General features: G+C 36.4%; 7 protein-coding genes and 3 long non-coding RNA genes across 23 annotated transcripts; 7 read left to right on the top strand and 3 right to left on the bottom strand.

The window, feature by feature from the left end:
* Positions 1–1160: 1160 nt before the first annotated feature.
* On the bottom strand, positions 1161–45401 carry tmem131 (transmembrane protein 131). 2 transcript variants are annotated; one of them, XM_083561112.1, is made up of 42 exons: positions 45160–45401; positions 30439–30500; positions 28762–28776; positions 28599–28639; positions 24344–24412; positions 22152–22272; positions 20825–20941; positions 20604–20726; positions 20390–20470; positions 20158–20308; positions 20012–20068; positions 19849–19910; positions 19648–19756; positions 18519–18627; positions 18275–18425; positions 17751–17921; positions 17287–17397; positions 16961–17095; positions 16500–16604; positions 16324–16410; positions 14714–14866; positions 14531–14606; positions 14324–14438; positions 14071–14209; positions 11477–11586; positions 9980–10046; positions 9616–9764; positions 8079–8221; positions 7368–7551; positions 6504–6689; positions 5843–5998; positions 5260–5753; positions 4999–5165; positions 4749–4879; positions 4480–4601; positions 4253–4393; positions 3962–4118; positions 3541–3656; positions 3355–3439; positions 3162–3265; positions 2938–3077; positions 1161–2163 (listed from the first exon to the last, which is right to left on the bottom strand). In XM_083561112.1, the coding sequence occupies exons 1-42, from the start codon at positions 45287–45289 to the stop codon at positions 1912–1914; spliced, it is 5394 nt and encodes a 1797-aa protein (XP_083417238.1). In that variant the 5' UTR covers positions 45290–45401; the 3' UTR covers positions 1161–1911. The 2 variants fall into 2 exon arrangements, with proteins under 2 accessions (XP_083417238.1, XP_083417239.1); XM_083561113.1 differs by lacking the exon at positions 28762–28776.
* Positions 45402–48823: 3422 nt separating this feature from the next.
* Positions 48824–57892, top strand: actl6a (actin-like 6A). Its single transcript, XM_083569725.1, has 14 exons — positions 48824–49046; positions 49893–49969; positions 50048–50222; positions 50396–50496; positions 50587–50684; positions 52689–52783; positions 54065–54171; positions 55077–55166; positions 55269–55330; positions 55465–55579; positions 55666–55746; positions 56691–56786; positions 57204–57290; positions 57402–57892. The coding sequence occupies exons 1-14, from the start codon at positions 49022–49024 to the stop codon at positions 57480–57482; spliced, it is 1290 nt and encodes a 429-aa protein (XP_083425851.1). The 5' UTR covers positions 48824–49021; the 3' UTR covers positions 57483–57892.
* Positions 57692–64103, bottom strand: mrpl47 (mitochondrial ribosomal protein L47). The gene is made up of 7 exons (XM_083570020.1): positions 63915–64103; positions 63651–63781; positions 63364–63424; positions 59635–59731; positions 58636–58766; positions 58449–58544; positions 57692–58356 (listed from the first exon to the last, which is right to left on the bottom strand). The coding sequence occupies exons 1-7, from the start codon at positions 64046–64048 to the stop codon at positions 58248–58250; spliced, it is 759 nt and encodes a 252-aa protein (XP_083426146.1). The 5' UTR covers positions 64049–64103; the 3' UTR covers positions 57692–58247.
* A 552-nt stretch (positions 64104–64655) lies between these two features.
* ndufb5 (NADH:ubiquinone oxidoreductase subunit B5) lies at positions 64656–70042 on the top strand. The gene is made up of 6 exons (XM_083570128.1): positions 64656–64816; positions 67320–67405; positions 67668–67734; positions 67820–67881; positions 68055–68161; positions 69784–70042. The coding sequence occupies exons 1-6, from the start codon at positions 64699–64701 to the stop codon at positions 69902–69904; spliced, it is 561 nt and encodes a 186-aa protein (XP_083426254.1). The 5' UTR covers positions 64656–64698; the 3' UTR covers positions 69905–70042.
* Positions 70043–71138: 1096 nt separating this feature from the next.
* On the top strand, positions 71139–96996 carry usp13 (ubiquitin specific peptidase 13). The gene is made up of 21 exons (XM_083566776.1): positions 71139–71457; positions 72615–72740; positions 76174–76234; positions 77206–77327; positions 78648–78790; positions 79508–79692; positions 79882–79976; positions 80059–80249; positions 80342–80413; positions 81656–81749; positions 83080–83205; positions 84133–84286; positions 84977–85151; positions 85413–85501; positions 85973–86095; positions 86311–86337; positions 86564–86707; positions 90123–90289; positions 92329–92521; positions 94935–95019; positions 95118–96996. Exons 1-21 carry the CDS (start codon positions 71347–71349, stop codon positions 95212–95214), a joined length of 2580 nt encoding a protein of 859 aa, XP_083422902.1. The 5' UTR covers positions 71139–71346; the 3' UTR covers positions 95215–96996.
* Positions 96997–97478: 482 nt separating this feature from the next.
* On the bottom strand, positions 97479–170448 carry pex5la (peroxisomal biogenesis factor 5-like a). Of its 7 annotated transcripts, XM_083567188.1 has the most exons (16): positions 170063–170448; positions 141014–141153; positions 133978–134082; positions 127317–127428; positions 122819–123013; positions 122558–122675; positions 122335–122428; positions 119434–119463; positions 116117–116212; positions 110385–110501; positions 110123–110266; positions 108759–108829; positions 105221–105427; positions 103842–104007; positions 100058–100215; positions 97479–99497 (listed from the first exon to the last, which is right to left on the bottom strand). In XM_083567188.1, the coding sequence occupies exons 2-16, from the start codon at positions 141131–141133 to the stop codon at positions 99296–99298; spliced, it is 1935 nt and encodes a 644-aa protein (XP_083423314.1). In that variant the 5' UTR covers positions 141134–141153; positions 170063–170448; the 3' UTR covers positions 97479–99295. The 7 variants fall into 7 exon arrangements, with proteins under 7 accessions (XP_083423314.1, XP_083423315.1, XP_083423317.1 ...); XM_083567189.1 differs by lacking the exon at positions 119434–119463; XM_083567191.1 differs by lacking the exon at positions 133978–134082.
* Positions 170449–203748: 33300 nt separating this feature from the next.
* Positions 203749–211970, top strand: pde6d (phosphodiesterase 6D, cGMP-specific, rod, delta). 3 transcript variants are annotated; one of them, XM_083521854.1, is made up of 5 exons: positions 203749–203767; positions 209342–209430; positions 209682–209807; positions 210872–210977; positions 211132–211970. In XM_083521854.1, exons 2-5 carry the CDS (start codon positions 209349–209351, stop codon positions 211211–211213), a joined length of 396 nt encoding a protein of 131 aa, XP_083377980.1. In that variant the 5' UTR covers positions 203749–203767; positions 209342–209348; the 3' UTR covers positions 211214–211970. The 3 variants fall into 3 exon arrangements, with proteins under 3 accessions (XP_083377980.1, XP_083377978.1, XP_083377979.1); XM_083521852.1 differs by lacking the exon at positions 203749–203767 and adding an exon at positions 206192–206473; XM_083521853.1 differs by lacking the exon at positions 203749–203767 and adding an exon at positions 207817–208496.
* A 1341-nt stretch (positions 211971–213311) lies between these two features.
* On the top strand, positions 213312–230999 carry LOC310740807. 5 transcript variants are annotated; one of them, XR_014537734.1, is made up of 5 exons: positions 213323–213393; positions 214118–214243; positions 214903–214987; positions 215092–215171; positions 230983–230999. It is a non-coding gene; the product is annotated as an uncharacterized lncRNA (long non-coding RNA). The 5 variants fall into 5 exon arrangements; XR_014537735.1 differs by lacking the exon at positions 230983–230999 and adding an exon at positions 216387–216552; XR_014537736.1 differs by lacking the exon at positions 230983–230999 and adding an exon at positions 216363–216552.
* LOC310740815 lies at positions 216571–218296 on the top strand. Its single transcript, XR_014537740.1, has 3 exons — positions 216571–216658; positions 216977–217051; positions 217811–218296. It is a non-coding gene; the product is annotated as an uncharacterized lncRNA (long non-coding RNA).
* On the top strand, positions 221072–224583 carry LOC310740861. The gene is made up of 3 exons (XR_014537777.1): positions 221072–222303; positions 222544–222877; positions 222957–224583. It is a non-coding gene; the product is annotated as an uncharacterized lncRNA (long non-coding RNA).
* Positions 231000–242775: the final 11776 nt, after the last annotated feature.

Raw genomic sequence — 242775 nt, 5'->3', positions numbered from 1 at the left:
CTCTTTCCCTCGATTGCAACCAGTCGTCCTGTCCCTGCAGCTGAAAAACACCCCCACAGCATGCTGCCACCACCATGCTTCACTGTTGGGACTGTATTGGACAGGTGATGAGCAGTGCCTGGTTTTCTCCACACATACCGCTTAGGATTAAGGCCAAAAGTTCTATTTTGGTCTCATCAGACCAGAGAATCTTAGTTCTCACCATCTTGGAGTCTTTCAGGTGTTTTTTTAGCAAACTCCATGTGGGCTTTCATGTGTCTTACACTGAGGAAGGCTTCCGTCGGGCCACTCTGCCATAAAGCCCCGACTGGTGGAGGGCTGCAGTGATGGTTGACTTTCTACAACTTTCTTCCATCTCCTGACTGCATCTCTGGAGCTCAGCCACAGTGATCTTTGGGTTCTTCTTTACCTCTCTCACCAAGGCTCTTCTCCCCCGATAGCTCAGTTTGGCCGGACGGCCAGCTCTAGGAAGGGTTCTGGTCGTCCCAAACATCTTCCATTTGAGGATTATGGAGGCCACTGTGCTCTTAGGAACCTTAAGTGCAGCGGAAATCTTTTTGTAACCTTGGCCAGATCTGTGCCTTGCCACAATTCTGTCTCTGAGCTCTTCAGGCAGTTCCTTTGACCTCATGATTCTCATTTGCTCTGGCATGCATTGTGATCTGGAAGGTCTTATATAGACAGGTGTGTGGCTTTCCTAATCAAGTCCAATCAGTATAATCAAACACAGCTGGACTCAAATGAAGGTGTAGAACCATCTCAAGGATGATCAGAAGAAATGGAAAGCACCTGAGTTAAATATATGAGTGTCACAGCAAAGGGTCTGAATACTTAGGACCATGTGATATTTCAGTTTTTCTTTTTTAATAAATCTGTAACAATGTCAACAATTCTGTGTTTTTCTTTCAATATGGGAAGCTGTGTGTACATTCATGAGGAAGAAGAATGAACTTAAATGATTTTAGCAAATGGCTGCAATATAACAAAGAGTGAAAAATTTAAGGGGGTCTGAATACTTTCCGTACCCACTGTGTGTGTGTGTGTGTGTGTGTGTGTGTATATATATATATATATTACATACATACACACAAATTAGATTCTTTTTGTATATATTTTAGTAGTGTATATGCAGAAAAAAAAAAGAACCACCACACAGTAAATATTGCTGCCTGATATGTTTATTTCAACCAATGTAACGGATGTCTCAGTCATGGTGTGACAAATGAACTATGTAGAAAACAACCCCCTTTCTGGTGTTTCAACTCCTTCAGACGTTAAATTAAAATCCAATTTTTGCAAATAAACCATCCTTTTAACCAGAATTCAATAAAAATAATAAGTTAAACCTCAAATTCGCAATGCTGTCATAAACTGGCATTGACCATAAAACACCGGACAAAGACTTCCGCGGTCCTGGGAACACAATCCTGTAGCTTCTTTAACTGTGACACGAGTTACTAGAAATCAACAGGGTTGGCCAAATAGGTGCTAAAATGAATGAAAATTCTTAAATCATTGCCCATTTCTTCTGAAGAGAAGGGATTTAACACAAAGTGCTCCATTTCTAGTTCTAGGTAATACTGCACTTAAGACCATACAGTAATACTGGGCCATATACTTTAGTTCAAAAGAAAAAAAAACCAAACAGTATTACTCAAAATCTGGACGTTTTAAAATAATAAAAATGGGCAATCTACTTTCTTTAGCTCCATGTTTAGAGCTTTAGAAGGGTATAAATAGAAACTTGGACAAACCAATTCAATCAAAATGTATCCAAAGAATTTAAAGTTAAAATTATATCAGCATACCTAGGACCTTTTGTAACAAGAAAAAACTAAAAGACACCCTAATAACTGAAACCATAACGACATTCGTTTTGTTGCTGCAGGGGACCGGTGTTCCTTCCTCTTGTTAGTTATTGTTGCTCTTGTCAGGGTTGTTGGGCCAGGGATCGGAGTTCCAGCGGCTCAGCGATGGTGGCCATCCGTTCCAGGGGTTGTAGGTTTGGCCGAGATCGGTCGGGGCAGGAGTGGGTGGAGCAGTGTGGCTGACTAAATCAGAGATTGGTGAGGAGTGTAGGGTGGAGTCAGGACCCGCAGACCAGATGGAGTTGCTGAAGGACAAACTTGGGGACCAGGGGTTCCGAGACTTTCCCAGCATGGTCTATAGACACAGATAACAAAAGGTTAACAAGTCGGATATTATCTAGACACCAGGCAAAGGGAACTTATGAGAAGGGAATTATGCTACACAGCATTATAGGACAGATGTCTTTTTAGCTGTATACAAACCTTTGGCAGAAATTTTTTGTCCCCCAGTTTATTCTTAATAAATAATGCTGCTTCATGTACTTAGTGGGCATTCAAAAGATAAAACAAAAAATTAAGGATAAACTTTTTTTTTTTTAATTATAAAAAATAGCAAGAAGCAAAATTTAGAACAAATCTTCCTAATGATAAAGCAAATGGAATGTGAATACAGGGACTAGGAGGCAATTAAAAGTCAGCAGACTGACGATAAATGAACAATTTTGTTTTACTGAATTGTGCACATTTGAAAGCAAATATATTTTCACTAAACTGATAAGCTGATTGCAGTCGCACAACTATTATAAAGGTTTTTTATAAAATCTACAATTACATTCCACTGTCTAAAATCGCCCTAATGACCCTTCGAATTGAAAAGTAACTAACTAGATGAATCAAAACAAGAACAGTTATGTTTGTTTAGTATTATTTCAATTCTTCATTACTTTGCAACACAACAATTATGTTAGATTGCCATATTCCCCTGCCTTACTAATACAGTATTCAAACAAAAAAAAAAAATTATAAAATGAAAAGAAAGAAAAAAAAAAAAAAATTTTTTTACTCATTTCTGTTTCAAAACAAAAATCAGTTAAATCTTCTCTTTTTAATGGCAGGTAAACATTCTTACAGTTGTTGGAGTGGTAGGGGAGCCGTTGCTGGTAGGCCAGGGGTTTGAGTGATCAGTGTCCCAGATGGAGGGGGTCACATGGGAGTATTCAGGCCAGCTTGACTGTTGCTCTGAATTCTTGGGTCCTGCTATTCCAAACACTGGGGGGGGAAAAAAAAGTTTTTTTGTTTTGCAATAAATATGCATGCTGGCTAGTGTTTTTATGTTGCACTGTGTCTATATACCTGTAGCCAGGTTGAATGGGTTGTGCGCTCCAAAAGTTGAGAAAGAATTGGTGGAACTATAACCAGGGTTGCTCATGTTGTCAGTAGGACTCCATAAACCAGAACTGTTCACAAATTAAATTACATATTGTAAATAAAAAATGTCAGGATTTTAGATATCATGCCCAGTGTATGAGAATGATGGTTAACTTGCCTGTCAGAGCTGTCACTCTCCACTGATGTCATGTGAGCTAGGCCCATCTTTTCAAGACCTTCAGCCTTTACAGAGCCACTGCCACCTATGAATGTACCCACAGACAAATAAAAAATGCCTGTACTAAACAAAGCAAATACATGGGTACATTGTTTTAAATTGATTAAGTTAATTATTTTTACTCACCAGGGCTTTTGTCATATCCAGCAGCCACCGCTGCAAAGGTGGGATTTCCATTTTGTCCAGGTAAAGATGTGGACTTGACCAGTTTGTTACCAGGGGCCTTCTTTGAGGTTACCTCACTAAAAATAAACCAGGTTAATTAATTAATTAATTAATTAATACATATATATTTTTAACAAAAATGGGAGGTCTGAAGAATTGTTTTCTTTTTGAGACGACTTTGAGTAAACGGTAAAGCATGTATTGAAGCTAATACTTTCTTTTGAGAAAGTCTAAAACACTTCAGATGTTCAACTAGAACAGTTGCAGGAAATTAGGAAATTTCCACCTTTACCATTTTTTCACTAGCACCACTTAATGGAAAAGTTAATATCTCAGTGGTTGTGTCTGCAGGACCAGGGATAGAAAAAGAGGAAAGAGGTACCTGCTGGTGTTAAGCACACTGCTGTAGCTGTTGCGGGGAATCAGGGTAGGAGAGATAGGTGGAGGGGAACAAGTTCTGGTAATAGCAGATAAGGGTCGCTTCAGAAAATGGTCTGCGTTCATGGTCTGCAGCGAGATCTGCTGAAGACTGTCTGCTTCTGATACAAATAAAAGACAAGAATTTGCGTGTTTACTGCACTAACTACAACTGAGAATGATCGTGCTATATATTCTGTGAGAACACACAAGACAGTTTCTTTATATATTTAAGGTACATCTTTAACAGACTTACGGACGCTAGCTTTAAGTGGAACGTCCCATTCTGGTGGAGGGGACTCCTTCTCCCCCTCTGAGCCACTGCTGAAGTCATGCAGAAAACCATTTAACTTGGCCAATGGAGATGGACGTCCTTCCTCCAGCTTTCCACAAGACACTAATAAAAAGAGTTTATAGTTTATTTGCAAGAGGCTTCTAGAGGAAACAAAGAGCACTTTGTTTAAACCAGTAGTTTATGCTCACGTCTCGGTTTCTGTAATGGTCTCGGTTTGGGGGAACTCTGTGTTCCTGTATTATTGACCGTTTTGGGGAATGTCTTGCGCTGTTTGTTTTCTAGTGGAGTGACATAGGGAAGTTCCAAAGAACTAAAAAAAATAATAATAATTTGGACACATGAATATAAGCAGAAAAAAGGTCAGTCAAAATGTTTACAAGAATTGCTAAACAGAACGTGGATGTGAAAGAAGTAATAAGATATACAGATGTGCTTTTCAAATAATGTTTCAATTAACCTGGTCTTTTCCACTTGATTCTCTTTCTTTGTGGTTAACTGTTTCTTGTTTTTGGGTTTAGTGGATGAGGGAGGTACTTCTTCTCGCTCTTTTTCCACTGTAACTGTTCTGACCTTCTTCTTCACTGGTTCCTGTGTAATACAAGTCACCAAATAAAAGGCATTAAAAACTCTGCTAACTACAACCATAACACCTTGTCCCGAAATGGCAAATAGATATCCAAGTGAGAAAGCCTGCTGTATTTAAATACCTCTTTAATAATAGTTTCTGTGTCAGGGTTGGAGGTCTCGGTGGTAGTTGAGGAGCTATCATCAATATCTCCAAGGGTCTCTTTTAAATCTTCTTGGGTCTTTCCTTTTGCTTTTCTCTCTTTTTCCTCTTTCTTTTTTTGAGTCTTCGTTTTACTCTTCATTTTCCCTTAAATTACAGTAAAAACAGTTATGATCAAAATGTCTCTGCCATTTTCAGAGAATTATTCGAATTTAGAGCATCAATTCTCACAGTGTGCTACCTTTGCTTTGTGCAGACTGCTGTATGTTCTGTTCCATGAACGTATTAACAGCAGGAGACTCAGGCCGCTGCAAGTCTTTGTCCATGGCCACCAGAAGTCTTTTGTAGTCCTGCTCTTCTGTGCTTTGGCCTCTAAGGGACTGAGAAGGCAGAGTTGTGCTCAGGTTCTGAAGTTCCTCCAAGTGGTTTGTTGTTGGCAGCTGTGGATTTGGGTGCTGCTGCTGCTGATGATGTTGTTGTTTAGAATTTCGTGATTTACGATAAGTCAGCTGGTTAAGTCCTGAGCTGCCATCTTTGTTGAGCTGAGAGGAAGAAGGGGAGGAAGCTTGCATAGATGAGCGACCTGAGCTGCCTCTGGATTTGCTGTCCCCTAAAACGGCGCTGCCATTGGAGCTAGAGTGTAGGCTGCCCTGGCGCCCACCGGCGCGAACGCTCCCACCTGAACCATACACTCCTCTGTTCGAGTTCTGGTGTGAGTCGCCAAAATCGTTTAAGCTAGAGAAACATCAAACGTTTTATTTTGTTGTTTTTCTTTGGCAGTAAAGTATGGATAAGGGCACCCACTAGAAATTTCATCAACTTACTTTGGATCACTTTGTATCCGTACAATTTCCCTGAGATCAAATGGTTTTCCAGTCTCCATGGGAGAGTTGGATTCCAAAGATAGGCATCGCTTGAAAGGCTCCCATATTCCCTGTGCCTCCAGATACGCTGTGGCGATAACCAGTAGGAACATAGAGCTATAGAAATTGGAGAAATGCAGATTGTTCAGGTACTGACTGTAAGAATTATGTGCTTAAAACTGCACATGAAGATGAGTAAAGAAGTCAGTTATTCTAAGTATAAAACAAGAAAAGAAGAGCCAAACATATCTCAGATAGACTAGATTATTTATTATGTAACTGCAGAAATACTTGAGAATAAAAACTGTAAACCCAAAATTGTGCATGATGGTAAGATTTGTTTCAGATTTGTTGTAAATATTTCCTCAAATTTGCCTGGGAGATCCTTTTTTGAAAAATTAAGCACACACACATAAACCTAATCTTCACATTTTTTAAACAACTAATAGCCTTCGCGCTCTTAGTGCCAACGCTAGCTGGACACAATTGACTAAATTTTAAATGGAGTTAGAAAGCTGATCGTTTAAGATAATTTCCCTCTGTTTAAAAAATGAAAATGCTCTGCTTAGCCCTGTTGTGTTTGTCTTTCATAATAAGAATTATTAAAATAAAGTGTGCTGACCTCATAAACAGGGATACAATGATGTAGAGCTCCAGCTCCCAGTTGGGTGGAGGAATGGTCTCCACACATGCAGCCAGCATGTGGTAGGGCAATGAGGCGTTCAGTACGAACGTGAACTCTGAGCCACCCGCCGACACCAACTTCAGCTCTCGGATGACTCGTGATGAAGTAAAATCTGGTGTAAACCTGTACCCCACCCACCCACCCAACACACACACACACACACACACACACACACACACACACACACACACACACACACACACACACACACACACACACACACACACACACACACACACACACACACACACACACACACACACACACACAGTGCATGTTACTTTAATTATTTATACTAAAGCCCTAAGCCAGAAGATAAAACCTGAATGCAGATCATTTGTTCATAGTTAATTTTATTATTAACCTTAAAAGAGATGTCTTTCAAAGCACCTAATGATTCACATTTATGCCTGACATTCTCCAAAGTATTTACAAGAAAAAGTGTCCAAGTAAAGACAACAAAATGGCGATTCATACCTCCGCAGGGGCCTGGAGGAAACAGCACAAACATGCTGGTTCAAATGTTTTAATAGTGCCTTATGCACCAGAGCACACAGTTAACAGGTGATGTTTACCAACCAACCTGAGGTTGGCTACACTGACCTACTTTCTGCTGCAGAAGTTATTTTGTTTATGATTTCTAACCACATTTTTATAAGACACTTTGTTTTAACTGGCAAAATGAAATCCTCATTACTAAGTCCTGACACAATCAACCAGACTCTGTATTTGCAGGATATTACTTTATGATTTCAAACTACAACATGCCTGTGAAGTAAAAATGGAGATTGAGGCACTCACAGAATAATGAGGTCTTTCGATGTGTTTGGTTTAAGTGCAAATTCTTGACAGTTGAGAACTTTAAATCCATATCCCTCACAAGCAGTGCCACTGATTTCGATGGAACGGATGTGAATAGGCAGGAGCCCTGTGTTTTCCAGCCTGAATGTCTTTCGCAGGGTGAAATTTGGCTCCTTAGGTTTGTCTTTTTTGTTAAAGAGGGGGAAAAAAAATACAATAAGGTTTAGAACAAAGATAAAAATGTGCTCAGGTAAAACTACATCAACCTTATTTTTGAACCTTATTATTCAAAGCATGGGATAATTAAATACAATTATAAAACAAATCTTTCATAATGTAAACTAATTATAATTAAATTATTCTGGGGTTAAAAAAAAAAAAAAAAAAAAAAAGCACAGTGAAAACAGAAAAACCAAAGTCAGCAAAACATTGTGAAAGGTAAGTGTATTGCAGTACACACTCACATGATGTTACAAAACCGCAATCACGTGTACTCTAAACGTATATAATGAAGAAAGACTATAGCTTACATAATAACTGCAGTTACATGTACAGATCTTAACATTTGAGAATAACTGTTGTTTCGAAAACATGTATTAAAAAAGGAAGTAGGTAGTAATTGGATATTCAAATGACAAGACCGCAGAGGGAGCCAAGTGGAGTTTCTTAAAATGTTCACAAATTTTTCAATCAAGCCATAAACACACTCACTTTCTGAGCAGTCTTTAAGGAGTGCCTCAGTCATCTTAAATCTTAGTGAGCTGCCTGGTCCTGGATGTTTCCCAGCAAGCTTTACACTTTCTCTGGTCCCCTGACCATGCACCATAATCAGGTCCACCACAGTCAAGTTGTTTCTATACAAAAATCACAAATCATGAAATATCTTATATCAAAAACATGTAACGTGTAGACGTTTACCAAACTGACCTAGTTTTGGCACCAAAAATTACTTTCGTTTAATTTTCGTAAAGAAGCAATTGTTTGTAAAATGTAATGAACTACAATGTAATGTTACCCAGCACAATGTCTATTTGTGGGGGGAAAAAAAAAAGGGTTGACCATGACTGGAGTAAACAAAATACTTTTTTTTTTTTTTTTTTTTTTTTTAACACAAAGAAAAAACACAAGGAAAAACACAAAGAAAAAAACACTACACAGTGTGTTTACACCACAAATGAATGGAGACTAATTTACTTTCATTCATATTTAAATTCAGGCATTTACCTCTAATTCTTATTTGACTAAATTTACACTCTTCACCCAGGTGACACTTTTCATCCAAGTTGGACAATTCTGTAATATGGGGGCTGAAAAACTCCAGGTGTTGAGCACAAAAGTATTTTGTGCTAGATTTTTAAGTTTGTGACATTTACCCTTTACTGCCATTTTATATTAGATCAAGTCAAAAAGCTTTTATTGTCATTTTTACCATATATAGCGGACTCAGTACACAGTAAAATGAGACAACCTTCATCCAGAACCCTGGTGCTCCATCACACAACATAAAGCTACATAACAGAACACAGAGCAAGGAAAAGAGTAAGTGTCCTCGCCCCATAAAGTGGATTGTGTGCAACCGAGTGCAAACAGTGCAGACAGACACCACAAGACAGTGTGGGACAGATACACAAAACACATAATAGCTCCGACCAGTAAACCGACTGTATAATACATAATACTGTAATTATACAGTAATGTGCAAAAGAGGACTATAAACAAGAGTGTGCTTGTAAACATAAACACAATGTTGTGCCAAAATAGCAGTAGCAGCAGTAGAGAGGTGCAAAACAGCATGTAAACAGTATAATATGATGAAATATATATATAATGGGTGGTGGAATGGATTGAGAGGAGTAATAAGTGTGTGAGTTGAGGGAGTGTGTGTGTGTTTTGTACAGTTCAGTTCTGTGTGTTGAGAAACCTGATTGCTTGAGGGGGAGAAAAAAAAAAAAAAAAACTATTGCACAATCTGGATGTGAGGCCCGAATGCGTCGGAACCTCTTTCCTGATGGTAGGAGAGTGAAGTGTGTGTGTGTGTGTGTGAGGGGTGTGTGGGGTCGTCCACAATGGTGTTGGCTTTGCGGATGCAGCATAGATGTTTATAAACTTTAAAATCTAATAGCAAAATTAAATGCAAAACAGTCAGTCAGTCATTTAGGAAATGAGACTGCTTCTATACTTAACAATTATTTCAAATCCCTAGATCTAAACGACAAGTGTGTGTATGACACGAATAATCAGACCTCACCTGATTACTAACAAAGAGGAGACACTGTGATTGCCAACGGGTGAGAACTTGACAGTGAGTGATTTGGTCTCGCCCGGCATAATCAGCACGTTGAAGACAAAGTTTCGTGTAAAGCCCTCCGCAAATCCAGTAGAATTCACTACTGAGGACTGACACACAACACATATGTGAGTACCTGTCAGATGCAGTTCTATAGCAGTGAGCTTGGCAAATTTAATCAAAACTGTTAACAAATTATAAATATTTACAAATACTACAAAAGCTTAAATAAATGACTATTAACATTGCAATGCAGTTCAAATGAAGCTGGTGTGTACACAAAAGCATTAATCTAGAGTTCTATGGAACCTCTATGGACACTTACTTGATTCTGCTGAACCTGAAATTCCAGTGTACTTGTATTAAAGTTGGACATCTTTTCGTTTGGGAATCTGTGAAGGAAAGAAGAGTTAAATAAACAAGGAACCAAATCACGGTCTTAGCTAAAACACCATACACACATGCAGGATACTTTTAATCTATTCAAATATAAACAAAAGCAGAACTAGTGCAAATGAGCTTTGGTTCATTCCTCGATTATTTCTCTTTATTTCCATGTAAGCTGGGTAATATAATGATATTTAAAGTTACCAGCAAAAATAATGCTCTTCATCAATGGCAAAATAATTAAAACTATTTGAAATAATAGAATTTATGGACAAAATAGGCTTTGTAGACACCTGACCATGGTCTTATGGCCATACGAGTCTTCTTATGCGATTTAAGAAATCATTCCACATTTAGTTCCCATTTGCTTTAATAATAACCTCCACTCTTCTGGGAAGATGTTCCACTAGATTTTTATTTCTTGTTGTTGAGATTTGTGCTTATTCATCCACAAGAGAGTGTTAGTAAAGTCAGGTACCGGTGGAGAGTTAGGAAGCCTGGGGCGCAGTCCGCTTTCCAATTTATCCCAAAGGTGTTCAATAGGGTTGAGGTCAGAACTTTATAGCAGGCCACTCAAGAGCTTCCACTCCAACCCATGTTAATTATGTCTTCCTGGATCTCACTTTGTACACAGGGGCAGTGTCATGCTGGAACATGATTGGGTCTGCTTGTTCAAGTGAAGGGAAAATGATATGCTACCACATCCAAAGACATCCTATATAAATGGGAAGAACCACATATGGCTGAAAAAGCCAGGTGTCCCAATACTTTTGTTCATATAGTGTATTTTAAAATATATTGTTAAACTGTAATTTGTAGTGGTCCAGTACCAAAAACTGTCCGGATAACCAAATAAGAAATAAATGAAGGTTGATAAGGCTTTGGCTGTACTACAGTATGTGTTCGGTGTGTATTGTGTTCGGTTCTCTGAAATATTTTTGTATCTGGAGCAGAATCTGGATTAGATTTTCTGATGAACCCACATCTACAGACATGCCACAGATTCTTGAGATCAGGCCATAGCTTTCAGTCAATCAAAGTAGTTTACAGTAACTGCAGCTAAATCCATCAACACTACATATCACATTTTATTTTTTTTTTATACAAAGTGCTTGACTAACCAGGTGTGTCAGGTTTTTGCATATAACTTTTTTTTTTTAACTACAATTTCATCTTACAAAACTACATTTTTTAACTTCCATTCTTCCAGTGTACACCCTCTCCAGTTCTAAAAAGGAAGTTATAAGGTGTAATTTGACTGGCAAAGCAGATAATTTTTTTTTAGCACAACTAACCAAAACTTACATTTACGTGAAGCACTATGTTCCCCAGCATGACAGGTACAAGTAACTCCTCTGAACAAATCTTGAAAAAAGAAAAGTGTAGTTCCTACTTTCTATAAGTAAAAATGGCAGAATGTGGTTGAAATAATCACCTGGTTTTGACTATTTCTGTAAACACGGAGGGGTTTGGGTAGAGGGCAACAGGAAGAACCTGTACATACACTGGAACATCAGATGGGTTCTGCAGAATAATCTCCTCCACCTATTAAATATACAACAAAAAAAACTTAATGTTCCACATAAAGTAAATGATTAAAATGGGTTAAGCTACAATGCTAACAAATGTTTGATGTCTGACGAAAATCAAATATTAACTGCTCCTTTGTTTTATGTGAAAAAAGCATATATAATCCCAATTCAACACAGTGTTATTATTTTTTAAACAATCATTATTGCATACTTCTAGGCAAAAAACCCCCCAAAATAAATAGGCCAAACCTAAAATGGCAAAAGGTTAACATTTTTGTGCTTTTGGCAACAATTCATTGTTCGGCAAATGAGTAAAAATTAAACAAATAGTGTACATCTCACTTTGCTCCATTTATTATTTTATTAGAATGTATCATGCCTATTTTAAGGAAACGGAAATATCATTGTGAATGTAATAGCCACAATAGGTCTAAAAAAAAAGTGGGGACTGGGCAACAAAAGACTATAAAAAGAAATGTTATTAAAAAAGAAACACTTGGAGGAACATTTTGCAACTAATTAGGTTAATTGGCAACAGGACAGTAACATGATTGGGTATAAAAGGGGTATAAAATCTTAAGAGAGGCAGAGTCTCTCAGAAGTAAAGATGGGCAGAAATTAAACAATCTGTAAAAAACATTGTTGGAAAATTGGGGAGTATTTTTAGAATAAGGTTTATCAATATAAAATAAATTAACCTAATCATTTACAGTACATGTGAAAATATGATCAAATATTAGTATTGAATGCCCATGATTTCTGGGCCCTACCTACATAGGAATGACAAACATAAATTTGTATCAGCCAGGGTTTAAGCATCATCATAAGATAGACACACATTGATTAAAGTGGTCAATGATTATCTACTGGCCTCTAATAAGGGCTGTGTCTCTTTGCTTGTTATCATAATATTGTCCTTAACAGACTACAAAATGTTGTTGGAATGCTAGTTATTGCCCTCAACTGCCTCAGGACCTTTTTGACTGAAGGTTCTCGGTTTGTAGATGTAAATATCCTCTACACATACTGAGGTAAAGTTTGGTGTTCCGCAAGGATGTTTCTTTTTTCTTTACATCTGCTACCTCTGGGTGAATTATTCAGAAAAATTTTATTAGCTACCATTGCTACATTGACAATACACAGCAAAGACAGATGAGCGAGATCTACTTAATATTATTGAGGAATGTGAAAAAGACAACAGGTGCCTGTTATCTTTCTTTTACTGATTTGATAAGAGAAGTACTTTTACAAGGACAACATAGTATAACTTAGTACGGTCTTTCTGTCTCATCATGTGCAGTAGTAAAATACCTTGGTGTAATTATTAACACATTCAATGAGAATGGGTTTCCTTTGGAGTTTGGTTGCTTTCAAGGTTTTTTCCTCATACAACCTTGTGACATTTGATCTATTAATTTCTGTAAAGCTGCTTTGGCCCCAGGTCTTAGTTTAAAGTGCTATACAAATTGAATTGCTGAAATATGCAAGGCCAAAAAAATAATAATAATAATCAAGACAATGCTGAACCTACATAACTTTGTAGTAGAAGAGTCTGGTTGCTGATATGGCCTGCCTGAAGTCCAGACCTTTCATTAACTTTCATTAACATCATGTAAAAACCTTTCACATGATGAAAACATCATGAAGCAAAAAACAAAACAAAACAAAGAATACAGGATTGTTTTGTTTTGTTTTGAGACCTGTTGTGGCCATCAATTTCACAATTACCCTATTTTTTCCTTAAAATAGTAGATTTTCTCAGTTTAAACATTTGATTTGTTTTTTATGGTCTGCTGTGATTAAAATATAAGTTTGGGATTTGCAAATCATTGCATAATTTGTATTTATATTTTGCACAGCGTAACACCTATTTTTCATGGAAGTGGGATTGAACATCAAACATTTTAATCATTCATATAATAATATAATAAACACATCACCGACCCAAACAGTTAATTGCATCAAAAAAAAAAAAGAAATAAAAAATTATAAGTGAATGGTGGAATATCGTTTTAGGATTGCTTTTGTTTAATTTGTGCTTTTTTTTTTTTTAACCAATTATTTGTTAAGATATTTAACAACTGCTATTTTGGGCTTGCACACGTGCATATTGTTGTTGGTAGTTGCTTTAGCAGTTTCAATTTCTGACAAATATTTTCAGAATAGGAAAATATCTACAAAAGTATAGCATGGACCTTTTTAAGTCTTAGATGAAAACTCAATCTGTTCCTTACATCTATTCAAGTACAGAAGCAATAAAAAAAAAAAAAAAAAAAAAAAAAAACAGGATGTGGTGTGTTACAACTATGCTAACTATGCAATTCAAGTTTTGGGGGGAAAATATAATCTTTATTCAAAAACATCAATGCTATTAAACGCATTTGTGACATTAATGATTGAATAAAATATTCAACTAGTGTACATAATCAGTTTTGTAATTTGTCAGCACTTTGGCTTGAGGTTTGACAAAAATGAAAACAAGTGTGTGAAAACTCACAGAAGAACTATTGATGTTGGTGAGAGGGAACAGAACTTGCTGTGAGGAGTTGATCAGTGAAGGCCATGTGAGCTGAGCTGATATCTTAGCCTGCACCTTCTTTTGTAGATCTGTATTTACTTCAAAGAAAACATCGACCCTACACCCAAAAAATATCATCCTTGTTAATACAAAAAAAGTCCTTGTATACTGATTATGAAATGTGATCTGGATCCAATGTGTTTAAATGCAATAGTGTCATGCTGGGACTCACTCATTGCCTAACTGTTCCTTCAGGTCTTTCCATCTTTTCAGCAGCCTTTGATGCAAATCCACATCGCTGTCCCAAATGTCCTCCAGCATAGCAGGAACATGTGGTCTTACTTCAGCTGCAAATATAACCATAAATCTTAAAATATAACCTTAACCTAAACCTTGAAAAACAGAGGGTGAGAAACACAGAAAAAAAAAAACTACTTACATTTTAGGACGAAAGGTAATCCTACATAACATTGATCACCGCATTGTGAACCCGCATCAAAATAAATATTTGCTATCTGGAAAAGAAAAAAAAGGAAATATAAGAAACAATCATTCGAAATATTTTACAGTTGTCCCTCAGAAACAGGGATGTCGTATTTGAATAGTAAAACTGGACAGACACCTTTGTTTTGCGCTTGGGTTCCAACTCCACTCTGTTACTGCGGAGTCGTTTGTAGTAAAACCGCATGTCCTCGGTGAGAGAGAGGATTTGCTGAAGCTTCACCTTTTGTGAAAATGAACTTTGTATGCTGAGCCCTTGATGAACCACTTTTCCCTGGAGATAAATGAATCAAATTTACACACACTAAACTTCCACAGTAATTATAAACAATATTCGACCAAAAAGAATATATTTGCACATATACACACACATTTTCATCAAATCCAAAACAGAAGCATGGCCAATACATGTCTGAAGTTTCTTTAACATTTTTTATATAATAAAAAGTCATTAAAGAAGCTAATCATTTCCTGTTTAGCACTTTTTTTGCGAAACATGTCAATGGCAATTGGATGATTTCAAACCTCAGCTCATTCAGCTGGATATCAAGATATGCAAGATGAATGTACAATTGTGAGGCCACATCTCCCAAACTAATCTGATAAAGAGATAATGGCTGAAAAGGAAAGTGATTCAAGCTTCAAGGTAGCGGTTATAAATGCAAATGCTACTAGATTTATCCGTTTTAAATATTTTTGTCCATTTTGAACACAAATAAACATATTGCAAAGTGCAGCTTAATGAAGATGTGTAAAGAATTTGGGCAAAAAGAAACTAAAAAAACAAACAAAATCTGAATCTGATATTAAACTGCATTGAGACAGTAAGCCATGATGATCTGCCTCAGGAATTGCTGTTCAGCATGTTGCAAGGTAATAATCATTATTTAGTTATATAAGCATCATTTATCAGTCGATAGCTTTTGGGCAACAAAGCTGTACAGTAAAGAAATGCTCCACTGAGAAACAAATGCTACAGCATTTTAAAAAGGCTGTCCCATGCAAAATTAATTCTCCTTTAAGGAAACCACATAAACGGATAAATACATTTTGACAAAAAAAAAAAAAAAGAAAAAAAGAAAAGCAAAATGAAAAAGAATCTCCAGAAGGAACGACTTGGATGTTATATTGTATTTGATAACAGGAACTTTTTTGTTTGTCAGACATTCACCATAACTGACAAACTGTTGTTGCAAAAAAGAATAAGACACTATAGGACATGCTGTTAATGGAAAAAATCAACTACATGGTGCTAAAGGCAAATAACCTTGAATCCAGTGCTGATTTTAATAACAGCAAGCAATTTTACAGCAATTTAATATTAGAAATACTATTGCCTTATATAATGAGTATAATACTGCACTAAGACAATAAGCAAGGACAATCTGCCTCAAGAAAGACTGTTTAGCATGTTGCAAGGGCATGTTGCATTCATATTTTTAGAAAAAATGCAAAATGATCCACTAAACAAACAATACAATATAAGTAGAATATAGAGAGACGATTTAGAGTATCTAGAAATGAAATTCTCTGGATTATCTACAAATGCTCAAGTTTAACACCCCTTTTTTTTTTGCAACTGACTTCACGGTGCGAGACATGATGCACAATCACATTCAACCATCTACATCAAACTGGGAATAGTCCAAGTCAGCCTAGAATACAGGAATGTATTCAAATTTAAGACATTTGTTTTTCATGTTATGTTTTCTGGAGACATGCTGCACTTACCGGAAAGGAAGGAGGCATCATAATGTGTTTGGGGGAGCAGCTTAATGTTCCTACGGCTATAAGAGCCTTTACTGGGATGGTCAATATCTGAAAAAGGGACAACAGAAATAAGTTCTAAACAAAACAACTGAACAAATAGAGTTAGGCTAGCGCTATCTGGTCCATGAAACACACACCTCATAATCTGTGGTAATGTGTACAGCTCCATCGTACACACCCTCCAGGGCTTTAGCCATCATGGTTACTTTAAATGCTGCATAATAGCCAGAAGCTAATATGACCTGTCAAACAAAATACAAAACGCCCATTGGAAAAGGCTGTGCTTTACATATGATTTTCCTAGCTCCTCCTTTACATTAAAGTATGCAAAGTAAAAAAAAAAGAAAAGTAAAGACATTTTTTCTTAAACTTTCATTTCTTTAGGGAGGCATGCAAAACACAGTCAGCACAGACATTTACCTGCTTCAAATATTAAACCAATTCTGCTAGACTAGTCCAAATTTATTATACAGAAATGACTACACTATATATGATCAGCAAAAAACAATACATATAATTATTTAAAGGTAAAATTAAAATTAGTTCAAATTGAGTTTGTGCCTACATGTCTGCTCTAGTATAGATTTGACATTCTTACGGTTTTGTAATGGGCCACTGAAGCGTTTTGAAGCTCCTCGACTCGACCCAGTGCAACACTCCTGTTCCCTTTCTCTGTAGTCAGCAGCTCCATAGACAGGCTATCTCCAGTCACCAGCCATGACTTAATTTCCAACTGTGGAGTGCAGATCACATCAATTAGCAAACATGCAGCACAGTTACACCCTTGAACAGAACAAAACGCCCAAGAAATCAGTGATGCCTCCATCTCATCTAACAAGAACAGGAACACCTAACAAGTTCCTGATAAACTTGGTGCCTGTCGGCTGACGGATATGACTTGGTTTCAGCTCACATGGCCCTTACCTCTATGGGGTTGTTGTTGATAACCACAAAGACCAGACTGCTCGTGTCTGTAGCACTGAGAATGCCATAGTCCAATACGTGTTCTTTAGAACTGGGCGATACGACGACAGGCTTCGGAAAGAACAGAAGTGATGCTTAATCTCAAGTGTCACCACAAAAATCAGAAACAATCATTTGCACATTGTACTTCACAACAAATGTATTAACAGAAACTAACAGAAAAAATTTACTTGCTAAATACAAGAATTTGTAGACACATTATATCCAAATCCATATATACCTTCTTTGCTATTATTTTGTCTCTTTTAATGGATTCCTCATATAGAAATGGGTTGACTATAAATAAAACATACCCATACAGGACAATGTATCTTTAAATAAATAAATATTATATTTATAAAATTCCTCAATTTTAAAAAACACCCCCTTATTGTATTGTCCCAATACAGTATCATGTCTTGTACCTCTAGAAAGCCGGTATAGGCCCTGACAGGGAGGTGAAACTTGGATGCGTTTGTGATAAGGAGGATGTTGCTGTCGATGTGGATGGAAGGCCGCACAGGCCGGAAGAGTAGGGAGAAGATGTAGCGAGATTCATTGGGAGGGATAAGGACTGGTGTGCTGAAATTATGAACCTGAAACACACAGGGCACAAAAAGTGTTTGTACTTCATACTTAAAGTGACAGTGCAAAAGTAACTTGTACAATATAATGCTTTACAAAAAAAAAAAAAAAAAAGCTCCATGGAGAATAATTCCGATACCAAACAATTTTGGGGATTTATGTTACTGGATTCCTGGTGATATTTATATTTCACCATAATTTACAGGCCGCAGAAACAAAACTATACTGATGACAATAAACCTGAAAATCATTTTCATAGCATGGCAACTAAACAAATCTGCCAACTTGGAACCACAATGTCGTAACTAATTGTTTGTCAATGTGCATGTTTCAAAACATCATTAGTATGAGCCGCATGACTCACGTTGAACATCCTGACATCGTCAGGAAGGGAAACGTTGTGTATGCGTATGGCGAAGTTGAAGGTGTTGGTGAGGTAGATGGGCCGGTCCACTGGATCTACAGGACTGTCTCGGATGTGGAACAGCGTGGCTGTGTGGTCAAAGCCCAAGTACCTGTAATGGAAAAGTACAAAATTATTATAATTTTTTTAACAAAGACAACAGATATGCTTGTTATGATAATGAACAAATAATTAAATAGCTAACCCCTCTAAAACTTCAGCTTGGTAAGGAATTTCAAGTTTTGAGTAGCTTTTCTCTTTCGCCTTTACTGTTATTTTACCAGAAAACTGGTCTGGTCTTCTTGCTTTTGAAGCTGAAATAGCAAGAAATAAAAATAAAAAAGTTAAAACATTATGTCTCAAAGTACATTCTAATGTTGCAGTATATTGCGCAATGTTCCACACGTTGCATGCATATAACCTCCTGGTGGTCAGCTATTTAGGCAGCTTTAAGACGACATTACTGCAAAAAAAATATCCCAATCCTGCGCTTACAGTCTGCATAACGCGCACAAACACACCAACTTACTGTATTTAAAGTGATATTTCACTATCAAGTGCCAAAGTCTAAGCTCCTGATCATAAACATTGTCTCTATGGCACAAAATGCTGCAGATTGAAATGAATGAATGATAATTAAGCTAGTCCATCAGCAAGCGCAAGCTGAAGTTCGCCAATCCTATAAAGTAGCAGCTGGGGGGAAAAGTAATATAAAAAAAAAAAAGAAACGTATTAAAATAACTTTAGTTAATTCACAGATACTAAATTAAATTAATACATTTGTATAATGTACACAACCTGGTCTTTAAAAAAATATATATAAATAAATCCTTGACTAAAAATTAATGTGCAATTCTTACAAAAAATTTGTCACCTCGTGGTTCAACATGTTTAGAGAAAAGAACATTGCATCTTTTTTGCTAGCATAAGAGTTATAGGACTTCAAGTAAACCCATTCTACTGTCACCCAGAGAACACCTAAATGTGTGTAAAACCGCAAGCTTTAAGATTTAGAATGTGTAGCTTATGGCTCACACTAGTGAGGTGCCCTACACCACATTGCATTATGTTTAAACACACAGTTTATTTATTTAAAATGTTGTTAAACCATTGGCTGATCAAATAATAATAATAAAACAAAATACCAGGAAATCTAGACCATGAAATCAGCTTGTCCCATATTTGTTCCCCGCTATACTAAGATCTTAAAAAAAAAACGATATCAGGTGTAATATTTCTTTAAAGTTTTACTTGATCAGTACACCAACTCACACAAATGTAACTGAGGCACATGCAGAAGAATACTGAAAACCAGCATTAAAAACTATACTCACCATCAAAGCTTATACTTGCGACTTTGGTATACCGGCTCTCTCCTGCTTTTAGCGTAACCTGTTTGAACTCGACTGCAACTGCTTCGTTAGCAGGTGCTGGCCGAACACTCTAAAATACAAATGATGTTTATAAAGTTTATATGATAATGCACCAAAATGCTGTGCCTTACTAAGAAATACTAAGACACTGAAAAGCCCTACCATAATTGATACATCTTTTGCTCCAGAATTTAGAAGATGCAAATTCAACAGTTTTGGTCGATCTGTACAGGACAGAGATTAAATAAATAAATGAGTGTACGTCTGTTTGAGCCATGTGTTAAATAGCACTGTTGTACGATTAAGCAAGCAATGTTATCATTACCTTGCGAACGAATTGTACCAAAGTCTAGCATCTCTGTTGAAGAGTATATACCAGGTGCTGGGAAAAATAAATAATATACACTCAGTCAGGGTTTCACACTGTACTTGGAAATATAAAACAAATAGATTTAACTCGGGCAGCCTGACCTGTCGTGACCTCCACCTCTACAGGAAGGATGATGAACTCGTCCTCATTGGAAGCATTGGTTTTGATCCTGATGAAGGCTGTGTGGTTGTCAGCATCTCGTGAAGAGAAGCTGGCTCTCATCACACCCTTGGTCTCAAATGGACCAATTTCCTACAAATAAAAGTAACTGATAGTAAACAATTGGCTTATCATAATTAAGAATAGTTAATATTGTGAAGAACAGACGCTCACCCATAACTTCTTGGTGCCACCTTGTTGGCCAGTGGGCAGCTCTAGATGTAAGTCTCCCCCACTTGAGTACATTTCCACAACCTAAAAGAGAAAGCAAAGTCTTATGGACAAAGGTCCCAGCACAAACAGTTCAGAGAGGCACTTGGGCATCAGGTATATTCAATTTAAAAAGGCCAGATATAAGACTGTATTTGGATGGCTGTAACTGGATTACCTGTAGTGGCTCACTGTGTGGATTAAAAATGTTTATAAGTGGGGAGAAGCTGCTATTCACAGGAACTCTAGCACCTACAAAAGGCCGGAGTCTGTATGGGTTAGGGATGCCCACACCAAATACCTGGAATAAAACAGCACACTTTACAGTCTAATCGAATTTGCACCATGCCAGTTTATGACATCTACTCCCTTACCAAAAGGAAAGGCTTTAAACCCTACCTGGTATGTGAACACTCCATGGTGAGATGTGTTAATAAATAATGTATTTTCTACATTCCCTACTACTCGAGCTAGGAAAACCACATCGAATGAGGTATTCCCTCCTGGTGGAATTATCTGAAATCAATCAATCAATCAATCAATCAATCAATCAAACAAACATGTAACGTTGATTTTATTTAAGCTTTATAATGCAGAATTTCTGAATCTAGCACAAATAAAACCCCATTATTATACACAGTATTAGTCATATTGTACTAAATTCTTCCAGTAAGACTATTTACTACTGCATAATAAAGGAAAACTTCACTAAATACATACTGAATTCCTATTTCTAGATAAAGGTTCTTATAATAAATGTTTTCTAAGCATTCTTGCTCATTTCAGATGTGTTCAGGGGCTTTTGAATGTTAGAATGCGACATATATTCTAGCCAACTTGAGGCCAGTTCAGTAATCCTTTTTTACAAAAGTTATAAATATAAATTCTGTTTAGCTTTTACTTATAATTAAGCTAGGTCAAGTTAGAGCTAGGTTGTGCTCAGTGCTCCCCAATTGTGATGGTCTGATATTCAGACTATAAAGAAGCACAGATGCAGCATTAAACTGGTTTATGAAGTACGACACTATGCTTTAGTTTGCAACCCATATTTGCCCTAGGCTGGAGATTTGGTATTGGTTACCCCTGCCCTGCATCCCACTACAGTTCAGAATTCGATTCTATGGGGATACTTATAATAAACTACAAATACAAACTGAAATTAAGAACTGTGATCACAATGCAGTTCAAAATGGTGCTTGATGAGATAGCTGTATTTATATGGGATGACCTCTAGCCACGTTTAACATGAGCTACATGAGGTTCAGAGGGGCAGAATGATTTAATTATGCAAGTGTCAGGAACAGGTGGGATGTGTTTTATTTATTACCGGCTGAAGAGGGAGCGATACACGGGACACTTAAATATGACCCTTAGTCTTTAATGTGCTCACTGATGTGTCATAACCAAATCATTTACATATCAAATGACAAAAATAGTTGATGCTAACATTCTAGGGAAGTCGAAAAACAACTCTTCCTGTGTGTGTTTGTGTGTGTGTGTCATGCTGCTATCCACACAACAGGACATGGTATTTTCTCTAGACAGACAAAGCCCCTGGCGGGTGAGCCAAAGAGGAAGCATATGGTTGCTTGCGTCCTTTTTTTCAAGTTTCTAAAAGGAAGCCAACGTCAAACCCGTTTGCTCAACAAAACATGTACAAATCAGAGCTTTGTTGTACATGGGCGAGACCTTTTTAAAAAATCATAAACCATAAGCTTGTACTTACCCTACTTTGAAAAAATGATGCATGGAAATGTGCTGTTGTTGCTGATATTGATATTAAACTTATTTCTTCTGAACTTGGATTGTGTAAGTAAACTTTTTCCATTTTTGGCATCCCGACCGGCCTGAGGAGGAAATAAACAAGATACATGTGATAGCCCCTAAAAGAGAAATCATGATTTTCTCTTGCTGTACAAAAAACAACAACAACAAATCTAATCTAAATCACAATCTATATTCACATCTGACTGTTCTATGTTCCAACAATGTAGTGATATACATCAGGACAGTGCTTGGACAATAACTGAAGCACACCATTTTACCGAATTAAAAATGGGAACACGAATAAATTAAAAGTGTCTCAGGGGGGGAAGAAAAAAAAAAAAAAAGCACAAATAGCAGCAGTGTTTATGATGGGTCTGGGTAATTTAAGGAGGGCTTTATTTGAATCAGCTAGGATTGCTCAACACACTGCTGCCATGTCTTAGAAACAAGCACAGATAAGAGTCAGTATGGCTACGGAGAACATTACTTTTGCTAATGAGCTTTTTTTATATCATTTATTTACACAAGACCTGAGGATGTGCATTGTGCAGGGACAATTAAAACTTAAAAGGTTAACCGTTTTCAATGATCTTATTGCTGCATGCCATGTATGCTTGAGATCTAATTTAGCGGTCTAATTTAGCATGGTGTAACAGCAAATAACTTCAAGCTACAGCACTCGTTTGACCCGACATAACAGCGAGTGAAATGACATTTCCTGATGACCTGTTTAACATTTAAACAAAAATGAGACCATACACTTTTTTTTAACTCTGAAATTGATTCTAAATATTTATGGCATATCTTTAAACAAAAAAAATCACTTCAAATAAGAACAAAAGGTAATGCCAGCCTGAATGCTTGAAATAAAAGAGTGAAAATGGCTTAAATTTACATCATCTTTTACAATTTGGAATTGAACATAAACTAGAGAAACAGCCCCCCGGCTCGGCTGAATCGCAGAACCAGTATGTGAGGACTGAAAATGGTTTTGCTCAAGAAGAGTAAGGATAAAAGAAGACATAGAAGAATAACAAAGAAGGAATGTATGGCAACCTGAGAAATCCTGTTAAAAGACTGAATTCTTTCAAACATGACTAATGTGGAATAACAGGTTTTGACAAAAAGATTTAAGTTTGTAACATTTCCACATCAGACATAAAAAAACCAACAAAACCTAAAAAAAAAAAAATGTTCCATTTATCTTTAATCCTGCAGGTCATCTGACTGCACTGGTCATGTTATATAAAAGAAGAGCAAGCTCCACAAATGACTTATTTGATTGGGAAATGTGCTTTCTTCATGCAGTGAGCTTGTTCGGTAGAGAAATGTCAATCTAACTAAAAGCTCTCACCTGGGGATAAATCGAAGCATGAATACAATTAGAAAAGGGAAATCTGGCTGCCAAAAACTGATTTCATATTATATTAAATAAATAATTCATCATATTAATCAGTGATTATTTTTGCACTGATGTAAGAGTGGTGATCCTTTGCGCTAAGTGCCAAGACGAGGCTAATGTTTGTTCAATGTTTGAGGTTTACCTCAGGAGATGAGACTAAAGAGACTGATAATAAAGGAACTCTCTGATCAAAGCGATTATATGATGTCCGTTAAACAACCTTGAATCCATGAAAACAAACAATATATACAACATATAATATTGACAAATATATTTGGAGGTATGAGGTGGGGTGTGGTGTCTGCTTGCAAAATCCTTTCAGCTCCGGATTATACAAATATGGTTAGGATGGGATCATATCAAGATGACACGGTAATTGTCTTTTAAACAGAAAATCCTGTTGGTTTATAGGCTATGAATAAAAGGTACATTTTCCTGCCTGTATTTATTAGTTATATTTAAATAATTGATTTGATGTAAATGAAAGTATTTCAACACACCAAATACCATTTGCTTTAACACATTCGATGTATGTGTGTCCTTCTGTGGAGCCAATTCTTTCACTTCTCCCTTTTGGGGGAGAGCTAGAACTTACACAAATACAAAAGCTGTAGTCTTCAAATCTTCACAGAACAGATAATGTCAGAATTTCACCATGTGTGGTTTTCCCAGGGCCACTAAACATTTGTGTGGGTAAAGTGACTGTATAAGACAAAAAAAATAAATGGACCTCAGAGTTTGTTACTTACTGTTCATGAAAGTCCAGCATTGGAGGCTCAAAGTGTATAGGCCTGCTGTTCCCCCTGTGCGAGGATGCACTGCAGAGGATAGAAAAGGTGTGTGTAAGACACAGTAAAAAATAAATAAATAAATAAATAAATAAATAAAATAAAAAAACTTAAACAGAAGAGCACACACAAGCCAAACTGTCTAATTCTCATATAGATATAAGCTCAGTCAATTTGTAAAACATAATGGATAATCATCAAAAGAGGATTTTCCAACTTTCCTTAAAAACAAGAAAAATAATCAGCAAATATACACAAGCTTACTGCAATACATGAACAAAAATCCTTCAGAAATCTATGAAAAATAAAATAAATAAACCTCAATGCCTTTACTGGCTAATTAAACCCTGAGCAAATTACAGACCTCACAATCAAATTTGACATCAATGACATTTAATATTTTTGAATAGATTATCAGCTGAATATCTCCACAGAGATCTTTGCAGCGTTTTGTTCAATCTTTGCTGCGCTGTAACCCTATTTTTGCTTGTGAAAGTAAATAGGCACATCAACCTCAAACGCATTCCATCAACTAATGTACAGTAGTTAAAAATGGACATCCTCCGAGCTCGCACACTATGTGGTAGTAGTAAACCTGCGCCTCCAGCACAAGCATTAGTTTCAACTAGAGGGGGGGGGGGGGGGATTTGTTTAATTCCACCAAACGAGTACCACTTTTTCTACACTGCAGTTGTGTTTAGCAGGAAGGGATCAAGTCATGCAAAAAAGGATTCCCTCGTGACACTTGTGTTACTGAACATTGCTTGTGTGCACCCAGTTTCTATCTTGTTTTTCTTTTTAAGTCATCCTCTAATCGCAGGAAAAAATAAATAAATCATAATTCACTAGGTGGGATAGGCATTTCAAAGGTCTCAAATGGACTTTAAGAACAGTGGCAATTAATATTATGTACAACAATAAAAATTAGCGTAATAAAAGAACATAGGGCAGTCATGGCTGAGAAAACTGATAACTTGAGATAAATCATCTCCAGCAGCAAATAGTAGCATGTTATGTTGCAGCCATCGGCAGAACACGTAATTACACAATGATTCCATTGAATTTTAAAGCACTGCTACTGATTAGATGCATTGCATGTTTTCTTGTAGGAGGAAAACTACACAAAAAGAGGAAGAACATAAGCCCCATACAGTATAAGCTCAGGAGCAAACCTGAGAGCTGTGATCCATTGAAGTCGGGTTCAGTTGATAAAAAAAAAACAACAAAAAAACCAAACAATAGCTAATGAGGCGAAGCAACAGCACAGTGTGGTAATGCAAGATCCTGCTGTAATCTCGAATAAGCCTAATGGCCACTTATGGTTGTTGTGCTCAAGATGCAATGATTTAAATAAGTTATGACCGTCCTGAAAAGAATTGTTCTGGAAATCCAGTCAATGTACTTCATCTATTGCATATTGCAAATTTGAAAACCTTCCTAACTTTGTGTGCACGCTGAAGAAATAAACGAGACGCATTCAAAAGCGAAAAGACTCAGTCACACGAGCGGTCACACCTTTGAAAATTCTAGCAGAAAGGGGGGGGGGGGTTTCTTTTAAAATGTACTGTTTACCTATTGAACAGAATGTAAACTTTTTACAGCTTTATAAAGTCTGTGTTGTGGCGTCTTACTTTAAACACACAAAAACAAATGGGCGCAAATTTCACATTTGGGATGACATCAATTGTTCCCTGAAACAATTTCATAACATTCATAAGGAAAAAAAAAAGGTTTCTATGCTGTGACAGGGTCAGAACAACCTGCTCCAACATACACAGAGCTGGACAACAGATAAGCATTCGGTTTTCTGCTTTATCTTTTCAGTAAAATACAAGCTTCAGAGTATCTTTTATTCCACGTATATATAAAAAATACATGACAAATTTACCAGTAATATTTCCTTTTGTTTTTTTAAATGTTTGTGTATATATATATATATATATATATATATATATATATATATATATATATATATATATATATATATATATATATATATATACATACACACACACACACACACACACACACACACAATATATATATATATAAAAACTTTGAATAAACTGCAATTACACATATAAGCCACTAGCAACAGATTACACAAAATCGGTCAATGACAGACGAGAACGTGGATATCAGCGATTTAGATTTTCCAAGAACATACACGTTCTCTTTCCAGATACATGGAGAAAGAGTGATAAGCCATACAAGATGTTAGAGAGATTGAGATGTCCAGAAATACAGACACACGATGTGCTGATAAAGTAAAGTCTCATCAGTGTTCGAAAAGGATAAAAGGACATCATGTTGCTTTAAAAGTGTACACTTACATCAGTGTGTGTGGTAATGGAGCACAAATACATCAGAATTATCGACTGCAATAAAAGTTCCATTATCAGTAGACACAAAGTTCAGGACATGTTGAGAACACATCCAGCAAAAGTAAAACATCACTGACTGGTGTACTGACAGTGAGCAAGCAACCATCAGACAGATAGAACAAAATGCATTGTGTTTCTACACCAACCAGGCTAACATTATGGTCACCGATCAGACATAACTTTATGACCAACTGCCTAATATTGTGTTGGTCCCCCTTTTGCTCCCAAAACAGTCCTGACCCATCGAAGAATAACAGCATTAACTTTTTCAGCAATCTGAGCTACAGGAGCTCGTCTGTTAGATCCAACCACACGGATCAGCCTTCGCTCCCCACGTGCATGAACAAGCCTTGGTCACCCATGACCCTATCGCCGGTTCACCACTGTTCCTTACTTGGAGCATTTTGATAGATACTGACCACAGTTTTGCACATTTTGGCCCTTGCTAAACTCAAATCCTTAGACTTGCCCATTTTTCCTGCTTCCAACACATTGAGGACAAAATGTTCACTTGCAGCCTAATATATCCCACCCTCTAATGGGCATAATTAGTTCTCCATGTTTCATGCATGTATGCTGCAGGAGTGTGTTTCACTACAGGAAAAAGAATGAAACCACAGAACATAAACCTCACGAACGAGGAGTGGCCAATGCAAAAGTGTACAGTCGGGCAGGTCGGCCAAAGCCCTGAGCTGGAGCGTTCTGATTGGCTGAGTGAGTGAATAAGGCGGTCTAAAACACGAAAAGTTGTTCTACTGGATTAAGGAGCGAGTCGGAGAAGGGAGCGGCCCCTTATAAAATGATCATAAATAACGCAGAGCTGACATCATTGCCACGTTTTTGTTTTTGTTTTTTTTAACTAAAATAACCTGCTAACATGGAGTCAGCTCTAAGTTAACAGCAAAAATGATTAAACTTGTAATAGATGATATGATATCCAAATGCAACATGCAGAAATGTTCATATGTATATATTATATTTATTGTATATAATATATTTATATATTGTGTAGTCTGATGCATGTCCATATAATGGTTCACACAATAATAATTCAACTGTACTGAAAACAGTTTATCTTCTTGATCCATTGAAGTATATTGTTGATCTGAGCGTTAGCATACACGCTATAATTTTCCTGTGTGGCTTTAAAAACCTCAAACACATTGTCTGCCCAAACAGGAAAACTCACAATTTAATAATCAAAAAGTAAATGATGACAGCGACATACTGAAAAAAAAATACTAAATTGTGACACAACGCTGCATCTAACGGTTCACGGGGTACAGTCAAGACACATCTCATGAGTTTGAATCATCTAAAAGCAACGAACACAACTGTTTCCGGCCGCATGTGATTTCTTTTCTTTTTTTTTTTTTTTTTTTATGCACCGTTATCAGATTTTCTCAAAATTAGGTGAAAGATGTTTTAATTTTGTTGCCACCTTATACTTCCTGTATCTGCTCCCCAACTAGGCATTTTCTATTCATTTATTTTAATCTGATCGCTAAAACAAATGAAGCCATAAATGGTGGCACCTCTGAATAACAGGACCTTCGGTTACATTTGTGTGTGGTGGAGGTAATTAAAGCATAGCCAGATATGGATATTTAACTGACTTATTCTGATAGATTTGTATTGTATTTTTTCAGGGGGTGTTAACCATCTCAGCACAGATGATTTGATTCTGATGTGATGAACATATGCTTATCTATGAGCAAGTCAATTATCAACACTGTGATTAGACATGAGGTCCAAAGATGAATGGAATAATAAAAATACAGAGCACTAAAAAAATTCCCTCATCTCTCTCTCTCTCTCACACACACTTTTACCTTTTTTGATGATATGAGCTAAGGTCAATGTCAGACTCTGCCTGTAAAAGAAACAAAGAAAACATGAAAGAAAATGTTACTATTTACTTCTTGGGATTACATTTGCTCTTATCAAAAAAGCTCTTTAAAACATTCAATGACGTAATTCAATGGAGAAACTTACAGCATTAGGATTAGCCTGACAAAGAGGAACACACACAAAAAAAAGGGGAAGACTCAGTCAGAAAAGGGTACAGAGTAACATTTCCCAACTTCTCATGACACATCAGTCTGATGTGCAAAGGCCTGCCGTGTGTGAGTATTAGTAATTACTCATGTGTGAGCATAAACTGATTTACTAATGAGTAGAATTAAGTGTAGTAGACGAAGTGCAGAAGTGGAAAAGACTAAACATTTTTCTACTCAAATGCTTCAAAAATCTATAAATTCCATCCTGTTAATCATAATGCTACACTACGCTTAATCCTCCCGACTCACCAGTGCATCAATTGATAGCATAGATACTGCAGACTTGCATCCAAGAACTGCTGCTATAGTCATAAAGTAAAATAAAAATGTCCTGTACTCATCCCCAGATTTATATTCACAATATGCTCATTTCCTTGTCTATAGCTATACAATGTAATGATGCTGTACTTCCCAAAGTCACCCAGAGTTCCCTTTTGTGTCTGGTTCCTCTCAAGGTTTCTTCCTCAAGTCATCTCAGGAAGTTTAAAAAATTTTTTTTTTTTTACAGATCACAGATCTGATCCTACGTTAGAATTTCTGCAAAGCTGTCTACAGTTTTATTTGTAGAGTCAATTTAACAATATTCAATCTATGCAACGTGTGCATCAACTTGGGTTGTGTGTCAGCTGTGGACGGAGAGGTGGTGTGCAGAACTGACAGGGAAAGAGTGATGATTTTCACCTGTGTCTTATATTGTGCTTTTAGTGACTCCTGTAACTGAGTAAACATAGACAGCATGCTTGCAGGTGAAGCCTGAAAGACACCTAACACACACGCAAAGCGCGTGCACGAACCGTAAACTCGAGCAGAGCAGGAGCTGCGAGCGAATCGCCGCCATAAATTTGGGTCGAGTTTTGTAAAGTATGCTAAAAAGCCTGATGACAATGAGCCCCGAACTCTGCTGACATTCCTCCCTCGACTTCCTCGGCACACACCAACACCGGGCTTTTACAAAGCTATTTTTAGGTTAGGTGATCACATACTTGCATTGGATTGTGAAACTGCATTCTTAGTTGATTAACTTTACTGAAAGTGTTCTATAGCATACTTTTGGAAAGCACAGACTTACAAATGTTTTCAGAATTTGCTCACTCATTTTATATACTGGGAATTTCTTTTATAATGCCACAATGCCATTTATAGGAAGCTTTGGAGTCGAGAAACACAAAAAAGTGAACCTCCTAACCTAAATATATGCTCTGCTTCATATCTATAAGTACTGCATCGTAAGAACAGTCACTCATCACTTCACCCCATATGTTTGACACACTATTGCTGCTGTATATTGCACAAAATTCCTAAAGTAACCTCGTTACCTAATGCGAGACACATTACTGCTATTTGCACTACCATGCAGACTGTCATTTACTCTGTATATCGTGTTCTTATTCAATCTGAATTGTCTGTAAAGTCTCGTTTTGTCTAAGCTAGACGTATAGTGATGTTATTTATGTCTGTACTTTTGATAGTCACCAACAGCTAGAACCTAATTTCTTTGTGTGTGTGTGTGTGTGTGTGTGTGTGTGTGTGTGTGTGTGTGTGTGTGTGTGTGTGTGAGAACACACTTGGCCAATAAACCTTATTCTGATTCTAGAAGTGAGTGCAGGCCTACCTGCAAGAAAGCTCCATCCCCAAAGTGTAGTACTTCCAGGATTTTGTTTGACTGGATGAAAGCTGTAAAATACAAAAAGGAAAATTCTCATGAGGTTTAGGTATCAGCACACAATGCAAAGCACAATGATAAGAGTGTTAAGTGTCAGTCTCTGAAATTCATAAACTATTGTGCAAAGGGCGACACAAAGAACGCCAGAAAGAGGGGTTCATTAGTGCTATCCTGACATTCTTCATTTTTTGATTATCCTTCTTTCTTATTAATTATTAAAACCACACAGATCGGTGTGAGAAAAACATGTTCAGCTTTCAATAATATCTTAAATTACTACAGTTTTTGAAAATCTATGTTAAAAAAAGCACAGAAAAAGACAATGAAAGTCAAAGTCAGAAGAGGTCATGTTTTTAGTTTTCAAAAACAATGGCCAGTCAAAACATGCCTTTCACCCAATCGGTCTTCTAAATGCAAGATCTAGCACTAATAGCCATGTTAGTATTGTTTACTACAGATTTTGAGAAACTTTTTTCCCATTTGGGAAACCTCACTGACGCTTGGCCTTCAGCAGACAATGAACCAATGTTAAATAGTTACAATACAACGAGCTGCTGAAGAAAAGAAACAAAAAAGATGGAAGGACATCTTATCAAGTTTGTTCTGCCTTATACTGAGAGCGGGAACATTTCTCAATGAGTAATTCTGCATCACCAATTCTCACTTGTTTGCCTTTGGCCACCATTCAGAGTCATGTATTCACAAACCATACCATACTGTAGGTAACTATTTGTAGAATCCGTAGGATGAAAAAGGGGGGGGAATAGCTTTCTGAAGGTATACCATAACGACATAAATAGTCAGGTAAAGCCTAATAAGTACTATGAAGAACAAAAACTCAGAAAACTGACAATAAAAGAGCAAACGTGGCTCCGTATTGGTCATGAGTGCACTTGTCCCCTTACGGTACATACACACATGCAGAAATTTGATCATTATAAGTCGCAAAAAGCCGTTCCTAATCCTGGTTGCCGTAGTAACTTATCAATAGGTGTGTGAGGGTAGCATTCCACGTTTGACAACAAATCAGGAGCTAACTTTACTTTCTTCTTTTCTATTCGCTTCATAAAAAGTTACGTTTTTCCTATCGTCAGCGTCAAAGTCACTTACAGCTCACATCTAGTCACCAATGGTTGCTATTGCTCATGTCCCAGAATCTAGTGCTTCCTGAAAAAAAGTTTTGTGTGAACAGAACTTTAATCAATAAGATCTTTCCTTCATCATACAATGAAACATTTCTATCCTGATCTGAGTGGGTGTCTAGCAGGATGACTCTGTCCCATTCACAGGGCAATGAAGGTTTTGATGAGGATGGAAATAACCCAACTTGCACGCTCTGCCCTTCACGTTCTCTTTTAATCTCAAAACCTATAGGTGATTTTAAACCGAAGTATTACCGCATTTTCCTGAATGTATTTTACAAAAATGCATCTCAATAAACTTGTAAGAAATAATACATTTAACATTTATTGCATTTATCCAGGGCGACTTACAACTGAGCAGGGGGTTAAGAGCCTATATATGTTTATATATGTTATGCCAATATGAAAAGTATTTTCAAATGAAAGCATTTTCTTTATACAAGACAAGAGTTGGTCTTTTTTTATAGCATTTTTACAAAAGGTACACTTTAAAAAAGGAGGTCTTTAAATCATGGTCGTCTTATATTCAGGAGATACAGTAGATTGGACAGCATGGTCATTTGCCATGAAAACACCAACTGTGGAAAAAAAACAAATGCTGTTAAATGCACTATACACATTTAGTCAGAATTTGGTCTTATAATTCCCTCCAATAAGGTGTTCAGTAGGGTAGAGATCAAAGCTCTATGGCAGGCCACTCAAGAGCTTAATGTCCAAACCATGTAAACCATATCTTCACACAGGGGCATTGCCATGCTGGGACATGTTTGGGTTTCCAAGTTCAAGTGAAGAGAAAATTGTATTATACCGCATATATGTGGTTCCAGCTTTTTGGTAATAGTTTGGAGAAGAACCACAAATGGCAGGAAAGGGCAGGTGTCCCAATACTTTTGCCCATACAGGTCATCTTTATTGCTAGCCTTCGCATGAAGATACAATGCAATAGAAATGGTTTGTTTTAGAATAACCATGTGACCGAATGATAAGCTCACGCTCTGCAATAGATCATTTTCAAATAGTTTAAATATTAAATGCTACAACTATTAGGAAATCCAAATGATTAGATAATTTATCTAGGGGGAAAAAGTTTAGCACTTTCTGTTTTTCTATCGGTTCTGTGACCACAATTGAAACCTTTCCAAATAATTCAAGCAAATGACATATTACCATTTACCAATAATAAGAACAATTTCAATATATCATCATCCTAAAGTACTGTCAAACCTCTTGCCCTATCAAATTAATTTCCAGGAAATCTGCTGGTATCTCAGGATCCAGCCAAGCCAATTAGTTTATGGAGACATGCTCAGATCACAGAAAGCGAGAGTCTCCTCCACTCACCAGGCAGGCAGGCAGGCAGTTAAATCATTTTATTTTGATTCAATAAATCGCTAATCACAGACGTGCTTGGCAGAAATAAAGTGCCAATTGACAAGTCTTTAAGTGTCCATTTTAATTAACAGCACTTGTAATGCATTTACAAATGTCACATACTAACAAAACCAACAACTCGCTACACTACTTGGTTCTCATATTCGGCTGCATATCGCTGTCCTCTTGGTGCTATTATTAGCCAGATGAGTGGTGTAACTTTAGTAAAGCATGGATTGGGGGAGACAGGTCATGATGAGTTCCATGATCACACAGCTTAACAGTCCTCATGTGTACACATGTATCTGGGGGGGGGGGGGGGGGGGGGCAACTGTACACGGGCATGGAGAGCACTAATAACAGGTCAGAGCACAACAATAGGCATTTACATCTAAAGATCATCTGAAGAGTCGGAATCAAAAAAAAAAAAAAAAAAAAAAAAAAAAAAAAAAAAAAAAAAGGGTGGTTTTTTTCCGTTGTAATGCTGCATAGCTGGTATTTCTTTTACATGTGCAATAAACATTAAACAGCAAATTATTTTTCCACCTCAGCACAATCAAAATGAAAGCATATCATTTGATCTGATTTATGCAACCTGGTTTGACAGGTAATATTTTGGCAAAAGGGGTGGTTAATACCATCTTATAATTTCTGGACTGGAGTGCTGTCAGTGACTTAAACAGATTTTTTGTTTGCCTGCTGCCGCTTTGAATTAAAATATACATTAAAAAATCTAGCAAAAAAAATAAAAGTAATAACTGACTTTGCCAGGGTTTTTAATTTTTATAAATTTGTTGTTCTATATAATTTAAATATCTTCTGGTTACAAAACGTACAAAGCATACAAAGCTAGCATACATGGTCTCATCCTCTGCTTTTTTTTTTTTTTTTTGCTTTTTATATTAAATGTAGAACATTTTACATCATTTTCCATAGCGGTGTCCTCAAATTGTTGTACGTTTTAAACTCGCTGACAACAAGTCATGCAGATCTCTTAATTATTCAGTTCCTGAGAGCTGCCTGGAACTATGTAGGAATTAACTAATTGTTGATACATGAAAGTCATTTCATCAAATGATCTCATGCTAATAGCAGGTCTAACCACAATTATTACTACAATCTACTTCAAGCATTGACCGTGAAGTGTTCCAACACACCTCCCATTGTAAGGTTTAGCAATCAATCATCTTTAGTATTTGCTTTATTTATTAGTGAAGGAAATATGGAAAAAAAAATAACATTATTAACATTGCTAAGCAGTCAAAAAGGGCGTCCGGATGAGTTCATCAAAGTACAGGTAAAACAGTAATGTTGCTGCATATGTAAACGTTGCTTTATACACGACTCTAATGGGCTTGGTGATTATAATTTCAGAGAAGTAAGGTGCTTTTTCTAAGTGTATTATTAAATAGACACCTTCAGTCAGTATAAACCTGTCAGATGAGGTCAGGATATTCTCTCATTGAGGTCTGGGAGGTGTTTACAGGCCATGTTTAGTTGAACACTCACTAGGCAAATAAACTAAACACAATTCTCCATAGTGCTTTGTTGGAAGAGTGAGCAAACACAGGCCCAGTTTCAACAATTGACATTTCATCACAATGATGAAAGATAAACTGTTTTCTGCACATGACAAATTCCAAACAGCCTCAATTGGATGTTACAAATCAGCATAAATTCTAAAAAGATCCCAGGTGAAAATATAACAACTATTCTATTGAAATCACAAGACTTTTATATGCAGGCACTCTTTTTTCCCCCCCCACTCTTCTTCGAATAGGGGTATAGACGATAAACAAAACTATAGCCTACGCTTTGGTTTCCTGTCACAATGGCTTTTCAGGTCCAAGTTGCCACAAAAATCAAGACAATGAGTAATGATCTCTTGAAGAGATCAGGTGCCATAGCAGAGGCTGCAGGGAGAAAGCTTTGTAGTAACACTTGGTGAACGAGAACAACCAGATGAGAACAGAGAAGGCTCCTAACTAAAATAATTGTGTGGTTGGGTAAGAGCTTTAGGTGATTTCCCTGCTCTTGTGTGCCTCAAATAACTCAGAAAATATGCATCAGAGCAGAAAGGAATCACTAATTCAGTCCAACATCAAACACACTGAATTAGGGCTTACTTCAGTAAACAGAATACAAAAAAGCATCGAGGCAAATTATGCTTTGTTTAGTCCATTTAACTAAACACTGTGGAGCACTGTTTCCTTACGGACCATTATTATTGATACACCACCTGCTAAACTCCATAGCGCTCTGGACAGGTAAAACACACACGAGACGCCGCAGAATGAAAAACGGAGGGCTTGTAGAAGATTCAGGCCTAAGAAACCGCTAGAAAGTTTCCAAAGTTTTGGATCATTTCATACTTTAAAAAAAAAAAAAAAAAACATTGAACAGTGCGTTTACCTTTTTAAAAGTAATTTGAAATTGACTTTCATTTATTTTTTTTCTTAATATATTTGCATTTTGATGTAATATTGCAATTTTTTAGTTCACACAGATATTCTTGTACGCAATTTCAGCAACAAAAAACATTTTCTAAAAACGGAAATAAATTAGTTGTTCATTTTGAAATGCCTTATTTTCTTTAGTACATTTATTTTTGCTCTTTAATAAACAAAACTTACTTCTTATCCGATTACTCGATGGAATAATCGGTAGAATACTCGATTACTAAAATAAACTATAGCTGCAGCCCTACACTGAACTACAGCTCAAGTTTAAGAATTACTTCATCATAGATTAGAATTTTATGCCTTTTTCACGAAATAAAGAACGTTGTAATACTGAGGGCCGATGTTTACATCCAACTTCACAAAAGATATTAATTTTAGGTTTTGTTTTTTTTATACATCCAAACATTTTTCACGTTACTATACATTTCCTTTTAGAGACTGATTAATGCATCTACAAAGTTCACCTCAGGGGTCATTTTAATCAACTACACACTTCAGAATACCAGTGTGTCCAAACAAAACCCTTTATACGACCTTTATACTTTATAGTCTGGAAGATTTTAGAATGTGATGTAATGACCTTAAAAAGCCGAAATTAATAGCCAATCGTCGTAATTTGAAGGGCTATATTTAGAACCAGAAATACTGAAACAACCACCAACATCTGCACAATCAACAGTATACAGTGGAACCTCGGAGCTCGCGAGGGTTAGGGACCAAGACCGGTCGCGAGTTCCGAATTTTCGCGACCTTTTGATACGCCCCTTCCAACCCAGTAAAAACCCAAAGAACACTATACGAAATCGATTTAAATGAGTAAATGACACTATTTCACTTCATAACACTTAATTATTAGACTATTCTAACAATACTTTATGTAAATTAACAGCAATTACAATGCTTAATAAAAAAAAAATAAAGTACAGGTACAGTAAAGTATGCAGTAGAGAAGTACAGTATAATAATACATAATAAAAATAGTTTAAGAGCATTTTTTAGACAATTTTAATGAGATAAACCTTGATTAGAAATGTTAAAACTAGCGCTTTGAGCAGCTCGCAGTTGCTCATGAGCCGATCTGAATGAGAGTCGCCGGTCGGAATAAAAATCGCGAGCATGCGAGGTCGCGAGCGCTGAGGCCGCGAGCTCAGAGGCTTCACTGTACAAACAAAAAACTTTGGGCCACTCAGACATTAGGAATTAATGAATCCATCCCAGTTCAACTGACACTGAAGACAACAGCAAAGAAATCTGTGAACGTATTTAAGGCAGCAGGCACCAAAATATGTACCCCCACCATTAAGAGTCCTATATCATCATAGACTTATGCTGTTGTGGAAGATGCACCTGAATAAGAATAAGCCAAGCCAGTCTGAAGTTTGCAGGTGACCACAAACCCTTTTCTTGATTGCCCTGTAGTCATCTGAAAACAAATATTAAAAACTCTTTAGCCATAATGATCAGCAGTGTTTACGGATGATAAAAGAGCATGAAAGGGGCAGCATTGCGTTAGAGAGGTGCTTTGCTGGAAAGACAAGAGCACTAAAAATTGAAATGGGAAGCTCAAGACATCCACTAGTTATATGTTAAAACTTGGTCACAATTGGGTCTTCGAACAGGACAATGAACCTACGCATAGCTCACAAGCTGCAACAAAGTGGCTTAAAGACAACCAAGTGAGAGTAAAGAGCTCATGAAGTCCTGACCTGAATCTTTTTGGACTGAACTGAAAAAGCATGCCTTAGCAAAGAGGCCCACAAACCTGACTAAGAGTCGCACCAGTTCTGTGAAATGTCAGCAAAGTAAAGAACGTGCAATTAAACCAAAAACTACCAATAATCCAATATAGTAAATATATAATATACTCTGACATGTGACACACACATTACTTATTACCTACTGCACCTTCTGTACATTAATCACACTTAAACCTGTATATATGGACCTCAAACCCTATTTATCTTACTGTTATTTATTGTAAACAGGCCACTTATTCACTTTTTGTTAGATGCTAACTGCATTTCATTGGCTCTGTACGTGTACCTTGCACAAAGACAATAAAATTTTATCGAAAATGGGGAAAAAAAAAAGTGAGGCAAAAAGAATTGTATATTTGCTACTTACTTGAAATGACCGCTTGTGTTAAAGCAGTAAATACCCTAATCGACTTAACACGGAAAAAGCACTGCAATATAAAGTGTGTGCATGTCAACAAATTGATGCGTTTGAAAATCTGTTGGAAACATCGAAACTGGTCTTACAAGCAACAAACTGAAACCTCACAATTAAGAATTTCTGTGGAAATGAAATCTCGTTACATCCACAACCGCGTGCCTCAATATGTACACAATATTCATTTAAAGTGTTTCTTGTAATTAGATTTTGACTTATAAATCAGGGCAGCATAACAAATACACTATTTGGATAAAAGTTGGTGGGTTGGTGTGCGTGTTTTTTTTTGTTTTTTTTTAACATCTCTTTCTACATTTAGTCACTATTTGCTGTGACAATAACCTCCACTCTTCTGGGAAGATGTTCCACTAGATTTTGGAGTGTGGGTGTAGAGATTTGTGCTTATTCAACCACAAGGGTGTTAAGTAAAGGCAGGTACTGATGTAGGATGAGGAGGCCTGGGGGTGCAGTCAGTGTTCCAATTCATCCCAAAGGTGTTCAATAAGGTCGGGGTCAAAGCTCTAGAGCGGTCCACTCAAGATCTAACCCGTCTACGTCATATCTTCATGAAGCTTTCGTTGTCCATGAGGCTATGTTTGGGTCTTCTAGTCCAAGTGAAGGAAAAATTTAATGCCTCCACATTCAAAGTAACAGTTGGGATAGAACCACAAATGGCTGGAAGAAGTCCAGAAGTCCAGTGGCAGAAATGAATTACTCACTTTTAACTTAATCTACTGACTAACTTCAGACCACAAGTGATTCATGCAGCATAAAACACTCCACATACCTTTATAAGCAATAAGTATGTCATTATCTTCGTTTAACAGTACACTTTATCCCGATTGTTCTGTACTTAAATCCTTAAACTGTGACCTCGCATGTTAATAACCGAATAGCCATATGCATAACAAATGATATACAAAGGAACAGAGATAAGTGAGGCTCAGATTTCCATATTTAACATCAGTAGTTCCTATTGATGTAACCAGTGAGCGTGTCTGGCTAATGAATGAGATCATTTATCTGCAAGCATTCAGATTTCAGCAAAGCGAACCAGCTAACCACTGGACAAGTAAAAAAAAAAGAAACAAGCAGATTTGTACCTCACATTACTATCCAAAATGTCAAAAACAGCTTTCAAAACAATGGCCTTTAATTTATAGAAGTGCCTTTTTCCAATATGAATAAACTTAATTTTAGTTTGTGCTGTTGCTAAAATTATGGTTTGTTTTTTTCCCACGCAACTGTGTTTTCTAGCTATTTGTTCATATCGGAACACAAAAACGTGCCACAGCACATTAACAATATGTTGACTCAGTGCTTGAGAATGAAGAATGTCCATGGGAGAGCGTCCACGGGAGCTTAAGGTTTTACACCCAAAGTGTCAACACGTTAAATTACTTCACAGTTTTGCAAATTAAATGATCGACTTCAAATTTATGATACATTTGTTTACAACCCTGGTATTAATCATCATAATTCAACCAATACTGCCAATAAACCCTGACTAATCACTGCAGCTCATCTTTCAAAGAATAATTGTCCAATCTCCAACCATTTGCATTTATGGGCTTTGGCAGACAAATGTTCTTTAAACAGTGAGCAGCTAAGGGCCTTGCTCAAGGGCCCAAGAGTGACAACTGGGTAGGATTTAAACTCATGAAAGTTTTGATCAGAAGTCTGACATCTTAACCACTGAGCTACAATTTCCCAGGAGTAATCAACCTCACACATGGCATTCTCTGAAATATGCACCACTGCAACCCTGACCAGGATAAAACCCTTACTGAAGATGAACAAGTGTATAATTTGGGGATTACAGGTTACACAGTGGAAGCAGCATGAACCAGCGTGTGTGTGCGTGAAGTTTGGAAGTTTGTCGAATCATGGCTTTGATCAAAGCTGTGCACATCTTATAATCCTGAAAACATAAAAGGATACAATTTTTGAATTGGTTATTCTAATCAATTGTTTATAAGTATAGAAAATGTTGAATGCAAACATTTACATCACATTAAGACTAAATAATAAAGCTTACAATTTAAGCTTCATCATGCGACAGATAGAAGAACGTGAGTGTTAAATCAATTGCTCGAAATCAAAACCCTGCGCACGTTTGGAAATTTCGCTTGCACTTAATCGCTTCAGTCAGCAAACTCTTCAGATGCACTCGTTCTCGATCGGCCTGAAATCAATTTAACACCCACCAAATGCAGGGCAGCTACAGTCAGCTCTGAAAGCAATAAAATGTACTGGAGAAGATCCTGGCAAAAAGAAGCCAATATATTCAACAATTTATTAAAACGCCAAAAGCCGAGTCTTTATCTATATGAATTTCCTGTTTATTTCCGTTACATTTACATTAGGTTTGAGGTGGATTAATGTTGCTTTAGCATGCAGAGGATTGGATGTGACTTGTCAGGATCAGACAGGAAGTCAGAAAGAAACAGGGGTGTGAAAATCACTTTCAAAATCATGCAAAAAATAAAAATAAACTAATTAAAAAGCACCAACATTCAGCACCAAGCCTTGATTTCAGTTTAAAAAAATGTGACCTTGAAGCACACTGCAGTAATCATACTGAAAAAGAATCCAACTCAAAACGCTTTACAACAGTTACACGCTTGTAAATAACGATAATTGCTCAATTTACTATCATAAAAATGCAACATAAGCAAGACCTCTTTCACTGTACTTGTATAGCTTTTAAAAACATAATTTAAAGGGAACTCTAGCTTGTTAACTAAAAGGAAAAAAAAAAAAAAAAAAAAGATTCTTGCAAAAGAATAAAAAAGGAAAAACGTCTGTAGCTCCAAAAATTTTTGATGACAGGTGCTGGACATGTTGGATTTACACCACAGAGATGTTAATGCACAATGCAACTGCACCTACACACCGCCCCATCACAAGCGTTTGTACAAACAAAGAAACAAAAAACTAAACGGAGAGGTTGAGTCAGAAGGACGAGCGCAGAATCGGCAGGTAAAACGATCGCGTGAGTATGGGCGTGTCAGCCTTTAGTACCGAAGAGATGGTGCGTGAATTTCAACTTCAACGCTGTAGACAAAATATACAGGCAATTGTGCATGTTCCATTTTATTAGTAATGTCAACCCGTTGCATTTCATTTCAAGAGCGTTGTTTAATCTTCATGTCAAACATCAGAATGGGGAATAAGATCGATGCTCAGTGAATGCAGAAGGGAGGTTGTTGTCAGATGACTGGTTTAAATATCTCATAAACTGTCGAGTTCCTGGGATTTTCACCCACAACAGTCTCTAGAGTTTACACAGAACAGTGCCAAAAACAAAACAAAACAGACATCCGGTGAATGCCGTTTCTGCTAGTGGTTTAAGAGAAAAGGGCAGAAGTGAACAGCCAGACTGCTTCAGTTGTCACAGGAAGGCTACATAAACTCAACTACGACTACTCTTTACAATTGTAGTGAGCAGAAAAGCATCTCAAAATGCACAACATTTTGACTTAAATAATAAAAACCTCACATGGTTTTGGTCAGACCAAACATTTTGGTGTTTGATGTCAAGCGCTTGAATTTTACCTTTTCTGCATTGAACCACTGCCTTATTAATGGCTGATTGGATAATTGCATGAACATACAGGTGTTTCTATAAAAGCGGGCATAGAGTGTAAAGTGCATGTCAGGGTTAAGTGTAGTACACAGTGTATTTTCAAACCAACAGCATGTTTCGTGCAAAGTAACTTTGGCAGCTGTGAACGCAAATTGCTTCTGATGCTGTTCATTAAAAATAAATTTGAACAAAAGTCTCAAAGCAGAGGGAATGTTCCTCTTTTAACCCGAGTTTTAGAGAGAGCGAGATAGAGAGATAGATAGAGAGATAGATCTTTATTGTCATTGCATAGTACAGGTACACAGTTTAGCATCTATTAGAAGTGCAAATAAATATGTAGTATATATACACAGCATATATACACAGCATATATACAGTATATATACAGCATCTAATATATATACACATATATAATAAGATTAAGATATACCTTTATTTGTCCCACAGTGGGGAAATTTCTTCATACATATCTAATGTATATGTATGCAAATGTATGTACAGTAAATAAATCTGTATGGTATGTATATCATACAATAGACATTTGCAGAGTACAACACATCCATTTTACTGTTACACTTGATGTTGTGGAACTTCCTGGTCACGATAGTGTTGCTACTTACATTGTTAAATCTATAAACAGACGACACCCACGTGGCCTCAGGAACCAGTCTGTCACATAGAGGAGAAAACCGCAAAAAAATAAAAAAAACATTTCTGATGACTTACGCTATGGCAAAGAACTTGGAGAGCTTCTCTTCTCTGGATATACATACACTACATGGACAAACGTTTGTGGACACAAGATTCGTCTGTGCGTTTAAAAATCCATATTTAGTCCCCATTTGCTGTTATAATAACCGCTACTTTTCTGGAAGGCCTTCTAGGAGTGTGTTTGTGGAGATTTGTGCTCATTTAGCCACAAGTGCTTTAGTAAAGGCAGGTACTGGTGTAGGGTGAGGAGGCCTGGGGTGCAGTCAGCGTTCCAGTTCAACCCTAGGTGTTCAGTAGGGTTGAGGTCAAAACTCTATAGCAGTCCACTCATGAACTTGCTCGCCAATCCATGTAAACTATCTATTCAAAAGCTGGCTTTGTGCACAGGAGTACTGTCATGCTGAAACAGGTGTGGGTCTCCTAGTTCAAGTGAAGGGAAAATGTAATGCTAACAGATACAAAGCCATCCAATATAATTCTGTGCCCGCAAATTTGTGTTAACAGTTTGGGAAAGAAGCCCATATGGCTGGAAGATATCTTTGACAGGTTTATATTAAGTCGATAATGAGTGTCGGCTATGATGATTGCACACTACTCATATCTGCGTGGACACAAAATGAATCAACACCTATTGAGCAATCAGATTTGAAACATCAACAACACGTGAAAGAAAGACATCACGCACGGAACAAGCCAATATGAGCTGCTGACGAGGAAGAGGAAGATGTACAATGTTCTTCATGATGCAGGCAAACCTACACACAACATGTTTGAGATAATGTATAATTACAAGACCTAAGCACGTCTAACAAGCGACAGGATTCATCTCCCAGATTGATGCAGCAGCTGCGTTTATTCAGCAAGTTTTGCCACTCTGCCGTTGTGGTTATGACATTTAATCCATTTGGCTCTACACCTGTCTGAGTAATAGAGTAATGTTGGGCGAGTTACAAAGCACAGCAGCGTGCTGTGGCAGCTGCAGGCGAAGATCACATGACCTTGTTGATTTACAGCACAGGCTAAAAATCAGCCAGAACTTAAAAACATATACGTTTGGTCCAATGATGTATGTTTTACAAAAACACCTGAAATGGCTAAGGTGTTATTCCTGGTTTGGATTGTTCCTGATTTCACACACATACACACACAAATGCCTTAAATGTAAACATGGCCTTTCAATACACAGCAGCACAAGGCTTCAAGCACAGTCACAGGGACCTCCGACCGTCTTTGGAATAGCTGATGTTGGACCTGAACACGCATGTTATGCGAATCCACGTAATAAAATAAAGTAGCGCTACAGGGAAGAAAAAAAAAATCTAAATCACGTCTCTGACAGGCATGTTTTCTCACCTTCTGTGTTACCCTCCTCCACTTTTTAAGAAAATGCAAAACCGCCCCTAAATTTGGTTGCCACGTCACTTAAAACCAATTAATAAAATGTACTGCTATCTATGTATATATCTATAATTTATAGAGGCGGGATCCTAATTTTTGGGCTCCTTCACAGAGATACTGATGAAGTCTGAGAGTTCTGTGCTGTATTGAAAAATGTCCGAAACTAATCAAGAGTTTCAAGCATTAAATATTCATCCACGTTCAAAGCTCTCGTCATGTGCACAGAAAGTGTGATGAAATTAATTCGTCCTTGCGTATGGATCCTTAGGACTCCACAACGACGCTGACACATCGGACAATCCAACAGACGATCTGTCTGGAGCAATCAGACAACAAGCACTCTTGTGTATTCTTTGAAGCGGACATGCTGCTAGTTACCCCTGGACGTCCTAATCAATGTTTCTGTCAACGCGTGCAATAACCTACACACCATGGGGACGGTTGCCTTGACAAAACTGAGTTTATTTTTCTATTGTGTCAGAACCCGGCTAGTTACAAAGCATCTGAGCTCAGGTAAGCAGAATAAAACCTATTGTGCTACGTTCCACCTGAGCAACAGCGGGATGTACGAGCTTTTAAACAACTGACGAAAGAACCATACGGCTTTGTTCGAGGATAAACGAGAGCGCTTAGGACATTTAAACACAAGGCAGGAATTAATTACATAAATTACCCAAACCTATACACGAGATCACTCGCTATTCGAGTTCCCTCGCTTTTAGAAATGGATTGCTGGATTCTGATCTTCAAGCTCTGGATTTGTCAGGGAAATGAGCGCCTTTTCACATTCAAATTCTCAAAACAGGACTGAAATGAATTGCTCTACACCCATATTTTACAGAACTGACCTGGAAAGCTTGGAGCCAAATTGAAAACTGAGCAATGCCATTTCTATGAATGCTTCTGCAAATCTTTGTTGTTTTTAATTCACACTGCCCTGACACATTTCTCATTCCATATCTAAAGGCCAATCCTGCCATATCTTCACTTCACAATCAGAACCACCACCACACGCAGGCTCTACTTCAAATAACGTGTAATCGGACACTATAGGGCACTAGACGCCATGATTTCTTGGGGTGCAGTAGGGCAGGTATGTAGGTAGCAGGGATCGGTTTGGGATGCGGACTGCTCAGCTCTTTTTTTTAACTAAGAGAGTTGACATGTCAGAGCTCACAACACACACACACACACACACAGGCCTGCACTACGCCTCACACACAATTAACGAGCTAGCAGAAAACTTCAAATCTTATATACTTTGCAATTAGTTTGAATCAAAATAAACGAATGGTATAAAAGCACCAGGTTCCTCCGGCGGCTAGTCCTCTTCCAGGCTAGGGTGTTGTTTATGAAGAGCGCTAACCAAGAAACTCAAACAAAGCAGCAAAATTAGGAGCATTAGAATTGAAATGTTATTTCTAATAATTATAATAGTAGCTAATAATGCTAATAATAATAACAATGAGGTACAATTCTAAATCAATTAGCCCTGGCTAGTTATTTCAGAGAGGCTGCTAGGTTTTCGGGTAGTTAGCCCTGGCTAGCCGGAATGAAGACCCGCTTTCCCGGATTCGGCTTCTGTTTTATTTGTTACAGCAGATCAAATTCGGACATGTCCCGGACCATTATTGACACATTTCGAGCGAGGTTGTGTTGAACCAACGCTCCAGCCAAAAAGCACCTGAGAACCTAGCATGCTAGCGTTAGCCTGCAGTTAAACAGTCAGCCAGCTCCACTGACAAGAGACTCAGAGATAATCAGAAAACGAGCCCCAAAGGCCCCTTACATATTCATACACACACTTCCACACGCTGATAATTACCTTGCTTGTTGGCCTCTGCCATGTGTATTACTGCAATAAATAAAACCCTCAGCATGCAAATGCATGATGTAGGTGAGGATTTAGTTCTTGGTCTAAGCGAGAAACTCTGTGTTCTTTCTTCACTCGCCATGCTGCTGTTTCAGTTTCTCTGTGTGTGTGTGTTTTAAACTACAGCCCGTGTGTGCATGCGCATATAAACAGCCACCACTCCACACCGCCACCTGGCGGAAACCTAGGCAACGGATGCCTAAGTCTGCATCCTATTCGGCTTTGTGGCTCACTACATTAGTGTATATCCTACCTAGTGCTCGTGCATGGGGAGAAACTGTATTGAACACGGTCTCGGTTTCAACATGTTTCTACAGCTTTTCTCAGTTGCTCTGTTTTTCAGATCAGAAATTAAATTCTCCAAACTACTTGTTCAACCTCCACATCATTTAGTCACCTGTGCATCATAAGAACAATTGTTGCTTTGATTCCAATTGCGAATGCTTTTGTACATTAATTTAATCGACTGTGTACAATTGTCTGAGGTTTACTACATTATCGATTGTTTGTCATGTTGATCAAAATATATTTGACTGGTTTTACCCAAATAGTCTTAACCCCCAAAACATCTCGGCATCAGTTCATTGCATAAGTCATTTTATGCTAAATATTTAAACCAGTTGTCATCATCTGTCATCTAACATTTCTATTTATTTATTTATTTATTTATTTGTGAATGTGACTTGAATCGATGAATTGTGCAGATAAATCTTGAAGTTCACTAATGAAGGCGGGTGTACGGCATCAGATCAACCAATAATCAACTAGTTCTCTAAAACAGGTCAAAGTAAATCTTGTAAGAGCAAAACACAGAATTATAAATTCTGAAAATAGATGAACAACTAAGAAACAAACGAAGACTTGTACAGTACAGTAAAAGTGTGAATCCTGTCCGGTCTCTTGCAATCAAATCAAATATGCAATCAAATAAATGAATTTGTGCTCCTGAAATTCATAGATGCCAAACCGAGGAAGTCACATTTCGTGCATTTTCATTCACTGTTATCCAAACCGTAGTTTAAATTAAGAAATCCTGAAACTGTGCACCGTCATACTGACAACATGACCAAACATTTTGATGATCTCGTTTGTGAACAATGACAGAGGGACTTTTCAGTTTGATGGGAATGAGATGTTCATTTACACAAATACCTCCTTTTGAGAGATGAAATAAAGATTTTGCGAAAAGTACAGGCTTTTGCAAGAAATCCAATGTATAGTGCTGTTTGTACAAATTGTTTTGAGAATGCAATTATTAAGGATGATTTGAGAAATGCTCCAAAGCAACTGAGAAAAACTGTACTGGTAATGGAGTTTTTTCAGGTTCTGTGGCCACAATTCTAGGAATGAGCACTGAATCCACGTCCACTCTGCCCGGAAATTACTGTTTACTGAAGATGAAGTTATTGATCAAACTTGTGAAAATAAATCTACATTTAAAATGTATTTGTAAATTGTATTTGTTTTAAAATTTCTATCTATCTATCTATCTATCTATCTATCTATCTATCTATCTATCTATCTATCTATCTATCTATCTGTCTGTCTGTCTGTCTGTCTGTCTGTCTGTCTGTCTGTCTGTCTGTCTGTCTGTCTGTCTGTCTGTCTGTTCATTTCAAATCAAAATTACTTTATTTAACAATTGTATAACGTGCACAGGAATTTACTTTTTCTGATCCGAGCTAAAACATGTACATCCGTAACCAGACAATAACACAGTATTTATTGGATTTAAGGATTTTTTTGGAAATTGAAGATTAGTTTTCCATATTATATTTGTCATAGATGGACTTTTGGATGGAAATCTGAGCACCTGGTGGTGGTGGTGGTGTTCTGGGGTGCTCAGATTTCAGAAGCGTTTGGCAAAACATTATTTCTCAAAGTGTGATATTTATCCAGTTTTTTTTTTTGTTAACTAAATAATCTGCTCAATTTTCCTTTTTTTTTTTTTTTTTTTTTCAATCAATAACCAATTTAGCTTGGTCTGATGTATACAATGGGAAAACCGGGCATGAAGTGGGAACACAACACAAATGGGTTACCTATTCTTCAAAGGGCACAGACACATTCACACATCTACACTTGCTGGGATGTTTTTTTGCTTGAAAAAAATCTAACAGACACATAGAGAACATGCCAAACACCACACAAAGTGTAACTCGAGTTTGCTTGTTTGTTTGTTGATATCCTATAACTGATAAGTCCTGCATGCAAACCAACCTCTGAGATAACTGTATATCGAGGAAGTCCAAAATGTTTACAGTTTTAGGCCTCTTATATTGAAAACCTGCAGTGAAACCAAGCCTACGTGGCTCATTTTCTACATTCTTACCAAAATTACATCAACTAACATCAAATTTCCTGTTGTGTCTGAGTATGACTGCACATAGGCACCTTATCTGTAATCAGGACACTTTAAGGCTGGATGTAATGGGATCCTTGGGAATTTATAATTATAGTCTAAAATAATTAGGGGAAAAGGAATGTCACAAAAGACAAACATGACAATGAAAAGTAGATGAAGTAGAAGTATAAAATATTCATTTTTTGTTTAGACTGCACAGTACAGTCAGTTACAATATAACATTTTTTTGATTTAACCGTAACACAATACCGTTGTTATTGTTAAAATCTAGTGAATTGTAAAATATTTGCTTATGTCTATAATGTTTCTTCTACTGTCCATATGGGTTTCCTCCAGGGTCTCCACTCCCTCCCAGAAATATGCCTAAACTAAACTAAAATTGCCCCTAGGTAAATGATGATTGAGCCTTTGTGTGAGTGTGTGTGTGTGTGTGTGTGTGTGTGTGTGTGTGTGTGTGTGTGTGTGTGTGTGTGTGTGTGTGTTCTAGAATATAAATGCTATATAGGTCCAGATATTCAAGTACATTCAAGATTCAAAAGTTTTAACTCTACTCATCTCAATGTTTATTGTCATTCTTTCACATACACAGTGTACAAAAGAATGAAATACCATTAGTAACAGATCATGGTGCATAGACTGTGCACAAGTAAACATTAAACATAAAAGAACTAAGGTGTGATAAATATGAGGTAGATGTCATATACAGAAAACACTGTTACACCATACAATAAATGGTAAATCCTCCAAACAGCCTGACAAAAATTATGAATTAAAAAAAAAGAAATGACACAAGACATAAATATGTAATGTACAATGTTATGATCTAGTTATAGTGCAAATGCATGAACCTGTGAAGCTCTACACCCTATGTTACCAGAGCTCAGGATCAGACCTGCAACCCTGGAGCTAGAAGGTGGCAACAATATCTTCATCTTCATATTTACACATGCAAGTATACAAATAGTTATATATGTAATAAATAAATGAAGTAGCTATGAAAAATTGATTTGACTGTTACATGCAGACTATATACAGATTTCGCTTTATTGCATTTTGTCGCTTTGTACAATTGAGTAGTCAAACTTCTGGCCATTAAAGGTTTGACAAAATGCACAGTGAAAATGAGCGTACATGTGAGATGCAATGTATATATAAGTAATAAATATTTATGACTGTTAGGGAAAAAAGTATTTTAGTTTTCGTCACACGTTTGACTTTAATAAATTGTCCGTGTAGTTTTCATCTGAGCCGGAAGGGGGCGGTGTTGTGTTTCTGAGTTGAAATCGCATCCACTGCTGGTCGCCGTAGAGGAAATGTCCGTCTCGTTTCTTTTGTTGTGATGATTTTTTTATAATAAAAGAAGAAAGAGAAACATAGCGGATTTCTATTTAACCAGGGAGGGTTTAGTTGTATTTATACTAAACAAATCTACATTTATTGTTTGCTATAATGAGTGGAGGAGTGTATGGTGGGGGTAAGTGTGTGTGCGCGCGCTCGAGTGTGTGTGTGTGTGTGTATGTGTATGTGTGAGAGCGCTGGAAAATGAATGAACGTCCGCCACGTTTAGCTAAAACCGCTAGCTATACAGCGGTAGGTAGAATGTAAACCTGTTGATTTTATTTATTTGAGTTCCAAACAGTCGGTAAAATGTTTCTTTATTTAGCTAAAATGTGCGAGTGTGTGTCTGTGTGAGTGCGCGCGCTGCGCATTGGCTGCATGGCGTTTACAGTGCAACTTAATATCAAATAAAAACATCTATAGAAACTGTAATAAATGCCCATAGTTGCTATTATCTATCTATCTATCTATCTATCTATCTATCTATCTATCTATCTATCTATCTATCTATCATTTCCCCACATCATATATTGTTTCCCTACATCTTTCTATCCTCCTTTTTCTCTATCTATCTGCCCATTCCGTTCAATCCCTTTTCGTATTTTGTCCCATGTGTACTCACTGCTCATCCTACATGTCCCTCCATTTCCACTCCTTTCTATCCAGTCATGCATTTCATCAAAACACCAGTTCTATTCTTTCTACCTTATCTCTCCATCCTATCCATCTATCATTCATTTATCCATCCAGTCTATCTGTCTATCATCCATTGTGTCCTATTCTACACCATGTGCCTACACATGTGCCTGTCATTTTAGCACTTCATGTTTCTATTCAATCTATCATTCATGAGTGACAGGAAGTAAATGTATAATGAATAGACAGTGCAGTTGTATGCTTGATGTTATGCAAAGCTCAAGGACGAATAGCATTCAAATGTGTGTCCACTAAACAGTCATTTAAGCTTTTTTCTGTCTACCAGATGAGGTCGGTGCGCTGGTGTTTGATATCGGGTCCTACTCTGTGAGAGCTGGATATGCAGGAGAGGACTGCCCCAAGGTAAGAGGAAAGCCTCAATTTCACATTTGCTGTGTCATCCATGTGTGAGGTTTGCTATATGATGAAGCCGATTTGCAGGCTGACTTCCCCACCGTGATTGGCGTGACTGTGGACAGAGAAGATGGCACTACACCCATGGAAACAGACGGGGATAAAAGCAAGCAAAGTGGAACGACGTATTACATTGACACCAACCAGCTCAGGGTGCCACGGGAAAACATGGAGGTCATGTCACCTCTGAAAAATGGCATGAGTAAGTGTCTGTGTTCTTGTTGCAGAGAATCAAAATATTAGAAATATTACTAGAACTTGAAATAATTTGTTTCAGGACAAATTTTCTGCTTATTTTTTGTGTAAAAAAAACATATATTTAAAGAACAAATTTTTGTTGCTGATAAATTGTTACATAATCTGTATTTCTCCTAGTTGAAGAATGGGACAGCTTTCAGGCCATTTTGGACCACACTTACAGAATGCACTTCAAATCTGAACCTAGCCTGCATCCCGTACTGATGTCAGAAGCCTCTGTAAGCTCTACACTAACTTTTTATCATAACTATACTGGTCCACACATGCACATTTACTCAGCCTGACTTACTGTTTTCATTTATTTTCAGTGGAACACACGAGCCAAGAGGGAAAAGCTGACTGAGCTTATGTTTGAGCATTACAACATCCCTGCTTTCTTCTTGTGTAAAACAGCTGTCTTATCGGCGTATCCTTCACATTAGTTTGCTGCTGAAGTGTTGCTCACCTTCAGGTTTTAGTATGTGTTTATAATAACCAGAATTCATGTAAAGAATTTTGTTGTTTTATATTTATATATTATATATTATACACACACACACACACACATACAGAGTATCTCACAAATTGAGTACACTCCTCACATTTTAGCAACCATCTTCTCGAGGGACAATACTAGAGAAATGATACTGGGATATATTTTAGAGTAGTCAGTGTGCAGCTCGTATAGCAGTATAGATTTACTGTCCTCTGAAAAAAAACTCAACATACAGCCATTATTGTCAAAATCGCTGGCAGCAAAAGTGAGTACACCCTACGTGATAAACAGCTGTATGTCGTGTGACCATGCAAAGCCACACGTCCTAATCATCATGTTCATGTTTTTGTCTGCTTGACAAGACCGTACAAATTTGTGTATCTTTTATTAGCAGTTAAAATTCGTTGCTTTCAGTATAATTCTCTCAAAACTGACCACTGGATGTTCAACATGGCAAAGCACTCTCTGAGGATTTGAGAATTAGAATAATAATTGTTGTTCTCCACAGAGATGGCCTAAGCTATAAGACCCTGAAACGCCCTGAAACTATGTTACGTTACAGTGGAAAGGGTCATACAGAGGTTTTCCAAGATGGTTTCCACTCGGAACAGGCCTCGCAATGGTCAGATGCAGATGCTGGACACGAGTGCTGCAAGCATTGCTTTAGAGTTTGCAGAAGCGGAAGGTCCATTAGTCAGTGCTCAGACCGTTTGCCGCACACTGCAACAAGGTCGGTTTGCATGGCCATTGTCCCAGAAGGAAGCCTCTTCTGAAGCTGCCTCACAAGAAAGCTCCCAAACAGTTTGCTGAAGACAACCTGTCCAAGAGCATGAATGACTGGAACCATGTCCCGTAGTCCTAAGATAAACTTGTTTGGCTCAGATGTTGTCCAGCATGTGCAGTGACACCCTGGTGAGAAGTACCAAGAAAATTGTGTCTTGCCTGCATTCAAGCGTGGTGGTCTGGGGCTGCATGAGTGCTGCTGGTACTGGGGAGCTGTGGTTTATTGAGGGAAACATGGATTCCAACATGTAATGTGGCATTCTGAAGCAAAACATAATTCCTTAAGAATCTGGGCCGAATGTCTTCAGACCTGAACCCTGTTGAACACCTGTGGGGCATCCTAAAGCGGAAGGTGGAGAAGCGTCATGTGTCTAACATCCAGCAGCTTTGTGGTGTCATTATGGAGGAGTTGAAGAGGATCCCAGCAACAACCTGTGCAGCTCTGGTGAATATCATGCCCAGGAGGATTAAGGCAGTGCTAGATAACAATGGTGTTTACAAAAAATATTAACACTTTTGAAACAGTTTTTTACATGTTCACTTAGGGTGTACTCACTTTTGTTGTACTCACCACTTCTATAGTATTCTCCCTTGAAGATATATACATATATATTTTATTAACCCGCGATTAATGCGGATCGTATTTCCGTTTGACCATTTATATTTAATATAACTAAATACGAGGTGAAATTTAAACCTGCAACGCAACACATTTATTCACGACGTCCTTCCGTTCCTCAGGTATATAAAAACAAACAAATAAAGTCTATTGAAAAATAATTTTTAATCACCAAACATTTGTTTTACTGATGTGCCAAGTCTCAATTCAAGCACTAAAATCCGCCATGATGCGCACATCCGGCAATTAAAACCGTCTGTGTGGAAACAGCAAACGTTCCATTTGGTGTGTTGATTTATTATGTAACTTAAAACACAATAATTACTTTAAAACATTTACAAGCATATAATACACTAGCATACACTGATAATTAACATATATTTGCATAAAGCCTCCATATTTGTCCATGCCCATGTTGATTACAGTATTAAAAACTTGAAAAGTATTAATTTCAGGTACATTTAGAACAGATCAAAATACATCAATTTTGCCTGATAAAATGTTGCAGCTTTCTTAACTGTTAATCATATCAGCTTTGCAAATGGACGATCCACTGGTTTGGTATTAGACAGTGGTGCGACACACACGACCGCTATTCCAGTGCATGATGGTTATGTCCTGCAACAAGGTAAATAATCCTTCTAGTTTCCTGGATTTCCTTTTGAGTAAAGAAAATACTTGAAATATTTATCTGATGACACTGTTTTGTTACTTAAGACAACACGCACAAAGACACGAGTTATTTCATTGATTGCAAAAGGACCTGATTGGAAAAATGGTGATGATTTAAACATAAAATTTTAGCAGTTCAATATACCTATTTGGTGATCTGCTTTTTACTTACATATAGCATATAAATTGTTTGTGTGTGTGTGTGTGTGTGTGTGTATATATATATATATATACCGTATTTTCCGGACTATAAGCTTTTTTCCCACGCGTTGAACCCCGCAGCTTAAACAATGAAGCGGCTAATTTATGGGTTTTTTCCCTGTTTCACACGCTTTAAGCCAAAAAACTGAACCCTATAACATTAGACCAATGAAATTGCCGAACGGGTTCAAGTGAACCAATGGAACTCTTTATATTAAATCAGATGCGTTCCCACTGAATCAGGCCGCACCACATCATAAATATGAATGATGTTCCTCTGACGTTTGACCTGCCGCTCACTCGTGCTGTCTACAGGAAATACGAATCATTCGTCACGCTATAAACAACCGGGCATGAAAAAACACACTTCACCTGTGTTCTGAGCTGCATGGCATCGGGAGAAAAGCTTCATCGATGGTGATTTTTAAACGCACGACGATGCCAAAAGAAAAACTCCCGAGAGAAATAGTTGTGAAAGGAAGGAGGAAGACAGTAAACAATGTCTTTCTTGGTAGGCTACTAGATACAAGCCGTGTAACAGACACTGTCTTTCATTTAACGCCTGTGTAAAGTTCATTAGTTTCAATGTAGGCATTGTGGCTTATAGACAGGTGCGGCATATTTATGTTCAAAATAAAAATCTTTGTCTAATTCATTAGATTGATTCATTATAGAAAATAGATTGGTTAAAATGGGTTGCAAAGGGATCATTTAAATTATGATTATAAAAACGATTTGTTCAGGTTCTTGAAATAAGGAGGAAGCTATAACATCAACATTGTGATCCTGCATTGTTCAGCTGATTTGCAAAGTGTTTTGAGAGCATTCAATATTCCAACAAACACCACTAAACAGAATATTGCTGTCACTGTGAACTTACATTATCAGATTCCCATGCGAAAATATATTTTTCCTGGATAGTGAGGCATTTTGTGCATATAAACTCACTCAACAGAAGTTCTTAGCAGTCAATTAAGCAATTCTTGTGTATTATACTGTATATTGGCACTGAAAGTCTATTCTTTGCTTTTTCCAGGCATTGTCAAGTCCCCACTCGCAGGTGACTTCATGAGCATGCAGTGCAGGGAGCTGTTTCAAGAATTAAGTGTCGAAATCATTCCCCCATACATGATTGCATCAAAGGTGAGGCTTTGTCTAAGAATCCAGTTTTATTTTTGCATGCCATATCCACAGATTGCATGTGTATTCCACAGTGTAGAGTTTCGTGGCATGCAATCATATTTTGTCATGTTGATGAAATGGAACAGATAAAATATTTTGCTTGAAAACGACCTAAAATCAATTTATTAGTCCTCAGTGTACAATTGATCTGTGGTAAATATAAAAAGAAAATGTTTAATATATTGTTTATTGTACCCCCCATTAATCTTTCACTAAAGAATGATTTTCATCTCTAAATGACATTTGATTTTTTTTTCTTTGTCTTTGCTGTCAGAGACAAAAAAAATGCAGCAAGTTGAGCTTATAGTCTTAAGATCACATACAATACAGCTATACAAACAGTGATAACATTAATAAAAAGGAAAAATACTAATATTACCTCAAGCTTATTTTCAGAAAGGTTTTTTTTTTTTTGTGTGTGTGACCACATTTTCTGCACCAGACCAGACCTCATTGATTTATGATGTAATAATTTTGTCATTGGTATTAAAGATATTAAATTGATATTAAAAGACCATTGAAATCGCACAGTGCAAAAACTGAATTATGTCACCGGTTTAAATAATGCATAATTTGTCATTTGTAAAACATCATGGTGCTCTTTAAAGGGTGAGCACAAACTACATGTTTAAATAATTATGGTCTTAAATCCTGGTCATGAGCAATGATGGTGGTATTGTGTGAGGATAGCACTATTTTATGATTAAAGTAAATAATCCAGGCTGTCCAAATTTGCTGTTTCTCTCAGAAAAGTCACACTCCTGAAACGTAGCTATTAACAGTTCTGTCCTTATTTTTAAAAAATTTTTATATAAACACCTGTTGTGTTGTACATATTACACTTTTTTTTCTTCTTCTATATAAAGGATTCAGTACGTGAAGGTTCACCAGCCAGCTGGAAGAAGAAAGAGAAACTACCTCAAGTTACTCGCTCATGGCATAACTACATGTGTAATGTAAGGAGGTTGCTACAGGTCTACTTTATGATTACAACCTAATGCTCTGACAAACTTGGTTCTAATCAGATGTGTTAATTTTTCTTTCTTCTTTTTTTGCAGACTGTTATTCAAGATTTCCAGGCCTCCGTCTTGCAAGTCTCAGATTCACCTTATGATGAACAGTGTGTCCATTTGTCCCTTTTGACTTTTTAATTCGGTGCCCATATTGTGTTTTAAATTTGTGAGTAATGAGGGATTTTATCCCTGGTGGAAGAGACATCTAGGGAATTTGATCTATGTCTTGTTGCTTATGCAGGGTGGCTGCTCAGATGCCGACCGTTCACTATGAGCTCCCTAACGGTTACAACTGTGACTTTGGAGCCGAACGGCTGAAGATTCCTGAGGGCCTTTTTGACCCTTCTAATGCAAAGGTGTGCACAATACTTCCTGTTTTCTTTTTCTTTCAACTGAGAATGTAGCCTATTAAGATGCATGTTGTATGTGTGTCTTTTTACAGGGCCTGTCAGGAAACACCATGCTTGGAGTAGGCCATGTTGTGACCACCAGTGTTGGCATGTGTGACGTTGATATCCGACCGGTAAGAGCCTTTTACAACGTTATACAACTTGCAATGTGTCTCTTAATTCGAGTGAATTGTTAAAAACCGGGAGACAATGAATCACCAGGAATCCAGGAATGTATAGTTAGCTGGTTTTTTTTTTTCCCTCCACTGGGAAGAGCAGCTTCTAGTCTGTGTCCAATGTTAGTGAATGAAAAGCAGTTCAAAAAGACAGAGGATTCATGTTTCAACGAAAGCTTTCATGGATAGTAGCTGTTGCACAATAAGAGAAATCTGGCAAACAGAAGGAAATTGGCCAGGACTAAAATGTATTAAAATCCCAAAACAATATTTGTTACTTTTATACATATTAGTCTGATTTAAAGTAAAATAAAAAATGTTTTTGCTATTTTTTTTTTTGTTTGTTTTTCCACTGCACATAACTAAAGAAACTTTTAAAGCAAAAAAAAAAAAAAAAAGATTAGCGATAGTGTGAAGGGCTGACATTTTTACATATAACATATATTTTTCTTTTAATTCATTGGGTAAAAGAAACAATCAAAAATCTTCTGAGTATAGAGGATTTCGGAGGTACTGCTAATGAAGTAACATTTTTGTCAATTAACAGTTTTTTCACTTTGTTTTTTATTTGTTTAAAAATATTCAGAACACATTACATTACTACAACTGTTTGTACAACTGTCTGTTTTTGGCTCAATTTAAGCTTACATCTAACAAAAGAGTTATCATTTCTTTTTCTGCAGTTGGGTGGATTCACAATCACTTCCTCACTATTGAAGATTTCATATTTCTGTCCCCTCATTGCTCAGTTACTCTTGGACAGGTTGCTTTTGTATTGAAGTGCAGTTCACCTGCCCAAATAAGGATTAAATTCAAATGGAAAATACCCTTTGATTTATAGTGGATCCTGATGGTATTTATGGTGGTGGTTTTATTTATTTATTTATTTATTTCCCCCACAGGGACTGTATGGCAGTGTGATAGTAACTGGAGGAAACACACTCATCCAAGGATTTACAGACAGACTAAACAGAGAACTGTCCCAGAAGACACCACCGGTTTGTACTACTGCATTTATTTATATATAAAATCTGTAGACCAAAATGTGTTTTATACACCACAGATGTATGTTATTAAATCCTGATGAAAAGGCTGTTAATATCAGAACAACTGCATTAATACAGCTCTGTGATTTGCCAATATTTAATTGTAAATATAAAATTGTTTCAAATATGTAATATATCTTGTATATATATAGTTAATTTTCTAAGCAAGTGGATACAGTTTAATTAGTGCATTACATTGTTGGATAAAATTCTCCAACTGATGCTTCTTAATAGTTAATAAAGTAAAGGACTGTTCACACAAATCTGAGACCAGAGTTCTATTTTTAGGTCTTTTTTTTTAATTTTACAAGAGCTCAAGAGATTTTTTAGTAATCAGCACGACCACAATGAAAATGTTTCTATTCGCAGAGTATGCGCTTGAAGTTAATAGCCAACAACACGACCCTGGAGCGCAGGTTTAGTGCCTGGATCGGAGGATCTATCCTGGCATCACTGGTGAGTGCTTCTGCTTCACACATTTTCAGTGCTGTGGCTGTATCGAGAAAATCCAATCAAAAACACATCTTTCTTTGTGATTCTCATCATTATTTGAATCTCTGTCTTTAGGGAACCTTCCAACAAATGTGGATTTCTAAGCAAGAGTATGAAGAAGGAGGGAAGCAGTGTGTAGAGAGGAAGTGCCCTTAACCAACTTAAGCAGCTTTGTTGCCTTTTGATTCTTCAATTAAAAAAAAAAAGCATCTTGGTAGAACAGGCCTTCTTAGTGGACTCAGGAACATAAATTATACAAAGATTAGTTCCGCTTTCTTATTCAATGTTTTTGATTTTATAACTCTGTAATAATTGTCATGGTCACACTTTTTTCTATACTCGTGTTTTTTTTTTTTATGTTGTTGTGTGTTTTTCGTTTCACAGCCCAGAGGAAAGATTAAGTTCTGTATTTTAGATAATACTTGGCATCTGACACATTTAAGAGTAAACTATGACCCTCAAATTGCAGAGAAAATGATGAAGCAATATATTCAGTCAACTACTTGTGTTTTTAATCAGTGATTGGCCGTTTTGAAAATAAAGGTTTTTGTGACAGCTTCATGTTAGATTTCTTTGTATCGTGGATCATTATGCACTTGAAATTTACATTGATACTTATGTTATCTTAAAGCAAACAGGAGTGATTTTGTCCACATACAAAAAAAACCCCTACCTTTTCAAATAATCACACAGACGCATGAAATGCCTTCAACAATCAGTTTCAGTGTTCACGTAGCCTTTGATACATATAATCCATATTCAATGTACAGTTTGAACCCTGTCTGAAACACTGCACCTGCAATGTAACATCATATCTGCAGTCATAAGGTATCACCAGTATAAAAAGCCAGAGATCAATTCACACAGGAAGAAATGGGTTCATATATTTAACAGTTGACATTGAGCCTTGGCCATCTGGTCTCATGCTTGTGCAGTCTTTTTAGGGAAAATCTCACTAAGTTTCTTCTGGTTTTGTTTCTCTTTCCTTTCTCTCCTCATTTTACTCTTCAGGTGTTTCTCAAGACTCAGTCTGAAAGAAAAGAAAATAGCATGTAGACCATATCTCCCGCTTAAATTATTTTTCCTAGTCATCAAGTTGTTTATCTAGGGTTTGGGCCTTACCTTATATAAGGGGTGACAAATGATGGTGTATAGAAACGTTTCCTCTTGTAGATCTTGTTCATGTTCCAGGGGACAGGATGTTCTCTAAAACGGTACCTAGTTCATAAACCATAAAAAAATGCCATGTTACATGTAAATTCTATATCCACACACAAGCCTGTCGTCAGGATAAAATAGAACTGCTTACCAGATCGTTTTGCCAAAAACGTTTCTCCTCCATTCTCCAGGTCTGCCTTTTTCTTGTCCTGTCTGTAGTAAACGGAGAGCACTTTCTCGCTCTTTCACAACGCTATCAAGCCTCTGCATGGACCTTTCCACCTTAAAAAAAAAAACCACCACCACCTTTGGTTATTATCTAAATTAGTGGCTCTCCAAGAAGGGTTTGAACAACCTGGGCAGGTCTGCAATTTGTAGTGAAAGTTTTATATACTATGTATATAGAAGTAAATTCTGGTCCAGATAAATTCTATTTATCTTAATTCTTAAATGTGGTTCAGTGGGTACTGAAATTTTGTGTGAGAGCTATTCAGAGGAAAGTTCAGCAGTAAAATACCCAAACGATCCAAAAAAAAATTTGCCACATCTGAATAATGGGCATTTCATTTAAACAGCTGGATTATGTGGACATTATTAAAGAAATCTTTAATTTATCTACCACATCCTATCTTCCTGGTGCCCTCACTGACTCCAAACTAAGATCTTATAACAATATTTAAATCAGAGATGCGCAAACGTTTGCCCAGAGGCAAAGTTGGCCAATGGTGACCTTTGTATATATAAGAAGAGGGGAAAAAAAATGTCACTGGGGGAAAAAAAATATATAGATAAATAATAAGAAAAGGAACAGCTTTATGTCTCTCGTTAGAGGCCACTGAAGAGCTGTATTAGCTATTATTGCACAATACATTTTATTGTTTTCTTAAACAGAGTTTGGGCACCTCTAGTTTTAAGCATTGTGGTTTTAGGATGAGAGACATGAAAAGTATATAAAATTATAGTATTTTAGGTATCAGTTTGGTAACTAATATATAAAATACTAATCAAAATAAACAAAGGATTTCCATGTTCTAAGTGTATTAGTATTTTGCTATTGTCTAAAAGTAGTAATAGTAAAAAAAAATAAAATTAATAAATAATTTAAACTACCCAAACTGATGGTATTGGCAACCTGAAAACATGTGCTTACCTTCTTGACACGTTCTGGACTAGGCATTGGGACACACTGACGTTTCGCCTCTTGTTCTATAGTAAGCAACATATTCTTTTCCTTTAGAAGAACATACCTGCAATGACGAACAGTATAATCTTAAGATTAATGAATGATAAGCATGAACACAATGAACCCCCTGACTCATAAATATACAGACAAAAGTGAGTACACCCTTCACATTTCAGCAACCGTTTTAGCATAATCTTCTCAATGGACAATACTGTAGACAGGAAATTGGATATATTTCAGTGTAGTTGATGTGCAGCTTTAATAACAGTACAGATTTAATGTCCTCTGAAAATAACTCAACATACAGCCATTAATGTCAAAATAGCTGGCAACAAAAGTGAGTACACCCTAACTGATAACAGCTGTACATCACTAAACCATACAAAGCCACATGTCCTATTCATCATGTTCATGTTTTTGTCTGCTTGACCATACAAATTTGTGTCTCTTGTATTAGAGCAGTTAAAATTTGGTGCTTTAAATACAATTCTCTGAAACTTCCAACATCCCAAACACACCGCCAAGATGTCAACTGCCTTGCTGAGGAAGCTGAAGGTGATGGAGTGACCAAGTATGTCTCCAGACTTCAACCCTATTGAGCACCTGTGGGTCATCATCATGTGGAAGGCGGAGAAGCACCATGTGTCTAACATCCAGCTGCATCGTGATGTCATTATGGAGGAGTGGAAGAGGATCCCCGCAACATCCTGTGCAGCTCTGGTGAATTCCATGGCCAAGACGATTAAGACAGAGCTAGAGAACGATGGTGCTCACAAAATATTGATATTTGGACAGTTTTGACATGTTTACAATAATGGCTGTTTGTTGAGTTATCAGAGGACAGTAAATCTGTACTGCTATACAAGATACACATTGACTAGATACTGTAAACAAATTATATATACACAAACACACACACACACACACACACAAACAAACACACTTAGGGGTGCTCTGAAGCTGTATCATCTGATACCGATCACTGATTACAGGCTCTATTTTAATCATTCTATTTATCTATCTATTAGTATTAGTGTTATTTATTTTTTATTAGTATTAGTTATTTATTTATTTATTTTGTTTGTGATGGCTTTGAGTGTATTACCTTAATTTTTAACATAGAAAATCATAAATGAAAGTTTATTGAGAACAACAAATATTTATAAATCCTGCCGTTCATTGCGCCCCATCTGTCATGCCCCCATTCGCCACTAGAGGGCCGCGCCCCACACTTTGAGAGCCATTGGCGTAACGTGAATCCGAACCCTTCATCTTCCTCAATAGACAGCGGCTGATAATCAATATGTATGAATTCTATTATATTGTCTGATATTTCTTTATGCTTCTTACTGTCCTTGCAGTTGGATTGCTGTCTTTGAAACATATCTGTTACTATGCTATCCAACTTTGAAAACTGCTCATTTTCCTTTAGGTGACCAACCTTCAAATGTCTGATAAGTACAAAAGTATTGGGACACCTGACTGGCTTTATTTACATTTAAATAATAAAAAATATATATTTCTGGACATTGACCCTTCATGTTCCCTCTGCGGAGCTGAGGATGTATCTGTTCTTCGTCTTTTTCTTGGGAATGTGCACTTCCAGCATTGATCTGGAAGCATTTTTTTCCACCTTTGTTCAAGTTTTCTCATCACAGAGTTTATCTTTTTAATACAAAGAAGTTTTGCTTGTTGCCATGACATAAACCTATTTATCCTTCAAGCTAACTTTATTTTTACACAAATGTAAATGTACTAAGCCCTACAAAATACTGTTTTGAATTGAACTTACAGTGAGGAAAATAAGTATTTGAACACCCTGCTATTTTGCAAGTTCTCCCACTTAGAAATCATGAAGGGGTCTAAAATTGTCATCGTAGGTGCATGTCCACTGTGAGAGACATAATCTAAAAAAAAAAATCCAGAAATCACAATGTATGATTTTTTAACTATTTATTTGTATGATACAGCTGCAAATAAGTATTTGAACAACTGAGAAAGTCAATGTTAATATTTGGTACAGTAGCCTTTGTTTGCAATTACAGAGGTCAAATGTTTCCTGTAGTTTTTCACCAGGTTTGCACACACTGCAGGAGGGATTTTGGACCACTCCTCCACACAGATCTTCTCTAGATCAGTCAGGTTTCTGGCCTGTCGCTGAGAAACACGGAGTTTGAGCTCCCTCCAAAGATTCTCTATTGGGTTTAGGTCTGGAGACTGGCTAGGCCACGCCAGAACCTTGATATGCTTCTTACAGAGCCACTCCTTGGTTATCCTGGCTGTGTGCTTCGGGTCATTGTCATGTTGGAAGACCCAGCCTCGACCCATCTTCAATGCTCTAACTGAGGGAAGGAGGTTGTTCCCCAAAATCTCGCAATACATGGCCCCGGTCATCCTCTCCTTAATACAGTGCAGTCGCCCTGTCCCATGTGCAGAAAAACACCCCCAAAGCATGATGCTACCACCCCCATGCTTCACAGTAGGGATGGTGTTCTTGGGATGGTACTCATCATTCTTCTTCCTCCAAACATGTTTAGTGGAATTATGACCCAAAAGTTCTATTTTGATCTCATCTGACCACATGACTTTCTCCCATGACTCCTCTGGATCATCCAAATGGTCATTGGCAAACTGAAGACGTGCCTGGACATGTGCTGGTTTAAGCAAAGGAACCTTCCGTGCCATGCATGATTTCAAACCATGACGTCTTAGTGTATTACCAACAGTAACCTTGGAAACGGTGGTCCCAGCTCTTTTCAGGTCATTGACCAGCTCCTCCCATGTGGTTCTGGGCTGATTTCTCACCTTCCTTAGGATCATTGAGACCCCACGAGGTGAGATCTTGCATGGAGCCCCAGTCCGAGGGAGATTGACAGTCATGTTTAGCTTCTTCCATTTTCTAATGATTGCTCCAACAGTGGACCTTTTTTCACCAAGCTGCTTGGCAATTTCCCCGTAGCCCTTTCCAGCCTTGTGGAGGTGTACAATTTTGTCTCTAGTGTCTTTTGACAGCTCTTTGGTCTTGGCCATGTTAGTAGTTGGATTCTTACTGATTGTATGGGGTGGACAGGTGTCTTTATGCAGCTAACGACCTCAAACAGGTGCATCTAATTTAGGATAATAAATGTAGTGGAGGTGGACATTTTAAAGGCAGACTAACAGGTCTTTGAGGGTTAGAATTCTAGCTGATAGACAGGTGTTCAAATACTTATTTGCAGCTGTATCATACAAATAAATAGTTTAAAAATCATATATTGTGATTTCTGGATTTTTTTTTTAGATTGTGTCTCTCACAGTGGACATGCACCTACGATGACAATTTCAGACCCCTCCATGATTTCTAAGTGGGAGAACTTGCAAAACAGCAGGGTGTTCAAATACTTGTTTTCCTCACTGTATCCTACCTGGATACTCTCACTACCTTCAGCAACTCCTAAGCCCTAAAAAGCTATTTCACTGTCATTTGATTGATATTTTTGAAGTTGTGTTTTTTTTTTTTAGTAAAAAAATTTTTTTTTTTTACTGATTTTGTTATTACCTCCTAGCGTAAATGTTTTGTGTGTGTTTTTTTTTTAAATATATATAGATAGGATTTGATTACTCTATTAGCTCTTGTTGTATGTTTTTGGTGTTTATGTGATTTGTTAGCTTTTTTGATTATTAAAAATCTGAGTGGAATCAGATATAAAGATTTACCACAGCTTGTGCAAGTCTTCATTGCTCTTTGCTCTCAGCTGTTTGGCTGTCCATGGAGAACCTAGAAGAATTCAAACAAACAAAAGTCAGGGTGGATAATTAGAAGGAATCATCTCCCATACACTGACATGTGCAAAATGCTTAATTCACTAACAAAATACTCTTCCCCTGGCTTTTATTTCAAGAATAATAATAGATTAATAGAACGAAAGACAGAAAAGGTGCAGAGCAAAGTAAAGGGAAAAAATGCATCCAGATTTGTAAATGTGATAGAGGATCAGTGGAACCTGATTTAACTGTGCTCTCTCCCCAGTTTGCAGGCAAATCAAAAAATTCCTCAAGGCCCCATTTGCTTGCGGAGGTATGGAGAAGGCGAGCATGGTCAGGACGGCTGAATCGGAGGAGATTGTAGTTTTGCCTGTAGAAAATCAAACACTCATAATACATTCTGTTATTGATGCTCACTTATCCATTATCATCCCTCGCTTCCTGACCTGCTAACAAAGGTTAATGTTAAAGAAAAAGGCTTGAATTTTAAGAATAAAAAATACCTTTGGATGCAGGAATGATAGTTGTTAACTAATACATGTGATGAATATTGAGCTTTGTTCGGCAAAGATATTTTAACAACGCTTTGAAATTGTCTGCAAACTGAAGCAAGACGGCATGCAGTGGCCGCCGCCATCTTGAAAACCAATGTCAATTTGAGCAGGGTTGCCAGATAATTTCTCTCTCTTTTTTATTTTATATTTTTTTATTTTTTTATCTAATCCGAATCGCACAAACCACCAAATGAAATTATTTACGATATTAGAAAGTTAGCTTGAGCACCAATAAATGGAGAAAACTACTGACAATACTAATATTAATATTACTAATAAGCTCTTCTCCTGTCAAAACCAAGACTAAGCACTATGTTATTGATGAATGCAAGGGCTTACGAACAATTTGGCAACACGAGCTCAAAACAGTCTATGCAATTCCTCGTTTTACCTTGAACAATTAAATTCCCATCACGTGAGATGATTGCATTTATTAAAACACAAATGTTTCGATATATTCTTTTGAGATTTTATTTAGCGTTGCCTATGTTTGTATAACGTAGTTGTAGCTTATGCGACGTGACAGAGGTAAAACGCAAACATAAACTGTGTGACCGATTAATTGTAATAATATTTAAATAAATGTAATGTGTAGTACATCAATGTCTACCAAACAAATAATAATTTAAACGGGAACGTCGACTAAAACCTAATAAGAGACTCTACTTTCGTCGCGCATGTTACGTCACTACCGAGCGACGAGCCAACCGGTGAAGTTTTCTTAAAAACAGACATGGCGGCTCTGAGCGTCCTGCGAGCTGCGGTGGCTTTTGCAGCCAGGATAAACCCTTTAAAACGTGCCAACCAGTCTGCAGAGCTCCTTTCCAGGGCAGTAGTGCGCTCAGAGCAAGGTAATCCATCATCGTTTTTGTAGAACTTCATGAAATATTCCCACAGACGGTGTATTATTCACAGTGACCTTGTCCTGCTGTGTTCGAGCTGCTTAGGCCAGGCTAAGATATGAAGGCAGTCTGTATACTAAACGGTTACATGCTTATTACAGAAGAACCCTACACACAGGGTATTTTTTTTATGGAGTGCGTTTTCTTTATTACAAGTTTGGTTTATAAAGTTATTATTGTAACGCTAATCCTGTTACTGTAAGTGACAATTACCAAAATTACTCATGCTGTTAATTATCACTGGCTGGTTGATAATGTAATGATGTTGTTCCAGCTGAGTACATCAGCAGAAAACGCTAAAGGATAGACAGAAGTGTAACATCTGATCAATCCTTATGTTTGTTTCCTTTCCAAATTTGTATATTTTATATAAGTACGACGTTGTACTGCTCATCTAGAGCTTCTTTTCCCCCCAGACGCAATACAACAGAAACTGTTTTTATTATAACTCGATTCATTTGTACTTTTTATATTAATGCATTTATTTAATTCGTGAATGCAGTGGAGTGTGTTCCAATATAAAAATAATTCATGACATGATTCGCTGTTGTTGTTTTTTTTTTTTTTTTTTTTTAACAGCAAAACCCAGTGTTGTTTTTTGTCCGACTGTACTGCAGAAGTATGCCAACTATTTTTTTTATTATTTTACCTGCATATGGTTTCTGTTTTGATTAAGTAATTTTTTATTATGTTATAGAGGCTATAAACAATCTCTCTTTTTCTTGAAGGTAATTAGAAACAAAAATGCATTGTAACAGGAAAAAAAAAATGCTGGGGCTGCTGCTGTCGATTTTTTTTTTTTTTTGTAATAAGAAGCATTTTTCTTTATTACAGAGCAATACTTAATAAGAGAGAGAAAATAAGGCAGGTCTCTTAAAATGAGCTTGTAATTTGTTCTTCCATTTAGATACATTTTTATTGTTAAAATTGCATAAAAGAATATTGGCGAAAACTAAACTTATTTAGTGCATTTAATTGCCATATTTCATCAAAATACAAATACAAAAAGGTTCAAAAGTTCTTGTCTCCGGAAAAGCTGCTTTAAATTTTCCACAAACGAAATCCAAGTTCAAATCTCGCTGTTTTCTTCCAGTTCCTTCATTTTTCATTCTGCAGCGTCTTCTGTGTTACCTGTCCAGAGTGCTCCAGAGTTTAGCGGGCAGTGCATCAGTAATTATGGTCCGTGGGAAACACAGTGCTCAGTGTTTAGTTAAAAGGACTAAACTAATTATTGTAATCAAATTACTTGTTACTTGAGGAATAGTTACAGCCCTAAAAAATACTGAAGGATGAAATTCCTATTCTGTCCTCCTGACTATTGCAATGTGTTGACATTACAGAATAAATGATGAATTAACATTTTGCTATTTTCCTATCAATGAGTTGTTACTATAGAATATAGACTACAGACTGCTCTGCTTCACACATTGTTGGCAGAGCTGATGCTGGGAGAAATAAATCACCAGCTAACCAATAAAATTTGAAAATGTAAGAGTGCAGTATAACAAATCTAACTGAATACTAAGAACATTTGGAACAGCATTACATTGTTAGTTGTACTTTCTAGTCATGTATATTGCTTGATAGTCTGTTTTCAGACAAATAGATAGCATAGGTTGCAGCTCCTCTGCAATGTATTAAATTGCAATGTATTCAATTGTTGGCTATGTAGTGTAGGTCATATTTCAGCACTTTACAGGTTGCCTATATACACTGACCAGGAATAACTTTATGGCCATTGATCAGGCATAAAATTATGTCCCCCTTTTGCTGCCAAAACATCCCTGACACATCGAGCATTACCAACTTCAGCAATTTTAGCTACCGGAGCTCATCTTTTGGATCGGACAACACGGGTCAGCCTTCGCTTCCCACATTCAATGAGCCTTGGTCACCCATGACCCTGTCGCCAGTTCACCACTGTTCCTTCCTTGGAACCCTTTTAATAGATACTGATCACTGCAGACCAGGAACATCCCACAAGAACGACAGTTTTGGGGATGCTCTGACCCAATCGTCTAGCTGTCACAATTTGGTCCCTGTCAAACTCGCTTAAATTCTTATGCTTGCTCATTTTTCCTGCTTCCAACACATCAACTTTGAGGACAAAATGTTTACTTGCTGCTTAATATATCCACCCAATAACAGGTGCCATGATGAAGAGATAATCAATGTTTTTCACTTACTGGTCATAATTTCATAATTTCATAATATTATGCCTGATCGGTGTAAATAATATAATTAAATATCATTCATAATGTGTAAAAATTTTTACATTTACTTGGACTATAGATATTGATAAGTGCATCACTTGTACCAAAACATGCTTCATGGCCTGCACTATTACCATTTTGAGCCCCAATTTTAAAATATGTTTAATATAAATCCCAATCTGAGACCAGTGTAGAAGGCAGGATGCTCTGTAACTTACTGTACTATGTTTCTGTAACAGTTGCTGTGCGTTATGGAAGTCATGGAAAGAGGATGTTTGTCATTAAGCCCACTGACTTTTATGACAGAAGATTTCTTCATTTACTGGTAAGACTTAAACACATAGTTGTTGTTTAGCCTGATACCTAAAAAGCATAGAATTGAAGGAGGGTATACTTTTTTCCCCCCACCCATGATTGCAGCTGCAGATATGATTTAATAGACCAGTTGTAGAAGAACTTAACAATTCGCTAGTTACAACATACCTAACGGGAGACGCCGAAAAAAAGTTTTACAACATAAGTGTAAAAGATGGTAGGAAAATGACATTTTGACCCGATATTATTGTTCTTCATTCTCTCTGCCTCAGAAATATTACATCCTGCTCACTGGGATTCCTGTTGCAGCACTTGTAACATTTGTGAATGTCTTCATCGGTAAGTCACATTCCTATTAAACAGTACAGGATATTATTGATTAAACATGGTGTATTTCAGATATAACACAGACATTATTTCCTAGGTGAGGCTAAATTAACTGAAATCCCTGAGGGCTATGAGCCAGAGCATTGGGAGTACTATAAGGTACAGTTTTTATAATTATTTTGTAATAATTTTTGTGTGCACAATACAAATCGGGTAGTGTGTGTATTTTTTTATTTTATTATTATTATTTTTTTTTAATCAAGAGCCGTCCAGACACTAAAAATGTGAAAACTGAGTATATTATGGATTTCTTTGTTTCAATTTATCCAAAGCACCCCATTACTCGGTGGATTGCTCGGAACATTTACGACAGCCCGGTAAAGGATTATGAGAAAATGATGGCACTTATCCAAATTGAGGCTGAAAAGGCTGAAATGAGGTAAGCTGTTAATGCTCTGGACTCACCTGCTTTTCCACATTATATCCTTTTTTTTTTGTCTGCAAATGGACTAAGAAGTAATTACGTCAGTGACAGTCAGAATCAGCTTAATTGGCCAAGAATGCCTGAGCATACAAGAAATTTGTTTAGAGCAAAGCACCAGTGCACATTTACACATACAGCTGTGCTGGACTAAACAAGACCTAGATTAGTATCTGGAAAAAGCTATTTTGCAGTCTGGTGATTCTTTTTTTTCTTATGATCAGTCTATATTTCCTGTCAGAGTCTGAACAGACTGTATACAGTATGTGAGGAGTGCCTTACAATTCTCCCAGCCTGCTTCCTGAGTCGGGACATGTACAGGTCCTGGAGGGGAATGCAGGTTGGTCCCGATGATGCGCTCTGTCGACCTAACTTGTCTTTGCAGTCAGCAAATAAATTAGGTCACTGACAGTCATGCTGTCATTATGTTATGGACCTCTTTTATCAGTCTTCTATTAAAGTTGTGTGTAATGTTTTATTTAATCAATCTGTTTAAACAAGTTTCCTCTTAAGTTGTATGGAGGCAGACGGTCAGCTGTAAACAGATGTTTAGCATGTTTATGGATCTATGTGCCGAACACTTTTTTGCATTTAGATGTCTGTTTAGATGCATTTAAGGGGAATTTAATTCAACATAGCAGCAAATGTCATTTTTAGGTTTAATTTTAGAATGTAACGTTATGGGGGAAAAAAAACATTTAATTAACAGTAAAAGATTAGGATGAATCTTTTTGTTCATTTTCTAAAAATATTTAATTGCTTTTGTTAAATGTACCAAAAGAAAGTGTACATGTACATGTAAATGGCAATATTTAGAGTAATATGAGTGCCAAAACTTTGGTATACTTCAGATCACCACATTAAGAGGTATTCTTGTCTGCTCTATTTCACCTGAGACTGATCATGTAGGCTGTTAAAATGTAAAGTAAAGTCTGTTATAAAGATCCTAGTGATATCAGTATTGCAAGGCAATACAGTTAGTCCTCTAATTACGATGAAGACACCTTACGACAACCCCATCTTAAGTGAAAAATATTGTAAGTCGAAGATGGTGCTATGATTGTGACAGATTTTCTGCTTAATGCTGATTTTTATAATTTTCATTTTCTGCTCCAAACTGATGGCTTTCATCTTCTTTTTTTTTCACTACCAGCAGAAAGACATACTTGGGCACTTTTAAGACATGCTTTTAAAACCAAAATTGCTATTTTAAAACCGTTTGAAACCGAAAAACAAATACACACTAACACTGAGACAACTCTACTTTGCCGACCGCTAGCGAGAGTGGGGCATCTCACAGGGCGAGAGATACGCTCATCACAGCTGTGTGTCCAACGCATATATCGTACATCGTACACTGCTAAATATGCCTGTTGCGTGAAATTTAAAATATTTTTACAATTTTGTCGTATCGCTATCGTCATTGTAAGACTTGTAAAAAATTTTTTTTAAGGTTTCTATTTAAAAGCAGTTAATATTGCAATAACTCATTTTAAATTGAACCTGCAACCACTTGTACTTTCCTAGTTACTGCTTATTCTTTTTATAAAGTATAATCTCTCTCTATTTTTTCTTCATAGACAAAAGCAACTTCAAGTTCGGAAACACATGAGGGCAAAAGGAGATGGACCCTGGTTTTATCTCGACACAGTTGATAAGAACCTAATTGACCAGAGCCCCAAAGCAACACCTGACAACTAAGCCTCGGTGAACATGTGACGCCCATCATCTCGGATCTGTCCGAACTATTGTCATTATACAATGTATAATGGATACTGATAATTGTGCAAATATATTTGTGTTCTTTTGCTTTGACATCAATAAAGTGTAGAAGCCACATTTTGGTTGCCTTTCATTTTTTCAATTTATTAAATTGTTATTAATCTCTAGAATGTGAAAACACAGGTCTGATATGGGTTTGACTCTCACTGATATACAGGCTGTCAATCCAAATATGGCAAGGTCATCTATCAACAACTGAAATATATTTTAATTAATTATATACATAGCAATAAATAGCATATAAATATTATAGCTCTTGGTTGCATGCACCTGTCCCCCATAGTTAAACCATATTCCTCCAGTTTTATAATAATGAATACATCAATGCTTCATGGGAAGTTTGGGGGATGTCCTGCACCTGTTTTGGTTGGTTTGGTAGCACCTTGGTCTTTATAACAATGTTTAAGTCTGGAGTCTTCTTTAAAAAAAAGTTAATTTCTAGTGAGATAATGTGACCCTTTATTATGGCAGCCGACTACTCAAAAGGAATTTTTTTTCCATAGCAATGGGAAAGTTCACAAAATCAGTTTTTAGAGTTTTAATTTTTTTAATAATTTTTGCGAATGTTCGTGATATTTCTTTTCCACTCACTTCAGTGTGTAGATTTTAATGCCATTAAAACCACATGCTTGGAAATTATTCTGCAAGCCACTGTTTAAAAAAAAAAAAAAGTCGCAAAAAAATATTGGCCTGCGTTTAGAAGACTTGGTTTAAAATCTTATGGATTAGTCTTTGGGGGACTCCATTATTTTATGTGAATAGTTTACATTTGGAAGACATTTAGATACTAGAAGTCCTTTGTGACAAAAGGACTTCTAGAATCTAAATGTCTTCCAAATGCTTTGCCTTTTTTTTTTTTTTTTGTTAAATAAGTAGTGTTTTGTATAGCATATTGCATGTCCTATTTGTCTACCAGTAAGCATATTATGTATTATTTTTGTTCACGTTTCAAAGATTAAATAGAAAGGAGCCACATATAAGAAAACTACATATTTGCACAACTACATATTTGCACAACTACAATATGTTTTGTATTAATTAACATAATCCCAACCCTCTGTGTAATCTGCCAATAGGAAAGCGCCGTTTTTGAATACATTAGACTCTTAACCAATCAGCGTTTATCTATTCCTGCGAAAGGGATGTAGTTCGGTTCTCTAGATCTCCGCGGCGCGGTCGTTCAGCTCCCCTCCGCCCATCTCCAGCGTTTCCGTCGTCACATCCCTCCTGTCCGCGGGGGGAATGTCGGCTGTGCGCGTGTTAAAAATAACCCCACCGTCGCCTCTTCTGGTTGACACTCCTCCCGGGGTCACTCGCATCATTCGGTGGTTTCACTTGGCTTGCATCAGGAACATGCGAAGATGGCCACGGATCTGGGAGAGCTGTTGGTGCCGTTCATGCCCACCATACGGGTGCCGAGGTCGGGAGACAGGGTGTACAAGAGCGAGTGCGCCTTTTCATACGACTCTCCGGTGAGTTAAAATAAAAATTAAATTTTGAAAAAAAAGAGTGAAAAAAATCACACTCCATGGCATGGTTACAGTGTGATCATATGGGGGGATTTGCACGACCACGTTAAACGAGTGTATGCGGAAATAATGACACACTGGGGGTCCTGTTTACATCAGGTAGTCTTTGGGGACTGTGGGGACCTGATGTAAACAGGACCCCATGTGTGTCATTATTGTTGGAAGTAGTGATAGTATATCCATGGGCCACACACACAGATGGATGGAAGCTGCCCTGTCCTGAACAACAACAAAAAGTAAAATAAACATGATATATATATTATGTAATATATACTCTTAGCATACATAAATACAGACTGGGTTTATGGTGCTGAAGGCTGAGAGCTTGTCTATCTTTCTGTCTGTATGTCACATAAATTATAAAAACAATAACCTCCTTAGCCTCTTATCCAGTAGCACATGGCCTTTGACCTGACTATTTATTCCTAGGCTATTTAGACTATTTATTCTGATCATCTCCCACACCCCCACATTCCCATACACAACACTGAGGAGTGAATTCAGTTTCTTTCACCCCTTAATAATGCCACATGCTACTTTAATGCTTTAGATGTTTCCCTTCGCTGAATTCGTTTTAAAGGTGACTCAGCTGTTTGGAGTTCATTGCAGACTATTTTTATCCACTTGCTGTTGAAGCTCATGTGTCACCCCAACCTGCGGAGAGCTTCCCCCCCCCCCCCCCCCCCCCAGGACCCGGGGTCACTACACTCCCATTTTGCGAAATTCACCTAAAACGCTTTATATTCGTGTAGATTTCCCAAAAAAACATTTTAAACACAAGTCCACAATACATTTTCCTAATCTCTTTCAACAAAGTTTTAGTAGAAGTCAGATTTCTTTATATTTGCTTTACAATTTCTTTAAATGAGCTCAATACAGTTTGCTGTAGATTTTCCCTGGTTATGATTTGGCAGACAAAGAAAGAGCAAAATACTGTGTAAGAGGAATTTATTCATTTGAAATGGTCCTTATAGAAATATTTGTTTGATATTCATCAAAGTCTCTTGGACTTTTTAAAACTGAAGTTAATATGCAATCAATGCTGTTTTCCAACCGTGTGGTATATGTTTTTGTGTGGATTATTTTTTTTTTTCATTCAGGAGTCAGAAGGTGGGTTGTATGTGTGTATGAACACATTCCTGGGTTTTGGAAGAGAACACGTGGAGAGACATTACCGTAAAACTGGACAGAGTGTGTACATGCACTTAAAACGTCATGTGAAGGAGGTAAGAATTTTTATATTCCATTTTCTCAGATTTTGTCAGCATGAGATACTGATCTTATGGTGTCTTGTCAACAAAATGCAATCATACTGTAAACTATTGCAGAAAAGAGATCATTTAAACATTTCACAGTTGCACATAAATATAAAAAGAATTTATATGTAAAGGATGCAAAGTTTGAAAAGACCCAGAGAGACTGTATATGATACTGTAATTCTGTTATACTATTACAGACAAAAATCACAATCATACCAAACTACAGAAATACAGTGCATTCAGAAAGTGCCTACAGTTCTAATTTTATGTTACAGCCTTATTCCACAATGGATTAAATTTATTTATTTATTTATTTATTTATTTTACAATAAATTTATTTAGTTTTTTTACAAACAATACCCCATGATAATTTGAAAGAAGTTTGCAAATGTATTTATTTATTTAAAAAAATAATTATATAAAAATTTTCAAATAAAAATTAAATGTTCACAAGTATTCACATCCTTTGCTCAATACTTTGATGAGGAATCTTTGGCACGAATTACACCCTTAAGTCTTTTTGAGCATGATGCTACAAGCTTGACACCTATTTTTTGGGCATTTTTTTTCCCATTCTTTTTTCGCAAAACCTCTCAAGCTCCATCAGGACATTCACAGAGTTGTACTGTAGCCACTCCTTTGTTATCTTGGCTGTGTGCTTAGGGTCGTTGCCCTGTTGCAAGATAAACTGTCACCCCAGTCTGAGTTCCAGAGCAGGTTTTCATCAAGGATGTGTCTGTACATTGCTGCATTCATCTTTTACTGTTCCTGCCGCTGAAAAACATCCCCAAAGCATGATTCTGTCACCACCATGCTTCACTGTAGGGATGGTATTGGCCAGGTGATGAGCCGTCCCTGGTTTCCTCCTGACATGACGCTTGGCATTCAGGCCAAAGAGTTAAATCTTTGTTTAATCAGACGAGAAAATCTTGTTTTTCATGGTCTGAGAGTCCTTTAGGTGCCTTTTGGCCAATTCCAGGTGTGTTGTCATGTGCTTTTTATTGAGGAGTGGCTTTTGTCTGGCCACTCTACCATATAGGCCTGATTGGTGAAGTGCTGCAGAGTTGGTTGTTCTTCTGGAAGGTTTTCCTCTTTCCACAGAGAAAAGCTGGAGCTTTTTCAGAGTGACCATCGGGTTCTTGGTCACCTCCCTGACTGAGGCCCTTCTCCCCGGATCGCTCAGTTTGGCCTGGCGGTCCGCTCTAGGAAGAATCCTGGTGGTTCCAAAATTCTTACATTTACGGATGACGAAGGCCACTGTACTCGTTTGGACCTTCAACAATGCAGAAATTTTCTGTACCCATTCCCAGATCTGTGCCTCAATATACTCCTGTCTCAGAGGTCTACAAACAATTACATGGATTTTATGGCTTGGTTTGTGCTCTGACATATGCTCTGATATATATATGAATATGACAGGTTTGTGCTTTTCCAAATCATGTCCAATCAATTGAATCTACCACAGGTGGACAGCAATCAAGTTGTAGAAACATCTCAAGGATAATCAGTAGAAACAGGCTGCACCTAAACACAATTTTGAGTGTCATGGCAAAAGCTGTAAATACTTGTGTACATGTGATTTATTTATTTATTTATTTATTTATTTATTTATTTATTTTGTTTTTTTTAATGTTGTCATTTTGGTGTATTTGTTTGTAGATTTTTAGAGGGAAATATTGACTTTTATCCATTTTGGAAAAATGCTATAACATAACAAAATGTGGAAAGAGTGAAGCGCTGTGAATACATTCCAGATGCACTGTACTAACTGAGAATAATACATAATGGTGTGATAAAGTAAAATAATTTAAATGTTTATTGCTATTAATCCACAGAAGTTAGCCATTTATGTTTTTATGTATTAAACAATGGTACATCATACATTTGATCATTCATTTTATGTTATAGCACAGTCCTTCCCTCATCAGCCCCTTTTCTCTTTTGAATCTAACAATACGAATAATGGCGTTTTTTTTTTTGTTATCAAGGATCTGCAAATGCTCCTCCTGAAGATTCAGAAAAATGAAAGTTTACCTCTTACTCTTACAAAATGCTGAAATAGGAGACTCCAAAAATACTTATTAAACATCCCCCCACAGAACGCTTCACCATATCAACAATTACAAGTGTTTTTATATATTTCTTTGTAAATCTTTTTAGTCTCTGAATTTCCGTTATAGAAAATGAGTCAATAACTTCTGATTAATTCAAATCAACAAGCATATGCCAAAATATGCCAAATGTGACAGCATTCACACACTATATACAATTATTCCTATTGTAAAAATTGATATCCAAATTTTTGTTGTTGTTGTAGTTTACCGTTTCCAAACAGAGTATACTTATCTCCCCTACTCTATACGGCTACAAGCAAATGGTGATCACTAACTGAAAATGTGATTGCCTTGATTGTGCACATTAGCAATCTTTACGAATTTAACATGCAAGCCATGTGTGCGCACTGACTCCTGTATGTACGTAGCATTCATTTAAACCACTGTGTAACAGCAGTTTCTGATGTGGCCAAGAAATATAAGCATGTTTTTTCTTATCACAGTTTTAAATCACTCTAGTAGATATCATTAAAACCTGGAGCAACTTTAAAGAGAAATCCCTTCCCCTAGCTCAGAGATGCCCATGTTAGGTGATCTGGTATGTTGGTGACTTGATTTATCCTGCCATTCTATACATGAGAAGAAAAAAAAAGTGTAAAAATGCCCTTTGGGAAAAACTTTTGAAAAGAAAAGACCAGCGTCATGTCTCCTATTAAAGGTCTATAGATAGCTGTGTTAGGCATTGATCTCTATTGTGCAATAACTTGAATTGTTTCCCCATTGTGTTATGAGTTAACGAGTAAACTAGGACTTTGGAAATAAAACTGCATTTGTAAATCTGATTACAGAGCAATGTTTTCTATGTATTTTATTTTCAGCCCACAGCTCTCAATCAATTCAGATTTTTTTTTGCCTTTAGGAAAAAGTTTGTTAACCTCTGCTCTAGTTATTTGTCTTCTATTGAACTTGATCTCATGTTAGAAGACAGGCATCAGTTAATAGTGCTATTTTCACATCAGGATCATTTCAGAAACAGCTGGATGCATTCCTGCCACTTTGTTGTCTGCATTTTACTCAAGAAATCATTTGTGTGTCAGTCAGATTTTCATCCAGTCATTTATTATTTCTGATATACATCACAAAAGCATGTTAGACAAGCTTCGTTCACAATAATTGTTCTGTATTACAAATGAGCAGCTTTGTTTCTACTGGGATTGACTAGTCCCCTAGTGCTGCTGTTGATTTATTCTTTTTTTTAATTTTTTTATTTATTTATTAATTTTTTTAAACTGCTTTTGTAAATGGTGCCTTTTCCTGTACATAAATAGTGTTGTTGCTTGCCACAGAAACCCACAGGTGCTGCTGGGGGTGCCTTGCCAAGAAGACGAAACGGAAAAGTATTCTTAGGTAAGACTGCTGTCAGTAATTGAATAATAAAACAAAAAAAGTTTTGTGAGTACAATGTATTTTAGATGCGTATTCTGATTTTAAGCATTTTTTTAAATCATTGACATTTCCCCCATGTTTCCTGTCTGCTGACAGAGCTAAATTTAGGTCATTTTATTTGTATGCGCAGTTAGTAACTGTTCTAAATCTAAAGTGCCACATGCTCGCTCAGGCCTGATCTACTGCTGGCGAGGGTTGGTTTACAGTCGGCTGATGAGCCTGTTGCTGCTGCTTTCCCATCAGCTGCTGTGCCCTATCAACCCTCTTGGTTGACACACTTCCACTGTTTGAGGCATGACACTCACTGGGGAGGCACGTAGCTTTTATTGTAAAAGAGCATCAAATTGAAGTTCTTCTTCACACAGTTTGCAATGGCAATTTTTTGCCATTGTGCTTTCAGATCACACTCCCTAGGTATTGAATCTCACTTTGTTTGCATGTGTAATTATACGAACTGTCACACCGTCCTGTTCAGAAACGAATAATGGTTTATAGTGTCATTATTCTCTTTTGACATTGACCAATGTAATGATCTAATCAGCCAGGACAACCTCATGCGTCATGGGACAAGAGAGCACATCTGACCCTAAAATGGAGATACTTTCTCCTAGATTGGACAGAGCCAATGCTCAGTGTATGAGGGTTTCTGTCTGTTGATTGACAGTAACATCAGCAGTCTGGCAGGGTAAACACCTGTGTGTGGAACTGATGTGTGTGTGGGATTCTGACAGAATGGTATAGTAAACAGAGAGTAATAATAATACTAATATTTATTTTTATCTCCAACGAATGTAGTGAAAATGTACTAAAAAAACAATATGCAAGATTTGCGTTTGGCAATGATTTATTGATTTGTTCACTGTCTACTGTTTAAAGCAGATATCTTGCAAATATGTGTCTGATCATCTCTTCTCATATCTTCCTTTTTTAAGATTTAGAACTTAACCGTGACTTTAACGGGGATGATTATGAATTTGAAGATGAAGCCAAGCTTGTCATATTCCCAGACCACTATGAGATCCCTTTACCAAATATCGAGGAGTTGCCTGCCCTGGTTAGTGAGTGTGTGTGAGAATGGCCTGTGTATGTCCTGCATGCAAAAGGTGTAGTTGGAGAATGAATAGTGTTCTCAGCTTAAGCCCAAAGATTTCTAGTATTAATAGCTGACGCTACTAAGCCTACGCATTGAGATCATTGTGTGTAGTCATTTATTGAAATAGATCAGATGACAGCAACGAAGAGAATAAGAAGAAAACAAACTTTGTGTGTCAGCATTGTTACTAACGCTATTTGAAACATTTGATAAAATCAGTGCTCAAGGGAAACACTAAGAAAATTTTTATATCAAAGGTGTTCTAGAGATATTTAGGTTGTCTGATGTTCTATAAAGTTTGCAAAAGTATTTACAAATAAAAAATTAAAAATTTGAAGCATGGTGGCGGTAGTGTTGTGATCTCTCAGGAGTTAACCTTGAGAGATACCTCTTGGTTCTTTCCCAGTCTAATGCCCTCTTTACTCAGTCACTAATTTCTATTATAATTTTTTTTAATTTAATGACTTTTTACAATAAATCATGCTTTTGTTTCCATGTTTTAATAATGGTGCTTTTTGCTGCTTGGTCTCTAAGTACTCTTCTCAATAAATTGTGATTATTTAAGTGGTTACACTACAAACAATGAATTTAGGATGTTCACACCAATTGATGTGAAAACTTTCACAACCTCCATTTTTATTTCTAAATATTTTGCAAACTATATTTCTAGCCACTTTAATTATGGGCTATTTTGTTTAGAGACATACACATTGCCATTTAGTCTATTTTAGTTCCAGGTTGTGACAGTACAAAATATGCAGTTTCAAAAGGCTTTAATACCATGCAACTGTAATACAATATTTAGTTCTAATAGACCCTTTAAAAGACAAGCCTTGTTTGCATGCATAATTTCGACGTCAAATAAAATGTGTATAGTTGCACCTTGCTTTTAGATGCATGCACATTTGCTGCACATGGATCTCTTCCGTTCCTCTCGAATAATGCAGACAAAAACAGCTGTTCAAGGACACATCATACATCGTTTTCAGTCTCTGAGTGGTGATTTGTGAGACTTTTGGATTTTACATACATTTACTGTCCATAAGCTGCATCGTGTTTGCATGTTAATGTTCGGTATGACTGAGATTCCATGAAACTGAGCATTCATTTTTTGGACAGCATGCTATACTTTGTTTATGCTAGAGTTTGGTTTAACTTGGCTTCTCAGAATTCAGTCATGCATTGTCTTAATATAGTATGTGTCTGCAGAAATATACTTATGCAATTATAGGTTGGTATATACTTATTGGCATATGAAATATGTATTCTTGTCCTATTCAGGTTACAATTGCTTGTGATGCTGTACTTAATGCTGCATCTGCATACAAAAAGCAAGAGCAAGATTCATGGGAAGAGGAGCTTCAAGTGTCCAAGCATGCCAGAAGTCTCAGACAACAAGAGAACACGGTTCGGATTCCTCCCAGGTTAGTCTCATGCTAGCGCAGTATCGGATAAACTTATTGGCACTGTAGTAATGGTAGTGGGGGGAGTTCAGAAACCCCCATTAAACTGATTTGCTGACTCTAAAGTTTTAATGCCTTAGTGTTTCACACTGTTAAATAAGTTTGTGGAAATCCCCCAGTGGAATATTCCGCATCACGGAAACACAATACTATAGTGTCATCATATATTAAAATAATGTTCTCACAGCATGTTGCAAAACATTGGTCAATTTATTAGGATTATCTTATATAATCATGGGTCCCTAAAAGGTTTTTATTTGTCTGTTTTTTATTTAAACTACATTAAAATGCAATTAAAAAGTCTTATATTTTTAATTCTTTTCATTTTTAATAAAAAAATGAAAAATTAGATTGATTTCTCTTGAACTAAAATTTTCTGAGCAAAGTCAAATGTTCATATTTGTGAGTTATTTTTAAGTGTCTGTTTGTTTCATATGCAATATATCCATTGGCATCATAAAAGTTCAAATATTACTCAGTTTAACTTTAAGAAACTGGAAGATACATTGATTGTGCAGCATTCTGTGATTTTTGCATCGAAAAGGAAGAGACTGCTATATAACCTACAGATTATGTGTTTATTTAGGCAACAGTTAAAATAAATGTATACAATAATGACAACAAACAAACCTCTGGTGAGATGTGTGAGCTTCCTGAATGCATTTGCTTTTTGTTTAGTGGCTGGAAGTGTGCCAAGTGTGAAATGCGAGAGAACCTGTGGCTGAACCTTACAGATGGCTCTGTCCTCTGTGGGAAATGGTTCTTCGATGGAAGCGGAGGGAATGGTCATGCCCTCGAACACTACAAAGAAACCAAATTTCCACTAGCAGTCAAGCTCGACACCATCACCCCAGATGGAGCAGGTCAGTGCTTTAGATTTGGTTGTTGATTTATCATACAAATGGCAACATTCAAGAAATCTTTTAGAAACTTAAATCATTTCATATGACACCAGAAAAACATTTGGCTTGCTGAGAACCTGTGCTATTTAAGTCAACAAAGTCTTCAATATTGCCTTTTTACTGTTTTTTTTGTTTTGTTTTGTTTAACAGACGTTTACTCTTTTGATGAAGAAGAGGCAGTACTTGACCCTCTCATAGCAGAACACTTGACACACTTTGGAATAGACATGCTAAAGATGCAAAGGGTGTGTTTTTGGATATTCGTTCATACATGGGTATAGTTTGATCCTTTGTTTCTAACCAAATGTCCCTTCGTGGCTACACCAGACAGAAAACGGCCACCACACAGACAACCACGTACAGCCTCGAGCCACTGAGTGGGAGGTGATTCAGGAATCTGGCTTTAAGCTGAAGGCAGTGTATGGGTCAGGGTACACAGGCATCAGAAACCTGGGAAACAGCTGCTACCTCAGCACCACTATGCAAGTGCTCTTCAGCATCCCTGAGTTCCAGAGAGCGTAAGAGATTTCAGATGATTTGTACTTGCAGTGTGATATCGTACAAGATATATAAACCAGTCTTGCATTAATTGAGGTTGCGAAATTTTCAGATACGTCGGAAATCTACAGAGAATTTTCGACTACTCACCCCTTGATCCAACCCAAGATTTCAGCACACAAATGTAAGTGGGCATGTAAAAAATGTGAGGCATAATATCACAAATAATCATACAGTGGTGGATAAAATACGTAACCGGTAATGGTTCCTTTTTCAAGGGGAATTGTACTTTACTTGTCATAAATGTTTTATTTATTACTTTAAATTAATAATACAATAATAAAATTGTTTTTCAAACATTTTGTATGTAATTCATTAGTACAAACTCTGTTTTTAAATGCTACTCCGAACTATTGAGATCGCGAGTGTCAAGGTTGTGAATATTGAGCTTTCACTGGACTTGAGTTAAAGTAGAGATACACGAAGTCAAATATTACTCCAGTAAAAGTGCTCCCTTTAAATTTGAGTATAAAAGTATTTGCTTTTAAATGTACCCAAATATCCAGTACTATGATTTATTATGGCTATAATCTTATAATTTTTGTCACAAGACTCTTGCTTATTAAACTAAGTTTATGTGAAAAGACTCTTATCACACCAATCTATATTTAGAATGATATTTATGTGTCAAACACTGACCAAACACAAAACCTTATTTCAACTGCTATAAGAAATCGTGCAAATAAGGCCACAGGCGTTGTAGCAAGTTGGAGTTAGGAGTTTCTCCCATCATTTATTACTCTCATAATGTTTTGCTTGCTGTTGAACTGACGCTGAACTGTATGTTCGTGCTAAGTAGATGCCATCGAGGCAATCAAAACAATTTTAAAACAGAGCGTGTTCTCTACCCTGATTGGTGGTTTGCTGCATTCTTGGCCGGTTTTCTTGAAGTTTTTATCCACTCATAAATAAAAAGGAATGCCTGAATTCACAAAATGTAGTGGAGTAAATAGTAAGATATTTTACTTTGAAATGTAGGTAAGTTAAAATCTTTTAAATTGGAAATACTTTAGTAAAGTACAGATACATGAAAAAGCTACAGTAACAAATTTACATATACTTCGTTACTGTCCACCGTTGTTATTATATTATTATACAAGCAGTGATCTGAGTATGAGTTTGTCAATGTGAGTCATTCTGTGCTACAATATTTCATCAGTGGATCTATAGATTTTTATTGTTTAGTTTTAGTCTGGAATCCAAACACTGTACATTATATAGTGTATTTATGTTTTCTAATCTATTTTATAGTTACTACGTATCCTCCAATGTTAAACAATGGAATTGTGGCTTCTAAAAATGATCTTCTGTGATGTGTAACCATTCCATGTTGTGTCAAATCCTTTGATATGTCTGTATCCACCAGGGCAAAACTGGGTCATGGGTTACTTTCAGGCCAGTATTCCAAACCACCAGTCAAATCAGAACTCATTGAACAGGTGATGAAAGAAGATTACAAGGTTGGTCTGTCTGGCTTGTTATTTGCCTTGAGCATGAGATCGAAAGTGTCTGAAAAAGTGTCGAGTAAACTCTTATCTAATGTTCAGAAGTGCTGATTATTAATGAATAAGTAAATTATGAACGGGGCTGCATGATTTAGGCAAAATGTTTATTGGAATTATGTTGCGCATGTATGTCATGCATGCATGAACCTTAAAAAGAAGTTCTTGTTTTGGCACATGTTGGAATGCTTGTGATAATCAATACATAAATGAGTTTGAATTCTGATGATGCCACAGTCATTCATTGTGTTGTGTTCCAGAATGCAAAAATTGGCTGTGCTCTGAGGAGGGCATACTCCCTCCCTTATTAATTATAAGGACACTAGTCAATTACCGGCATATGCGAGATCATGTTTAGGGAAGTAGATAGATAACACTTTTCTTAGTGTTTTTGTATTGTATTTAATATTCGAATGTGTCATTGTGATGTTTTCTGTTAGTAAAATAAGTGTTTAAGGCTGCGGAATTCTGATCGGAAGGTCATGAGTTCAAATCCCAGCAACATGACGCTACCATTGCTGGGCCCTTGAGCAAGGTCCTTAATCTCTAACTGCTCAGGTGTATAAATAAGATAATTACAAGTCACTCTGGATAAGGGAGTCTCCAAATGCCATACATGTTAATTGTAAAGTTTTAGTTAGCATTTTTGTCAGAAGTCTCCTGTGTCATCATTGTATCAATCAGAGGTCAAGTTCTGACACAGCAAAGTCTTTAGGATGATGTTTCTGATTAACATGATTAACTACAATTTATGTGTCTTATTCTAAAGAAAAAAAAAAATCATTCATAAAATATGATATCTACACTCGAAAAGTTTATAGGTGGTATAATGATTTTTTTGAAGGAAGAAAAGTATGAATTTTTTATTATTAATAAAAAAAAAAATTATATTATCAGTTCGCTGTGGCATTAAGAGCGAATTACATTATGGTGTGTGCTGTTATAGGAAAATAATAAACGTCTGGGTTGTAATATCCCATCACCCGGTCAGTGATTATTTGCCTATAACGCACTCTGTTGTTGGGTCTTTTTACTCAGAATGTCAAAGTTTTTGTGGTAATTATATGCAGCCACTTGCATTCTAATTTTAACTCTAATATCATGCAGCTGCTGGGTGGTAAAACGCAACGATACATTATGAAATGATAATAATGATTTGATTATAAAGAATTCCTTGCTTTTTTGCTGTGCAGTTGCCTGGTTCTTCCCATATGAAAGAGGAAAAATAAAATACCTGTATTGTAGCTCACATGAGTTTTCAGTGCTTAACATGCTTTTCCCTCTGCAGCAACAAAACAGAGGTATTTCTCCCAGAATGTTCAAGGCTCTAATCAGCAAGGGTCACCCAGAGTTCTCCTCAAACAGACAGCAGGATGCCCAAGAATTCTTTCTGCATTTTATTAATCTGGTTGAGGTGAGAGCTTGTTCCTATTTTATAGAAGAAATATTTATGTTGTCATAAAAGCAGCTAGCTCATTAAAGCACCACCAGGCTTGTGTGTGTGGGAAAACATTCTTGGTAGTTATTCCTAAACGCTTCTCAAGCTTATCTAAAGTTTCTCGACATGTTGCATGCTCTTTGACATCTGTCACATGGCTCTAGTTTCAGCAGACCTGTCTGCGTCCAGTGGTGCCATACATACACTTGTGCTCTTAAGTGACTTTCTCAATCACGTTAAAATTAGAACCTGCTATCAGTTACTTGAGACAGATAATGCTTCCTATTTACTTTGCCTACATGACCCATGACCGGAGTTAAACTCACTACACTGTAATGTAGTGACACAAAATGAAAGGTTGGTATTATAAACATGATAGATTTAATATTAGAATGTTAGACTATTAAAACTGCACTATGAATCAGTAACAAATTGGCTTATGACATGTCCATAATATGGGGTGGACAGTGTCCAGTGTATTAGCCAAAGACAAAGTTGTGTTTCCTCAAAATCTTAACACTCAAATGAACCTGATATAAGCTGTACTGATTTAGCTAACTGTATAGCTTTTCCGTTCGGTGCTCTCTGTGGAGAATATAACTGTTATATTTCTGTATTGCCTTAGAATAGAAACACTATTGCAGCATGCCTATTTTTAAGGTGAACACTGTGAACTTTTAATTATAGACTTGTTCATTTCATCTCCGAAAATAAGGCTTAGATTTCTATAGGCATCACTTATTTTTATGCTCACTTATTTTTTTAATTAAAGACAGTCTTCACTGTTGTCTCATGTAGTTCATAAAAAAGTAATGGTGCATGTCAGTTTTCTTACTGAGTATTTCATGGGCCTTTTGGTAGTAGTTATACATTTTTCACCACTGTGATTTTCTACATTTCCAGAGGAATAGTGCTGGCACAGAGAACCCCAGTGATGTGTTTCGCTTCATTGTAGAGGAGCGTGTTCAGTGCTGCCAGTCGCAGAAAGTGCGTTATGCACAAAGAGTGGACTACCTTATGCAGCTTCCTGTGCCCATAGAGGCCGCCACCAACAGAGGTTGTTATTAGATGTGGTTACATTTTATTGCGTTCCTCTCTTCGTTATCTGTCTTTCTAATAATGATCATTAACCTTAACATCAAATAATATTAATTATAACAATAAAAATAAAATTATATATATATAGTAAAATTACCATTTTATCAAGTGGCAAATATAAAGCAGGTGATTAATTTTCAATAACAGCATACGCTGGTATTTATTTATTTATTTATTTATTTATTTATTTATTTATTTATTTATTTTAACCATTGCAGAAATTAATAATCTCTATCTATCTTTCTAATAATGGTCTATTTAGTAATAATGGTAGTAATACCCTTAACATCAAATAATAATAACAATAAATAAATAAATAATTGAGATAGATAGATAGATAGATAGATAGATAGATAGATAGATAGATAGATAGATAGATAGATAGATAGATAAAGTAAAATTACCATTTTATCAAGTAACAAATATAAAACAGGTGATTATTTGAGGTGATTAACTTTTTTTTACCATTGCAGAAATTAATAGACTAAATCTGAAAAGTAGTATATGTTAACTGATAAGGACAATGTTATTATTATACCAGCTCTATGCGGTGCCCAGGCCGCCATTCCTTGTCTTTTAGAAGTTCTGGTAATTGCTCTGAAAAGTACCTAAAGGCTGTCAGCATCCTATAAACATTTTTATATTGCAGAAGAGATAATGGCATATGCGGCTAAGCGCAAGGATGCAGAAGAAAACATGCATACTCCTCCGGATCCAGTGAGGGCCCGCGTTCCCTTCACTGCCTGTCTACAAGCCTTTAATGAACCCGAAAATGTTCTGGACTTCTGGAGCTCGGCACTACAGGCCAAGTCGGCTGGAGTGAAGTAAGCAAGGTTCAAAAGCCTAGAAGAGTTTTATACAGATCACTGAATACACATGATTCAGGGGGCACACATTAAAGAGAAAGATAGATGCTTTAATATAATATTAAACAATTTGACCTAAACAAAACTTTACTTTCCATTTAAGGGATTTATGAAAATGTACTCGTACTCTATGATTTTATTGAAGTAATATTGATAATATAGATAACAAGGTAAACATACTAAAGCATATTGTTTTCACACAAATATATTCCTTCTCAGGACGTCTCGGTTTGGAACTTTTCCTGACTACATGGTTGTACAGCTCAAAAAGTTCACATTTGGAGTGGACTGGGTTCCAAAAAAGTTAGGTATGTATAATGGTGCTTATATTGTTTATGGGTTATTTTCTTCTATTAGATTTTTTTTTGGTGGATGTGACTTCTGTGCCGGCTGCATCAGTATATATGATGATATATGGGTATATACTGATATCCAATTTGAAACCTTCTAGTCCTTGTTTACAAAGCTTATCAGTGTTTTTGTGTTTTTGTAATGGCATCTGTGTTTGCCAATCACATGCGTCCTTGTGCAACTGGCAGCCATCACATGCTAAAAGGTGCTTGGGCAATACCCATGTAAACAGTATCAGTTTGCAAATCTTATTTGCTTACGTTTTAGAAAGATATGTGGTATATAGTCCAGCAGAGGGCACTGTATGTCCTGTTTTTTCTCTGTTCTGCACACTGAGGAAGAAAAAAGCAAATATTAAATTTAAGATTAGTTTAGGGAAATAATGGTGTCCCTTCATGTCAGCTTTGTTCTGGGTGTTTTCCAAACAGATGTTTCTGTAGAAATGCCTGACTTTATGGACTTAAATCGGCTTCGGGCTACAGGACTACAAGCAGGTGAAGAAGAGCTTCCTGACTTTACGCCTCCTATTGTCATTCCTGAGGACACAAGGGGTAACATTTTCTCAATTATTATAGCTTTCTGTGAGCAAAATGCTTCTCCTGCACAATAAATAGGATCTGTAAAAGTGCTTTAGATTATTCGATGCTGTTTAAAGTGCTGGGGTATTTTACAAAATAAATACTTATGGTCATGTTTCTGATTTGCTGTTTAAATATAATAAATATAATAAATGTTTTATCTGCAAATACTTTCTTTTTCTCCACAGACAGCTCAGTGAATAATTCTTTGGAATGTAAGTGCAATTTTTTGTTGCTTTTATTACTTGTACTTACGTGTATCCTGACTCTGTGATCATATCATGTCCAGTAAGATATTCCAGTCACAGTAAATTCTCCATAGGTTTCCTGGCAAACTTTGTGGCCTTTCTCTAATGAGGTCTGATGAGATTCTTCACTTTTAATATGGCCCTTCCATATACGCTGTAAAGTATTAATTCTTTACTGTTTTTTTTTTTCCAGCTCCGGAAATAGACGAGGCCTCTGTGATGCAGTTGGCAGAAATGGGCTTCCCTCTGGAGGCCTGCCGGAAGGCCGTGTACTACACTGGGAACATGGGAGCTGAAATGGCCTTTAATTGGATCATTGCTCATATGGAGGAGCCAGGTAAGTCTGCTGTATGCTGTCCAACAAGAGCTGCTTACATTAGAGGGAATCTTTTGCCAGCACTGTTTATGAGCACTGGTCATTTATCACATTTGGAAACTAGAATAATTTTTCTAGTTATTTGTGCTGCTTTTTTCTAAGTACAAAATTGCTAATTGTGTTTTTTGAAGATTCAACCACATTTAATCTATTTCTCTCAGGGCACTGTTTCTAAACCTGCAGAGTCAGACTGAATTGTTGTTTATAATTAAACAATGTTATAGGCAATTTGTTCTTTAGATTATTATTATTTAATTACCGCGTGGGCCTGTATATTTTATTGCTTTATGAAGTTCTGTAGATAGTCATTTTGCGCTGCATATGCTTGTGTATGTTTGTAATTATGTTTATCAAAAAATAATTTATATAGGTAAATATTTATTGCTTGTAGGTTATGTATAAAGAATATACAAATTATATCTCTCTGTTGAATATATATATATATATATATATAATATACACTATATGCCTCTATAATTACTTTCTTGTGTTTGTACTGTTGAGGACCATACAAAAACCTTAATTGTAATTAAAGTAAATTGTAAGTGTAAACCTGTAAGTTATATGCTAATGTATTAAACTGTTTTGTAGCAGTTCTGTAACAATTGTGATAACCAATAATATCAACTGCTTACATTTTTAAATGGTAAAAAATGAAGCAGACATTAAGCAAGTTTTCTTATATATCTGTCAATTATGTCAAATATTGAATAAAAAAAACTAGAACAAAAACATTAACAGCCACAAGCCAACCATATAGTTTTACATTTATTTCATAACATTATAATATTTATATATATATATATATATATATTATATCATAAGTTCCCATACAAAGCATTTGTTTATAGCTTTTTGCCTATTTACAGGATTAACACTCCATTATATACAGTGAGGAAAATAAGTATTTGAACACCCTGCTATTTTGCAAGTTCTCCCACTTAGAAATCATGGAGGGGTCTGAAATTGTCATCGTAGGTGCATGTCCACTGTGAGAGACATAATTTAAAAAAGAAATCCGGAAATCACAATATATGATTTTTTAACTATTTATTTGTATGATACAGCTGCAAATAAGTATTTGAACACCTGAGAAAGTCAATGTTTATATTTGGTACAGTAGCCTTTGTTTGCAATTACAGAGGTCAAATGTTTCCTGTAGTTTTTCACCAGGTTTGCACACACTGCAGGAGGGATTTTGGCCCACTCCTCCACACAGATCTTCTCTAGATCAGTCAAATTTCTGGCCTGTCACTGAGAAACACCTAGTTTAAGCTCCCTCCAAGGATTCTCTATTGGGTTTAGGTCTGGAGACTGGCTAGGCCACACCAGAACCTTGATATGCTTCTTACAGAGCCACTCCTTGGTTATCCTGGCTGTGTGCTTCGGGTCATTGTCATGTTGGAAGACCCAGCCTCGACCGATCTTCAATGCTCTAACTGAGGGAAGGAGGTTGTTCCCCAAAATCTCGCAATACATGGCCCCGGTCATCCTCTCCTTAATACAGTGCAGTCGCTCTGTCCCATGTGCAGAAAAACACCCCCAAAGCATGATGCTACCACCCCCATGCTTCACAGTAGGGATGGTGTTCTTGGGATGGTACTCATCATTCTTCTTCCTCCAAACACGTTTAGTGGAATTATGACCCAAAAGTTATATTTTTGACTTTCTCCCATGACTCCTCTGGATCATCCAAATGGTCATTGGCAAACTTAAGACGTGCCTGGACATGAGCTGGTTTAAGCAGGGGAACCTTTCGTGCCATGCATGATTTCAAACCATGACGTCTTAGTGTATTACCAACAGTAACCTTGAAAAGGGTGGTCCCAGCTCTTTTCAGGTCATTGACCAGCTCCTCCCGTGTAGTTCTAGGCTGAATTCTCACCTTCCTTGGGATTACTGAGACCCCACGAGGTAAGATCTTGCATGGAGTCCCAGTCCGAGGGAGATTGACAGTCATGTTTAGCTTCTTCCATTTTCTAATGATTGCTCCAACAGTGGACCTTTTTTCACCAAGCTGCTTGGCAATTTCCCCGTAGCCCTTTCCAGCCTTGTGGAGGTGTACAATTTTGTCTCTAGTGTCTTTGGACAGCTTTTTGGTCTTGGCCATGTTAGTAGTTGGATTCTTAATGATTGTATGGGGTGGACAGGTGTCTTTATGCAGCTAACGACCTCAAACAGGTGCATCTAATTTAGGATAATAAATGTAGTGGAGGTGGACATTTTAAAGGCAGACTAACAGGTCTTTGAGGGTCAGAATTCTAGCTGATAGACAGGTGTTCAAATACTTATTTGCAGCTGTATCATACAAATAAATAGTTTAAAAATCATATATTGTGATTTCTGGATATTTTTTTTTTAGATTATGTCTCTCACAGTGGACATGCACCTACGATGACAATTTCAGATTTCTAAGTGGGAGAATTTGCAAAATAGCAGGGTGTTCAAATACTTATTTTCCTCACTGTATGTGTATGTTTGATTGTTGTTAAAAATATCAAAGTCATAAATGAAATTTCCCATAAAAACCAATCAAATGAGTACTTCATTTTTGTAACACTGACTAATCCAGCTGACCTTATAATAATACGTACATATTAACTATAGCAGGAGCATGAGTACCTGTACATTTTTAAGAACTGTTTTCAGTTTTTGTATTCATAGATTTACATATGGTGCTTCTGTGTAACAATGATTAGTCATTAAAGTATAATCTTTCTATTGCAATAATATTCATGTACTAAAATACATAAGGACTGAATGAAAATGATGTGACCTGAGGCAGCTTTTACTGTTGAAGGCTGGTTGTTTAATGGAGTGTAGCAGGCACACCATCAGTTTGATTCCTTTGTGGCCAAATTCATTTCCCTTTCTGGGAAATTAACTGCATTTATTCCAGGTTACAGACCTCTTTCCCTGTGTGGTTGATCTGGGTAAAGTGTCTGAGTGTCGGACTCCCGGCTGTAGAGTACTGCAGAAGTGCATTCACAGAAGCTCCACTCTGTGCTGTCTGTAATAGTCAGAAAAATAATACAATGTGGACCACTAGCAAGCAATCAATCGGGATAAAAGGGCATCACTAATGTCCTGTTTATCAATTTAGAAAGCTTCCCTTCTTCCACTATCATTTAGGTATTGTAGTATTTGCAGCTCACGTGTGTATGTGCATAACTTTGAAGCCTTTAGCAGAACACTAAAGAGAAGACCTGTATTTGTTTTAAAATGTTAGGGTTTTTTTTTTTCTCAAAATGCCCCAGATCCTCAATTTTGTGTGCCCCACACCTGACGGATATAAAGCACATTACTTTCTAATGGAGCACCGCATACGTGTCACATGGCAGACAGCTCTTACTTAGACCTGTTGTGTTTTCTACAGACTTTGCAGAGCCCCTTGCAATTCCATCATACATGGAAGCAGATCTCCCCAGTGCCAGCTTTCCTACTGCCAGCCCTCTGGACAACCAGCCTCCTGAGGAAAGCATCTCTATTCTCACCTCCATGGGTTTCCCCAGACATCACACTGTACGAGCCCTAAAGGCCACGGTGAGTGATCTTGTCCTGTTTATCCTCTTTGTGTATAGGTTAGGTTATTGTGTTCCTCTTTAGGTTTCAGGTCTACTTTGACATTTCAACAGGCGGCTTATTTTTTATTTATTTATTTTGAGCTTGAGTAACTGTCTGTGTGGCGTTTCTATGCCTGTTCTGCTTTTGTCAGTTTTCTCTGTGTTTCCTGGTTTCCAAAAACATAGTTTGTCTCCGGATAACAGTATAAAGCAGTAGCTGAAAGCAAGTTAGTGAGTGAAGGATCGGGCTTGTGCCTCAAGCTTGGCCTTGTTGTTAAGGGATTTATTTGGTTTTAGTTAGTGATAGCCTGCCTAAATATTCATCCCGTTGACCTTTTTCCACATTCCGTAGTGTTACAACCTGGAGCTGAAATAGTCTTAATTAGGCTTATAAATAGTCTATTCTTGCTCTTATTATGCTTTTCTTATCTAATCACTGACTTGCTATATGGTCACCTCTAAACAAAGTTGCACTTATGCTGTGTTCTTTCCAGAGTTTTGGATTTTTTTTATAGGCAAACCATGACTGAAAGTTTTCCAGAACTTTGTACCTGAATTGTTTTGCTTACTGATTCATGATGCTGTTTGTTTAGGCCGGTCCTCTAGCAAACTGGGGTTTTGCAGTAACAAGTGTATATAATCATATCAACTCAATTATTGCACTCCATTTCTCACTGCAATTAAAATTGTTATAACTTGTCCTTTTACTTTAATATAACAAATTACTGTAGTTTGTAAAGACTCATCACTAGGAGATGATATATTTATACCAATTAATTCAGGATTATATCAATACAAAATGATGAATACTTCAGGGAGGGTAAATATTTATTCAGTATGTGTTTGTTAAATAATGCAAGTGAGATCTTTTTATAAATCCTGAATATAAGGACATAACAATCTTTATATAGTAGTTTAGTTTTATTTTTGTGAATGTTTCTATAGTCTTGTATTCAGCTGTCATATTTATATCTGAGATTGACTGAATGCAAGTTGAGACATGCCATCCCTGTTTCGACAAGACACTCAGTGGACTAGTATGTGACACCCAACCCTGATCCTTGCTGCTAAATTCAACATTCAGCTTTTCCTCCTACCGAAGTATTGATTCCTATTTTAGTGCATAGCGTCGTATGGCTTTCTAAACTTAGTAGCCACTTTGAGTATGACACAGGTTGATTGTCACTGGCTTTTTCTACATAGTTTATTATTCAACTATTTATCTTAAACAGTATTATTTGATAATTGCTATGTATTATATAGGAGCTGCGTTAGGAAATGTATGTGGTTAGAAGAGTGAAAAAAAAACCCTAGAATCAGCATTCAGTCACACGATATCTACTTAATATGTTCCTAAATATAATTTGGAATGTCATTCCCCATAGTTTTATTTTGGAGCACCACATTTGCTTGACATGGCAGAGGCAAAATCATCCTTGTTTTGACACTGTTACACAAAGTTTAGTCAGATTTTTTTTCCTTCAACAGCAAGTTAGGGAGAAGGCAGGGTATATGAGGCAGTGAGTTCACATAGAGCAAGCCAATAATAGCCAAGCAAGAAGAGGAAGTGTTCAACCTACATATCCTACACTGGGTCAAATGAATGAGAGCGACTTAGGCCACACTGGCTTTTAGAACTGACATCTGCTGTGACTCATGCAACCATTTCAGATCATGACTTGTGTCTAAATGAGGCTTGTGACTGCACAATGACACAGTGATTTAATTACAGAATTTAACTATTGGTTATTATGGCCTGTTCGAAGGGAGATTGCCTGAGGATGATGCTAACGATGATATTAGGTTGTTGAAATAATAACAGGGATGTCACAAGTTTCAGCGCATTTGAGATTAAATGGAAAACAACTACATTTTAATATGCATAAAGGTCTTTAAAGTAGGTGACCAAAAATATGACCAAAATTGTGTATGCTTTAAATTCTTTTTATTTTTACAAAATGTTCACATTTATATTTGAAACACAATTCTCTCTTTCTATGTATCATTGTGTGTTTACAGAATAACAACCTGGAGCGGGCGTTAGATTGGATCTTTACTCACCCAGAGAGCGAGGAAGACAGCGAGGCCATGTCCGACATGGCCGACACAGAGCCCAATGATACCAGTTTCTCAAATGCTAACACACATAGTGACTCCACGCTGTCCCCAGAGCAAGAAATGTCTAGTCCACGTGTTCGAGATGGCCCTGGACGTGAGTATCCTTCTCACCAAATAGCATCAAATTAAACACTAATTCTTTATTTGTTAAATACATAGTACACAACATGTTTTAGTTCCATGCCCCACAGTTACCTACAGCAAAAGGTAGAAATATGCAGATCATCTGAAGTATTCTTGTTCAGTAGCCTTATTGCCTAAAGGTGGAAACTACTCCTTTTTCTCCGTATTGGTCATACTGTAGAAATACTATTGCTACCCGCACAAATAATAATCCCACGCAACTATTTAACCCTTTGAAATTACTACAAACCAGATTTCCACTGGTTGACCTGTAATAATGATCAGGTTTTATAGATCTCTGGTACACTTGTACCCATACACTTTAAGCAGATCATTTAGAGACCTAAACATCAGGGCTCTCTAGTCATTACAGATGCTACCTGGGTGTCAGTTTAACTTGAATAAAGTTAGCAAAATGAGATAATTTCATCATAAGTAGAACAAACAGCCACCAACATGTTACAATCGTTCAAACTATATTGCGCATAGAAATGGTTTAAGAGAATATCGATACAATTGAGTATTGTGATATTTTGTTTGACGATACTGTATCGATTCTCAAAACACACAATATTGATATTTAAAAAAAAGATTCATGGCAGTTGTCTCAATTGGAGTTTATATCCCGAACGCTGGATGTAAAGCAGCCTTCTTGTCTCTGAACAGACAGTGAAACAGTAACAGGAAGTCCTAGCGTAACGGCACGCCCATAATGTCAACGTAAATATCCACCTGTTTCTTGAGAGCCCTGCTGTAAAAAACGATTATGGGTATAACTTCCGATTAGTTTATGCTTTGTTTTTGGGCGGGAATATCTTCAAATGGCCTTAAAAACTCAGAAACAACATGTGCTGTTTGTAGTTGCACTTATAACCAGACAAAGCTTAATTTGTGGCTCAAAGAACAGTGCTTTATATACAAATCGGAAAATTAAGAGTGGACTGCACATGTGAGAGTGCATGACATGCCTGTCTTGCCTTGCCTGACTGCATTCTCTACCTGTATAGGATATATAATTATCTTTCTTGCTCTTTATTTTCTTGCCTCCCTAGAATTGTAGCCTTTATATGTACAATGTAAAACACTAGTTAGTGCTCAGATCATGGTTCTAACACTGGCTTAATACTAATGGTAATACCATACATCAATACAATACAACATACTGTATTTTCCGGACTATAAGCCGCTACTTTTTTCCCACGCTTTGAACCCCGTGGCTTAAACAACGAAGCGGCTAATATATGGATTTCTCCTGGGTTTTTCCCGGTTTCACAAACTTCAAGCCAAAATACTGAGACCCATAACATTAGACCAATGAAATTGCGGAACGGTTTAAGGTGAACCAATGAAACTCTTTATATTCAATCAGATGCGTTCCCACTGAATCGGGCCACATCACATCATAAATATGGATGAGGTTCCTCTGACGTTTGACCTCCTGCTCACTCGGACTGTCTACAGGAAAAGCGAATCATTCGTCACGCTGAAAACAACCAGGCATGAAAAAAACGCACTTCACCTGTGTTCTGAGCTGCACGGCATCAGGAGAAAAGCTTCACCGATGGTGATTTTTAAACTCTCGAGAGAAATAGTTTTGAAAGGAAGGAGGAAGACAGTGAACAATGACTTTTTTGGTAGGCTACTGTTTAGATACAAGCCGTGTAACAGACACTGTCTTTCTTTAAAGCCTGTGTAAAGTTCATTAGTTTAAATGTAGACACTTACGGCTTATAGACAGGTGCAGCTTATTTATGTTCAAAATGAAAATCTTTGTTAAATTCAGTGGGTGCGGCTTAAATTTGGGTGCGCTTAATAGTCCGGAAATTACGGTACATCAATACAATAGTCATCATTATAGTCATCGTCATCGTCATCATCTTTAATCCTACTTCATATTGGGTGTCTTTAACGACTATGTGCATATGTTTAAAATAATACATAACAGAATTTTTTTTAGGGGCAATGATATTGTGTTTATGTATTGCAAAACACTTGATGCCACTGAGTTGTGATCTGGGCAAAGCTGGCACAGGCTACATAGTATGGGTAGATTTGAGAAGTAATTCATGTATACGCAGATGCCACTGTGTCCTTTTTTTTGCTAAGGTTTACGTGTGGTGATGTGTTCGTAATGACAGCTTTCCTAAAACTATATCCTGTAAATTTCCTAAAATTAAATCCTGTTCCTAAAATAAGAAATATCCCAATATATATCGCTTTGCTTAAATTATTGCAATTTATCGGAAAAGATCGTATCGCAACCCCTGTATTGTGATACGTATTGTATTACCAGATTCTTGCTGATACACAGCCCTAGTTTTGCATCTATTGTTGTATATCTATATCTATATATCAATTGATTCTTTACAATTCTTTTTCTGTAGGGTATGAACTCTTTGCCTTCATAAGTCACATGGGAACATCAACAATGTCTGGCCATTATGTATGTCATATCAAAAAGGAAGGAAGGTAAGATTATTATTACTATTATTATTATCCAACATTTCAACATCTAGTTAGAATGTTGTGTCTGACACAAATCGCCAAATCTTTTCTTTTGTCTTTAGATGGGTCATTTACAATGATAATAGAGTATGCTTGTCAGAAAGGCCTCCGAAAGACTTGGGGTACATTTACTTTTACCGGCGCCTGCCTAGCTGCTAGATTTGGACCTTAGAGAATATAGCTGCACTGCCTTCTGAAAGGCACAGAAGAGGAGGAGGATATTTTTGACACGGCTGAAAACCTGGGAGGTGTTCACATTATAGAGAAGGAAAGAATTCACCAAGAATTCACCGCACACCCTGCAAAAAAGACCTGCAAAGAAAAGGCTCACCCAGTGCAGGCATGATCCCATGGAGGAAATGAATGTGTTTAATCATCTGTTCATTTGTTTATTGTTGATTTGTTCTACTGCGTATGTCCTGTACTGGAGACACGGAGCGATGTATGCCATTTAAAATATGCAGATTAATGTTAAACTATGTATTCACACACAAATTTATGTTCTCGTTAAATGCCTTGAGCTTCTATGCCAGTATTTTTCAAGCGATTGCTACGTATTAAAAAGGCAAACAGGATTTTTTGCTACTGCCAGCCCTGATTTATACAAAGTTCGGTTTGTGTTGTTGGAATTACATTTTGGTTGCGGACTGGAACACGTCACTGTGTTAAAGATATTTGGAGGTTCACTGAACTTTTAAAAGTGGAAATTTAAGTGGCATAAATATTATGCACAAAAACGCACAAACTGTTAAAGTATTGGGTGTAAAAATAAAAAATCTAATTTAAATGCACCTATGTGCAGGATAAATGTTGCTTTTTTAAGGATCAATTATGCACTGTTACAGTATCTTTATATATAAATATATATCCCCAATTTGTATTCTATCTTGAAAAACAGCACAATAAAAATACAATAACTACAAGATGATGTAGTTTACACTTTTCCTTAGTGTTACAAGACAAGAAAGATGTACTAATGATTAGATTAATGCAATAATTAAGTGCATAATACTCATTGCCTTGTTCGGGTTCTTTGACTACAGCAGGTCACAGAATCACCATAGTGTTGTTCATCTCATTTTATTCTCAAATATAGTTACAGACCATTTGTATCCAATAAGTAAGCTATATATATATATATATATATATATCTACACAGTATATATACAGTGACCAGTGGATTCAACTTTCTAACATCATATGCAGTGTCTTGTGTCAAACTTGGATCTCGTGTTCTTTTTTTTTTCTTGTCAGATCCTTGGGTGATATAACTGGAATGTACTCTCTATGGTGCTCAATAATACAACCTTTCTCACATTTGTTAATGTTTTCATGATTTTCCCCCTGCAAAGTTTCTCACAGAATTCACAATTTCTACCCAATCTACCCATACATTTATTCCTCTCAGAAATTTATACCAGATATTCTTGACATGCACAGTTTTCATATAGGACTTTTTGTTACCCTCTTTCTCGTTTTATTACTTGGATCCTAACAGTTAAGCCAAACATTATATGCTGTATGTCTCCAGTCTGCCTTTTTCTTTTCAGAGTGTGAAAGGTGATGCTTCGGACACCTCCTTCTTAAGCAGGCCTTCAGGTTATCAGCTTGTGCACTACAATCCAAAATGTGTTAGCCATTCGATATTTTGAAATGTATAGTAAATCTTATGTGGTTCATCTACTGCTTCATGTTTTTCAAGGAACTGAATGTCAAGTGGTACAAAGTTTTTGCTTTGTTTTGTTTTTTTCCTTCTTTTTGCAAAATGATGCCAAATGCCAACCCTATGGTTATGCAAATGTACACAACCTTCTTTTGTAATGGATCTTCCTATACAAATACTGCTTAGAACAAAACATTACGAGGGCAAATGTGTTCATGAGAACTGTCTTTTTAATAGCATTTACTGACTGGACTATTAAATAAAACAAAATCTCACAAGTGTTGATTGCTTTTAGTTTTTGAAGTGGCAAAAGAAATGAATGCAACACTATTACACTGATCAGGCATAACTTTATGACCACTGAGAGGTGGAGTCAATAACACTGATTATCTCTTTACCTGTTGGTGGGTGGGATTATTACGAAGCATGTGAAAATTTTGTTCTCAAAGCTGATGTGTTAATAGCAGGAAAAATCAGACCGAGCATCTCCAAAAAAAAAAAAGCAGCTCTTGTAGGATGTTCCTGGTCTGCAGTGGTCAGTATCTACCAAAGTGGTACAAGGAAGGAACAGTGGTGAACTGACAGGGTCATGGGTGGCCAAGACTCATTGATGTACGTGGGAAGCGAAGGTTGGCCCGTGTGGTCCAAACCAACAGATGATCTACTGTAGCTAAAATTGCTAAATTAATGTAGGTGGTCATAATGTTATACCTGCTTTGGAATTAATGTGCTTTAAAGATTAATAAACAGGACAAATACACAGTGTAAATTACATTTTATTTTTATTTTAAAAGTTCATATGTTTGCTCAATATTTAATATATTCTGTTGTTTTAAATATGTTGCAGCAGACTTAATGAAGCCTATGTATTGGGAGGTGCAGCATGTACAGTTTCGGCATAGCATTGGTAACGTGGTAGTAGAGGCAGATTCGTGTCAAATCAGTGGTTTGTTTGAGCTATGCTTTGTATGCCATGTTTTGCAGGCGCTGCAGGCTTCAGTAAATCTAGTCTCTTGTGAGAACAGTATGAACAGGTATGCAATAAAGTATATTTCATCTAGTTTCTATTTGCATTGCAAAACCGGCAACTATCATATAATCTGCTTTAAGTTAAATGTACATAAAGATCGATATGTACTGAAATGAAAAATCAGGATTACGTGTATGTCATAGAAATTAGGGATAGAATAAAAGAGGCATGTCCATTTCATGCATATAAATGAAGCTACCGCATTCGAAAAAATAAGTGCATTCATCATGCAGTCCTCATAAATAAGGATTTCTAGAGTATAAGGTCATCTAGATCATCTCACCTGAGATTGTACAGAGGTCTAAAAAAGGGTCAGATATTCCTCGAGCTCTACCAACATAGCAGTTAGATCACTTACAGTAATAAGCAATCAGCTAGAAAAGCACAGGCCTGTTTTACAGTCATTTTAAATAAGCAAGATATAAAGAGATTAATGTAAAAAAAAAAATGATCAAAATAAATCGATTTGTTCACTCATGCTGTATTCAAGCTAAAAATCCATGCCCTGTAAAGATGGATATGCAAACTTCCTTATGTTGTCCATGCTATTTTGTGTTGTCCTGTATATGAGGATTACTTTTAGCTAGACATAGCTAGGCAGTCGACGAAACGAATACATATTTAACTAGCTACCATGTGTTTCCATAATTATTTGGAGTGTTTCCTTAGTAATTTGAGAAACATGACCAAACTTTTTCTTTTTTGGTAATCTGCTACCATCTATACAAACAATAAATAAAACCATTATCTTGGGTTATGCATCATTCATTACTTTCCCCTAAAGCTTTTGCACACTTTCACACTTCTCATGCAGCAAAAGTTTCAAATGAGCTTTAAGTCACAATGCAAGAATGGATAACTTCATGTCAAATGGAACTGCTGAAGACAGTCACCTGCATATTTTGTGGGTCTTTCATAAGACAGTTATATATGGCATTCAGATATATAATATGCAAAAGAAAAACCTTTGACTGGTTAAAAAAAAAAAATGCTGCTTTGTAAACGACAAGCCCTCAATAGGCAAATTATCTCATCTGCTATGTTCCCCATTAGGTCTGTAAAATTACTAACAGTTCATCATGCATTTTAAATAAGGCTTTACAGTCGGGTCTGCAGCAAAGTTACAGCAAACAACAGAAAAAGGTTTTTGTTCTCTAGCACTACATTTAATAAAAAGCTAAAATAGAACCTGTAGGCTGTAGCACTGAACAATTCTAAACTATTGCTTTGATCTATCTGACAATCCAGATCTGCGTCTGTTTCATCATACAGGAGACACAGGAGTGTAACTGGTTTGAGTTGCACACTTTTTTTTTTTTCATAGTTCCTCCAGCATATCTGTCCACCACCTGGCAAGACATCACTAACTTGTATTTTCTCTAAGGCATAATTCTACAATCTTTCAGCCATTGTGCTCTTCTCTGAAATCATATACTGCCATGCAGTTCTCAGGAATGTAAAGGTGCTCTGCGAAAAAAAACCACACACTAAAAAAAATTCCTCTATTTGAAGGACTTTGGGTTCTTGGCTCAAAAATAATTGCCAGTTCACATGTCCAGGTTGAAGGCTCTCATGAGTAAGTCCAAGTCCCCGATGTTTGCCGCCTGGAAGAGCTCGGGCTGGTCCATCATTGAGAGCGCTATCCTCAGTGCTGCCCAGATGTTCCCAGACATGACCTGGTGCGAGAGCTGCCGACTCCGGCTCTTCCTCTGCAGGCTCAGCGCTGTCAGGAAGTTGCTTGCGGCTTCCCTGTAAAGGCAGATGAATTGGCAAGAATTGAACACGATACTGCTAACATTTTGCTTACATACTGATAAACCTGTCTGAATCTGCGAAGAGGTTACAACTGATGGAGATGGACCTTTTAACAAGATAATGGCACAACACTTTTTATAAAATTTTTTGGAAAGAGTGGTTTAAGATTTATCTACAAGTGTTCTCAAATCTTGTTAGATATTACAGGAAGAGTAATATCCAACAGTATCCAATAGAATATTTTCAGGGAAGGCAGCACCAAGTATTGAGGAGACCACTATTTAGCAGAGAAAATCGTTTTAGGCAAAAAAATATATATATTATATACATAAAACTAATGAACATCTTCACATATTTAAGGTCTTTGTAAAAAGAAATATATATATATATATATATATATAATAGATAAAATTAAAGAACATAACATATTTATGGTCTTTATAAATATATGTTATATATTTATTTACATTTATATACTTTAAGGTCAGCAATAATTAGAATGAAATTAAAATGTAAGGATGTAGAAGGAGAGATAAACAGCAGAATCCGCAGACCTGTGTGCACCCAGGTTGATGCAGCTGATGCCCAGGTTGTAGCGAGAGCGAATGAATCCAGGCTGGAGCTCCAGAGCTCGGGTGTACGCTTCCACTGCCTCCTCACTGCGGTCTCCATTAGCTAGCGTTGCCCCAAGACGATTCCACAGCAAGTAGTCCTGTAATATTGGTGTAAAAAAGTAGTTTTTATTCTACTTAGTTACTAAGCATTTAGCAATTTACTTTTAGCAGCTTTAAATTATACACATAAAAATATAGAATTTCACTCTGATTTACACTCTCACACTTTAAAATGCTTCTCTCAAATTCTATTTCTGTATTTGTGTGCTTCTGATGTTAGACATTTCACAAAACAGGAATGCAGATTTGTAGAACCTTTCACACTGAAAATGATCAAATAAAACAAATGAATGATGAATTCGTATGCGTTTGATGTTGACATTAGTAATGATCCTACCCAATATGATTTAAAGCTTTTGGAGCGTGACATCTCATACACCAGTGATTCTATGCACAAGGGCAAATGGTTTCCTGATTTCTGGTTGATTTCTGGTTAAGCAACAACAATGTCACTTTTTGATTAACTTTAGATATACAATCTGCTGCCATGATACTGGTGTTACATTAATAATACAATCATTAAGCTATAATCTTCTCAAACATAGACATCATTTATCTACTCTAGCATTTTAATAAAATTTTATATTTTGTATGTTATTTGTTAGACGTTTATGTTATTTGTCAGTAAACTTAATGTCATTTAATAAAAATGCTTAGTAATACACCAATCAGGCATAACATTATGACCACCTGCCTAATATTGTGCTGGTTCCCATTTTGCTGCCAAAACAGATCTGACCTATTGAGCATTAACAGCTTTAACTTCAGCAATTTGAGCTACAGGAGCTCGTCTGTTGGAGCGGACCACACATGCATCAATGAGCCCTGGCCACCCATAATGTCTCTAGGTTACGACCGTAACCCTAGTTCCGGAGGGAACGAGACGCTGCGTCGAAACGCTATGAGAATGATGGTGGGTTACGCGTCCTTCAGATCTATAGTGACGAACCAGTCCCTGGACCTGATCTGCGTCACGACCACCTTGAGGATGAGCATCCTGAACCTGAGCCTCCTAAAAGAGCGGTTCAAGGAGCGAAGATCTAGAATGGGACGCAACCCACCATCCTTCTCATAGCATTTCGACGCAGCTTGAGTTCCTGATGGGGGATTCGCCACTCTTTCTTCCTTGGACCACCTTTGATAGATACTGACCACGGCAGACCGGGAACTTCCCACAAGAGCTGCATATTTGGAGATGCTTTGATCCAGTCATCTAGCTATCACAATTTGGACCTTGTCAATCTCACTCAAATCCTTACACTTGCCCATTTTTCCTGCTTTTAACACATCAAATTTGAGGACAAAATGTTCACCTGCTGCATAATATATCCCACCCACTAACAGGTGCCACGATGAAGAGATAATCAGTGTTATTCACTTCATCACTCATAATGTTATAAAGCCACAATGTTATGCCTGTTCAGGGTATACAAACATATATAACAGAAGAAACTTCCAAAGTTGCAATTATGATCTGCAGTCTGTTTTTCTGTCCACTGAATCTCTGCCATGTTTACAGAGAGTGCAGCTTGTTGCCCAAGAGATGCCTAATGTGAGAAACTGGATTAGACATTAGGCTTCATAGAATTCAAGAACTGAGTCTCCCAGCAGGCTGACACACATTACCAAGTCAAACAAACAGAGGATAATTTTTGATTGTGTGCAAATGTAGCCTAGGCTTGGAGACTAAATAGAGCCAAGAAAACAAGGCCAAATCACAGTTGATTACAAATTCTCATAATAATTGTGGAACAATACAAAGAGCGAAATGAATTGCATCGTAGCTTGCTGGAAGAAAATGTGCATTGTGCTGGCTTACAATAAAATCTGTTCAGCTCAAAACAATCGTACTAGCTACACATCCTGGCACTGACTCTTAGTATCATATTTCTCTGTCGCAAACCATCACTAAGTGGATGTTTATTTATATTAAGCTCAAGTGGCGTTTACCACCAAAAAAAAAAATAAAAACAGACCCGCCATTTTGTAGATGTAAGACTGAGGTTACATTGATTTGCTCTCCGTCCTAGATGTAGGACAATCAATCATAGGGGCAGCAAGCTCACTGCCCCAATTAAGTTATTATTGCACCTAGTCATCAAAAGAACCTTAGCAAGCACTAATAAAGACCCTAGGGCAAAAATATTCTGCACCATGCAGAACAAACAACATGAACAATTTCACTTTGGAAAGAAAAGCAAACACAAGCGTATAACTGGTTGCCAGATTCGGCTACTTATGTTTTGGGTTAGCTTTAAGTCTTTTGTATGGCTATAGACATGTAGTTGGTGTGGAAATTTGTTTTTAACTTGTATCCCTGCTCAATAATGTTAACAATAAAGATGCTAAAAATGTAAAAAAAATGCTTAGGTAAGACATGTAATTTAACTTCTTGTTTCCTACTTCAAAGTTAAGGTTTCTAATTCTTCATTCAGTTAAGAAAGTAAACTTACTAAAATTATGAATGTGAAAATATAAGAAAGATTCATAAAAGATAAGGATGTCGGTCTCAAGTCACATAGCGGTTTTAGTTACAATTTGACAGTTACGATGTGACAAAAGTAACAATTTGACAAAAGTTACAATGATGACAATTTTGTGCACCTTACCTAAAACTGTTTAACAAATGCATTATTACTAATATCTTTAATGTAAGCCAGCAAACTAGGTCAAGTCTAATGGCTAAAGTCTAAAGTTTTACTATGCAAACTGTCGTGGTCTACAAAACGTTTATATCCACAGACAGATTACAGTGAAGTCTCATAATTCATGTCACATCTGCTAAACTTCTTGAATTTGACATTTTTATTTCTTCATAAATAAAACAAAATAAAAACCTGGAAAACGTGAGATATAAAACATGAAATAAAAACAACTTATTACTTTACAATGAACTAAATGTCATACTTGCCAGGGACATTACTCAAACAAAGGGGGTATTTATGCACATTAATTATACATGTAAGTGGAGACATCTGTGAATAAGTCACCACAAACCCCAATATTGAGAGAGAAGTGGAGATATTACATGAAACAAAACAGACATGTGGTTATGAACACAGAGAATATAATGAAAGTGCATAGGGATGCAAGCCAGCATGCACAGCACAATGCTGCGAATGATGCAAGGGGCATTTTCAGCACTTTTCTGTCCTTTCCAGTGTTTTTCTTTCCTTTTCTGTGCGTTTGTGTATAAATTATGATTTGCTTTGGGATTTCTGAAGTCTTAGGTTTGTTAAAACTGCAAATCTAAGTTGTGTCTCTCCCATGTTTATGTTCCCTCGTTCACTTGTTTCAATGATTTCTTATTCTACAGTTTTTTTTTTTTCCTTTTCACCTCAAACTGCCTGTTTTTGGATATTGATTATGGATTTGTGCATATCGATTCTGTCTGCCTGAGCACTGACCCCTGCTATGGACCCAATGACTATTTTAATCTTTCTCTCTTTTTCGAACCATTCCATGGTCAAAGTCAGAGATATTTTTCCCCATTCTAATGTTTGATATTAATATTATCTGAAGCTCTTGATCTCTATATATTTATACATTGTGCTGCTGTTACATGATTGGCTTATCGGAAAACTGCATTAATATTCCTAATAATGTGGTTGGTGAGTGTTTATCTTGAAGCAGTGCTATGTATTATGTACAGCAGTGTGAGTACCTCTGGCCGAACAGACAATGCAGCATTGAAGGCATCTACAGCCTTGTTGAACTCAGAGCTAAGGTTGTAAAGCACACCCAGGCCTGTCTGCAAGTCCGGGTCAATTGTGTCTGGGTTCTGTTGGGCCGCATCCAAGAACAGCTCCTTTACCTCAGGCAGCAGAGAGCTGAAAGAATTAAGATAAAGAGATATTATAAAACAGATTGGAAACTGAACTAACACACCTTAATACAAAATACAGCTATTAATATTACTTTAGCATTATTAGTAATATTAGATCATTAGTATTTTTTTATATTATAAAAATATTACTAATCTTAAATGACTAATTTTAATATGAAAAAAAATTTTTGGAGGTAAAAAAAAAAAAGTTAAATGTAATATATGTATCTTTACATTAATTATCAACAATTTATACATTTCTAATGGTACCTTTGTGTGTGGGAACCGGTAAGAGTATATAAATAATAAAAAAAAGGAAAAAAATACAGTTATATACATATACATAATACATTTTATATATATATATATATATATATATATATATATATATATATATATATATATATATATATATATATATATATATATATATATATATATATATATATGTTTAAAGAATTAAACTTAAAAAAGTGTGTCTGCTTAATAAAGGTTTCTTATCCTTTTTTATAATTATTTACTTAATTCAGATAATAATAAACACATCGACATTCTGAAATAATGTTTTGCTGTGACCAAAAAGAGTTTTGACAACTCGCAATTATTTTAAATGATTTAATGAATTATTCATTGTATTTGTTTAGTCAGTTAATTATTTTGAATAATTAATATTAACCCATTTTTTGCATCATAAACAGACCAAGTACTTCAAAGCTTTTCCAATTAAACATACTTGTTTGATTGACATTTAAGTAAAATGATATATAAATATAATACAAAATGTGTTGGTAAATACATATAATAAAAATGTGTTGTCGTCAAATGCTTAAAATCTTTTTTTTTTAATTCAGAACAAATGTAAAATAATGTTAATTATTATCGTTTATTTTTTATTAATTATTAATTATTAATGTTAGGTTCCCTGGTGGTCTAGTGGTTAGGATGCGGCGCTCTTACCACTGCGGCCCGGGTTTGATCCCCGGTCAGGGAACCAACCCCAGCCACTCTTAGTGCCGGTCCCAAGCCCGGATAAATGGGGAGGGTTGCGATTTGATCATCCAGTGTAAAAACCAGTGCGATTTGATCATCCAGTGTAAAAACATGCCAAATCAAATATGCGGATCATGAATACGGATGATCCGCTGTGGCGACCCCTAACGGGAGAAGCCGAAAGAAAGTATTTTTTTCATTAATGTTAAGAATTATCGTTTCCTCACCATGTCATGGATGTAGAGTAGGAACGGCGACGAGAGCTTGGTGAACCCTGCTGGTTATTGCGGTTTTTCAGGAGGTGCTTATATTTCGGGTTATGTCTCATCCAGCCCAGTAGTGCCTCACACGCTTCCTGCTTCATGCCTGTGTTGGTCAAGCTCACTGCCAGTGCCATGAGGGCCTGGAGGTTGTTGGGGTGGAGTTCCAGACACCTGCTCATATGCACATATCAAAGAGAAACACACACAAATACAGACACACACACACAGAGGACTGAATCAAATGGACTGCAGCTTTGATGGACACTAATTAGCTCACAAGCAGCATAATGAGTAGCAGATGTTCCCTTTTTAATTTACAGGTGACTACCTGCACATCTCATATGGTTTTACTTTAAGTTATACAAAAAGTGTATTATAAAATTTACTTCAAAACATTTTTTCATTATAAATTATTATCAATAAAGAAATATTATAATGAAATCCTGGCAGCACAGTAAAAGTACTGTAGGGTTACAATTAAAGCATTTTTTTTTTTTATTTAATTGTATTTTTTTTTACTGTAACTAATACTGTATATACTGGCAAAGGCTTATGTTCACACTAATACTACAACTACCTGCTTAAATTCTATAATTTAAAATTTATTCACATTGTTGATGATTACCAGTTGACAACCCACACCATTATTTTTAAGTTTTAAACAGGGAATGCTTATTAAAATATTAGTCAACTCTCATTCCACTTATTAACTTAAAAATCCTTTTTCTCACTTTAAAGGTTAATTACAAATTTGCCCCTTCTTATCTGTCTCATCTTCTCCATATTAATGTTTCTTCTCATTATCTTAGATCTCCCTTATCTCTCCTTCTTTCTGTTCCCTCTGCTCGTCTTGCCATTATAGGGCATAGGGCATTCTGTTGCTCTGCTCCCCGGCTCTAGAACTCTACCTCCAGACATTAGAAACATTGATTCTCTGTCTGTTTAGTCTCACTTGTTTAAGATTGCATACACTTCCTAAAGCTTACTGGTCCAGCTACACAGTCACAGTCATACTCGTATTAAGTCATTTGTAATTGTTTGTATATGTCGTAAGCTGTATACATAGTTTCTATATGTTTTTTTTTTTTTGGTTTAGTTCTTTTTGCTTTGTCTTGTAACTTATTTTGCAGTGTCCTTGAATGTTGAGAAACATGCCTATAAATAAGATTTATAAAGAATTATTTTTAAAATAAACTTAAACATATGCAACTGAAAAGACACACACATATGTCCTGTAACCTAGTGATGGGAGTGCCATGTATTTTCATTGACTTGGTAATCAGCTCAACCTGCTAAGAAGAACCAGTATCTTTGGTCCTTTTGACAGATTTTTACAAAAATGTGTAATCAAAATTGTTTTTGAATTTTCAGATTTTTTTCAGCATCTTTGAGCAGGATGTTAAGTAAGCTTTCAGAAAAGTGAACACCAGGAAGACAGCAGGACCAGATGATAAAGTTAGAGAACCTGAGACTAAGTTGAATAGTAAGAACTGGGTAACCCCACCCCCCACCCCTTTTTGTGTCATGAGCCCCCTACTGTACTCATTGTATTCTTACGACTGTCCACTTCCAATTCTACCATCATTGCAAAGTTTGTTGATGACACTGTTGTGTGCCTAATTTCTCATCAAATTTACAAGGCCTAATTGATAAAGATTTAAAGCCTGGAGAACTGGTGCTAAGAGAACAACCTCCTCATGTCCATTATCAAAACAAAGAAGTTTATATTGGCATTGAGGAGTGGAGCTACCACCCACTTAAGATCAATGAGACCCAAGTGGACAGTTTTTGGAACCTTAATGTTTCCATCATATATCAGGACCTGTCAGGGTCCTGTCACACTTATACCCTGGTAAAGTTAGTGCCTTTACTACTTTAGACACTTAAGGGAGTTTAGACTGCCTTCCAAGGTGTTAAGGAACTTTCACACCTGCACCACTGAGAGTATTCTGACAGGAAGCATCATAGTCTGGTTAGGGAACAGCACCATCCCCATAGATGAGCTCCCAGGGGTTAGTGCTTTTAGCTGAGCATACCTTCCACACTTAGCTCCCTGACCTTCAGTCTATCTACAGCAAGTGGTGATGGACCATGACCAGGAAAAATAATATTACCTCTGAAAAATGAACTCTTCAGTCAGGGGGTTTGCATATATTATTTCTATTCTAATTGTTTATAAGTAAATTCTGGTCATTGTTAATTCTACAGATAGTCCTGGTTGTGACATAGATCATTTAAATGTTTTTATTTTTTATTTCATATCAATTAGTTTGTACAATTAACTGTAACTGTCACTTACTGTTGGAGCTCAGTCATGCTGTGTGTTGCTCTTTCCAGATGGAGTTTCTTTGGGAATTATTTTGTTGATGCAGCATAGTATGATAAATATTTGACTATTTGCTCGTGAAATGTCAGTTAGTCAATTTGTTGCTCACAGTACTATTGAATAAAAGCAATACCACTTTCACAATCTGCATGCTCATACACACACACACACACACACACACACACACACACACACACACACACACACACACACACACACACACACACACATATACACACATATACACACACACACGAACACACAGGCACAGTCTTTACTGTTTTCACTCGAACTGGAATTAAATCCTGCCAAACATTTTAGATGTTGATGAAATGCACTCCATGAATTTTTAGTATATGATTAATACCCTGTATAGATTATGATTAATAGTTTTATAAATACAAATGAATAATTAATTTAAATAAACCAATCTAACAGAGCTAACTCGTTCACAATCAACACACTCCTTCTAAGTTTGGAGCAGGGTTGTAGCCTACTGCCTTTTAAAAAAATGTTATTAAATGAGCTTAAAGACAGTAATTCAGGGAAAAACACTACTTAGGCAACTAGTTAAAATCAACTAAGATTGTAAAATGTTAGTAATCTGTGAACACATTGTGAAAGGAAGACCCATTACAGAGAGTCAAAGAAAGCTAGAACTAATTTAGCTAATTGATTTAGAAGTGAATTTCTGAACTTTCCACATTTTAACCAAACCTTACATGTGAACCTTAATAATTAAATATACACAAAAAACTGCATTATTCATTATTTATCGATTTATACAGTGTATGACATTAAATACATTCTTCGTAACACTTCCAACAAAGTGGTCCTGAAAATGCAATATGACTGTGAAACAAAAAAAAAAGCAAAAAACAAACAAAACCTCCCAGTAAATCTAATACTGTACCACAGAATTCTGTATAATATTTGTTTTAATTGTGGTGGTGATTGTGGAAGGTGAATGTTGCACTGGTGAGACTTTAACTGGTGATTAACACAGATGCCTTTTTACACCACTTACACCATTTTTTTAGTCCTGATCCATAGCATAAAAAAAAAAAAGGCATTTCATGTAAACACTGTACTCCCAGCTTTTGGGAAACGGTCAGCCCTAACAGGAAAAACAGCCCTACCCAAACCCTGGGGAGTTCTGTGTTGGCACCTCCTTACCTCTGGAGGGAGACAATCGCTGCCTGCTCGTTCTCATTCTCTGCTTGTGTGGTTCCAAGGACTTGCCAAGCCTGAAAGAATACAATGGAGTTGGAAGGCTGAATGGGAAGGTTATCACCTAGCCTCCAGTGAGGGAGTGTATTGTTGAAGACCACAGCAACAACTTAAAGGATTCTAACAATTTCTAGTAAAGCTGAAGGATCTTGGATAGAAAAATACATGTTATTCTGTTGCAAAATCAGTCACTGTATTTGCAAAGAATAGTACAGGAATTTGTTTTAGCATTAATAAATCATGTGGTGGACATGCTATAACATTACAATAACCAAAACCACTAAGATTTTCATCAAAATACTTATAAGAATAAAAGTGTTTTTTCCCCCATTATTCCATGACCATTTGCAAACACTAGCGATTTCTATGAGTTAATGCTGTTGTATTTTTTTTTATACATATTTTGTAGTGTAATGTTTGTGATACATGAGATTTAGTCAGCAGTTATAACCACACTCGCATAACTCGCTTTTTTTTTTTTGTCTTTTTAATAAAACACACTTCATCATGTTACAGAAAAGCCACAAAGTTCTGGAAAAAAGGCTCCCTTCTCCTCTGCAACAAAGCACTGTTACAAGCTTGTTACCAAAAGCTGACACTGGAGCATCTCCTTAAGGAAACTTATGATTGTTTTTCTTTGTTTGCAAATGACATTTTAAGCTGTTATTAATCTTATATATTTGGCATGTCTCTGTCATGATCGTCTCAATATTTATGATTTTATGACATCTTCTTTACAAAACATCATGTTTCACTTTGTTTGGATCATTTAATGCAGCTATGAAAATGGAATTGGCATGAAATCACTATTATACTAATTATACTGCAGTGTTGACTTATCTGGGCCTTTAGAGATCTAATAGCTCTGGGGCATATTCAAAAGCATCAGTTACTAATTAGCCTAAAAGTTTTTCAGCAGCAGTGGGGGATATTCTTGCTTGATTCTAAGACAAACTTTTAAACAACATGGAAAAACTGTATTTTAAAATTTGAGTAAGAAAAGCCCAGGGATTTTTTTCTATTGACTGATCTCCGAGCTCACAGAAATTCTGGTCAGGGCTGTATATAGTATACATATATAGAATTGTATACTGCCTTCTTGAGTTCTCAGGTTAAGTATTCACCATTCTCAGGTTAAGCTCAAATCAACTCGGTTTGTTAATGGTGAAACGGAACAGTGTGAAAACTTAAACCAGTGTCTGGTGAAAGAGCAAAATGACTGTCAGGGTGCAGGCTGATGTTTCCACTGTACTGAGCAATTACATTAATAAAACTGCCTCAGCTTTTTTTTTACCCATATATTCAATTACCTCAGAGTCTTGAGGATCCTGAAGGATGGCGGCCTCCAAAAGAAGAACAGCGTTTGGCAGATCTCCCTCTCTGGCCTTCCTCAACCCCTCATCGAATGCATTTGGCCAGTCTTTATATGGATTGTCTGTGTGGAAGTAATATCCCTGAAACAGAGAATTCTGAAAGCATTATAACCTGCTATACTGAGACAAATTTTAAGAAGCTTAAAAAAAAAAAAAAGAGAAATACATAGGCCATAAGGCATGACTAATTGTGCTAAACCTTTTCATGAGGCGATACAGTGGAGGGAATCTGAGCCTGCTCATTCTCTGTAAGCCAGTTTCGGCGAGCCAGTTCTTCCCACTCAGCCTGCATCTTGTCCCAGAATTCAGTGTCTGACTGAAACACACGTTCAAAACCAAGAAGAGTTGAATATGGACCTTGCAGATCTGCATCAACCAAACTCCTGACAGTCAGCAATCTGAATAATGAATCATTGTACATTAATATTGATGAAGGGAAGTCATACAATTGTAACTTTGCTGCAATTTCCGATTGCTTGCAAGTACATAAAGTCTGCAACTCAACTAAAGTAACCAGATGGCTGTTTTATTTTTGGCTAATATGTCACTAACGTTATTTAAATATGCAAAGTCAGGACATATTTTATTAGATTATTTAAAAAATATATTTATTAGAACAACTTTGAACAATGATGCTGTGCTTTAAAACTATATTGTTGACTACTGGCTGTATTCATATTCAAGGAATCTCATTACCTGCCTCTTTTTTTTTTTTTTTTTTGCACTTTACTTGACTCCACTCATCTGATGATTATGAAGCCCTTCAGCTCTTCATAAACATAGTAACAATATTCTGTGCACTACTGGGTCTGAGAACCACACATGTGATGGTGGCTGAGTAGTTCTTTGAGATATAACAAATTAGATGGGATGTTATTTTGTTCAGCACCGTCCCTTGTGTTGCAGAGATAATTGCTCTTTTACGCTTTGTGATGGGCACAGCATTGCTAAGTGTACAATTATTTTAATTGGACGATCCTCTGTCAACTCTGTACAGTGACTCTCCAACTAGTCAAAGGACAAAGTTGAAAGCTCATTATCCCCCCCTATCCTTGAGCTACAGTCTGTGACTAAATCATTCAAGAGGTGGATGTGGAAGGTTATGAAGATCCTTAGCACTTCTGAGCTGCTGAGATGAGAGGCTGTTCATTCACTGGCATTTAAAAATTGGCCTTTTTTTCTAAAATGTGAAAGAAAGTGCTGTTTATCTATTAATTATTTTTCCTTTATCAGTGGCTGTATCAGTATATAAATAACCAAATCACTCACAAACAACTAGAAGACAGCTCTGGCAGTAGTAAAAACTTCATTCTGTTTTGTCACTATTTCTGTAAGTGAGACTAAGTCCTCCACGCACCAGCATATGGTCTATAGAAAAAAAAGCCTTACAGTAGCTGTCAGTTAAGACAGATGTCAGTTTGGAAAAGCTCTTCTGATAGTTCAGTGAGTCTAGAGAGGGAGGCAGAGGACAAAGCTGTATGACTGTAATAAAGTCTGACATGCTGCCAGCGACTCAGCTGCCCATGACAGAGGGCTTAACTTCAGGCCCTCGGGGGCCAAATCAGGACAAACAAGAGGGCAACAACACCAACAGGGAAAAGGCTTCTTTGCAATTATTCACTGTTTTTAACACAAGCCCTATTACTATCACTTCAGGAAAGGAAAACAATGCACCTATAATCTATACACTACAAATATATAATTTACAATACAATACACTTTTTCAGAATAACTGCAATTTAATCCGTTAAGAAAGAATTATGCATCACTGACATTTAGACTTTGACAGAAAGCTAATTCTGCAGTCATACAAAATGCTTTCAATTGAGCCATTTTAATGCTCAATTGCCTAACAATTTGTAAGCATAAAGCAGTCTGTGAAGTATGAAAAGAATGACAAATGATTACGGTCTGTACACTAATTTATGACCTCCACAAATGAGAATTTCATATAAGCGTTAAAGTCTCCTTAAGCAATTATGTTCAGATGAATAATTCAACTAATACAAATGATGGATCAGAATGGGGGTAGGATTGAATAGAGAAAATAATTAGTTGAGGAAGTTTATTTTACTTAACTAACATAAACTGTAAATCTTATATTCTAAGATTAATGCATAAAAACAACAAGTACTGTAAAGTATGTGTATACACTATATGGACAAACATTTGTAGACATCTATTAAAGATAAATGTGTGCTTTTCAAAAACCCCATTCCCTATTTGCTGTTATAACAACATACACTCCTTAACTAGATTTTGGAGTGCAGTTGAGGAGATTTATGCTCCTTTAGGCACAAGGGTGTTAGTAAAGTCAGGTACTAATAAAAGGTGAAGTAGCCTGGGGGGCAGTCAGCATTAAAATATATCCCAAAGGTGATCAATAAGTTGAGGTCAGAGCTCAATAGCAGACTATTTAGGATCTTACATTCAAACCCATGTAAACCATATCTTCATGGTTCTGTCCACTTTGTGTACTGAGGCATAGTTATGCTGAAACAGATTTGAGCCTCCTTGTACAAGTGAAGGGAAAATGTTATGATAATCTTAAGACATCCCCTACAATTGCATGCCTTCAACTTGGTGGTAAAAGTTTGGGGAAGAACCACATGTATGCATGTAAAAGTCCCAGTAATTTTTTCAATGTTAGTTTTCTTTTTTTTATAAATTCACTTTTAGTATCCATTTTCTTATATTCTCATATTCTTGTCAGGGTCATGACAGATTTGGAGCCTATTGTGGGTGCGAGACAGGAATACACCCAGAATGGGATGCCAGTCCTTCACAGGGCACACACAAATTAACACCATGCCGATTCAATCCATCTACTTGCAAGTGCTTGAGAGCTGAGAGGAAACAGGAAATCCCAGAGGATATCCGCAATACACAGGGAGTACCTGAACAGAAACTAGTACAGAGAGTAACCTGAGTTCAGGATCGATCTAAGGTGCCTAGTGCTGTAAGGTGGAATTGCTACCCGACAAGCCCCATGCCACATATATCATTGTTGTGAATCAATACAAATAGCCAGCTTACTTAAATTATTAATGCAAGATGGGTTGCAAAGTTGGTCATTTAGTTTGGAGATTTATTTCTTATTGTGTGAATTTATTAGTATTAATACTAATAAAATTATAGAACTAGGGCTGAAGCGATTCCTCAAGTAAATCGAGTAATTTGAATACAGAAAAGTACATAATTTGCCTAGATGCCTTGTTTAGTCTATTTAACTACACACGGAGCACTGTGTTTCCCCATGGACCATTATTACTGATGCACCACCTGCTGAACTCTGGACCGCTTTGGGGTCTCATTTATACAGCGCATTTTATTTGGCAGGGCGTACGCAAAAAATGGGACTGGAAAGCCAATTTCTACGCAAAGGTTGTTATATAAATGTTAGTTTATAACATTTACACATTTAAAAATGAGACCTCTGGACAGGTAAACACAGAAGATGCTGCAGAATGAAAAATCGAGGAGAAGATTTAGGCCAAAGAACCCAACAAAGTTTCCAATGTTTGGAATAATTTCAAACTCAAACATAAAGAAAACACCATACAGTGTTTAGATGAATATTACTTAAACTTTATTTCAGTTATAATCAAAAAGTTAAATGAAGTGAAACATTTCGTTGCAGCAGTTATTTAAAAAAAAAAAAAAAAAGTTTTTAAAAGAGTGTGGCGTTAAAATACTTTATGATTATCTTGAAGCAAAAAATTGGCAACCTGTCAAACTCTTCAATGTAAAATCAGCCCCTGCTGTGTAGGGGAAAAAAACATGTCCTGTCATTTTGTATCAGCTAAAAGCCAGTTTGATCATAGAAAGCAATTTTACCAATTGTTAAGTGAAGGTCTTCTCATGCTTCTCAACCCTTAGTTGCATTTTGAATGACAATGTAATTTGTACATTGAATGTGCACCATGTGAGCACAGCACTCCAAAAATCAGGATCCTTAAAGTGTCTTACACAGGCTCACAGTTTGAAATTAATGTTTGCATACCACCTAAGTGTAGTAGACCCCAGCTACTGGATAGATTAAGTAAAAATAAATGACCTGTATGTGCACTAATGGCTCTGTCACTGAAAGGAGCAGCCCACCTCATGTTAAGCTGAATCTCACCTGATGTTGCTCCTGCCTGCCCCTAATGAGAGCAGCATGGCTTCATTTGCACATTGTCTTTTCTACATGCAGAAAAAAAGGGCCTGGGTGGTCACAGCTTTTTTCCCCTGGTGATCCATTTTTCAGAGTGCACCAAATTAAAATATGAGGTAAGCGTTTTAAAGGGTCCAACCACCCTCGCAGGTCATTCCACTTTCCTAGGCCTGGAGAAGCATTATGCTGGAAAAAGCACCTTAACTACAAATTTCTTTCTATCCAGCTGTAATGTGCAGCACCGGCTGGAGCTTAACAGCTATTCATTTTTAGTCCCGGCGCTATTTCTTTGTTCCGGACAGCCGGCAATTACACAAATGAAATGGATTGGAAAAAAGCCTGCATGCCACAGGAATTAGATTTCCAGGCAACTAGGCCCCACGCAAAGTTCTTAATTAGGACAAATGTATGCAGATAAGAACTTACACAGACCGCTCAGCTTGGAGAGATATTGGAAGCGTAAGTGTCTCAGTATGCGAGTTGCCATGATCAATGACTCTTCCATTTGCACTCAAGTGCCCCAGGGTAAGGTTACTTATTGGATATAATATTGTCCACCGACTCACAAACTCTCTTTAGCACTGCAGCAAACTGGAGCTCACCAGTGAACCAGGCAACCTAAGGTGTTTCATATGATAATATAAAAATGCTATCTGGAAGGTTCCTTCTGGAGTATCCCAATCTGTCATGCATTTCCTGTGAGTGTGTCCTTTTTCAATCATTTACAATCACCAATCACTTGCCTTTCACATTCCAGTTCTGTATAACTGCAATCACATGTAATAGAATAGCAGGCAAAAGCAGACAAGGTCAGAGCACGATACATGTTAACACCTTCACTGTAGTCATCCGGAGTTTTTATTTCATGTTTTAGGCTCTTAGTGATTAAAACTTGATATTAAGAATGTAACACACTCATGTCATGGTGGTGCTGAGAGTGATACTGCTGCCTCACAGATTCAGATTCACTTGTTCAATCTTTAGTTTAGGTTACTGTCTATGTAAAGTTTGTTTGCATGTTCTCGACCCGGGTTATTTCCAGTTTCTTGGTTTTCTTCCCTAGAACATGATCAAGGGTGGTTGGCTGGGCTACATTACCCCTTAGTGTAACCAAATGTGCACATGGTGCTCTGCGATAGTGTATTCCTGGCTCGCACCCAGGGTTCCTGGAATAGGCTCTGGATCCAGTGAGGAATGCTGTTTACTGATAATTCTACATACAAAAATTAATTTTTGTATGTAGAATTATAATATTCTAATGTAGATAATTCGACATACATAATTGATTATGGTTACCACTTTACCACAACTGCCATCTGAACCCATGTGCCCAAGTAGAAATGAACAATTTACCTTAGTACAAAATTATGATCCTAGATGCTGTATTTGTTCATTGATATTCAATGAAACTTAAGATGAAATAGTATCCAAATGTCTCTTGGGTGACAATCATACAACACAATCCCACATTTGGCAGTAAATCAATTATATTAGCTTTACATTTTAAACCAAATAACACTAATGTAACACTATGCACTGCAGAGAGAGAGAGAGTAAATTTTAACCTTTGTTTTTAAGATGCATGCAAAATAAACTTCTTTAACATTTTTTTTGCTTGACATGCTTACTATTTGAAAATTATTGCAAAAGTCCTGCAGCATTTTTTATGATGTCATGTTTATTCCAGTATGGCATACTCTACTAAATGTTATAAATATTATTATAACTATACTAATGACTATTTTGTGGTGGAGTTATCTGATATTATGGCTCACTTCCACAGCTGCTTTGGCACGCTCAAACTCCTCCTCGAGAGACTGGTTTCTGGATAGAAGTGCTCCACCCCACCTCTGGTCTTTGCTTAGTCGGCTCTGTCTCACACACACACACACACACACACACACACACACACACACGCACACACACACACACACACACACACACACACACACACACACACACACACAAACAGATGGCACACAAGTTAGACAGAATGTGGGTAAACCGCTACAGTCTCTCCCTTCGGAGAAAAGAAAACTCTGGCCTTGCAGGAGCTCTGATGCTTTAACAGCTCACACTCGCAACCTTCCCAAAGCTGTCTTCCTTTGACATCCTTTCATCAGCCACTCGACTTAAACTGCCCATGAACTGACATGCTGACATGCTGCAGTCAGTAAATGAACATTTGCACATTTTATGTCTGTGCATATATGAATATTGCAAAGCTCATCATTCATTTGAAAAAGAAAAAGAAAAAAAAAAAGAACACGACATCTCAGCAAGGCACATAAGAGGCATGATACATGTGAAGCAAAGCGACTAATTTCATAAAAATAGAACACAAAATGTTGCATTGGTTTGTATAAATGCCGAATATATCCTACAGCCAAAATATAAACATTACATAAAATCAATGCTGTACTGCTGTACAGCTTTCTAAAATCAATCATTTTAGTCAATTTAGATTTTTTTTTTTGTCAGTGATGACAAATGTTACACGTGCATCCAATAACATTATATAACACTTTTCTGATTATTATATAACAAATATATAAAGTCTATTTCTATAAAAATGATATTGTTTCCAGACATAAACACTAAAATTATAAGAACAGAAATGGCTAGTATATAGTATTGGCTTTTTAAACTTATAATTGTTTAAAAATAATAAAAAATATATATACAGGAATATAAGCGGAATTAGCAAAAGATAACTATGCATATTAAAACACATTTTTGCGTTGCTCCTTTTTAAAATTAAACAAAACCTCTGCCTATCAAAATCAGATCTTTGCTACCTGAATTTAATCTTCTGCATAAATTAGGTCTCACCAAACAAAGAGTACAGGAGGGGGTGATTCGGACGTGCCTCACTGGACATTCCTCAATTGCCAGGGTTAAGGTATTAAATGAATTTCAGAAAGTTATAATTGAGGTCTCCGAGCAGACAATCAGTCCTGCTTTTAGTGTGCTGTAACCCTAGCCTGTGTCTTGATGAATAATGTGCTCCATCAAACTATGAGTCAGAGCAACAATTACCCTAAACATTGCCCTTTCCATTTTTGTGGCCACTCATTGTTAGGAACCCAATCAAGCAAGACTTAAACTGATGTGAGCAACTACTGTATAAAATGGATCTCATGGCAGGCTCCCTAAGATCTGAAGGAAAATGTTATAATGCTAGTTATATTATTTTTTATTGTATAACACATTCATAATATCCAACAGATTTATTTACAGTCATTTTTTAACTTTATATATGGTTGAAATATGAAAACCAAATACAATTCATTTGCTATCTGAGTAATAATGTGTATGAGCACTTTATGTGTGGTGTGGCCATATGCAAAGTCTGACACTCTCCTAATACATATATGTATGAGTAGAAGGATCGCTCAAAAACTAGGATACCACTGCTAGATGTGGTGTATAGGGCTCTGTTACACTCTTAAGGCATACTGATGATGCCCTGTTCAGTCCAAAGCATCCACCCTGTAGAGTAACTCATTTGCATGGCTTTAAAAATCAAAAAGTAATTTGGACACAACTGAAGGAACATGCTTGAGGTAAAGCATTGCTGATCAGTGCTAGTCTTAGAGTCTTGCTATGGACATTTTGGTGTTTACTTTGTTCACACCTAATAAGCCTGAACATGGCTGACATGATCAATAAAGTTAGAGAATGCAAAACAACAAAATATGCAAGGTGTTGTTTAAACAATTGAGATACACTAGACTTCCCACCGTGCCACCAATTTCATTTAAGAGCTCCTGCAATTAATTTTGTAGGTTTACAGAAAAAAGTGCTTTACAGATAATTAAGAGTATTAATGTGTTTGCATCCAATAATAACCTACATGCTGATTATTACATATTCATTTTTGGGCTAATTTCTAAAATATTCAAAACAATTTCAGGAGGTTTTTTTTGTTGGTTTATTAATATAATCTATGTTTGACTTGAACTTGTGTTTTGGGCTGGATGTACGTCGGCTGGCTTTGAAAAGTTGTGAAAAGCAGACCTGGCAACCCTTTTCATATTGTCTAAAAGCAAGCAAAAGTATGTGCTGAAAAAAGTACACACTTTAGCTATTAGTATAAAAGAAAATTCTGAAAGGGCTTCAGACTAATGTTCATATTTCTCTGTCTAGATTTTTATTGTAAGTCTTATAAGTTTGCCTTTCATTTTATTGTAAGCAATTGTTTCATCTTTTTAAAAGTAAGTCCTGCAGCATTCACCTTTCATGTTACGACTTATCAAATTCAATTCTTGAATTAATTGTTGTTGAATGTGTGCTTCTTTAGAATATATGAATGAGGGAAAACTTCATTCTCTCATTCTTTTAGTCAGAAATATTATCAGCTCGTTGAATGAATATTTCCACCTTTTTACCAAAAGCTTTTAAACAGTGCGCCTCAGGCATAATGCAATTAATAGGCCGGTCCATGTGCAGGGATGAGATACAACCCTAGTAAATTAAACAATAAATTGCATGCACTGTGAGTCCGTTTCAAGTTGTGTTTTAAATAGCATCAAACTATTCTGTACAATTCTTAAACAAATGCCTGTGTATCGGGCACCCCAGACAGATCCCTGTTTCTCTTTGGAACAGCAATATATTGTTGGCCTACTTCATCAGATTCTTAAAATGCTTTTTACAAGATAGTAGTTCCCATAATAAAAAGTTGTTCAACTGAGTGTTTTAGTTACATTAATTTATCCCTCATGCCTACCAGAGTGTTGTTAAAGTGTGACCTGCAGTTTACTTGCTGTAGTGGACACCTTATACTGTAGTAAGCACAGGAAGAAGTTACTGATTAATTAATGACCTATCAATCTAACAACAGATGCTGTAGCAACAGGAATAGCAGCCCAGCAGACCTGCATGCTCCAATGAAGACAACAAGCACATAACATTTGTACCCTGTCGCACACACAAAAAAACCAAAAAAAAAACACGTCGGATACAAAAAGTCACTTAAACTAAAAAGGCTTTTTTTTTTATTTCAATTGATGATGCTGTTGGCATGGCATGATGCAAATGCATATACTGGTCAGCATGTCATACAAAAAAAAAGCATAGAGAGGCTTACATGTCTTGCACTAATATACTGCTTGTTGAGCTGTAATGACAGAATTCTGTGAATTAGCACATACCCAGAATATATACTTATGCGTGTTTACTGTGTAATACAACATACAAAGCATGACGGCATCGTGTAGATTGGCAAGAAATTCAAAATACAGTGGTACCCCGCTTATCGACCTTATTCCGTTCCTTAAAACCGGTCGAAATGCGAAAAGGTTGAAGAGCGAATGTAATTATCCCATAGGAAATAATGGAAAACCAATTAATCCGTTCCCGACCTCCACCCATACCTATTTATTAACATTTTTTGCCCTGTTTTTAGCAGTATTAATACAGGTACATAAATAATACTGTATATAATTGTTATGCAGTGTAATGAGCGGAGGCAAAGCCGGAGCACAGTTCGCTTTGGTTTACCGAAAACATGGAGAGTTTACCACAAAAACACACACACACGGCAGTCCATAGAATCCCGACAAAGGAGAGAGAGATATCCGTGGTACACCCTGGAGGGGCGAGGTCCACGGGCGTACGCATGGGAGGAAAAAGGTAATCCTGGGTGCGCTTTGGAAAGAAAGCGCAGCCGTGGAGAGCGCGTGGAGTCCGGAAAGGAAGAAACGCATAGGAATACGTGTGACAGGGAAACCACAGACAAACATGCACCAAACACCTTCACATACCAACAATAACCGACAAGGAGTGTGGATGAATGAGGGGTTTATATAGGAGCTGGGGATGAGTGAATAATGAGCCCCAGGTGTGCATTGTTGAAGCTTTAGAGGATGCGGAGGTTTTGACAGCCGCCGAATGGGGCGTGGCAGGTGGATTTCTGACAATAATACAGTAAAAAGTATAAATTAAAAACATTACAAAAGTAACAAAAAAAATGCTCCACGTGGGTCAGGGTAAAAAGGTCGATAAGCGGGCATTTGGTCGTTCAGCGGGCGCAAATTTCGGTCGAAAAACTGTTCGCTAAGCGAAAAGGTCGATGTCCGAGCCGGTCGATAAGCGGGGTACCACTGTACAAGATTAGAATGCAGTATTACTGACCTAGTGCTGAATAAAAAAAAACAACAACATATATTTAATCAGTTGCAGAGGTTTTCATTTTTTTGATTCCATTGAAGTTTATAGTTTTGGTTAATTCTTATAAAAGAAATATCATCTTCAGAAATTCTGTGAAACCTCATTATCACACAATGTTATTCTTATAACATGTACAGTGGGGCAAAAAAGTATTTAGTCAGCCACCAAATGTGCAAGTTCTCCCACTTAAAAAGATGAGAGAGGCCTGTAATTTTCATCATAGATACACTTCAACTATGAGAGACAAAATTAGAAAAATAAATCCCAGAAATAACATTTTCTGATTTTTAAAGAATTTATTTGCAAATTATGGTGGAAAATAAGTATTTAGTCAATAACAAAAAGTTCTTCTCAATACTTTGTTATATACCCTTTGTTGGCAATGACAGAGATCAAACGTTTTCTGTAAGTCTCCACAAGGTTTTTACACACTGTTGCTGGTAGTTCGGCCCATTCCTCCATGCAGATCTCCTCTAGAGCAGTGATGTTTTAGGGCTGTCGCTGGGCAACACAGATTTTCAACTCCCTCCAAAGATTTTCTATGGGGTTGAGATCTGCAGACTGGCCAGGCCACTCCAGGACCTTGAAATTATCTTACGAAGCCACTTCGTTGCCCAGGTGGTGTGTTTGGGATCATTGTCATTGTCAAAACCCAGCCACGTTTCATCTTCAATGCCCTTGCTGATGGAAGGAGGTTTTCACTCAAAATCTCACGATACATGGCCCCATTCATTCTTTACTTTACACGGATCAGTCGTCCTGGTCCCTTTGCAGAAAAACAGCCCGAAAGCATGATGTTTCCACCCCCATGCGTCACAGTAGGTATGGTGTTCTTTGGATGCAACTCAGCACTCAAAAAGTTGAGTTTTTACCAAGAAGTTTTATTTTAGTTTCATCTGACAATATGACATTCTCCCAATCCTTTTCTGGATTATCCAAATGCTCTCTAGCAAACTTCAGACGGGCCCGGACATGTACTGGCTAAGCAGGGGGACACGTCTGGCACTGCAGGATTTGAGTCTATGGCGGCGTAGTGTGTTACTGATGGTAGCCTTTGTTACTTTGGTCCCAGCTCTCTGCAGGTCATTCACTAGGTCCCACCGTTGTGGTTCTGGGATTTTTGCTCACCGTTCCTGTGATCATTTTGACCCCACGGGCTGAGATCTTGCGTGGAGCCCCAGGTCGAGGGAGATTATCAGTGGTCTTGTGTCTTCCATTTTCTAATAATTGCTCCCACAGTTGATTTCTTCACACTAAGCTGCTTACCTATTGCAGATTCAGTCTTTCCAGCCTGGTGCAGGTCTACAGTTTTGTTTCTGGTGTCCTTTGACAGCTCTTTGGTCTTGGCCATAGTGGAGTTTAAAGTCTGACTGTTTGAGGTTGTGGACAGGTGTCTTTTATACTAATAACAAGTTCAAATATGTGCCATTAATACAGGTAACAAGTGGAGGACAGAGGAGCCTCTTAAAGAAGAAGTCTTTTTTTTTTTTTTCCACCATAATTTGCAAATAAAATCTTTAAAAATCAGACAATGTGTTATTTTCTGGATTTTTTTAAATTATTTTGTCTCTCATAGTTGAAGTGTACCTATGATGAAAATTACAGGCCTCTCTCATCTTTGTGTGTGGGAGAACTTGGACAATTGGTGGCTGACTAAATACTTTTTTGCCCCACTGTAGTTATACTCTTTATTATGGAATTTGGTTTTCTTCCCAGCACTTATCATTGATATCAATGCATGTAGTGAAACATTGGAGATTTAGTAAATGCTGGTGCAGAGGTGACCATTTCAACACGTAGAAAAATCAAGCATGCTTACTTGAGTGGAAGGGGACATCTCTGCCTCAGTCTTGTAATTTATTTCTAATGAGTTCTTGGTGGCTGTATCAAGTTGCGTTTTGCTGTCAGTAGACCTTCGGGTGTATCAGAAGAGACAGAAGCAATAAAGTGTTCATAGAAATTCTTGCTTTAGTAAGATATTAAGATCCCCACAGAAATATTTTATCTACCGCCTTCCAGGACATGGTAGATAAGAGTTTTACCAAGCAAAATCTCCAGAATTTTTGGACGACCGTCTTTTGTCCAGCTTCCATTTCCTGCTACTGGTTCTCTCTGGATGAGGGTTGAGATCCTCCCATTTCTCCAGTGGTAAAGGAGCACCTGCAGTATTTAAACAAGATATATTTCTAAAATAAATGTCTAAGAAATCGTACGCACGTAATTTATTTTACACACACACACACACACACACACACACACACACGTACACACACACACATTTACTTTCCCCTTGACCTGAATACCTGAATCCAGCGTATCTTTCGCAGGTGTATGAGGGCATGGTTTGCTCTGTTCAACATCCACCTGTATCAGCTCAGTTTCATCTGTTTTCTTTTTATAAGGTGTGCTCTTGTTAGACATGGGACTCTTTCTTCCTTTACTGTTTCTTCTCTCACCAGGCTCACTCAGGTCCAGCAGATCCAGAGAAGAGGACAGCACTGGGAACAGGAGACGTAAATATGTTAAATAGCTTCCAGAAGTTTCGGATGACCTCATTTTTTCAAATAGCATACCACAGTTTCCCTCTCAAAATTAGCAACACTGTAATATAAAGGGAGAGGAACTGCAGCTACACTGGAGATTGGCTAATTTGGGGGAACAAAACACTAGTTGACCTTTATCAAAGAAAAGAGTCAGTCTATTACTAATCATGTCTCTTGTCACAAAGCAAAATAACCACCATGGACCTTGGCTCAGAGAAATAATGGCACATTATTGTAGCAGTATAAAGCCGTATGCCGTATGACTGTTGACAGGAAAAAAATTCACCTCTATAAGCGGCCTCTGTAATCAAAAACAGCATGTGTATCTGTCAGCCAGAGGGCTGGAAATTACATTATCCTTGATTTATTTCTTTACCTAAGGCACAACAACAGTTTTGAAGTGTATGTAACAGTTTATCTGTATTTTGATTGTTAGAACTGATCCCTGTAGGGGAGAGCCAACACTATTTTTGGTTTTAAATAAATTACTCAATGATTGCTTAAAAGACATATTTTTGATATTGCTTCATATAACATCGTACATATGTTTGCTTTTAATATCAAAAGTTTTGAACATGTTAAAACCATAGAAACCATACAATTGATGATATACCTTGATACATTTATTACTCTGCATGATTAATTGAATACCTTATGTGGTTCTTTTAGTAATAAAAAAAAATCATACATGATGTTTTTATCTCAGTGCTCTGAATTTTGCTACTTTTAACAGTCTTACTTTTAAGACTCTGCTGAAGCAAGATGCATTTATAACAGGAGTTACTGTAACTGTACCGCAGGTCACACTCATGCTTTCTCATAATCTTGCAGTTACTGTAGAGATACAGTCAGCATTCACTTTAATAGCGAAATACTTAACAATCCCCCCTCTTTCTCTCTTTCTTTCTTTCTTTCTTTCTTTCTTTCTTTCTTTCTTTCTTTCTTTCTTTCTTTCTTTCTTTCTTTCTTACTTTCTTTCTTTCTCCCCCTCTCTGTTGAGTTAAACATGCTTCTTAGGTACCAGTGACCTGCCCAATGCATCCTAAAGCCCTACCTCTGGATGGAGTTCTCTTCAATTGGAGACCACTCTGAAGATCTCTGTTCACTCTGTTACACATGAACAGCATTAAGATCCATGAAATTGCTAAGCAACTCAAGTATTATGCGGCTGGATTTGTACTGAGATTAATATAAACAGTCAAATACATTATAATTGCTGCAGGTTGCATGAACAGGTCTTCATTTAAGTCCCTATCACTAAACATTACACCTTAACAATGATGGAACTGTAATGAAAGAACATTTAGTGCCACCCAAATGAGGATGGGCTCCCTTTTAAATCTGGTTTTTCTCAAGGTTTTCTCCTTATGCCATCGCAGGGTGTTTTTTTCTTATACTAAAATGATAAGAAACAGACTTATAGTCACTAAACTTATAAATTCTAACTTTATAACCTCTATCTCTGTAAATCTGCTTTGAGACTATGTCCATTGTAAAAAGCACTATGCAAATATAAAATTTATTAAATTAAAAGGAACACTTGTACACCTGCTCATTTATGCAATTTTCCAATAGCCAAAATGAGATTGCAACTAAACCAGTCTTTACAACCATCTTCGATTTTAATATCCTGCTTGAATCAATGGTCTCTACTGTAGACAATTACTAGTATAAGACTGCATGGGACTGTCAATAAATGTAACAAGTGAAGCCAGAACAGGTCTTACACTGTTACTATTGTTACTTACACCCATTCTTATCACAATCAGTAGAATTCAGAGTTCCCCTATTATCATCATCAGGATAGTTGAACCCTTCACATGAGGACCCACCCCCTAGATGGCTGACATAAATGATCTCTATTACAAAAGGGAAACTCAAAGGAAGCATGTACATATAATGTACTGAGTGACTGCTCAATGATAAGTAGAAATATCAGAATATTACAGGATATTATATTGTGTTCTGGGTTGGCATAGGGACCTTCTGATTATACTGCTAGGCCAGATTCTGCCTCATAATCTTCTACTTAAAGGAAAATCCTCCCTGAACATGTTGTTTTCAGTGGTGTCCAAGATGTTTTATTATTTATTTATTTATTCTTATTATTTTTAACATTTGTTTTCTCACAAATGTATTCTTCTTTTCTTCTACTTCTCATTATTATTAAAAATACAACTTTGGGGTGTAACAAGTTTTGTGCTTATGAACATGACTTAAATTAGCCTCAATGCATTTTGACTTTATAAGCTCATATCTAGCATCAGATAACAGAGAATGAATGAGGATTAAAACCCGGGTGTCAAAACATGCAAGGCGTTTGTCTGATATGTTCCAATCATAAATCGTCTCACTGACAATAATGGGGAATTTCAGACCCCCTTGACTCCCACACAGTCAATGCACAGACATGAATGATGTGTTCAAGTGTTATTTCCAGAAAATCAGGAAATCCTTTATAAATTGATTTAACATTCCACATGGGGTAGAATTTCCTGTCTGGTTTCAGAGAACACACTGAGGTAAAATAAGTTTAGAAAAACAACAAGACACTGTTCAAATCTTCATATGAACTGTGTGGTATTAACTAGTCTGAAATAATTATGCTTCAGCGAACTCATACACTACTGGTCATAATATGCAACTACATCTACATAAATTTTGCATGGGCAAGAACCACACTCATATTCTTTACAAAATGCAAAACTTCATATTGTAACAGAATTGTTGATTTTTATAGTAAGCAACATATTGGACTTTTGTACATATGCCACAATTCTGTTCAACTAAGCTCTAACAAAGGTGAGAATGGGATATTGCCCTTGCTTTATTTCTACCTACAGAGAGAATCCAGCTCCGTCACCACAAAATCTGTGTACAGTACTCAACTTAGATAATGTTATAAAGCATCACCTTCCATGCTGTTACCATTAATAACACCATCAAACGTCATAACAGTGCACCATTAAACATTTTTTTGTCATTTCTCACAAACTAGAAAATATAGCAGCATTGCATTCTAGAACTTTGAATCCAGTGTTTGCTGTCTCTTCAACTTGTACCAATGTATTTCCCAGAGATAAGATAAACCATAAAACCAAATTAATGTTTGATCTTGTCCCTAAGCCACATACAGACTGTCACTTGTTTACAAAAGTAATAAAAAGAAATATCACCTACTTCTGTGAAGCATATTGTAAATTACATGAAATTGCCATGGCAGCTGTTTTATAATAATATTCAGAAGACACTAGAGATTGAGAATATTAATTGTTACCCAAGGAGAAATAAAAACGACCTCATCTGAGGTTTTTCTTAATTAAGCAGATGCAACCAGATGTTCAGCTGTTTATAAATCCTGCTTTCAGTCTCAGTAAGATTTCCTCAAGAGAGTAAATCACACTTACAATGCAGCAGTATCACTTTGGGGGTTTACAGAAGCAAATGTAAGGGAATTAAACAAGAGTCTTTCTTTGGTAAACCATGATGTAATAAAGCAGAATGAAAAAATTAAAAGCTTTCCAATAACCAAAGTACAATCATGCAAAGAGCAACAACCAGCTCATGATATTGCTCTCTAAATAAGCATCTCATGGTTTTTATAGAGAACTAGGTGCCACCACAAAACCATTTCTTTGCAGTGAGTATGACCCAGTCTTTATCTCAGAATAACAGACTGCTGTTTCTTGCAAATAGAAGGACGTTCCAAATGAAAAGTGGAGGCAATTAGAGCCCTGACAGACGCATATCCAAATGTATAAACACTTTGAGACTAATAGCAAAGCGTCTCCTCAATAGGTGTAGATGCCTTAAGTGTCTTGTGAAGAAGGAAATCTAAAATGCATGAATACACATCTTTAGTGTTTTTGTGTACTTGAAATAATGAGTCTGCCTAAAAGTAAGTGCTCTCACAATTCCAGCACTGGATCTTCATTTGGCCATATTTCAGTAGCACACTGAGTGTTCACTGGTACTACATCTGTCTTACATAAACTTTCTTTCGGCTTCTCCCGGTAGGGGTCGCCACATCTGTCTCACATAAATTATTACAAATATTTTATTCAAATTATACTGGTCATACACACAACCAGGCACAATGTACACAGGGTGTAATATTTATATTCATAAATAAACAACCTCTTTCTGTTTGGTACTTTTGCTTGATCTACAAAAAAGTTTATACTAGTTGCTGCTCATGATCATTTAGAGCAAGGGTTGGAGCTAGATATGTGGGGAGGAAGGTCAGATTTTCGATTACCTGCTGTGTTGGAGGTCACAGGGCGGGCAGCTCCATCACACTTGGTCTCGCACAAGAAGTCGTCGATGGAGGGGCTTAGCAAGGGACGGCTCTCTTGTTGTTCGCTCACCAGCTGAAAAAAAGGTGCAATATTTGACTGAGACCTACATCAATGGTGGAAGCAAACTGATTCACAGTCTGATTTGATACTCACTCCCATTCTAACTCTGGTCTATTTACAGATCATACCTCTAATTCCCAGTGTTTGTCTTGGTGTTGCATAACATGATTCCTGAATTATTTTTTGTTGTTTCCTTAAAGGATAAATTGCAACAGTCCTATCTAATTATTTAGCCGACACTGTGAAAACTTTGCCATTTTAGTGCACACCAGCAAAGTTGATGTAATTAAGATGGTGCCTCCGGGCTTTTCCTTATGGCTCTCATTTTACATATATGTACGTATTTGAAAGGTTGTCTTGCCTTTAGAGAGTCTAGCATCAAAGAACTGAAAACACATCAATCATCATTCAGCTCTTATAGTACTCTGTCAATCATGTTCGGCTAACCCAGTAAAAGGACTTCAGGCTTCTTCTGCATTAAATGTTTTTACATCAGGAATCTCAGGTCTGAAGATAGATAAAACTAAAACCTCTGATGCTAAATCGCTTGTGATTTTGTCTTTTTCCTATATTTTCTATGTAGCCAGTGATGACATTTTAATTTAAAATGAAATCCATATCCATAGATGAATGAATTGGCCGTGTTTGTGTTAATCTGTTATATTGCAGAGATAAATAGGCATCTTGTGGGCATTCTGTGTCTGCCAGCTGGTTAGGTAATAATTCTTACGCAGCGTTAGATCAAATCTACATACTCTGTAGCTCAGGTTTAACATTGACGGACAGACTAGTGTAGTTGCTTGCAATAGAAACAAATATGAGCATGATTTGAATATGTCAGCCTGTTAAATCTGGCCCTGTTGGAGATTCCCCGAGATCCTTTTGCATATTTGGTGTATTATTTGGATGTTAAAGAAGCAATGAAAATCACATAGAAATAAAGTCTCATACTGGTTTGAGGATCTTTTACCAAACAGAAATGTTAATTTAAACATTTGTTACACACTGACAGCACCATTTCCAGGTAATACAGATAAGTCATATCTCCAAACTAAATTTTTTTTTGTTTGTTTAAATTACAGCTTATTTACATTTTATTTAATGCTTTATTTAATTTGTAATTTCATTAAAAACTCATTAAAGTGTATAAGCATGTATCAAACAGATATTGTGAGAATGAAAAGAAGAGATTGAAAAGAAGAAAATCAAAAGAAGAACAATTAAGCTAGAAATCCAGACAAGGGATGGGCATTTAGGCAGCTAGCATGCCAGTGACGTGTAACACTATTACATAATTTCTTTTGAAAATAACTCAAGCTAACTAATTACTGTATGTGCAATTTTTTATAGCTATTTTTTTTAAATACAGTACAAATTGCAGTCACTTACAGGTGTTGCAGTAGTGACTGTAGAAGCCACATAGTTAAAATAACTAATATAGAAAATAAAATACTAAAATAACTAAACAGTATGACAATAGTATCTAGCATGCCTCTGGCTTTGCTAGAAGAATTTTGCTGCTGGGGAATGCCTCAGGTTTCTTCACATGATCTCTTACAGTAACAACAGATTGGAGATGCAGTCTAATAAAGCTTATGGACCTGTTGTATACAAATATTAGTGTATACATATATATATATATATATATATATATATATATATATATATATATATATATATATATATATATATATATATATATATATATATATACAGTGAGGAAAATAAGTATTTGAACACCCTGCTATTTTGCAAGTTCTCCCACTTAGAAATCATGGAGAGGTCTGAAATTGTCATCGTAGGTGCATGTCCACTGCGAGAGACATGATCTAAAAAAATAAAATCCAGAAATCACAATATATGATTTTTAAACTATTTATTTGTATGATAAAGCTGCAAATAAGCATTTAAACACTTGTCTATCAGCTAGAATTCTGACCATCAAAGACCTGTTAGTCTGCCTTTAAAATGTCCACCTCCACTACATTTATTATCCTAAATTAGATGCACCTGTTTGAGGTCGTTAGCTGCATAAAGACACCTGTCCACCCCATACAATCAGTAAGAATCCAACTACTAACATGGCCAAGACCAAAGAGCTGTCCAAAGACACTAGAGACAAAATTATACACCTCCACAAGGCTGGAAAGGGTTACGGGGAAATTGCCAAGCAGCTTGGTGAAAAAAGGTCCACTGTTGGAGCAATCATTAGAAAATGGAAGAAGCTAAACATGACTGTCAATCTCCCTCAGACTGGGGCTCCATGCAAGATCTCACCTCGTGGGGTCTCAATGATCCTAAGGAAGGTGAGAAATCAGCCCAGAACTACACTGAAGGAGCTGGTCAATGACCTGAAAAGAGCTGGGACCACCGTTTCCAAGGTTACTGTTGGTAATACACTAAGACGTCATGGTTTGAAATCATGCATGGCACGGAAGGTTCCCCTGCTTAAACCAGCACATGTCCAGGCACGTCTTAAGTTTGCCAATGACCCTTTGGATGATCCAGAGGAGTCATGGGAGAAAGTCATGTGGTCAGATGAGACCAAAATAGAACTTTTGGGTCATAATTCCACTAAACGTGTTTGGAGGAAGAAGAATGATGAGTACCATCCCAAGAACACCATCCCTACTGTGAAGCATGGGGGTGGTAGCATCATGCTTTGGGGGTGTTTTTCTGCACATGGGACAGGGCGACTGCACTGTATTAAGGAGAGGATGACCGAGGGCGTGTATTGCAAGATTTTGGGGAACAACCTCCTTCCCTCATTCAGAGCATTGAAGATGGGTCGAGGCTGGGTCTTCCAACATGACAATGACCAGAAGCACACAGCCAGGATAACCAAGGAGTGGCTCTGTAAGAAGCATATTAAGGTTCTGGCATGGCCTAGCCAGTCTCCAGACCTAAACCCAATAGAGAATCTTTGGAGGGAGCTCAAACTCCGTGTTTCTCAGCGACAGGCCAGAAACCTGACTGATCTAGAGAAGATCTGTGTGGAGGAGTGGTCCAAAATCCCTCCTGCAGTGTGTGCAAACCTGGTGAAAAACTACAGGAAACGTTTGACCTCTGTAAATTGCAAACAAAGGCTACTGTACCAAATATTAACATTGACTTTCTCAGTTGTTCAAATACTTATTTGCAGCTGTATCATACAAATAAATAGTTAAAAAATCATACATTGTGATTTCTGGATTTTTTTTTTTTAGATCATGTCTCTCACAGTGGACATGCACCTACGATGACAATTTTAGACCCCTCCATGATTTCTAAGTGGGAGAACTTGCAAATTAGCAGGGTGTTCAAATACTTATTTTCCTCACTGTATATATATATATATATATATATATATATATATATATATATATATATATATATATATATATATATATATATATACTGTATTTACTGTATATATATATATATATATATATATATATATATATATATATATATATATATATATATATATATATATATATATATATATATATTTAAATAGTATTTTATAGTATTTTAGTATAGTATAGTATTTTACCAGAGATTCTCTTTTAAAAAATAAAATGAGAATTCCTTTTACAGTGTAGTTTTCATAGTTGCAACAGAGTCAGGCTGGATGTTTCTTTAAACAATCACTACTGATTGTGAGCACTATATGCATTCTGCATCTGTCAGTCTTATTTAAAAAAAATATTTAACTTCATCCTCTAATTGCCAGCATACCACAAGTAGAGAAAGAATTTTACAACTATAGCATCTAATTAGATAATTTTCTCTCTGCATTTAATTAAATCTGCACATAATATGAATAAAAAAGTACAGGTGGCATTGTGGCAATCATGAGAAGGACGATGTATGTCCTAGTAATTAAAGTGAATTATCTCACAGCCTTAATGTAATTTGGCAAAACATTATCGTTGCATCCACAGGTAATTCTATGCAACCTGTCATTTGCTCCACCTTACAGTTTGAACTGAGAAAAAAATTAATACCCAAATTAAATAAATTTTATAGAATGATGTATGGGTTACGCATTGACCAAGGTTATGCATCACCTGATCACCCAAACTGCCTACACGTTATATGCTGATGTACCCCAAGTTAATTCCAGAAAACAAATAAATATAAACAAGTCTATTTTAATGCTGTCTTACCTAGACAACGCAAAGGTTTGGGAACACAACTGCACACCTATTTCTGTAGTGCCCTGTTTCTCTCACAACATCAGGCTGTGTTCTAAAAACATAACCATTCATTGAGAATTAACTAAAGTTATTTTAAATGGAATTGAAGTTTTACCAGCTGCTAAATTAGCAAGAGATTCATATCACATCTAATTAAACTACTGTGTAAAAAAGAAACATGACTAACACGTGTTAATATTTATTTTGGGGTAAAACAAAGGGATTGTGCATGCTAAGGCATTGCAATAACAAATGTAAAAGAGTCACAAACCCATGAGCATGATGTGGGTCATCAAGGTCATATACTTAAGTATTTAATTAGGATGGGCTAATTAGTCCAGAATAAATTTTACTCTTTTGGGATTTCACCAGAGACATTCCTTTGATGTCCTGTCTTGCTGGGTCTTTTTTTTTTTACAACTCTAACTGCCAGTGTGCTCCATAAAGTGCATAATGATGCTGCTTACCCTTTCCACCCACAGTAAAATCTGTCTGGATGTGAAAGGCCACTTAATTACCTATGTTGCCCAACAAAAAGCATGAATAATGTTTCCTTCTACTCTCATAATTATTACAGGAGCATCTCATCATTCATTCTCCTAAAGAGGCATTTTCTAGAGGACATGTCCGCCTATTGCCTTTGTGAAATCAGGTGACGCTTTGGTCCTATATTTTTCCTCTTTGTTCCTGCAAAGGCCTCTTTTCCTTTGTTTACACATGCTGTAGGGCAAATCCAGAATTATGTAATGGAAAAGCTCAGCTAATTGTGTCGCTTGACTGTGGTTCCTATTGCGATCTCTAAGATATTGTTGTCAAGGGATACCAGGAGCAGTGAAGCTGGCAGGAGTCTTAAGGGACAGAGACAGGGGTAGCAGGGCAGGAGAAGGGGTTAAGGAGACAATCATTACTCTGCTTTTGATAACAGCAGGACTTTACTTCCTGCAATGCATTAATATTATATTTCAGCAGGACAGAATTTCCTAAGAATACCCTTTCTTACCGTTCTCTTAATAGTAAAATTTACATTACCTGTATTTTCCTATCTTTAAAAGTAAATTAAGAAAAAAAATGTATCACTCCTCCTGACTTTAAGAGCTGGTATTCATTAGTTTTTGGATTGGAATAAAAAGAAAATGACACCTTCAGACATTTATAACACTCATGATTTAGAGGTGTATAAGTAAACCTTGTCTGTGCTGTATTGATTGTTTTAAAGGTCAACATCTCTATTGACTTTTTAACAAAGTCAAACACCCAGCATTGCATGACTTTCTCCCAAACGCGCTTCATTTAGTGCTTTAAAAATATAGACCTGATGTGAACGTGCCAGAGTAAAGCCTGACACCGGTACCAAGTTGTGTAATATCACATTTTCTTCCACAATGTGATCATTTAAACAAAAACTAAGCAATCACTTACAATGGATTTCTAATAAATAATTGAATCTCACTTAGTCATTACATGTGGCTGTTGATATACAAACATTACAATACCACATAGATCACATTATAAAACATGTTGCATGCACAAACATAAATACAACAAATTCATAGTGCACTCTACTCAATTAAACAGCAAGTTAGCATGTTTGTCACACAAATTACACAAACGGATTTCACACCTACAAGAGCTCAGCACACACACACACACACACACACACACACACACACACACACACACACACACACACACACACACACACACACACACACACACACACACACACATATTAGAAGTTTGAACAGCATTGAACATTGCAAATGACTGAAACACACAAGAAACACACAAGCAAACCTAGAGTGTTATGGGATAAACCCAGACCAGACACAGAGAGGCAAAGGAACTCACTATAACATAAACATACACAAGATAGACTGCTTAGACATCTAAGGAATTTGGAAAAGAATTTCATGCTGTTACATACACAACTATAGAATGAAACAGAGACCAAGGTTAGCTGCTTATGAGGTGTAAAAAACACATTATATTAGGCAATGTAGTACTACACTCCAAAATTATTCCTCTTTTTATTTCATTTCACCACTTATATATTATATTATGAAACAGGCCTGTCACCTTGTTGTGCTTCGTAGAAGTTAAGTTAGAGACAAACTCATACCAGTAGTCCCAGTTCTGCAGCTAAGATAACGTACATGTAAGCATACTAAAGAGCTCCATTTTAAACCCCATAGAGCAGCTCAGAATGAAACAAAAACAGCATGTGGGATTTAATTAGTGAGTTTTGATGGGAGACAAATACTATGAGTAGGATTTAAAGTAGAGATTACAAATAGGATGGTCAAAGCCTTGCCATTGGTTAAATCCGATCCAAATAGGCAAGATCTTTGACCCTTAGGGTTGCTGCGATAATTCTGCCCACCTTGTTGGTCACCGTGAGGAGGGGTTTGCCTTCTGGGGACGCCTTATTGGGAATCTCCTTCAGGACCATGGCAACGGCTTTATCTGCAGCCCTAGAGTCTTTCCCCTACAACAATGAAATCAACAATGACTTGTGTCAGGAAAAAAATGTGCAGATATTCCAGTATAATAATCCTTCTAGGGTGTTTATTCTATAATGTTGGCCATCATACACACTTTCCTTACACACGTCAGTCTGTCTGCTGAAGCCAAGGCTGGGGTTGTAGAAGCAAAGCAAATATCCTTATATTATCCATATTATCCATAATGTAAGGTTTTACATTATTAGTTAGCAGTCTAGAAAGTGAGTCATTTCTGAACTCAAGCCATCACCCTTGGAACAAGGAGTCTGAGTGATTCAATAGGTGGTTAATGTAAGCATATCAGATTGATCCCAAAGCCAAACTTTATTATAGAAAACAAGCAATAAGCAAACTGGAAAACCAAGTCACTGACTATAAAAAAATAATTGTAACTATATGAAATTAAAGTAAAATAAAAATAAATAAATAACTGTGACATGGCAGTGTTGAGCTACACAGATTATCCTAACAGGAGATAACAAAAGTGGTCAAATATAAAACTGTAACAGAGTGCATTGCCAGTGCCTACTTCTTATTAACATCTGCTTCAACAGCTTTCATATGGAGAAGACAGAAAATAATTGATTTTGCCTTGCATGTTGTATTGCTACTTTACTTCAGGCCAAACTTACTTTCCATTTTAAATGCTGGAAATCTATTTTTAGGGAATTTGTGAAATGCGGGGCCTATACAATTTCAATCTAGCCCAAATCTATGATATTTGACAATGACTTAATAAAGTATTTAAAATATATCTACTTTCTACAAGCAGATGTAAATTGTTAAATGTAAACACTTTTGATTACATTTTGTACTGTTCAATTTTGTTCACTTTTTCTTGTCACAACAGTTTTACTGGCAGAGGTATTTTGTGTTTTGTCCTGCACTGTTCTGTGTTGTCTTGCACTGTCTTGTGTTGTCTTTGCACTGTTTGCACCAGGTTGCACACATGCACTTTATGTGTTGAGGACACTTACTAGTCCTTAGCCCTGTGTTTTCTGTTTCTGTGATTATTGTTGTATGTAGCATCAGGGTTCTGGAGGACAGCTATTTATGGTTGAAATGACAATAAAAGCTTCTTGACTTGACTTGACTTGACTTGACTTCTCATGAAAAAACATGTATTGACAATATTTTGAACTTATATTTCCAGTATAGGTATTTACAATTTATCCCATAAAATTATTCAACTGAAAAAAACTTAGCACTGATATGGCTTATTTTCCTTTTTAATACATTTATTTCATTTTAATAATATAGATCTAACATAGGACAGTGTATTCTCATGTAAAGACTACAAAACCTCACCTAAAAATTTGCATAAACCAAGTAACCCAAAGTGTAAGTTACATACATACATTTTACAAGGACAAACATCCAGTGAAATCAATTCTCCTAAACGTTACATATGTAAGGTAGACATAATTTACTAGGCATAAGGGCATCTCCAATATGCTGTAAATGTAGAACAGGCAATGTTGCTTGCTCAATATTAAATTATATGATGAGGTAATCCTTTATTTGACAGTTGCCATTATAGCAGAACCAATTGGTTTAATTTAAAACTGCAAAAGAATGCTTGAATTAATTAAAGAAATTGTTTAATAAACATGTTTTACAAACCTGTAAATGTCAGACACTAACACAGCAATGCCTAAAGTATCTTAAAGACTTAGATTGGCTAGTTTTACAAATGGATTGAATACATTTGAGAATAATTTGAGTACTATGTTACATATCTAAGTATAACAGTATAAATTGAACCACAGTGCAGCCAGCCTAATTAACCAAATGGTGGTATTAAACCACAGTGCAGCAAGCTTGATTAGCCAAATGTTGGTATTAAATTTCTGCAAAATAGACTAGAGTTCAGTAGTTCTGGCTTTGATATAAGCATTACAAAACTTTGTTCTATTACAATTATCATTGCAATTTGATCTCCTATAACAGCTCACCCCACATGCTCCATTCCTTTGTTAAAGACTTGTACAAATATTCCATGCTGCACTACTTCTGACACTGTTGGCAACAGAGTAATAAAGAACTTTGTAAACACGTTATGTATGAATAAACAAGCCTTCCCCCCCCTTTTCTTTTAAAGTTTTTTTGTTAGCAACAATATACAAATAAATTTACTTGACTTCCCTTCCATTATTATGATTAGAATCTGTTGTGCATTTATGTGGTATCAAAGCGTTTTCAATAGCATCTGGAATATACAGTAGAATAGTGACAATTGTGCATAGATGTCAAATTGATGTAACAAATATAACTAATCATGACTTGAATGAATGACCGTTATTTTCATAATGTATTAGTCTTCAATAGGATGCTAATAATATCTTTGCCTAATTTATATGTGTTTATTATATTAGATAAACCGTTCATCTAACAGAATAACAGCATAAATCAAATACAGTTTGCTTAATCATGCTGCATTTTCTTGGACTTAAATGTAAGCTTTTATTGTAGTGGGACAGGCCAAGACAGAACTGCAGAACTACTGAACAGAAAGCTCCACTCAAAAAAACCTGGCAGCTTTGGAGGCATAAAGTGCACGCTGAAAATTTTCATAATCTTAATGGGCCATTACCAAACCAAGTTACCCTGGCACATACAACTTTCCCTGCATATCTACAGTATAGCAACTGAACTTAAGGGTCTGATATAGAAATAGATACATAAAAGGGAAAAAAACAGCCATTGGAATTCCACAAGACATAACAGCTCAATGAATAATTTGATAAGTATGAAGAAGTATGAAGGTGATGTAAATCATATGCAACGGCCTTCCCATATACTTACCAACCCATATGAACACCTATGAAATTTGGTATTATTTGGACTGACACTGGATGAGAGATTGTCTTCTGGAAGAATAGTGTTGATAGGCCCATTCCAGTTCCACTTGTATAGTCATAGCCAAGACACAGTACTGGCATACTGCCACAGTACTGGTATACAAAACCACTTAACATTTAACATTAATGTCACACTGCTATAAGTTTCCTAATTTAAAAATAGGGAACACAGTGAGAAAGGAAGTGTAATGCCTGCTGCTTGGTCAGTGTTTAGTTGCCATATTGTCCTAGGATTATGTAACAGCAGTGTGGATAATGGCTGTTAGTTGCAGCTTTCAGTGCTGCCTCTGGAACACAGTTTCCTGTACTCCATATTGATGCTCCTCCTCAAAGAGAAATGATTAAACGGCTTTGATGCTGCGCTCGCCATAAATTAGCTTGGTTCAAGACACAAAGCCATTAGGTGTGTGTGTAGCATAGCGCTGTGCTGGGACAGCCAGGAGAAGTGAGGTATAGCCTCTCTTGAAATTAATAGGGAGCTATTAATGAAGCCTACAGAGACAGATGTTAGGAGATGTCCTTGCACAACACTATGCAGTAGTACATCCAAGAACCTGTCGCCTGCCTCAACCCCTCCATGTGGAGGAATGATTCACCATCCAAAGGCTTTAGGTGTTTGTAAAAAGCTCCACACAGAGCAATTTCTCTTATGTAATCCCCTTTTAAGGCTTTCTTTAAGGACATGTGTATATGAATGAGCAATTCATGGTGCAGTGTCACAAGTGCTCTGCTGTAGTGTGTTTAGAGTAACTGTTTATAGAATGTGTCCACCATTCCACTTAATCTTTTGAATATGCCTACAGATATGAAATAGGATTGAACAGGGTTGAGGGACATGTTTGCCTTAGTCTCTTCAACGTATAGTAATATAGAAAATGTAGCCTACAATCAACTTAGCAGCCTGCACTTTGCCATCAATAGTTGCTGAGGTGTTTTTCCCAACCTGAACATCCACAATACATGCTCTGAAACTACTATTACCAACTGTCAAAATTGCTGTAGTCAGCCTTGACTTCACAATGACTGCCAGAAATTCTGCAATTAGAAACACAGTGCAAATGCCAGGGGAGCAAAAAATACGATTCTATATTTGTTGCAAACTCTGATTGGCTGAGCCATGGTTAAATCCTGAATATACACACACATGTGAATGCATCATTAAAATTGAATTCTATATTAATATGATGGACTTTAAAACAAAAAAAGCCCTTTTTCAGTTAATAGAATACACTAATATTCAATATTCACACCATGCCTGTTGTGTTCTTTAGTAACCAAAATGTTCTGTTAACAAACTATATTGCATCATGGAAGAACTGTCTATTGTGTGTGCATGACAGTGTACGTTCATGAGACTGCCTATAATACCCTTTAATATGTAACTTAACCACTTACACACCCCCTCATGCAGTTATTAAAGAAATGCATTGGCAAAAAAAATATTGATCAGTGAGGTTACATTGGAAATGTATGCATACACCACTCATGCTCACTTATACTGGGAGTCAATTGACTAAACTTGCCCCTTAAATTCATATAAGCAGCAGCTGTAATGTGAGCTTTAGAACAGTAACATATGCAGGACAGTCACTAACATCTGCTCAAAAAGCTGCTATCAGATTATATGAAAGGGGTATCAATCTGCTCATACCAACACTCCTCTGGTGTCCAACAGGGCTTAGTGTTGGGTGTGATTCTGTTCTAACTTTCCCTTCTGTTTTTTTTTGTGAGGTCATATCGTCACGTCTTCATACCGCAGACACTAATGCTTCTACTTGTGTCTCAGCTTGCTCATCAGCTGTACATTCCCGATGATGCATCCCCATGTCAAAATCCTGTGATCTGCCCGGACAACTCAAATCTCACCATCTGTTACTGCACACAGCCTGGTTGTAACCATAGACAACCATCTTTTCTTCTTGCCTCATATCATTAAGTTGACTTGCTGTCATTTCGACACTGGACTGCTGCATCATGTTTTTTTGCAGATCTGCCTCTGCATGGATTCCAACCTCTGTCTAATGACCCACAATGTGGCTACATGACTTTCACCTCTCTAAGTTTCCATTTTTCACTGCCTTCTTCCACTGGTTTAAATTAAAACACTGATGCTTGCCCACAAGACCAAAATGCTCCTGTGCCAACCTACCTTAAAGTGCTTACACAACCTGCTCTGAACTACAGTCACTCAAATATATTAGCACTGCCCAAATGGAACCACTATCTCTCAAGTTGCCAAGAAGACATATATTAAAGGATCTTTTCTCTCCTGGCACCTGGATCGTGAAATAAAATTCCCCATCAGAGACAAACCTGTTTTCGAATTAGGATTAAATAGCTACTGTGTCATGAAATACGTACTTAAATTAGGTATTTCTTATTTAAAACAGTGTTTTATGTCTTGTATTTAAATCTCCCCAACAGGGTAAAGAAACTCACCACAAGTCTAGTATACACACAAGAAATAACAGTATACTTCTGAGAAACAATTCAAATATTGTTAATACTTCTGGTAAAACCAGCATGTACTCCATACAAAACCCAACAACAAAAATAAAAAAGCAATCAAACAAGCAGTAGTAAGAAATAGTTGCACAATAAACTAGTATATGTACATGTTTATAGAAATAGTAAGAAGAACATGTATTACTAGGTCCCCCTTTTACAAAGCAGATGTGCACATCTCAGGGAGTTTTTTTAAATTCAAGAAATTATCTCATGATTGTTAAAACAATAATCTTTTCTGCATAGTTTTGGAATATGTTTCTTTACCCCCCCCCTGCTTAGATTATGTACAACGCTATATATAGCTGAAAGCACTAAAAGAGTTCTTGAACACATTTAAAGTTTAACACCCGTGTTTAACCTGCCACAGAAGAACAATGCCAAATGTGGCAGAAAGATTGCATTCACGATGTACTAACTTTAAATTGCCCTTGCTTGCTTTCCTCTTTACTGTGATGTCTCAACTGCTCCAGTGAATATTATAACATCAAGACAACCTGCTCTGTACTCAGAGGTTCAAGATGAAAAAGGTTTGGAATAATCCACCTCCTCATTAACAACATCATTATCTTTTTTATATTTAAGGTAAAGTATTTATATTAAAGACCTGAGAACCTGAGTACAAGTATGTTTTAAAACACTTTTTGGTCCTCATATACAAAATTCAATTGCACATCATTCTAAAAAAGAGTTCTGTTTACAAACTTGTACTTGTAAATTAAAAAAATATAATTGTGAATGTGAATATAATTGCATGTAAAATAGGGGTCCTCAAAATGAGTTGCCGTTGTGTATCATTTGGATCATAAAGCAAGAAACTTGTCACAAATGCTCTGTTTATATGATAGTAGCATCGGATAACACAAACACATTGCCTTTTAAATATTAACCCACTTTATAATGGAAATATTTCATACAGAGATGTAAATAGGAAAAACTATGGAAAATTTCCAAGTGACAGAAACAGACTTTATGATGTATAGTTTTTTTAATTTTTGCACTTGATCATAATTTCCAACAAGCATTTTTTTTTTTTTTGCACTTACTGGCTGAAGAGCTACAAATTGCACAGTATTAAGAAAAATAACAAACGCTTTGTTTGTTTTTGAAAGACACAGTCTTTCATAAATTCAGTCATAAGCGGTGTCCCGTTTTTAGTTAAACAGGGCACAGCTTGAAGATGATAGGTGAAAAACACCTTCCACCAGCAAGTACTCCTCAAGTACTTCTCAAGTACTCATTAGGATTAACAGCAAGTTTACCTCAATTTAACAAAGTGTTTGAGATGATATATACTGCTGTAGGAAAGTAGCAAGACAGAGAGTTAAACCTTTCAGCACTTTAAACATTGATGGTCATAATATAATGGTGATCTTGGTCTCATCATACATAACACATTCTGTCACATGGCATTAGGGTGATCATATATATGTTTTGCGGCTTGGTTTTTTTTTTTCCCCCATGAGAAGCCTTCCGCCTAGCCACCCTACCAAGTAGCTCAGAGAACACAAGTGCTTGTTGTCACATGCAGGGAGTCACCAGTACTTGCCTGAAATTGCTGTGGCTCCTTTACTGTTGTCATAGGTAAGTTTTTGTCTTGTCCTCTCCTCAGGGATGTCCTGTTCTTTGTAATGACATTTGCTCTCCACTTGTAAATCACAGCCTTCATGGCCAGGTCTAGTTATGTATCTGAAGGCAAATACACGTTAAAAGCCTTTTATTACATTCTGATGCATGATTTCTTAAAAGTCCTAACACAGTCTTCATTAATTTATTTGGAGTTCAGCAACATTTTCAAGGAAACTCTGCACATAAGGCACACACCCTGAAAGAATTACATGTCCATTGCATGGCACCATGCGCACACACACACACACACACACACACACACACACACACACACACACACACACACACACACACACACACACACAAACGTGCACCTGAATGTGATTTAGCATTACCAAGCCACCAGCATCATAGAAGGAATTTGTACATTCTGTAGACATTCCGTACAGACATGGAGAACATACAGAGAAAATACACCCAAACTCAGGGTCTAGGAACCATAGAGCTACACTGCTACCTGCCGCACTGCCATACCTCCTTATTATCTTCTCTTTTTACTTTAAATGTTTGTAATTTAAAGTGTCTTTTATAACTAACGTAAATTGCAATTGATGCACATTTTATCAAACAACAGTGAGCTAAAAAAAAAGGCATTTTGTTTATTACATATTCCTTCAGCAATATTGTGGTTATTTAATTTAGCAGCTTATCAAAACAAGAGGAACAAAAATTAATTGAATGTATCATAATAATTTAGTGGAAAAATAATTGCCACAACACAAACTGCAAACTGATTTACAACCAAAGATGATAAACAAGTCGTGGTATAGGGCTCATCCATTTATGTGAAGTAATTGGTTCATGTCTCAGCATGAATAAAGTTCAGTGAAGAGGGAAACAGATTCTCCACACTTTTTTAAGCCATTAATAATACAGAATAGCCATCAGCTTCTTGAATAAGTACAGCTCTCTTTCTTAAGATTCTGCTTTTTTTTTCAGTAATGAAATTGAATGTATTGTTATTTTTGATTACGGAGTATACAATTCACTGGATAAATCCTGATGTCCAATAGATCCTGCTTTTGTAGATAACTGGCTTTTCTGGTTCAAAACACATTGCAAAGCACTTAGACCTTGTATATGTCCTGCACATTCTGCTAACTTTGATCCCCTTATGCTTTGCCAGTACGGCCCATTAACATTATTATTTTTGCTGGCCCAAATATCTTAACATGGACCAACGGTTTCTGAAGTCCTTAATTTTTTTCTAATGGGTTTTTGGAGGCTACATGTTCTTTGAAGTCTGTGTCACTTACTTCTATGACGCTCTATTGTTTCTGTGGAAACATACACCATTGGAAAGGGGAGAAGTGCAGATACGTACACAGACTGGGTGCTCTCAGATAACCAATTACATCTCAGAAGGACTGACCATGAGCTAACTTCTAGAAAGGATAAAGGAACTGCCAGTGCATCTCAGAGCACGGGTTTCAAATTTGCTCATAAAGATGTGGCAGTGACTCACAGTAAAGAGGTCTCACAAGGCTTTGACTGGCCTTTTTCATCTGCAGCTCAAATTACTCTGAATCCCCTGATCACAGAAAGCAATACTTTCTCAATTCTCAATTTACCTACCGCTAACAAACACAATCAAAAACACGAACAAAAAGGTTAAAATGATCCAGAATTGATTTTTTGGTACGTCAAGCAAAAAGGGGGAACACAGTCTTTTAAAAAAATAAGTCATGATATTTACATACTTTACGTGTAAATAGCAATATAGTGTGTATTTTCTCATTCATGTCACACTACACATGCACACATGACATTTCAGTTATATGTCACATAGAACAGAGTACGTGGGGTGCAGAGATCACTTCATGAAGAGTTCATGTTCTGAATTATGAATTTCAACACCTAAAACACAAGAAGGAAAAATCGATTCCTTAAAAATGGAGTCAGTTTCAGTGTACTACAGATAAATGTTAATGAAACACCCTAAGAGCAATCACTTGCTTGTTATTAAAATATTAAAGATATTACGAAGTATGTGTGGAAACATGCTCCCAGCAATGCTTACTCATCCTGCACCATGTGTATTCTTCGTAGTCATTTTGGCTCAGCCATTGTCAGAAGTTTCATTATACCTGCTGGTTGAATATTTCATTAATTGAAATGGAACTCTGCTGTACAAAACAGGGTGTTTATCTTTTTTTAAGCTTATGGTAGGATTTAATATCTGGTATATTTTAATTTCAGGGGGCTATTTTAAAATGACAAAGCCTGTGATGACATCTGGTTAATTTAAATTGGATCAGTTTTGATGAAACAGACTGACCTTAGTGTTGTTTGGTGTATTATAGACATCAGGGACTTAATTAAAACAAAAAGGTTGGTTTGGCTTTGGCTTAAAAACACTGATGTAAAATAACCAAACTCCAGTGTTGCTTTTAAAGGAATTTACTGGATTATGCCGGCAGTTTTATACATATCGTGCAAAATGATTTACAGTTACCAATTGACTTAAACAATGCTGCAAAACTAACTCAGAAAATTATGTTGCATGCAGCGGAATTAGAAAACACTTAGAGTAAAATAACACAAAAAGAATTCGATGAGCTTAAAGCTAAGGTTAATAATATATACAGGAGAAGGTACTTTACATTGATCCACAGATTATGTAGTATACTTCCCCACTCACCATCCCTGTAAACTGATTACACTGTCATTTCTATCACTATAAACAATGTAAGATAAACGATGGAAAAAATACAAGAGGAAAAAATATCTAAAATAAAAATAAATAAAAAATCCCTAAAAAAAAATAAAAACTGAGGCATTAGACTTCTATAAGAGACACACTATATAGACAAAGTATTGGGACACCTGACCTTTCCTGCCATATGTGGTTCTTCTCCAAACTGTTACCACAAAGCTGGAAGCACACAATTGTATATGATGTCTTTGGATGCAGTATAATAAAATTTTGTTTTCACTTGAACTTGGAAACCCAAATCTATTCCAGCATGGCTTAGCACCTGTGCACAAAACGAGCTGAATGAAGATATAGTTTACATGGTTTGGAGAGAAAGATCTTGAGTGGTCTGATACTCCGATCTCAACCCTACTGAACAACATTGGAAAGAATCTGAACACTGACTGCAACCCAGTTTTAACATTTTGACAATTGTCATCGACCATCTGTATCAATAAAATATATTGAATATTGAATATACTAAGTAAATAAAAAAGGATCACTTCTGCTGGTTAGGATAAAGCATTTTCTTTTTTTTTTTGTATAACAAAAGTTAATAAATAATATACTTATGCTTACTGTACCTTTAATATATATATTATATTACCTAATAACCGTAATAGTAAGCACTAGGGGGTGGACAGCATGAGAAAATATTGTTATGATTCTCTCAGAGGAACAATCTGCATTGCAATTTATAGGTTTGCATAATGCATCACAATATGTAGGTTTGTAGACAATTCCCAAAGTAAGCAAATAGCAAAGAGAGCGCCAATAAGTGCGCTCTCATGACCAGTTAAAATTGATGATAATTTTATAGTGGCTTTTGGAAAACTGGGACGATGCTGCTCAGGTGTGCACTTTGAACTGGTGAACATTGATGAAACTATCCCCAGTGGTTTGGGAATACCCTCTAATTTACAACAGGGACCAGATTGGAGACTGCTTTCACACAGTTAACTCAGTAGCCATCAGAATTGTGCTCAACCCCACTGCCCTTTTGGCTAGCTGTGCTCTGCATTCACTGGAAATGTGACAGGAGGCATGCTGCACCATTAAGGTTATATGGCAAGCTGCTGAGCAGGTGTGATGAACAAAAATAAATCACACCCCAGGGGGCATGGCATTATTCTTTGAATATCTGGTGAGGGAGGGCTTGAGGGATGTCGTGGGTCCTACCTGCATATTATCAAGACATATGTGCCCAAAAATATGCAAGCTTGCAGTCTTCGGTTGCCACAGATGGCTTATGTATACATAAGACCTCATGTGACTTCATACAGACAGGTTAATGAGAGTGTTCAAAAGGTAAAAAAAAAAAAACATTCAAAAATGACCCAGTGAGTGGACTGGCCAGGACCACATTAGACAGAACTCTCAAGTGTGTTGCTGTAATCTTTCATATTAAAACATTACAGACATTATAAGCACTAAGTTATGAATATATTTTTTTTATTTGAAGCACTAGTGTAAGACAACAATTGTGATCCTTGTGATCAACACCACATGTATATTTTTTTAGTGCTGTTCCTCCTGATCCATTATCTCCACTGAGACTGATGTTTACCTCCCTTGTGAATTATGAGGTTTACAGAGATACTTTAGAGCATCACACATATGCAGAAGCTGTGAAGCCTGTATATATATATATATATATATATATATATATATATATATATATATATATATATATATATATATATATATATATATAAAACAGCATCCTGCTGAGCTTTTATGCAAACTTCTAAACCTAATCTAACACATCTGAATCAGCCAATTTGTCTCCAAAAACCTTAATTAGCTGAATCAGCTTTGTTTCAGATTACGTTTGGAACTAAACTCTGCTGAAAATCAGAACAGAATAAGAAGATTACAGACTGCCCAAATGTTTAATTTTGGATACCTCTGTGTTTATCATGTATGCACATATGATTGCTTCTTTATATACAGTGAGGAAAATAAGTATTTAAACACCCTGCTATTTTGCAAGTTCTCCCACTTAGAAATCATGGAGGGGTCTGAAATTGTCATCGTAGGTGCATGTCCACTGTGAGAGACATAATCTAAAAAAAAAAATCCAGAAATCACAATATATGATTTTTAAACTATTTATTTGAATGATACAGCTGCAAATAAGTATTTGAACACCTGTTTATCAGCTAGAATTCTGACCCTTAAAGACCTGTTAGTCTGCCTTTAAAATGTCCACCTCCACTACATTTATTATCCTAGATTAGATGCACCTGTTTGAGGTCGTTAGCTGCATAAAGACACCTGTCCACCCCATACAATCAGTAAGAATCCAACTACTAACATGGCCAAGACCAATGAGCTGTCCAAAGACACTAGAGACAAAATTGTACACCTCCACAAGGCTGGAAAGGGCTACGGGGAAATTGCCAAGCAGCTTGGTGAAAAAAGGTCCACTGTTGGAGCAATCATTAGAAAATGGAAGAAGCTAAACATGACTGTCAATCTCCCTCGGACTGGGGCTTCATGCAAGATCTCACCTCGTGGGGTCTCAATGATCCTACGGAAGGTGAGAAATCAGCCCAGAACTACACGGGAGGAGCTGGTCAATGACCTGAAAAGAGCTGGGACCACCGTTTCCAAGGTTACTGTTGGTAATACACTAAGACGTCATGGTTTGAAATCATGCATGGCACGGAAGGTTCCTTTGCTTAAACCAGCACATGTCCAGGCACGTCTTAAGTTTGCCAATGACCATTTGGATGATCCAGAGGAGTCATGGGAGAAAGTCATGTGGTCAGATGAGACCAAAATAGAACTTTTGGGTCATAATTCCACTAAACGTGTTTGAAGGAAGAAGAATGATGAGTACCATCCCAAGAACACCATCCCTACTGTGAAGCATGGGGGTGGTAGCATCATGCTTTGGGGGTGTTTTTCTGCACATGGGACAGGGCGACTGCACTGTATTAAGGAGAGGATGACCAGGGCCATGTATTGCGAGATTTTGGGGAACAACCTCCTTCCCTCAGTTAGAGCATTGAAGATGGGTCGAGGCTGGGTCTTCCAACATGACAATGACCCGAAGCACACAGCCAGGATAACCAAGGAGTGGCTCTGTAAGAAGCATATCAAGGTTCTGGCGTGGCCTAGCCAGTCTCCAGACCTAAACCCAATAGAGAATCTTTGGAGGGAGCTCAAAGTCCGTGTTTCTCAGCGACAGGCCAGAAACCTGACTGATCTAGAGAAGATCTGTGTGGAGGAGTGGGCCAAAATCCCTCCTGCAGTGTGTGCAAACCTGGTGAAAAACTACAGGAAACGTTTGACCTCTGTAATTGCAAACAAAGGTTACTGTACCAAATATTAACATAGACTTTCTCAGGTGTTCAAATACTTATTTGCAGCTGTATCATACAAATAAATAGTTTAAAAATCATACATTGTGATTTCTGGATTTTTTTTTTTTAGATTATGTCTCTCACAGTGGACATGCACCTACGATGACAATTTCAGACCCCTCCATGATTTCTAAGTGGGAGAACTTGCAAAATAGCAGGGTGTTCAAATACTTATTTTCCTCACTGTGTATATATATATATATATATATATATATATATATATATATATATATATATATATATATATATATATATATATATATATATATATATATAAAATTGATGATCAGCCGCTCTGATTTATATATATATATATATATATATATATATATATATATATATATATATATATATATATATATATATATATATATATATATATATATATATATAAATAAATAAATCAGAGCGGCTCTTCATGCCAGAAATATTCATTTAAAAGCACATCTAACACATTTTGTTTTATAAAAGTGGTTTTACTCTCTACTATTAAAACAGATCTCTGTTTTCCTCTTCTGTCTGTCCTGAACACTGAGAAATCCAATGTCCAAGAATGAATCCATAAACCCTAAAACTTAACCTGTTATCAGTTCTTTCAGAGCTGCTGTTACAGAAAACACCACTATAGTAAATTACTTGAGAATTCAATAATGGTGTAGAATAATATGCTATAAAAGACTTGGACTGTAAAGAAGTTGTTTTTTTATATAATGATTCTTACTGTCAAGATCTTCCAGGCACATGGTGGCACTTTCGGTTTCGCGGCACGCACATCTTTCTGTTTTTGTATTTATGGACACCCAAGACTTTAGCTCTGGGCCAGATTATCTCACCTGCGTTCTGGTCCCTGAGTATACTCTTGCCACCCTGTCTGTTCTGATTTTTGATACTGTTCCTATCCCCGATCTCTGGTTTTTTAACTTTGTTTTTAGTTTGTTTTTTTGCGCTGCCTGTATTGTTCTGTTTGCTGGTTTTTGTTTTTTTGGACTGTTTCTGGAGTTTGGTTTTGGTATCCCTGCATTGTTCTGTCTCCTGGCCCTTGGACTCTGTACTGTTTATTGGACTGTGTTTTTGCTTTGCCCCATTGATCTGCTTACTAACTTTTTATATTAAAGCCTGTTTTCTCCATACCCCTGTGGCATCCTGCATTTTGGTCCTTCCTCTGAGTCTCCACTCAACCAGTCACATCCACGATCTACGACACTTACCATGTCAAAAATCTCATTAACAAAATTCAAGAAGTTCAAATTAATAAAGATTATTTGTATAAAAACTTTTACTTGATAATCTATACATACAGCCAGGACTTGCTGCTTTGAACTGGATCCCTAGGACAGTAATGAAGCTGACTTTTTGGACGGCGGTTTTTAATTCACTCTGGCATAATGAAAAGATAAATAAAACAACCCCTTTTGCCAGACAAATGTCTGAAAGCACAAGCTCAACATCCTTAAAATGAAAAATGCCTGCACCTAATCTTTACATTAAGCTGCACAGGAGTTCGACCAGAGGCAGCGTTATAAAAGCTCCTTTAAAAACAATAAATGCTCCAGCGTCAGTACTTTTAGCCATTTTTTTTATTTTGGGAAAATTAAACAGTAACTTAAATGTTCAAAATCCTACCCGTGAGTATATATAACACTAGCCTTTTCACGTAAATACTCCCACAAATGTGGATATTACGCATTTTATTCTTGACATCACGGTCCTAGTAAACTCAGTGATTCTTGCCATATATGCATTTCTTCCTGAAGATGAAACAAAGATAATCCTACACCCACACCATGTAAGAGATTCATAAAGATCTACAGCAACAAACACAGATACAAAACAGTGTATTACATTTAAAAACTTAAGGGCTTGATTCTTCGTCCAGTGAAGCCATTTAGCTCAATTCTGCTGGAAGACTAAGTACAATCAGATGCTTAAAAATATTTTGACACACACACACACACACACACACAATCTGGTAAAGATGCTTCAGCTGACAGGAAAAAATAATGCAGAAAGAAATGTATTATTATTTTTATATTATATTAAAATGATCTTGATCGTAATTTAACATTGATCATGAGCTTCATTGATCAAGGGTGTGAGTTTGGCTTGGAAACAATAAAATCATGTTAGCTGTTTGAAAACTGTGTTAAGGCTAAATCAGTTTATTTAAATGGAAAAAATTTACATACACTGATGTAATGTCATAATTTTATGCCTGATCGGTGTATTTGATTCAAGTGAATTTGAAAAAGCTAATAAGCTAATAAGCTAGCACATTACTTATTAGGTAATACATATTGACAAAATAAAACTCCTTGTGCTTATAGTGAGCCAAAATTCTATGTTTGTATTTAAACTGTGGGTGTGAATGCACTCCAATTAAAATAAAAACACAGCTTTATTAGAATTTATACATTAATACGCATACACACTGTGCTAGCAACGGCTGGACTTTTCTGTTTCACAAAAATTGACTTTTGTGTCTAGTTTAATATTCTGACTCATTTGACATCTAAGATAACTAGTCTTATCCTTTAAGCAAGTGCAATCTTACTGTTTCAGCTTCATGTATATTGTTACCGCAGAGCAGAATCGATGAGTCTGGTGCTGGTCTCACTTAACTGCACTAGATATACACTGGTTACCTCAGCAAAGGCAATTCCTCAGGACATTACCCACTATTGTTGACCTAGATCTGTGATGCTCAAAGAAACATAGTGGAATAACAAGAAAATGGAAATAGTTAACCCCATAGGGGTTACTTGGGAGGTTTGTCATGATTGCTTATATTGTAGCTGATTCTGCTCGGATGTGTTAAATGTTAAAACGTCTTCTTTTGCTAAGGACATAGTCTGTGTCTGCAAAAGAATAGCCTAAAGATTTGCATAGCAAGCAATGGCAGATGACATCAACCCTAGATAATTTGAATAGAAGTCTTTGTAAACCCTCGCTGCTATTACCAGACATGTCTTTGGATTGCATGACATTCATTTTTTCACTTTGTCCAAGACTTCTTTGATAATATTTTGGCACCTAATGTAGCCTTATTTTAGTTGGCTGTGAATGACTCAAGTTGACGTTTCTTTGTTCCTATTATGTATGCATGAAACTGGTTCAGGAGATAAGGGGGAATACTCTGTGTTTTAAAGGAGACAAAATCTCCCTATAAAGGAAACATGATGAATTACACATCACTGGGTAATACTGGCATATGCTGACATGACATATCTCAGAGTTGTTTCTAATTGAGTAACGAATGCCTTTTGATTGTTTTGCATGCTGTATTTTTAGATTAATTCATTTAATAAAATATGGTACTTTACTGCTGGCCATACCAGATCTTTTAGGAAATGTCAAGAATTTCAAGAGGACAAAAGCGCTCCTGCCACTTCTGGAATATGTCCTGGAAGTCTTATTGTCTAAGTGTGTCAAGCACCTTCTGCAATTTGCACTGGATTTCCGTAATGGTGTCAAGACCTCTGAGCCGGATCTTCATCTTCAGGAAGAGGGTGAATTCGGCAGGAGCCAAATCTCACGAGTAGGGTGTGTGAGGAAGTAAAATCACGTGAATTGTTCTCCGATGATCATCATGCTCATGTTGCCGAATGGTTTCGACATTTTCGAGGGTTTATCTCGTTGACGGTCCTCCTGATCTCACGTGGTCTTCCAGTGATGTTTTTCAAAAAATCTCTAACGACTCATTGCAACATCGCCATATGTTAAATGTATGCCAAACATCTCTGTGGCAGATTTGCCCAGAATTTCATGTTTGTTTTAACTTGGTGTCCATGATAAAATCACAGACGTGGTAATGCACGTAATCAGAATAGCACCAGTTAGCACCATTAGTATACACAGTGTTGGGCAGTAACGCGTTACTGTAACGCAGTTACTTTTGACAGTAACTAATACTGTAACGTGTTACTTTTTAAATAAAGTAACTCCCTTACCGTTACCGCATGGTGCATTGTCCATTTTTAAATGAATAAATTTTGGCTGAAGTGTAGCCTACAGTCTAACCTGTTTACAGCAGCGACGCATTGTAGGATTGGTGGATGAACCACTGTAAACACGAAGAAGACGCGATGTGGGCGTGTTTCCGTTTATTCAGGTCTGTGCGGCAGTAATGGCGAGTCGAGGCGAGAGCAAAAGACGAGTTTCTCAAAGTGGAAATATGCTCATTATTTCACTTTAATTGAGCATAAAGACAAAAACTTTTTAGTCAAATGTAAGCTGTGTCTTTCTAGTTCGAAGGTCGTATCTACTGCGATAAACAGCAACTCCAATCTGTCGAAGCTCCTCCAGAAACTCCATGCCTCGACGAAGCTAGAAGCTAACCCGGTGTTGTTGTACATTGTTGATAGTTTTCATACTTCAGCTGTGAAAGGAACATTTTTAAGAGCTCAACACAACAGCTTTTATGATGCAGAAGCCACTTTAGTTTTTGATTATGAATATATTATTCAGCTTGTTTTGTTATTTATTTCAGAAATCCTTGTGATATATTCAGTTACTTTTTGAAGTAACTAGTAACTGTAACTAGTTACTATTTCTTAGTAACTAGCACAACACTGAGTATACACATATATACATATTTGCATACATAGTTTCTGACCAATAAGCTTGTATGTTTTTAAATCATATGTAAATCTTATCTTTTTGACAGTTTTTTCTGGCTCATGTCTTCTTTGAAAATAACATTTTTCTGATCACTTTGAAAATGACTGCCATCATATGATAAAAAAGATGCCATGGTATGTAGAGCTAAAATGAATCTTTCTCAAAACCGAATTGTCTTGTCATTTAATGCAGTAACACATTTTTCTTAATGACTGGCTAATGGTTGAAATGTGATGAAGCAATTTGTAATATTTTTAGAAACATGGAAGTGTGGAACTCCTTCATTCATTTGTTCATTCATTCATCTTTCTACAGTAAGTGCATCCCAGGAACACAGGAATGAGGATGAAATACACTCTGGATAAACTACCAGTGTCATACACTCCATGCACACACACACAGAATACATGTTACTCAGAATGTGACAGCATTTCTCCATCTCTGTAATTACCTTCAGTAATCTGTGAAGTGAAACCGAAGTGAAAAGACTAACAAAAATACATTAAGACTGCAAGTGTATGTGAATATTTGGAATTGGCTCCTATTGATGACCTTTTCTATGGTAACATATGTGCAGATGTTGATGTATGAGTCATTCCAGAAATAATAAAAACTGGAAACACACTCAGACAGAATGACATGGAAATGAACACAGACATAAAAAGCATTATGTTTCACTACCAGGAATAATCACTGTGGTTGTACTAACTCCAGACACCTAAATAGAAGGCTTTGTGTGATGAGAAATTAAAACCATCTTGAATGGTCATTCTCATATTTTTTCATAGTCATGTCGTATATTAAATTATTCTAATGGAGAAAAATTAATGAAATGTAATAATGGTCAGGGCTAAAGAGGAATCTGATCATAATTAACACAGTTTTGACAAGGAAAAGACAAAAATGTATACTTTAGGACCAGTGTGTAGATATAATCATTAAACATTAAAAATAAATATAAACTACACAGTAATTTTAATGATACTTGACACACACAAACACACACACACACACACACACACACACACACACACACACACACACACACACACACACACACACACACAGCTTTCAGTTATAGGGGGATCACTTGTTGTAGGAATGAATCCTAGGGAAGTCCTAGCAAAGAGACAGTACTTTCTGTTCCAAGTGTTTAATGTCTATCATGATGGTTCAATATCTCCAAGATGCAGCAGATTATGCAGCTGTGATGGTCATCTCTAATAGATTTCACTGTCCAAAGCAGATATTTCTATGAATATTATGATGATCTTTTCAAAAAGGGGCTGTCAAATCTTTTGCAGCTAGGGGCACCTTTGCATATGAAAAGATTTCTTAAAAGGTAGCAGTACATTGCCATTAAATAAGTTATTTATGGTTATTTGTAGTAGATCTGTTTTCTTTTGAGGTTTGGATTAAATCCAATTAAATGAACGAATAACTATAAGAACTCAATAAAAAATATATATATTTTATAAATATATATATATAAATATATGCATTACATTTTTTTTTCTTTCTTGTTTTCTCGTGATCACAACACATTGAATTGTTTTGTCGTGGTCATGACTTAATTTTCTCGTGATCTTAACATAAAAAAAAAGTTGTTTTCTCGTTATCACAACTTAATTTTCTCATGGATGCGTGCCGACGCGGGCAAGTGTGCCACAAAAGGTTAGAGTTATTATCTATGATGCTGCGATGATGCTGCCTCTAGAACATGCACTTATGCTGAATACACAAAAAAATAATACAGTGGAACCCGCTTATCTCGCCCTCGGTTACCTCGACAACCCTATTAAGTCGACGTTTTTGAAGTGGAACCGCCAAATTCTCGCTTTGTCTCAGCATTTTTTATCGGTTATGTCGACTTTTTTATGTCGCTGAACCCTGATATCTCGAGCACAAGGGTGGGGAAATTTGCCATTGAACGTCGGTTATCTCGATGCAGCCGCAAAAGAACCAACATATACCAACAATAACGGACAGTTAGAGTGTGGAAGTTTAAATAGGAGCTGGTGATGATGATAAACGAGCACCAGATGTGCGCGATTAAAGCCGGGAGCTTCAGAGAAAGCGGCCGAGAAAGCACCTGCCACGCCGAAGGGGGCGCCGAAGGGGGCGTGGCAGGTGGATTCCTGACAGATAAACATGTACTGTATGTATTTTTATAGCATGCCTTCATCAAACAAATCGCGGCAACGCTGTTGTGTAAAAAAAACCTCCAAAAACACGTGCATACACATTCTCATTTATTAACGCACATCATGTACATAAAGAAATTTTCAAGCACGTTAGTATATTGCCGCCATATTGATTTTCGTTTATCTCGATGCTTTTTGGCAACCCCCTAGGACATCCACATAACCGGGTTCCACTGTAATTCTGATCACAAAGAATGTTTTGGATGCAGCATCATGGATAATACGTCGATACGACCGATGCCACAAATGGTTATGGTTATTATCCATGATGCTGCCTCTAGAATATGCTATTATGCCAAATACATAGAAAAATAAAGTACTGATCACTAGGAAACAATGTTTATGTCAAGATCACGAGAAAATTAAGTTGTGATAACGACTAAACAACTCATTGTGTTTAGATCACAAGAAAACAAGAAATAAAAAATATTTTAAGGCCTCTTAGGACTTTGGTAGGATTGTGATTTTGATCATTATAAGGAATACAAATTCTAACAAATCACAACCTAGGGTTGCTTCCCTGGACCCCTAAAAAACAATGAGATTATAATACAAGTTCCTAATGGGTTACAAACACTTACATGAAAACATCTTTTTAAATATTTTTCTGTAAAAAAAATATACCATGAAAAAACTTGGAATAATTGGAACCTATTGGCACCTATGCAGAAATGAAAAGTTTGATCCATCTGCCTCAATGTTGTGTTCTAAATCAGTGTGTTATTTTCAAATGTCGGCTGTAAGCAGCATTAGAGTTTGCAGTTCAAGGGTTAGCTCCAAGAAGAAACAGGACTAGAGAAAATTAGAGGCTTAACATGACAATGGCTACAGGGTTTCTACTGTGACTGGCCATTTCAGTTCATTTAATGTTACTGGCTCATGTCAACCCAACATATTGTAATCCCATCTGATATTCTTATATGAATCCTCTGGGCAGATGGTTACAAGTGCTGTACTACGTTAAATAAATCAATGCTTGTCATGGTTTGCCTAACAATTAAACCTTAAGCAGAGGATTCTTTCCAGCAAGGATCCTGGCCCTTGATGCCGGTGTAAGCAAGGACACCGTTGTCCGGATATGGCCACTCTAAGCCTGGCATCTGGTAAGAAGATTATCAGAGCAGAGCTCTTTCATATGGGCAGCTGTGTAAGGCCAGATACTGGAGTGGGCTTTATCACCTCAGTTTTATGGAAGCACTTGTCAGGGCAATTTAAAATCGAGTTGAAATCTTTTATCAGAAGGTGACAGAATATCCATTTATGGCCATGATTAATTGTCCAGGTTAATTCATATGCACAACAAAATTATAGTGATCCATTAAAATCTTACCTGTCATATACTCCTGCTGTCTCACTCAAATATATTATCATCCTCACAATATTAGCTTTACTGGAAATTATGAGAGCTTTAACACCATTATGTACATATTCACTGCTATGGTTATAAATAGCAGAGTGAACATTTGCACTTTATGAGCCAGAAAAATTGTAAAAAGGTCTGGTTCAGCTTGTACAGCTTTGATCACAATTCTCCAGAGGATTGAGTAGCAGGAACATCTAGGTAGTATGATATTAGTACAAACACTGGACTTTCCACAGTGTGGAGTTTGGCATCTACTTTAAGTCTACCACATGAACAGATTTAGCAAACCAATTGGCCTCCTTCCAAATAACGACTTAAATGTATAGAGTTACAAAGCAGTGTTCTAATCTTAGAAACTGTGCCTATTCTCAGTGATGAAACTGAGTCGGACATTTCCCCAACCTCTCTTCCCTCTCTTCACTTTATTCCTATTCAGCTCACATCAGAGTCAGCCCATCCACTCCATCACGCCCTAAATGACAGATGTGCGCATTTTGATGTGTTCTTTTCATCAGAGCGGCATTGTTCTAAGCAACTGAAAATGACAGAAAGTGCTTGATGGCAATCAGTCTTTGGGGAAACTGAGAAGAGGAGAATATATTAGCAATGCTGTAAAGTATAGCAGTAGCCTGAGCTGTGCTTTTTTTTTCAAAGAAGGGGAGCACTTTTATAGTCAGAGAGTAAGAGCTAAGCACTTTTCAAGAAGAGTTCATCATGGAAGGCTTTTTAGTAAGAAATTGTCTTTGTCGCTGTTTTGGAGTAAGAGTGTGATGTTGAAGATAGTGCTGATTGCACAAAGGCTTTAAGAGACTCTGGTAATCATACCACTGGTGATCATGCCTAAAAAAAGTGGCCAGTTCATGTAAAATATTTAAATATATTCTGAACTACACTAAAGTACTGATTTAATAGAAATTTGTATTCTGATTATTTGTGAATAAGTACCATTATTTTCACTTTTACATATTTTCTTCTACAATATATAAAATATTAAAAAAAAAATTTTTGATTATATGGTTTGGGGCAAGGAAGTTTTAAGTCAAAATAAATTTCTAAGAAGGCAGGGTGACAAAGCTGTATGCAAAAAGGAGATGCTGTTTCAGCAAGTTACAGTACTACAAAGAAGCCTTCTGTCATGTTATTATGCTGTCATGATCTTCCAGGCTTGTGGGATTTACTTCCAGTTTCGTGGCATGCACTTCTCTGATTGCATTTTCTGTTTTTCGGACAGTTCGCTCTGAACTCTGCCGCTACCTTCTCTACATTGTTTGGTTGCCGGGGCTTGGGTCTTTAAACTGTCTCTGTCTGCTGCATTCGGAGAACGTCAGCACCAGAAGGTCCTCATGTCAAGTCAACCCAGCAGCAAGCCCTCCCCCTCGCCTCTGAATCTCACGGGGGGTGCCGTTTAGCCTCGGTTCTCCACTTAATGTGCCCCTGAGCCCTGCTGGGGGGCTGCCCAACCTCAGCCTTCCTGCCTGGCTGAGGGTATCGTCAAGCTCTCTTGACCTGCCGCTACCTGTCTGCCCTGCCAAGCACACCCCGAGCCTGTCTGCTTGGCCAAGCACACTCCCTGGTCCATCAGCTCTGCCATGGGCGCCTGTTTCATTACAGAGAATGTCTCCCAGCTTGCCTCTAATGCTGAGGACGTCGCTCTGCTCCCAAGCCCCGCTGAGGACTTCGATCCACTCCCGAGCACCAGTGAGGACGTTGCTCTGGTCCGGAGCCCCACTGAGGAAGTCGCTCCTCTCCTGAGTAACGGTCCATCTCTGACCTCCACAGAGGGCATCCCTCTGCCTCATCACATTGGCCAGAAAGACTCTTGATACTGTTATGTGTGAAATCCTGGAAGATGAGCATCATATAAAATACCCAAACCCACCCACCAATTCTGATGTGAACATTTACTAAAGCACTTGAATAGTATCGGATATTATTTTAGAAAACACTTTAAAAATGAACAGTGGCTAAACATTGCAAAATAAAGTACAAAAGATAATACTGTAGAGCAAAAACACAAAACATCTCATTGATGCAGTCAATTAAATTTCAAGCTTGATTGGAAAAAAATGTGCAGCATGGTGCCCTGCCTGTTTTTCTTTTTTAATTAAAATTAAAAAAGAGGCGTTAGAATTACAGGGATTTTAGAAGGAATAAATAAATGATACAGAAAGATACTATTGTTTTTCTCAGAATACTGCCAACCGTGTCGAACAGCAAGAGTCCTTGACAGGGCCACGGTCATGACTGACCTTTTCCCATCAACTCTTCTAGCTACAAAACAAGACAATGGTGCCTGTGGGTAGAATGTAATTGACATGCTAGGCTGCTGAGGAGTTGTCAGGAGGTCTAGCATGAATCCACCAGACAAAATAATTACTACAAATAGTCTTAGTCGGTCTCATATTTAGACATTAAAGAGGATGTCTTGCATATTAAAGTATACTACACTACTGGTTTTGTCATTTATACACTGACATTACAATTCTATCATTAATTTAGAAATGTCACTAAATACATTAACTACATCTACAGCTCATGTGTGAGCATTAATAGTATTTCATATAAATGGTAACATTCAGTAGCTTTCATTTAGCATCAGACTTCCTCCTGACCTTTTCTTTCAACTTCTTTTCACACAATTTCCTCCACCCAAGAAATAATAAAGTGAATTGTTGCCTGCGAGCGCCCACCTTTCCACAAGGCTGCCTCTACTTACTGACAAATAGAGCCAGGCCTTCAAAGGTATTATTTGCTGTTGACGACTGTACTTTATGTGGGAAGCTTCTGCATTCTTTCTACAGTCACGCAGGTTTCATTCAGGTAATATAGTTTTCGGAATCATTGCGTTTCTCTTGAATGTTCTTGGAACACTTTCAGAAACATTTGACACACTGGGCTTAATTAAATTACTAGAGCAACTATACAAGGCTAAGATTGGCAGCACTCTGGCACAGCAGGTAGTGATAGTGTGTTTCAGGCTGTGACATTCAGTCCTCAGTTGGTGTGTTTTACATATTTTCCCTATAAGGACTTCTTCTGTTTTCTTACGACCTACCCAAAAACTTTGACAGTAGGTGAATTGGCTATTCAAAGTAGTTTCTATGAAATAAATGACAGTGCAAATGACTGTGAGAGAAATTGGAGTAGAGAGTATTTGTTTTCCTGACCAAAAAAACTAAGAGGCCAATGACTATTTAATGAAAGAGTTAAATCATTATATAGTCAGAATAAAAAAAAAAAAGAGAGCTTAAAAAGAGACTATTTGCAGTACGTAATTGTTTTTAAAATGTGATACTGATTCAGTGTAAATAATATCCAGTCGCTATATATAACTCACTCAAAAAAATGGTTGTGCTATGGCTCTCAGGTAAAGATTTATAGAGGTGTCTGGGTTAATCTGCTGAGAGCGCATGTTTGCAAAATAAGTGGGTCTGGCCAGACATACAGGCTGCTTCAGCAGGTGGAATTCCACAGAGATAGATGCATTTTAGAGCACTGCACTCACCCAGACTATAAGTTTAGAGAAGCAGATTATATTTTGCACAGATGTTATGTATATCATCTTGTGAAATAGTCTTGATCATCTTTCAACAGTGCCTATCACCATCTAGCTCTAACAAACAAGTATACACACACACACACACACAAATACAAACGCATGTACTCGCAGGTGTTCAGTGTTCGGTTTGTTGGTAATTTGAATGATTCCCCATGACTGATGACAGTGCAGCTGACTGAGTGCCTCGGCACCCTCTACGCTTTTAGAGCGGATGTGTGATTCATTCAGGAAGAACCATGCATTAGAGGCCAGTAAGACATGGCTCACTTTGTCAGACCAAAAATAGATGTGCTCAGTGTTGTCTACCATGCTTGAAAACAGAGCATCCTCCGTGGCCTCAATAGCACCTCCATTTGTTTTCCTGTGTGCCTTCATGGTGAACGTTCAGGGTGGTTAGTGCTGTGGCGGTAGAGCTGCTGCCGGCTGTGAGTCATTGTGTTTCCGTCATTGCCTCTGTGAAGCGAGGTCAGATAAGATAAATGGGAAGCCTCGGGGAAACAGCCCAGAGGAGTTACTGTTTTTTTTGCCATGCATCTAAACCGAATATACTGTACTTTTTCACAGAAAATATAATTCACACTTCAGGTCCAGGTGCATTTCTGGGAGCAAATGCATATTATCCTCACAACTCATCCCAAAACTACTTCCTCCCTTCCCTATATACTGTTTAATCATTTTAGCTTTATTCCTTAGTTTATTCGTTATTAAAGCTATCATTTCTTTATCCTTAGTACTTTAGGAAATGGGAAAGAGGTGGGAGTGGTTAATGTCATTTAACTAATGTCCCGGGGAAATAACTGGTCATACATGCAGTTGTTGATCATATAGAATGGTCAAGGATGTGATTAAGACCAAGAGCCATCCTTAATAGAAAACACTGCCAATGGACTTCAGTCTTAGACCCTTCATTAAGATACAAATGTATTAGTGTTGTGGTTGTTTACTGTACTTTAATATTTGTAATACCAGTGAGAAGAAGCAGAACAGCACATAATTCCCCATTTCCCAATCTACTTAACACAAATAGTAGGTCAGCTGGCATTGTACATCCTCCAAAAGACTGCAAAAAGAAGCAGGTGATCTGCAATTTACACATTCCGAAAATAGAAGCAAAAAAAAAGAAAAAATCATGAAGGGTTCATTTAGCCCTTTGCATGCCTGTCTGAAAATAACAAGTATAAACACAAGTGAAATTAACACTGTCATCTGTCTAAAAGAAGCAGATGTTACTACTTCGAATCCCTATAGTAATCTAAAGACAAACTGTCAGGTAAAATACGACAGAAACTCATTTCATACAATTACCCTCATATTATCTCACAGTAATTATCTGCCTCACTGGTATCAAGATTCTAATGCTCAATGTTGTCATTGTCAGGTTAAAGCAGATAAAAGCACTGGATTATAGAAACCATCAACCACTGCACTTCATGGTTTTGTCACACACCTAGTCATGATCACCTGCACCTGAACAACTTGGTACTCCACACTACGAGCATCTCTGCTGAAGTCACGTCATCTACTCTATGTCATGTTTATATACATCCTATGTTTTTTATGTCCTATGTATTTAGTTTGCTTTTATCTCACTTTGCATTATTATCTTTGTTCCCAAACATTCCACACTTGCTTCCATCTCCAAACCATTTGTCTCCATTGTGCTCATGGCCTCCTTTTTCCTTCCAAACATTACATAACAAAGTGTTAAAACCAATTATTTGTTTGTGTTGAAAAAAAAAAGCTCTAAAAATTAATTAGTTTTTTGTTTGTGTTTTCTCTCAAATCTCTGTGAAACAGTTAAAAAAATGACTGGCTGTAACTGCAGAGAGAAAGAGAGAGAGTGTAGGAGAGAGAGAGAGTGTGTGTGTGTGTGTGTGTGTGTGTGTGTGTGTGTGTGTGTGTGTGTGTGTGTGAGAGAGAGAGAGAGAGAGAGAGAGAGAGAGAGAGTGCAAGAGAAAGAGAGAGTGCAAGAGAGAGAGAGAGAGAGAGAGAGAGAGAGAGAGAGAGAGAGATGAAAATGAAGAAATGAAATAATTACATAAAACATCTGTATTGCATTCATCTTTGTCAGCCCAATAGAGTTTCGAACCACTGGAGCACATTTCCTTTGTATACTTGTTTGTTCACATTTTGTGGTCTCGTTCTTCCTCTCCACTCCTTTTAACTTAGCTAATGAGCTTCAGTCAGGAAAAGCTTCATGTGTGTTAAATATAATTCAACACAAGTTGACAGAGCATTTATCAGAATCAGTAGAGCTGAATTAAAATGTCTATGTTTAATATCTAAAACAAACTCAAAATGTATAACATTCCATCTACGGAGCTAATGCCAGTCGTTGACATTATAACAATTACATACCACATACGGTCTATAAACTGGTGTTCAAGCAACATGTTTTATACACAACACTTATGATTTCTAAGTTTTCTACCTAAATGGGGAACATAAAAAAATTCTGCAAGTCCTTACATTTCTATTTACACTTTTCTGGAGTTCTGTAGGGTTCTGTAGCTTTTTATGTTGCATCTAATCACATGCCTTCATGTAAATTACTTATCTGAAGGCAAATATTTTTGTTTATTCATTTAATTTACCAGCTTTGGTCTGATTAGTGAAGTAATAATGTTCATAATAAAGAGCTCTTTTTGAAAACTGAATATTTGAAGACAAATAGACACATACGTACATATATACATCCCATTTAAAAGTGATACCTTTTTAGAAAATACTGTGATTGTCTCATTTATAACCTTAAACTAATAATTTATTATTAAACTTTGAAGAAAAATTATATCTTATAGCCATGACAATTGTAAATAAACAATTTTGAGTTTACGAATTTTAGTTGAACAGACCTGCATTAAACTTTTAATGAAAATTCCTTTATGTACAAATGGTACCTTAGTACAGAAACATCCAGAAATTTTATCAAATCATATCATGTATTCTAAAAGTATCCAAAATAACTGAACTTAGACCTCTGACCCAATGTTCTGTGGTTGAATTTAGACGTGTCCTCATGTAAATTGAGACACTTTGCTCTGACTTGAGGAACACGGAGCCCAATGCCTGTCTGTTCCTAAATATTAAATGCCTTGACACATTTCAGATGAGTGTGTAAGGTTCAATAAATTCTTGTAGTGTTACAGGGCACTGCACTCTGAGCTGGTAGAGCTCTTGGATAGAGATGTAGCACTTTATCGAGTACTCTTGAAGCTTCAAGGTGGAAATTAAAGCAAGACCTGACAAGCCCATTTTAGCCAATTATGAATACTGCCTAGGGAAAACACTGTTCTGTTCTACTATTATAAACTCCTTTTCATCTAACAAAACATAGGTCTACTGGCTATATGGCTATCATTACTCACATTGAAAAAAAAAATACTTAAGCATTGTTACCTTTGCCAATCAGCTGGCTCATGATTATGCTTAAAAATAATGTATGTAGCCTGAATGTATGGCATAATGCTTTTTGTTAACTTCCTGAGGAATATTCTAAAACAATAAAAGATCACCATAATGCTACAACACCCTTAGCCACCCATAAAATTAAATCAGACAGTGATTATTCAGGGAACAGAGATTTATTTTTATGGCAACATGCCAGTAATTAGAGCACCAAGTGCTCGTCACTGTTTTACCACCTGACATTCTTTCTGAACCTTGCAAGATTTTTAAAAAATATATTCTATGTGACTATTCACATCTCAAGCAAATAACTCAATATTTATTTGACATATTCGAAAACTGTAACAAAGAGCCACAAGCAATAATTTACACATTTCAAACCACTAACCAAGAGTAGTTATTCTTTGCTCAGAGGTTTTCCTTTGATATCTCAGGAGACATACTGTAGATGTGAGTCACTCATTTTTCTTTTAGGAACTTAGCCACACATTTCTCCTAAAATAAGACAAGATCAAAAAAGAGACATTTCTTATTATATCAAAGGAGTCAAAACAGAGGAAAGAATATGGAATGGACTGGATTCAAACAATCAATATCCTGATTACAGAGCAAACACCATTGTATTATCAGAAACCTTATTGATTGGTATATTTTGTTAAATTGTTAGTTTAGCAAGTCAAAGGTTTCCAAAAGCGCTGAAGCGATGTTAAATGTTTGATTTAAAACCTAATTTTAAGATGTAATTGATCTTACTTATAGATTTTGTTCCAAATACATTTGGAAATGTTTAGATTTATTTATTTATTTATTTTCAGTTTCATGGTCAGTATGGCAGTAGATCCAAGGTCTATCCTGGAAACATCTGGCATGAGGCAGGAAATCCCCCTTTGATGAGATCAGTCCATATGAGCATGTTTTGGGGAGGGATGAAGAAACTGGAGAACCCCGATGAAAGCCACACAGACACAAAAACCTGAGAACATGTAAAAATCCACACAGACAGTAAACACAGCTCAGAATTGAACTGGGCCCACTAGAGCTGTAAAGCAACAACACTGCCTGATAACCCTATCAGTCTGAAATGAGTACTGAAATAGATAGTATTGGACAGTATTACAGCCGATTCACCCCACAGCCGATTGTAAGTATTCCTATTTATGATGTATTTATCAAAATATGGAACAATATTTAGCATAAGGCATTCATATCGTATTCAGTAGCTATTTGGCAAAATTTAATGAGATAAAAAATCTTAACTTTCTCCTCCGAAGGCTCTGAGTTTTCAGCCTTTTTTTACACTTCTTTTTCTCCTGAACAATTTCTCTCAAGCTTGCATTTCATCCTTGCAGGTAAGTGGCCACAAGAGGAGTGACATACTTGACCTAAACTGCTTTTACAGAATATTAAAAAATAAACATTTCCCCCACAGAATAGCTGTTTTCATAATGGTGAGTCAGCATTTCATAAGCTTCCGGGGAAAGAGAGGGAACGCACCGAGATGAGTGCACTAATGGTCTCCCTGAGTCAGCACAGTAATTATACTTGCTAGCAGACAGCACACCTTCAGTGAGACAGATGGTCTACTGATTTCAGTCTTTAAAAAGCTGTCATCTATCTCTCTTCATTGTAAAATTCTCCACAGGCTCGGTTATTGAATCTTCGGAAAAGCAACGCAGCATATTATTACGTGTCAGCAGCATCATCCAAACACACGAGAAATGTATGTCTTGCTTAGGGGCTAAAGCGGCTAACAAGCTAAGGAGTCTTTTAAAGGAAAGAAAACAATCAGCATGATACTGACGCAATGAATACTTGCTGAAGTAGTGGAAAATTGTTTAATAACTTTAGACATAAAGTAATCCCCCATTTATCACGGTGGTTACCTTCCAATACAAATGCGATAAACGCAAAACTGCAATAAACAGATGCTACCCGAAAATGCTAATTTATTTATACAGTACAGTACTGTATTAACATTTTACTTCATTTTATAATTAATAATTATATTTTTTATTAATAAATCTCATTATTTCAACAAAAAACTAACTAAAAACAATTTCCTATAAGTTTTTTGGTCTATCTGCGTGTCTATCTGCGTGCTATCTGCAAGAGAACGGAAAAATCAGCTAAACAAATTAGTTTAGAAATAGCGAATGCAATTTTGCGATAAACCAGGGGTACTTGTCTATGTGGTTTTTGGTACTTTATGTTGTATAGTTTGCCAGGAAAAGTATCATTACCTACCTAATTCCTGCAGTTTTGGTCAGTTACAACCTGGAATCACTTCATTTAAATGAAAGTATAGATTTAAAAATAATAAAAACTAATGCATTTAAACAAATTAACCAGTTTTTTTTTTATAGCTGATAAGGTCAGTCATGTCTATTCAGAAATTAGCCAATTTGTTTAGGTTGATTTATTAGGAGCAACATCAGCATTTATATCTAAAAGAAAACATTTTTTAAGCCTTATTTTCTCTACAGGGAACTTAGAATGATCATAGATTCTATCTTTTACAAATCAATAGTTGCCCTCAGTTGTGATGACCTGCCTTACAGGTTGTAGCACATCAAACACTGCAAAATACTTCAACACCATTCACATACACTCCAAACTAGATGCCATGATATTTCTCAAGTGTGTTTTAGGTGTCTCTATAGCTTTTACTCTGTGAGAGCTCCAGATGGCCTGCTTCTCTCCAACGTGTGCATCATGCTCCATCACTTTCATAGGCAAAGCAGTTAAAGGCAAAAGAGACAGAGCCCCATGCTGGGCTATCAGAGAGAGAGAGTGCACTATAGCACCAAAACAGTGTCTCATCAAGGCACAAAAACCTGAACAAGCTCAAGAGGACTGAACCCTCAGCACTTCAGGTTTCAAGAAATTTAGAGAGGCACTTGCAGTGCCGAAACACACAAAGTGTTTTTTAGCCTTGATTGCAGTTTATTCTCTGTGTGAATGCAACTTGAACGTTTTGCACATCAGGGAATGATGTTTTGATATTACAAATTCCCCACACAAAGTCTCTAAATTTACAATGACTCTTAATTCATTTATATGACGTGTATTGGCAAAACAACGTGGTACATTAGAAATATAATAGAAATAATACTGAAGGTTCTTGGTTCAAGCTCAGAAATAAATGATTAGTTCTGCTGTTCTCTATGGAAACAGTTAAAAAAGGAATACTACATACAGACTCACTGAAAACATTTGTGCTGCTCTGATGAACTCAATGCCGTTGTAGCAGAGGTCTGGTAAAAAAGAAATGAGTTTTTCTGTCAATAACAAAAAACATTTTACACTAAAACAATATGTTTTTACTACTTGTTTAATTTTGCCTGGGCCATCTTTGTGCAAAGACAGGAAGACATGTCAGGCTAAGAACTTTGCTAGATAGGTGTCTTAAAGGTTGACCTAGATGATGAAAAGTTTGGTTGAACTGTTGAATGTTCTATAGACAAATGGACAAACTTCTAATCAGTTCAATATGTAATCAGATAACAGCTCTCAAAATAGCTGTGATGATTCTGTGCCAGAGCCAAAATGAAATATTTCAACTCATAATGTTTTTTTTTAACCAGAATTTACAATGCTATTACATTGCGTCTGGTTGCAAAACATGCAAAAGTATTTATTTAAATAAAATAAAAAAATTCATATCTGAATGTATGAATATGTTGGAAAATGACCATGTGAAGGGTTTTCACCGGCTGCCCCATAAAAATCTGATGCCACTCAATGTAGTTTGCTTGAACTGGCCCATGCAAATGACAGTCATTTTAAACTCATAAATAGAGATTAGGATAACAAAGATCATACCCATCCAGGAATTTAATAGAAAATACTAAGTTACATGAGATGTTTATCTGTTCCAGACAGCATGAGAACATATCAGCGAGTGAGATGGAAAGATCACTGTCGTTGATAACTGCTTTCAGATCACTAATGATAACCGCACAGCCTGAGCCATCTCAAAGGCCCAAACATTAATCACCCTGTCCCTTGACCAATATATCAGTATTACAAGCTGTAATGATCTACAAAAATTACCACTGCTTCTGAAATGATTGGTTTTATACCTCTTTCAATCATGACATGCTTGTTTTTTCACAAAACAAAAGTATATAGAGACCAGATTCATCCACTGTCTCATAAAACAAGATTAAATTTCCAGTCATGTGACAGATCATGTTTTCGAATAAAAGATTGTAACTGACAGGGCTGTTGTTGTGCATTGTATTTTATTAAGCATAAGCAGATCCACATCTGGTAAGTGCCACTGAAAAAGCATTAATTAATCTCATTATGTTGTACTTAAAAAGAGAACTTCTGACATGACAAGAGAAACTCAGTCGGGAGGGAGTCGGTGGGATATATTGAAAAAAAAAAGAAGAAAGTTATGGTTAGACAAAATCTACAGCATGGGCAGAGATGCCATTATAAACCTTAATTCTTCTTGTTGGTATAATTTACGAGCTTGTTTGTTTATATGCTTCTATTCAGGTAGGAGATTGTGTAGTAGGGGATTATTTATAGCAACTGTAAAGTAATAAAATATTAAAAGGGTTAAAAAAAACAAAACAAAGAAAACATGATAAGTGACACATTGATTGAGTGTCTCCACACAATCCTGTATTAGTAATATGCAGTTAGCGTATGTAGTGTGAGGTCAGGTGTTGTGGTAAATTAGCATGGATACGTCATGTACTAGCTCAGATACATGATAATGATCATGCTCCAATTTTAGGCTTAAAGGAAGTCTCACTACATGGTGTTTGGCAGGAGATGCAGCCAGTAAGTAAGCTCGTAAACAAATAGGGGAGAGTCTGATGGAGTTTAAACCTTTTTCTAAGGTGAGGCATTTCTTTTTTTCTAGTTTGATGGGAAGCTTTCGAACAATAGATTGCACGTGCTTCTATTGTTACCAAAGTGAGTCACTGAAAGCCAGCTTGCAACTAATAAAGGCAAAGGTAATTTTTCCATTTTTGTGGTTGCAAACAGTGTTATGGTCAACAAGGGTAATTTGAGCCCTTTGCTTGCCTAATCTATGGCACATTATCTGGTTTGTGCCAAAATATTATGAAAGGTAGGAAAACGAACAAAAAAACATATCAGATTCCAAAATACAAAGAGATCACAGGCTGGTTTTCTAGATTCTAGTTCTTCTAGAAATAGATATAACCTATATATAAGTTTGCAGGTTAGCTGGGTCTTTCAGTCCTGAAGATATGACTCAGGGAAGCCCCAACATACAGCCTGTGGTCTGGTCTTTCCATTCAAATAGAGCTTATATTTTAGCTAGCTAATGCTATATATGATTCAACATAATAAGCAGAGTTACACAATTGGAGGTTGGTGCTGCATGGACACTATTGTTTGCAGCCAGGGAGTCACAGTGAGAACAAACAGGCTGATGGTAGCTATGAGACGTTTTATTCTTTATCTGGTTTTCAGATACTGTGACAGCCACACTGATACAGTATGCACACTTTACACTGATGTGCAAACAGATTTTCATCCTCATAATAGCTAAGTGATATTGAGCATCTGGGAGTTGTGAATACTTGGGTTACTATTAATTGTGCATTGTGTGGTTTTGGGCACAGCTTTGAATTCTATCTTAATGTGCACACACACAGCCTTGAGATTAAAGTGTGAGGAAGAGTGCAGCACATCCCACATTACAGAATGTTTTTCCTCAAGAAGATTGTAAGAGCATTTTTAGTAGTTTTAAAGCAAGCTTGTAGAATCCCCCCCCCCCCCCGAAACCACACACCATTTCACAAATTTATGCATCATACCTGTGCATCAAACTGTAATATGTGATTCCTGATAATATTGTGTCTGATCAGAGATTATTTAATTAGTTTGAGATGATTTAATCAAAGCTTTATCAACAGACATATTAAGAAAAAAGGGAACAGTAAACACTGCAGCTCCAGTTGGACACAAATAAACACTGTGAAGGTAATTGAACCCTGTAGGAGTTCATTCAACACTGTAGGTTTTGACCCAGCATTAGGGATTCGACCAGTCACAGTCAATACAACATTACATCAAAATAAGCTGCAATACGATCTGAAACCCTCTGAAATGTTTCTTTTTATTTAGAATGCCATTCTAATAGGAGAAGTGAAAAACTAAAAAATTGTCAAGCTTAGCTTCAAATTATACTTTTCTTGAACTTTCATTGCCTATAAAATAAATGCCCAAAACACACAGTATATATTGATAATAAATCACAACATTGGTGTTAATTAATCACTATAGGAGTAAACAACTCCAGACTTGTTAAGCAAATGTGGCATTTTAATTGTGTGTGTAAGAAGGAATTGCTGACCATGCCTTTTCTGTCAATATGCTGGAGTCTGTAAAAACAAAAGTGTTTAGCCAGCTTTTGCTGTCCAGCTGGTAAAATAAAAAGGTTGTATGTCAGTTATACCTATCACACATAATATTATGTCTTATCAATGATTAGCTAGTGGGAAATAAGCCAGACAGAATTGTGTTCAGGGACCATCAAAAGCCGAGAAATGGTTAGACATTTAATGCAAAGCGCACTGTGGTAATCACCCTGCTCTAACACACACACCTACTAAACCTGATTATTACCTGGTGATAACCATCATGTGGTTAGAGCTGGAAATTTACTAAATTGTACTAAACTCTGGAGATCATATGACTGAATGTGGACACGCAGAAATTAACGATGATGAATTCAACAATATTCAACACAGACTTTTGATTTTTTTCATGTGTTTCCAAATCTCCTCATATGTACTCAAAGTCCAGTCCAGATTGGTGTTTTTCATGATCTAACAACCACCAATTCAAGTTATTTTATCACTCGGTCAGTTTCGCACTTTCAGAAATGAGGTACAAACGCGTCATTGGGGTGATGCCATAAAATTTAGGTCTACTGTACCATAAGTAAGTCTTTTTTACGTCCTCCTGATCATGTCAGTAAACAGTAGTATACATTGAAAAATGACAGAATAGGGCAATATTGTCACTAAAATAACTTTGTGAAATATTGTAGTTAAAAGGTACAGTACACTATATACAAGCGATCTGATGTTCAAGTGGTCGCAAATGTTGAGCTATTTTATGAGTTGCTTAGTAGCTCCTGGTTCTATAACCTCAAATGACCGTAAAAGACTGTAGAAAGAACATTACTCATAATCATACATTCCAGTGCTCATGTTAGTTCTCACTCTTCAGTGTTCTGTATTGTTTGAAGACTATAATCACACTCTTGATGTCACCCAAATGAGGATGGGTTCCCGTTTTGAGTCTGGTTCCTCTCAAGGTTTCTTCCTCATAACATCTAAAGGGAGTTTTTCCTTGCCACAGTCTCCATGGCTGCTCATCAGGGATAAATACACATCGCTCACCTTAACTGTTCAATTCTCAAAAGCTGCTTTGAGACAATGTTTGTTGTGAAAAGCGCTATAGAAATAAACTTGACTTGACTCTATGCACTTTTCCAGGTAAAAAGGTACAAATATGGATCCTTTATTGTACCATACCCAGCAACAAGGAAACTAGCGTTTATTCTGAGATGCATTAGGCTGGTGCTGATGTTTTCCCATATAAGTGTGTGCAGACGCAATTGGAGCAACTTTTCCCTTTACTCAACACGCAAGACATAAAGGGAGAAAAAGCGCTGATCGTGCATAATCATGATCAAACCGCTCAGCAGCTTCAAAGTGGTGTGATGTTCATGAGTGCTTAAGATCAGCCGCTTACCTGCAGATGCCCCTGGTACATATTGAGCTGAGAGTTTATCAAATCGAGGTTCTCCCGATTGTCAATGCAAGTCACTTAAAACACCAAAAACAAGTGTCGCATGGGGGGAAAAAGCGAAGAGTTCACAAACTAACGAAACATAATATCTCGAAAGAAGTGCTACACACATGAAGACTAGTGCAGCGTGTCAGGATGAGATGTTCTTCTGATTGTTCTTGGACACAGCACTTCGCAAAAAAAAAGAAGGTGAAGGAGAGCCGCTTTTTTTAGTCTCTTATACAAGTCGCTTGGAGCTCAGCTGTCCCTGTGCGCGATTGTTTGCTGTAGAAGCATTGTCTCTCTCTCTTTCCTCTCACCTCCCACTGCTCTCCTCTAGTAGTTGCTGTTAACGCTTGCGAGTTTTATTCAATCTCCTTGCTCATCCTCCTTTCCCACACTTGCCCTACCCATCCGGGTTTAGGCGGAGCTCCTGCGCTCCTATGCAAAACCTTCACACGCAGCACACAGTACTGGACCTTCACCATCGCACACCTGGTTGCCAGATAACAACGAGCTGTAATATTCATTTATGTTTTAATGGAAGAATTATCTATCTATCTATCTATCTATCTATCTATCTATCTATCTATCTATCTATCTATCTATCTATCTATCTATCTATCTATCTATCTATCTATCTATCTATCTATCTATCTATCTATCTATCTATCTATCTATCTATTTTTCTAGTTACATATCTTTCTATCTAACTGTCTACATATCTTTCTATCTTTCTGTTTGTTTGTTTGTTTGTTTGTTTGTTTGTTTGTTTGTTTGTTTTTCATTCATTTTAATACTTTATACATTTATCCATCCTCCCACTTCATAAGACTATGACAACATCACCGAGCATGGGGTTGGAATGCTCCTTATCTCATAACAAGCCATGGTATTTATAAAAACACACACACACACACACACACACACACACACACACACACACACACACACACACACACACACACACACACACACACACACACACTAGTAGTCATCAGTTACCAACCCATTCTGTAGTCTGTACTGGGAGACCAGAAAAACTTTGAGAACAAAGAGGAAACACAAACATCTTACTCCACACAAATGCAAGACTAGCCACCGCATCATCAATTTATATAATAATAATAATAAGAAGAAGAAGAAGAATAAGAATAAGAATAAGAATAACTAGCCACCGCATCATCAAGTCATATAATAAAAATAACAACAATAATAATAATAATAATAATAATAATAATAATAATAATAATGGTGATTATAATGATGGTGACTTGTTGGAGTTGGAAAAGTGGAGAACTCTCTGCTCTCTGCTGCAAGGAGGCAATAACCACAACTCATCATCAGCACCACAGAATCTCCTTATGAGGGTTGTACAAATGTCTATTTATTATATTATGAATAAGATCCCTGTATATAATATTACCTAAATAATAACATTTAACATATGCATATTTCTACATTATAAAAATATTAAACTAATAATAAATGTTTTCACGATTTTGTAATAATTCTTACTCTAAGACTCAAATTCAAAAAGTGAAATTTTGTTGGCTACTGTAAATTGATTCTTCAAATCAACTCTTGAAAAAGCTGATATGAAGAATCAAGTGATTTGCTTGCACATTGTCCATCACGAAAAGTCTATTGTTGGATTATGGTCATAATCCACATCAAGTGTGAAGGAGTTTGGCACTGTATTGGGGAGTGAGTGGGTGGTGGGGAGAAAGATTGCATTTAAGATTATTTATTTTATTAGGCAATTCTTTTTGTTTAAAATCCAGTAAGTTGAACTGTGCAACTTTTCATCTGTATCGCTGCAGTTCTAACCTAAAATAAAATTCATGCATCTGTTGTTTCATCTAATTCTGGTCTCTAAAACACTTTTTGAGGAACAGCAGAGGCACCCGCTTGCACTTGATGTTTTATTACATAACACATCTGTCAGTTCTTTTTCAAGCAGATGCTGTGGTAACAAAAAGTGAGTAAGATTATAATTTTAGTTATAAAGCACATTTAAAACAACAAAAGCTGACAAAAAAATGTCTATCCTGTACACAATTATGAGCACATAAAACACAAGTATAAAAAAAGATACACAAAACACTCATTAGAGGAGAAGGCAATATTTCTAACACAATCACACAGATTACAATACTAATTTGCAAAAGTATGTATTTAGTCTTAAAGTCTATAACAGAGACTCCTGATGTTCAGTGAGAGTCTTTTCCACAACAAAGTACAACTTTAAAGGCACAGTTATCTTTGGGACAGGATAGGGCTGTTAAAGCCCCATGAGAGTTGAAATATAGCAGTGCAATACTGCTGATATACAGTATTAAACAATAGTCTCAGCATTTAGTTTACTGTTGTGAGAGTGAAAGAACATCTCACTCAATCCCTAGCTACATAAAGGCTCTGTGTTTTATTACGTGCCATTTCCATTGCAATCTTGTCGAAATCCCCAGTGTTACTTTAGGTGTATTTTATTACTTTACCAGATAAAGTAAAGAGTGTTAGTTTACCTCATAGAAGACAACAAAGATGACCTGTAAGTGTAGTATTTTATAGTTTTTCTGAGTTGCTTTGGAGCATTTCTCAAATCATCCTTAAATTTTTCAAACCAGTGCATTCTCAACACAATTTGTACAAACAGCACAATACATTGTACTTTTCTCAAAATCCTTAGTTCCTCTCTCAAAAGTAAGTATTTGTGTCAATCTCATACCCATCAAAATAAAAAGTGCCTTTGTCATTGTTCACAAACGAGATCATCAAAATGTTTAGTCATGTTGTCAGTATAATGGTGCACAGTTTCAGGATTTCTTGATATAAACTACGGTTTGGATTACAGTAAATAAAAATGTAAAAAAATTACTTCTATGAATTTCAGCAGCACAAATTTATTTTTTTGATTGTATATTTCATTTATATTGATTGCAAGAGAACGGACAGAGAACGGATTCACACTTTTACTGTACTGTTCGGTGTTTTTATTAGTTGTTCATCCATTTTCTAAATTTATAATCTGTGTTTTGCTCTGTCTGTATACACTCTCCAATTAAAGGTTCACAAGATTTACCTATTACCTGTTTTAGAGAACTAGTTGATTATTGGTTGATCTGATGCCATACACTCTCTCTCATTGGTGACATTCAAGATTCATCTGCACAATTCATCAATTCAAGTCACATTTACAAATAAAATATTAATGGAAATCTTAAATGACAGATGATGACAACTGGTTTAAACATTTAGCATTCAATGACTTATGCCATGTACCGATGCTGAGATGTTTTGGGGGTTAAGACTATTTAGGTGAAACCAGAATAAAATAATACAATGTAGGAAACATCAGACAATTGTACACAATTGATTAAATGAATGTACAAAAGCATTCACAATTTGATCAATGCAACAAGAAATGTTCTTATGATGAGCGCAGATAAATAAATGATGTGGAGGTTGAACAAGTAGTTTTGAGAATTTTATTCCTGATCTGATAAATGCTCCAAAGCAACTCAGGAAAACTTTAAGAATTAAATCAATCTAAACGGTAAAATAAATAAATAAATAAATAAATAAAAATAAAAAAACAGGCACATACAGTATAAGTGTAGGCAGAATTACCTCTACCAAATAAATGCTTTTTGCTGAGTTGAAGTGCTTTGTGCTCATACTGAAAAATCTGCTATTTTTTTTAGTTGCAAGTGAGCCACTCGTGTGACGTAGGTGATAAGCACTTCTGTGAGAGGAAGTTGATGAGGCATGGTGAAAGCAGTAAAAAAACAGGGATTGTAACTTAAACAGTAAAGGATGCATGCAAGGCTAAGTAAATCTATTCCTAATGATCCCTTATAGATGCCCATAGTAGTACTTTCTATGTTTCACTACACTGTGGGGAAATTGTTAATAAATTGTATTGTTGTGTTCCTTTCATTTGGTTTGCTGTGAAATTGAGCTCTGAATCTGCATTGCTAGAACACAAATATTTATATCTATTAGGGTCCAAAAAAGGAAAAAATAGCTAAACCAAATTACACATGAAAGGCTGCAAAGAAAAAGAAAATCTGTAAAGAAAAATGGCAGGTTTGTATTCTGAATAGTAATTTGTAGAATAATTTAGAGTGCTGAGACTTTCATTGGAAGTGACGAGGATGGACAGGATTAAAAACGAGTTTATTAGAGGGATATCGCATGTAGGATGTTTTGGGGACAAAGTGAAAGAGGCCCAATTGAGATAGTTTGGACATGTGCAGAGGAGGGACTTGGGGTACATCGTAGGAGAATGCTGAGGATGGATCTGCCAGGAAGGAGGAAAAGAGGAAGACCAAGAAGGAGGTTTATGGATGTGTGGGAAGACATGGTATTTGGAACAGGTTGTTGGTTTGAAAGAGGCCAGAGTATGTAGATGTAGAGATGTAGAGGACAGAGTAGTATGGAGACGGATGATCCGCTGTAGCGACTCCTAATGGGAGCAACCAAAAGAAGAAGAAGATTTTACTGTATATCATCTTTTATCTAAAGGCAAATGGTCATTATTTTATTTAATATAAAACAGTATCACATAGTAATTTGGAAGTCAGCCATTTTAGTTATTCATTGTGAAACTGAAAATGACTGTCTCTAGGTTACGTATGTAACCCTGGTTCCCTGAGGGAACTAGACGCTGCAACAACAATGCTTTGGGAATGCTTCCGCGTGTCCATGCTCAGAATCACGTGTGTAATCTGTCCAAAGGAAAGGTGCGACTTCACCCTGCCGGGATGGAAGCTATAAAAACCACATGCAGTGGAGACAGCTCTAGCTTTAGAGATGCAGGGAGTGTGGCCTGGAGATGCAGTGTCTTGTTCCCTTAGGGAACCAGGGTTACATACTTAACCTAGAGACATTCCCTTTCAGGAACTCGAGCTGTGTCAACAACGCTTTGGGAACAAGTGTTCCATACCGCCAGACTGGCCAGTACCTGCCTAGTGTAGATGGGCACAGCTAGGTCGAAGAATGAAGTGGCCCTAAGGTGAAGGCTGTAGAACCTACAAATGTCTTGATGAGATGCTCCAGAGGACCGGGGTTTAGAGGTCTCCACACTCCGAGTGGAGTAAGCTCCTACCCCAAAAGGAGTGGGGAGACCAAAGGATTCATAAGAGGATGAGATAGCATCCACAATCCACCTGCTGAGGGTCTGCTTGTTCGCAGGGAGTTCCTTTTTATAGGGACTGTAGCAGGCGAACAGCTCTGACTTTTACTACAGCTCCATTCTGTTGACATATGAAAAGTGCAAGCTCTGAACACAGCCAGTTAAGCTTCTCCTGGTCAGGTGCCTAAAAGGGAGGAGGATAGAATGCCTGATGCACGACTGGTCTTTTGAGTGGCAAACAAGTCCACTTGTGTTTTGTTAAACTTCCACCATATCTGCTCCACTATGTCTGGGTGGAGCCTTCATTCCCCAGGCCTTGGTCCTTGTCTTGAAAGGGCTTTGCCCCCTTGGTTTAGGCACCCTGGAAAATATGCTGCAATCATGGACACCAGCTTTACTTGGGCCCACAGGAGGATCTGACATGTCAGCCTATATGGTTCTCAGACCTCCCCGATGGTTGATGTGTTGTCTGTACAGATAAGCACATGGTGCCCTCTCAGGTCTGAGAGTAAGTGCTTCAGAGCCAGAAGCACGGCTTGCATCTCCAGGCAGTTGATGTGCCAGATGAGATGTGGTCCACTCCACAGACCTTGTACTGTATACCCCCACTGAATAACTGGCAGGTAAGGCAGAAGAAAGGGACCGGCCTGTCTCCAAACCCTCTGCCAGATTCACCTGCATCACCATGACATAAGTCTTCGATTCGCCTCGGCAGAAGCGGGGCTAGAACTAGCGAAGGAGCGAAGAGCACTTTGCGGATCTGCATAGACATACGGCCATAATGCAGTTGGCTCCCTCGAGAACTGACTGAGCAAGCGCCGCTCCCAGACAAGCTACACGCAAACTGAACACACGGCTGGTACAGACACTTGTTATCCATTTTTTTTATTTTATTTTTTACCTTATATTTTACCATTTACCATACCTACCTGCTAAACAGGTAGGCACACACAGAGCGCTTCCTGAACAAACAGAAGCTAGTGCCGTCTCCACCACATGTGTTTTTTATAGCTTCGTGGTCATGACGTCACCCCGCCGGTGACGTCATGCCTTTCTATTGGACAGATTACACATGTGATTCAGAGTATGGACATGTGGAAGCGTTCCCAAAGCATTGTTGATGCAAACTTTCATTAACAAAGTAACTTGCCTGATAATATTACATTTACTTTTATAGCATTTAGCAGATGCCCTTGTCCAGAGCAACATACAAAAGTGCTTTGAGTCTCCATCAATTGAATAAATATGCCTTTTTAAAAAAAAAAGAATTATTTTTATTAATGTATATGACTTTTTACAAACTTTGTATTAAAAAGTATTAGTTTAAGTGTTTTAGGAAGAGGTAGGTCTTCACCAGTCGCTTGAAGATAGTCGGGGACATCTAAGGGAAGTTCATTCCACCACCTTGGTGCTAGAACAGAGAAGAACCTTGAGGTATAGACCTAGCAGTGCTAGAGGATCTCAGGCAGCGTAGTGCAGTGCGAGGAGTGATGACATCTCTGAGGTAAGAGGTCCATTTTTGTCCTTGTAGGCACTCATCAGTGTGTCGATTCCTGATATCGAATGACTGATATTATATATAACTGATATTAAACTAGTCCTATTCTCCTATTGAAATATGCACCTTCATTATAGTAAAGAGTCCACTGAATAAGTGACTCAAATATTTATAAATGATCTTAAGAATAGAACATTTGGTTCATTACAAAGATCCATCACATGTATGAAGTCTGCTCCGAGTGTGATTGATGACCTGAATTAAAATTGTATAGTGGCTATTTTGGGGGGGCGCATCATATGGTTTTACATCCTCATAGAAAAAGAATATACTAATGTATAATAATTACTGTATGCTGGTGAAGTGAAGCCCATAAAGTTATGCATAATATCATTGAGTTATTAGAGTTAAAGGTATTGAGTTACTTCTGGCACAGATATATTCATAATAGGTTGCTTACAGTCTTAAAAAGTGTAAGTTTGGGTAACATTATGTCTCAGAGGTTTTACTGAGTTCTGTCAACACAATCCAACCATCATGTACTATGTACACTTCCTAATGTAAAGCACGCAACAAAGTCAGTAAAGGCTGCTTGTGTTTGTGCGTGCTGTTGTTTGGCTATTAGAGATGCGATTGGTGGATCCCCAGTGTATGACAGCGAAACATTCAGCTAGAAGTGGAGCGTTTCCAAGGCAGGATGGGTAAGGTGACACCACAGCATGTTAAACAAATCATTCAGAGCTAGGAAAAATGGGAAGTGTGCCTTTCATCACTTCTGACATCACAGCAAATTATGTTTGCACAGTCTAGTTATACGAAACAAAAGAGGACTTTGAACTTAACCCTAGCTCATATTGTACAGTCACAAATTTACATTTAAATCTACTGAAAGGGGTTTTGTATTTAGCAAATGAAATTTACAGTGGTGATAATATGTCTGCTTAAATGATAAAAGAAAAGGGACATGACCAGGTGTCACACAACCAACAATGATCAAGATTAAAACAAATGGGAAAAAAACTATAGTAGTGTAGTGTAGTGGGGTTTGGTTTAAATTAATCAAACACCTTATTTTATTTCACATCCACATTTTCCCACAATAAACTGACAAATCAACTATTTTGTAACATCTCTGTTAATATACATCTTATTGTTGAAATGTGCCAATAGGGAGAGAGATGCTAACAAATATCAAAGGCATGAAATATACCATAGGAAAATATGAAACCTGTGTAGAGAGTCTGGAGGAATTTTATATCAGGTACTGTTCAGTCTCATGGAAGCCATTTCTCAAAAAAATAAAGCACATTCATACATTTAAATTAAAAAATTTATATTTAACCACCAACAAAAATGTGGAGAAAAATGCTTTTTGAATTGATGAAACAAAGATCAACTTTTTCATCTTCATTTGAAAAGTAGTTTGTTACAGTGAAAGAATGCAAAACCTACTGTGTCAAAGAAAGCAGTACCTGCTATATTGTGGTAGCATCATGATTTGCTAATACTTTATTTATGATATATATAATTAAAAGAAGAGCACCTTTGCCTTGCTTAAAAAAAAATCATCAACCCAAACACACATCCGAGTCAACCAAGAAAGAGTTTTGAAGAAATATATGCCCGATTCCTGAGCCTGGTTTGGAATTTGAGATAGTGGTGTTATCCTAAATAAGCATGAAAAACCTGGGGCCATGTGTCCTTACTTACAATTTATGTAGCACAATAACAGCAGGATCTAGTAGCAGGAACAAGTCAATAACTCTAGTGAATGCTGTCTGCCTCTGTGACCAAATTGTACATTCACCACTGATGCTTTCATTTATTAAAGTAATGCAATTTCTGTGTGAATCTTTTCTCAGAAACTTTAGCAATGGGTCCATTAAAGGTCCATTAAAACTACAATCTTATAATTAAATTTTGTGATCTAGACAGCCATTTTCCTATGAATAATTTGTAAGCCCATGTTAAAGCAAAAGCATTCATCATATGTATGGCAAATTTTTCTCAGGTATGAGACTAGCACTCTGAGTGTGGTGAAATCCACACCGGTGCACTGTGATCTCATGTTGTCAATGTCAAACAGTTCAGTTCAATGTCAGTTTACAGTTACCTAAAGCACTGAGACTGTGGAGGTGGTTATCAACACCATTTTGTCTCAAACGGCAAATGTCTAGTAGCAGATGAATGAAATAAAGATCTTACCCCTAATAGGTTGAAAAAAAGAAGGCTAGATAGCCACTGAAAAAAAAAAGATTGAGAAAAGTGTCTTGGAAACAGAAAGAATCCATGGGTAGTGCAAAACTCTCCTATTAGGGCCCTTGCAACCTGACAAACCTCTTGCAGCTTTTCACCAGGGATCCAATCACAGCGGAGGTCGTCACTCCATAACACTCACCTCCCTACCAGCACACTCGCAGAGCTGTAATTAGCTGTGCTTCCTTACAGTATTATCTCACTCTTTAGCACACATATACAAACACACTAAGTAAAAATACGACTCGATCTCTTCTAAATGTACTGTGAATTAAAATTAAAGTGTTGTGGACAGTTAAAATACATGAAAAAAACTAATGGGGAATTACAAAGTCATGGAAGGAGTTGTATGATTTAAAATGATATATATTTAAAAAAAAATATATATATTATGTTAAATGCTACTAAAAAAATAAGGATTTTATCCACAAAAATGAAATAGGGATGAAATGATGTTTGTGTAATGCAGCAAGGTCATTTTTAAGTTATGGTTATTTAAATTCTTGAATGTCATTTTCAGTGTGCTTTCTCAGCACTATTTTAATATTCCCTATTAAATCCTTATGCCAATATATAAAAGGGTATATGCACACAAAATGAGGAGGCAACTTTATAAGAGATTTACAGCAAGTAATATAATTTTACTTGCAAAAATTTTTCACCACTTTTGACCATCAACGTCCTAAACAAGAAAAGAAAAGAAAGGAAAAGAAAAGCATGGTCTTTTGCTAGACTACAAATGAGTCAGTGTGAGGAATAAAGCAGAAGCTAATGAACGTTGAAATGGAAGTGAGTGTCAAGGGCTATCAATTATATTATCTGCAACCCACACATTCACCTTTTTCCACACCCTCCTCAATTCTTATTGTATTTCAACCATGGTTGGACCTCATTAGGCATCTCTTATCAATACCATGTTGTGGTATTGTTGCCATTTTGGGTTTTAACCCTTGCTAAAAATCACATCACAGGGAAAATTGGTCTCTTAAATCAGTATTGTGTATCTTTTGTGATTAAATTGTTTAATAAATTAAATTTTACTGTGTACTCAGGAGTAACAACTGGTATATTTCTTTTGAAAGTCAATAAACAGTTTAAAAATCAAACTCAAGTTGTTTTAAGTTGTCCTCACCCTCTTCATTCTCAGAACTTAGCAATTAGCCATGCATGTTGATTTTCTGCTTTCCAGAAAAAAGAAAAAAAGAAAAAAAAAAAAAAAACATGCTTCAGTGTTAAGAAACAAGATTAGTCTAGAAAGGCAAGAGCAAAAATTATGGCATCAGGATCTGCAAGGTTAAAGCTTGTTAAACATCTGGTTATCTGAAAAGGTATTCTGAGGCATGCTTGTCTAACTGCAAGGATGAATACAAGTAATGGTTATGTAAATTTTGTATGCAATCAGCAATGGAACATTTTATATAAAAAATAAAATCTTATTTTTCAATCCCCTCTCTTATGCCATTAAAAAACTATAAAAATAAGTAATAACACTTATAATAAAAGTCAACTGAGGGTTTGTCACCTATAAAAGCAGATATCTTTAATTCTGTGAAGAAAGACATTTGAGACATCCATTTTTCTCTATCAGAGAGAAAGAACGAGCGAGAGAGAGAGAGAGATCATCCATAGTTAGTATTCTTATGGCTAGGGGCATCTGTAGTCTTATATTATGAGGTATCTGTAGTATTATGGGTTGGAACATCTGTAATTCTGTGTTGTCCTGTTGGAGATACGTTGATAGTCTTGCACAAATAAATAGGGATGGTTAGACCTAGCAATATATGTAACCACAGTAAGAGAATGAATGCATGGCTCATGTGTTAGGACTTGACACTTTTAAAAGGGCACTGACAATGCTGAGAACACCAGTCTAATCTTCTTTATAAATAATTATCAACATGACATAGTTTATTACTGTGATTGTTGAACAAAAGCCCAGCGCTGTAGGGTAAAGGGCCTGAGAGAAAGTGATTACAGAGCCAGTGTTATACATAACAATTACAAATCACATGCAATAATACAAAACAAAGCACCTAACTGCTTTAAATAATTAGAATGGAAATGTCTTGGCGAGTCGCCAATCAGAGATTAATTGTGGAAAATGTTCAGCAAGATACTCCAGAGTTGGTGCAGAGGGATCACTAATTCAGAGCTGTAGGCACCGGAAAGTTTTTAAAATAGATGATTTTGAGAATTTATTAACAGCTAGTCTTTTATGCTTTGCCTTAAATCAGCACTTTCTTAGAGAAAGTGTATTTTGAGAAAGTGAATATTGTTACTTTTTTTACCATACCACAGGGAAAAGGTTGATAGCCAAACAATAAAAACAGCCGAGAACAAAAAGGTCTTAAAAATCTTTCTTTTTTAAAATAAGGTTCAGCCAAAGTTCTTGCATTTTTAGCCAATATATAAATATTATTCTTAAGCTCAATCATTTTCTGTCCCATCTGTTAGCACATCTGACTTAATCTTCAAAAAGAGACTAATAAGAAACTCAGTGTCAGACTTTAGAGCAAATTAGTGACAAAATATAAAGACAAGCTGTTTTCCAGTAATTCAGGAACAAAAAGCCTAAATATATTTTTTTTTCCAGCTAATATGTCTTATGTAATGTTTGTAGCTAAATGATAACATTCTCGCAACAGCCTTTGTCCTGTCTAATGCAACTCTTTGAGAATGTGCTCGTTCCACCCTTAAGGGTCGGTATTATGGTAAACATATCATACGGTAATATGTAAAGGTATAGACATATTCAGGACATATTCATAATCAAGACATATTCAGGAGACAGCACATACAGAACTCTCGAGCCACACTGCAGAAGAACAATACACATCTAAGACTTTTTTATTCACAGAAATAAACTAATTAACAAAGAGCAGATTGGAGATTTTGTGGTTTAAAGCGTTTAAAGATTTTTTCCAAACATAGCACAGCAAACATGCCTGTGAAAAACATTGTTGATCTAATTTTATACCACAGTGTTTTGAAGAATTCTCGAATTTGATTGGTACTGAATAATCTTTTTATAGCAGCAGCTCTGGTAATAAAGTGCCAGGTTTATATAAATGCCCTTGTCTCAATGTGTTATTGTTTATATAGTAACTCATTTACAACATGTAATACAGACGCTTTATATAATCTAAAATTGGTCATTTAAACAATCTAATCATTGATTTTATGAAGCTTTCGATTCCAATCATTTAGTTAATATTTATGGAAGGAGTCACTTGCATAAGCACTTTGTAATGAGGATTCTGGTGAGGCAATGGATGTGTAAAGCTGCTAAAACATAAACAATGCTAAGTTATTTTGCATGTTTCACAACATATAATTGCTACTCTAATTCATTAACACATGTAATTTCACGTGTTACATAGCACAAACTATGTAATTGTGTTTATTTCAATTAAATTGTTTCTATTAAAGCAAAGTCATCTTTCTTTGTATTTCTTATGGAACAGACCTACCATTTTTGGAAAACACCTGTATAAAATGTCCTGCACCTCGTCCAAGTGTGGCATGTGCACCCAGGGGACCTGGAGATAATCCACAGAGAAACAAAACAGTGACAGTAACCCCAGGTTTGATGATGGAAGCAGAAGCCTTGGAGCTGTGACGTGGCAAAGCTATCGACCGCTATATTAAAATACTGTATATTTGTCAAAGTCAGTATATTTGACAGTATACCTTTTAGGATAAAACAGCATATATTGTTTGCATTCTGAAATATTGACAGGCAGGTTCATAAATACAAAACTTTACCAATTACATGAGTTATTGCTTGTAAGCAAGAAGTACAATAAAAAATGATTAGGCCAATACATTTTGAGGATTAGCTTAGATTTCCTTACTTCTGTCACTGCATTTCTGCTGTCCCTGTTAATTACCACATAGCCATACACCATTTACTAACAGTTACTTCTACAAATGGACAGTAAACCACTACAAACCAGCAACAAATAAGCAGCAAACCATTCCAATCTGTCTTTATTATGCATTTTTGCCTCATGCTGATTATCTTTCTATCTATCTATCTATCTATCTATCTATCTATCTATCTATCTATCTATCTATCTATCTATCTATCTATCTATCTATCTATCTATCTATCTATCTATCTATCTATCTATCTATCTATCCATCCATCCATCCATCTATATATATATATATATATATATATATATATATATATATATATATATATATATATATATATATATATATATATATATATATATATATATATATATGAATCATTTCAGTGTCATATTTCTATTGCACAGTTTATGAATTAAAAGGCTTATAGAAGTGGACATTCACGCTTTAAATGCTAATATTGTTTAGTTTTATCCCTGGAAACATTTTGCCATTCATTCCCTTGTCTCTGTACATGACCTCTCTCAACCTTTGAGTCTGAATTGTGATGGGGAATCAAAGGGAGAGTGTTCATTGTGACACATGGGGATTAAGTTGATTGAATTTTGATCCTCTTTGCTAATTAGAGTCTGTTCTTGCATTTGAGTGGTTTCTGGAGATAGATTTCTGCTGTCCTGAAGGGGGCACAGTTTTTAAAGAACTCTTGTTGGCTTATATGGAAATAATGTAAGCATTGCCAAATCTAAACAAGCTGCCTCTGGAGAGCTCCTGTCTGTCCAGCTCAATTTTACTGCATGCTTGCTTCAATGCATCTGTTCATTGCCAGGTTTAGTGTGTAAGCTCAAGCTAGAAAACCATTTAATTGGGCTCGACTACAGATACAAAGGACCAGGACGAGCTTACCATGTCCAGGCTTATCATAAAGTAGGACAGGTGCTGAAAGAGGCTTTACAGTGGTCTCATTACTATAAATGATAATAATATAACAAAGGTAAGGAATGTCTTGCAGAAATTCCAGGGTTTTGAGCTTTAAACTGTAATCATCAATCTGAATGGATCTTTAGTATTTTAATACTTTTGTAATACTTATACTTTTGTTCTGGTCTGACCTAAGAGGATTAACCTACCTTAGGATGCACAGTTAAGTGGCTCTTGAGATAAATAATCAGGCTGGGTGGCAGGCAAACTGTCATTTCCAAGTTTAGCAGCAGACCAATTCACATTCCAGACCTCAGCGAGGCTACAAAGCAATTAGCACAGACATATGCTTGCCGATGCAGGACTGAATCAGAAAAAGGAAAATGACTGTGACCAGAGTGGGCTCTGTTAATGGCTTTCTTATTCCCTTTGACAGGTCTGAGAAAGTAACACTTCTGGGGATAGAAATATACTCATTTTCCAGCTGAGGCTTATTGCTAATTTGTCTCTGCCTGGTCTGCTTTGTACTGATATGGTGAACATCAACAACTGCAAACATACACAGATGACTGAAAGAATGTAAGAAACTCCCTTTTCTTTGTAAAATAGATTAGAGTAATTTTGAATAAAGTAAATCAATTTGAAAGCATAATAAAATAATACACACGTACCTAAGCTTAATTAAGATATGTATTATAAAGAGATTCAAAGGCATACAGTATTATATTTACATATATACATACTGTATACACACCAGTGACTAATTATAAATGTTCAAACTGCACACAAACTACTTTCTCCATCTGTTAATAAATGTGGGATAATGTACTAAATCTGGCACTACTATTTCTCTTAATGATGCTCATAAATGTGATAAAGCTGGGACAGATGGCCATTCATAGGACATCTATGAGGATAAATAAGAAACCCCATGTTTATTTGCAACTGCACATGCACTTTCATTCTTTTGAATAAAATTATTTTTGCATATAATGATATATGTAGTCAGGCTTCCATTTTAGAAGCTCACAAATGCATAATTTCATATAAATTCTGAATGCTCAGAGGAGTTTTCTAAACACAGAAATGCGCTGCTGCTTAATAATGACAATTTGTTATGATCAGAATCATGGTTGATCTGGACCCTGGGAACTCTCGGTGTAAGTTAGGAATACAACTTAAATCAGATACTTGGCATTGCAGGGCAATATTCACTCATGATTATTTACAAACATTTTGAATTACCAATCCACCTATTGACATTCGGTTCCTTAATGGTGGAATGAAACTCATGTGAACACAAGGAGAGCACTTAAAATAGCCCAAGCTCAGAACCTGGAGCTGTGAGGAGGCAACACTACCCACTGCACCCCCCTCATAAATAAGACCACATATCAAAAATTATCATGAGGACCATCTATGCTGTGTGCCTCTTACTGACCTGTGCAATAAGCCATTGTAATTGGTTATCTTTATAGAACCAAATTTAATAATTAATTTTTCACTTATAGTGAGGTCAAAATGAGGTTTACACTTCTGTGTAAGTAAATTCATCTTTTCTACTATTAGTAATGTTGTGGGTGCAAGGGACAGAAAGGACAGGATTGATTTAGATCAGAGTAAAGCGGGGTTTAGTGGGCTTTTAAAGTGGAATTATACTTTGAAGTCATTCTCTTTCACTATCTAAATATAACGATCAAACACTAGCAATGACCTTTCATCATTCCTTGGCTTTTTTCATAGCTCCTAGATTGTTACTTTAGGAAGCTTAACTCTAATCTGCTGTGACGTAAATCAAAATATGAAGGTTAAGTATAATGGCTCTTTAATTTTCACAAGAAATTCCTATCAAAGAATAAATGAAACAAAAAGAATGAGCGAAGACTGACAACAAAGGTAAAGAGTATAATGTGGCTGTAGAAAATAGAAATTCAGGCATTTTTGCTACTCTGTGTGTGTGTGTGTGTGTGTGTGTGTGTGTGTGTGTGTGTGTGTGTGTGTGTGTGTGTGTGTGTGTGTGAGAGAGAGAGAGAGAGAGAGAGAGAGAGAGAGAGAGAGAGAGAGAGAGAGAGAGAGAGAGAGAGAGAGAGAGAGAAAGTTAAATAACATTTATGATAAATAGCCATGAAACCAAATTTGCATTTCAAATCACTGTTCATCCTCTTTCTTTATTCTTTCTTTTATCACTTCCTATCCACAAAAAGCATGACAAGTCAGCATTAAAATGATAGTGGCTCTGAAACAATTGTAACAAAATATGTTAACTCAATAATATTTCTACTTCTTTTATATTAATACTATTAATCTTAATACTTAAATAAATCCCTAAAATAAATAACCACATAACACAATTAAGTATAAACATAAACAAATACAAACAATAAAATAAATAAAATAATAAATAACAAATTATAAAGTAAACTAAATCACTTTAAAATGTATGAATGTTTCTGAATTTCTGAAAAATTATTTTAAGAAAAAGCTCAAGAAAATATAAAGAACTTTGAATGATTAAAGGTTTAAAGCTATTTTTTTATAATATTTAGTAAACCTATATCTGTTTAATTGCTTTTAACATTGATTTTACACGTAACAGCAGCTTCCTAGACTAAAGAGATTTCCAGTTGTCACTGCTAATTCATATCCTGAAACATTTCCGACAAATGCTAGTTTATTAGTCTATATAAAAAGAGCAATTTCAAGTCCAAGAAATATAAAAAGTAATATAAAGTTACATAAATGTAGCAGATGTAGCCATCACTTCAGGAGGGTGAGGGTGAACACCTTCCTTACTTTGAAGATTGAAAGCACATAAGACACCTATTATAATAAATGATCATTGAGTTATACAGTAAATGATTTCCATTAGGGTGAGGGACAGGTTTTAAAGGCTGTTGCTTTTGTTATGACTTTATTTATATTAATCATTCCTTTCCTTAAGCATCAGATTTCACCCAACAAGGTTGAAAGCCTTGTCAAAAGGTTCATTATAAATGAAGGAGAAGACTACAGACTTACTGTCTATCCCACCTAGCAGATGCTCACATTGGCTAACAAATTGATTTTATTGATGAAGAAAGAGAGGATCCGTTACTTTACTTAAGTAGATTTTTCTGGTATCAGTACTTTACTTCACTATTCATTTTTCTGAAAACTTTTCACTTTTACACATTACATTTTTACACAACTATTTGAACTTTCTACCTCTTACATCTTTAAAACAGGCTTGTTACTTTAGTTTTAATCAATTTGGTAAAATTTTAATATTTTTGTCTTTTCACTGCATGCTGTTTTTAGGCCATCGCGCACCACAAACGTAGACTAGTTTACGAAGCTCACAATGAGCAGGGCAGGCAACAAGAAGTTTGGGGTTAACGTTGATGAGACAGAGGGAGTCAGTGACGTAAACATGACTGAGAACAGAGACATTCCTATTTACCTGATCATCATCATCTTTTTTCTGCTTGTGTTCTATATTGTGGATTACTGGATACATTCATTAGGTAACACAATTTGAAATTCGTTTTTGTATTAATATATTAATTTGGGCTGTCAGAACTAACATGTTAATAACGTGTTAACGCAAATAAATTTTAACAGCATACATTTTATAAAATTTGCGTAATTCAGTTTGACCAATTTTATAAAAAATATAAATGAAAAATTGAAGAGGCGAAATTAAAATCTTCAACGCAACACACATTTATTCAGGACATCCTTTCTTTACTCAGATATAAAATAATAATAATAAACTACACAGAAAAATAAATTTTTAATAAGTAAACAATTGTTTTACTAATGTGCCAAGTCTCAAATCAGCCATAATACACACAATTAACCCTATGGGTTCGACAAACAAGCCGGGGCGTTTTGTGGAATTTTAAGAGCAATACATCATTCGAATCTGTAAAGTGACTACTTTATATGCATACATTCATAGACACAAATAAAACAACCTGAATCTCATTGAATACTTGCCTCACAGAAATAAAAAATATATTAATAGAAAGCTCGAAATGTCTAATTTTAAATAAACAAATATTCCCAGATTATGTAATCCGTATGTAAATTAGAAGTGGTACAGTTTCACTGGTATCATCTAATTAACCATCCGTGTGAAAAAATAGCAAAGATTCCCTTTGGTGTCCTGATTATTTATGTAATTTACGTAACACAATTACTTTAAACCGTTTTAGGTTCCCTGGTGGTCTAGTGGTTAGGCTGCGGCGTTCTCCCCGCTGCGGCCGGGGTTTGATCCCCGGTCAGGGAACCAACCCCAGCCACTCTTAGTGCCGGTCCCAAGGCCGGATAAATGAGAAGGGTTGCGTTAGGAAGGGCATCCAGCGTAAAAACATCTGGAGGATCCGCTGTGTTGACCCCTAACGGGAGAAGCCAAAAGGAAATTACTTTAAAACATTTACAATAATATTTTGTCTTCATGCTCTATGTTGTGTATGGTTTCACTAATAATAAACATACATTTGCATAAAGCATCCACATTTGTCCATGGCCATGTTAATTAGATTATTAAAAACTTTAAAAGTATTAATTTAAGGTACATTTATAGCAGATAGAAATGTACGATTAAGTTAACTCATGACAATCATGCTTTTAATCGTGATTAAATATTTTTTATCTATTGACAGTCGTAATATTAATATGAAGTGGCGTCCAGTTACCAGCATGACACTAAAACATGTAGTAATAATAAAGTTTTTATTTAAGTGCATGTCAGAGCCCATACTTCTATACTTTAACTTGAGTGAAAAAGTATAGTCAGTACTTCAACTTTTACCAGACTATTTTAAAACATAAACATCTGTACTTCTATTTAAGTGAAGGATGTGTGTACTGTTGCCACCTCTGCTTACCACTTCGATGCAGCAGCTTATTTGGTAGCACAAACTTGTTATTTTTCATGTGAACATTTTTGATAAACCCTGAGTTAAAATGTAAAATAATTTATACAGTTTGAATACTGTATTTCCATATTTATAATAGTTTTAAACCATCTATGTAGCTGGCTTTTTATCAGGTTTGAAGAAAATCCTTCAATAAAAATGACAATGTCTGAATCCTAGAGCAAAGGCAAAATAAGATAGAGATTGCTTCTCATTCTATTTGTTTCCACAAGTTTTTAGCAATCTATACAAATGCTTATCTGTAAATAATCTGTATCCTTAAAGGCTGTGTTAACCTGAAGTAATTGAATACCACTACTAAACAGAAACAAGCCTATGACTCATCCACTTGAGGAGGTTTAACATGATCACAAATTAGGGATCACCTTGATGGACATTTCCAGAAACAGCAGCATGCTTCAGTTGAAGTGCCATGCACTTTAAACAATGTGGACTTTTATTTTTCTCACATTGTAGCACTAATAGATTAATTACTGGGTTTTCAATCAATAGGCTTTATGCCCTCTTTAATTACATTTTATTTTTATTACAGCTTTTAACTGTCACAAAGCAGAAGTACAAAAAAATCAATTGTTGACATGAGCTAAAAGTAGTAATAATATGGTAGGGGCAAAAAGAATCCTGTTTTTGTGGAAATTGTGTGATTTAAATATTATGCAAACATTATGCATTATGTAAAGTCAAACAGTATCAGGTGTGCACTTCTAAAACATGCTAGGAACGATGGTTTGCAAAATAATTCTTGGCACAGGTATTTTTGTACAAATTAACACCAATCAAAACTCTTTGTCTTTTTTGCACTTTGTCTAGAACCAGAAAAAGTTACACATAAATGTAATACGTGTAGTCAAAGTTTTCTACAAATAGTGAATTTTAATCCAAAGGTACATGACACAGGCAATAAATCCCAGGCACAGCAATCAGTTGATTGTTTAGACCTGGCTGTATATAAATATTTTGATGAAAGCTCGGGGTTATATTTAATAAAAGGGATTCAAATGTATTGTATATTTACAGCTTATCGAGAGAACTATAGGCTTAGAAATGTAATACAGTCTCAATGGCTTTATAATAATTATTCGGTACAAATTATAACACACAGGCAGTTTTATTTGGCCTATTTTAATATTAGTTTTTACTTTTTATCACCCAAATATCACTCTAAGTATAATCATCTGACAAGATTGACACTGATAGGCTGCATACATTTACACTCTGGGCGAGATAGAAATAGGACCCAGCCTCATATCTTCATACCATCTGGCGTATTCTTTTAATAGGAAAAGTGGCACTGTTGATTTTGGTGACATCTTATTTGAATAAATTATTTATTTAAATGCCATCTTATAATTCCTAATTCTATTTGGCAAACGTAAATGCATATTAATAGTTATGCAAGGTGACTATTACAGTTACAGTTACTTTTGTGTTGTGCTTTGCAAAAATTGCACATGTCTAATAAATCAACATGGACTGTATGAGAAAATAGCTTTTGATTTCAAATGTTTTCTCAGGCCAAACTACATTATTGTTGTTATCTGTCTTCATGAATAATAAACTGAGTGCATGGTGCCATGAGATGAAGTGGAACGTTGGCCAGATGTTGGCTTTTGCATAAATTAATCAACACCCTGTGTACAAATCTCATCTGAGCTTAGCCTGTGTACAGTGGACTGAATGAGACACCCTTTTAATCTTGCATGAAAGAAGCCCAGCACAAATTATTTCCAACTCCTTCAAGAGGTAATTTCTTAGTGTTTTTGGAGAGAAAGAGTCCTGGTGTGTGTACTGTATCTCTATCATTTCAATTGTTGTTGTAAATGGCAGAAATAGAGCCCAGGCAGCCTAAGTCATTGGTTATTGTTTAACTTGAATGGCTCAGTTTTCAGTGATAATACAACTTCTATCAAATAATAATATATAATAATATAACAATAAGTTATATTATTAATTAGTTATTTGTTAGTGGAAGAAATGGAATGCTGAGTATATGGTTGGATATACTTTTGAAATACATACATCAAAAGTGGCCTATACCAATCCTCCCTCTTAAAAATACAAGTACATCTATTCTATCCATACATTGTCAGGGATCTCCCTGCCACGCCCCCCTCGGTAGCGTCAACAGCCTGACATACATACATAACAGACTGGCTATACTCAGAATAAATAAATGCATATAAATGTCATTTGTTCCCAGGTCAGCTTTATTAAAACCCCATACCTGTGAAATATAATCTTGCAACCTAATTATTCAACACATTATTCAAATGTACAAATGATAGTGCCTCTGGTTTTGGCTTTTTTTTATTTTTATTTTTTTTTTTTACATTTCACTGAATTATTACATATATTTTTCCATGTAAGAGAAACAGATTTATCTATGTTTATGATTGTGTTACTTCTTTGTCCTGCAAGCTTTATACCTGACTGCAGCTTTCCTTTCCAAGCTTCATGTCTGAGCACTCACATGATTTTTTTTGTTACGTCATGCAGATGCACACCTCTCGTTTGAAGCAGATGTCGTGTGTACCTTTTCTGAATAGTCCACCTCCTATTTATATCTGTGTTTGTATCTGTTTAGAACACATTATTGGTTCATTCAGAATAATGTATTCGTGTTCGGTTACATCCTATTATTTATAATCTCATTATAATGGAGGCGACATTTCTGCAGCGGTGCATATCTATTTCAGGGGCATGACCTGTGTGTGTCAGTTATGCTTAGGTGTTGAATAGTGCCTTTATCATGCTCTCTTTGAAGTATGGTCAGAGGAATTGGCTTTCTGTTATATTTGTGCTATAACAGTGAAAGATGTTCAAAGGGGTCCCTCTCATAGCTTGTGTAAAGCAGCTGGGTTTGCACCTGTTGCATGTTGTCTCCATGGACACATTAAACGAATCCTCAAAGACCTTGGTCTGTGAGTACTGTATGAGGAAACGTTAACATTAGAAATGCTACATAGTTTGCAAGTTCCATGGAAACTATATTCTTAAAAAAACAAGCAAATAGCAAAGCATAGCCGAGATATTGACCGCTACAATTAAACAGATTGTTCAGATTAAATCTAAAAGGAAAATGTGATAGCACACTAAAGGCAATGTTTCAGCATGATCTGCTTGTTTGGTTAAACTCTGTACAGGTTAGCTGAAAGCTGTGAATAATAGAGACTGTTTTTTATTTTCCTATACTTTTCTAACTTCTAACATAAGAGGCAGTGCTGCTGGGCACTGTTCCCAAAGAAAGCACAGTCCAGATGAAATAATTGGAAAAATAAACTGGGACTGTTTGTGGAATTGTTCCTAAAGTGAAGAGCAGAAAAACTGTCGCTTTATAGGGCATTTACTGAAAGCACCAGCTGTAGAATTTAATCTTGTAAAGTGTTGAGGACAGGAATGATGACAGAAAAAAACTTCTATATCATTCAGGGATATTTACACAAAGTGTTTCTGAAGCATTTTCTGGTTTAAGTACATCTCAGAGAAAAAAAAGTAAAAAAAGAAAAATACTTTGGAAATCTGCTGTTTTTATTGCTTAGAACAATAACAATGCAAACCAAAGAGTAAAAATTTCCAGGCTTGTTAAATTTGGTTGCAGTCATTTGCAGTTAATCCTCGTTTTATAGTACAGTACGGTATGTATTTGCTACAGTTTTACTTACAGTACAGTCTACAAGAAGTATTATATCATACATAAAGTAAAAGTAACATTCTGTGCTTTATGTTTACAGTTTACTCAATTTTGTGCTAGATAAGAGTACATTGTGCATTGTGTCTGGTACAGTACATTGTGTATAGGTAAAGTGTACAACTGTAGCACAAGATTTCATTGTGCATATGCTTAAAGGATTCTTTTGTGCATGGAAATAAACTTGAACTTGAAACTATGGTCAAGGGAGACAGCCATGGCTATTTGGCAGAGCTGGAATTTGAACAACCTCCTGCTTTGTAGTTCAAATGTTTAGTTATTGAGCCACCACAACTAGCACAACTAGTTTGCATTGATTCATTGCTTGTTTTCGTGGGTCAGTGGTTCAGACTTAGAGTTACAGAATAAAAGGTCTGGGTTTAAATCCAAGCACAGGGACATTGCTACAGTTAGATTTTTCAGCTTTGTGTATTGTTTCTATTAACTTTATGATGCAAAAAAAAGTTAAACCAAAATAATGATTTTCAGATTTTTTTGTTTGTATGATACAACAATATAGTCATATCAGACTTCTCAGTTCATTGGGACAGAAACCTGGCAGAAACTCATTTAGTGTGCATTCACAGCCACCCAGAAGCAAGGGTTTAAATTAATTACAGAGGAAACTTTTCCTTACAGTTATAAGACACTCTGAGGAACTTTGAATAAGGCTAAACTGGTATTTTTCAAAGGTTACTGAATAAGTTTCTGCAGTTACTCAGCAATTTTATTAAAATAGAAAAGCTTCGGGGCTACAAAGGACTTGCAAAATGTGACGGGGACATGTCCTCATCTAAGACCTTCAGAGAGGTCTACAGAGAGAAATGCCAGAACCATTAAAAGTGCTTAAAGAAAATGTTGTTATTTAAATCTATACAATGTAAGATTACACTGTAACTTGTGACTATGGTTTATCTCATTATTTATTTTTAACTACACGGTCTTGTTTACATAAATATAAGCAATTGTGCAGCTACAAAGCAAGAAGTACAGGTTCAAAAAAATTACACTATAGTGCTCTCTGAGTGATCATTATTCAGATGAGACCTTTGTCTGGCGGTTAAAAACAGACAGTTACTTGTTTATTTCCTTTCATGCTTGCTTCCAACAAAGAGTCCTGCAATTTCATTGCCTCAGGCTTGTTAGCTTTCAGAATACAGAGAATCACAATTTTAGGTTTGAATGCTGTTCTGAGAGGAAAAAAAACATTTGTAGTAGCATTATTATATCATGTAAAATGTATCCCATTTAATTGTACACAGGTTATGTATATCGTCAATTTATGCTTTGCCATGGCTGATAATTCAGTTGAAATAACAAGCCAAGGCTTTTCTTAATATCTGAGCCACATGGAACAAGCCCCCCTTTTTAACCAAGCCAAAACTAATTTTACGCATCACTTGCAATTATAGCATCAGTAATGGAATTACAACATTTTCACTCCATAGGAGTAAAAAAGAAGCAAATAAAATATTCTGAGCATGTTGTGGGCTCTTACAGTGGTTAATTAATTAATACTGAGATCAGAGCACTGTTTACATTATATTACATTGGATCTAAAATCAAATTCTTTAAGTGGTCGAAAAAAAAAAGTTTTCCACCTAGCTATTACTCACAACACCCGCAGAAGAATTATTAAATCCTATGAGAAATCCTTCATTTACGCACAATAAATGTTACAAATGCTAAAGGATTATTCTTAAAAAATTTTAAATCATAAGGGAAAGATTGCATTGAAAATGTGTAAATAGGCAGAGCATTGTGTAATTACATGTATGATGAACATGATTCTAATAATTCATGGTAGAATTGGGAATAAATAGTTCCTCACATTTACTCAAACATAACATTAGAGAATGTTGTGAAATTCTGCATAATGAACACCCCGCTAGCAATGAGATTATAATCTTGGCCATGCTGTTCTATCAGAGCAAAACATTACATGCTAGTTGAAGTAAGGAACAACTTCCATTAATAGTCTGTTAGAGTAAATAAGACTTATTTCAGGTGCATTGCTTCACAATCAAAATGAATTGGGTTAGCCAGGCAAAGATAAATGAGAGCATGTCATAATTCTGTAAACCGCTCTGAAGGCCAGGGTACTAAAAATGAGAAATGAAAATAAGATTTTTAGCTGACTCTTTGCATTTTTCTGTAAACGAAACAAAAAATGTTGCACATGGATATAAAAGAGTTGAAGACTTAACCGAAGGCAACAATGGTATTGCTTTGTTTTGTTTTTGTTTTTTTAATAATGTGGAAAATGTATGCGCTTGCCTGAAGCAAATCCATTATACATGATCTCTTTCAGGAGAGTCTATTAAAAAAACTGTAACCGTTAGAAAGTAGATCTGGCATACAGACACTTTTCCTTACATGCTAATGCATTTCCCCTAAACATTATGTACCTCGCAGGCCTTAATATGTTCATATGAATTTTATTTTAGATTTTTAGCATCCACTGTAGTTAAGCTTTATATAGTTTACCATATTACATGTTAAACCTACTTTGTACATATTTACATGATTTCTATTATGATTTCATTCATCTGGGTATTCAAATGGAACAAATAATCAATTTTCTAAAAGAAATCAAATAAAAAAAAAAATAATAAATCCAATTATAAATTTCTGCAAAAACTGCAATAAACATTCAAATGAACAAATGGTGTTTTAAGTGTTTTTTTCAGATATCTCAATTTCAAAGTGATCTTGTATCAGACAGAACTTTTTAAAAGTGCCAAACCTTTTTCAAGTCAAGTCAAGTCAAGTCAAGAGGCTTTTATTGTCATTTCTACTATACACAGTTGTACACAGTACACAGTAAAAAACAAGACAACGTTCCTCCGGAACCCTGGTGCTACACTAAACAACATGGAGATACAACACAACATAAAGCTACACAAATTGCATTGAGTGCAACCTAGTGCAAACAGTGCAGACAGACAACACAAGACAACACAAGACAAGACAAAAAACAAAATATAGCGCCGACCAGTAAACCTGAAAACTATACCCGGGAGTGAATATAACCAGAACAATGTAGTGCAAAAACCAGCAGCAGTCAAGAGGTGCAAAAGACAGCATGTAAACAGTATAGTATAATAAAGTATAGTATAATACTTAGTATAATATAGTATAATAAAGTTTGACTAAACTTTAGAACTGTGCCCCTAATATCTAAAGAAAGGTTATAGAGGGATGTAGTAGCTCAGTGACATTGGACTTTGGATCAGAAGGTCACAAGTTCAAGTCCCAGCACTACCAAGCTACCACTGCTAGGCCCTTGAGCAAGACCCTTAGCCATCAACTGAACAATATTTATGTCAGTCTGGATAAGGGCAAATGCCATAAATATGAAATGTAAATGTAATAGTTCCAATCTTAGTACTAGGTTTAAACCAGGTGTGTTCTTTCTAATCCTGAAAGGATTTGTGTGGTGCAGGTTATTTTTTCAAACCAGGCAGGAATCACACCTGATTCCAGCTGTTTAATAAGTCAATTGACCTTCACTTTCAATCAATCAGGCATAGCTCCTGCTTGGCTGGAGTGAAGACCTGAACCCACACCAGCCCTTTGCAGAACACTCGAACACTCCTGACTCAGACCTTTTAACTGTGGATTGTTTTCACTGCATTTATTATACCGTAGTGATTACATGTAACATCTACAATGTCTATGAGAAAGAATGGCACTGATGCTTAAAGTCTTTTCAATGACCGCTTCTCAATGACCTTTATCTGCCTACTACTTAGCTCATTGGAGAGACAGCTGTGCACTCCTGGCACTTTCTCAACTCCCTCTTCACTTTTTTGACCTTTTTCAGCCAGGCTACTTAACACTCATCTACACAATCTCATTTATTTTTTATCCACTTTGTGCAGGATTTAGAAGTCATGCTCAGGCCTCTTAAGGTAGCTGAGAAATGTTCAGAAACATTCTTTTACTGTAAATCTCTACTGCCCTGTTCAGGATATATAAACGCACGGCTATTATTACATTGCATGGTGGGCCTAACACACAAACACACACAAGATGCTGATAAAGATGTCAAATCCTTAGCTGTAATTTACTGTGGCACTGTCCATCTGTTTCTATTGTGTCCTGCCAGGAGCAAAGACAGTAACAGCAGGTGGTTGGACATAAAAAAACATTTCCAAAACACAGCAGACAGTAAATGGATTGTACTGCATGAGGCATCTCCGATGCGTCACAGAACATGTTTTTGCTTACAGTTCACATGCTGTCAATGTTGTCAACGTCAATAAATCTGTAAGGAAGAAGACAGGAAATTATTTATTGATTTGAGAGATTTTCATACCAAATTACATTCATGTGCATTTTATTTCAGTAATCCTGGTTAGGGTCATGATGAATCTGTAGCCTATCCTCAGATCTCTAGATCTAAGGTACTGTCTGTACAGACTAGAAAATTGCCATTTATCACACATGTGTATGCACAGCTGTATTCAATTTATAAATCCTACGCATGACCACACACATTTATATAAAACAATGTCCTTAAAGCTGCATGTATTTTTTCAATCATTGGATGTGGATTTTATATGATTGTTAAATATACTCAGTACATAGTATACACATGCTCTTATATTTACACACATTTTGTGCACGAAACAATGTGCTTTGGACCTAATCTTTTGGTGACATATTTGTACCGATCATTAACAGAATAAACATTTATGGTTTACACTTCACTATATATATATGTATGATATGTGCTAGACAAATAATAAAGCATGTGTATATTAAATAAACATTTATTCCAAAACAATCTAAATGTTCCTTTTTTGTCTGGAAAGTCATGTGAAGAGTTAAATCAAACACCCACTTGATCGAAAATGTCACAAAGAATTTACATAGGGAAACAAGTAGAAGGAAATGAGATTTGTAGGATCACAGCCCCATAACAGAAATATGAGAAGCTGTTGGTTTAAAGAGAAATAATTAAACTCACTCAGGCAGGGATTTGCATGAGCAAAAAAGACAGAAATAGTTATTTGAAAGATTCATGGCTGTTTCATGTAGAGAAGCTTAAATTTCTATTTAGCAACAGCTGACAACTAAATGGTCATATAATTCACATTCAAGGCATTAACACAGTTTATTAGAGTTTGGCTCTCTTTGTTATTGAAAAAGTAGACTGCTAACTATGATCATTACATCTTTACTATGTATATCACTGTCTTTTGTTTTTAAGGGCTACATTGTTAATTAAGCATTACCCAGTCAAAAACAACAATTGTAATCCATTTTAACATACATTTCAAATCTGTTGGACCTAAAAGTAATAGTAATAGATAGTAATACATAGTAAAGATTGTTTAAGATTTGAAACTAAAGATTTTAAAGTAAAACACACTTTTGGGTTTATATTTGTATTTATATATCAGAAGTCTTTATACATACAGTACAGACCAAAAGTTTGGACACACCTTCTCATTCAAAGAGTTTTCCAAGACCAAGAAGGAGAGTGATGGGGTGCTGCGCCAGATGACCTGGCCTCCACAGTCACCGGACCTGAACCCAATCGAGATGGTTTAGGGGTGAGCTGGACTGCAGAGTGAAGGCAAAAGGGCCAACAAGTGCCAAGCATCTCTCGGGGAACTCCTTCAAGACTGTTGGAAGACCATTTCAGGTGACTACCTCTTGAAGCTCATCAAGAGAATGCCAAGAGTGTGCAAAGCAGTAATCAAAGCAAAAGGTGGCTACTTTGAAGAACCTAGAATATGACATTTTTCAGTTGTTTCACACTTTTTTGTTATGTGTATAATTCCATATATAATTCCACATGTGTTAATTCATAGTTTTGATGCCTTCAGTGTGAATCTACAATTTTCATAGTCATGAAAATAAAGAAAACTCTTTGAATGAGAAGGTGTGTCCAAACTTTTGGTCTGTACTGTATACTGTATTTAATTTGCATTCTGTTTAATTAGAGCAATGCAAATTTTTCTTTCCAAACATAACTGATTCAGGTGAATTCATCATGAGTTGTAGGTTGTTAAATCAAAAAGACTTCCATAAAAAGTGTTGGTCTGTTTAATAAGCTTTTCACTTGTATTTAAATTTTCATTGTGAGTTTTTAATAAAGCTGATGTACAGTTGCACGGAGGGAAAAAAAATCCATCTCTAGGTGAATACAAAATTGTTTCAATATTGATTGTTGGGGTTCATTCTCAATATTGTTGTTATGATTAGATGTAATTGTTAGGTTCTTTTCATTATAAAAAAAAAAAAAGGCTTAATCAAATGATAATTTAATAGGTCACTGCAAAGCAGGGCAATGTAAGCAAATGCAGGTCATTTTGCAGTAAAATTTAGAAAGAAACTAGGTAGCACTAGGTATGTACAGTTTTATTGGCCATCTGGTGAATCATCTGGTCTGTTGATTGGTTAAAACTGGGACAAAACACTGGCCTTTATGGACATATTTTACAATGAAACCAATGCACTAGGACCCAAGGTGCCCAAATGCTCACTCAGCAACATTGAGTTAATATAAATGAGCTGAATAACAATAACATTCTAATTGATGACAACTCAATGTGCTTGATGTTTGAAGAGGCTATAAAGATCAATCCTAGAATTCCAAACCTAGCAGAAAGTCTAGTCATTTTCTTAGAAAGCAGCCAATTTATCAAAAGATTTTCATCTTTTTTTTGTGAGTTCAAGAAAAATGTTGACTGTCCATGGTGGTCCCAGGGATTAGTTTAGAAAACAGTTATGTAAAGTGTGTCATTTAAAAAGCAGTAACAATAAATCTGATGTAAACAAATGCCATTTCAAGCCAATTTATTTGTTTAAATGCTTTCTCTGTTAAATAGGTTTTGCAGGCTGTTCAACTCCACCTCAAACATCGTTCTCTCTTTTTTTAGGCTCTAGCTGAAGATAGTGTTATTCGTTTTTGCCGCTCGATAACTTTAGGTAACGAGCTGTTTAATAGAGCCATTACAGTATGCTTATCTTTCAGCTGCAACACCCTGTTTTAATGAGCTTTACTTAATTTCCAACTTTCTCACTCCCCTTTTTGCCTAGCTGAGGCATAGCCTTTTTTATTCTCTCTCCTTTACTCACTCACTCACTCACACACACACACACACACACACACACACACACACACACACACACACACACACACACACACACACACACACACATACACAAACTCACAGTTCATTACCTGTGCAGCTCGATTTCTGAAATAACATTAGGATTCTCAATTTTTTTTAACCCTGTCTGCTATGTACAGACAGATTTCAGCGATAAATGAATATTTAGGTAATTATGTCTCTAAAAGTGACACAGATAGATACCTGAAATTGTTTTCAGCAGATAGAAACTTTTGCAGACTGGGTAAAATGCATGAAAAAGTGATGAAGAAATTGTTCAAATTGTAATATCTTTTGGCAAACTTTGTTAAAATCCATGCATTTATTGCATTTTCAGAAAATTGTGGCCTCAATAACTCAATAACTGGATACACTATATGGTATATATTACTTTTGTTTCCAGATTTGTATATGATTAAATTTTTTTATTTCATTCTTACATATATCTATAAATGTGTAACATGTATCTATAAAATTACCATTGTACCGATCACTTTTGGAGTAGCACAAGGAGCACACACTGGCTCTCTGACTGTCCTTAAACATGCATTTAGAACAGAAACCTACTGGCCCCAATCTGCAAAATTAAAATTACAAATGTTTTGGATGTGACTTCTTCTAATCTAAAAGAATGTTTATAACACTATGACAGAAACTGCAAAGACATAATAAAACTGTATTTCATTTGTCTAAAGCATAATGCAGTATGGGGTTTTTGCAATGTTCATTCTGGCTGAAACACAAATTGAAACTAACCTGCAAATTGTGTAATAAATAATTAAAGACATATAGTACAGTAGATAATATAATGGCGTTTTCGTCTCAAGTGCACAAACACACTAAAGCTTAAGCCTTTATTTATGGCATTTTAGAACTCTTCCCACACTGTACTTGCTGTTTATTTCACATAACGATGACAAAAATAGCTGTGTAAGGAACTCAGCAGGGGTCTGTAGTAATTCATCTCTAATAGCTTTCATCTGGGTCTCTTTCTCACATTCAAACACTAAAAATAGATAAGCTGATAAAAAAAATCCTGCATTGCATTTTCATTTTCTGCTGTCACCACATTCTGAACTCTTAAGCAAGGTCTTTTGGAGATATTGTGATTGAAAATGTCTGTTTTGTTTGCAGCCTTTGCTTTTGCAAATATGTCTCCTTGCATTAAAGATTTGTGCTGTGCCTTTACATAAGCTAAAACAAATTTACACCAGTTTTCATAGAACTTGAATGGTATTTGACTGGCAGATTGAGACAGAAAAGATAATATCAGACAAAAATAACTGTCAATGTACAAGTTGTGCAATAAAGCACCATCAGCACAGAGATGAACAGCATGCTTTTATGGATTGAATATCAGGACTCATTGTATTTCTGTGCACTGTATTCTTCATTGTTTAATACAACTGACACAGTGGGAGACATTGAGCTGCAGCCCTGCGTTCAACACATCGATTAGGTGTGTGAGCCACAAAGTTTGAACTAGAATTAATTTTTGGGTTTGTTCTGTGAAACTGAAATTGTATTTATTTATTTATTTATTTATTTATTTATTTATTTATTTATTTATTTATTTACTTGTTTGTTTGTTTGTTTAATTTTTGTATTTCTATTAAATTTGAATTTATCCAGAAATGCCGGTAGATCTTAATTTTAATGTTACATCTATTCTATTATAAAATAAACTGGTCAGGTTTAAAAAACAGAACATTTTTTATTTAGTATTCATATTGTATACTAAATAAATCAATAATATTGCTAATGTATATAATGAATGTTATGGCAAAATTCCTGTCTTTGTGTATTCCACTATGTTAGGTAGGTAATACAGCTCCATAATACTCTGGTGTAAAGAGGGTTAATGGCCCTGATCAGGAGCCCAACAGCAGTGATTGATCAGTAACCCAGAGCTCCCACTCACCAAACCACAAAATTAGCATGCATGGTCCCCATAAGTACTGCAATACCAGATCAATGCATGGATTGTATGAAGCACATACTGATCTATTTTATGGATCCAAGAACTGAAATAATTTTTCCCCAAAATAAATTTTGCATTACAGGCTAAATAATATTAATTAATAAATAATACAAGCTCATTTATAAAAAATAAAAAAAAGAACTGCAACTTAGAACAGTATGAACAGAACTAAATAAAACAGATAAAGGTTTGAAAGAGCTGCAAGGTTTTGTTGTTGTCAAAGCTCACACTGTGAGCTGGTCAAAAATATTCCTACCTACTACACTTGCTGATGTGGTAAAGCCATTACTCAAAGAAGTTCATTATTTTCAAATGTCAACATGCAGCTTCTATACACAAAGGTAGATTAGTGTCTGTTTAGATTCCTGATCAATAAGGTTAACTAGTGCATTTTTTACAGATAAGCATAAAAGTATAAAATGGTTGTAATGAGCCATAAAACTAAGTTGGTTTTCGGTTTTGTTTTTAATTCGAGTTGTATTGCTTATTTTGAACATGGCAAATGCTGTTTTCAAGGTCCTCTGTTTGATCCTGAGCTTGGGTTTGTGTCTGTGTAGAGTTTCTCATGATCTCTGTGTGGGTTCCCTCCCGCTTCATTGGTTTCTTACCAAAAACCTGCTGTTGGGTAAATTGTCTGTGCTCTGACCAAGATGTGATACTGAATTCAGATGCAAGTGCAAGTGCATCTTGTGCAAGTGCAAGTGTAAATGAGCAAGTAATCATAAAACAATTGCAGTGCTGCTATTTGAAATGCTAAAGCACATTTAAAATGCATTTTAAATTCAAGTGACAAATTAATTGACTTTATAAGTATAATAGCTAAAGCAGTAATATAGCCTCTATTATGATAGTTGCTAAAATAAACTCCTCAATATGCCACACCTTAGCTGTGGCTCTTTGTCACGTCAACAACTACCTTTATTCCCTTAGTTTTTCGACACATTTTGTTCCAATTATCGTGGACAATCTTAAACAGGTACACGGGTGTGCAAAAAAGGAAATTTTTTGCACACCCGTGTACCTGTTTAAGATGAGTTATGCTTTACTTTTATGTTTGGATTTAGTGGAGCTTGCATTTATGTTGAGTTTTTTTTCTACATTTTACAAGGTTTCATTCATTAGTAATTTGTTGTAAGTTGTAATTTGTTTATTTATCTAAGGTAGACAGACAGACAGACAGACAGACAGATAGACAGATAGATAGATAGATAGATAGATAGATAGATAGATAGATAGATAGATAGATAGATAGATAGATAGATAGATAGATAGATAGATAGATAGATAGATAGATAGATAGATAGATAGATAATATTGAATTTCTATAACAGATATTTACTGCACATAGCCTTCAGACTGTTCAGACTAAATGTTTTCCACTGTTCTAATGTACATTCCGTGTGTTTCTTTACCACAAGCAAATATCTACTGCTTGTTGTTCTTTCAAAGTAACACTGTCTTTGCCACACTTTGACCATGAAGGCCTGGTATGCCTGACACCTGAACTCCGAAAAGCGCATATGCATATCGTTGGTTTCTGAGGCAATTTCTGAGGCACTCTAGTAATTCTAATAAAGTTCTGCAGCAGAGGTAGCTCTTGGTCTTCCCTCCCTTGGACAGTCCTCATGAGAGCCTGTTACATCATAGTGTTTGATGATTTTAGAGACAGCACTTGCAGATACATGAAGTTCCTGATATTTTTTCAGATTCTTCTTTTTCTTCTTCCGGCTTCTTCCATTAGGGGTCGCCACGGATCACTGACCTTTATTTGCCCGAATGTGAAGCCCAAATGGCAACCTCGCAGTCTGACCAGACTGGTTTATTTTAAATTACATTTGTAATTTAGATGTGCAACCTATTGACATTGCACAGTAAGCTGCAGCTGTTGGATTATGCATTTTCCCCAGAAAGATAATTATGAATATGATAACCCTGTGAGCACATCAGTGTTCCAGGCAACTCTTACCACACCGTGATGAAACTTTCTTCCCTTGTAAACTAGCACCCTTCTGTGGACACAATGTGTAATTACAGCTTTAACGTCCACTGTATGGGAACTGTCTACAGTAAAATATGATCAAACCAGTCAAATAAATTGGGTTGTACAGTTTGTGTACAGTTTACTGTCCCACCTTGTCTTCTGAGAAAGTATTTACAGTATCAAAGGACTTTACTGTAACATTGCTGTAATAATGCAGTAAAACTTGCAGTGTAATAAACTGTAATGCATCGACAGTCTCATTTACCTGAAGCAGTAAAGGTACCTTATATTGCTATGTTTTACATTTTTCAATTAATTCGTTATTTTGTTAAGTTGCTAACATTGCTATCTAGCTAGTTTGAGAGTTCTGAGATTGAAGTCTGTGGCCAACTAGTTTTTTCACTGTTTTCCTAATTGTTACTTGAAGCAGTTGCTTATAATGTAACATTTCATACTAGTAGTCTTTTTAATGATTATATAAACTGTTAATCTATGCAAGTTCTGTATAAATGCAATAATCTATTTCAGACATAAATAGCATCTAATCATTATGTCATTTATAAAATGTCATTTATAAAAGTTAAGGTCTGAATGAATTTGTGCTATGATACCCTGTATAAAGTTCCTGTTGTACCGTAATGGGCACAAAAAAGCCATTACTCATGTCCCAGACAGAAGTATTTTTTATTAAACGGCTATTAAAAGCTTTGACAGCAATCATTTCTTTGCTGTACATTAAAGGCCTGGGTAGAAATAATAGAAAACTTTCTTACATAAAATGCACATCCAAACATGGCAGCTATTTTTGTGTAATTAAATTTCCATGATGTTTTTATAATGAGAATAACTTATTTCTGCTTATTTATCTATATTAACAGATCCAAAACACATCCTGATTATCACAGTTTTAATGTTGCAACTCGTGATTAAATTTTTGAGAGGCTTATACTAATGTCACTCTCTTCAGCTCTGTAATTTGTCAATTTGCCTGTGTGTAAAATGTATTATGAATCTCCCATTAAAATGCTTCCCTATTTAAATCACTGGCTCGGCTAAACTCAAAAGTGAGAAGAACGTTTTGGAATGTATGTTGGAATGAATTATATGAATGTTTTGGGGGAAGAGTTTTGGGGGCCACCATTCAGGGTAACTTGAGATAGAATAATCACATGATGATTTCAACCAATGGGAAGATTTTTGTTTTGTGTCACTTAAAGAAACTAGACTCATTCTGGTTTCTATCTACACAGGTTAAAGTATGCATTCCATACTTGCATATTTCTTTGACTGTAGACCAAACTAAAAGACTCGAAGGCATGAAGAAACAGGCATGTAAAATCATACTTGCCCTAGGGTAAACCCTTTCCCACACAAAGATTGTGCAGTCTAGCAGAAATATCCACTTAGCCGTGTTTGGACTTTGATAAAATAAAATAAAAATTTTTTTTTTGTAAGTTTTAAAAAGAATTGAATGTTCTGAACTGAGAGCTACATGAAAATGACAATAATAGATTGTCATGTAATATAGATGCTAGGATATATTTTTTAAATTGTTAAATTTTTAAACATTTTTAACATTTAAAGTTTATTTAAAACTTTTAGAATATTCAGTTTTGATGATATTGCAACCACAAAATTATTATTTATTTTTAATGACAATTGTCTTTATGAATCTGTTATAATGCTGAAAGGTCAATACATAAATAACATATTGTAATGGCTATTAGACATTGCATTGATTGCAAGCCAGTACACAAAGTCATTTTCAATATCCAACAGTTCTAATGTTTTATCTTCGCTGCTGTGTATGCTGTGTTAGAGGCCTTCAATGTTGATATTAAAAATATTTAAGATGTCAATATAGAGAAATCTAGACTTATTACAATATTTTTGCGTTTCGAAGCAGCTTCTTACTCGTTGCATTTAGCGGGAAGCGTAGGTCTGTTCTGATTTAGAGTTTATATATTAGTGTTTTTATATTAAACTAAATGGACAAAGATATGCAACAGGATTTTTTCCTTGCTTTCTTTAATGTATGAATGGATGTGGTAGCTCAGCAATTAAGGCTATGGCTTCCTGATCAGAAGGTCAGGGGTTCAAGCCCCAGCACTGCCACGATGCCACTGTTGGGTCCTTGTGCAAGGCCCTTAAACCTGAACTGATCGATTGTATATATAAAAAAAGAAAAAATGTAAGTTATTCTGGATAAGGGCGTTTGCCAAATGCCGTAAATGTAAATGTATCGTAACAAACCATAGGAATGAATACCAATGGTCCAAGAAGGATCAATTATCTGATAGCATATCAGTGATACTTTTGCCAGACCAGAAAATATGTATGTCAAATATTCACATAAGATTAATCAAATAGGGTAAGCATTTCAATGCCTATGGCTATGTTAAATTATGGCTTCAATCTGTAGACCCCATGTCCTGCAGAATCTCTGTTCCAGCTTTACTGTATCCTTTATTATTTGGGTCAGGTGTGCTTGTGTATTTTGGGAGCAGAACAAATAGGACAGGTTTGAGACGCACACTTTTTAGCGAGAGAATAGAGTTTGTCCCACTCGACTTACCGTAGTTTTGTCTCCCATAGATCTTTCAGTTGCCACCGGTGACGCGTCCCTTGTCACCCGAATCTCGTCTCTAACCCCGCCCTTAGTCCCGCCCCCTCATTGTCATTTGACACTTATTTCCACGAGCCTTTCTGAATCTGCAGAACGATTGGTTGGTTGAGCTCTCAAGCTCAGACGGAGAATCTATTTACAGTAGGTTGAGAAGAACGATCAAGTAGATCTCTGTTCAGATTAACAGAAGGCTGGCGGTTAAAACGTGATCTTGCTATAAAAATTATTTTTTTTAGGATCTTATTATATTCTAACCAATAGTTTTTTTTGAGGGGTTTTTTCCACCCAAGCCGACCTTTTCTCGGAACCATGTCTTCGGATGAAGACCGAGCAAAGGAGATTCTGAAGGGCTTTAAACTGTATCCTTTTAACTTGTAGTACATGGGATGAATCGCAAACGCCTGTCTAGTGGCTCTTTAAGGGCACTACATAGGGAACGAAATAACAGTATTCGACGTGTCATGTAGTAGACTTGATGACCGTTAGGCAGCCGTTTGGAATGTAACCCGTTTCAGCTAGCGTGCTGAGGCTAGCTTATATGAAGATGTTAACTGGCATGGTGTCTCCAGGGATTAGTTAGATGGGTGAACCTTTTACACCATAAAATAACCTCGAAATCTGTGATTTATGTTAGCTATTTATTTTTCTAGAAAGACCAGCCAGTGAAGCTTAATAACGTGGTTAATGTGATGAGCAACTATATAGCTAGCTAAGCAGTAATGGCTTCTAATGCATCCTGCATCTTCAGTGCTGCTTGTTCCCTCTGTTCATCTTCCTCCATCCAATAGAGTGCTCTCTGGTTATTATGCAGACCTACTCTAACTCCATCTAAGGGGAAAAGGATGGTTTGTATTTGCATGTAGACACTGTTTAAAAACCAGCTGATATTAATGACATATGATACTAAAAGAAAAAAAAAGTAGAAAATGTACTTCTCTATGTTCACAATCTGGGCTGTGTATCTCTTTACACGTTTTACACAATTTATTAGTGTCCTTCTTTAGTCTAAAACTAATCATATGCCTTTTTTTTTATTATGACTTTTTAAAAGGTGACCTATAATCTACATTTCCATTTATTATATTCTGCATATGTCTTGTGCAAGGTGCAGTTTAATATAATCTTTTCCCGATCAGTCAACATCATGTGTGTGAGTTAGTAAAATAATAATGGGGGGAAAAAAATTGTCTGTCATTAATTCATTCATTAAATGTATTTCGTTAAATCCTGTGACTGGTCATTTAAGAAATATCTGAATGTTCCAGAGGAGTGCATTATCCGGGTGAAATCGGTGCTCTTGGCTTTACATAACACACGTGAGGAACACATGACCCTGATTTTAAATTAAATTACGAACGTTAGTGACCACTCTAATATGTCTTGTAGTGTCTAGATGTTTTCATTTGGTTATGTGTGTGACCTTCTTGGGTAATTCAGCCCGGTAATTCTTAAATCCTTCAATGCAAGGACAGGGATTTGTTGCCTTCTGTTCCTTGCCGGCTTGTGTGTTGCTTGAAGTGCTGCTGTTCTTTGAATCGTTTTAACTTTTTGCGATTTTCAAGCTTTTGAGGCGGATAAATATTTTGTATATTGAGATTTTTGATTTCAGGAAGATTTGCGAAGACATTCTTAGTCATTTCATTTGGAAGGAAGCACCGGTCTGGTCTGAGGTTTTTTCTTTTACATTTATTATTAATTAAAATAATAATTTGATACTCGTTTTTTTTTATTTAAAGTCTCATCAAACGCACTAAAATATGTACCAGGTTCCTTTCTTTGCTTCAAACATCCATCCTGTTTTGTTAACGCTTCCAAACTTCCAGTCATGTATATAATGAAGAAACCTTCTTATATATGGATGTCTTTGTTTGCTGCATTAAAAGACCGTAGAGTCGTAGCTGTGAGTCTCCAACCGTGAGCCCCAGGTGTAAATGCCATGTACAAAGTAGCTTCTCCTTAGAGAAATACCAAGACACGTGCATACTGAGGAAAGACATGTGCATTACACAGAACTTTTTTATAGCATTAGTAATATAACCAGAGAGTTGCTTCCATAAAAGACACGTGAAGTGTTTGGGGGTGGAGATGAAGAAGTCACCGAATTATATTCTGAGTAGTTTGACCTGATTTAGGACAGAACATCTGAAAGGACACCGTGTGTATCCTCAAAGAACCACTAGTGCTGTGTCCTTTATACCTTTTACATGGACACTTCAAACGTCAGATTGGAAATGGCAGTGATTTAGACTTTTTAAAAATGTATGTGACTTCTATGAAAGTAACAACACCCGGGGACTAATTAGCTAGACTGTGTCATTGTTTGCAAGTAAAAGGCTCTCTCCCCTGCGACGCTCGCTGTGCATCACTGCTGTATCTCAGCAGGTATGAACCCACAGACACCTGTCACCACTACCACTAATCTCCAACGCTATGGCCCAGTCAATGGATAGTCTGAACAAATAATTTAACCAATTCTGCATTTTAACACCCTCATGTTATTTTCTTATTTTGCATTTATCATGCAGAAGTTTTAGGTTTTCCATAGATGGTAGGATTTCCCATAAGCTGTTAAGAGTACTATATAATATTGCTAAGATATCACAAATTAGATATTTATATATTAGATCATTTTATAGTACCGAAGTTCCTAAATTACTATTTAGAAGGTGCTTATTAGAAATGCAGAGTCAGTGTTGCATGAACTTGTGTATTTGTAATGCATTATTATTATAAACGATATGAAAGTGTGTTTGTGTGGTTTTATAAAAGCCAAAATGAACAGCTTTGTATCCAGTATTGTAAATGTTGTCCTCTTTTAGTTAGCGGTTGGTCCTTTGGTGGTTGGTTTCCAGGGCGGTAGTTTCTGTTTTGGCCTGACACTGACACGTTAAACCCACTGTTCCTGTGTGTCTCAAAAAGAGGGCAGTGAGAACACACACAGGTGGGTTGAAGATGGAGAGGTCAGATGTCCTTGACTTGAAGCATGGTGCCTTGTGACAAGCCATTGTTTTGATGTCTATTACTTCAGGACAGTTTAATTAGCTGGACAACATTTTTTTCCCCCTTATGGTGAGAATTCTAGGAATTAGTTGACCCAATTTACAAGTAAACAATCTCCTCAATTCAGTGGGATGTCATAAGTGTAATAGTAATTAACAATATAACTGGCTTCAACTAACAGTAGATATTAAGTTCTTCAGTGTTCTGCTGCCTTAACCTTTCTGCAGAAACTGGATGAACCTGAGGGATGCTGAGACGGGGAAGGTTCTCTGGCAGGGGACTGAAGATCTCTCTGTTCCTGGTGTAGAACATGAAGGTATGAAAGGTTTTAGAATGTAGCCTGGGACTGTAACACTGAAACTAAGCAGTTACAAGCTTAACCTACAGATTAATTTATTCATGCTGCAGTTACACCATTGTTACTGTGCTTTAACAGTCTGATGTTATTTGGTTTTGATTTGTTATGAGTTTAGGGGGAACTGGGATATTGTTTTCAGTGAGCTTTTATAATATATTTAATGGCTATGCATTCATTTTGTACCTTCACTCAATTTCTCTTTCTTTTAGCTCGGGTTCCCAAAAAGATCCTAAAATGTAAAGCTGTCTCCAGAGAACTGAATTTCTCCTCATCAGAAAAACTGGAAAAGTTTCGCCTAGAGCAAAAGGTTCTCTTCAAAGGCCAGTGTCTAGAAGGTTAGCATCTCTGCCTATATAAAAAAAAAAAAAAAAAAATATATATATATATATATATATATATATATATATATATATATATATATATATATATATATATATATATATATATATATATATATATATATATATAAAATAGAATTTTTTATTTATTTATTTATTTATTTTAAATATATACACACATACAGTAATCCCTGCCTTACCACGGTTCGAATCTCGTGCTTTAGCTAATTTTTCCTGTCTCTCGCGGAGAGCACGATAGACCAAAAAACTTTTTTTTTTAAATTTTTTAATGTAGTTTTATGTTGAAGTATTGAAAATTATTAATTATAAAATGAAGTAAACTGTTAATACAGTACTGTATACATAAAATGGCATTTTTGGGTTGGTGTATTATTATTATAATAATAATTTTATATATATATATATATATACAGTACAGACCAAACTTTGGACACACCTGCTCATTCAAAGAGTTTTCTTTATTTTCATGACTATGAAAATTGTAGATTCACACTGAAGGCAACAAAACTATGAATTAACACATGTGGAATTATATACATAACAAAAAAGTGAACTGAAAATGTCATATTGTGGGTTCTTCAAAGTAGGCATCAAGGAATGGCAGAGGATCCCCAAATCCAGGTGTAAAAGACTTGTTGCATCTTTCCCAAAAAGACTCCTGGCTGTATTAGATCAAAAGGGGGCTTCTACTAAATACTGAGCAAAGGGTCTGAATACTTAGGACCATGTGATATTTCAGTTTTTCTTTTTAAATAAATCTGCAACAATGTCAACAATTCTGTGTTTTTCTGTCAGTATGGGGTGCTGTGTGTACATTCATGAGGAAGAAGAATGAACCTAAATGATTTTAGCAAATGGCTGCAATATAACAAAGAGTGAAAAATTTAAGGGGGTCTAATAATATATATACACACACACACACACACACACACACACACACACACACACACACACACACACATATATATATATAAATTATTTATTAATTTATTTATATTATCTTTTTTATTTTTATTTTTTTATTATTATTTCCTCATCAGAGTGGTTTTTCGAGTTTGGCTTTGTGATCCCCAATTCTACAAACACATGGCAGTCCTTGATAGAGGCAGCACCTGAGTCACAGATGATGCCCGCTAACGTGTTAACGTAAGACTTATTTATTCACCTTTGTGTAACAGATCTATTTCATTTAAAATTATTAAAATGGGATTTTAATATTAATATGAAGTTTTTCGCAAATGAAAATTTGCAAATATTATAATATAACTGAAATTCTCGGTTTTTCTTGTTTTTTTCATAGTGGAAATGTTGTCATCGAGACGAAGTTCTACGACGATGAGCTTCATGTCAGCACCTCTCGAGTACGGCTTTTCTACGTCTGAAATATCAAGCCTCTCCTTTTTTTATTTTTTTTTTTTATTTCTGTCATTCATAAGGATGTGCATCGCTTTGAGGGTTTTTAAGGCCAGGCGAGACTCTGCTTAATGAGTATTTCCATGGCACCACTAAAGGAACTAGAGGATCTAAAGGAAACAAGTCAAGCAAACAAAATTTCAGGTTAAAAAAATCACACCAGTTTAATGACGGATAAAGACTTGGAAACAAGGGCAATGAAGCTCATCTCAACCTGCCCATGTAAATTGTTTTATTTGTAAATTTTTTCCCTCTATTATCCTTTTTTATCCTGCACTGTATACAGCTTCTTTGCATTCTGTTTTTAAATATTTGCTGCCAGTTTCTGTGATTGCTAATAACATTGTTTTTAAAAACTTGTAAGATAGGCATTGTCTACATACATGATTATTTTGGGGTTTAAATTTGATATCTTTAAATGATGCCTTTTTTTTTTTTTCATTTGACTGCTGTTTTGAATTCTTTTTAAATAGGTTAATTCCTATACGACTATCAGAAACAGCTGTATTCGCTCTCTTCTGTTTTGGTGGCGGGGGGGGATATAAATGTGTATAAAAGTCAATGAAATAGTTTTGATGAATCTACTCTGTGTAACCTGGCCTATTTGATTTTCTTATATTAAATTTTTTTGCCCAGGATGCTCAGGAAGGTTCTCTTCACCATTTTTTTCCCCTTCTTTATGTCTATTTGGCCTTCTTTATTAAAAAGCAAAGAAATGTTTATTTATGATGGCATCTTGGGTTTTCATGGAATTTACTGGGATGGTTTGTTAGAAAACTGAGATCATTTGTTTATTTCATGAATCTTCAGTGAGACTTTTTATTCAGGATTGTGGTGGATTCAGAGTCTAAACTAAGTTAACACTGGGTATGACTCAGGAAAACACTCTGGATGGGATGCCGGTTAATCTCAGAACACACACATTCTTACACTTGTACCAAGGGGCAATTTAACATTTACAGGGTTTCAGTGGGGTCTTAAAGTCTAAAATGTAGAAATAAAAATTTTAGATTAATGCTCATGCAGCACTTTAGAATATAGAATTTATAATTTACTGTATTAGGACTACAAATAAGATCAACATGCAACAGCTGATCGGCTTTCTGTTATTGGCACGAATCTCTCTTAGATTGTACTACACACGTAAAACAGATTTTATTTTTCAGATATGGGCATGTGCAAGTTTAGTGATACTTGGTTTGAAAAAAAAAAATGAATTGTATGTGTCTGTGTTTTTTTTAGTGTAATATAGGTCTTAAATTTCATCCTTAATAATGTCTTAAAAAGGTCTTAAAATGGCTTAAATTTGACTTTGTGAAACCTACAGAAACCCTAATTTACCATGTCCATCTATCTGTGCGTATGTGTCTGCCACTATCCAGGCGTATGTGTCTGCCTCTATTCGGGCATATGTGTCTGCCTTTAGCCGGGCATATGTGTCTTACTCTAGCTGTGTGTATGTGTCTTTCACAATCTGGGCATATGTGTCTTCCTCTATCTGGGCGTATGTGTCTTCCACTATCCAGGCGTATGTGTCTTCCACTATCCGGGCGTATGTGTCTACCTCTAACCGGGCGTATGTGCCTTCCACTATCCGGGCGTATGTGTATTCCACTATCCGGGTGTATGTGTCTGTTCTAACCGGGCGTTTGTGTCTGCCTCTATCTGGGTGTATGTGTCCTCCTCTTTCTGGGAGGTGGGAGGAAAATGGAGAACCCAGAGCAAACCTACAATGACAGAAGAACATGCAAAACTCCACACCGACATTAAACTAAACCAGGACCAAGCTGAGACTGTGAAGCTTTAAGGTGGCAACAGCACCTACTTCACCGCTATGCCATCAAACCTGGCCATGGTAATTAATCCTACAATAATAATCCATCCCATCTCAGTTTAGAATAGCATTTATATCATTACATAATCCTCTACAGAAGCAGACAATGTTGCTTTGGATTTGGAGAGTTACAAAGTAGGAAACACTAATCTCTACAAAGCCCCGTTCCCGCTCAATACCTAGAGTCTGACGTCACTTTTGGAGAAAGAAAAGGCGGGGGACTAGATATCCCAGAATGCTCCGTGGATGCGGAAGTGGTTGGTGCCGACCTTGGGAAAACTACAGTATTAAAGCATGGCGAATAAAGAGCCCAACGTGAGTAGCTTAAACTTTCAATTCCTCTCTTATCGACAAGTTGTGCTTTTAGCGTTAGGTTAAGTATGTGTTCAGAAACGCTGATTTTATTCCATTTGTATTATTGCACTAGCATTTATAACTCCAGAAAAAACGTGCATAACATTAAAATAGTGTGTATCTGTAATCTGATGAATATGTTATTTAATATATATTTATATTCCTTATGTGAAACGCCAGACAACATGAGCAGCTCTGTAATGCATTATATCACACATATAAAGGATAAGCATTGCAGGGTAGTCCACAGGATTCTCCCTGGGATTCTGAAGATCCCTCTTTCTGTACATTTCTCTTCTTTACTTCATGCAGTTCATTTACAGCTCTCAATAAATGTGTAGGGAACCCGTGGCTTCAAAATAACTAAGAATCTGAAGACCTTAGCATGGACTAGTAAAAGAGTCGTTGTGTGCTTTTTTCCCTTTACTTGACATGTAAACAAATCCAGCCACATGGTCGACTTCTTATACTTTCAAGAGTTTAAACCAGCTTTATATATAGTTTATCATTAATAAGTTGTTTTTTTCCCATTTAAACAAAAATAGATCATCACCAGTTCCACTAGTTTTTAAATCGTGAAGTACATTAGTTTCCTTGTTTGTGGAAACAAATATGTTCGAGCAAAGCTTATGTGTGTGGATCATGAAAATTAACAGTTATACATTTTTTTGCCCTTTTGCAATAGTTCCTTCAACATTTGAGGGATTTTCTGGACGTATGTCCTTTGGTCCACGGGGTGCAGGGACTGGACTGAAATTACTAGTCAGTGCTGGTGTACTTGGCTATGGGATTAAAGAAGCCTCATATACAGGTACTGCCCATGTCTGTGGGCTGATTCATTCTTTGTTTACAATATGGCCGAAAATGTGTGAATATTTGACCATCACACCCATATGCAAGTCTTCCCCAAACTGTTATATCTTGTATACTGTAGCATTACAATATTATTCACTGAAGCTGAGGGACCCTAAGATGTTCTAGTATAACCGGACACCTGTGCACAAAGCGAGCTCTGTGTGCCGAAGGTGACATAAAGTTCATTATACTGAACAAAGTCCTGACTGTAGCCCAGGCCTCATTACTCGACATCAGTGCCAAACTGTCCTTGTGGACATGAAGCATGAATGAGCATGAATTTCCATAGCCATGCTACAAAACCAGGTGGAAAGCCTTTCCAGAAGAAGGGAGGGGATTATTTTAACAGCTAAGTGTGACTAAATCTATAACTGGATGCTTAGAAAGCGTGTATAGGTGTGATTTTTTTGGGTGTTCACATACTTTTTGGCCATATGGTGTATTTTGTTCGACTTTGAAATATAACAGAATGTACAACAGGCCTTTTCTGCCATAAGCCTTTTTTTTTACTTTTTGTTTTTACTTTACACTTGTGTTGAACATGGGAAAAAAAAACCTCTAACTGAATGATGTCCCATATATAAAGTTGTTAACACAGGCATGCTTGTCTTGTAGTGAAAGGTGGTCAGCGAGCCATCATTTTCAACAGGATTGGTGGAATTCAGATGGATGCAGTTCTGTCTGAGGGGCTGCACTTTAGGTAATAGTGCTATACATAGTTTTTTAGTCTAATTGATATTGATACTCTTCCTGATCTCAATTTATTTACCATCAGTATTTTAATTTTTTTCTCACTTCTTATAGGATACCATGGTTTCAGAACCCCATTACATATGATATCAGAGCAAAACCATGCTGGATTTCCTTCTTGACTGGAAGTTAAGGTATATATTATTCCTAAGACGCCATTTATTAGCTTTATTGTGACAAGCTATTATTTAGTCATCCCATGCTTTAATTATAATTAAAGGAAAATAAAACATTTCAGTCTAGAATATTATCTCAACTAAAATATTTCAATTGAGTTTTCAATCGGTTTCTTAGTACAGGACAAAGCAGGGTGAGGACAAATCGCATGTAAATAACAGATCATTTAAGAGGGCATATTTTAAGTAATGTGATAAATATTAAAGACTGACCATAGCACATAGTCAATGAAGCCCTAAAGAACGTTGTAGCCAAATTCAATGCCTTACAGCTCATAATTTAAAGAGCCCAAGTAAACAAATGTCACATACAAACACACACACACACACACACTCACTGCTAACCAGATGATAAGATGGGGATTATTTAGCAGTTAAACTGTTTTGAGTTTTGTGGGTGCTGCTTCCGATGTTGACATTGATTTACAAGGGTTACACCTAATATTACACAAACGTCAGCTGAATGCAAAAAAAAGTAACTTACTTTTTCTGTGACTGAGGCTGTGAAGGTTTAATTAAGGGTTTACATTATCTAAATATGCTTTTAGTGTTCATATCAGAAGGATCATTTAAGTAAACGAGAAATGATACTGATTAAAATGCTATACTATATAGTATTTGATGCTTTCTGTAATTTCACAGGGTTGCTGTGCCAACGCAAAGAAACTGTGCTACAAATTGTGTAGTCTTAATTTACAGCTGTTCAGATATAATTATCATGGCATTTGTATTACAGATAAAACCCAGACATGCTAAACACAGAGAACATGGCTAAATGCATAGAAATATATAAATTTTGTTATGTAAGAAGGGGAACAAGAATAAGGAGATATTCACTATGATATTGCTTTCACTCTCAGTTGACCAATAATCTTTTACTTGAGCTATTAAAATGGACATTCGGTGCAAAGATAAGGATGGATTCTCTTTTTAGTCTGGTGCCCCTCAATGTTTCTTCCTCATGTAATCTCAGGGAGTTTTTTTTTGCCACACTCGCTCATTAGGGTACAATTATAAGGGACATACTTATACATTCTTTAATACTGCTTTATTTGTGTAAAGCTGCTTAGAGACAATGTTCTTTGTTAAAAGTACAATACAAATAAAATTGAATTAAATTTAGAGGTTTCTGTCTTCCTGAAACTTCAGCTTTCACTTTTTATCCTTCGGAAGCTGTTTGAACGTGCTAAAGATGTCAACATAATCCTCGACGATATCGCTGTCACAGAGCTGAGCTTCAGCAGAGAGTACACAGCAGCTGTAGAGGCCAAACAAGTTATTGGGTAACACATTGATCTGCATAACATCAGGTTTTTATTATCACAGTTTATGAGATGCACAGTTTTATCCTGCTTAGCTTTTTTTTGTGAAAAAAGCTAAGCAGGATAAAAAAAATAAATAAAAAGATTATCCAAGCTGAAGAAGAGGCCAAAGCAGCCAAAATGGTGGGAATGATTTTCTCTATACACTCAATATTACATATTGTAGTATATTTTTTACTAATATTATAATACTAAGTATTATACTATTATTGATGCTATTCAGTTAGGAGAGACTGTCACAAAAAAATTCTGGATATCCAAAACTCAGGAGAATCAGAGCAGCACAGAACATTGCTAAAACAGTACATCAATCTCAAACAATTGTGATATGTTTTGTGACCAACTTTTAGAAACTACTGGATAATAGGATGCATTACAGTTGTATTTTGAAACAGTGTGTTTTAATGTGCTGTTCTAAAGGATTTTCCGCTTGTGTTTCAGATTGCAACTTCCCAGAACAGTATATCTGAATGCAGACAGCCAAGCCCTAAACCTTTAGGATGAGTCATTTAATAGGCATTTAATAGGTATGTATGACATTAGTCATATTTCCCATATTTTAATTAACAAGGTTTAGGATAATTTATTGCAGATGCCTTATACAAAGGTGCCCCAGCATCTATGTTTTAGCTCTTAGAACAATGCAGGCAGATCAGTTATCTTTGCATTGTGTGAAATTTTTCTAGCTGCACTTTGACCACAAACCATGACCTCAAAAAGAAGAAGGCCAGACTGTTGTCTCTTTAGTTGGTAAAAACTAAAGTTAATAATTAAGTAGTGCAGTTTTTTTTTTAACTGTGCTGCTGCACATTTGAACAAAGGTTATAAACAGTTCTTTACAAAATCACACCAACTTGATGCCTAATTATTACGTTGTTTGTTATATTTATGTGCAATAATTAAGACGACCACAACATGGACGTCAACTTTTATCAACTGCCTCAAGCAATCTTTAGCTCTTGTCTGGTTGTTTCGGAATAAATATATAAATAAATAATAAAATTCGAACATTTTTGCAAATTGCATTTAAATATTAGCTCGACCACATATATTTTTTTTTGTTTTGTATTTGATCCAGTAAGAATAGTGCAGTGTCATCAACTGATGTATGTTAGAATTGTGGGATATTTTTCTTTGCACTGGTGGCTCATATAATGATGCATATTTATGATGCTCATATAAAAAGCATACTTGCGTTATTTTATTCGAGTAAAGCTTATGAAAAGCAATATTGAAATATTATGAAGATATTAATTTGTCTTATTTGTTCTGCAGATTGTCGCTGAATAAAAAGAAGTAACCCACCAGAGAGCGCTTGCATTCTGCACTTATAAGGTTGTGTGTACAATGATCCATTCACTGCAGGGTTCACATTCTTCAGGTGCCACTAAGGACTTAATCTAATAATTACTTTGAAATTCATTAGATACGTTCAACAGCAAGATTTATTCAATTTACACTATTTTCAGCTATATATTGCAGTTCTATGCAACAAAGATCTGTTATGAAATTCTTAATTTAATGCCTGCTTTACTGATTGTTGCCATTAGATATATTAATGTGATGTAGAAAAATGTTCCTCGATTTTTTTTTAAATACCGTGGCTGTATTCCAGTGAGACTCAGGCATGAAAGGACGACAAAATCAAACCTTTTTGTGTTCAAGATGTCATGTGTTATGTGTGCTTCTGAAAGTCCTTATCCACAGATAGAATGGTTTGTCCATCAAACAGACATGAAATAAATGTGTAAATTTGGCTGACCCGTTGTAGCTCTGAATTTATGTAGTGGGAAATGTGCAACTGAAAAGCACAATGCCTTTTAAAAGCTGTAAAAGTTGCACATCATTACTTTTTAAATATATACAAATGGGCTGATGAGGAGTGGCAGCTTAGCATTTTAAACTCTTAAAACAACAATGTTGTGGACTGAAATTCCAGAAGCCAGTTTGGTTTACCAGCTCCACTATATGCAAGAACTTTACACTGCCTCACTTGGATGTTGCAGAAGATGAAAGTCCTCATAATTTTAGATGCCTTTCAGCCCCACACTTGCATCATTCAAGGCAGGTTTTTTTCGTTACATTTTTTTTTTTTTTGGTGTTTTGTTTTTTTTTTGGTGTTTTTTTTTTTTTTTTTTTCTCGCCACAGGGCCACCTGCTCTGTGCAGACGTATCTGGATCGAGACCTGATTCATCTCCTCATTTGTGCTGCTTTTTTTCCCCTCCATGCTCTCTATTTTTACTTTTGCGTTCACGGGTAAAACTACTCAATTTATGCCTACATCTGTCTCTCATACTGGTGTGTACATGTGTGTGTGTGTCCGTGTGTGTGTGTGTGTGTGTGTGAGAGAAATATTTTTAGGCATGAGGCAACATCCTATTTGTGCATCTCTGGATCTATGTGTTATCTCTAATTTTCACATGACTTATTAGAACAGTCTGAGCTAAGTGGATGAAAACAGGAACATTGTTTACTGCCTGTAGGACTCAGCTGTGGTCTTGTTAAAGATCTTAGCACAGAGCTGTGGGAGTATTTCATCACCTACAATAATTCTGGATGATTTCTATTTTTAACACCTGAAATCATAATTAAGATGGTAAGGAATCCTAAAACAAGTGTTCTTGTCTGTGTACCGTTGTAGATATGTAAGGAATTAACACTAGGACATTTCCTGGCCTTAAAGCATATTGTCAGCACTGCTGTTTAGCGCCACCTGGTGGTCCATTTAAATGAGTTTGAGAAGCAGAATGTGTAGAAAGATATATATGTGTGTGTGTAATAACATGGATATATATTTTTTTCTCTTTACACATCCTGCTTCCCACACTCATATTTAAACTAACCACCAGGTGGCGCTAAACAGCAGTTTAGTGGAAGACGTCCTCCAGTCAGATTCACGAGTGGGTGGGATTGTGTATTTATGGATTGAAGCAAAAGCAGGGCTGCACCCCAAGCACACGTCTCTGGCTCTGTGTGTGTGTGCGTGCGTGTGTGTTTGTTTGTTGCCTTCTAAGACGTATTCATCTCTGCCAGCCAATATACAATATACGCCTGATGAAAAGCCCCTTTGAGAGCTAGGGGGTGGGGCCACATGCTTATTCATGAAGGTCTGTTGCTCAGAAGCCCTTGCTCCCCTAGAGCCCATGCTGGCGTCCCTCATCCACTGTAGCCTTGTGCACAAGTCCTCACGCATGGATGAAACAGAACACCAATTCCTATTATTCTGCACGCGCTCTTAATCTCTGAATATCCAGTAATCATTCAAGAATATTCACAATTTTTTTTATCATTCACTGTACTCAGCTTTCATCTGATTATACCAAGAGACAGATTAAGGTGGTCATTGATTGGCATTTAGGTGCTGGTGTCCTTTTTTTTTTAATCCGCTCTTGCCTAAAGCTCATTGCATCTGCTGGTGTGTTTCCATAGCAACACTGCTGACCTCACGCTGCGACAGGTGCTCTGAGCTGGTTGCCATAGCGACTTGCGGTGATATCAGAACTGAGCTGTGGTTGCTGTGGTAACTACACCTCCTGGCTCAGCAGCTATTCCTGCAGAGCCTACAGGCGAAAATATTACAATGTCAAGTTTTTTCCTAACCTTTGGGAGCCTTGGGTTGTCCTTATGAGGGAAATCGGATTGATTTACTTGTGTATATAGTATATATGTGTGTGTGTGTGTGTGTGTGTGTGTGTGTGTGTGTGTGTGTGTGTGTGTGTGTGTGTGTGTGTGTGTGTTAAGATATACCATTTTCCCGCTGTGTGACGAATAATGGTATATCTTAATGATAGTTTGACAGACAATTGTGATGTGTGTGTGTGTGTGTGTGTGTGTGTGTGTGTGTGAATTAGTGTTTGTTCACTTTTCACTGTGTTTTACACCATCTTGGAGTCATCGTTTAGCTCCATTATGGGTGCCATTATTTGAAAACATCTTTTACTGAAAATGTAATGTTCACCTTTCCTGTCAAACCTTAGTTACAAACAGCTGGCAATGTCTGATGCGTTCATTCGTTATAATCTTATTTTAATTCTTGCTGTGCATTTTCATTTGTCTGATTTAAATAGCTTCATAAACGGGCTTGACATCAGCTGTGTATTGTGTATGCGACAGAGAGGGTGTAAATGCAAGTAAACCTCATTGAGCGGCAGAGCGTGTTATTGAGTCTCCTAATGCTTTTATCTGTCTAAGGAGCTTTTCAAGGACACTGAACAGTGTGTTGGATCTAAAGATGGCGCTCTTGGTTAACTAAAACACAATGGCCATCGTGCATCTATATGCAAAGGATATAGTGTCATTTTCCTACTGAGTAAGCATCGTAGGCATGTAAATGAATGTCTACACTGCATTAGGTGTGATTAAATGATTGTTTTTTCTATGTAGCTTGGTGACAGGGAGGTGGAAACATTATTTTATATATATATATATATATATATATATATATATATATATATATATATATATATATATATATATATATATATATATATAAAATATATAATATAATGTGTGTGTGTGTGTGTGTGTGTGTGAGTGAGTGAGAGAAAGACAGAGACAGTTTCACATCTCTGTGACAAGCCAAGATCACGTGTACAGTGCCTGCATGGTTTCTGTGGCTCATTAAAGGTGTGTGTGTGTGTGTGTGTGTGTGTGTGTGTGTGTGTGTGTGTGTGTGTGTGTGTGTGTGTGTGTGTGTGTGTGTGTGTGTGTGTGTGTGTGTGTGGTGGGCCTCACATGGCAGAGATGTGGGACACAGTGCTGCCCCTCCCCCTCTCTGACACAGTGATAAAGGAGTGTATCTACTCTCTCTGGCCCCTTTCATCTTTTTCTTCCTCCCACCCTTGCACTCTGTGCTGTCTTCTTTTCACACTGCCTTCTTCCTCTCCTCTTCCAGCTCTCCCTTTTCCCCCCTTTCTATTCCTTCATCCTTTGCTCCATACGTCTTCTGCATTGATGCTGGAGATTATCATTCAAGTGGTTCTGGTTGTAGTCATCAGACCATAAACACAGCCTGGTCTTTGAAATAAAGGTTTTTACCTAAGTGAAAGAATATATGTTAATACTAAAGCTTTTTTCCCACAATATGGACAGAAGACTATGCATGTGCATATAAACATAATATTCAAAATGAACATATAGTTTTCCAAACAGATACAAATACAGATATGAATAAGACGTGCGTTATTGTTCGGCTTATTTGTTTGTTTGTTTTTCGGACTTTGCCAGGACTTGGATCCCAAAGTATATTTTTATTTTTCAATTTCATGCAGGCAAGCGGTTATAACTCAAGCAGACAAAGAACATATTCACTACGGTAGATTTGTATTTACAGCATTGCATCTGCATTGAGTTTATTTTCATCCTTTGTAACTGCCTGATCAGGGTCCCAGTGGTTCAAACTAGACAAATAGTTTATTTACATCCTTTAAAAGATGAGTTTAAATCAATTGAAAACCTTTTAGGTCCTCTTCAAAACAAAAAAAAAAAACAGTACAATAAATTAGTAAAAGTGAAACTGTAACACTGTTACTTAAAACCACTTCTGTTATTTCCAACCTGTTATATTTTGGTGATACGTTTTTTTTTTTTTTTTTTTTTTCTTTTTCCAATAGGCAAAAAAACAACAAAAAAAAACTACAGAAAGCATTTGACACACCCTCATAAAACAAACATAATCTGTAGGCAGGTAGAAACAAAAGGAATAACTGTGGGGAAAACATGTCTATTTCAGAAGGAAAGAAAACATCTGGTTTATATCCAAATACAGGTAGGAGTATTAAGGGCACTATTGCATTTACATCCCTAGTACGCATGTGCAAGTTGAAATGTCAGCTCTGAGCACTCTTCGGCTGTCTTTACCATAAACATAATTAACCTCCTCTCTATGCTCATTATCCGTGCAGACAATTGTGTCCCAGGTTGCAGCACATCACTTGAGCACATTCCATTCACATTCATTCCCATCTACTTATACAGCAAGTGTTTTTTTTTTTTTTTCTTTCTTTAGAGCACTGGATGAATCAAGCTGCACTGCTCAGGTAATGCTCCTCTTGACTTGAATGTGAATGTGATGATAAAAATTAAAGGTCTGGAGCATATGTAAGTAGATTTTGTACCTGTAAGGCATCTTTGTTTTAAAAAGCAAGTAAACTGAGTAAAAATTATTGTTTTTTTACTTTTCTGATACTTGATTCAAGTAAAAAAATTACTTAAAAAATACGAATACGAAGCCTCATTCTTTTTTATTATTGTTATTTATAACTTAAGAATACTAGTATGTAGTATTTTTAGAGCAAAAATTTAAATCAACCTTTTAACATTGAAAATGTACAAATTAAAAGGCAGATATAGAGGACAGGGTAGTATGAAGACGGATGATCCGCTGTGGCGACCCCTAATGGGAGCAGCCGAAAGAAGAAGAAGAAGATATAATTAGACAAGTGCAAAGTGTTACCACCTGATTTCCTGTTACCACCCTGCAAACATATGGCTCTCATTACACAGCATTTAGCAAGCAATAATAATAATAATAATAATAATAAATAAAGAGACACAATCAATGACACAAGTTACTTCCTGTTGTCACATGCAGATATCAACTGCCATTCCTTTACTTTCTCCTTAGGTTAATAAGTTGTGTTACAAAGAGAACAGAAAGCACACATTCTTCTGTCAACTTTCATTTGGTGGAAAATTCTCTGACTTTTGTTCAGTAAAAGCCATTTTTTAATCTGTTTATTATTATTCATAGAGTGAGTATTTGCCATCCAGCATGAAACAGAACTGAATATATACAAAATTAACTATCAACTTTTCAACAGAGTCAAGAATTTAACAGTATTATATTTAACATGTTATTTTAATATACATACATAAAACATATTGCATAAATACATAGTTGTTGCTAAATATAACCAGAATGGAGTGGGAAAATGCTTATAAGAAAATCTGTGCAAAAGAATAAAATGCATTAATACAGTGGTTAGTCATTCATCCAAAGGCTTGTCATCCAAATAACAGACTGCTAATAAAAAGTGGAAAAATGTTCCTTGGCCATTCAATTACGTAAACATCTATGCGCTGGCTCACTTTACGCAGTGCTGAGCCAGATTATAAAAGTGAGTCAGTAGTTTATAATAAAAGAAGGACTCTGAATGATTTGCAGATAAAAGCAGGGATGAGTAAATATTACTATCACACCATGGCAGTAGATCTCTGATATCACCGTTTAAAAGAACTTCCTGTTTTTGTGTGCATAGCCTTCCTGTGGTGAGGACAAGGTAATAAGCCTGTGACCAATCATAGCAAAAACACAAGCTGTGGCCAATTCTGAAGCTCTACAATGCAGAGGCCTATTTTCTCACATATGTGTATACATATAAACACGCATACATAATATTGTATATTTCAGGCTGGACAAGGTACTGAGAAGTTGTACTTTAGAGAATATCTAGATAATGTGTCAAATCTTAGTGAATTAATACTGGTAGGAACCAGACAAGTGTTTTCATAGCTGAGTATATCCTTTTGAATTAATAGGAGGTTGTATTCAGTACATTTTTACACTAAAAAATAGATTTTTGGGACTGAAAATTTAAAAGGAGCCCTAAAGGAGCAATCTATTATTAAAACAGTGCTCTGCTGACTCTGAGGTGAAATTAAAAGGAAATTATTCACAAGGCATGTCATTGCTTACCCCACATACGACCCCACGTACGACCCCACACTTTCTACAGAAACGGTCAAATGGTTGCATTTTAAGGGTGGAGTTTTAAGGCAGAGCATTTAAAAAATATATAATATCCCTTTTTTTCCATCCCTAAAAAATGTGTTTCTGGCATTATTTGCACATTTATATTAAATCATTTGTTGTTTCCAAAATGACAACTTGCAGTGCTTAAAAATGTCATTGACACTGACATTGAAGTGTCTCGCCACTGGAAATGAGAAAGCCTTTATTCTCCTAATATGTAATTGACAGTGTGGCCTTTAATGTGCATGTGATTACATTTTTGGTAAAAGTTCCAATAAACAACTTTTGCACTGATTCATGAGGTAACAAAAATCAATCTTTATTTTTGCATTTTGTTATAAGTAAGAGAAACAGAAAAGAACTCAACTAAAGGTCAGAGTAAACACACACAAAACATTTTTACACATGCTATTAAAAAGAAACCTGCCCTTCTTTTCTTGTTTTTAAAAAAGGAGCTTGCATTGTTACCTCAGACAACATTACAAATTAGTCATGAACAAAGGCATCCTCAAGTGTGAGAAAAAACAGCAGTGACCTTTATGGTAGTAAACTGTTTACTGTATCTCCACACCACAGCTCTGTTGTCTGACCGTAGAATGATTACCTAATTAACACGAAATTGTGGATTGTAATATAGACACAACTGCAAGGTTCAAACATTTACACAGGAATGTTTCGCGTTCGGATTGAGCAGTACTTGTTCTAAACGGAGATTCATGCTGAAACAATGATTAATCTAGTTGTCTGTAGGAGGTGGCCTTCTCTCACACCACTGACCCTTGTCCTTTCACATACATGTAGAAACACATTGTCTTTTAGTGGTTAAAATTCTGTATTCATGTAATCCTGTTTATGAGAACAGAGCAATTTTAAATACATTTCATTATACAGTATGTGTAAACACAATTGACTCATATACAGTGGGTACGGAAAGTATTTAGACCCCCTTAAATTTTTCACTCTTTTTTATTTTGCAGCCATTTGCTAAAATCATTTAAGTTCATTTCTTTTTCTCATGAATGTACACATAGCACCCTATATTGACAGAAAAACACAGAATTGTTGACACTGTTGCAGATTTGTTAAAAAAGAAAAACTAAAATATCACATGGTCCTAATTATTCAGACCCTTTGCTCAGTATTTAGTAGAAGCCCCCTTTTGATCTAATATAGCCAGGAGTCTTTTTGGGAAAGATGCAACAAGTTTTTCACACCTGGATTCAGGGATCCTCTGCCATTCCTCCTTGCAGATCCTTTCCAGTTCTGTCAGGTTGGACGGTAAACGTTGGTGGACAGCTATTTTTAGGTCTCTCCAGAGATGCTCAATTGGGTTTAAGTCAGGGCTCTGGCTGGGCCATTCAAGAACAGTCACAAAGTTGTTGTAAAGCCACTCCTTCGTTATTTTAGCTGTGTGCTTAGGGTCGTTGTCTTGTTGGAAGGTAAACCTTCGGCCCAGTCTGAGGTCCAGAGCACTCTGGAGAAGGTTTTCGTCCAGGATATCCCTGTGCTTGGCCGCATTCATCTTTCCCTTGATTGCAACCAGTCGTCCTGTCCCTGCAGCTGAAAAACACCCCCACAGCATGATGCTGCCACCACCATGCTTCATTGTTGAGACTGTACTGGACAGGTGATGAGCAGTGCCTGGTTTTCTCCACACATACCACTTAGAATTAAGGCCAAAAAGTTCTATCTTGGTCTCATCAGACCAGAGAATCTTATTTCTCACCATCTTGGAGAACTCCATGCGGGTTTTCATGTGTCCTGCACTGAGGAAAGGCTTCCGTCGGGCCACTCTGCTATAAAGCCCCACTGGTGAAGGGCTGCAGTGATGGTTGACTTTCTACAACTTTCTCCCATCTCCCGACTGCATCTCTGGAGCTCAGCCACAGTGATCTTTGGGTTCTTCTTTACCTCTCTTACCAAGGCTCTTCTCCCCCGATAGCTCAGTTTGGCCGGACGGCCAGCTCTAGGAAGGGTTCTGGTCGTCCCAAACGTCTTCCATTTGAGGATTATGGAGGCCACTGTGCTCTTAGGAACCTTAAGTGCAGCAGAAATTTTTTTGGAACCTTGGCCAGATCTGTGCCTTGCCACAATTCTGTCTCTGAGCTCTTCAGGCAGTTCCTTTGACCTTAATGATTCTCATTTGCTCTGACATGCATTGTGATCTGTAAGGTCTTATATAAACAGGTGTGTGGCTTTCCTAATCAAGTCCAATCAGTATAATCAAAAATTTCTGGACTCAAATGAAGGTGTAGAACCATCTCAAGGATGATCAGAAGAAATGGAGAGCACCTGAGTTAAATATATGAGTGTCACAGCAAAGGGTCTGAATACTTAGGACCATGTGATATTTCAGTTTTTCTTTTTTAATAAATCTGCAAAAAGGTCAACAATTCTGTGTTTTTCTGTCAGTATGGGGTGCTATGTGTACATTCATGAGGAAAAGAAATGAACTTAAATGATTTTAGCAAATGGCTGCAATATAACAAAAAGTGAAAAATTTAAGGGGGTCTGAATACTTTCCGTACCCACTGTATATTCACAGTCTTGTTATATACACATGACATTATTCAAACCAGTTATTTTAGTATACCTGCAAGTACTGCCTTCTAAAACTGAGAAAACCACATTAAATCACATGTCTCAATGATATTTGTGGACATTGGAGAACATGACACAGGGTGTGTGGGGGTGTTTGGGGAGTGGTCATGAGATGTTTATTTGTGTTCACCTTTTCAATGCAAAACTTCATCACAATTTTTTCCTCATGCAGAAGAAGTACCAAGAGGGTTACACCAGTTATAAGCTATCTTCCATGTGCATGTTTCATAGCACTTGTTTCGCAGTAAGTGCAAATGCATGTTAGTTAGTCACGAGGAGATGGTGGTGGGTTGGAGTGGGTCAGAGGGTTCAGCCATTTCAGAGTTTTACTCTGTTGTGAAAACTGGCCTTAACACCTGGCAGCAACACATGTGACTTTAAATTTGATCAATACTCAATTAATAGTATTTGCAATAATAAAAAAAAGCTTTAGTCATGCACTTTTAGAAGGTTAAGTGATATTAGTGAAATTAGTTCTCAAATTAACACGATAGACCCTTTTCTGTACAATAAATGAGACCAAAATTCAATGATTCATGTCCTTGCATTACTTTGTATACTGAATGTCCAGTTATAAGCACAAAGCTGCTCCCTTTATTTAAAGAGATACTCCCTTAAATGTTCCCCAAAATCCCTATGCATGACTATTACTCACAGATGGCTCTCAATCATCCCCTTGTACTAAAAAAGAAACAATTTGGATTCTTTCACTAAATACATTTTTGTATTTAAAATCTTTAACAGAGTGTTCAGATGAGTCAAGACATGGATAAATATTAGCAAAGCCTTTCTTCGATGATCTTTTGAAAGTTTCCAAGCTGGAATGATTCTGTAGTAATTGAACATTTTCGGGCTTGGGAATTTTCTTTCAGATGGAGCACTGATGGGAGCACCTTCTATCTTGATATGGAAAGAAAACCCTTATGTAATGTGCAGCTAACAGGATTAGTCGTTCAAATGGCCTAATTCACTAACACGGTTCATGCAAATATCCAACAAAAATATGCATCAATGTTTACTGCCCCAACAACTTTGTGTGGAATTCTATTATACAGTGATTTCAAGTAAATGCCTTTTCAAATGTTATCTGTAATAATCACACATGCACTAGACATTTGACAATTATTGCCGATTTTCTTATTTTCTTCCTGTGTGCTTAACTGGTTTTGGCCCTCTGTCCACACACATTTATTATTCTTAGCTACCCAACAACCCTTCTCTTCATTGTCTGGGTTTCTTTCATGTGTGTAGATTCAGATTGCAAAAGGCTAGAAACTGAATTCTGCACAATACAGTACAATATTCTGCTAAATATACAGCTTTTTATTCACTGTGTACAAATGCATTCCTTTTCCCTTCACTTCTTCCCTTTCTCCAATGCCTCTTTCTTTCCACTCCACTATATATTTTCAGTCCCTCGGTCTTGAGTTTTCCTTTGTATTATCATTGTCCCTTATTTATCTAAGTTTACTGACATGAGAAAGCTGCAATTACATACGCGCTGAATTCACTATGCACTTTTAGTAATGGCTGACCATGTCTGTATCCCACATAAATAAGAAAAAGCAACAGGAGTGTGAGTTTAACGTGGAATGGAAACCAGTTTGCTCTCGTGTCTCACTACTGAGTCATTATACAAATACAGAGCTCTACATCCGGACTTAAGTGGAATTTCCTAATCCTGTCCACCTTCAGGTGTGTATTAGTGTGTTTTGCTTACTTATAAAGCTCTACTTTGTTGGGTTCTTGAAGGCTGGAAAAGTGAAGGTGCAGTCAATATGTCTTGCTTTTGAAGTTTTATAAGGAGGACGTAAGGTGTGAATGTTAAACAAGTAGCCAACTTTTATATTCAGTACCAGTAAACCTGCAGTGATATAATGGAAATATTGTTTCATTCAATTTCATCCAACAAAACAACCAAATATATATTTATAGAATTATTTTGCTAGCCTGCATATACTTGGAAAGCAAAATTATAGCTTTATGGCCTCTGGCCATATGTGTAAAATGAAGCTGTGGGAAAGCTACCTTGTAATGATGAACTGTAATTCACCTGAATAACTTAAAGCTTCTTGTTTTAAGTAATGGTGGCTACAAAAACATGATGTGCTGTGTTTTGCACTTCAGCCTTTCTAACTACTGTCAGCCACATAGCCATTCATTGTATTACAGCTACAGCATTTTAAAATCTGAATTACACATTTCTAAAAATCACAGAACAAAAAGCATATTATATTCGTATATGTATACTGTATATTGCCCATTGTAGGTAGTCCTTTAAAGGCTGATGGAAGATCAGCCTTACAGGATTATATGTGATTACTGCTAGCTGTGTTTAGCTCCTCTCCAGCTGCTTTAATCGGCCCTAATCCTGACTTAATACTCAGTGTTTAAAAAAGGAGGACACAAACACAGTCATATACTTTAACTTAAAATAACGGTCTTTTGGCTCGTAATGATGACAGGTGACGCCAGCCCAAATGGTTTGCTTGCATGGGCCAAACCTCATGTGTTAACACAGAAAATACTATATGTGGAACAACAGTACATTTAATTACTTTATTACATGAATCACACTATAGTAATGGTAGTGTGGCCCATCCATTACACATCTACTATCACAGCTTTTTAAACATTCATCTTCATAAATTCCTCATGCATGATCCCATACATCTTGAAATCTGCTAAAACACTAATCCACTACTAACTAATCTCTTCTGAGTGACAATTTTTTATTTGATATTTTACAGATGTCAACTGATTATACATTGATTTTATTGGTACCCTAGATCTTGCAATGTTGGGCAGTGTGCTTAATGCACCATTTAATTTATTATTTAAACTGATCACTGTTACAGTAAGTGACTGTCCACCTTTTTTTTTATTTACTTTTTATACCTTCAATGTGAAAACTCCATATCATTTTTATAAAAGAAAAATTGCCATGCACTTATTAATTTATTCCTCATCAACCGTTCTATCCTTGTCAGAGTTTGTGGTGTATCTGGAACCAATCCAAGGAACACCGTACGCACCTGCTTAGTGTCAGTTTAGTTTAATGTCACCAATTCACATATCGAAGGAACGTGAAGGGAACCCATGGGGAGAACATGCAAAATGTTGCACAGACAGTAACCTAATCTCAAAAGGATCATAAAAGGTATCCTGGAATTGTCTGTGCTACTGTGTTGACAAGGTTGTTTTAATAATCTAAGGCTATTGTTTGAGTGTTATGTACCATTTAATGTGTGTGTGTGTGTGTGTGTGTGTGTGTGTGTGTGTGTTTGTAAAGACTCTTTTCTACTGTGCTTCTTCCACAGATATGAAAAAAAACATTATTTATAGCAGACGGATATTAAACAAATTTATTATTAGCATTTCTTTTCTGCTAGTACACCAATATACCATTTTTACCACATGCTGAACATTTTCCTGCTTAATAGTTAATGGTCAAAGTAACTGTGACTATATGTCTCATTCTAAAACGTCTTTAACCATGCCTTATTTTAAATGTTTTGGATGCTTGTGGGAAATGTAAAATGGGTTGTCATTGACCATGGCTTGAGTACTGAGTAGATTTCTAGAGGACAACATAAAAAAAAATAAAATAAACAAAAACTCTTTGAGTTGGACAAATAAAACTGCAATGCTAACCACATGTCAAATGTCAGTTTTATTGTTTCATTTCAAGATTAAATGGGCTGCACCTATAAATTATTTATGAAATATTCAAGCTCACTTTAAGCAGCGCTATCTCTCTGCCAGTATATTTTCAACTAGACATGTAGTAGTGAAATATTTTGCCATTAACATTCAAACTAGTGTTGCAGTTCCAAGAATCACACAGTCACTCCAGTGTAACCAATACATATCCACCTCATGTTTCAATAGAAATGTAATTCATAAAGCGTAAAACTTGTTTCAGGTGCTTCCTGTTTCCTGCTTCCTGGGATTATTGTATATTTAATAGATTAGTAGGACATCAAAATTATTGCACATACACCCGCCCCCTAACTCTTCATTCATTCATTCATTCATTCATTCATTCATTTTCTCCCGCTTAATCCGTAATTCGGGTCGCGGGGGCAGCAGTCTAAGCAGGCCCCCGCCCCCCCTAACTCTTGTGAAAATTAAAGGATCATGGAGAGTCTTGGAATTAAAAAAAAAATCCTACTAATAATAAACTATGCTTATTGAAATATCTATGAACTACATGCTTGAAAAGAGGGTATAATCATCTCCTTAGGCCACTGTGTATTATACAGAAAATTCCTTTATGAAAGTACTGTATGCCAACCTCAGGCAGTACTGCTTAGTAAAGCAAAGCAAATGAGGCATTACATGAGCTGACATAACCACTATGGTGCATTTCCTTTTGTGTTTAAATGGTAATGACCTAAGAGACCTAAGAATAGACATTGTTACTGGATGGATAGGTGGATAGATGGATGCTTTTTTATCAGGGTGGGAAACTATAGAAATAAATAACTGGCTGGCTAGTGGCTTTTTGATAAGGCAGGAAAGTGTAGTGTTACAGTAGCATAAAATTAAAAATGGGTCAGATTTATAATGCATTAAAAGAGATACAAATGAACCAAAGAGCTTCTAGACATATATTGGCAATGAAATAGGTGATCACAGTTAACATAGCACTTGTCACATGGGTCTGTTGGTGTTTAGAATAAGAACATTTGAACCCAGGGGGATCCATCATTACAGAGCCTGATGGCAATGCAGAGAAAAGATCTAATGGTGTACTCCTCGGCACTGTCTTTTGCTAAAGATGCTTCTCTGTTCTATGTAATAGATAGGATGGAGGTCGTTCACAATTATTGTAGGCAGCTTACTGAGTGTCCTCATTTCTGCTACAGCCTCCAAAGGCCTCCACAAGGCCTAATTACTGATTTCAGCATAGGTACTCAGATTCAAAATTGAAATTGGTTTAATTGCAAATTTTTAATATAAATGATAAAATGTGTATGCTAAGGAGGATGGATTGTGGAATGAATATATGTTTAAAAAAATATTAAATATAGTTTACATATATAATAAGTGCAAGGCCAGCATATTGGCACACCTGCCTTACAGATCCAGGGTTCTCTGGGATCTTGACCTTGCACGTATTTTTAGCAGCAATTTTCATGTGTTCTTTCTATGTATGTGTGGGTAATCCTGTTTTCTCATTTGAAGTGTATTACCACCTCAAACAAAGTCCCCTAACAGAGAAGATTACCATACCAGGAAGAAACAATTACTGATTACAGTATTCTAAGAGAAAGATTTTATCTACAGGATTGGACTAGAGCACACAGTAAAGAATGATGCTGTTTTGGTTGTGAATGTTTTGTACTACAGTGTAGAGGTGACTGTTGCTGATTAAGGAAACAGCTCTAGGGGAAAAGCTGTTCTACACAGCAATAATTTAATCCTATTTCATTCGGATCAGTGCATTCTTTTCAAAAATATATCAAACATGGGATGAATGCTTTGAAAGTGAGTCAGTCGTGTGCATTTGTTACAGTTAAACTTTTATATCCACACCCAGCAAGTTGAGGAAACTCCCTCACAAGTTTAAATGCTATGATGGAAGCTCAAGTCTTTACAGGTCGAGAAAGAACGAGTGATGAAATCTTGGTTTCACCGCAGCTAGAGTTCCTGTGTCACATTTTTTTGGCATATTTAGCTTTGTGCTGATTTTTTTTTTTTTTATTCCTGCCTATAAGGAGCTGTAATTGGGCCACAGCAAAGATGTTTCTTGGATCCTCCTCCTCCTTCTCCCTTTTAAGCACAGCGCCGTTTGAGTGGCAGTTTGCTGCTTCCTGAAGCTGCCTTCTGCACTTCGCTCTTTTCCTCAACCAAGTCCATGTATGGTAAGGGACTAATAGAGTAGATGGGAGGAGGGACAGCTGGGAACAGTCAAGGCCCAGAGGTAAAATTAACTCAAGAACAACTATTTACTCTGAGGAACAGTATATAAAGGACTGTAGAGGAATAGGAACACTCAGAGTACAGGATAATACAAAACAAAACAATGGTAATATTCTTACATAATATGACAAATCCATAAAAACAAGCTTCACACAAATGGATGGAGATTATTTTAATTTCACTCACTGATGGTGCTCATAATTATGTTCCATACAAGGTTAAATTATAGAAAAATACCAAGATATAAATTGCAAAGTATATTCTCAGCCTGTCATATTAAAAGGGCTGGTATGTTTGAGGTCAATCATTTCATTTCTACTTGACATTTCATGACTAGTGTCAGAAACCAGGGAGATTTCTTTGAGAAGATCCAAACACCACAGCAGGGGAAAGCTGGGTTACATTTATGTCGGTGTTGTGCATTTTTTGAATATCTATTCATACTTTAATTTTAGTCCGAACATCTACTTCTTATGAAGGATATTTAAAGACGTCTCTTCATCGAAACACAGAACATATTCTTCTCTGATAAGAAAACATTACCTGTAGAGACTTGTGTAAAGAAAAATTACTGACATTCCTCTGTTTTCCATGTTTAGACTAACCTCATGAAGCTCAGAGCTCACAAAGGACTCCCCTGAACTCTAGAGCTCGGAACTGAGTGTAAATTTTGTGAATGTGTCACAAAATACATATACAAATAATTTCAACAAAATAATATCCCAATGCCTCAGGGGGAGAAGAGAATGTTTTATAATACAATTCATACCCTGAAGCATTTTATGACACAACGTTTGATTTATTTTTAGTAGATTTTTTCACGTTATTATTTTATTTCCAGTCCCGAGGAAACAGAAATAGGGCCTTAAGGTGATGTTTAAAAAATATAAAACGGAGCAGCATAGTCATTGGGACTAGCACAGCCGCACAGGCCATCATTCAGTCCCAGTCCAGATCCATGTCTGGAGTTTCATCCACATTTTCCTAGGTTTCCTCCCTCAGTGGCCAACAAACACCTGCGCGGTGTCACGTTTCTCCGACCTCGCCTCCCTGCTGCACGGCGCACGCGCGCCAGTCTAGCGCTTGCGCACGAGCAGCTCCTTCTCCGCGTCCGCCATTTCGCATTGTCCCGGGCGGTAAGGTTTCGCTTGCCGTGTCATGGTGGGAAAAACGCGGTGATAAACATGTGCACATGAAAGCAATAAAAAGAAAATTCAAAAATTAAACACCACCACCACACGACGCCATTACGTCGTCGCAGCATTCTCTTTGGCTACTGATGTTAATGTAGACGCGTATTTATTTATTAATTTTTTTAGGACTGAATAACAATGGCGATGTGACGCACGCGAAAGTGCACGTCAAGCCCTCGCGCGCGCGTCCTCCATTTTCTCGAATTCTTCACGCCTCGGGTTATGCGGCGCGCGCGCGCAGGTGTCATTGGCGGCACCGGCTTTGATCACAATCCGGATTGTATTCCTTTTTTTTCTGCTACATTAAATGCAATTAGAATTTATGTTGATGCAAATGTCCTCATCTCGATGCTTTATATTAATGCAAGCGAAATCCCTGCGCAGTCATCAGATATGCTTCACCTCAGGGAGCCTTTAAAGGTTATATGAGGTTGAAGTATAATGAGCAGTACATGACAGCAGGTTGAGCAGGTTTCCACCAATCCGAACAAAAAACCCCACAGAAGGTCAAGGTTAAAAATAATCTGGATGAAAACCTGAAGAAAGGTGATGGTGATCTGGCATCCTAACATGCTGTTCCTCAAGTAAAATGCACAGGTGTACACAATACAAGTGTATGATTGCTGTTATAGTTTGCATGCTAGTATTCAATACATATGCACTTATTAATTTTAGCATCCTGAACATACTAATGAATAAATAAACAGGTTTATGGTGTACCCTCATAGTCAGGTACCACTGGGGTGGAGCATTCAAGGCAAAGAGTTTTTTTTGCATCCTTACTTGAAAAAGTGTATGTACCATATGTACTATTTGCAGCTCTATAAAGATAGAAAGGCTTATTACTTGCCTCTTTTTACTTTTTACAGTGCCCCTGGAGCACAGAGGGTTAAGGGCCTTGCTCATGGGCCAAACAGTGGCAGCTGGGTGATACTGGGGCTAGAACCCATGACTGTCTGTTTAGTAAATACAAAAGTGGTCCATTTGGTTCACTTACTTATTATAAATACATTCTAAAGGAACTCTGCATTCACTATATCTGGAAAAAGATGCACAATAAAAGGTACAGAAAATGCCACCCACTGATAAAAAGGTAGTTTATCATTAATGTGGACAATAACCACGTTTGAAACTATTGCAATTCTTATGTTTTGTATCATTTAGAAGTGATTAAGGTGTACTCTACATCCAGGTAAGTGACATAAGAGACATGTTTCATGATTTGTTTGCAATAGACTGTAGATTTTTTGTTACGTTCCTCTTTGCCTTTAAACAAATTTGATTTTCAAATAAGTACAAATGTGTTTGTGAACACAGTGTGATCATGTATGTCCTGTTTAAACTCAAAGCTATAATGGAGAAGTTCCAGATATTAGGCAATGAAGAATATGCAGGGTTAGACCACTAGATGGAGACAACCTACACAATACCGTCGATATCTGCTGCATGTCTTAACAATGGTGCCTTCAAATAATGTTTTTGTTTTTTGCAAGATCATATTTAAGTTCTGGTGTAATAATAGCAGCAGTATTATTTTTATCTGATCACTGGATCCCTGCCTAAGGAAGTTTCTGTTGTTCTGGAATCTAATTAGTTATAAAATAATAAAAAAAGATATATGGCAAACACAGCAGTAAAACTCAATTACTCTCTTAGTACTTTAAATGTTTAATGCTGTTACATGACAAATTAATGAATAACAAATATATTTTGAATCTTTGTATGTATGTACAGTAAATAATGTAGCTCAGTGGTTAGGGCACTGGGTTACTGATCGGCAGGTCGGGGATTCAAGCTGCTCTATTGACACTCTTGGGCCCTTAAGCAAGGCCCTGTTCCAGGGACACTGCATGATGGCCGATTCTGTGCTCTGACACCAGCTTACAAGCTGGGATATGTAAAGAAAGATTTTCACTGCGCTATAAATAGGTATAAAATAACCATAAAAACTCTTATTTTACATTAAATGTTTTGATGTTGCATTCGTTTTATGAATGACGAATACATGTTAAATCTTTAGATAGATAGATAGATAGATAGATAGATAGATAGATAGATAGATAGATAGATAGATAGATAGATAGATTTTATGATATGTAATGTATATGTGTCCAGTAAAAAAAAACTTTCTTAAATTCATAGATTCTGCAGCCATATGTGTAATGTACCTAGTAAACAATGTAAAATGTTTCATGCATTAATAAGAAAAAAAGATATTTTTAACACCACTGCATACAGATGTTGTGTATAACCATTCAAAGAAGGTCATTGAAATACATAAGAAAAATAATGAAAGAAATGATATCTATATACATGTATGTGCAAGATTATAAGAGACCTTTATTCAATATTGTACAGTATTATTGTTCTGAACTGGGGTAATTGTAGCGTTATGGCTGCATTTCAGTGTGCTTTCTGCCGTTAGTGTAAGCCACAGCTGTAATCTTTAATTCAGTTGTTGCACTGAAATCAAGGCATTCTGGCAAAAGAGGCATCAAACATGGAACAAATGCTTTAAACATGAGTCAGTCATGCACACCTGCAACAGTTCATAACTTTTATATCCACACCCAGAAAGTCCAGTAAACTTCCTCACAACTGTGAATCCTACCGCAGAAGTTCAAGTCTTTACAGGTTGAAAGGAATGAGTGATTAAATCTTGCTTTCAGCTAGATTACTATATATACTGTATATATATATATATATATATATATATATATATATATATATATATATATATATATATATACACACTCCATACAATATACATATAGTTGCACTATTGAAAACTATTGTTGTCTATTTGCATTACAAACCATATTACTGACATCAACTTAAAGTAGAAACTTTACAATACATTTTAGAGTTTCGAGTGTATTTAAGCATGGACTCCACATGTTTGTGCAAAACCTTACGATCCATATTAGATTAGATCAAGTGCAGTGTTGTCTGAACACATGTTTCAGTGGAAGGGATTAAGAAGAAATGAAGAAATTCAGACCTTCTATACAAAAACTTTTATAATGTGCTTACATCTAAACATAGGCATTAAATATTAGTTAAATACTAAACATTTTATGTAAAAAAAAAAAATTATTCAACAAACAAAAAAAATCATTTAGAGAAGTATGTACGATCGTGTCTGTCAATCAATATCAAGGTGATGCACAGCTGGAATATGTTATTTTGACTTCTGCAGCAATATTTCAATAATCAATGCAGACAATATATAAACTAAATAAAAAGGTTTTACATCTCAATATGCTCACAGAGGATTTACTGTCTAAATGCCTTGATGGGCATTATGTACAGTATCTTACCACTAGAGGATGTCAGAGCACTGGGAATGATCATCTTTATACTGGTTTCTCTGTGAACCTCATAGTTGAACCTTTGTAGTGCTCTCATCTCTCATCACGACTCAACTATTGGCAGTGGTCACCATTACACACACTGTCAGATATCAAACACAGCAGATGCCTGTATGTAGCTCAGACAATGTTGAGCCTCAGATTTCTGTGTGATCAGTAAAGGGCATAATCTGGACTGGCTTTAGATCCCATTATCAATGTAATTTTCTGTTTTGTGTTTGGGGTGAGCAGACATGGTCTGTATATGCCAGAGTGCTCGGTCATTGGTGGTGTGTCCAATCATACCAGATTTAGTATCACTTGACTGCTTATCTGGCGTTATTAATTACCTGTTCTTTTCTCATTTGTAGTATATAGTATATATATACAGTACTGTATATACCTATACAGTACTAGGCTGAATTGAACTAGTCATAAATAAAGATATTTCAGTGAAATCTGCCATTTTTGCTTGGCTGTGTGTAAAAATAATTGCGAGAAATTGCCATCTGCCATGAAAAGGGCCAGACATGTTTTCCTTTACCTTAACACTAATCATTCTTTTAATCTCATATATGTCAGCATGCCTCCAAAGTCTGCATATACATGCTAAGACAGGACCAAGCATGGTAAAACTCATTCCTAAATATTACATAGCCTATGGTATGCTGTATGTCCTCAAAACATAGCACAGCAAGAGCTTTGCAAAGAGTGTTTTGTTAATCATCCCAAACTATTATCAGCTTTATAACTTATACATATAAGTACACTTTTGAAGAGTTGCTGATTAAAAGTCCATGATCGTACACAATGTACTTCTTAAACACTACGGTATGTAGTTGAGAAAGACCTTCTCAACATGGCCTTACATATACATTAGCATTTGCTTGATATAATCGAAACGAGTGTTCTAATTGTTATTATATACTCTTTAACCTCAGGGCCAGTAGATGATTTTCTTTTTCTTTTAATACCCGTGTTATGTTAATGATTGGCTGGAAATGGACGTAATGTGTCATTATGATACCTCAGCTAAGACCTGGATTATAATTTACCTTTCAGTCTCTGTGTTTTAGTGTGAATGAAACCATAATTTTACCCATATATTACCACTTTCCTTGTGATGAACTCTATTGTTTTATTGGGCCCTGGAGTATGTGTTTAATGTTTGCAGTTTAGTAAATGACATTGAAAGAAGGCTTTGTGAAAATCTTAATCAGTTTGTTTAAAAAAAAAAGACTAATTAAATATTCATCTCTCTGAACCATTAGCTTTAAGTTAGGCCCCTCATTTTAGAATTAAATGAACTACAACTTAGGGGTACTGTGTACATTTGTTCTAGATATATGTATAATGTATATTTAAGCTGCTTCTTTTTTGGCAGGAGAACTTTAAAACCACAGCACAAGGCCTTTAAAAAAAAGGCTCTTCACACGTATGTTTTGTTTTCCTGTTTGACAGTTGAAGAGTGGTGGAAGAGCCAGTAGCATCTGCAACCCCTAGTGTGTTGTGGGGCACAGCTGCGTGGCATCTAGATTAACACAACTGTATATTTTGTTTTCTGAACCAGAGACATAGCCCACAAATTGACAGAAGGTCTAAGAAGGCAGCATTTTCTTTAAGAAAATGACAATAGCTAATATATTAATACTGTATTATTAACTATTTCAATTATTGATATAATATAGTAGTTTTATTTAACAGCATTGCTGACAATAGTGCAGCTTCCAGCTATGGCAAATAACATGTTTATGTTAATGTTCTTGTGTTAATAACTTATTACTATGTTTTCAGAAAAGAGGACTTTGTGATTTGTTTGTAAAAGGACAAGCTTCTTTTTTGACTTATTAATATTAATTTAGAAAAGAATAAAAAAAAGGATAGTGAGGGAACACTGTTGTTAAATCCATTTTATTGTAATTTGTACACATTTATTGGTACACATTACTTGTGTATAAACAAAATGAAACAATATTTCTCAACTGGGTTTATTTTTCACATAATATACACTGGGTTGTTTTTTATTAAGAACACTGTGAAACCATGAAAGTGACCTGTGACACCATGAAAGTCCATTTAACTGGTCATTTTTTGTTTACTTTATTGGAAACAATTACGAACTATAGCTCAACTAGTCTACCCTGTTTACTGTAAGACCACTACTGGCTAGATATCATTTGGGTGGTGGACCATTCCCAGAAGAACAGGGAGTGTGTATTACATGCAGTGCATCACTAGACTACCATCATTACTACATTACCAGTTTTAAACACTGTTACTTAGGTCATAAACTTTGTTTATTCACGTGGTGAGTGTACATTAAAACACAACTGTATGTAAAAAAAAAAAAATCTGGCACATTTTTTTATCACAATTCTTGAATCATTTTATCAGTATTAGTATCTGACTACAGCATCATTGATAGCTGAAACTTTTGTGTGGTGAACTATTTCTTGAACTAGTAGTTGTAGTGAGGTGATTAAAAACTCCCAACCACACACACATACATACAAACATACATAAACATATCTATATTCAGTGGTCGTTCCTTTCCATTGTGGTGAAAGCCTGGGACTGACACATATGCATAAAATATGTATAACACCAGATAAGCTACTTGTTATTAACATTCAAAATGTATATATATATATATATATATATATATATATATATATATATATATATATATATAAATATATATATTTATATATATATATATATATATATATATATATATATATATATATATATATATACTAATGTTCTTGTTTACTTATTGTTTTGTTTCAAGGTCTTTCTATTGTTAGTACACAACAGACTAATTATTTATGAGCAATAGAAATGAAAGTCATGTCAGTGGCTCAGAAGATCAACATAATGCATGTAACATTATAGCTATATACTCACTTTAAATCACTTTAAAAACTGACACTGCACTATAACATGGACATATAGACTTTTTGACAGACAGCCTGTGTTAAGGAATGTCCAACACACCAGAGTGACCTACAGATGTTTTTGACAATCCATTACACAATCCATAAAGTGTCTCTGTGCTCTCCTTTTAGGTTTTTTTTTTAGTTTTAATGAACTTGCCCAATTTTGGGTTTCGAGTGAGTGGTTTCCTTTTGTCTCTTTTATTTTTCAACAAAAATATATTTTCCTCCCATTTTCTCTTCACATGTCTCTTAGGTCACATCCACAAAGAACAAACTCAGTTTCGTTTCGAATGAGCCAACATTATGGCAAAGGGAACAATGTTCCAGTCATTATGTGGAGGAGAGGAAGTGGTGCAAACAAAGCACCTTTATCTGTGCCCAGTGGGAAGTACTCCCACTGAGACCACCTACAGCTCGCTGCCCTGCCTTACATCATCATTGTCATCTGTTTATGGTTGCTTCACTGAGCACTTACTTCTGACTGACTGATGCATGATTAACATGTGCCATTTCACCCAGTCCGGGTCAAAATGACGTCAAAGTTATACAACTTTACGCTTCTTTTTTATTGTAATTTACTGCTGCATATTAATAAATGTATGACATAAAGGGTGCACATTTGCTGAAGGGTATGCAAGATCATGATTGGCACCCCACTCCCCCTTCCCAAAGAGAGGGGTAAATACAACAACAAATACACTACATGCAATGGTCATCCTCCCCACTCCCATTTGTTTATTAACTGTATGTCCAGTTTGTTTATATATAAAATGTTATTACAGTCACTTACCTGTCAGGTAGATCAATATGCACTGTGTTTGGGGTATTCTTTGTACATTTGACTGTATGTTATTGCAGAGGGAGTTCCAAGTGGCATAACAATAACAACCTGCTTCAGGCTTTGAGATTTATATCTGATTAAGTGTCCGTGGCAATTCGTTGATGTGCCACATATTGAAGCAGGAAATGAACTCTGACGTTCCAGCCTCATGTGTGAATGTGCTGCTTTTCTTATCACCTGCAGCATGTGAGTGTGTGACATGGGCTAGTTGAGATGTCAGACAGATATTGGCAGTGGGACTAAGGAAGAAAGGATTATGCAGGGTAGATAGTCTGCTGTGTCTCCATTAGCCTCTGAGGGGAAGTGGTGTTGTGTTATTTTGAAAGGTGCCCTGAGGCTCTCAGAGGCTTTGCCTCCTAGCTGCAGTGTCTGATGCAGATAAGCTCTAATCCATTGTGCTATCTATAGCGTTTCTTCTGAGCCAGATTCGAACACTGGGTGCACAGAGGTTTACTGAAAAACCTTACTTATTATGGTAACATCCTCGATCTTTATTGTACAGTTTTAGTGTTAAAATAATTAAAATACCTAGGACGTGAGTGATGAGGGAGGCAGCATGATGCTGTATTATGCAAAATATTGATTTCCAATTCATTTAAACTGCTGGAATGAAGAGGATTGCCTGGTTTGTCCACATTCACTGACCTTTGATACCAAAACGCACGGCCAACACATTCACTAATTACCAACAACAGCCTATGCTTGGACAAACTCACAAATGCTGTCATGATGCAATCGTCAGGACTGGTTACCTTGGCAGCACTCAGCATCATTTCCCTCTAGCATCATGACTCCCTTGAGCTTCATTACACCACCAATAGAACTAGAAATGGGATAGCATGATGCAATATTCGTTGCTGTGGCGAGCAGCTTCTATTGTTTCAGCCACAGTAGAATGAGTGGGTCCGTAATTGATGTTAAATATTAAAATCATATGCATTACTATTCATTTATAGATTGAAATTATACCTTACATGTCTAGATGGACTTCAGTATAACCACAGCTTTGACAGCCAGTGGTGGGATTGCTATGTGGAAAGCTTGAAAAGACAATGAGACCTTTACTTGTTTCTGACAAGCATAGCAAATTTTTGTAGGTGGCTAAATAGAATCTGTTAAAAAAGAAAGAAAATCTATTACTGTTAAAAAGGAGAAATGGGTGTTCCTGCTTTTGTAAATTGCAGCGAGGTAAATGGTAATGTGCTGTCAAGCCACATCTCATTAATAGGGTCAACAGGTCACAGCATTGTCAATACATACATCACATGACTACAAGGTTAAAATCAGAACCAGATGATAACGCAGCTAGGTCATAAACCCTGTGCATATTATTACAGTATTATTGCTGCTAAGTGGATGGCTAAACACAAGCAGAAATACAAATCATCTATTAAATGAAAGGTTGGATATTGTAATTTAATGATACTGAAAGTAAACACGTGCAATTTTAATGGATCAGTTCAATAACATTTTTATTTTTTAATAGTTACAGTCTTGGTTGGGTATACCAAAAGAATGATCATGCAACTAGACCGGCAAACGAGTACATTTGTGGCCATAAATATACACAGTGGTACAAATTAAACACAAGACTGTTAAATGGAAATGTATTTTGTTATACGTATTATAATGTA

This window comes from Silurus aristotelis (assembly GCF_946808225.1).
Source record: "Silurus aristotelis genome assembly, chromosome: 2".
Classification (NCBI taxonomy): domain Eukaryota; kingdom Metazoa; phylum Chordata; class Actinopteri; order Siluriformes; family Siluridae; genus Silurus; species Silurus aristotelis.
The sequence above is the reverse complement of the archived record's forward strand: the minus strand, read 5'-3'. Positions and strand labels throughout refer to the sequence as shown.

Coding starts and splice junctions, on each gene's coding strand:
- pex5la (XM_083567188.1), bottom strand. CDS start 141,133: ATGAAGGCTGTGATTTACAAGTGGAGAGCAAATGTCATTACAAAGAAC. Junction 116,213..119,433: donor AGTATATTAGTGCAAGACAT/GTAAGCCTCTCT, acceptor TGTGTGAGACAG/AGCCGACTAAGCAAAGACCA. Junction 104,008..105,220: donor TACTCTACATCCATGACATG/GTGAGGAAACGA, acceptor TAATTCTTTCAG/CTCTCTGCTGCCTGAGGTAA.
- mrpl47 (XM_083570020.1), bottom strand. CDS start 64,048: ATGGCGGCGGCCACTGCATGCCGTCTTGCTTCAGTTTGCAGACAATTT. Junction 58,545..58,635: donor GTTTTTGGCAAAACGATCTG/GTAAGCAGTTCT, acceptor TTTATGAACTAG/GTACCGTTTTAGAGAACATC. Junction 58,357..58,448: donor TTTGTCACCCCTTATATAAG/GTAAGGCCCAAA, acceptor CTTTTCTTTCAG/ACTGAGTCTTGAGAAACACC.
- actl6a (XM_083569725.1), top strand. CDS start 49,022: ATGAGTGGAGGAGTGTATGGTGGGG. Junction 50,685..52,688: donor AAAACAGCTGTCTTATCGGC/GTATCCTTCACA, acceptor TAATCATATCAG/CTTTGCAAATGGACGATCCA. Junction 55,747..56,690: donor GTGACGTTGATATCCGACCG/GTAAGAGCCTTT, acceptor TTTCCCCCACAG/GGACTGTATGGCAGTGTGAT.
- pde6d (XM_083521852.1), top strand. CDS start 206,424: ATGTCTTCGGATGAAGACCGAGCAAAGGAGATTCTGAAGGGCTTTAAA. Junction 209,808..210,871: donor CAAAGGCCAGTGTCTAGAAG/GTTAGCATCTCT, acceptor TTTCCTCATCAG/AGTGGTTTTTCGAGTTTGGC. Junction 210,978..211,131: donor ATGCCCGCTAACGTGTTAAC/GTAAGACTTATT, acceptor TTTTTTTCATAG/TGGAAATGTTGTCATCGAGA.
- tmem131 (XM_083561112.1), bottom strand. CDS start 45,289: ATGGCGAGTGAAGAAAGAACACAGAGTTTCTCGCTTAGACCAAGAACT. Junction 30,501..45,159: donor GGCAGAGGCCAACAAGCAAG/GTAATTATCAGC, acceptor TGTATTTTACAG/CTTTCATCCAGTCAAACAAA. Junction 10,047..11,476: donor ACAGAAATAGTCAAAACCAG/GTGATTATTTCA, acceptor TTTCCTTCACAG/ATTCCCAAACGAAAAGATGT.
- ndufb5 (XM_083570128.1), top strand. CDS start 64,699: ATGGCGGCTCTGAGCGTCCTGCGAGCTGCGGTGGCTTTTGCAGCCAGG. Junction 64,817..67,319: donor AGTAGTGCGCTCAGAGCAAG/GTAATCCATCAT, acceptor TTTCTGTAACAG/TTGCTGTGCGTTATGGAAGT. Junction 67,735..67,819: donor ATTTGTGAATGTCTTCATCG/GTAAGTCACATT, acceptor ATTATTTCCTAG/GTGAGGCTAAATTAACTGAA.
- usp13 (XM_083566776.1), top strand. CDS start 71,347: ATGGCCACGGATCTGGGAGAGCTGTTGGTGCCGTTCATGCCCACCATA. Junction 86,096..86,310: donor CATTCCTGAGGACACAAGGG/GTAACATTTTCT, acceptor TTTTCTCCACAG/ACAGCTCAGTGAATAATTCT. Junction 86,338..86,563: donor AGTGAATAATTCTTTGGAAT/GTAAGTGCAATT, acceptor TTTTTTTTCCAG/CTCCGGAAATAGACGAGGCC.